Source organism: Anser anser, assembly GCF_964211835.1.
Source record: "Anser anser genome assembly, chromosome: 24".
In the NCBI taxonomy this organism is placed as follows: domain Eukaryota; kingdom Metazoa; phylum Chordata; class Aves; order Anseriformes; family Anatidae; genus Anser; species Anser anser.
Window position 1 is genome coordinate 2,150,924 of NC_139745.1, and position 271,532 is coordinate 2,422,455.

Consider the following 271,532-nt stretch of genomic DNA (forward strand, 5'->3'; position numbering starts at 1 on the left):
CTTCCCTTCCCGGGGAGGGGGGGGCGCAGAGAAGGATGCGCCCAGCCCCGGCGCTGGCACCCCGGGGCGGGCAGCGACCAAGTGCGGGGCCAGCCGGGGGTGGGCTGCGGGGCGGCCCCGGCTCGGGGGGGGGCCCTTCCCACCCCCCCCCACCTCCGAGCCTGCCCGGGGCCGGGGGGGTCCCGGCGGGGTCGCGGCAGCCGCGGGGAGGCGGTGGGGAGGGGGCGGCGGGGGGAGGGCGGGGCGGCGGGGGGGGGGGGCCCGGTGCGTGGCGGCCCCCCCGTGCCGCGCGTGGGCCGTGCGGGAGGCGGCGGCGGCGGCGGGGACCCGCGGCATTGTGCGGGCGGCTCCGCGCCCTGCGCCCCGGGGGGGCTGGGGCGGCCCCTCGGCACCGGCACCGGCACCGGCACCGGCACCGGCATCGGCATCGGCACCGGTATCCGCACCGGCATCAGCACCGGGACCGGTATCCAGCACCAGGATCCACGCCGGCATCAGCACCGGGATCGGCACCAGCACCAGGACCCGCGCCGGTATCGGCACTAACATCAGAACCAGTCCCGACACCAGCATCAGCACCGGCACCAGTATCCACACCGGTACCGACACTGGTATCGACATTGTCATCACCACTGACACCGGCGTCAGCACCTAGATCAGCACCGGTGTCACCGTCAGCACCGGCATCACCGTCAGCATCGGTATTAACACCGGCATCGCCATCAGCACCAGCACCAGTATCACCATCAGCACCGGCATCACCATCAGCACCAGTATCACCATCAGTATCAGCACCGGCACCAGTATCAACACCGACGCCGGATCCTGCGCGGCCCAGGTGAGCAGCTGCTGGGTGCTGGGTGCGGGTGCTGTGGGTGCCAGGAGGCCCCGAGCCCAGCCCGGGTGCTGGCCCCCTCCGTGGCAGCACAGCAGGGCCAAGAGAGGAAGGAGAGGGGGGTGCTCAGGGCATGGTGGTGCTCTGGGGGCCGGGGGGATGAAAGTTTGCAGCAGGCTGCGGTGCTGAGCAGGGCTCGGTGGTGTCACGCAGGGGTCCGGTGGTGTCCCCCATCCCGCCCGGAGGCTGGTGGCTCCAGGGTGGCTCCGGGTGAGCAGCGGTCAGGCGCTGAGCAAGGTTCGTCCCTCCCGGGGCAGCACCTTGGGCCCATCCTGGCCCCGTCACCCCCGGCTCCTTCCTCCTTGGCAGGTCCCGGGCTCACCGCCGTCCCCTCCGCCCCACTCCATCCTCACCTCAGGTACCTCCAAGGCCCCTCCAAGCACCCCCAAACCCAGGCTGAGAGCAGGTTCCCCCCTCGGGGCCAGGGGGACGCAGGCAGAGGGAGCGCTGGGGCTGAGCGCCGCTCCCCTGCTCATCCCACGCCTTCCCCTGGGCATCCAGGCATCCCCTTGGGACCAAGGGGTTTCCCCAGGGACAACCCCTCCTTGCTGCCTTCAGGGCAGCGCTTTGGCAGGTTGCCCCCGTGACTGCTTGGATCGGGTCCCTTTGGCCCCCGGAGCTGGCTCCTGTCCCTTGGCTGGGTGGCAGTGCCACCGAGGGGGTGGCGGGGGCAGGATGGCTGCTTCGGCTGTCCCCTGCCCCCTCAAGGACTCACAGGCGTGACCTTGGGGCTGTCCGCTGAAGCACACCTCAGCCCTTGCTGTTATGGGGGTGCCCTCCCTGCTCCAATTTGGGGTCCTCAGGAGGTGACGGGGACACGGAGATGCTCAGGGGAGCGGTGGGAGGTGGCAGCACATCCCCTGCTGCAGGAGCCCAACGTCCTGGTGGCCGTGGTCGCAGCCACCGTTGCAGGACAGGGAGCTCTGGGCTGTGGGGTGCTGCCCTCGGTGCTGCCCTGCCTCCAGACACACCGTGAAGGACGTCCCATGGTGTCACCGGGATGGGGACGGGGTCCACCACCCGCTCTGACCTTGGCTCCCGGTGCCCGTGTCCCTCAGGCAGGTGGCTCGGGCTCAACCAAGGCACAGCTGCTCCGGCTCCGCTCCATCACCGCTGACAGCACGGGGCTGGGGATTTCAAACCATGCCTTTGATCCCAGATCTCTCCCCTCCCTGGCTTTCGATCCCTTCCCTGCCAGCTCCCGGGGCCGGGCGGGCAGCGCTGGGGATGTCTCATGCAGCTGGGAATCCCGGAGATGCTCCCAGCGCCCACGTAGGGGGGAAGCATCCGCAGGCTCAGCCCACCTCCGTGTGATGTCTCCCGCTCCCTTCCCACCCATGGGAAGCCAAATCCGTCCCCCCGAGGGGACGTGCCGGGGAGCGGGATGTGGAGGACCCCCGGGATGGTTTCCACCTCCCTTTCTGGGTGAGTTGTGTTGGGAAGGAGAAATCCTGCCAGCTGCCGGGGAGAGGGCGGGCACACTGGTACCCACCAGGGGGTCCCCAGGAAGCCACGGGTCCCAGCTGCAGCCCGCGGCCCCACAAGCCGTCAGCTGGCTGGGCTCCCCAAAGTGCCCAAAATCCAGCCTTCTGCACGTGCTTTGCTGCTTTGGCACAGCCGAGGAGCCCGCTCCCAGTTCCCAAAGCACCCAGCTGAGCAGCAGCACCCGCGGGCTGAGCGGGGCTCCCCGTGGGGTGAGCAGCCCGGCTGGGCCAGGAGCCGGATGGAGTGTTTTGGGGAGCAGCGTCCCCAGAAGTGTCTCTGGATTCAGCAGATCTAGGGATCTGGAGGAAGGGGATCCTGCGGGGTGGGGAGACCTGTGCGGGGCTGGGATGGAGGCAGCAAGCCGGGGAGCCCCGCGTGCTTCCTGGATGCGGTGCAAGCGTCAGCGCGGTGCTCAGGGACGGGAGGCACGGTGCATCGCTGCTGGGCGTGCTCACCCCAACCCGGCTGCAGGGAGCAGGGCACGGTCCCCAGCTCCGGGGCTGGGAGCACTGTGCCCTCCTGGTGACAGCAGCCCGCGGCCAGGGATGCCCAGCACAGCTCCCTGGGGAGGACGCAGCAGCTGCCAACCCAGTGGGTGCTGACAGGGAACAAAACCAGGCTGCAAAGCACCCGGCATCTGGGTTACAGTGAGCGTGGGAACCAGGACGAGAGGCTGTGAGTGAAAGCAGCATCGGGCTGCGGGACTGGGGATGGAGAAATGGGGTTTGCTCTGGGAGAGGCTGGGAAGAGGCTCCGTGTGTCGCCGTCCCCTTGGATCGGGTCCATTGGCTCCGGCAGGAGCAGCTGCTGAAGAGCCATTTGCCAAGGAGGGAGCCTGAAACTGCTAAAGAATGAAACCAATTTAGATGCGGGTGACACGTTTATTATGTAAAATTATAGTTTGTAATGTCATCAGAGCAGCTAACTAAAGGTTACAGTGGGAGCTGTGTTACCGAGGGCTCAATCAATGTAATTACCTCCCATTAGATCACCTTCTTTGCAACTGAGACGTGGTGGAAGGGAAGCTACAGGAAGAAATTCCTGTCCTCACACTCTGTCCTCCTCCGGGCACACGGCTCTGCCAGCAATTAGAGGTCATTAGCCGACGGGGGTGTAGGCCGTGCTGGTCTCAAGCCCTGAAAGAGTTCAGGGGCTGGCAAAGGCCAGGGTGTCCCGGGAGCAGCATCCGTCCTCCCCTGGGATGAGGACATCCCCGGCTGCTTTCAGAGCCTGGGAGCTTTGGGAACGGCCGCTCCTGGCCCCGCTGCTTTCGTGCAGGCAGGGGGGAACCCGCAGAGGACAGGGGGGAACCCGCAGAGGACAGGGGACAACCAGGGGTGCTGCAGGCTGATGGATAAACGCGATGCCCAGGGGCAAGGAGGCCACTTGGCACCGTCAGAATGCATCGATCCAGGGGTGCGATGCCGGTCCTGATAAGGGACAGGGTCAGCATCGTGCCTGGAGGCTGGGGGGACGATTTCAGCCAGGCGTGAGCCCACCGAGCCAAAAAACTTTCGAGGGCCCCATCCCCAGCTCCCGAGGGATGGGGCTTGGTGGGAGACGGCACTCGCAGTCCCGGGCTCTGCTTTGTGCCACGGGGCCTGGGGCTCATGTGCTGGGATGTGTGCGCGCGTCCTCTGTGCTACTGCATCCCTTTGGTGCCCACCTGGGTCACGCCCAGACGGAGCTGTGCCCTGTCCTACCAATATTTGGAAATTATTAAGAAGAGCATTTCTGAGGAGGAACCAGGGAGCGTCTCTCATTCGGGATCCCCGGTGCTTCCAGGCCAGCGCAGACACCCTTCATCTCGCAGGGGCTGCTGCACCCGGGGGAGATGACTCAATTTTATCTATTTATGAACTTCTAGGAAATCCTGGCTCACAGGTGCTCATCAGGGCTCTGTTGGGATTAAGCTGCTGAGTTCCCCCCAGGCACTTTTCCCACCCCAGCCTGGCCCAGCCCAGGTCTGCAGGGAATTTCTGCAGCCTTTGGAGGCCGTACTGCCCCATGGCATAGGGCACGGACATGAGCGCATCGGGGTCTGCAGGGCTGGGGGATGCCTCAGTCTCATGACGCATCCAGACACGTGTTGGCAGCATCTGGGTTTGCCCTTCAGATGCTCGGGGAAGCTTTGAGTTGGGATGCCGGCGAGTGCACGAGCTGGTCTCACTGTTCCCCTCGAGCAGGACTTGCTCTGATTTGTGTTTTCAGCATTATAAGCAAAAGTGACAGTTTATGCAAACAGCCTGGAATCCTGTCTGGAGAGACTCAGGTTGGATTTTTCCTGGCTTTTAATGAGGGCATTAAATACAGCCGAGCCTCGCTGTCAGCCCCGAGCTCAGATCCCGGGACAGATCCACGGAGCAGCACCACAGCGCTCGCTGCTCCGCGGGACCCGGTGGATTTCGGCAGCACATCACCTCCTGTGCCCCCCTCCGGGGTGGCACCCGGGAGTCACAGAGGATCAGGATGGATCCCATTTCAGGGCCCTTCGTTCTCCCCGATGGCCCCGTACCGGTTCCAGGTGCCAATACCCAAGCAGCCTCCAGCCGGCAGGTGCACGTGGAGGAAGGTGGAAGATGTCTGTGTAACCCAGGGGGCGGTTGGGCTGGAATGATTCAGGACCGCTGTATTAGCAGGGATGGGTCGAAACAAACAAAGGTCTGGAGAGGAAGATCCCCTAGATGCGGTCCTGCCTACCTGCGGGGAAGGGATGGGGACTGGGGATGGAGCAGGGGGAAGGAAGGAGGGGGTTCCTCCAGGTGAAGCAGAGACACTTCGGCGTGCCCAGAACTGGTGGGGGAGGCAAATCCCCCAAATTCAAGCACAAGCAGGAGCCCTGGAGATAAAGGAGAGCGGGTCACGCTGCAAGGATGGGTGTAAAATAGCCGGGCAGCTATTTCTCTAGCTTTTCTAATTCTCAGGCTGGGCAGCATTTGGGGTGAGCTCACGGGGCCGCGGCTTGACGCTTTGGGGCCGCACCAGGGCAAAGGCACCAGATCACCTCCCCAAAACCCCAGGACCAATCTGCTGTGGGACATCTCCAGCTCTCCGCATTGCCTCCGGTGTTTAATTATGGCCTGCTGCTGTTCCAGGCTCCAGGGGCTGCTGGGTGGGCTCAGATCAGCCCCGTTGGGTTTTGCCCACCGCTGGTTTTCCTGGCCGATGCTCCCGTTCTCTTCTGATACGGGGCAGCTCTGCGCTTCCCAGCTCGCAGCCCTCACCGGTGTTCAATGCTATGGTTAATGAACCCTTCCCATTTTTAATTGTGCTCATCATCTCCTAAAAATCTCAACATCGTGGGGTTGTGGGTGGATTTTTGGAGGCTCCCTGTGGGCTGCAGCGTTTCCAGCCTTCCATCCACCGGAGGACACAACGCTGACCTTTTCCATCGGAGGTAAAGAGTGTGAAGAAACATCCTCAAAAGGCAACCCAAGAACCTTAAATGGCCCAAACCCACACTTGCAGCTTAGTAAATGATCCGTTATCCACTTAGAAGTTAAAAAGGAAAATCCTTATGCCTGTGATTAAATGAATCCCTCTTAAGGGCAAAAATCCACAGCCGAGGCTGCGATGTCCCCTCCATCCTGAACACCCCGGATCATTTACTTTATGTGCCCTGGGGGGGAGTTGTGTTTGGCAGCGACACAGCCAGGGTAGGATTTGCCCATCCTCTCTGTTTTCCTGTGAGTTTTACGATCCTTGGTGCTTCTCATAAAACTCCAGCGCTGCCAGGGATGCTCAAGGTGCTGTGTCCCCATGCCGTGTCCTCTCTCCACCCCACCCAAGCACCCTAAATTGCAGCCCATCTCTCAGGGGGATTAAAACCTATTTCTGCGCCACCTTCCTCTATCCCATTAGGGGCATTACAGCGTGAGCCAGCAGCCCCAGCACCTTCCATGTGACTCCGGGAGCCTTTTAAAATAGAGGCCACACTAAGCCTCACGGAAACGTCCCTGCTCGGAGGGGAAATCCCACTGCAGGGCGGAGGCTGGGGTTTATGCAACCTTATCCGCCCTGCAGTGGGGTTAATTCCCTGCCTGCGGGGCCGGGGGAAGCACTGGGCACGGGGCAGCCGTTGGCACCTTGGACCTTGCTCCTGCAGGAGACGCGGCTGCGGGATCCAGCCGGGTCCTGAGGGATGGCACCGCACGTTTCTGCAGCGCTGGAGCCGGCGAGGGGGCTGCCGGGAAGCAGCTTTGATCCAGCCCTGCAGGGCTCCTGTCTGATGGGATGTGCCTGGCTGGGCACACAGCGGGCGGCTGCGTGTGCATGTGCATGTGCGTGTGCAGCGTGAGGGCACGTGCACTCGTGTATGCGCATGCATTTCTGCATGGGTGTGCACGTGTGCATGCACTGCGCGTTCGCGTGCATGCGTGTGCGTGCATGAGTTTACGCGTGCGTGTGCACGCTTGTGCACACCCTCACGCTCACACCGCCCCGCTGGCCGCTAGGCGAGCAGCCAGGCCCTGTTCCCAAATGGTTGCCAGGGCGACACAGCGGGTGCTCCCGCACCGCCGGGGATGCTCCTGCACCAGCTCGGGTGCTGCAGCCGCGTGCTGGGGCTGGAGCAGGGCGCTGCTGGGCCGGCGGCTCCTGCCAGGCGGGGCGCAGAGCTGTGGGGTGCTTGGTGTGGGGTGAAGGAGGGGACCTTGGCTGTGTGTGGAGGGATGAGAAGTGCTGCGAGCCAGGGGTGACGCTCCTCTGGTGCTAACAGCTTCTGGCAGCAGCCCTGGTGCTGGTGTAGGGGTGCACACGCGTGTCAGAGGGCACCGTGCATGTACATATGTGGTCCATGGGGCACCACAGGTGCACACACGTGTGCCATGCGTGCACATACATATGGCAGTGCTCTGTGAGTGCACATACATGCGCCAGAGGGTTCCATGCCTGCACAGATCCAGCTCAGATCCATATGGACATGTACATCCCTGTATGCACACACATATATGTGCTCACATCCAGCAGCACAGCCGGAACACACGCACACACACGCGTGTGCTGACGCACACACACGCAGCCGCAGGGTGCCATCGGTTGTGCCCGTTTGCAGCCCCAGCCCCTGCCTTTATCGCACCTGCACCTTGCTCCCGTGCCTCGGTTTCCCCATATGAAAGGGCCCGGGGTTTCTCGTCCGGCCCTGAGGCAGCGCGGGGCTGGATCCTGCCCCGTGACTCACAGCCCCGGTTAATCATTCACCTTCTCCTCGCCCGCAGCCCGAGCTGGGGTCACTCGTCCCGCCTGCTCCCACGGACGCGGGGACCGCGACTCGCCGTCCGCCCCAGAGCCGCTCCGAGGGGGACAGCGGTGAGTTTTATCCCGGGGCAGCAGGGCTGGGGGACAGCGGCAGGGCTCCTGGGCACCTCCTGCTTCCCCCCGGCACAACACCGACTCCGGAGGGAGGGCGATCCTGAGCTCACCCCATGAAGCAACACCCAAGGGGAACACGGGCTGGCGGAGGGGCTGCAGGGAGGGGGGGGACCAAGCCCGGTGCTGTCCGTGCCGCCCCTGTCCCCACCGCAATGCTCATCTGCAGCTCCAGCCTGCAGGAACCCTCGTGCAGAAGTCCCAAACATTCCTCGGTGCCGAGCAAATCTCCCCCGAGGGCCTGGCAACGATGCGTGCCGGGCCGGCCAGAGCTGATGTCCCCCCGCTTGCCATCCCGGGAGGGGTTCAGAGGGGCTGTCTGCAGCAAGAGCCGCCCCCCCGGGGGACACTGGGGGGTTCGTTTTGTGCGTGACCAGGCTGGGGACAGCACGCCCTTCACTCCTGGTTGAGCAGCCGGTCCCTCGGTGCCCTCTCAGCCCCCATTGCGCTCGCAGCTCCCAGCCAGGTGCCACCTCCGTGTCCCCAGCTCTGTTCTCCATCCCTCCATCCCTCCGTCCCTCCGTCCCTCTGTCCCTCCGTCCCTCCCTGCCATCCCCATCTCCTGCCCGCCACCGAGGTCTCCCTGCTTTACTCCCTGGCTTGCTTTAGTGGGACATGCAGGAGGAGGGTGCTGGGTGCCACGCAGCCTCTCCCCTCCCGAGCCAGGAGCTCTCGCTCACCCTTTGCTCTGCCTCCCGCAGGCTGGAGCCGGGGGGGACCCAGCCCGCAGCCCCCATCCCTGCACAGCCCCTGGGAGCCGCAGGCTGGGGAGCAGAGCAGCACCCAGGGCACCGCGGAGACGCAGCCGGGCCAGGCTGGAGGGCGCCCGGTAAGGATGCTGGATGGGGACGTGGTGGGGTGGAAGGTCCCAGACCCCTGAGCGTCCCCTTCTTCCATGATGCTGCAATCAGGGGGTCTTCCCGTGCCCAAATCTGCCAGCTGGGCGCTGGGGATGGGGCAGCCCCATGGGGAAGGGCTCGCTGGGTGCCCACCACCCCGCGGGGACGCTGACGGGGAGGGGACGGTGTCTCTCCAGGGCTAGCATGACCGAGGTGGAGCCGGTGCTGGACTTCGCATCCTCTGGGAGGACCGGGCGGCGCAATGCCCTGCCCGACATCCTGGGCTCGCCGGCGGGCGTCAGCCCCTCCGACCTGCCCCTCAAGCTGGCCGAGATGTCCCTGAGCGCAGGTGGGTGCTGGCAGGGCCGGGGGCGACGTGGGAGGGGGACGCAGCGGAGCCGCTCACCGCCCTCCTTCCACCCACCGCAGGCAGCTCCCAGGAGATGCAGTCACCTTCCGCCGAGGTGCCCCCGCCACAGCCCCAAAGCCCCGAGCTGAAGGACACGTCCTAACCCCGCTCGGGGCCACGTTTCTGACCGCCGGGGAGAAGGGAGGCCGTGGAGCACCAGCCCGGCTTTTCCTGGCACGGCCGGAGCCTGGTGGCCCTCCCGGGGCACCATGCAGCCGCAGCATCGCCCGCGCCCCGCGGGAGAGGAGCCGCGCGGGGACCCGCGGGGACCAAGGGACGCTTCACACCCGCGCCGGGGGGCGAGGACGGGGACGTTGGCCCCGCGGGAGGACAATCTTCTGCCACGGCGTGGGCAGGAGCAAGCGGAGGGGTTGCACCGGGGGGGTGTTTCTCCTCCTCTCGGCAGCGGCCGTGCCGGGGGGGCTACGCCAGGAGCGTGAGGAGCAGCCCCGGGGTGGGGTTTGTCTGAGTGTGGTGTTCACTGTGATGTTTTGGGTACCACGTCCGTGTCCTGTCCTTTTTCCAGTGGGTGATCCAGGATCCGTTTTTGGGTTTTGTTTTTGTTTTTTTTTAACTTTTTTTTTTTTGAGGATAAAGAGGGGGACATCGATGGGCCGGAGAGCGCAGCCCCCCCCCCCCACCCAGCAGCCAGCGCCTCGCCAAGGGGTTCCCCCATGGAGCCGAGCACCCCAGGGTGCTCCTTGCCCCGGGGGAGATGGGCCCTCAGCCGCTTCTCCGAGTCCCAGGCACTGGGAGCCCCTCGCAAAGCCACCCTCTGGGAAGGTGACGTTTTGGATGGTGTGAGCACGGCAATGCTGTTTTGGGCCTCCCCAGCCCCACTCATCGCCCCGTCCCTCCTGCCAGGGCCACCCGCAGCACGGGACGGGCCATGCAGCCTGTCCCCAGGGCTGGTGGCACGGCCAGGGTGGGCACTCAAAACTGTCACTGTGGGACCAGCAAATAAAACCCAAAGCCCGGCTCTGCCCGGCGTCGGGGTGGGCGAGAGCTGTGCGGGGCGGGTGGCACCCGGAGCCACCGTGGGTCTCCGTGGGTGTGGGCACGAGTGGGTGCTCCTGCAGGTGAGTGTCTGGGGGCACGGGCACCCACGTGTGCGGGCACCTTTGTGCACCCGTGTGGGTGGGTGGGTGTCAGTGTGCAATAAGGCATGGGTGCCTCTGCGGGTGGGTGGCCGTGTGTATGGGTGCTCCCGTGCGTGGCTGTGTGTGTGGGTGGCCGTGCCCGTGGGTGTTTGTGCCCATGGGCATCCGTGCACACGGGTGTCAGTGTGCCACCGTGTCCCCATGTGTGGACGTGCGCCTGCGTGGGTGCTCGTGTGTGTGGGTGCTGCTGTGGATGGGTGTCGGTGCCCGTGGGTGTCCGTGTGCATGGTGTCAGTGTGCGGTGGTGTCCCCGTGGGTGTGTGCCCACGTGCACGGGTGCTCCTGCGGGTGTGTGTCCGTGCGCGTGGGTGCTGTGCACGCCCACATCCACGTCTCACGACCCCGCTGCCTCGAGGGAAGGCTGGGTGCGCACGTGCGGAGCCCAGGGCTGTGCGGATTTGGCACGCTGGTGCCCAGGGACAGCACTGGGGGGGGGGGGGGAGCAGGGACAGGTGACAGCCCCCTGCCCTGTTTGTCCCCTCCAGGCTGTCCCCACCCTGCGGCACCAGGACCGGGGTGTTCAGAGGGCGCTGAGCCCTGCGGGGGGCGGCTGGTCGACTCCCCGAGGACTGGTTTGGGTAATAAACTGTGCGCGTTTTCCCGTGTAGCCGCGCGCCGTGTGTTCTCCCTCCCCGCGGGGGCTGCCGTCCGTCCTCCCCAGGGGACAGGGGCTCCCGCTCACAGCCCTCCCCGGGGCCCTTGGGAAGAGGCCGAACTTGAGCCCCCGGCTATTTTTGGGTGCCTGCGGTGACACCTTGGGGCCGGGGAAAGGGACCAAGCGTCCCTGGGTCTCACCCAGACTCGATCGCTTTGCCCCCGACACCCATCGCAGTGCAGGGGCCTGGGGACACCCAACGCCTCCCACCCGGACCCCAAACCCCATGGACCGAAATTGGGCAGGAGGTGCCTGATCCCCCCCCCCCCCATGCTCTGCCCTCACCCCTTTCCTGGGACAAACGTGTCCCCGAGGTGTCAGCCACCCAACCCCACGTCGGGGGGGGGGACCAGCAGGGGTCTGGCTCTGGGCTGGGGACACTTTGACCCCCCGGGACCCCCGGAGCTGTCACCGCAGGGCACCGCGGGCAGGGACAGGGTGGCAGCAGGAGGCTCGTCCCCCGTGAGCTGTGACAGCTGAGCCCGGCCGGGTGCCCAGTGGGGCAGGGGACACAAAATCCCACTGCCACGGCGATCCCCGGGCACGCTGCAACCGGAGCCTGAGGCGGGGGGGGGGGCACTGTGGGGCGTGCCACGGATGTCACCGGCCCCGTGGGAGCAGCGAGGCACGAGTGGGGACCCCGTCCTGGGGGGGGCAGCACCCCCGGGGCTGCAGAAATGTAAGCCTGACCCCAGTGGGGCTGGGACCCCAGGGCTGGGGCCCATTTTGGGGTGCAAAAGGTGTTAAACAGGAGTTGGGGGTGGGAGCAGGGACACGGCTTTTCTGATCCCCAGTGTCCCCCCCAACAACGCAGAGCCCCCCCCATCACCCGCATCCCCCCCCCACCCCCCAACGCGGGCACAGAGCAGGGACGGGGTCACGGTGTCCCCACGGACACCCGACCCCACGCCCCGTGCCTCAGTTTCCCCACTCGGGGCCACGCCCGGCGCCCCCCCCCCCCCCCCACCCCGGAGCCCCACGCGCGTTCGCGACCGCGGCGTGCAGGGGGGCGCCGTGCCCGGGGGGGGCCGGGGGGTGCCGGGGGTGGCGGCTGGCAGCGGTGCCCGTCCCCGCCGGGGTATTTCTGGAGCCCGTGGCCTCTTCCCCATCATGTGATGGGGCCGGTATTTAAGGAGCCTGCGGCGCCGGGCGGCAGCTGCGGGCGCGGCGGCGCGGACGGGGCCGGGGACGCGCGGCCGCGGGGACACCACGGGGACACGGGGACACGCGCGACCTCGCCATGGTGGAGGCTTTCGTGGGCACCTGGAAGCTGGTGGACACGGCCAACTTCGATGAGTACATGAAGGCGCTGGGTGAGTGGGGGGCTGCGCGGCTCGGCGGCCCGCAAATCGCTTTTTTTTTTTTTTTTTTCCCTTTTTTCCTTTTTCCCCTCCCTTTTTCCCCCCCTTTTCCCCCCTTTTTCCCCTCTTTTTCCCCCCCTTTTTCCCCCCTTTTTCCCCTTTTCCCCCCCTTTTTCCCCTTTTCCCCACCTTTTTCCCCTTTTTCCCCACCTTTTTCCCCTTTTTCCCCACCTTTTCCCCCTTTTTTCCCCCTTTTTTCCCCCTTTTTCCCCCTTTTTCCCCCCTTTTTTCCCCTTTTTTCCCCTTTTTCCCCCCTTTTTTCCCCCTTTCCCCCCCTTTTTTTCCCTTTTTTCCCCCTTTTTTCCTTTTTTTTTTCCCCCACCTTATTTATTTATTTATTTATTTATTTATTATCGATTTTTTTTTTTTTGCTCGCTTGCACGAGCCTCCCCAGCGGGGTGCGGCCGAGGGGCTCGCTGCCTTCTGCGGGGCTGTAATGGGGGGAAATAAAAATAAAATAAAATAAAAAAGAAATCAAAATACAAATGGGCGAGCCCAGCCCGGTGCCGTGCAGGGGAGGAGGGTGGCAGCGGGTGAAGCCCCCCCCCCAAGGCAGCCCCCAGCAGGGGGGCGGAGGAGGGGGTGTCCCCGGGGGGGGCGCAGGGGGTGCCCCCAGCCCCGGGCAGGATGAGCCCGCAGCCCCGGAGCGGTCCGGGGTTGGGGGGGGGACACAGCGGCTGCACCCCCTCCCTGCTCAGCACCAGCGTTACCAGCTCCTGGTGCAGGATGAGGCCCCGAGCGATGGCAGCACCCCCAGGAACCCCCCTGCTGCCCCCCCCCCCCCAGCAGGTCCCCCTGGGGACGCGGTGGGCAGCAGCCCCGTGCCCCCCTCCCAGGAGCAAGCAGCCCAGGGGGGCTCTGGGGCGATGCGGGCAGGCACGGCCGCATCCTGCCCCGCCGCCTCACCCCCCCCCTTTTGCATCGTTGTGTCCCCCCCCCCCCAAAAAGGCGTGGGCTTCGCCACCAGGCAGATGGCCGGGCTGACCAAACCCACCACCATCATCGAGGTGGCGGGCGACAAGGTGACGGTGAAGACCCAGAGCACCTTCAAGAACACGGAGATCAGCTTCAAGCTGGGCGAGGAGTTCGACGAGACCACGGCCGACGACAGGCACGTCAAGGTGAGGGCTGCGCGCTGCCTCCAGCCCGGCACGCCGGGGGTCTCCTTCCCTCCCTCCTTTTTTTCCCCTCGGAACCGTGGCCCCCAGGGCCCGGCGCTCAGCCACCCCCCCCCCAACCCCCCGCCCTCGCCCCCGCTTGCAGCCAGGATTTTGCGGAAGGCGATGCCGCAACCGGCGCCCGGAGCCGCTGAGATGGGTGGCGGTGTTGCAAAAGAGATTCGGGGGCCCCCCCGCAGGGCTCGTTGGACGCAAAACGCCTTCCTGAGCCGGGGGCCGCGGGGAGGAAGGCGCGAGGGCTGGGTGCAGGGGGGAGGATGGGATGAAACGGGGTGAGCGCGAGCAAGGCGGTAGTGCCGGGCAGACACCTGGCTGCACGCCCCTGTCCTCCGCCTTGCTGCTCCGCTCACCCCCCCCCCAGGGCCACCCCTCCTGCGGGGGGGACCAGGGCAGCAGCAGAGCCCAGGTCTGGCCCCTGGGAGCTGTTTCCACGCTCGGCTTCGACGGTTTGTAACCGACCCGCCCGCTCCGGCTCGTGACGGCTCCGCAGCGAGCGCACGGCCGCTCCGCTCGGGCTGGTGGAAACTATGCTAAAAGCACTTTGGCTGCTGGTGTGTGGCAGGGCCGGGTGTAGCAGCCAGGGACGTGCCCTTCAGACGCCCCTCGGCTGGCAGCCAGAGGGCAAACAATAGTGGGGGGGCCCGGGCGGGCAGCCCCCGGGCAGCTGAGCGGGAAGCCGATGTGCCGTGGGGTGCCCCGAGGCCAGGAGCAACCAAAGCGGGGGGGACCCAAGAGGTGTGGGGTGCGGGGCTGTGGGGTACCCGGGCTGTGGGGCACCCAAGCTGCTGGAACATCTGTGCAGTGGGGGCACGCAAAATGTGGAGAGAACCAAACCGCGGGGTCACCCAAAGCATGGGGAGACCCAAACCACGGGGACACTCAAACTGTGGGGTCACCCAAACCATGGGTGACTCTAACCACGGGGAGACCCAAGCCATTTGGGGCCCCAACCCATGGAAGAACCCACGCCACGGGCTGCAGGGACCCGAGCCACGGGGACGGCGAGGTGCAGGGGGCCCCGTGCAGCATGGGGACACGAGCCATGGGATAAGCCAAGCTCAGTCCCTGGGTGCCCGTGCTCCAGGAGGGCGGCAGCGCTGGGTGCCCGGGAGGGTTCGCAAGGGGACGAGAGGCTGCAGGGGCTGGGGCAGCTGGGGACACGCAGTCCCCTGGGCTGGAGCTGAGAAATGCCACCGGGAGGCGGAGGAAGCCCCGCGGTGCCACCGAGCACCGGGGCAGCACCGCGGCGAAGGGGGACAGGGCGGGATGGGACCAGGCAGCCGCTGCCACTGCCCGTGCCGAGCTGCCCCGCGGCGCAGCCGAGCCCGCTGTCACGCTAACCTTGGCACCGGCCGGGCTCTTGGGGCTGAGTCAACAGCAGCGGCTGTGCAAACAGCAGCCCGGATGAGCAGGGGCTTGTTTGCCAGCTCAGCCCCCCCACAAAAGCCCTTGCCAGTCCAGGGGGAGGCAGGGCTCCAGTCCAAAGCACCCACAGCCACGCGGGTCCCTGCACCGCCCCTTTGATCGCCTCCGGCACCGGAACCGGCGCGGGAGTGCCTGGGAACAGGTCCTGGCGCCCCAGCTGCAGAGCAGGATGCGGCCCTGGGCAGGGCTCCCTGCGCCAGCCGCGGGGCAGGGAGGGCAGGGTCACCGCTCGGTGCCCGCGCTGGGGCTGTTGGTGCCCTCTGCTTCGCCGGGGGCAGCCGGGGCCATGACCCAGCTGGAGGCCAGGGCAGGATGCGGCCCGTGCTGTCAAAGCCACTAGGGCAGGACCCAGGGCTATCAGGAGGCACCCGCAGCCGGTCCCTGGGCCCCGCAGGAGGAAGAGCAGCGCCCGGAGGCGCCCCAGCACTGCCCTGGGTGCAGGGACAAGGCAGCTGGGAGCACGGGCACGAGGGTCACGGCGGTTTCGCTCTCTCTCCGCAGTCCGTGGTCACGCTGGATGGAGGCAAACTGGTCCACGTGCAGAAGTGGGAGGGGAAGGAGACATCGCTAGTGCGGGAGCTGAAGGACGGGAAGTTGATTCTGGTAAGGAAATAAAAAGGATTTTTGATCCGGGGCTGCACAAGCCCCCCCGCTGCACGTGGTGCAGCCCGCAGTGCTCACCTCCCCGCTCCGTCTTCGCCCCCAGACTCTCACCATGGGCAGCGTCGTCTCCACCCGCACCTACGAGAAGGCGACATAGGCGCCGAGCCCAGCTCCCTGCCCGTCACCCGGTGCCGGATCCATCACCGAATTGCCTCTGTCCCCCCGCGCGGCGCACGGCTCGCCGCGGTGCCGGAGCCCTCCGAACCCCTTGGGGCCGCATCGCCCCGCTGCTGCGGTCTCGCGGGGCTGGTCGGGGTTGGGGTGTTGCGTTTCCTGGATTATTTTTTTTTTTTTTAATGGAAGAACCCACGCGGAAAAATAAAAGCGATGTTGTTACAGCACTGTGACCGGTGTATGTGGGAAAAAAAAAGGCTTTTTGGCATGCAAACCCATATCACCATCCCCTTCACCCCCCGTGCAGTGTGTGCTGCCTTCTCCCAGGGCACCCATGGGTCTTGCCTCACCCACAGTTCAACCACCCTCGGGGGGGGAAAAGCCATGCCCCAGCCACTGCCCAACAGACAGGACCAAAACGAGCCCGCTGTGGGATAAGAACCGCAGCCCCCGCCGCGCGACACACCCGGGGTCTCTGCCACCCACTGCCACCGCGGCAGCAGTGACAGATGGCCACGCAGCCAGCCCGGCTTTTTCGGGGGGAACATGAGTTATCCGCGGGGGCAGCTCTGCTATAAATCATTCAGGATACGAGCACGCGCCATGCCAGCAGAAGTGATCTTTCCAGCACCGACCCGGCCGGGCACCGTCTGCCAAAGCATCAGCTGATGTGACGTGCCTGACCGCGGGGCAGCCAGGGAGTCAAGGTCAAGAGCACGCCGGGTCCTGGTGCGGGACGGGAGCAGCCCGAAGGCAGGCTGGGCTGGGGGGGACTCAGGGGCCAAACCCCCGCACCCGGCCCAGTCCTGCCCTGCCAGGTCGGGATTGGGGCGAGCAGCGCTGGACGCGGCCCGGTTGCAGCAAAGCGCAGGGGCGTGGGGCGGCTGCCACCAGCGAGCTCTGAGCCCTCCCGCTGCGTTAGCTGCTGCGTGGCGCGATGGCACGCTCCCAGCGCCCGCTCTCACTTCCCTCAGAGCCCGAGGCCAGTGATTCAGCCACCCCCTTCCAAATTTCAAACACCCGCCCCCAGGAAGGGATGACTTGCGCCCTCCAGGCTCCCTCTGAGGTCACCAAGGTGGAGCGAGCGGCTGCAGAGCACGGCGGGGCTGCCCCAGCCCTCCGGGCCACCTTCCCCTGGCCCCCAGCTCCAGTTACGAGACCGATACCGCGGTCACTCCTCCAGGTCATTACCAAAAGGCACCGTGAGCCCCACCACCTGCTCCACCGGGCTTCTTGGGGGGGGGGATCACGTCCTCACAGCCACCCCCAGGGAAGCTCCGCAGGCTCTCAACCTCCTCTTAACGCAAGTCACGTCCCCTCTGATGCAGGCGGCACTCAGCTTGGAGGCTGCCCTTTCATCCACTGCTCAAGATGAAGTGTGGGGCGTACAAAAGGAAAAAAAAAAAAAAAAACAGTACAAAGTACAACTGGAGATTTGAGAGATTTATTTTCCATCCTTCACAAAGGCAGCAAATACACCACAGTTAATGTTTACTTAAAATATCTCCACTCACCAATTTGCTTCTTACTCTCCCGCTCTCAATATTTACAGACAAAATGAACGCGGCAGGGGGAGGGTTTGTGTAGCAAAGCCAAATCACGAATCAACCCCCTGCAGGCAGGGTTACCGACGCCTTGAGCTGGGAAAGGGGCAAGTGCAGAGACAGCGGGGCCCTTTCGGAGCTGCTCCGCAGCGACGGCGTCGGTCGGGGCTGCGATGGGTCCCCGCGGCTGCTCTGAGCCAGCAGCACGTGTGCGTGCAGCAGGGCTGGGAGCGCGGCCAGGCAGCGCGGCTCCACCTTGTGCAGGCAACGGGATCGGGGCTGATGTCACACGGGCTCGGGGCGGCCGCCTGAGGCTGTGCAGGGAGCCCGGCAGCAGCTCACCCGGCCGGGCAGGAGGCTACAGGGCAGGAGAGCTGCTGCTGAACGGGTGCAATCAGCCTGTTTGGGCAGGTACGGCCACTGGCCTCGGTGGGAGAAAATGGCAGCCCGCGTCTAAGGTGATAGGAAAGCTTACAGCAACATCAACAACTTCAGCAGTACGGGCTCAGTGTTACTTTTGGAAGAAGGAATCTCCTCGACTTGGCGTGAGAAGCACACCCATTCAGTCCTGCTTGCTCCCAACAGTATATCCCAGGGATTCACAATACCGGTGCCCCTGTCTGCCCGGTCACTCCTTGGTCTTCTTCTTATGCTTCTTTTTCTTCTTCTTCTGAGCCTTGCTGGTCTTCCCCGAGTGCTTGGCCCTCTTGCTGGCTGGCTGAGCCCCGTCGCTGTCCGAGTCAGAGCTGTCCGAGTCAGACTCGGAGGACTGCTTACTCTTGTGCTTCTTTTTCTTCTTCTTCTCCTGCGGAACGAAGCAGAACAAAGCCTTGCACGTGGGAAAACCATCACCTGCGCTCACCAGGGCGCCGAGCCACGTGCCGTCATGAGAGCCCGAAAAGCTGTGGCAGAGCCGAGCCTGCTCTGACGCAGGACGACGCACGCAGCCTCTGCCCTGGCTGACCTGGACGTAAGCACCCGTGGGAGCCCACAGCTGCAGCGGGCGCCGCACGGCAGAGGTGGGGTTCCCAAAACGCCAACCCAAACCTGAGCACTGCTGGTCAAACTGCAAGGAGGACGCCCTTGCCATCCCTCCGGAGTCAGGGCGCGCTCCGTTATTTAAGGCTGCTCCTTTTTATAGAGGCTGGCAGGATGAGGCCCTTTGCCAATGACATGGTTTCTAACGCGGCCAGCTGGAAGCGAGCGCTGTCCCCGCTCCCCCACGGCCTGCCAGGAAACGGGCGCTAATGCACTAACAGCACACCCTTCTCCTCGCTGCAAAGCCCAAGCACAGCTGAAAACCCAAGAAACACCTGCTGAAACACCAGAGGAACAGTCCGGAAACCTTAAACCGCCGCCGTTACACCTGGGATCCTCAGAGAGGGCAGGGACTGCTCCGCAGGGCCCTTCAGCCTGAGAGCAGCCACGGACGGCTGCATCCCACGCCAGCCCTCCCGCCCCCAGGGCACGAAACCGCTTTTTCCAAACACCCAGTTTCCCTCAGCCCTCCCTAGAGGAGGGCCGGGATGAGGAAAGTGCTCTTTAGCAAGCACCCCCTTTGCACAATCTCAAAACAAGTTGCACCCATCCACGTTGGGGCAGGGGTCGGGGCATCACCGAGCCCCCAGGCTGCATTTCTGTGAAGCCCGGAAGCAAAAGCTGCACGGAGCTGGAGAGACCTACCAGTGCGCGCAGGAAGAGAACACGTGGCGCTGGAAGAAACCTCGTGCAGAGCTCTGAAAGGGATCTGAGCTCTCAATTTTGAGGCATCTTGCAATGCCACCAAGCAGAGATCACTCTGAAATCAGTACTGCAGCCCGCCACCTCCTGAAAGCTCACCAGGCAGAGAACCCCAAGGCAGACAGACGTTAACACCACAGGACGGCAATTTATATCTACGTGATTAGACAGCAGTACTGAGGGGGGGAGGACCTGCTCCAGCTGCACAGAGAGCACGCACGCAGCCCGGGCACCAGCCCTGCCCTGCCCGCTGCTCCACCACCCTGCAGCCGGCACCAGCAGAAACCAAACGGTCCCGGCACCAGCAGGGAGGAGAAGCACGGGGGCACCGCCGTGAACGCCGCCTGCTGCACGACACCAGGCCTGAGCAGGAGACATCGGCTCTCTCATCCCGGCAGAGGGAGGGGCACCCATTTCCAGGAGGCTGCATTCAACAGGGAAACAAATTGCTCAGAAGGCGGCAGCTGGCACGGCCTGCTTTTGGGCATCGACCAGCAAACGTCCAGAGCTGATGACAGTTCAACTCGCCTTTCCATTCCCCTGCACAGCCACAACACTGGCACGTAAACCAGCTCCTGGAGCAAGAGGGAAGTCTTTCTCAGGTATATTTCAGGAAGATGGTTTGAAAAATACATGATCATCTTGAAAAAGAGAGGTGTTTTCTCTAACATCCCTTGATTCAGGGAAATAAACTACAGCAGCACGCAGCTGAGCGTGGCCACGATGCAGTATTTTGGAAAGCGAACCGAGTCTGCCAAGAGCCGTAAAGGTTCCAGCAATACCGGCCTCCAGTAAGGATCCGCTCATTTCTTCCACAGTCACATCAGCATTGAACAGAAGCCCTCCCTGGCAGATGGGTACAACAAATTATTATAGCTCAAGGACGTAAAAAGGACACGAAGAAAGAAGCAAACGAGGGTCTCACGGAGCAGAGAGGGGCCAGCGCCTGCGATGGGCGTAGCCAGCCGTGCAGCCAGGCCCGAGTGACACACGTAGCTGTACCAGATAAGGGATGTTTCCCAGCTGTAGTTCGGCTCCTTTCCCCGTACGCACACTTTACCTTTACTCCGTGAAGGTTATTTAGGCTTCCGTCACCCCACCTCAGCTCACGAGCGCTGCGTTCCCCATGCGTGGGCCCCCGAGGAACGGCCTCCCCTGGAAGCACCGAAAGGCGGCGTGGGTTTGTATAAACACAGCTGGAGTCAGAGCGAGCTCGTGGGAACAGCCTCACCACGGAGCGTGAGCGAGGAGCCACGGCCAGAGCCGGGCACTGCCTCCGGAAGGCTGAGCTGTCAGCAGCAGCGGCGAGTCTGCTGAGGCTCTGCCGGCAGGTGGGAAAAGCCCAGGGCACTCGCTTCGGTGCGGTTCTGGACCAGGAGAAGGAGCCTTGGTAAGCCGGACAATAAGCCCCATTCCCCCCTCGTCACCTCTGCTTTAAAGAGGCCGAACGATGCCGTTTTGGGAGCACAGCGCTGCCCAGGCTTCGGGGAGACGGACAGCTGTCAGGCAGTCCCAAACACAACACCCTCGGCCTTTGTCATATAAAACACGTTTCACATTCCACTGTGGAAAGGAGTGTAACGGGAGAGGCCTGGAGCCCCCAAGCCACCAGCTCTGCTGCTTTTCTTTGCCAAGTGTTCCCAGTGACTTCAAGGTCATCCTGGGGCTCGCGGAGTGTTACTGGAAGAGGCTTGCTGTAAACCACCCCGCCTTGGCGGGGCCGATGGGGCCATTTCATGAAGAAACCAAAAGCGGCAGCGAGCCCAAAGGCCCGGTTGTGCAATGCCCAGGACGACAGGCGGAACGAGTCCTCCGGGAGGCCTCCCCCTCAGCCAGCCGCTCCGTGCGGCCCCAGCCAACCCAGCAGAAAGTCGAGGGAGAGGGCAGGAACGCACGGTAAGGCGAAGGGAACAGCAGCGACCAGCCCCAGACACCTGCACAAAGCCGGAGCGACTCACGTGGGGAAGCGTTTCCACCTGCTCCAACATAGCCAGGCACCGAGCTGGGCGCGGAAGGGCTGAACCCGGCGCCGACGCCGGTCCTGTGCTCGTCCTGAGTCACCGCACCTCCCTCGGGTGCCTGCGGCGCTGCCCAAGGCTTGCTACACACCCACCCCACCCAGGGGAAAACATCTGCCTCAGCCGAAAACTGGAAACCATTCACCTGAAGACAACTTGCTTCACGGGAGGAAGGCTGAGAAAGGCGCCGAGTGCTCCCTCACCCCCATGCTGCAAGCTCAGAAACGGCTGCCAGGAGCAGCTGCTGAGCTCAGCACAAAAAGCGAGGCGAAGACGGGGACCAAGTCCCCTGCGATGACCTGTACATCCCGACTCCGCTGCGGCTGCTGCCGCCTTGCAGGTGCTCAGGCAGCTCGCCGAGGCAGGTGAGAAGGTCAGAGCCAAGCCCACGCTGGATTTAGGGGTGCTCTTATGGGGTATTCCTCTCAGTTGCTGGTAGCCCTCCAGTGCCACACCACAAAGGACGAGCCGTCTTAAGGCTGCTCGGGGAAAAAAGTGCCTCAACGCAGAGAGCACCGAGAAGGCTGGGTTCTCCCCCTCCTCCCCATGAGACATTTCTTCCATTAGCTGCAGCCACTTCCAGGCAAGAGCAGTTTCCACATGCAGATTAATTTACTGGCTTACAGGAAGGCAGAGGTCTGTATGCGTTCCGTTTAAAACCAACACGCTCTCCTATTACAGTGGCACCCAAGCGGCCCAGCTGAAGGCATCAATTCAGCACGGGCTGCACGGCACAGCACCACCTGCACGCCATCAGTCGAGGACAAAGAAGGAAGAGAGGTGGTGCCTTATTTAATATCGAGCAGAACGACTCTTTTAGGGAGACGGACTAGCAAAGACAAGGCATGGCGTGGAGCTGGACGTTGAGCAGAGTCCTCTGGGACCCAGGGAAGAGAGCAGAGGCTGAGCTGAGCACGCACCTGGCAGAATTCGGGCAGGTGTCAGTTTCTGGAGCCCCACAACAGCGCTACGATAACTGATGTCCAAGGTCCGACAGCCTGCTTTTCTGTGGGACAAAAAGCAAGCTCACTGCCAAGTTCCCTACCCACACGGCAAGGGGAGAAGCAGAGCCCTACCATCATCTTCTAAGGGCTGGGAAGAGTTAAGTCTTCCAGGGAAAAGGAGGCAGCAAGGAGAATTTTCTCAAGCTTCTGCAGTCTGTGCACGTGGTGAGAAAGTCCGAGCAGACCTCAGGCTAACGGAGCGTCATTCCAGAGCTTGGGAAACTGTCTCAGCATGTGAAGGCTGAAGATAAGACAGGATGTCACATCAGTCCCTCCAGGACTAGGGGGAGCGGCGCACACGTGGATGTTTTGGGGATGCTTTTCAGCCAAAACACTCACACCAACGCAGGAGAAGACGTTAGGCTACCGACTTCTCGAAGCGCTGGCATCCCAGCACCCAGGGGCTGGCATTAGCTGCCTTCCTGCGCCTGCCAGGCGGTCACACAGCTCACCGGGAAACGCCGGCGTGGAGGCTGGAGCCCTGCTCCGGGTTCTACCTCAGTGCCAAAGTGCAAGCCCAAATTCTGCCTTCAGCATCAGCAAAGCCTCCCCGCGCCCAGCGCTGGGGACAGGTCTCCGGGAGGGGTTGCTGCTGATGGATGAAGCCAGGCTCAGCTCAGTTCTCAGGCGCACCCAGCCACTCCCCCAGCACTGCAAACACCGCATGTGGGTGAACACCCTGAGAGAGTTCTGCCGAGGCAGACTCCAAATGGAAAGAAAATAAATTTAAAAAGCGACGCTCACAGAGGGACGGAGGAGCACGAAGACCGTTACGCTTCTTTGTAGGTCCTGCTCAATTTGGTTAACAATTACAATTCTACCAAAACAGATCATGGTCTGTTTTGGAATCCCTCGGATACAAGAGCTGTGCTGAGAGCTGAGCCTCAGCCCGACAACGCCTGCCTATTGCTGCAGGTGTTTTGAAGCAGCCCCTACCAAGAGGGCCCACGCCAGCCCAGCGGGCTGCTTCCCGGCCTTTGTAAGGAAAGGTGCTCAGGGCTGCGTTCTAGGAATGTTACAACAGCTCATTCCTTCTAGAAGTATTCGATTTTGAGATAAGAGGGGAGCGCCCAGAACTCTCCAAGAAGTTATTTTTCACTAGCTCTTTGCAGGGTTATGGTTTCATTTAGAGACTTCACGTCTGTCCTTGTGAAGAAAGGAGAATAAATTTCCAGATATACGTCCACTTGCATCTCCACAGGGATGCCAGTATTCCTTCTAGGTTTATTCAAGAACAAAAAACAGCAACAAAAAAAATCCACCTCTCAGTTTAATGACAAAAAAGATGAATTATGTAAATGAATTATGAATTATTCCATTCCAGCTTGAATTAATCTGATAAGAATCCAGGCTATGGCCACTAGATAAATACAGCAAAGGTCAGAGACAGACAAGGACATTAAAGAGCAAAGCGTATCGTGTGTAGAGTGAGCACGACTCTGCCGTGCCCTAAGCAACTAGCGAAACAAGTACTAGCTACAGGTGAGGACGGATTAAGACTGGATGAGCCGCAGGTCACTGAACAAACACTTCTTGAGGTGTGGCTTTAAGTGGGGGAAAAAAACCATGTGCAAGATTTCATGGGAATCTTTCACAATCTTTTCACGGCAGAAAGAGCAGCAGAGGCTGCCGACAAGCTGTCGCAGGTCACATTTACCACGCAACTCTGACGACCATCCCAAAGCTACAGCGGGGCCAGGTTCATCGATGCCTCTGAGCAGACGGGGCGTTTTCTGTGAGAGCCAAGTGAGAGGCGCCACTGCTAGCGCTGAAGCAGCAGCTCTTTTCTCAGAGGACAGGAGAGAAGGATCGGAAGGATTTGTTTTTTCTCAGCACGCCTCCCCTCCTACGCAGGCTCAGCACGGGCACGCTGCTGTGTTCCCATAGGAGCTCCTTCACCCGGTGACCCACGGAGTAAAAGCGAAAGGGACGCAGCAACGCGCCTGCACAGCTGTCAGAGGCTCCTCGGATGCTCTCGGTAGTTCCGCACAGCGCTGTGGCAGCAGCAGCTCAGCCTCTGCTGCCAGCCCCTGCCTTCACTCTGACTACGGGAGGCAGGACAGCGCTCTCACGTGCCCAGAACTAACGTGGTCACCTGTAAGGAGAGAGATTTGTGCCCGCTGTTGTGCCAGGAACTGTTCCAGCTGTCCCTTCGGGGGTTCAGGCAGGAGAAAAGCAGAGAACTGAAGAACTTTGTATCTCCACTGTGGCATGGAAGAGATTCCACGGGTACAAAAACTTTCAGCGGGCCTTAAAGATCATTTCCCCAGGAGTCCTACAAACTGATGAGAGCAGCAAAGCGGAGCTCTCCAAACAGGAGGGATCCAATGCCAGCGCTGGGCAGCCACACAGTGACTGGGCTTAAGCTACCGATGGTGGGGACCGTGGGGATGGCAAACAGACAGAACAGGGAGAGCGAGGACCCCAGAGCATCTCCCTGAGGAGAAGGGAGAGCACCCAGGAACTGCAAGGGTGCATCAAATCGAGAGCTCAGAAAATGCTGATAACGAACAGCCAAAAGCATTGGTGCTGTTATTATGACACTAAACAGATCCTTGGTAGATAGGAAGCTATCTTCTCATTAAAAAATAACTGCTACATCTATGTTACAAACCTCACATGGGAAGGGGTCAGCGAGGCAATTGTCACTAGGTAGATCCTATCCTGTGCAAACCCTCTCAGCGCTCCGGGCAAGCAGGGAAGCACACAGCGGCTCCCAGACAAGATCACAGCAGGCACCCGAGACAACAAGGGAGCTATTCCTTTCAGGATCCCACATCCTGCCTCCAGAAAGCTCACAAGTTTTGTTTTCCAGCGCTGGAAAACATCTGAAAACGTTTGATCTCCTCCTTGAGAAGGGAGGAGATCAAAGGAAGAAGCAACATGTAAGGGAAGGCTGTTAATCCACAGCTGAAACAAACCAGTAACAAATTTAGGACAGCGACCCACATATCCTGTAGTGTCAGTAGGGCAAGACTCCACAGGGAATCCCTGCCCCGGTGGGCAGGCACCGATACAACAAAGCGCTATTTGTGCGCCTCCCAGTACAGCTTTTCCCTGGACCATTTAAATAGCAGTTACACCGCAAGGCGGAGTGAGCCATGACCAGACAAACCATCATCGCTCCTAGAGGGAGGAGAACCCAAGGCAGGAGAAGCCAGCCCTGCGGAGGCGTTACTAGCACCCTGCTCTTCCACCACACCATGGCGGGACAGGAACCAACCTCTGGAGCCCAGAGAGGTCAGGGTCAGGGCCAGGCTGGGGTCTGAGGGCGAGCTCAGTTCATTTGCCTGCTTCTGAGATCGGAACAGAAGGAAAAACGTGTGTTCTACATTGCAGAGCAACAACACTCCGCAGACAAGCCCGAGGCATTCTTGGATGAAAGCCTACGTAGCAGGGACACAAAGAACAGGGACAAAGCAGGGACACACCAGCTACTCCCCTCTCAAATAAGACTGTACTGAAGTGCCGGAAACCAAATGGTCAATGAAAACCACGACTGGAAGTCGTGATCCGAGTGCTGCCATCAAAACACATTGACTCCCCCTTTCCCTGTAGCCAGCATTTACAGTATCCCCCACCAGCACAGCAAGCCTATGAGAACTAAGCCCTCAGAAGTTTGTTCTTGCCAGGGAATTACTAGCACAGTCCTTGTGAAAAGGAAAGTGCCACTCCTGCTGGCAGAACGCACAGAAGACCAGCTAAGGCTGCACCACACCTCACTACCTCTGCCAAAGTTTTCCCCTCCTTCAGCCTCACCTGTTTCTAAATGTTGGAAATCCCACCGCCTTTCCTGGCTGCTGCCCCTCTCCAGGAAAGGGGACAGGGCACAGAGCTGAGGGAGGAAAGAAAATTGAAAAGCTCTGGAAGTGTAACTGAGAGCAGGACTCAAGCTGCAAAGGACGCCAACAAAATGGTTTTCTTGCTGAAGTCTCTAATTGGAATGCTCACTTCTGTATAATGAGACAGAGCACCAGGCACTCCTGTTTAGCATTTGGGTCTCCCCTCTTTTTTTTTTAAGCATTAAAACCAACACGCTCTGAAGCCAGAGTTCAAACACACTCAGAGACACAAAACGTAAGAGTTCTCTTATCCCTGGAGCTTTATAGCTTTATGGCCTGGGAATGGAGCAGGCTCCCTGTGCAAACACAAGCCCTGATTTTAGCCCAGCACATGCAGACAAGCCCAGTTCACGTCACACAGCCTGGGTCAGGATACACGCTGCGGCAAGGCGGCAGCGGGTGTTTGGTTCTGATTAAAGAAAGTTGATAGAAAAAGAGCAAAGAGACAGAAGAGGGCTATTGACAAGAACCACAGAAATTCAGGAAACCCACACAAGCTCTACTGAGCCTCACGAACACAAGGGGGAAAAAAATCCCCTCTCCCTGTAAAGAAACTCTTTTGAAAGCTGTGCGTTATTATACGTATATAATAGCACAAAGCCATCTTAGGGACGGTTTGACAAGAATAAAAGGAGGAAGCGTAAGAATTACTATTAGAGCCTGTAGAAGAGGTTCCTGGTTTGCTACAGCACATGCACAGACTTGAGCCACTTTCTCAGCCCAGAACTGCCCGCTCCTAACTGCATTGCTGTGGTAAATCACAGATGTATCACAACAGAACAATCCGGCTCACTTTTGCAGGTCAGCAGTAGGGCACCTCATACCTTTTTCCTTTTCTTTGAAGAATCATCAGTCAAGCTGCTCTTTTTGTGTTTTTCACATTCTGCTGCTGTCACCTCCTCTTCCTCCTCTTCTGGAATCAGGCTATATTTGGTTCCTCCAGGCTGCATGAAACACTCCTTGGCAAAGTGACCTGCAAAACAGCGTTTGAAGCTGCAAGCCCTCCTCCCACATGCTTTTTTCATGCAGCTGCATTTCAGACACCCGAAGCACCAACAACCACCTTATTACTCGTCACCTTACAAGAATCCACACTGTATGGTTTTTGTCCAAGCATTTGTACAACTTTAACATGCCCTAATTAAACAAGGCAGGAGAGCAAGTGCAACACACATCGCTCTGGAAAGATTCACCAGGCAAAGCTAAGACACTTCTCTGAGCCAGGAAATCTGGGTGAGGGCTTGAGCAGAACGCTAAAGCACACAGGGAAGGGAGTCAGCTGCTGGGACAGACATCCAGCAGGTGAGATGAAAGCCACAAACACCTAAGAAGTCAGCTCACTCTAGTTCTGCCCTTTTTACTCAAGGCTTCAAAGCTGATCTACTAATAGTGGTGGCAGAAACTGCCGATAGACAGCATCTGCCTGCCTGTTCTGAGCAGGCGTCATTAAAAAGCAGACTGGAAATATGCAGAATCTAGTTCAAAGTTTCAGGGTTTCTTTAAAATGGTACTTTAAAGGCAGTTATCTACCACTGCACAGAACCATGCTGCTGTTTAACAACCGCCTTGATAAACCTTCACCAAAATAGCATCAGCTCCAGCTTAACCACTTACTCTATGATAAGAAGTAGGGTGCAGCAAAAGCTCCAGATATAAAAGACTACCTTACACCTCAGCGACTTGCAAAAGCACCACCTAAGTCAGCTTCTCATTCCTGTACTAGGCAAAATACAAAAATCTTACCTGGTAAAAATGCTTAATCTGAGCTCTAAGACAGCTGCTCACAAGCTTGCTGATTAGTTGGGAACACAATGTAAAGTCCTTTCCACGGACCTTTCTTACCACCGTTACATGGTTTGGTGAAGGCACTTGTTTATTTCTTAACATGCAGAACTGGAACGAAGCCTCGGCTACGAGAGGCTTTAACACAGGAAGAAGGACCTGTGCTCAGCAGAACTGTTCCTCATAGAAAGGCCAGGGATACAACTTTAAGAAACAAATCTTTTTAAAGGAGTTTAGCCAAGTCTTTCCTGTGCATAACAAGTGATGAAAAACGTAGCTCTCCTCTAAGAGAGGCACTTCAAAGCAAAATTCAGTCCTTATGTGGCAAGACAAAAGAACAAAACCCTACGAAAACATACCTTTGCAGCCACATTTTTTGCACACAGTGTTCAAGACAGCTTCAAGCGTGATCTTCTGACTAGTGTAGTCCCTGAACATGCGTTTTTTCCTCTCATCCTGACTGGAAAGAGAAGGAAAGTTCCACTTTCAATCCGCCCTCGCTTCAGTCCTGTAGATTTATACAGACACAGTCTAAAGACTTTCCCCCCTCCAAATGTTCCTCTAAGAGCACCACTAAGCTAAATCGAAGAACGAAGCCAACCAACTATACATTAGTATAAACCACATCAGTAGCAGCACGTTACACCGTCATCTGCTGCAGCTCTGCCAGCCTCTAAGCAGCACAACCAAGGGAGTTCCTTTCCTCAGCCCTCCTCCCAGCCAGGGCATCCCCCAGGGGCTCGGGAAGAACCCCCTCACCCTCCAAGGGAGGGAGGACGCAGAGGATAAGTATGGCAGGAGGGCTGGGAATGAAGGCCAGGGAAAGCTGGTAGCAGCACCCTGCCTGACCCGCCGCGCTGTACTCAGTAGATTTACCTACTCAAGGGCAACATTGTTCGGATCCAGGTCTTTTCCTGTGCCTTGGTTAACAACCTTCATGGAGAGGGAAAGCTTCAGTTTGTCATCCTTCATCTGGAAGATATGGAACAAGAAGAGTAAACGACAACGGTGTTCATTAATACAATCCATCTGGAGACCTGCAGAGAAGGAATGAAATTGTCAGTTAGTAGCTGAGATATAGACAAGGATACTACAGGAAAGTGATTTTGTTCTTTTTATACTATAGATGTATTAACATTGTAGAGTATTCTGATTAACAGCTTCATAAACACAATAAAATCAAATTATAAATCTCTTCAGATTCTGCTTTCTGTATGACCAAACCCGTGCTTGAGAAAAGCGTGCACATTTGGAGGCTTTGCTACAATTCTCAAGTAAATCAACTGCAAGGGAGCTCCCCCAGACTGGCAGTCTGGCTGACTCACATTCTGAAAAACGTAGCTATGTGTGTATATCCATATATATACACACCTCTTTTTCCATATCTATATGAGACTGGAAACGTTCTAAGTACTCGTTTTAGGAGCTACCATCTTCTGAATCTTAATAAGCCCTTGATCACGACAGCACTGCTTTAGAAGCAAGTGCAAAGGTTGGACGTTTTCCCTTGAAGCCTCTCTCACAACCTCCTGCATTTTCACCAGTGCTGCTATTGAAGGTTTTTGTTTTGTTCATGTGTGAATTCTGTGCAGTTATTTGCAGGCAAACAATGAACTCTTCTGTTGTTCACCTCTCCAACATGCTTCTTCCTCTCCAACAGAGGCCAGGAACCCAACAACTGTTCCAGACAGAGAAAACAGCTGTTTGATAGAAATTTAAAAAAACAATATCAAAAAGAAACGTACACTGCAGATGGCTACAAAGGATCTGTAAAGTCTTTCATACATCCGCTCTCTCCTGTAAAGGAGACTAAAGTGTTCTCGACCCTTTTCCCTTACCTAATACAGAATTACGTCCTAGTTTTGTACATCAACCTCATCACCGTTTTTCAAAAAGACCTCCAAGGACACAAAAACCTGTGCAGCTCTGAACTGAATGCTCCCACCATGCTCCTAAGTAGTCGTCTTTCTTTGCTTCCATGGCTCACCAAAGCAAGAGCCTTTAGTCTTCGTTCCAAGTAAGCTTTAAATAGAAGAGATGTGCCTATTCTCACATCTATGTAATAAAGTGCAGTGTTGATTGTACGAAAAAAATACATACATATATTTAATAATGTCTCTCTCTCAAAAAAAATGCCTCCTCCTGGGCCTAATTCATTGCCAGTGATGCCCTCCTGGAAAGAACAACAACAACAATCACATCTTCTAAGAACAGGCCTGTCTCTCAAAACAGTCACTAAACCCTGTTTACTAACTCTTATCTTGGGATTCTCACAAATTGCTCATTTAGCTACCACATCACACAGCGATGGCTGAGAATGGGTGCACGGAGACAGAAAGGGACGGATTTGTTGCTTGCAGGTCAAAAGCTTTTATGAAGTCCCCTTTCCTGAACTCCGTTATTGTGAGTCACAGAAATCCAGTGCCCAAAGCCGCACGTGAAGGCAGGCAGAAGTCAGCCACTGGTAAAAAAATCAACGCGTCGTACCCCTGACAAAGTGACAGGAACACACAGCCACTGTGCACAGACGTTTGTAGTTTATTGTTCTTGCAGTAAACTTTATTACAACGTATTTCATCTACACAGCAGAAAGAAGCAAGAATTAACGTTACCTCCTTTCCAATGAGCTTCACCCATACTTTGTCTCCAACATCCACTATCTCCGAGGGCTTATCCACCCGGCAGGAAGACATGTGAGTCTTATGAACAAGGCCTGGTCGCAATTTGGGAGGAAAAAAAAAGAAAATATAGTTTTGTACCATTAAGAAATAAAAGCAGAAATTAAGAGGGTGAGCTGAAGATGAAATAAACACTACTATGTTTTTATGTTTTACGGTGTACAGAAGTAGAGCAATATAACACACATCATTTATAAGGCAACACGCATGTGTTGAGGGTGCACGCTCAAGAATTTTTTACTGCTAGAGGTGTGTGATCAACGGAGAACAAAGAGGACGTTTCACGCACCAGCGACACAATGCTGTGCTGGCAGTGTCAGAAGCATTAAAAACCACGGCTGCCCCGATCCCCTGTTGTGCTTGCGAGGTCACGCAGCCAGAACACTTCACGTCCAATCACAAATAACCCACATGGGCCACAGGGTTACCAAAAAAATGATAAATATGGAAGCACCTTGCTGTTTCGGCTCATAATTTAAGGCCTGTCTGCACCTCAAAGCAACTTCCCCCCAGCAGCCACACTTCGGTCCAAAACTTTTTATTAGAACTGGCACTGAAGTAACCAGGCACGTTAGGCCGACAGCAGAGTTATTTGGTTACTTGTGGGCCTCCGGCAAATAACAGAACACCGAGCATAAGCTGCTCCTTTTGTAAAATTAATTTGTTTTACTCTGCAAGCTTCCCACAAGCATGAGCAGAGCTTTAAGACATAAGTCAGAACCGCTGTCTTATTTGAGTTTCATTTCAGTTTTCATTAAACTCATTCAAATTGGCAATTAAAGAAATAAGTGGTACAAACTATGAAGCTGTAGAAATCCTCTAGTGTCTGTCGAACACCACAAAACGATTCTCTAAAATATACCAAAGTTACCAAAAAGCCACATTTAAAGAGCACTGAGTCTTTTCGTTCTTCACGCAAACACACCAACTACACTCTAAACACTCAGAACCTCCATTTCTTCCTAATTTAAAAACCCTTTTTCTGAGCTTTTTAGGAAACGACAAGTCTTCATTCTGAAGCTGGCTGTTTGGCTTCTACACATCAACGTGAAACCAAGCAGGAATAAAAGAAACAGACCTTGCTTCCTGCAGCCTGGGATTTTTATAAATGCCCCATATTCTGTCACAGACGCCACCTGTGGAGAAAATCAACACAGCATTTAAAGGAAAGCCCTTCCTAAGACACCTCCTTTCTGAGCACAGGTAAGCACATGCACAGAAACCCCAAGTGGTTCCCAGTCTTCCTTTGGTTGGGGCATCAGAGGTTAGAGAGCAGCGCTTGGTAGCTCCAGGGCAGGCAGGCAAGCACAGGTGTCTTACGTGTGTACAACTGTGTGTGTAAACACACAGGAACATACATTTTAAAATAAGAGGCTTGTTTTTTTTTTTAACGTTATTGTTGTTAGGTGAGGTACAGGAGCAGGAAATATTTCAGAGAAAATTCAGCAGTACCTACGTTTTCTCTGCAACCCAACTTAATTTGCATCACAATTTTACAAGCAAGGTAACATGGCCTCCTGGAACGAATAAAGAATCGGGAACCAGCTCCACACCTCACCGTGATTTTCCAAGTCTCAGCCCAGACCGATAAAGTCAAAGCATGAGACATACCGAGAATTGGAAAGGGGTCCTGAATCCAGCAACACACAGTCAGCCTCTGTTAACAGCAAACTGACTCACAAAAAGCCCATTGCTTTCCTGCCTTTAAGCCTTAAGTTCATTGTAACAGTTATAAGAAAATAACGTAAAGCATTATGCAATTGAAAGTTAATTTCCTATATTTTTTTCTTGGAGAATTAAAATAATTTTCTAACTATGGCAGTGAACTTCTGCGTCACAGATGGAAGGCAAAGGAGTTTCCTTCTACAAAATGCCTTGTTCCGGGCTGAGACCTCAACATACAAAACCACTGACTGTATCGGTGTAATCCCAACCGCACGCTCTGCTACTTAAAGAGATAAAAAAGAACAGCACAGGTAAGGACAGAAATCACCCTCTGAACGCCCCCACGGGACGCCGAAGCACACCACAAGGTGATTTTTCTGTAGAATTAATGCGATAAACACGCAGGAGTGCAAGGGGCAACCTCACGCCGAAGCTCCCCCTAACCTCGGGGCTGACTGAGCACAGAGACGGCCCCAGGACCCCCACCCAGGACCCCCCCCCCAGGGCCCCCTCAGAGCCCGCGGCACCCCGCACCTCTCCCCGGAAGATGGCGTAGAGCTCGGGCAGCGCCTCCATCCCTCCGTAGCCTCGCGGCTCGCCTCACCGCACGCTCACCCCAACACCAACGGCACCTTAAAGAGAACCAGCTCATCAATTAACTAGCTCGCTCATTAATTAAGGCACGAGAGCGACCCGCACCCCCCGCTTACCGCCCCCGGCCGCCGCCATTTCGCCGCCTCCGCCCCGCCCTCACCCGCCAGGCCCTCCCTTCCACCCAGCCAATCCCTGAGCCCCATACTGGCAGGCGCCAAGCGCTGCCCAATGGGATCCACCCGCCTTACTCGGCGCGGCCAATCCGCGCCGGGGGAGAGCCCGGCGGCCCGGCGCCGCTTCGTCGACGCCACCGCCGCGCGCCGGAGGGGACGTCGAGAGGAGGCGGGCCTTCCTGCGGCTCTCCGCCAATGGGCGGCGCGGGAGGCGGCGCGGCTGGCCAATGGGGGGCCGGGCGGGCGCGCGCGGCGGGCGGCGATGCTGGAGCAGCAGAAGCGGAAGGGCCCCGCGCCTGGGCCCCCCCCCGGCCCCGCTCCGGGCCCTGCCCCGGGCCCCGGTCCCGGCCCCGGTCCCGGCCCCGACCTCGCGCTCGTGCCCGGCCCCGCCAAGCGGCCCCGCCATGAGCCGCCCGCGGCCGGGGGGGGAGCCGGGGGGGCCGGGCAGGCGGCCCCCGGGGCGCTGCTGCAGGCGGTAGGGGGCGGGGGGGAGTCGGGGGGCGGCTGAGGGGGGCCTGAGGGGGCGGGGGGGGCTGTGGGGGGGCTGTGGGGAGGGGGCTCGGGGGGCTGGGAGGGGTCGAGGGAGCTTGGGGGGGTCGTTGGGGGTAGGGGAAGGGGGGCTGGGGGGGCTCGAAAGGGCTGGGGGGGCGGGGGGGCTGAGGGAAGGGGGCTCGGGGCTGGGAGGGATCGGGGGGCGGCTATGGGGGGCCTGGGGGGGTGGGGGGGCTGGGGGGGTAGGGGAAGGGGGGCTGGGGGGGGCTTGGGGGGTGGGGTGGCGGGCTGGGGGAAGGGGGCTGGGAGGGATCGGGGGGCTGGGGGGTTTGGGGGGAGCTGGGGGGGTCAGGGGTATGGGGGGCTGGGAGAAGGGGGGCTCAGGGGGCTGGGAGGGATCGGGGGGGTCAGGGGAAGGGGGGCTGGGGGGGCTTGAGGGGGCTGGAGGAAAGGTGGCTGGGGGGGGCTTGAGGTGGCGGGGGGGCTGGGGAAGGGTTCGGGGGAGCTGGGGGCATTCAGGGCGTCGGGGGGAGCAGAGAAAAGGGGGGCTGGGATGCTCGGGGGTGTCGCAGAAGGGGGGGCTGGGGGGGCTAAGAGGGGTCAGGGGGAGCTCGGTAGGCGCTGGGGGGCTCGGTGTGGGGGGGTGCTGGCTCTCTTGTTCCTCCTCGCTGCCCCCTCAACTGGCTGCTGCTGCCCCCCCGCAGGGCCCGCCGCGCTGCTCCTCGCTGCAGGCGCCCATCATGCTGCTGTCGGGGCACGAGGGGGAGGTGTACTGCTGCAAGTTCCACCCCGGCGGCAACACCCTGGCCTCCGCCGGCTTCGACAGGCTCATCCGTGAGTACGGCGGGTCCGGGCCGGGGCGGCCAGTCCCGGGCTGCCCCGGGGGCAAGAGGGACATGGGGATGCTGGAGCCGGTCCAGAGAAGGGCTGTGGAGACGATGAGGGGACTGGAGCACCTCTGGTACAGGGACGGGCTGGGAGAGCCGGGCCTGGTTGGCCTGGGGAAGAGGAGACTGAGGGGAGAGCTCGTTAATGTATGTAAATATCTGAGGGGAGGGTGTCGAGAGGATGGAGCCGGTCTCCTTTCAGCTATGCCCAGCGACAGCACGAGAGGCAACGGGCACAAACTGAAGCCCAGGAGGTTCCGGCTCAATATGAGGGGGCACTTCTTTACTGGGAGGGTGACAGAGCACTGGGACAGGCTCCCAGAGATGTTGCGGAGGCTCCTTCTCCGGAGATAATCAAAACCCGCCTGTACGCCATCCTGCGCAAGGTGCTCCGGGTGATCCTGCTCAGCCGGGGGGTTGGACCGGATGATCTCCAGAGGTCCCTGCCACCCTTGGCCATCCCGGGCTTGTGTGACAGCAGGCCAGGCCCCAGGGGCTTTCAGCTTGTCGGGAGGCTGGCCTCTACAGCCCTGGGGGGTGGCTTCACGTCAGGCGTCAGCTGGGGTCCTGAGCATGAGGGGCGCAGGGGCGGTGCTGAGCGTGGGGCTGGCCGCCCGCCCAGCTCATCGCGGTCCTCCCAAGGCCCTCGCAGAGGTCGCCGTGGGTCTGTGCTGGGCGGCGGCACCCTGCAGGCACAGTTACCGATGCCCTGGCTTGCTGAGGTGAAGGTCCGACGGCTTATTAATAAAATCAAGTTGATCTAAAGCTGTCAATCAGCTTCAAGCGGAGTCTCTTCTTCTGGGGCTCCACGTGGTGCTGCCTTACTGCTGTGCATCACCCTGGCCTTGAGGTGGTGGCGGCTGTGGTTCCGTGGGAGCTCTGGAGAATCGCTCCGCGCGCAGCACAGGCGTGGCTCCACGCATCTTGCCCTTCCATAGAGCGGTTTGGGTTGTAAAGGACCTCAAAGACCATCCAGTTCCAACCCCCTGCCTCCCTCTCCCTTTCCTCTTAGTGCTGTGGAACGTCTACGGGGACTGCGACAACTACGCAACCCTGAAGGGGCACAGCGGGGCCGTCATGGAGCTGCACTACAACACGGACGGCAGGTGGGTGGCACGCCGACGCGTTCCTGCCGCTGTTCCTGAGGGAAGGTGTCCTCTGCTGGCCGCGGCCCCTCGCGGAGCCTCCTCGTTCCCCCTGCTCGGCCACTGGCCCTCGCAGCAAACGCTCGTGCTGTGGCTTTCCTGGGTTATGAGTGGCGCCTGCTCTACTGGCCCGGCCACCTGCGACCCACGAGGGCCCTTGATTTCAGTCGGCAGAAACCTGAACACTCGCGTTGGTTGTGTGGGAAACGGTTGGCTGGGGAGGGAAGGAAAACACGGGAGTAATTTGTCACTTTGGAAGGCTCTTCCGCCACCGCAGCTGAACCGAGAGGTTGCTGGTTTTTCCTTCTTGTCTTGTCATCCCAGCCAGGGTCTGAGGAGGCAGAAAACCAATACACGTGTAGGTATATCTCTAGAAATTGGGTTTGGTGGGAGCACCTCCGCTATAGCTGTCCCGCCGTCAGTCTGCCTGCGCTGAAACTCCACGTTTCTCTCTGAAGTTGGGCGTTGAACTTTTCGGTAGTATTGGGGCCGCTTTTAACGTTTGCGTCAACAGTCTTGGCGAGGGGATCAGGTGCACCCTCAGTGAGTTTGCGGGCAGCAAGTTGGGTGGGAGCCTTTCAGGGCGGGAGGGCTCTGCAGAGGGAGCTGGGTAGGCTGGATTGGTGGCGGAGTCCGATCTCGTGTCCTTCACCAAGGCCGAATGCCAGGTGCTGCACTTGGGTCACCAGAACCCCACGCAGCAGCGGAAGCTTAGAGAAGAGCGGCTGGAAAGCTGCCCCTCTGAAAAGGACCTGGGGGTGCCAGCAGTGTGCCCAGGTGGCCAGGAAGGCCGACGTCACCCTGACCCGCATCAGAAATAGCCCCGGGGCCAGCAGGAGCAGGGAAGTGGTTGTCCCTCTGTCCTTGGTGCTGGTACGAGCGCACCGCAAGCACTGTGTTCGGTTTTGGTCCCTCACTGCAGAGAAGAGCAGTGAAGCTGGCGAAGGGACTAGAAAAGACATGCAAGGAGCAGCTGAGAGAATTGGGGTGGCTTAGTGTGGAGAGAAGGACGCGGAGGGGAGACTTTGTCACTCCACAACTATCTGAGGAGGTTGCTGCGAGGAGGGTGTTGGTCTCTTTTCTCAAGTGGCGAGTGCTAGGACATGAGGAAACAGTCTGAAGTTGCTCCAGGAGGGGTTTGGCTTGGATATCAGGAAGAATTCCTACACAGAAAGAGTGGTCAGGCGCTGGAACAGGCTGCCCGGGGAGGTGGCGGTCGCCATCCTTGGAGGTATTTGGGTCGTGTGGGTGTGCGCTAAGGGACGTGGCTCAGTGGTGGACCTGGTAGTGTTCGGCGGTGGCTGGACTTGCTGATCTTAAGTTTTCCAACCTAAATGATTCTATGATTCAACGACGTATTCCCACCTGATATCTCAAGCTTTGATCTCGGGACTAGAGAGTAGCAAAGCTGGGATGGGAGCAATGCTTCTGAAATAGAGAAGCTCACGGGGATTCTTCTCCACAGCATGCTCTTCTCAGCATCCACAGACAAGACGGTGGCCGTGTGGGACAGCGAGACTGGAGAGAGAGTGAAGAGGCTGAAGGGCCACACCTCATTCGTCAACTCCTGCTACCCAGCGAGGCGAGGACCCCAGCTTGTCTGTACAGGCAGTGACGATGGGACAGTGAAGGTCGGTATGTTGTGTGTGGAGATAGTCTAGAGTGAAAATAAGGTGGGATCTCTGAAAGAGTTGTTCATGTTCTTCCCATTTAAATTGGCTAAATTCACACTTTGTTTGATCTTACAGTTTTGTGATCGAAAACCTTCGATTTAAAAATGAAATGTGCTTGCTCCTTCTGTAATTTTTTGGATGGGGGTTAACAAGATTGCTCTACTCAGTGGTACTTTTTCTACTAAATCAGGTTAACAAAACATGAAAATGGCAAGCAGTTACTGAAATCTTTTATGAACTGCGTTCTTTCCTCCTATTCTTGCTTTAAACGTGGAAAGTCACATGCCTTAATCACACCAGCCTTCTACTGTGTTTTCTGTAGAGATCTTTTGAGATTTAAAAGTGAATTTTAGCAGAGCGGTTTGAGTCTCTGCAAAGTATATGTGCAATTTTGTAATTTTTTTTGTAATTTTATTGTTAAATATCTCTATGTAAGCTTTATAACCACCGTGTCTTTTTAGCTGTGGGATATCAGGAAAAAAGCAGCCGTCCAGACATTTCAGAACACATACCAGGTCTTGGCTGTAACCTTCAACGACACCAGCGATCAGATCATATCTGGAGGCATTGACAACGACATTAAGGTATGATGTTTGCGTCCTCGTGTGCCTTTCCAGCCGTGCTCACCTTTTCCATCCCATCAGAAATCTCTTGTAACAGCGTGCAAAATGTCACGTTGGTCAAGGACAAATGTGGAAGGCTGTTGGTCGATTTTTACGGTCACAAGAACTGTGCCAGCCTCCCGTGTCCAACCTCTGTCTTGATCTGAGGCCAAGAAACTCTGAGGGAGTTGTTTCAGGGCTGTTTGCCACGTGACTGGCTGGGCAGCCCTGGCATTCCTGGCCACGCATCTTAGCACTGCTGTCACACTGGAGCTGAGGTGGTATGCGTGCTCTTCTGGCAGTCGCTGCCTCTCCCAGAAGCTCTAGAGCCATATATGAGGTAGGCTAAAGAAAATCTGGTGACACATCCAACTCCCTGCCCTCTGCTCCAGTATGCTGTTGTAATTTACTTTGTCACCTGCTACTGTGGAAAGTTCTTATTTAAGAGCACGCTCAGTGTTTCATTCATTTGGTAGCTGAGATTCTCCTGATAGCTGCACAGCTCAGTCAGTCTTGCTGTCTTTTTAGCCTCAGGCTCCAGTCTTACCTAAGGCATGGGGAGCATGTTCTTGTCAGAAGGCCATCGCTAAGTGTAGCACTGAAAGGACATCTGTTCTGACTGCCCCGTGAACGGCCGTTAACTCTTGGGGAAAGAACAGCATGAAATTTTGGGGCTTTGACAACTGCTGCGCTGTGCCATGGTCAGTGGAATTTGGGAGCTGGGAGAGCTGTAGCGACATTGAAGGGGATTCCTGCATGCATGGGGCAGCTGTAATTTGCCTCCTTGCTGCTAACGCAGTTGGACACGTTAAGTAAGAAGCCTTCTAAAGGGCAAATCCTTTCTTTTTCCTACAACACACAAAATCATAGCCTTATATTTTAGCCATTGAGACCCCACCCAACTGAAACTGAAAGCTGATTTCATCAGATGACTGATCAGTACTTGTATGAAATGGTTTGGAAACGGTATTTCTGATGGTCTTGGCTACCCTTTTAAGCTGCCATTTTGTGTCCGCTGTCTGAAAGGTGTGGGACCTTCGCCAGAACAAGCTCACGTACACGATGAGAGGACACGCAGACTCGGTGACAGGCCTCAGTCTGAGTTCAGAAGGCTCTTACCTGCTCTCTAACGCAATGGACAACACAGGTACCTCCTGCTGAACGTGACAGCGCAGCTGTGCAGACAGCTGTCAGCCCCTGCCCTCTCCTGCTAGCCTTTGGGTAGCCGCGTGTGTGGCATTTAGGAAGGAACAGCTTGAATTGTTCAGCGTAGAAAAATAAGAGTCAGACGTGGGGGTGGCTCAGGGGAGATGAGCTCCACAGATAAAGTTTGAATTCCTGTTGCTGCAGTGATGACAGTTGCATGCTTTGCAGAGAGGGAGCAGCTGTATCAGAGAGGTTTGTCATGTCTTCCAACGGGCAAGAGGGATTTGAGCCATGGCACAAATTACTTGCACAGGCAGTTGAATGTAATCTTGGTCTTGCTTTTGTCAGGTTGGTTTGGCTGCTTCCTCGCAGCAGGGGATGCCGGTGCTGTTTCCAAACTCTCTGTCTCCTGCATATGGGTGCTCAGCAAAGCTGATCTATTAGAACTGTGATCACAAAACGTATTATCGTAAAGCAAATGCTCATGTAAGGAGGCGGTGGCTCATTTGTTTAATAGTTGTTGGGGATTTTTCCCTTCCCGTTGGCAGTGATCTTGATACCGTTATAAATTTCTGCATTTTACCTTTTATATCAAAGCTTCCTGCAAGAGGAAAGCTGCTACCTTCCTTTTGCTTCTTTGGAAACCTATTTATGAAGAGAGCGAGGAATGTGACCGGGTCTCTGATCATTAGAAGCTGACCTTGCCCCCATCCCTCTGCCATCCAGCTAATTACTGTGAGCTCTCTGTTGCAGTTCGCATCTGGGACGTGCGACCATTTGCCCCCAAAGAGAGATGTGTAAAGATTTTCCAGGGGAACGTGCATAATTTTGAAAAGGTGAGTGTGCTACAGACTGAGAGAGTATTGTTTATAAAATGCTGCCCCTGTCTATTAAGTTTTCTGTAAATTGTTTTTTAAATTCAAGTTTAAACCAGAAAGACTACTAGGGATTCAAAGAAAGATTAATGCACAAAGTCGGATTCTAATTAAAGCCGCAGTAACAAAATTTCTTAGCTCAGTTCAGCTATAATTAGCTGTAAATTAAGTATTTCCTGCATTTACTATCTACATTGTGTAAAATAACAAGACACTGGATGTTTCCAGCAATAAAATAAAATCTGTAATTACCTTCTTATCTTCCAAAGGGAGATCATTATAGTGGTGCTCATGATATTTAAAGTCTCTTGGTGATTTTATTGCAAGGGGAAGGGAAAAGCTAAATCTTCCTTTGGAAATGGATCTGTGTGCATTCTTCTATTTTAGAATCTTCTGAGGTGCTCGTGGTCCCCGGATGGAAGTAAGATAGCAGGGGGATCCGCTGACAGGTGAGTTACCGCCGTGTTTCTCTGTTACCGTCAGTCCCAAACTGTTCTGCAATCGCACCTGAAATGAGCTGGATCATCTCTAAAATTAACATTAAGAGCCAGAACTGCACAGGGAGGTGCGAAGGCCCAAACAACTCCCTGCAGTCTTCTGCGAGCATTGTCTGCAGCGATTATAGTGCTGAAGTGTTTATATTGCCTTTGCATCAGCGGAGGAGAACTATATAGTTGTAAAATCCTTCTTCTTATTGTCAGAAGCCTTCTAGAGAGCTCCATTACTGCTTACGTTCAGTCTCTGCGTCCAACAGATGGACAAGCAGATGACAGGAGCGTAGCTGGCAGTAGACCGGGGCTCTTGCAGTCGTACCAGCAGACTCGCATGAGACTCTTCTAGAAGCAGGAGTGTAGAGAAGTGGTGCCGGGGTTGTGCTGACCACAAATACCAGTCAGAGTGCTGCGTGGCAGCTAGCAGGGAGCACCAGTGGTGTTCCGAGGATCATTTGTAATCCTCGCTTTAATTAACAAGCGCGAGGAAATAGATCTGCCTAAATTAGCGTATATTGGACTTGTAAATCAGAGATTCTGTAAAGCAAGGTTACCAAGGATTAAACTGGGTAGAGGGAGGAAGCCAACAGAGGGGCTGTGCCAGACACTGAAGGTCGCCGTGAAGGATACAGTCCCCACTGGAGCAAATCCAGATGCACTCTCGGTGACATCGAGACAGGAATTCCTGCAGGCCAGCGTCCAAGCAGCGGTAATCAGCAAATTAATGAGCTTCTGATGGAGGATAGGAAGAACTTGAGTTCTTACTGTCCAGATATAGTGGGGCTGGCTGTCACGACGGGTGGCTGAGACGTGACCCTTCTTTCCAGTCCCGCTGGGCTGCAGCAGCAGTGCACGTGGTGATGAATACCTGTTTGTTAATGCGCCGATGCTGTGGCAGGTCCCAGGGCGGGCAACCTGACACGCTGAAGCGTGGCGTGAAATATTGGGCCATTAGGTTAGTCCTGCAGATGCTGCTGTAGCTCTGTGGTCTGACAGCAACTTTGTTGTGAAATTTCGTTGTGAAGAGCACACAGTCAGGTCCCAGGGCAGGTTAGATGAGGCCACTCCAAATCTTTCTGCTACCCCTGGGTTTTTAATTTTTTTTGGAGGAGTATCTGCTGGGAAAGCAAAGCAAGATTAAACATTTCATGTGTCTGGGTAAGAAGTAATTCCCCAATAGTTACTCTGTTTCTCTGCATTATGTGGAGTGTGTGTGTGTTTGTGTTGGAGGGACAATTACCTGTTTTTTTTTTTCTCTGTGAGCCCTTCAGAAGGTTTTTTTCTAAAACCAGCTACTTAAAGTGCTTTCCTGTTCTGCCATGCCACAGAAAATACATTACAGCAGAATGCTTTGAGAAAGCATCAGATACAGCTCTTACCTGCTAGATGAAATAGTCGTGCTTGGAGAAATGCTGCTTTAAATGATATTCGCGACGTAAGTGGGATGGTTTCATTCTTCCTTTTCACACGTTTCAAGAAAATCCAAAGAATAGCACCGGCCTGAAAATGAAAGCCTGTAACAAAGCACGTCTGCCCTGTGCTGGTGTCGGTGTCCTCTCTGCCTTACCAACAAGTGCTGTGAGGGATTCGGTGCTTTTTTGGGGCAGCAAAGCAGCTCACTTCTCTTCCAACCAGAAGAGAGGCCTAATTGTTAAAACGAATCTCGTCCTTCATCAGATCTGCAAAGCGCTGTCAACGGGAAGGAGCGGGTGAGGTGAAGTGGAGGCACTCCCTGCTGGTGGCACTGGTCCCACCCCAAGCTGGCGTTCAGAGCTTGGGTTACGTGCGGGGCCGATACGGGGCCGCTGATCCCAAGCACGTTTGAATTCAGGCGGCAGAGACGTGGTGATGTGCAGTGGCGTTTGCAGCAACCTGCCTTCGGAGGAAATGTGACGTTATAGGTGGCTTTTACACGTGTTTTACTCTCGCCTGGTTGCCCCTCATGCCCTCACCCTGTGCAGCGCCCCCTGTAAGCGGCCGCGGCGATGCCTCAGGAGCGTGAGGTCGGCAGAGCTGCTCCCCGCGCTGAGGCGGCCAGTTACTGCTCTGCCCCTTTCTCCTTCTGCCCCCCGACAGATTTTGTTTTTAGATGCCAGTCACCTACCTAAAGAGCAAAGCGAGAAGGCAGTATGAGTGTAATCCAGCACTGGCAGCTTTCCCAAGCCGCTGATTTTTTTTTGAAGAGCTGTGAACCTTGTAACAAACGACGTTTCGTGTGGCGAAGCTGTTAAGTTTGGAAAGGAGGCTGTGCGGGTGGAATACAGCGTCACCTTGCCTGGCTGTAGTGCATTTCTCAGAGCTCTTCCCGTTCTGATGTATAAAAAAAGCCTCTCCCTCCTACGGAAGCTCTCCATAACGGGTCAGAGCATCGCTTTGTTCCCCGGTGGAGCTAGTGCTAGCTGCCAGGCGGCCGCCGCGCCGTGCAGGCAGTGACGGACACCCCCGGGGGAACGGGCTGCGTTGTGTGGCTAGCAGAAAGGTGCCGTTTTCCCCCACTCGGAGGCCATGGATAAGAATAGTCTGAGGGCTGCATGGTGCCTGGTGCCAGCGGTTTATTTCTGACCCGCTGCGTGAGGAGCGCCGGTGTCTTGGCGCTGTCCTTCAGCCAAGGTGAGGCACGCGGGCAGCACCCGGCTGCGGTGCGGCGCAGGGACCCGGAGGAGATCAATCAAAGGGCTCGATGCAATCTGATCAGCCCCCTAATAAATGCTCAGAAGTGAATTATGACTTTAATGGCCCAGCAGGAAGAAATCCATATATACAGGTTGTTGGCTGGGAGGGGATGGCATTGTAGCGGGGACTTGGGGGGGGAGCACCCAGGCTCCTCCTAAGCGCTTGTCTGCCTGAACTGGGAGCCACCACTGGGCTTGCAGGCAGGTATTTGCAAGAGTAAGAGGCGTCCTCCCCTCTCCTGACGCTTCTTTTGTCCCTTAGCCCGCTGTACGGCTGCGGTGCCGAGGGTCTCTGTGGCCTCATCCATCTCCGTGCCGCAATGGATGAGATGGTGCCGCAGTGCTGTGACAGCAGAGGCTTTTAGCACAGAGCTGGCGTGTTAGCTCCTACCTGCTCAGACCTTTGCTCTTCTGAATTCAGCAGCGCAGCGTTTTGCTCCTGACAGGCTCCTTGTTTATCCACGCTAACAGCTGTGGTTATTACAGCCTGGGTGGTGAACCGTTGCAGGAAGCAGCCGTTGGTGTGGGAGGCGGCTTCTTTCCCTTTAGAAACGCCTGCTCTCATCATGACTCTCTTGTAGGTTCGTCTACGTGTGGGACACCACATCCAGGAGGATTTTGTACAAGCTGCCAGGCCATGCTGGGTCGGTGAACGAATTGGCTTTCCATCCAGAGGAGCCTATCAGTAAGTCCTCCCCGAATCAGGTCAGCTGGGGAAATAGTTCCAGGGCTGGCTGAGCTGGTCCTCCAGAAAACAGCTCAAAAACTGGCCGAGTGCCCTGAGTGTCAGGGACAGGCCTGGGGGAAGGTGTTATCCGTAGCTCAGGACTACAAAGGGAGCATACATTGTGGGCATCCATTGGAGCTGGGGCCTGGGCTGAGTGAAGAGGCTCTACCCCACCCGTGTGTCCTGCCCAGATGGAGACCTGGGTGAGCAGCAGTGCAGCTCTGGCCCGTGGTGGTATGGCCTGTTCATGAGCCGTGGGTGGCCGTGAGCTACTGCCACTGTCCAGGACTTCCCAAAATATTTTTGGTACTAGGGTTTCTTATAACCATGAATTTACTGATCACATCGTGACAGTTGTAGAAACCTGGAAGTCTGTCGTCAGCCCAGGGTCTCTAACTTTCACAGAAGGTGTAAGAAGCAAACAAGGCTCTTTGTGCAGTCCTTTTTATCACCGTTCCAGAGATGTCCTGCTCCAGGGTGAAGGAGCGGCACTACGTACCAGTGGCGGAAGAGGAGGTGCTCTCAGTGGCATTTTTGGAGCTCTTTCAATTACGGAGCATTAGCTGAGACCAGCCTTGGTACCAGTTCCTTAGCGCAGTTTGTGGCCGGGGCAGGACCGTGGGGCACTGTTTGTTTCTATAGAAACACTTGCACCATCGGCCAGGTCACCACACTGCTTCGGCCAAAAATTGGCACAAGTCAGCCCTGAAGCGAAGCCAAGAGCTCGGTGGTGCCGAGGATGACAGTCTCTGCAGCAGCCTGGGGGTGGGGATTCAGGGCAGTGAATTATGGGCTTGTTCCTTGGTTATTCATTGCTCTGTCTTCAGATCAGAGGCGGTGCTGGAAGAGCAGAGCAATCTCTCCTCTTCAGTTTGGAGCGGATTGTTTGTAATCGTATTCCGCTGAGCTCCTTTTTGTGAATCAATCGCTCATCTTAAAGTAAAAATTAAAAACCCATCCAGTCATTGCACGCGAGTTCAGCGGCGGATCCCAATTAACATCTGGGACCGTTAATCCTGTAACTCGCTCCACCCACCCCACAACACTCAGCTGCGTGGAAGAGCACCCAGAGAGCACGATTATAGACATCGGTCTGCGAGCTTCACGCAAACCCCCCCAGATCTCGCATGGACTTGAAAGAAACAGTTGTCAGTGTCGAGAACAGCGCTTCCCCGATGGGGTTGTCATTACCTCGACACTTGGGTGTTGAATCCCCTCAAGAGCCTTTTCCGGATTAGGGCTGCTCAGTGTCTCGTTATAGCCGAGAGCCAACTGCAGTTTGCCGCCCTTCTGATAAATAATAGCAGCCCAACTGAGCTTTCCCAGCGAGCCTGTGCCCTCTAGTGGCATGTGGTCCTGCTGGCCGCGCCTGAGTCGCAATCTGAACACCCCTTGCAGAGAAAATAGCGTTGCAGGGTATTTGAGAGCGTTAACAGCGTGTTTATATGCCTCTCTTTACTGTTTTAATGCTTAGACGTTACGGGCGGCGTGCCTTTGTGTCTGTCTTGGGAGAGGGGAACGGCAGCCAGAACGTGCAGCGTGTGGTGAGGTGTCAGAGCGGTAATCCAGTGAAGCATTTTTGGGGAGCAAATGAAATTGGGCTTTATGGATAGCTTACAGTGGGAGAAATGAGTAGTTAAATCCAAATGGCGTGCCGTCAGTGGAGTTCTCAGACTGTTCTGTTTAATTTTTGTATGCCTCTCTTCCCTTCCTCCTCTCTCGCAGTACTCTCTGCGTCCAGTGACAAACGGCTGTATATGGGGGAGATCCAGTGAAGCTGAGAAGACGGTGTGATTCGTGCCCTTGAAGTCTTTGGTTTACAGAAGTAGGATTGACTTGCTTCTCACCGGTGCCAGCCCCCTCTCACACTTGCGGTAAAGGGAAAATGTTGAAGCAGCTTGATGAGCCAAGCAGCCCTCTCTGCAGGCTGCGATGTCTGCGTGGTCCTGCTGTACAGCTTGTTTTTGGTTTTTTTCCCTTCTTTGGGAAGCAGGAAAATTTAGAATTGAAGAGATTTTGATTTTGGCTGTACAACAGACCACTAAGCCCTTACCCAAATCACCTGAAATTTGTACAATTTGTTTAAATTCCATCGGTGGCTTGTATATTCCCTGTCCAGTTTCTCTTGGTTGTTTTTATATGGTCAAAACTGAAATAGACAGCTTTTTACAAGAACTGTGTGGATGGTATTTATTGTTCTGTTTTACTTTTCTATTGTACAGTGCTAAATCAAGGCCCACACTCGTATATAACCCAGGGAAGCCATATTCTTTAACTTCAGAAGAGCAGCTTTATTTTTTATTCATGGCAATAAAAATGACCACACTGGAAATAATTATCAGGCTACTGCTGAATCCTATTTTCTTGTTTTGAGTACAACCAGCCTTCTGCTATAAATAAATGTAAAAGGAGGGAGTTGTATGGCAAGCACAGCGTATTCATGGCTCAGCAGTTGAGGAACCAGCCTGGTTGCCTTTCTCTTTGCCCTGGCTGAGCAGCAAGGATGGTAGCAGGCCCTCAGGCAGGTTCGATGTATGTTATGTATTTACCAATTATTTCCACCACTGTTGTCCACCAGTTTATTTTTTGGTGGACGTCAAGACTTGCTGTGGGAGAAAACAATTTCCCTTCCAGCAATTTAAGTTCCTTCCCCACTGGCTGATCCCCATCCTTCCCTGCTCAGCTGTGTGTCCCACGTAGTCTGAGCGTTTCCAAATCTGTGCTCGGCCTCCCCGGACAGGGACCTGCGTGGGCTTCGCTGGCACAGGTGTCCCCGACCTCGATACCCATGGCTGATTGCTGGGACAAGGAGGGGTGAGCGCACCTTGCATCAGCTCAGGAGGGGCTTTTTGGGGCTGCCGAATGTGGCCACGCTAGCCTCTCTGAGCACTCACAGCAGAGGGAGGTGCCCTGTGCTGCAGGTGGTGGCCTGATGTTAACTAACTGGCCTTGAAGAGTACACACACATTTCTGTTCTGCACGTGTCCATCTCAGCTTCCAGCTGTTAGACTTTCCATCCTTTCCCCCCCCCCTTTTTTTTTCCTCCTCGTGCTGCCGTGGCTCAGGTGTTACTCACATCTCGCTGGCTTTCTGCCTTGTCCCAGGGGAAGGCTGCAGGTCGGGTGGGATGATGAAGAGCAAACGTGCGATGCTCCCGCACCAGCTGTAGGACTGTCCCATGCAGTCTCGGTGTGCGTCTGATCAGGAGGCCTTTGCTGCAGCCACCAGATATTTAAGAGGTGGAAAATTGGTGCGTTTTGCACAGTAGAAGCACAAACACATTCTGAGTGTTTCTCACCCCTACTCTCCCCACCGTGGGGAGAAGAGAAAAGCTGGCGGTTGGCACGCTCGGGGCCAGAAGGGATGGAGCAGCTTTTAGGGATTGGAAATGTGGCTGCGCCTCCCAGAAGGCAAGGGGAGCACATCCCCCAGTGTGGGGGGTGTTTGGGTGTGCGACGCTGCCCTGTCCCCACGATGTGGAGCGGTTCCTGTCCTGGCGCTGTGTCCTTCAGCTCTCTGCAGCCAGGCTGCCCACGGCCCTCGGGGACGCAGGAAACCATCGTCTGTGACCGTGCCGTTCACTGACCCTCTCTGTAGCTGGGTTGAAGGACTCAAGCATCAAGTCCAGACTCGGCAGAGCTCTGGGTTTGCTTCACGTCGCCTCCCATGACACCGAACTGATCTGATCCTGGTCCGTTTTCAGCTTCCACCTCCCAACATTCCCCCGACTCCCAGCAGGGACGAGTCGGCCTGCTCAAACCTTCCTGGCTGCTGGGGCTGGACCCGGCACTGCTGCACCCCGAGATCCTTGCAAAGCCGCTGCTGCCTCGAGCGCGGTCTGTCTCCGGGTCCCCGTGGTGGGAACCGGCGGAGGCCAGGGCTGGGGAGGGGACGGTGCAGCCGAGGGAGGACCTGTCGCCTGATCTCGGTGAATGAATGCATGTGAACGCGAACAAATCACCCTCCAGCTGAAGAGCCAAGCGGAGAGAGCTGGAGGCAGGGGAAGATTTATTTTTAACTCTGCAGAGTATTAAATAACATGCCCTGAAACGCATGGAAATGAGAGCTGGGGATCGAGCTGGGAGCGCGGGGGCTCAGGCCAGCCCTTCCCGGAGCCGCCCGGGCAGCGACACCGCGCCTCCGTCCCCTCGCTGGGGCCGCCCGGCCAGGACGTGCAGGCACTCGCAGTTAGCGCTTAATAGGCCTTATTGCAATCCTCAGAGGGTTTGTTGGTTTATTTGAACGTATGCCCAAGTGTCGGAGGGAAGAGAGGCTCTCAGGGCTTAGCTGGTGGTGACAAGGTAATAACTGCTTTTTTTCCTGACTCGTGTTTGTTTAAAAAAAGTAAAAGAAGAGTGGTTTTTATTTTTTTTTTCCCCCTAATTAGCAACCCAGGAACCTGCGGGGAAGCCAAGGAGGGGGCACCTCTTTCCCCCTGCCCCAAGTCCCTGATTTTGTTGTGTCGGTGGGGCCTGATGGTGACAGGGGGAGCCCCGCTGCCTCCTCCCGCACCCCCGCCTCGTGCCCGCGTCGTGCCTGGATGCGGCCGGCTGCTTCCACCCGCCTCGGCCTCCAGGATGAGCGACGCTGCCGAGGCTCACCGCTGGCTCCAGCTTTGCCTGAGGAAAGGAGAGGGAAGAGGAGAGCAGCTGACGGCGGACGGATCCACTCTGCGTCCGTGCAGCCGTGACCCAGATCAGGGAAATGATCCGGATTAACACTAATCCCCCTGCCCCAAGGGGGCGGCCAGGGCCCAGCAAGCTCTGCAGTGGGGCCGATTTGTTCTTAGGGCATCTCCTTCCTATAAACGGACCGGGAGAGCCCAGCGGTGCCACCCGAGCGTGAGCAGACTCGCCGCACAAGTGGGTGCCCCTCTCCTGCAGCCCCTGGGGGGTCCCTGTGCCCATCCGCGTGCTGCAGGATAAATCTGCGCAGCGCTGGGGGCCTCGCTGGTCAGCTAAACATCCGATGCCAACGGAGGGTGAAGAGGGAGATGCAGGCGGCCACAGATCTGAATTACTGCTGCCAATTACCATCCGCAATTAGGGCCCGGTTCCCTGCGTCAGGGAGGTGGGAGATGAATGGGAGCGTTTGCCCATGTCCTGGCCCCCGGAGAGAGCCGAGAGTTGATTTAGGAGCGGCACCCACCTGCTGGTAATGGGACACGCGCCCAGCGAGCCGTGGCTATGGCCCCGTCCTAACAATTTGTGGATTTAATCTAATTTGCTGAGGGGGCTGGAAGGGTGGCGAGTTAATGGGGGTTCTCGCCGCTAACAGCCCCCAGAGGGGCACTTGGAGCCGAGCAGCTTTCACACTCTGCAGAGCCAAATCCTTGCACCAGCGAGCACGGCCACAGCCCCGCGCCACCTCCGTGGGGGTCCGGCCCCCAGGCTTGGTGCTGGACCCTGGAGGCCCGCGGGGACAGAACCCACTGCAGGGCTGGCTGGGACACAACCGCGGCAAATTCCTCCCGTGCAAAGGGCTTGCAGCTGGCTGAGCCCCGCGTGTACAGGCATGCACATGCATGCACACATGCATGCAAACATATGCACACCCCCATGCACACCCATGCACATGCATACATGCACTCGCAGATGGTTTCTCCACACCGGAGCAGCATGAGCTCCAGGGCACTACAGCAGAAAGCCATTAAAGGCGTAATCCGGGCACGGAGAAAATTGTTTTCTTAAACAGGTTTATTCCTCCGAGGGACGTATTTGCTTGAGAGATTTCCTCTATAAATTAAATCTGTCCCATGATCCAGATAAACGGCTGCGAGCCCTGCTGCCTGCCTTCGCACGGCGTGGCTGTCCCCATCCCTGTCCCCATCCCTGTCCCCATCCCGTGTCCTCCTGAGCAGGCACTCCTGGATGGAGGCAGATGAGGCATCTGGAGCACCACAGCGTGTCCCAGATTGGGGCACGGGGCCGGATCCTGCACCAGGTGCTGCTGAGCCCCGTGCTGGGCACGACCTGGTCCCGGAGCAGCAGTGGCAAAGAGCCACGGGCAGCCCTGAGCCTGCCGCCCCCTCTCCATCCCCACCTGCCTCACTAATTGCTGCCCTGTCCTTCCACCAGCGCTTTTCACACCTTTTCCCATTGCTGCTCAGAGGCTCATAATGAATTTTGATAGTTACAATACGCAAGTGATAATTTCTAAAAGAATGGAAAACAATTATTTGCTCTGTTGGGGGATTAGATGATATTTAGTCTCTATTTAATGGAAAACTAATTAAATTACATGAGAAACTGAATAGAATTTTTTTGTTAATTATGAATATTGCAAGCTACAAAGGCTAAATGATGATGGATTCTGTAATCTGCCGTGCTTTTAGCTAGACACTGAGATAAGATGACAACTGAGAAAGAATGGGAAGAATGCATTTTAATTTCTATATCGATTCAATAACAGCCGGCTGAACAATGATCCGTTAATGGTGATCTGCAGGAGCTGATGTTGACTGGCAGGCTGACGGGTAATTATGTTAAAACTGGGGAAACAGTGGTTAAATGGATGTGTGCTTACTCCTGGAGGAGGCTGGGGAAGCCGCAGTGCCCCGTGCACTGAGCTGCCCTTGGGTTTGCTCCATCGCGCCCCTTCCCTTCGCCCTGCGCAGGCAGGGTGGGGGACGTGCTGCTTGATCAGTGCCAGGTGTCCCCTGGGGGTCCAAGTCGGGATTTGGGGCTGGGTGAAACGAGGAGGAAGTGGTTTGGGGTCAAGGCCAGCTGCTCTGCTGGTACCTGTGCTGGAGGTGCTGGGTCCAGGCTGGCGTGCAGTGTCCTGAGCTCGATGCCCGGATCTGGGCTCTCCATCACAGGCAGCATCCTGGCCCCCAGTGTTGGAGCATCCCTGATCCATCCCAGGACTGGGACATCCCTGACCTCAGGGTTGGATCCTGGGGCTGGGACATCCCAGATCCTGGTGCTGCAGCATCCACAATCCCATGGCTGGAACATCTCCAATCCCATGGCTGGAATATCCATCATCCCAGGCTCTGTCCCAGCACCCAGCTGCGACCTGGCCACCCCCTGGCAGGGTGCTGAGCTTCACAAAGCCACCGCCTGCATCACACCTGCAGGGCTGCTCTGCCGCTCCATCCTCTGGTTAATTAGGGGCTCATTAGCCTGGATCCAGGAGACCTTCAGCCCTTGAGTGTACGTATCATGGCTGCTCCACTAAATTTAACCTGCCCACCAGCCGTGGGAGGGATTTAGCCTGAGCGAAGTGGCAAGGACAAACGCAGTCCCTGCTAAAGGCACTAAATTGTGCTTTTGGGGCGCTCCATCACTGCCCATGCTGGCTCCAACCACGACCCACAGGCCATCTCTGCCAGGAGCAGCCAGGCAGGGGGATGCATGCGGGAGCCCCAATTACCCACCCTGTTTAATTGCGTGTGACCTCTGCCTGCACGGCAGCAGCAGGGAGATTCGCACGTGTTCACCCTGCGCTGATTTGCATAACGGATGGAAATAAATATCCTCTCCCCGTCACCGTAACCCAGATAGATGGGTCCTCTTGGAAGATTTGTTTGCCAATAAACACGCCAAAACGATCATTTCGGCTTGTTCCGAGAGTCCACTCGGCGCCGTAAATTCCTGCCCAAGTTGCTAAAAGATGCTCACGGGCACCGCTCGGCTTTGGCTCAGCAGCCGGGTCCTCGGAGCTGCCACAGCCCCTCTCCTGGGGACGATCCCAAACCCTGGGCACAGATTTGGTGCTTTTTCCCCCTAAATATTTGCTGGTCTGCTCAAAGGCGGGTGCTGTTGGCTCTCTTCCTGAGGGCTATTTTTTGGCTCTGCTTGGAAGTATTGAACAACTCTTGAGCTGGACACAAGTGCCTCAAGTCCTGGTCCTGCAGCTCCCCGCAGCGTTTCCTGCAGCCACCGAGCAGCCCTGGCTGCAGCACCGGCTGGGAAAGGAAAGCAAAAGCTGCCAGTGTTGTGGTTTCTTCCTGTTCCAGATTTTTTGGGGGAAAAAGAAAACCAACAAGTCCTCTGCTGGTTTTCTCGAACTAAGAATAGAAATTTTTAGTAAAAATACCAGTTAAAAGTCTAACATTTTTGTGCGCTCTGTTTAGGTCCCTAGCAGATACATCTCTCTCTAGCAGAAGGGCTGCGGAGGATACAGGTGGTTTTTTTACTGAAAACATCCCACTTTGGTTGAAGGCGAAGATTTCATGATTTCATGTGGGATTTCATCCCACCTGGCTCCTCATAGCCTGGGGAGGGAGAACTTGGCCAGGCTGGATTCAGCCCCACAGCTGGCTCCTGCAGCAACAGGGATGCACCGAAGGAGACAACGACCCAGCGGATGTCTTGGGGTCCTGGGGACCCTTGAAATGACTGTGCTGGCAGGGCAGAGCTGCTCATGTTTTCTTCCCTGAGCTGGCATTATAAGCTGTCCTTTAGGCAGTTTTGGGATGTATAATAAATGGAGAATATAAAGAAAAGAGAAACAGCACCTGGGGTAGTGGTTCTGCTGCTGCTGGTTTCCATTTCCACACCTCACAGTCATGTTCCCAATTGCATCCCGCAGCTGAGCACCCCATGAGGTCTGCAGGGAGACCCGTGCTGGATCCCCAGTACTGCACCACATCCCCCGAAGGGCTGTGACACCCGCGGGGCCATGCCGTGCCCGGGCTCCTCGAGCGGCAAGGTTCAGGATGTGGCTCTGGCATTGCCACCACCTCCCAGCATGAGAAGGTGCCGGGGAAGCCGAGCCCCACCACAGCCCAGGCTCCACGCAGAGATGCCCCCAGCCCTGCTGGGAGCTGCTGCTCCCCCACGTGGGGCTGGGACCCTCACAGCCAGCTTTGAGGGCCAGAAGGGCAGGGAGAAAAGCAGCAGCACGAGCTGCAGGCTGGAGCCATGGGCGGCATCTGCTGCATCGGTGCAAGCCCGGCTCCAGCAGGCAGAGGGATGCTAAAGCACCCTGGTGTCCTCCAGGTGTAAACAGGAGCACGAATCCAGCACCCAGCCCTGCCAAAGTTTACCCAAGGTCCTCCTGATACCTCTTTCTTCCCTCCTTGCAACCCAAAGAATGCATTTCCAGGCCCCTCTGCAAACCCAGCAGCCGGTTCAGGGCTGGCCGGGCACCTCCTGCCGCAGAGCCAAGAGCCTGCAGGCCCGGGGTGCGTTAGCATGGGGCTGCTGCGCCCCTAATGAGCGGGCAGCCGAGCGCAGGCTGTCATCTCCCGCGTGCCCCATTTCCATTTGAAAAAGCCAGCGATATTGAAAAAGAATGGCTTTCCACGAACAATGTGTCTTGTGTACATCAAAGCACTTATCTTCACAGCTTCCTCCCATCTCCATGAATGAATAATGTGACCCTGATTTAATTTCCTCCTAATATTTCCTCCATAATTTGCGTGTCATCTGTTTTTTTTTTTCTTTCCATGAAAAAAAAAAAAAAAAGAAGAAGCGAAGGGCCGCAGGTCCAGAGGCAGGGTGGCAGGTTGTGAGCAGAGCAAGTGACAAAATGTTCAGCCCTTTCCCACCTGCTCACAAATTAAGTTATCTCCTTGCCTTCTAGGGAAGCAGCTTGACATGGTATATTGACCTTTTTAATCTAAAATTGATTCTTCGCAAAACTCCACCTGGTCGAGAGCCAGGCAGGATCTCAGCACCATTGTGTTGGTTTTATCACTTTCATTATTTTACATCAGTGCGTTTTGCCTTTCTCTGTTATTTACTTGAGCCTTTGCACCCTTGCACTGACGGGGAGGGCTGAGCTGAGCACATTGGGCTGGTAATTGCCAGTGAGATGCTATGAGGTGGTTGGGGCCTCATCCCTTTTGATCCACAGGGTGAAACAGGTCCCTCTGCCCAGGTTCCTCCTTTGCTTAAATCCAGGAGGAGCAGTTCCTGTTTTTCAAACACCCATCAGCTCAGACTGCTTTCAGCCATCCCTCCCGGGCCTCTGTTTAAGGGCATTGCTTTGTGAGCCCACCAAGTTTTTGTAGTATGTATTTTGCATTCACAGAAGCCAAGTGTTTTCTACAAACCCTACCCTTTGGCCACACAAGTACCTCACAGAACACTCCTGGGAGCACGTGCCAGCACGCTGCACCGGGACAGAGAGAAATTCCCACCACGGAGGATGACAGAAAAGCTCCAGGAGTGGAAGCTACTGCAGGCTGGTCCCAGCAGTGCACAGGGATGGGTGGTCTGGCTGGGCCCTTTCAAACTTTGGGTGGGTTGGGTTAGACCATGGCCAGACCTACACACACACAAATACACCTGCAAGGCTGTGGCCCACTGGATCCAGCGCAGAGCTGCTCTGGTGCCTTTGTGCTCAGGAATGGTTTAGTATATGCTTTGCTATAAAAATCGGGGCTGAGGTTTAAGAAAGCGTGGAACTGAAAAGCAGTGAAGTGTTCCTAGGTCCTTCTGCTGGGTGGCATTTCTGGGGGAGGTTTCTCACGCACTGGAAAAGCACCATCCCAGTTTTTCCTCGGCAGATTTGCAGTCTCCGCTCCCCCAGAAGGTGTGCTGTGGAGAAAGAACAAAGGCAAGCAGGGTGGATGGCTGTTAGGGGCCATACCCTGCCAGCTCTCTCTGCACCCACCTTCTTGCCCAAATCTTCCAGATTTGAGCCCTGTGGGAGCAGAGGCACAAAGCCAGATGGCTGGTGTCTGTTCAGGCAGAGGTCGCTCCCAGCCCTGGGAAGCCATGTGCGACCAGGGCTCTGCTGGGGGTTTCACAGGGGCTTTGCTCCCAGGGCTGAGCATCTGTCAACCCCGCAAGCCCAGGTGCTGCCCCGACACGGCCACCGCAGGGTGCCCCCAGAGGAGGTGGCTGTGCGGTCCTTGTGCTCTGTGTCCAGGCACCACCCACCTGCGGACCACAAGGGACACAGGCTGGGGCAGAGTGGGGGGGGAGATCAGCGATTCTCCAGCCCTTTACATTTACAAACCAGGATCTAACCCTGCAGGTCTCCCCCCTCGGCCTTCCTCCGGAGGAAAAAAAAAAAAACAAAAATCCGCAATTAAAAAGCAAAACTGCTGCCCGCTACCGAAAGCCCGGCGCGAACGGGAGCCGCGCCCGCCGCCGGCTGCGGGGAGGCGGCCGCGCTCCCGCCGCCCCCGGCCGCCCGGAAGCCGCGAAGGGCTCGGCGCGGGCGCGGCGTGCCCGGCCGCACCGCCCCCCGCCCGGCCGCGCCGCCCGCCGGGCCCCGCTGGGAGCGCGGGTGGCCTTGTTCCGGCGGCCGCGTCCAGCCCTGCCCGCCGCGCCCCCCCCGACCCCACCCGCCGCCTCCTCCCCGCCCGCCCCCGGGGCGCGGAGCGCGGCTGTGCGGGAGAGACAATAGAGGGGCCGGGCGGGCTCCGCGCAAAACTGCGCGCCCCGGGGATGGATGGCGAGGTGTGCGCGGCCCCGGGGCCCCTGCGCCGGGGGATGGGGTTGTAGCGGGGAAGGGGGGAGCGGGGCTCCGGGGAGGAAGGCGGGGAAGGGGGGCGATGCCCCTTTCTGAGCCCAGCCCGCCTCTGTGCTAACCTGGCAGGGTGCGGGAGGCGGCAGGGCTGCTGTGAAGAAAGTACCGGGGCTGGCCGGAGGCTGGAGAGCGGGACATGTTGCTGGTGCCCCCCTGATGGTCCGCGGGTGGCGGTTCTGCTGGCGAAGGGGAGGCTGGTGAGAAGCTGGAGGAAGGCGACGCGCAGCCACGGTGGGGGAAATCCGAGGCTCCGGCTGGGAAACCATGGGGAGATGCAATGGGAGATGTACGCTGGTTGGATTCTGCTGCCTGCAGCTGGTAAGCCGAGGGGCCGTGCGCTCATCAGCATGCCGGGTTGTGCTTTGTGCGAAATGCTTGCTGTCACCGCTACCCGCTCCGTCTCGGCGGTGACCTTGCTGTGAAGCTTGGGGATGCTTCAATGCAACCCAAAAAAAAAAAAAAGGCAAAGAGAAAAGAAATGTGACCCTCCTCCCCTGCTTCAATCCAGTGCTTGCTGGAGTTGCAGAAGAGGAGACGGATTTGAAACAGTTCCCAGTGCTGTCAGTGCCTGGGGATGTGTCTTGAGCAGGTGTGAGCTTTGTTTCCAGCTGCAGTCTCTTCTCTCCGAGTTAGCTGCTGAGGGTGGCTTCCCATCCTGCGCTCAGCAGCTCCAGGGATGGTTCTTGGGGTGCGGGTCCCTTGCCTGAGATGTGGCAACAGCAAAACTTGGAGGCACAGCCGGCACTTTGCAAACTCCTGCTTTTGAGTGGGACCGGTCTGCTCGCGGGCTGGGGACACTCGCACGTTGGGGGAAGAGAGGACGGACAGGGTTCGTTTTAATGGGATCGTGGATATTTGCAATAATTGTGTGTCGTGCTTTCCACCGCCCGCGAATCCGTCTTCATCAGGCTGGTGACAGAGGGCCAGCCGAAGGGAGCATGTGGGGCGTTCGGGGGGTTTCTGATAAAACCAGCAACCACAGAGGTTGCAATTAATTATCCAGGCGCTTTTCCAGGCAGGTGGTTTGTTGAACCTGGTAGCCAAGTGGCACCCGTGGAATTACATTGCCACCATTCAGCGACTGTCGGGGGCTCGTCGTGGCAAGGGAAACAGGGAGGGAATTGCCAAAACGTCGCCTGGCCGGGCTGCGATGTCCCCATGGACCGGGGGGTGACCGGGCGGCGGAGCGCTGTGTATAGAGGTGGTGATGTGTGTGATGGAAACGGGCTCGGTGTCTGCTCTTGCGGAGAGCTTTGGAGATGATGGTGGCATCCTGCTGACAGGCAGTTTCTTCCCGGCGTCGCTCCCATTCATTTTTTATCTTTCGGAAGGCCACGGCCGCGGAGTTGTTCTGACCTTGCAAAAGGTGGCGAGCGGCTTTTCCTGGGGCTAAGGGATGTTTCAAAGCAAATTGGTGCTGGGGAAGCAGAACATCATGCTGCGGGAATCGCCTTCCGTGCCCTGAAACTTCCCCGCTGCTGCGGTTTAGTCGGTGAAGTCTTGCTTTGCGCCTCGCTCCTGTTCCCGCTTATTCAGGATAAAAATGATGGGTGTTTCCTTGTGTGCGGGAGTTTCCTGGCTTTCGGTCACTTTTTCCTTCACTGCTCAACTCAACAAGAGGCTTGTTGGCATTTATTCTGCAGGGAAACACTCCAGCTCTGTAAAGAGAGGAGATTTTGATGCGTTTATTTTCGGAAATGAAACAAATCAGTGTGAGCTCCTAGGCTGGGAGAGCAGCTCCTGCACGCAACCGGGGAAACTTTGTGATGCAGCCTGAGGCCGGGCTTTCCACCCTATCCTCGTCTTGTGTGTCCTAGTGCTGCTGCGGCAACGATGGGCTCCAAAATTGTCCCTTTTTGGTGGGTCTTCCACCCCTGGGTACTCCCAACTCTCCCAGGCTGCACGATGCTCTCCAGGAGGGAGCGTGGGCAGAAATGCCTTCCTGCTCTGGGACGAAGCCACCCTGCCTCGTCCCAGCACCAGTGCAGGATGTGTGCCACTGCTCGGGGCTCTGGGCAGGCTGTGGACCATGCGCGTGCTCCAGCTGGAGCTCCCTGAGGCGGTGGTGGCCACCACAGCACCCTGCCAGCCTCGTCGCTGGCTCCGGGCTACCAGAAGGCAGCAGCTTGAGCCCTGCTGGGTGCGGGGAGATGCCCCTGAGCACCCAGTGCCGGTGGGGTGGCAGCAAGGTGGGGCCACTTTTGTGGGGGGTTGGGGCTTGCAGCGGTGGCACAAGTCCTCGTCTCTCGGGGAGTAGAGGAGCCCGGAGGCCGCACACGGCAGAGGATGCTCCTCCAGGCGGGCTGCCCCGCGTGGTGGCACCCGAACCGGGCCAGGGGCTGGTTTGCTGCCCGCAAACTTCTGCCCAGCCCCGTGGCCATGAGCTGCGGCACCCCAGGCAATGGTTCCCAGCCCCTGATATCATCCAGATATCGCAAATGCTCCTTCACCGCTGCCTCGAAGCACGCGGTGAGCCAGGGCTGCAAGTGCCGGGTGTTTCCACTCCTGGGAGAGAAGAAATGCCAGCCAGAGTTTGCCTCTATTTGCGATTTTCCAAGGAAAAGGCTAAGAAACCAGTGAGTCATTTGCCAGACATGCAACGACTCAGCCTCAAGAGGGGCTGGCTGGAGATATTTATGATTATGAGATGAAATGAAATCAAAACTCTCTTTTTACGCCAACTATCCAGGAACAAGAGGCCACTTAATGCTGCCAGCATCAGGTCGGCTCGCAACACAGAAGTGGCTCTGCTGGGCTGGGGGCTGGGGGTTCGGTGGCTTCGCGGCTGCTGATTAAACCAGCCATTCCCTGGGACGCCCGATGTTGTCGGGGGAATTTATGTTTTCTTTATGCGAGCAGTAAAGCTGCTGAGCTGGCCAGATGAAAAACAAACCTGCCGTGCCCTTCGCCGCTGCCAGCACGCGGGAGCTGCGAGCTGCTCCTCTCGTTGATTCTGAAGCCTAATGGTGGCGGCTGGAGGTGGCAGCCCCGCTGCCTCGCCTTCCTCCCGGGGCCGGTTGGCTGTGGGGTGCGGAGGCAGGGGGACGCCTCATTGTTCGCCCCACTCCCACCACCCCTCGGCATCTCTCCGAAGTGTTTTGTTCTGTTCTTTGTTCCTCTCCTTTTCCTTTAATTGGCTGGGAAAGCAAAGCTCAGTTGGTGCCTCCTGCCTGGCTGAGCCTGCCGGAGCTTGCCCAGACGGTGCTGTGCCGCGCCGTGCCATGGTGTGCCATGCCATGCAGTGCCATGCTGTGCCGTGCCATGCCAAGCAGTGCCATACTGTGCCATGCCGTGCTGTGCCATGCCAGCACTGGCCTCCTTCCTCCTGCAGCCTCCCAGGGTCAGAGGTGCAGGCAGAGTGGGGCCGCGTGTCTGTCCCATCCCACCTGCCCATCCCTCCGAGGGGTTTTCTTACGTGCGAGCCTCCAGGGTGCGACCTACAGTGACCGAGCCTGCACGAGGAGCTGGGAGAGAAGCTAACGAGTGACCCCAGGGCATCGGCTTAACGAAGGATGGGTGAGGGCAGCGCATGGTCCCATCCGCTGCAGTCCCCGGCTCTGCCTTGTGCCATCCCTTTAGGACACCGCAGCCAACCCTCAGTGGGGTCGTCCCCCCTTGTCCCCACTGCACCGCGCACCTCGCGGGCGCACACCCACTGCTGGCACCGGCTCCGTCGCTGGCGAGAGCCTCTGATGGCCGCGGGCATCTTTTGTCCTCGCGTGGTTGCCGTCGTGCCCGAGCCCATGCTTGGGGCCAGCGCGAGAGCGGCGGGACCGGAGCTGCCCCCACCACCAGGGATGGGGGGAACGGAGCCCGGGCTGAACTCTGGATGTGGGTTTTCAATTACACAATTAAATGCACAATTAGGTATAATTACCAGTGCTCAGAAGCCGCGACTGTTCATAATAGGCATGTAATCTACTGCAGTCACTGTTTATACTGCTCAGCTCTGCTCCCTAATGATTATGGAAAGCTTTCACATTTGCATGGTTGCCATGGAAATTGGGTTCGGGGCTGACAGTGGCATCACGGATGGAGGACCCCACGGCTCCCCGCGCCCCTCCGCCACGGGCCGGGCATGGTGGGTGCGTGCCCAGGGGATGCTGCGAGGGCCGGGGATGCTGCGGGGCAACGGGAGCTGGTGGGGAGGGCTGGGGATGTTCCAGGGTGGGCAGCGCCGAGGGGATCCGGCGATGACATGCGCATGTGTCAGAGGTCTGCGTGTGCCCGGGCAGGTGCAGAAACCCCAACTCACCTTGTCACCAACCTGTGCGGCCACCCCGGGAGCCGCGGTAGGGAGCATGGGCGTGGGTGGCCACGGAGAAGCATCCCAGCATGGCGAGACGTCCGCGTGCATGAGCATCCTCTGTTGTGCACACGTGTGCCTGCATTATTCATACAAAGAGCTGTGCTTGACAGTCTGCTATAAAGGTTTATTGGCGTGCGTTTGGGAAGGAATGGTGTTACAGCTCTCAATTAAAACCGCTATTAAAGCGCAGTATGTCTAAATTTGCAGGGCTAGCTAATGTGCACCCAAGAGTATTAAAGGGACCGCTGGAAGATCTCTCTAAATCATTAATGCTGATCCGCAACAAAGCTGGGAGCGATGGGAACCGTTCAGAGGGCTGGAAAAATGTCTTGGAGGGCTGGGGTGGAGAAAAAATGACTGGGGTGAGCCAGAAAGCCGTGGGCAGCCTGGCTTGATGTGAAGACCTGCAAAAGCACAGGAAGGAGAGGCTGATGCATGATGCGATCAGCAAAGCCGAAAAGACGGTGGCGTAATTGATGTCTCGGAAAATGAGCCTTGTCCAACAAAACTTGGTCTTGTTTCTCAATGAGCTCATGAGTTTGGCTGATAAAAGTAACGGCGTTGACATAATAGTACTTAGATGCCGATAAGCGATTTGATTTAGCCCCGCGTGGCTTTCCGTTAGAAAAAATTAGCACGGTAAAAAATCAATGCAGCCGGGATCAGAGGATGGAAGCTGGGGAAGCGTTAGAGCGCGCTGGGGCTTGACTTCGAGGGGCTGCGTGCTGGGCTGGGGAACCGTCAGCACCCGTTTCGGTGCCGTGGGAGAAGGCATAAAAGCACTGCTGGAGGAGACAGCGGCTCTGCCCTGCTCCATTTGGCTGCTCTGGACTTGGCGCCGTGCACCCGTCGTGGTGGCTTTGGCCGGGCCGACCCGCGGTGACAGGCGGAAGCGGTGACACGCGCCCGGGGCTTTCGCTGGCTGCGGAGAGAAGTGGGAGCCCGAGGCTCCTGGATCAATAAACATCTTGGCCGCGCTCCTGGCTGCTTTGTTTATTTGCGAGCTCTGAACTCTGCCTCTGGGTGAGCTCTGGGCCGGGAGATAATCACCGTGTGGGGAAGTAACACCTCAGTCCGGGCCTACTTGGTGTAATTTGGGCTAGAAATCCTATTTTCCAGCAGACACTGGTGTGCCAGAGAGGGGCCTCGCCCTGCCCAGGTGAGACATTTCGGGAGGGTGAAGCTTCCTGGTGGGGGGGCCGGCTGGTGTAGGGGCGGTGAGGGGGCAGGGGGGATGATGTCCCTATGGGAAAGAGGGAGATGCTCCCCCCCAGCCCGTGCCCCTCTGGCACTGCTGCACCCCAACGTTTTCCCCCTGTGAGGGGGACACGGGCTCCTCTGCCTGGATTTCTTGGACAAGCAGACGGTTGCTGCACGGGGGGAACCGGGGGGGCTCGTTAAATTGAGAAGGGTTTGGGGATCAGACGCTTCAAAACTCATCGCCCTGAAATTCAAGCAGTCCGTAACCGTGGGATGGGAAAGCTGCTGGTAAAAAACAGCCTGTGGGGTCTTAGTGGGAAATTAGGGGACAGCCACCAGTGAACCCACATCCTATCCGCGGGTCATTCCATGGCTTGGGTCCCTGTTTAGGACCCAGAGCCAGTGCTGAGCCCATGGCGCTGACATCCTGCTTCGCCAAGTGCTGACACAGCAGTGAGCATCCTCCCAGCCTCGTGCCGATGGTCCATGGTGGGAAATAGGGCTGGAAAAGGGCTCTGTGATCCCGCAGGCACCGCACGCCTTCCCTGGGAGCAGGATCCTGCCAGCATCGCCTCCCTCCAGCGAGCAGGGCTGGGCACCCATGGGTGCTGCAGCCATCGCTGGGTACCGATGCCACGGGGAGATCCGTATGGAAAGGGGAGGAAAAACACCAGAAACAGGCAGCGGAGAGGAAAGAGGCACAAAACCGTGACGTTCCCATCAGCGCCGGCCGCATGTCTGATAGCTCCTCCAGCGCCGGCCGGCAGATGCAGGTTATTGCGTATTGATCGCTGCGGCGCCTGGCCAGGCAGCGCTGCAGGCACAGCCTCACCCAGCAGTGTGGGGTGCGTCCCTGCCCCCTGGGGTGGCCAGGAACGTCCTGGCGTGTCCCCATCCCAGCACAGAGCTGGGGGTGGTTTTTTGGCTGGAGGGGATGCACCAGGGGTTTAACGTCTCCTGAGGAGAGGTTGAGTTGTGTGGGGACAAAACGTCCCACCCCAGCAGGATGCTCCGAGGTAGGACGGTGCGGGATGGGACCGCTGGCATCTTGTCTCCCTGTCCTGCGAGTGACTATTCATTTCAATTTTCAAAATATGTATGTAACAGCCTGGAAAAAATGGAAAGGAAAAGTTGGCACAGAGCAGCCCGATCATATTTAAACAGGACATTAAACCCCAAGTGTTTTATTAATAAGATTAATAACCACCCGGACGTGGTTGGCTGGGAAATTTCACACATTTTTCGCTTTTCGCTCTGTGGCAGAAGGAGATTTGGGGGAGAAAACGCCAATTGCCCGTCAGCCTGCACCCAGGCAGAGGCCACGGTGCGGGACGCAGCACTCCCTGCGGAGATACCCAAAGCCCCCCAGCTCTAGGTGATTGTGGGTGCCCTTGGGATCCCACACCTGCATGTTTTGCCTTATTATTCAGGATTATTGTATTTCCCCAGCGGGTGCATGGTGCCCTGGGCACGGGGACCCTCTCTGGGGTGAGGTTTCCCCATGCTCCACCAGGGACCCGATGCCGGGAGCCCCAAGGGATGCGGGGCTGCGTCGGGGTGCCCAGCACAGGGGCGGCACGTCCCGGTGGTGCCGAGGGGGTTTTAGCAAACAGGAGCTTCAGGAGAGGGCTGAAGGAGGGTGGATTTTGAGGGGTGAGTGCCAGAGGTGCTCTGATGCCCCAAGGAACCAGACGGGTATTTGGGAGGGTGTCGGGCTGGGACCCCACACAAGGGCATCCCTGTGCAGAGATGCTCCGGGCAGTTTTTGTCACCGTTTCTCCTGCCACCGGGCTGTGTCCCAGCACCCTCCTCATCCTCGCTGCCCACCCCGCGTCTCCTCTGAGCAGGGGACGCAGCCGCTGTGCCTGGCCCCGTCACTGCCACGCACAGGGGACACAACCCGAGGCAGGGCAAGGCCCAAGGTCGGAGTGCTGACCTCCTGTTTGGCTCTCAGGCTAATTGCCTTGATTAGGGCTAATTAGTGCTCTGGGCCAGTCTGGTCTCTTCGATCAATAGTGCATCCCTTCCCCGCTGCACGTGCGCAGGGCAGAGCCACGAGCGTGGTTTGGGGACACCGAAAGGAGCCGGTGCCTCCGTTTGGACTCCTGATGGGCACTGGAACACAAAAAGCTTTGGGGGAAGGGATTTGGGATGTGACGGGGCTGGGGCATGGACCCCGTCCCCTTTTGTGGCTGGGGGCTGCAGGGAGCTGTGGACATGTCACCCTGGGGCTGGGGCACTGCCTGATACCTTGTGCCCTGGGCATACTTCTGTGGTCCTGTGGGGACACCAGGGTCCTTCCCTTTTCCCTTTTCCCTTTTCCCTTTTCCCTTTTTCCTTTTCCCTTTTCCCTTTTCCCTTTTCCCTTTTCCCTTTTCCCTTTTCCCTTTTCCCTTTTCACTTCTTTTTTTTTTCCATTTTCCCTTTTCCCTTTTCCCTTTTCCCTTTTTTTCTTTTATTTTCCTTCTTCCTTTTCTCCCCATTTAGGCCCAACACCTGGCCCCAGCCCCTTCCCCACAGCCCAAGGGGGCTCACCAGCATCCGATCTGTGCCTCCAGACCCCCCTCTGCTCCTGTCCCCTCCCGTCCCCCCCAAAACCGCCACACCCAGCCCCTCGCTGGGCAGTTACCAAACCCCCAGCAGCTGACCTGACTCCCCCAGCGATGCCGTCCATCCCGGCCCATTTTCATCCATCCTGGCCCATTTTTGTCCATCCTGACCCATTTTCGCAACATCTGGCTCAATTTTCCCCCCAGAGCAGTGGGGGGCAGCGGGAGCGCTGCGGGGGGCACATCCCCAGGGCAGCTGCAGGGACGGGGCTGGCAGCGAGCCCCCGCACCGTGTGGGGACCGAGGGCACCCCGGGAGCAGCGGGGTTGGTTTGGGATCAGCACCAGGGCTTTTTACCCGCCTGGGAATTCGCAGCACGTCCCTGACTCGGTGACTCCAAACACGGATTTAATTTGGCAGCAGGAGGCTGTTATTGTTACGGCCCGCTCAATAAATACCAATTGATTATTAAAGGCCTTTTTTTTTTCTTTTTTTTTCTTTTTTTTCCCCTGAAGCTCACCACTGGCGAGGTCCCCTCCAGCCCTGGGGGAGCGCGTCCCCATCCCCTCCTGTCCCCTCATCCTCACCCCTGGGGCCATCGGCTCTCCTCGGGCTGTGTCTCTTTCACCCGCCCTCGCTGGCTCCCGGCCCCAATTATTTTTAATTCGAGCACCCGAACAAAGGGCTGCGCGGAGGCTGCGAGCTCGGGGCACCCTGGGGAGGCGGCACTCGCCAGACAAAGCAAAGCAAGCCCTAACGATGGGCATCGCCCGCATCCCCTCCCCGCCATGAATTATCCATGGGCCGCATCCTCCCTGCAATTAGCACCACTGTCCTTAATGGGGCCTGGGACCCCAAGGAGGAGGAGGTGGGGCTGGGTGCTGCTGGGTGCTCCTGGGTGCTGTGCTGAGCAAGGACCGCCCCGTTTCCCTTCTGTGGGGACCCCAGTGGGGACCCCAGTCTTTTTGTCAGGCCGTCTGTGCTGTCCTGCTGGGTTTTCCCCTGAAGTTGTATGTGGAAATCCTCTTCCCCCATGGGGAAGCACCAAAAAGGCGATGGCTTAGGGCAGAGGCACGCTTTGGGTGCAGAAGCTGGGGCAGCACGCACGTCCCAGCTGGCAAATCCATCCCAGGTGGCTTTGGGGGGAAGAAACTGGTTTTTCTGGGGAAAAAAAAACCCATCCCCCTATGACCTCTCGAAGTGGGACTCAGCCCGGTGTGCAGGACAGTCCCGTGTCCCCATCGGACACGGGTGGCTGATGTCCTGCTGTAGGGTTTGGGGTGCTCGGGGCGGGTTGGAGCCTTTCAGCCCCAATGCTCGCAGCATCTCGGTGCCAGCCTAATGCGGTGGGCATGAAAAGAGGAATAACCGATTAATAAAAGCAATTTTTATGGATGTTTAAGAAGTCTCTAATGAGCTCCCATCCACTGCAGCTGCTAATCGCTGCGTTTAATAATGTGCTGGTGGTCACGGCGCGCTCTGCTAAGGCGCCTTATTAAATCCTCGCCGTGATGAATGGGAAAGGTGGCAGCATGCTTAACAGCAATTGTTATTTTGCTAACGTGCAGCAATTGTTGGAAATATGAAGGGCTCCAGTTCTATTAGGGCTGCACATCCATACATGCGTGCCCATTTGTTTCCAGCTTTTGTGCCTCTCCAGCACCAATATTCCTGCCGGCGCGGGAAGATGGGTTTTGGGCTGTTGGGTTTTCAATAAATGGGATTGCTATTAAATTCCTAAATAGTAACGGCGGCGCTAATGATGTCCTGCACAGCCCGTCGCTCCTTAAAGCTCCCCAAAAGAGCCTTGTGGCTGCTCGGGGGAGCCCCCAGGAGCCGAGCTCTGGCTCTGGTCCTCGTGCTGCCGCCGTCCGCGGCCGCTTCCCACCGCGTGCTGCTTTTGCATTCCGCCCCTGGGAAGATTTATGGAGCCACCAGCGCCGCGTCTCCCTGCCGGGCCCATCCGTCTCCCCGGCTGACAATAACTCGCCTTTAATATGTGCATATGAAACCCGTAACCGCTGTCACTCCCCGTCCTAAGTGGCTCGAATTAGAGGCTTGAAAAACGAGGGCGAGCGGCCGAGGCGGTGGCTGGGCACCCAGCAGGTGGGAGGAGAGGGAGGGCAGCTCCTAAAGGTGCTGGGATGGGCGCTTAAGGACGGGGCTGGTGGATGGAGGGGCTGGGGAGAGCAACTGGGTGCCCTCCGCGATGGGAGAGGGAGGATGGATGGGGTTTTGGGGAGGGTTTCTAGGTCAGGGTGAGCCCTCCTCCCAGCGCACCCATGGGTGCCACCTCCGCGCACCACTCCAGCCCCTCATCCCCAATGCGGGAAAGGGCCCCAGGGGCAGGCAGCTTCCTGGCAGGCAGCTCTGCCCTGCCATTAAAACCAATATTTGGGAGCCACGCGCGGCTTCGCCTCCCCGGCGGCCGCCTCCGGCTGCTCCTTTGGCGGCGGCGATGCTCCGGGGGATTATTTTTGCTCCCCGGTTCATTAGCGCGGTTGTTACCAGGCAGATTCCTCGCCCGATTTTCTTTGCAGCCTGCAGGTCGTGGGAGGAGGGACCGCCGGTTTCCATAGCAATACGGTTGGCTTTAATCAGTATTTCTTTCCTGGGAGAATTGATTACGAAAGGTGTCACTAAATAAGTCAGTAAATTGGATTTTTTTTTTCCCTTTCTCTTTTCGCCCCTCTCCCCTCTATCAGATTATATTAGCAGCGTCTTTGAGTCGCTGTTCGAGATCCGGGGGAAATTACCTCTTGCTTCTTGCAGATGTTGGACTAAAGAACTTAACCAGAAGAATTAGCATCGAAATTGCCTGCGGCTTAATCCTTGTCCAAACGGTGCCTTTTATTGGGAGCCAGGAGCCAGCAGCAAATCTCGCCCTCGCCTCGGGCTTGGCTCTCGAGCTGCGTCACCCTGAGCCCTCCCGTCCCAGCCGGGGCAGGAGCTGGGGAGTTGCAAGTTTTTGGAGGCTGGTCTCTCACCCCCAGAATTTGATATTTAGGGATTTGGGTTCCCTGCATCTCTCCTGTCCTCCCACCTCGTTTGCTGTCCCCACGCATCCCCCAGATTTAGGCTGTGGGAGCCCCCCGACGCCACCAGCGCCTCTGGCCAGAGCCACCCTCGCTGTCACCTCCCCGTGGGTGTCCCCTATATTGTGTTAATGCAAGAAGGCAACTTTCTATATTCAATAACATAATTTAGCATCGGGCTTCTGCAAACAATCTGCCAGGCTCCCCCGTGCCCTTCAGGTGCAGGGCACATCCCTCAGGCTGCCTTGGGACAGCAGCCGCGCTCTGGTGGAGGTGCCCACGTCCCCGCTGTCACCGCTGGGGACACGGAGGAGCGGGGCTGGGACAGGGACATGGCTCCGCTCGGCATCCCCAGACCCGTGGGGAAAGCCCCCTCCTCCACGCACTCCCCCATTTACTAGGGATTTTTTCGGGGGGTTTTGCTACATTTTAATTAATTCTCAGCCTCCGAGTGTCCATGCTGCTAATGTGCTTTCTGCTGTGAGTCTTCGGCTTAATCATCAGCCGTGGCTCATTGTGTCTAATTGAGGTGCTTGATTAATCACAGTTTTATTTGTCTGAAAGCGTGTTTGTTTGGAGCTGGCATTTGCAGGAAGGCGTTTGCCAACGTTTCCGTGCCCTGGCCCAGCAGCCGCCCTCAGCTGGGTGCCGGTGCCTTGGTCTGGTGTCACCGCCACGTGCCCTGCTGCGGGGACAGCGACCTGGGGACATCTCCCTTGTGGCTTCTACAGGGCCGGGGGAGCCGAGGTGCCGCCGAGGCTGAGCTGGGGACTGGGGAACTGTGTTGGACTGGGCCTGGGGGGTTGTTTGCCGTGGGATGGGATGGGATGGGATGGATCAGATAGGATTGGGATGGTATGGATACATAGACGAGACAGTATCAGATGGGATGGGATGGGATGCGGTATGATGCGATGCGATGGGTGGCCATGGCCATTGCCCAGGTCTTTTCTTCCCTTGGTTTCTCCCTTTGGCCTAACTTAGGCTACAAGTAGTAATTCAGAAAGGTTCAGCCCGAGTCTCTCCCCAGGCCACCCAGCCGTCCCCACTGGTGCTTCCGTGGGTTCACAGCCAGGAGCTGCTCAGTCCAGTGTCTGCCTTCCTCCAGGGTTTGGGCTTCTGGTCTTCTACCACCCCGTGCCTCAGTTTCCCCGTTAGCCTGGCAGTGAGGGTGAGAGGAACCAGCCCCTCTTGGCGGTGCTGGTGGCCCTGGCTGCTCAGCTCCACCAAAGCCTCCATCCCATCCCATCGCTCGCTGTTCCCATCAGCTGGGTGTTAAGGAAAGGAGCTCTTCCATTGCCACGGCTCAAGAAAGGGGCCAGCGAGTGGAGCAAAGTGGCACATCCAGGGCATGTAGGGACGTGGGGACATCCCTGAGGAGAAGATGGTAGCAATGTCATTTGTCACTGTGCTCCTTAGCAAAGCCCAGCCATCCTCTGCAGATGCTCCTGGGTGCGATGCTGAGCAGAGCAGGACTTAACCCATTTCCCAGGTGGGTAAACTGAGGCACAGCAGCAGCTCCAGGGCAGGTCTGGCCCATTGCCTGTGTCCCTGCTCCGTCCCCTGTGCCCATCCCTCCCCAGGACCCTGATGCCAACCCAAGGCATGGGGCCACCCCCCCCGTCGTCCTCGGTGGGGGGACCCTGGGGACCATTTTGAGGCCATTTGTGGGGACAATTAAAGCAGCCCATGAAATGCTTTGTCGGATGGAGCCTGTCTGCAGGAGGGTGTCGACCGGGAGGCAACTTCTGGTGGGGAAGCGTGGGAATGAATCACTTTGACTTCCTTGTCTTTCTGACAGCGGCGGTAAAAAAAAAAAAAACACCCAAGTCTCATCGCAGCTTATCGCTCCGGCTCAGCATTTATATAACTGTAAAAATAATAGATGCAATATTGTATCTCCAGCCTGTGCGCAGTATAAATAGTATTTGAATGTGCTCCGAGCCTCCGTATGAGCCGGCTGCCACCATCGGCTGCGCGGAGGTTTCCAGAAGAGCTCAAGCAGCTCCTGGTGGGTGGGATGGGGCTGCCCGGGAAGAGCCCCGCTGCGCGGTGGGACCCCGCCGCCCCGCTTTTGGGTTGCGGAGAGGATGCTCAGCCGGCCTGTCCCCTGCTGGAGCGCCTGGGGCTCCTCGCTGCGCTGGGCAGGGTGACAGCAGGGACCGCTGCGGGGACGCGGGGCGACGCACGCCGAGCGCGGAGGCAGCGGGAGCCTGGTGGGTCTGGGGGCGAGCAAGGCTGCTGGGGTGCTGCTGTCTCGGAGGTCTGGGGGCTCTGGGGGGGGTCTCCTGCCCTGTGGGTCCCACCTCGGCTCACCCCGAGGAACCGAGCCCGTTGCCTGTGGTGTCAGAGCCCGGGCAGGGATTTGGGGTCCCCGGTGTGAGCTGCTTGAGACGCTCGTCCCCCCATCAGGCACCTCCGTGCTCTGCCTCAGTTTCCCTTCCTTAAACTGGAGCCAAACCCCAAAATGGGAGGGTGCTGGCCGTAAGCTGCCTTGTGCAGCACTTGGTGACTTTTGGACTACTTTTGGGGGGCACCCGTGGGCTGGCACCATCAGCTGCCACGGGGCTGCATCCCCCAGGGAGAGCCGCGGGCTGTTGGAGCTGGGGCAGCTTTGGGAAGGGGCCGGGGGGTGCCGGGGCCCGGGGGGTGCCCTGGGACGGTGCTGATGCTGGCGGTGGGTGCACCCATGGGTGCCGGGGTCGCATCCTGCCCACGTGCCGCGCTCCTGGGGCGCAGCGTCTAGACAGCCGGGGCTGCTGCTGCATTCCCATGGCAACGCGGCCGGATGCAGTGGCCGGCGAAATTAAATAAATAACGGGGAGGAAAAAATGGCAGGAGACAGCCAGGGCCGCCCGGGGCTCAGCAGGTGATGGGGAGCCCCAGGGGGGACCCCAAAGCTCTGCCTGTCCCCCCACAATCTCGTCCCACTGATCAGGGCACCCGTGGGGATGTGAATCCAGCAGTGCTGGGATTTGGGGGCAGAGAGGTCCCAGCAGGGGCTTTGCTGGGCTAACAAAGCCTGCAGAGCCTGGAAAAAAACCCCAAGCCCACTCTCTTCAACCTCGGCGCACAACCATCAGCAAAAGACCCGATTTGCACCTTTTTCACCCGCTTCGTGCTCGCGCCGTGACCGTGATGCAGTGGGGCTGCAGCTGGGCCCTGGGGCCGCATCCTGCCCGCAGAGCAGCCCATCACTGCCCGCTGCGTGGGGGCACGGCGCTGGCTCCTTTAATTTATTTTCATCTGCGCCGCCTGCGATTTCGCGAAGGATTTTGCAAGTTGGAAGTAGGTCAAGAACTTGTTTCCAAGTCATTAAATGAAGTCCCTGGGTTCGCAGCGGTATTTGCACCTCGTTAATAGTCAATTCGCTCGCTTGCCATTAATTTAAATCGCAGCCAATTTCCCTAAGTGGAGATGTGCGGCTCCTGGGTGCGGGTGCGGTGCCGGGGGTGCCCCAGCGCAGGGTGCCCCGCTGCTGGGCAGGATCCGACCCAGGCTTCATCCCTCGGTCAGTCCCACTCACTCCGTTCAGCCCAGCACCGCTCAGCACCCTCCCGGGGACACCCAGTGCCACCACCTTCCTGGGGGCTCCAGCAAACCTCCCTTCCCGCAGGACACCCCGCTGCCAGGTCGGATCCTGCCCAACATATCTAACCACGGGGTTTCCCACCGGCCCCCAGGATTTCTTGCAAAACCTCCCAGAAACGGGGCAGTTCTGGCAGCGAGCAGCCGCGGCCGGCGCGGGCCCAGCAGGGAGCTGCGCTCGCAGCATCTTTGGCCGCAGCAGAAGGGAATCTGCGATGGAAAAAAAAATCTATTCAAATGCAGCTAAATGAAAGTAAATCCCTGGTGAGCCCCCGGCATATGGTGTTCAGAAGGAAATAGCCCGGCTGAAGGATGATGGCCCGTCGGGGGGCAATGAATCCGCGCTCGGCTCCTGCCACGCCGCGGGGACGGGACGGGTGGATTTAAGCCTGCCGCATTGTGCGCGGGGCTTTCAGCAGGGATTTGTGCCCCGGCGCCCAGATGCTGCTGCTGACATCGAGCTCGGTGCCGCTGAGCGTGGCAGGAGGCCCGGGGGCCGCATCCTGCTCTGCCGCCTGCTCTGGCCTCGCTGCAGCCCCCGAAAGCTGCGCTGCTCGTTGTCGCCTTGCCACGAATCGTATTGGGATCATTGATCCTTGGTGCTGAGCTGGGGTTAAAAATCCCCCCTGCAGCATCTCACATTTGGGGTTTCATCTCTTCATCCTCTACCCTATTTCCCCCCATGGGCTCAGGGCTGTGTGGGTCTCCAGGACCCCCCGGGAAGTTGATCTGGGATGTGGGCAGCACCCAGACCTGAGCCCTCCTGGAGGGCCCCCCCGGGCTTTCCCCAGGGGTCCAACACCAGTGCACGGAGCCCAGCGCCTGGGAGGGGTTCAGCATCCCTTGGCGGTCCCAGGACTGGTGCTGGAGCCCCCATCACCTGGCTGGTGACACCACTGTCGCGTTGGAGGGGACAAGTGCCAGCAGCAGGCACCAGTGATGTCCCTTCCCAATCTCCTGCCATGCCTGGCTGGCGCAGGATGCCATACTGGGACGCTGAACTGGGATGCTGTAATGGGTTCCATACTGGGATGCTGTACTGGGATGTTGTTGATGTACCGGGATGCTGTACTGGGATGCCATCCTGGGATGCTGTACTGGGTTCCATACTGGGATGCCATACTGGGATGCCATACTGGGATGCTGCACTGGGATGTCCGGCTGCTTCCCAGTCTGCTCAGCCCCAAAGCAGTTGTCTGAAGGCAGGGGCCGTGGCTGTTCATCCTGTCCCACACTGAAGGACCGCACTGGCTGCCTTTCTCCGCTGCTTTTCCCCGTGCTGCCTGCTCTCCCTCGCTCAGCTTCTGGCGAGAGATTTGTGGCACAAGAAGGGAACCGCGGACACTGAGGCGCTGGGGACATTTGGGGACCAGGGAGCAGGGGAGGTGTCGCTCCCGCTCCAAGCACCGTGCACAAGTGTACGTTGTCCTGCTCCAGGTCTGGGGATTTTGAGCCTCCAGTAGCACCGCGCAGCTCTGCTGCAAGGAGCCAGGGCGGAATTCGGGCAGCCGAGGTAGAGACTGGGGAAAAGGGAAAAAAAAAAAAGGGGGATTTCCTCCTGCCCAGCCACCAAAATCACCATTTTTCTGCTGCTGCTTCCCTGGGGAAGTCGCCAGGCTCTGCTGCTGACATTTAGAGCTGGGAGGAAACCTGCCCGTCGCACTTCAGAGGCTTTCAACAAAGCCATGCTGGCAGGTGAAGGGAGTGCTTTCCTCCTGATATTTCCCAGAGGGGGGCAAGAAAAGACACAAAGAGTTTTCGTTCAGGAAGAAGATGATGTTTCTCCCCCAGAAAGCATTCCGCTTATGAAAAACATCTGAAACTGTTATTCCGCAGCAAAACTGCCCATGTAAGAAAGAGTGAGCAGGATGAGCCCAGGGCAGGGAAGGGCGTGTGGGGGGGCCTGGCCGGGGCTGTCCCCGCGGTGCAGACCCCGAGGAGCCACCACGGGAAAATGGGCTGGGAACCCCTCGGGGACCTGTCCCCTGTGTCACCGTGGTCCCACATCCCTCAGTGCCCTTGGGCTTCGGGGGACAGGGGGGTGTCGGGGGTCCCGTGGTGGCAGCCAGCACACCGCAGTGCTTTTGTTTGCTCTTTTATTTAAAAGCCCATAAATACACAACCTGGGAAAATCGCTCCTATTTTCTCCCCAAGCACTGGGAGGAGGCACCGGGCTGGAAGCACGCAACAGCCAGGAGCAGCGTGGGGAGGGGACGGGGGGGTCCCCAAGCACTGCAGGGACAAGTGGCACCGGCAGGGCACAGCAAGCGAGGACATTTCCCCTGCCACCTCCTCTCCGTGGGGCTGGAGCATCCCGGGGAGATGCTGCGGGACGGGGATGTGTCCAGGCTGCGGTAGCCAAAATCATCGCACGCAGTGCGCTCAGCATCCACACGTGGCTCCGCAGCTTTGCGGGGGGACAAGGAAGAGGCAGCAGCTGCGGTGCTTTTTGGGGTGTCTGGCCTCATCCTTCTCGCTGGTCCCATGGGGGTGCTCAGGAGCAAGCAGGAGGGAGGGACCGGAGGGACTGTCCCCCCCCCCCCCAGCTCCCCTGTGGCTATGGGGAGGTGGAGGGGAGCCTCCCCCAGCCCCAGCGTGGTTTTTTTTTCCAGCACGGGAGCTCGCTCCCGTCTCTCTCCACCGGTTAATTATTGAGGCTTTGGGGGCCGCGATAATATATTTATGCATCTGTGTCAGCAAACGTGTCAGCCCCATTGCAGCTGAGGCGAGAGGATGGAGCGGGGCGGGGGGGTCTGCAGCCACGGAGCATCCCCGGGGGAGGGCGAGGGGAAATAACGCAGGCGCCGCGGGGTCCTCGCAACACGCGTGCCCTGGGGTCGCTGTGTCCACCCACGGCCACGTCCTCTGGCCACTGCCTCTCTCGGTGGTAATTAAGTGGTTTTGGACAGGGCTCTAAGAGCCATTAGCTGTGACAGCTGGGACGTGAGGGTCGGCTGCCGCGTCCTGCTGGCTCCAGCCCCCGTAAAACCCCAGGCAGGGTCTATGCAGGGGGGTTGGGGCCATGGTGGCTCCTGCTGACACCAGGAGAAGGGACGGCCCCAAACTCTGTTGCCACCATGCAGACATGCTGCTGCAAAGAGGTATAGCACGGGTGGGTGATGCTCTTCCCCATTTCCCCCTGGTCCTTGTGCCACGGGGCAGAAAAGAGCCCCATGTCTCCTGCCATGGCCCCACAAATGCCACCAAAGTCCTGCAGCCCCCCCCGGCCACTGTCACCACGGCTGTTATTATTCTATCTTGTACCCACAGGGGTGGAAGCAATAAGAGAACAAAAATTGCAGCTGCCGGGCAGGAAGGTTTCTGGTTTGGGAGGTCTCGGATGCGGGAGGGATTTGGGGATTTGCAGCTGTGAAACCTGCAGCCCGCTGTGAAATCTGGCGCGGGTGCGCCCAAATTGTTTGGTGAATTGGGTCTGCGCAGCTCTGCCCGTGCAGCCGGAGCAGAGCTCATCTCTCCGTGCTTGTCTCACGATTTACTTAGTGCAGGCTGCGAGCAAAGGGCTGGGAAAACTCATCCAGGTATCGCCACGGGGCACGGCGGAGCGATGGTGCCACGACCGTGGGCGATCTGGGGACGGCAGCAATGGGAAGCTCCTTCCCACTTGAATTTGGCGTCAGCACCACTAAAAAATCGCATTTTGCTCCGGCTCCTTGGGCTCTGGGTCTGGCCAAGCCCTGTCCCTGCTGTCCCCAGGGCACCTCCCCATGCTCTGATAGAGCCCAGCCACTTCGGCTCCTTGATTACAATTAAATCTTTGCGGGGACCGTGTTTCAATTAACAGGACTCTGGCATGCGCCTGTGCCCAGCTAATTGGTATGATTTGCTGCAAAGGGAACTTTTGGGCCGATCGATGAACTAGAGAGTGTTTAATTAAGAGGGAGCCCTAAAACTCCTTGCATTGATCAGCTGCAGGATTATCTTAATTAGCAGCGGGCCGGTGTGGGGCTGCCCAGTCCCGTGCCCCCAGGAGCATCACCTGCAATGTTGGTACAGTAACGGGCGAGGGGGGGAGCAGGGTGCTAACGAGGGTGGGTGGTTAACGGGGTGTTATTAGCATGGAAATAGGTACCTGGGACCAAAGGAGGATGGCACAGGGAAGCTGCACTGAGCTCCACAAGTGGCTGAGTTTGGGGGGTTGGAGGCTGCTCAGGTTCTTTGGAGGCTTCTTGCAGAGCACACCAAGGGCTGGCAGAGCCGCTCCCTGCCTTTAAGGCGCTGCAGAGCCCTGCGGATGGGCTCGCTGGCTGCCCTTGCCTTGCTTGGGGCCACATTTCATGAGTTATTGTCCAAAAGTGTGTAACCACGTCCTCCTCTCTGCCTGGAGATATGGCACTGGGTGCCTTGGAGCCTTCTCCTAAAGGGTTGGGGAGAGGATGCTCTGGGTGCTGGAGCAGCCCGTTAAGCGCTCGCTGCAACGTCTCCACGTTTGCTCTTTGTCTCCTGATTTTCCTTCTCTTTAAGCAAGATTCAACGAGGCTGAAAGACGCAGGATTTGCTCTTAGTGCTGAGGGAATAAGCTCAAGTAATGGTGCACGCAGAGCAGCGTTTACCTGCCGGGGCAGCTCTGGCATCATTTGTCGGTGCAATTAGCATCCCTCGCTCAGCCACGGGAGGGCCGTGGTGTCTGCTGCTAATTTTGCCTCTCTGTGTAATGAAGAAGGATCGGGCTGTGCGGCTCGACTGGGCTCTTCTCAGCTCATCCTTGCTCTTCCAGCCTGTTCCAGCTCGATGAGCTGGGGTTAGGGAGCTGCGTGGCACCAGGGACGTCCCCTGGCTCCATGGGATGCTCCTGGGGGCTCCTCCCAGCCCCATCCCTTGGGTCGGAGGCTTGCCGCTACCCAAAACCTTGCAGCTTTGGGTCTCGCTCCTGCTAAGCAGCTCCGTCAACAGCCACCAGATCGATGGATGGCTATAAAACCCGAGCACCACGCTCCTTGTATCATTTATTATTTACACCCCTCGATTTAAAAGATTTACAGCCCAGTTGTGAGTATTTCCAAAGGCTGTTTCCTTGGAGAGTTTAAATAGCGCGGGAGTGAATTAAGCCTCAGTGCAAACAGCCCGGCCCCAAGGGCTGCGGGGGCTCCGTGGTGGCTTTGTGTCGGGTGTGACAGAGCCAGGATGGCTTTCCTCTGCTGGCTAAAATGTCCCTTAGTCAGAGCTCTCACTAGCCCAGCTCAATGAGCACTAACGCAGGTGATGCTTCGTGGATGGGAAACTGAGGCACAGCTGAGGGCTGTGCGCACCTTGGTGGCCAGGCAGGATGAGATGTGTTTGCTGCAGTTCATGCTTGCAAAGCACTTAGGGAAGGATTTTCACCACCTCGTTTATTTCTCCTGTAGTTAGGGCTCATTAAGCGGGGCTGAAGGGTCCAACCGGGTCTCCCGGGACACGGGTGCTGTGGCCCTGGGGGCGGCCCCAGCTGTAAATCCCCTGGGGTACTTTGGGAAAGCCCGGCGCCTCCAGCAAACATCCAAAGCCCTCCTGCAAGCAAAGCCAGCCACAGCTCCGTGTTGATTTTTGTCCAAATTGCTCTTTTTTAACAATAATCCCCCTCTGTGGCCTTTTCCCCCCACGCGCATCAGGTTCGCGGTGGAGAAACTGAGGCACGGAGCGGTGCAGAGGGCAGCTGCCGCAGGGAGGACTCGGGTCTGCAGCTCGCTGGCTTTGCTGGGTAAATCTGGGGCATCTCTGAGAGAGAAGAACCGGGGCCGGGCTGTCAGAAAGATAAATGTAAAGAGGTTTCGTTTTTGTTTTTTCTTTGGCAATGCTGCTGGAGATGCATCTCGCCGCAGATGTGTTGCTGCTGCCCTGGCCCCAGGAGGATGGGGGTGTCTGGTGCGTGCACCCCGAAGCCCCCTAAAAACCCACTGCAACGCGCTCCTCGGATCTCTCTTTTTTAACTTAAAACAGTCAGCAAACGCCCCAGGGCTCGCCGTGCGCCTCTGTTACCACCTTTTCTGAAGCTAATTCTGTAATTAGGAGTAACGGGCCCAGAGCTGGTGGCAAATGCAGCCGTAAATAGACAAGGGGCTCACAGGCGGGTACAGCGGTGCCCGTCCTTACTTTTGCCGGCCGTGCGGTATTTACAGCCGCGCTGGCTCCGTGTCCGTGGCTTACAGAAGACAACGGCGATCAGAACGGAGCGGCGCTGAGCGGGGAGGGCGGCGCACGTGGGGCAGGCACGCGGCGAGCTGGTGAGGACAGGGAGAAAAATGTCCCGGAAAATACCAGGGGAGGCCGTGCCCTAAATGGGACGGGAATTATTCCCGGCACAGGCTGAGCAGCGGGGAAACCGAGGCACGCAGGGTGTCATGGGGGGGGGGGGGGGAAGGCTCGCGGCTCCCCCCTACCCCATCCCCAGCACCCGCCAGGGAACGTTCCCAATAACTCCTCGCCCGCCGTGATGTATTTGCCTGCCGCCGGCCAATGAATCATGCAGACGTTTCAGTCTATTGTAACTAATTGTCCATGGGATTTCTCATTAATTACACGATGCTCTTTGCCTTTAATGTCCGCGGAGCTGCCGCGGTGACTGATTCCCTGCGCTGTCCCCTCCTTTGTTCTTCTCCAGATAGCGGCGCTGGAGCGGCAGATCTTTGATTTCCTGGGCTACCAGTGGGCGCCCATCCTGGCCAATTTTTTACACATCATGGCCGTCATCCTGGGCATCTTCGGGACCATCCAGTACAGATCCAAATACCTCATCATGGTGGGTGCCGTTAAACCGGGGGGAGCCGGGCGGCGGGAGGGCGCGGGGGATGCTCGCAGAGCCACGCGACGTCGCGCCCTGACCGCCTCGCTCTGTGCCGGCAGTACGCGGTGTGGCTGGTGCTGTGGGTCGGCTGGAACGCCTTCATCATCTGCTTCTACCTGGAGGTCGGGCACTTGTCGCAGGTAAGCCCCAGGTGTCCGTGGCATTGGGTGCTGCTGCCTCCTGGCCTTCCTCTTCTCACCTTCCTCCTCCCTTCTGTCCCATTCCGTCCCTTCTGTCCCAATCTTCCCATCCCTTCTCTTCCATTTCCATCCCATCCCGCCCCATTCCTTCTCTTCCATTCCCATTCCATCCCTTCTGTCCCAATCTTCCCATCCCTTCCATTCCCATCCCTTCCGTCCCAATCTTCCCATCCCATCCCTTCCATCCCATCCCTCCCCCAACCCATCCTATCCCACCCCTTCCATCCCACGCCTTTCTCCTCTCCCACCCCATGCCTCCGGCTCTGCTTTTTGGGGCAGCTGGGACCAGCCCCTGGGGTGCCCCCAGCCCCTGGCACAGCACCCCCCAGCGCTGGGGGATCCTCAGAGGGATGGGTGCTGCCGGGTGCAGCGCGGACCGTAGGGGTGTGGTGGGAAAGACGGACGGACAGACGGATGGGTTGGCCGAGCTGGGGACACCAATGGGGCCAGTGGGAGAGCAATGTGGTGGTGTGGTGCAGGAGGGTCCTCGGGGGCACCAAATTAATGAGGCTGGTGAGCTGGGAACTTCATTAATCCCCTGCCCGCTCTGAGCACTGCCTGGCTTTTGTGGGCGGTGTGAGTTGGGTGACACCACTTCCAAACACAACGGTAGGAGATAGAGCAGAGGAGGGTCTCCATCCTGCTGTAAATGCTGCGCTGCATGGCCCCACTTTTCCAGGGTCTCCTGGGGCTCTGGGAGGGTTTCTGGGGTCCGTGTGCTGCTCCGGTGACAGGGGAAGACGGGGAGACCCCAACCCCCAGGGGTGCACATGATGGACAGGGCAGCTGAAAATACCCAGGGTGGCTGAAAATACCGCAGGGGGGCGGCCACCAGCGCACTCTTAGCCTGGGCCTGGGGTGTTAAATGATAGCTCTCACATGAAAAGAGCAAACCTAATGTCGTGATGAAGCGTCGCACTTCGCAGTGGAGGTGGCTGCGTGGAAGGAACGCACAGCGCGTGGCTCCAGGAGCTGAAACCCGGGAGCAAGCCCAAGCCCCTGCTGGTGCTGAATTTCAGCTCAGCACCGTGCACGCCTGGTGCAGGGGCAGCAAACCCTGGGGGTGGCAGCCTTGGGATAGGGAGAGGAGTGGGTTAATTGGATGCACTTCATTAACACACCCACCGGTGCTGACCTGCCCTTGGCGGGGGCTCCAGGCAGCGAGCAGTGAGAGCACCGTGTCCGTGCAGCTTTGCAGCGGGGATTTTACTCGTGGAGCATCCTCGGGTTGGAAAAGCCCGTTTTTTGTCCACCCCCCGCTGTGAGCCCGGGTGGGAGCCCTGGGTCCAAGGTGGTGCCTCTGCTCCCCTCCCGCAGGACCGGGACTTCATCATGACCTTCAATACCTCACTGCATCGCTCGTGGTGGATGGAGAACGGGCCGGGCTGCCTGGTGACGCCGGTGCTGAACTCCAAGCTGGCGCCCGAGGACCACCACGTCATCACGGTCAGCGGCTGCCTGCTGGACTACCAGTACATCGAGGTGGTCAGCAGCGCCGCGCAGATCTTCCTGGCGGTAAGGGCCCCCCGGCACCTTCCTCCGAGCTGCTGGACTCCAGCGAGATGTCCCGGCACCTCGCCACACCGCGGTCCCGGTTATAGTTCGTGGGTGGCTTTGGCTAAGCTGCGTTTGGGAAGAGAGGAGCGAACGGGGCCCGCGCGAGGTCCCTGCCCATGCCTGCGTTCCCCAAAGCGCGGCACGGTGCGGGCTGGGTGCTGCAGGACCAGGGGGTTGCAGAGCCCAGCAGGCAGGCGATGCGTTGGTGGCACGGCGGGCACCGGGGGCGCTGCTCCTCTCCCCGCCTGGCGTCCCACGGGTGCTGTGAGCTGGAGAAGAGCGGTGACAAAACGTTGCCGGGAGTCTGAGCCGACGGGGATGCGCTGTGTGCTGGAAGTGCAGGGTCCCCCCCTTAATGAAATGGTGACGCTCTCACCTCGGGGACAAAAGGGCAGAGGGGAAGGGGTCATATGTGGGTGCAAAGCTCCTGGGGAGTCCTGGGGGTTGCAAGGGAGTTGGGGTCCGGAGCCATCCCACCTCTGTGCCCCAAGCCAGCATCCAGCCGGGTGTTCCCTGGCATCGTCGCAGCGCCAGGAGCAGCTCCATCCATCCTCCCCCCATCACCCTCATCGCGGTGCCGCTCGCCCCGATAACCGGCTTCTCTCTCTGCCCGCTTTTTGTTCTGCAGCTCTTTGGCTTCGTCTACGCCTGCTACGTCAGCAAAGTGTTTCTGGAGGAAGAAGACAGCTGTGAGTGCCTTTGCTATTAGTCACAGGGGCGAGCTGCAGCGCTGCAAAAACATCCCAGATGGCATGGGGCGCAGGCAGCTCTGGCTCGGGGCAGGTGAAGGGATCACTTTATTTGGGATTTTTGCCCCTTTTTCCCTCCCTGAGAAGGCAGCTGCACTGTGTCGGGGTGTGACATATCACCTCGTGCCATCACCTCATGCCATTGGTCCCCCCAGTTCTGTGTCACAGCCCTGAGCTGCCGCATCTCCCACGGGTGCTGTGGGATGGCAGCGGTCAGACCTTGGGGTGCAGAATGGGACTGGTGCCACCCAGAGTGGGGTTTCACCCCCCTGGGACAGAGCACGCCCCCGAGGGCCTCCGGACCTGCATCGCAGCAGGGAGCATCACCAAGCCGTTGCCCTTGCTGCATGCAGCAGCCTCTGAGCCCTGATAAATCCAGAGCAAATCCCCCTGGAGTGAGCCCAGCCCCATTAGATGTCTCCAGCGTCCCCGTTTCGCTGTTTCCTGCCCCGTTTGGGAGGTGCTGGTTTGCACTTGGCACCAGGGGGTCCCACAGCATCCTGCCGCTGGCACCCCAAGGTGTCACCGTGCCGCAGCCCAAACCACAGGGTGCAGGAGATCAACATCAGATCCAGTGGGTTTGCAGCCATCCCAACACCTCCCAGCTCCAGCCTCTCCTTGCCTCCTCCTTCCGACAGCCCTGTGGGACGCGGGGACCAGGAAATGTGACATATTGTGTCCTCCTGGCGAGCCTCCCCACGGACAGAACCATGGCCAGAGCCACCAGACGGGAGCAAATCATCCCCACCATCCCTATAGGATATGTTGTACTTCTGAGCGGGGGCAGAAGGGGAAATTTAAGCCAAGAAGCGGGCTAATTCTTCTGTAATCTACATCGTGCGTTTCGCTCCGACAATAATCACCGCAACCACCCGTACGGAAGTGCTGAGTACCCCGACAACAATTAAACAGGCAGTTACAGCCGTGGCCATCCAGCCCCATTAAATGCTCATCTGCCATTAATTAATTCATGCCAGCTGGCAGCCCCAGCAGCCGGGCGGAGGCAGCGATGTGCTGCGGCCGCCAGCGCAGCAAAGCCACCGAGAAGCGGCCGGCGTCCCCCGCGTCCTAGCGAGAATGCGTCCGGGTGGGTACGTGGAGGTGTGAGGTCCTTTGCAGGTGCTGGATCCCATCGTGGCACTGGGGAAAAACCCTGGGGGAGCTGCAGGAAGCCCGGGACTGGGGCTCAGCATCCCCGGGACTGGGGCTCAGCATCCCCAGGGTGCACTCTCCCTGCCGCTGCCTCTGTAACCGCTGTAGCGGAAAGGCAAAAATCTCCGTGTGAAATTGGACCCTGCCTGTTGTAATAACTCGCTTATGGATCCGGGGATCTGGCACGGGGCTTATCTGCCGCCGCTGTCTTTGAAGCGTGTTTGCATTCCAGGCGGCTGCGCGACACTCAAACAAACTCGGGCGCTCAATACACTTTTAATATTAATGCCGCTGTAGCCGAGATTCAAATGTATCTTTTTAATGGAATATCTTATTAGATTTGGAAATGGATGGGTGCCATCAAAATTGAGAGCTGGCTGAATATTAAGTCAGAAAGACAAATAAGGGGCGAGCGGCCTCCCTCGAGGGCGAACCCAGGCGAATTTCGGATCCGGGGGCGTTTGTGGGGTCGCCCCTGAGCGAGTGGCTGCGTTGCAGCTCCTGCGGTGCCCAGCCTCGTGGGGTGTTCCCGATGCTGCCGTGGGATCCAGCACCAAAAAAAGAACTTACATCTGCAGGGTACCAATGGGGATGGGGGTGGGGAAGGCCCTGGGTGCCCTGCGTGCTGCCCTATCTGCTCCGGTGAGGCCCTGGGCTCTGCCCTCCGCACTCACAGCGCCGGAGGAGGATTAAACCAGCGGGCTGGCAACGCGGCCACGGCGGGCACGAGAGCTGCCGTATCGGTGTCTGCGATCCTCCTAAATTACATGCTTTAAATGAGACGCAATTCCTCCATAATTCCCCCTAAATGCCCGCTCTGCAGACAACGATAGGGTAATTTCACCCGCTTCGTCCAGCCCTCGCACGAGGCTGCTGTGCCGGGGCCGGTCCGGCTCCGTGCATCGCGGCCGGGCGCAGCGCATCCCCGGGGTGCAGCGAGGCCCCACGGGGTGGGGGGAGCCCCTCGCCCCCCGCCCGGCTCACCCCGCTGCTCTCCCCTTCTCCCCAGTCGACTTCATCGGCGGGTTTGACTCCTACGGCTACCAGGCGCCCCAGAAGACGTCGCACCTACAGCTACAGCCGCTGTACACGTGAGTGCGCCCCGGGGGCGGGTTTGGGGCTGCTCGGCGACCTGAGAGCCCCCTCGGGCCACCTGTGTGACCCCAAAAGGGTTTGGGGCCACCCGTCTGCTCTGCTGCAATGGAAAGCAGATCTCGGAAGGCTCATGCCCTGCTTTGCTTCATCGTGGGCTGAACGGGGACCTCCATCAGCCTGGGCCACCCAGATGATGGGTGCTGGGGGCTCAGCTGGGTGCTGGATGGTTTGGGGGGATTTCTGCCCCTCTCTGGGTGGCACCCAGGAGCTGTGGGGTGGGGGCACAGCGGGTGCGGGCTCTGCCGGGCCGGGCCCCCCGGGGGCGAGGCACTCAGTGACTTCTTTCCTCTCCCCTGCCCATTAAGCTTAACTAGATAAATGCTCAAATGAGATAAGGCTGCAAAATCTACAGGGATTAGCCTCGTTTGGGCTTTGCTGGTTGCAAACAATTAATTATATTTTAAGTCTCATATGCAAATTCAAGGGCACACCAGGCAATTGTATATGCAAAGAGGGGACTGCGGCGAAACAAATGCATTCGGGATACCGCTGGGCTCTCGCCGGGAGCAGTGCAAGCACCCAGCACCCACCACCCCCGGGTGTCCTCGGGTGCCCTGCCCTCTGCCAGCCCATCCCCTGGGGACACGGTGTCCCCTGGACATGGGGGGGGACCCTTTGGCTCTGCCTTTGTGGGTAGGGAAACCCTCAGTAGGGTTTCCATTGCTTGAGCACTGCAGACGGACGCCAGGGCTGGCATGACCTGGACTGGGGGAGAGGAAGGGGATGGGACCAGGGAAGGGCCCTGGAAAGGGTAAGGTGCTGTCAATGATCCCAACGTGCTGCAGCTGGCAGGGTGCTGGAAAGGCATTTGGGAAGGTTTGGTCCCGGTGCCCACCCGCCCATCACCAGCTTTGTGCTATTTGGGCCTCCTGTGGACAGAAAAGCAAAGTGGAAGGAGCAAATTTCTCCTGGACCTGCTGGACGCGAGCACGAGTTGAGGCTGAGAATCCCAAATCCATCGCAGGGACGGACGGGGGCTCTCATGAAGGTTGCAAAACCCTCATGGCTTTGCTTTAAATAGGACGTGCAGGAGACACCGGGGGGGGCCCAGCTGGGCCCCCAGTCCTGCATCAGCAGCTCGGATATTTGGTTTGCAGCTCAAGCCAACGAGACACCGGGGCTCACAGAGCCTGGAAATTTGCTACAGGAGCCGGATATTTTGTGGGTTTCCACCATCCGACCCCACAGTGCTTCTTTTTGGGGCCAAATGTGCTGTTTCTGTGCCAGCCCCTGCCCGGGGCCATACCTGCGGGCTGCTGTCCCTTGTGTCTCCACAGGCACTTGAGGCAGGATGAATCCATTCTGCCTACAGCCTGTGAAATTAAAGCCTCTCAGGCAGCTCCCAATTAGCTGTAATTGGATTAAAGCTGGCCGTGTGGGAGGGTTTCCACCCAGAGGAAGAAGGAGGATGTGCATGTCCCACGCCACGGCCCGGGTCTCGTGGAGCCGCAGCGGTGGCACCGTGTCCCCCTCTTGTGCTTGCCCTGCACTGCCGGGGCTGGGGGTCCTGGTGAGACAAGGGTGAGGACCACCACCGGCCACCCCCAGCGGGTCTCTGTCCCCAGGGATGGGCAACTGGTGGGTGCCGGTGGCCGTGACTCCATGTCCCCTCGCTCAGTGTCACACGGGGACGCGTGGGGACGCACGGGGACACACGAGCACCAGCCCTCACGCCACCTCTCCCCTTTGCTCCCCAGGTCCGGGTAACCCCATGCCCTGAATCCACCCCGGCCGGCGTGGGACAGGACCCCTGGGAGCCGCCTGTCCCCAGCCCGACGCCACCACCACCGCCCCGGGGGACGGGGACCACACCGAGCCGCTTCCCCCCGCCCTCCTCCCGCTGCCGGGGGGCCCCGCACCCCAAAACTGGAGCTGAGCGGGGGCTTGAGCAAGTCCAAGGGCTCCACCACCGGGCCGGCTCCCCCAGCAGACAGCTGCAAGGCCACGACATCTCCAGGTCGCCCACGAAAGACCCAAGGAAGCCCCCGGTGCTGCAGCACCCAGCTCGTGCTGTGCCCGAGCCCCCCGGGATGGGCCAGCGCGGTGGGGACGTGGCGGGGACATGGGGACACAGTGGGGACGTGGGCTCGGTCAGCGGACACCGTTTTCTTCTGTTTCTCAGACCTGGTTTTTAATTTGAGCAGCGCGTCCTCTTCCTGCATGCCAGGCAGGAACGAAGCACAGGGGATTTGGGGCAAAACCCAGCCTGTTTGGAGCAGCTCGGACCTGCGGGGGGTAACTGCAGCTTGGTGGCAGCGCGGCACAAGCGGGGCTGCTCCGTCACTGTCCCGTGGAGACCTTCCTAAAGCATCAGATTTGGAGCCGGGATGGCACAGACCTGGGCTCTCGTTCCCAAAAGGCGCCCGCAGCCGCACCGAGGGGGCTGGGGCCGGGCTGCCCGCGGTGCCACCACCCCCGGGACCCTTGGGGACATCGCGCCCTGCCACCAGCCACCACCTCCTGCCCGTCCGGACGCTGCCACATGTTGGGGTTTCTGCCCCCGCTACTCGAATGCTTGAATTTGGCAATACCGACGCTGCTCTCAACACGGCCCTTTCAGGCTGTTTTAATGAATATAATGAATGTTTTCTTTTTTTTTTTTCCTTCTTTTTTTAATTTGAAGTGCCTGAGTACACTTTCGTTGAGCACCACCCGTGTCCCAGCATACTCGCGCCTTCCTCCTCCTCCTCCTCCTCCTCCTCCTCCTCCTCCTCGCAGCCCGAGGCCACGTTGTGCCTTCAGCGAAGGCTGGCAGCGCCCGCTGCCCCCCTCGGATCCTCGGCTGCTCCTCTGCCCCCCGCCCCGGCAGGTCGGGCTTTTGGGGGCAAATCCGCCCTTTCTGGCATCATCCCAAACAGGACTTTTTGCTTTGGCAGTGTAAAAATGGTAAGAGATGATTTGGGAGAGGGGGGAATGGTTTGGGGGGGAGGCAAGGTGTGAGCTCCAGGGGCGCAGTTGCGTCTCCGTTGAAGATTAAGAAGAGCTGGGAATAAAAAAAGCTTGGAATACCCTGCAAACAACGTTCAGTTGAAGAAGATGCTGCGGGTCGCCGATGCACTCCAGTTTCACTTTCCTCTTCCTAACCTGTGACATGGAGGTGAGTTAAGGTTGGTCCCGAATCCCGTGGGTTTGTCCCCAGACTGCCTGGGCACCTTTGGCTATGAGCAGGGTCCATGGGGCTGTGCCATTTCTGCCTCCCCAGGGCTTCTCCTCCAGGCCTGGGCTCTTTCCGTGCCCCAGAGCAATTTTTTCCTTCCAAAAAAAAAAAAAAAAATAAAGCAGCCACAAAGTGCCAAAGGACGGAGCACAGAAGGGAATCGCTGCCCGAGCCTGAATCCTCGGGGTGGGCGCATCCCGGCCATCCCCGTCACCTTGCCCCAGCCAGGGTGGGAGCTCCGCAGGCAATAACTCCCAGCCCTTTCCCCCCACCTCCAAGACAAAAAAAAAAAACACTTTCCAGGCGTTGAAGCCCACCTCCGGCCCCATCCACCCGTCCCCAGAGCCACGTCCCAGCGCTGGTGACACCGGGGGACAGCAGCAGCCCCAGCGGGGACGGTCCCCACCCCAGCACTGCCGGTGCTCCGCGGTCTTCTTTCCGTTGGCTTGTTTTTTTATAAGACTGTCTTTGTAACGTGAACCGAGGATTTCTTTTCTATTCTGTAATTATAAAAGTCGAAGGAGTTTCACCCGAAGGCTGCTCTGGTTTTGTGTATTTCCGTTTTGTGCAGTTGAATCCATTAAAATTGGTGGGGTTTTCACTTTTTTTTTTTTTTTTCCACTTAAGAAAATGCTGCCGGCTTGCTTCCGAGCTAAGCATGGGCTCTCTTCCCCAGCTTTTTGGTGCCCAACACCTGAGTGTGGAAAAACAGCAGCAAAGCAGCACCCGCAGCACTCGGTGCTGACACTGCTGCTTGGCGAGCGATGGGACGTGTCGGTGGCGCATCACAACCTGGTCCCGTGCACGGGGGAGATCAGGGGTTGTCTCCCTTCCCCTTCCCCTTCCCCTTCCCCTTCCCCTTCCCCTTCCCCTTCCCCTTCCCCTTCCCCTTCCCCTTCCCCTTCCCCTTCCCCTTCCCCTTCTCCTCTCTCTATATACTAATAAGAACTTAATAAGAATTTACTCTTCCTGTTAATAAGAAAACTTAACAAGATCCCATCCCCATCACAGCCTGGGAGAAGAGAAGAGTTCCTCTTTGCTTGAATATCCCTTCTCCATCACTGAAGTACCAATTTGAACTTGATTAAATACCAGGCTTGAAGCAAACGACAAAACCCAGAAGCAGCGGGCGGCTCTCCCACCAGCTCCCTTCGGAGCATATTCTCATGCAAAGTACCCCAAGCCTTTTTTTTTTTTAAAGTTTTAAATCAAAGACATCGTTATCGTTTTCTGTTCAGGCTTCATTTGAATTTTCTCCCCTTTGCCACCTCTTCCCACAAAATGGGAGAAGGAAGGGGGCAAAGCAATTGAATTAATGCTGGGCTTGAATTAACCCTTTGTCCTGCCCTGTCCCTGACGTGGGGACAGGCTGGACCACCGTGGTTTGGTCCCCAGTGGCCCTGGGCGTCCCTGTTCCAGGTGTGTCACCGGGTCACCCACTTGTCCTGCTATCCGAGGGCTTCGGCTAGGCCATCCAAAGCTGAACCTGTGAAAAAATAACTCCCTTTTGGCAATGCTTCTCCAAGAGCATCTCCCGCCCGTGCTACCCGAACACCCGGGCACCAGCTCTCCCAGCAAGGACGACCAACAAGGTGGGATGGTCCGAGCAGGGGAAAGGTGGAAACACACACGTTGAGCCCTCCACCTGGGTGGGGATGAAAAGCTGGGGTGCCGTGGGGGACCTGGGGGGGCCCAGGGGGACACCTCGTCCTCCCTGGTGTGTCCGGATGGGTTTTGGGGAAGCCGCTGGTGCGGTGGATGGAGAAGGGCAGCAGAGATGGGGCCACCCTGGGCTGCAAGGAGGGGTGGGGGTGAGGACGATGGTCCCAAAAAGCAGGTTTCTGGGGTCGCCCAGAAGGGTGGAGGAAAGCACCTGCATGGCGCAGCACCAGGCGGCTGTGGTGGGGATAATTAGGGTAACGATGTGTGTTTTGGTGCAGCCTGATTAAACGCGAGCTATGCCAAGGCTTCCAGATAGCAAGGTGGGAAGGGAGGGATTTGGGGAGTTGGGGGGGTTGAGATGAGACCTGCTTATTTGGCAGCAGAGATCAGCCCCGGTGGCTGTGGGTCAGCATCCCCACACCCCCCGGTCCCACAGCCTCGGGTCCCAGAGCATCCGTGCAGGGCAGAAGGGAGGGGACTGGTTTCGAAACCCACTCACCCGTTGCAAAACGCCCTCCTGCTGCCCTGCCCCATCCCAGCTCCGGGAACCTGCTGTGGCAACGTGGCTAAGAGGGGTAATTCTGCCCCAAAGCCACCCCTGCGGCAGGGTTGGTGCAGGGATGAGCCCTTCCCGCGGGCACCACGGGGGGCTCAGCCCGAAGCCGGCAGAGCCGAGGTGACAGCGACGAGCGGAGCCCGAATGCAGAGAAACACGGGAGTTAGGTGAGGGGGGGTTAATTAAACCCATCGGGGCTGGGTGGGGGCATCGCCCAGGTTACTGTGCAGAGCTCGTGGTCACAAAACTCACTGTCCCTTACCCGGGGTACCCGGTGGCCTTTGGGGCGTGTGGCAGAGGGGCCGGGGGCGTTACAGCCCACCGGGGCGGAGAGAGAAAACCCCAATTTGGATGTGCACCGGGAATTAATTTTGAAGCAGCTCTGGAATACGCACTGGAAGCGCCCCCAGGGCCTCGGCAATGCCACCAGGCTGTGCCTTCCATCCCCGCACCAAAGGGCAGGGCGCTGGGGGCCAGCTGGGACAGCCTCGGTGGCCCCTTTTGCCCTTTAAAAACCGGGGCTCCCTCCCTTGGCAGGCAGCCTGGGGGTGGCCTGGGCTGGAGAAGGGGCTGGAGAAGTGTCCCCAGCCCTGTCCCCCCCCCCACCCCCAGCCAAGCACATCTCACCAGCTTCCTGAGCCTGAAGCCATTTCTTTGCATTTTAACAGCTTTGGATGCGTTTTCCTGCAGAAACTTGTCTGAGCACCCTCGGCCACGTGTGGTTTTATCCACCCGGGTGCCTCGTGCTGGGACCACGTGCTGGGAGCTGGGCGCTGGGCAGGGCGAACGGCACTGGTGGGACTGGGAAATGTGGGGAGCCTTCACGGAGGATTATTTCATGGCTGTCCCTAAAATGACCCAGGGCCATGCAGGGGATTATTTGTAGCAGCCACCAGCCCCGGAGGCCACCACGGCCAGCGGGGAAGATGCCTCCTGGCACCCGCAGGCGGCTCCAAGCCCTCCCTGCGGTGCAGAAAAAAAGAAATAAAATTCCTGGGAGGCTGCTTTAAAATCACCCAGACCGACCTGGCTGGGGGCAGAGCTGTATTTCTGAGGCCTGGCGCTCCCCGGCACGCAATAAATACTGGAGGTGGGGATGGCTGAGCACCGCTCTGGGGTAAATCCTCGCCCATCTCCGAGCGAGGATGACGATGGTTTTGCTGGCTCGGCAGCGAGCGGGAGGTGACGGTGGCGGCACCGAGGCGGCGGCTTTTTGGCAGCTTCGGGGGCTCTTGGCAGTGCCACGGCCACAGGGAGGGTTTCGCTGGCCTGGGCTCTGCTTTGTCTTAAGGGGTTATTTTTGACACCACGTGGAAAATAGTAAATAAGGTAATAAAGAGGAAAGCGTGAAACTGCGGCTGTAGACAAAGGATAACACTGCACCGGGGTTTTCAGGAGTTATAACAGGTCAGATTTTACACCTGCTAACAAAGAAGCCCTTTTAAACAAAAAGCCCAGCTAGGAAAGGTCTCTTCTAAAACATTTTCACAACCTGGGTGCTCAGGAAAATGAGCTTTGCAAGCAGCTTTGGGCCATTTGCTCGCTGCTTTCGGCCAGCAGGACGTTTCGGGGGGAAGCAAGGACTGAAATTTGCTTTACAGGTAATAAATTGCATTTGTTCACAGCTGGAAATTTGGAGGAAGGTCCGTCTGCCTGCCTCCAAGGCAAAGAGATACGGAGACATGAAAACAAGATTTAGGTTAATATTGATCTGCAAGAATTCACGTAAAGGGAAAGCAATAAGAAACCCGCAGCCGTGCTCTGACGTTTGGGCTGCGGCATTCACGGGCTCCAACCCCCCGTAGCACAAAGGCCCACCTGACACCGTGATGGGTCCCCGGGAAACCGGGGCGATCCCACACGAATCCCCCCCACAAACCCCACCGGCACCGACCGATCCCCCCGCACTGGGGCGAGGGCTGGGACCTGCAGGGGTGTTTTGGGTCCGGAGGTGGGCACCATGGGTGCAAACAGGGGGAGCCACGCAGCTCCCCCCAGCACAGCAGGGGCCAGGCTGGCACAGCAGCATCGGGGTGACCCGCGTGGCACCTTTCCCCCATTTTTGAAAAAAATAATTTAAAAAAATGGTTTCCTCTCTCAAATCCCTTCTGCAGCATGTCCCAGAGGGCACAGCCAGTGACGACAACTCCGTGGGGTCCCTGCGGGCCGCTCAGCACCGTCCCCATCCCCAGCCTCAGCGGGTGAGGGTGTTGTCACCCTGCTGGATCTGCCATCTGACCTTGGCCACCCGTCCATGCCAAAAAACCCTCCTGATTTCCGTCCTGCTCCCATTCCTGGCCAGCTCACGCCCTTCTGTTCCCCTCACGGGTGTTTTTCTTCCAGCGCTCTTAGAGGCGCGCATCACCTCGCTGCTCGCTGGGCCAAGCGAGCTGCTCGGCTGGGGTGCTGGCACAGCCCCCGGCTCGCTCAGCCAACACAGAAAATTTTTCAAGCACATCTCCGTTGCATTTCCAGGGGAAATAAAAGAGGCTGAGCACAGGAAAACGGGCACTGAAGGGGGCGTTGCTCCAAGCTGCGTGTGATATCCTAGCATTGGTGCAGGCATCTGGATATTTTCTGGTATATCCCATTCCCATGGACCTTGTGGGGTGGGAAACCCCGACGGGGAGCCTGGTGCTGGTCCCCAGGGACGATCGGGCTTTGTCTCGGGGTGCAGGTGAGCACCACGGATGCTCACAGCTGCAGCAGGTGGGTTCCCCCCTCTTGGGGTTGGCATCCATCGCTGGCGGTCGCAGACCCTGACCAGCTATCAGCTCACTGGGAGGAGTTCAAGGGAAGGAGGAAAGTGGGGAAAGAGAGATCCTGAGTGTCTCAGAGCTGAAAGGCACCTGGAGGTCACGGTCAGGTGTGGAAGCAGAGACTGTGCTCCCGCCCTCATTCCTGCTTTGCCAAATTCAACCCAATTTCAGCACTATGGGCGGAAAATACTGCTTTTCCACGTGCGTTTCAGTGCAGTGGGGTGCATTTCCCATCCAATCCCTTTTTTTTTTTGTTACAAATACAGAGCCGTGCCGAGCAAACGGGATCATTCCCGCTGCTCCCAGCCCCACAGCACCCAGACCTGGTGCCAGGCCCCCAAACCCCGGCCTGGCACCGGTGGGTCCTTGGGCAGGGTGGGAGGAGATGCTGGCGCCGAAAACCCCTCCTGCAATCCACGTCCCGGCTTCGGCGCCTGTCGCAATTCCCCTGTGACTCACCCCAGGCTGGGGATCGCCTTGGTGCCACCACCAGCTCACCTACCCCATCGCCGGGGGTGTCGTGTTTGCAAACTTATGTTCAAACACCGACCGTATTTTCTGCCTTTCCCAAGAAAAATAAAACAACCCCGTGTTTGCCTTCAAGCAGCTGCAGGTGGAGGGAGAGCCCTCGGTCCGGGGGTGCTGGGCTCCGTGGGCGAGCGGTGCGGAGGCGCGGGACGCGGCGGTGCGGTGCTGTGCCTTCTCCCAGCGCGTTCCCGGTGGGCTCAGGACCTGTTGCCTTTCCCCAACAGCAAGCAGAGGGCTTGGCACTCCCGTCAGCTTCCTGCGGGTTTGTGGATGTAACTTGATTCCGAAGCAGCGGGGAAAAATTCTTTGAAACGAGCGCTTTGTTGGCAATACGAGTGCTGATGCTGGTCCCATCGGCCAGACCCTCCCCACGAGTGTGTTTTGCCCAGAAAAAGTGTGATTTCAGCTTTCTGCCATCGCACACCGTGCCTCTTGTCCCCCCCACGAGATGTCCCCCCCCCCCCCCCCCATGCATGTCTCACTGGGAAACGGCTGCAGCACCCCCGGCACCGACGCTCAGCGCCCCAAACCACCCCAAAAGCGTGAGACCGTGGGTGCTGTGCTGCTCCCCACAGCCATGGGGAGCAGGGGCTTTATTTATTTATTTATTTCCCCTTTATCTTCCAGCCCCGAACCCCTCGGCCGAGCCGTGCCCCTCGATGCTGGGATGTCATTACGGAGTCCGAGCATCTCCCGCAGCCGTCACGCGAAGCGGCGGCGCGCCGCCGTAAACAGGAAGGGCAGGAAGAAAAGCGAGGGGGTTTTCTCCAGTTTTTCTCCATTTCCAGCCCCAGCGAGGGAACGGAGGGGAGCAACAAAGGGCCGATTGACCCCGCGCACGGGCGCCGCTCCCCTCCCGCCACCGCAGGGCCGCTGCGAGGCACAGATGCGAAGGAGTAAAAAAAGCCGCTTTCACGGGGCCGAACAAAGGCATAGAGCCTCTTTTCAGGGCCCCGAGCCGATCCGTGGAGCCTTCGCACACTTCTTCGGCTGCACGCGTAACCTCGGCTCTTTGCGGAGGGGAAATCCGCCCCGGCTGAGGGCTGCGCCGAGGCCCGACCCGCACGCGGGGCCGTGCAAAGCCGGCGTGCCGGGGCCGCTTCCCGAGGTGTGCGGGGATAAAAGGAGAAGGAGACGCAAGGAGCCGGGACCAGGGGGCTCAATGGGAACAGCGTCCAGAGGGAGGCATCCTCCCTGCCTGGTTTTGGTGGGAGATTGATGGAAAAACACGGCCCGGGGCCATTTTCCCCCCTTTCGGGGTCGGGTGGTTGTCCAAAGGACTCCGCCAGGCACGAGCTGGGTGGCACCTCGCAGGGTGCCCAGGGACACAAGGGGCACCCCCCTCCTGGCAGCGCATCGCTGCTGGGTGCAGGCAGAGCCATGCCATGGTGGGGGGGCCCCAAATCCCCATAGCCCTTGGTGAGGCCCCACAGGGAGCTCTTTGGGGTGCTCCCATCACCTCCACTCCCTGGAAGGTGACACCGAGGGGACCGTGCCCGCACCTCGGCCCGTCCCATGGGGACAAGGCACAGCTCCAGGACCCAAACCCACGTCCCGCAGCCTGTGGGAGCTGCCCCATGCTGGTCACTCACCCGGCCCCGTTTGCACCAGGGGCTGGCTGTTCCTCAAAGACCCTGCCCATACAACGGGTATATGGACCGCTGGCCCCATCCCTGCCTGGAGAGCAGCTGGGATGCCTTTGCCAGAGCAAAGCATGTCGTGCTCTGGTCCTGAAATACATCTGGCCTTCAGCTCCGGAGCACCAGTAAGGGGCTGGGGGTGGGATGGAGCCTGCCTGGGAGCAGCTCCGTCACCGAAAAAGCGTGGGGAAAGCAGAGCAAGGTGAGGGCCGGGTTTGCAGCGGGTTTGGTGCCAGGGATGTGGGAGCTACGCGAGGGCGAGGGGGGCAGGAAAAGCCCCATTCTGCCCCCAAAATCAGGGCCGGTGCCAGCCGCATTACGCCATCCCCTGAAGCTGTCTCCCTGCCCTGTTGCCATGGGATTCCTGGTGCTGGTCCTGGCGCCGTGCTCCTGCTCCCTGCGGACGGGGAGAGGCTGTGCCCAGCACATGGAGCTCGCTCTCCCCGCGGTTTCCTTCCGTTCCCCGCGGGTTCCTCCGCGGAGCTGCCATCCTGGCCCCCCTGGTCCTGCTGCCCTGCGGCAAAGGCAGAATTTGCAGGTCCAGCTCGTGCAAAGCTCTCGGGGGCAGCTGCTCCCCGTGCTCCAGCCGTGAAGCCCGGGCATCGCCTCCAGGAGCCCCCGCGCTGCTGCTGGCCACCTGGCAAGGTCCCCGGTGGTCCCCCAGATGCCAGCAGAAGGATGCACATCCCCTCCTCGGCACACGCCCAGCACCCAGCTGCCACCCAGCCCCTGCTGTTACGGGCAAGAATGGTGTAAAAAAGGGGACTAATGGGCCAGCTGGGGAAGGCTGGACAGTTTTCCTCCCTCAGCTGCCATTCCCGAGCCGTGCCCAGCTCCTCTCGCTGCTCTCGCAGTCCTTGGGGTCAGCCTGACAGCCGTCCCATGCCTCGTCCTGGGGAGATAACACAGGCCTGCCTCCAAGAGCCCTGACTTGGCACGAGTTGTTGATTCAAAGCCATGGGAAATGAGGAGTCCACACCACTGCAGTGGGCAAGGTGGACGGGACACATTTTCTTCGATCTCGCACATACGACAAATGGAAAAAGGTGCTCACGGCTGCTCTTGTCTCCTGGGGAACATCCTTAGACCACCCCAGGCCAGATGTCTCCAGGGTCTCTGCAATGCATTGCCCCTCCACACGTGCAAAGCTCTTGCCAGCACCCATCGAAGCTTTGCTCAAACAACGCAGCCTCCTGGTCCGCAGGCGGGCACCCCGAGGACGAGGATGCCGCCGCCCTGAAGCCTGGATTCGCCCCGCGCTGCGTTAGGAACCTCTGCTGGGTGCTGAGGGCAGCCGGGTTCCCCTGGTGGCAAGGACGGGGCCAGCCCTGCACGCTCCCAGGGGAGCTGGCAGTAGGCAGAGGTGCAAGAGCCACTCGGTTCTCAGCTGCAAGCAGGAAGGCGGAATAAAAGCGGCCTCCACCCAGCGCCCAGGCACGTACGGGCACCCAAATCAAAGGTGCGCGTGGGCGGAGGGGTGCTGAGCAGCACGGCTGTGCACATGGCTCTGCCTCTGCGCCAGGAGCCAAGGGAGGAGGCAGCCAGGCAGCCCCACGCGCCGGGAAGGCGGGGGGGGGGTCTTGGGGGTGCTGGCTGCAGCGGGGTTTGGAGCTGCAGTGGGGTCTGGAGGTGCAGCGAGGAGCCCCTGCCTGCGCCAGCCCCACGGGAGCCAGATCCCTGTGCGCCAAACACACCCGGCTCCGCTGCGGCACTTCTTCACATCCAAACCCTCCAGCACCCTGAGTTTTAGCCAAATTGCTCGGGTTAAACAAGACTAGAAAAGCAGGCGAGCAGTTCAAGAATTGCCACTGCCTTTCCATCCTCCCAGCTCCTGCAGGAGGGGACGCGGGGGTCCCAGGGAGACGTCCCCCCCTCGCAGAGCCAGCCCGGGCACTAACTGGGCCACGGGCGCCGTGGGAAAAACCTCGTCTGCGAACCTGTAATTAAAGGCTGGATCACAGAGCACGCGCCCGAGGGGGCCGAATTAAGGTTGCGCAGGCAAATTTAATTCTGGTATTTCCTAAATTTGAGCGGGCGGGTCTGCAGCTGGGGCGATGATCTAAATGGCTTCACTTTGTCTTTTTTTTTTCTTAACCAGGAACGTAACAGGAAACAAAATGCAAAGGGCAGACAGCTGTGCCGTGGGGGGCCGCCACCAGGGGCTGGTGGCTGCACCTTGTCACCTCCCCGGGGTGACGGAGACAGGAGCAAATCGAGCTCTGCCTCAGCCTTTATGCTGGCAGGGGGGGCGATGTATAGCTGGGGTCTGCAGGGGAACGACCAGCCGCTGTCAATGCGAGGTCCTGCTCCAGCCCAGCTCAGCCAAGGAAATGCCACGGAAGCAGGAGAAGGTGGGAGCATCCCCCCCGTGCACCCCGCAGCACCGAGGCAGAGCTGATGAAATGCAAATGGCAAGCGCGGAGCTGATGGAGGGAAATCGCTCCCCACGAGGCGCAATCAGGCGACGGGACTCGGTGAATTCCGGCTGAGAAGGCAGAGAGCTTCCAAAGGGCTTAGTCATGTAATTGCCTGTCAAGAAAAATCCAGAGTTGATGGGCTTAATGATAACAAACAATCTGGAAAGCTTAATCAGCCTCCTGCTTCAGAGCTCCGATGATTAGAAACCGGGATGAGCCACCACGTGGGGGATGATCCCCCAAGAAGGGGAACCTCGCTGCCCCCGTCGTGCAGGTGGTGCTGCTCCTACCCGTGATGGGATATGGGGGCGACCTGCCCCCAGCGGACACGAACCCCCCCCGACAGCGTTTCCCCACCTCGCTGCCCCTGAGCAGGGACAAACCTCTGCTCCAGCCTGGCACGAGCCGGCCGGGAGCAGCCGCGGAGCCTCTGCCCAGCTGGGTATCGCCTGCCTGGGAGCACGGTGACACCACCCGAACCCCCCCCTGCCCTGCTGAGCAGTGGGATTTTGGGGATCCCACCTGCTCCTGGGACCACCCCGGTGTCCCCAGGAAGCGTGGTCCTGCCCGCGCACATGGCTCTCTGTAGGGAACAGGTGCTTACATCCCAGACGTTCGGTTTCATTATCCTCAGCATCCATCCGAGCTCCTGTTCTCTCTGGGCTCCGGGCGGCCCAGCAGCTCGCTGAGATGCCTGACGGAAGGGTGGGGACGTGGAGTGGGGCCCCGTCCCTTGGCACTGGCTCTGCGGTGCTGAGCCGGGGTCACCCTGCACCCCAAAACCACTGCACACCAAAATGGGGCAGCCCGGACTCCCTCCCACCCCTCGCTGCAGCGATGCTGCTCAGCAGCCAGGTCCAGCGGAAAAACCCACGTGGTTTTAAAAAGGAACGAGAATTTCCTTTTTCCTGGTTTATACCCTTTGTCAGTTGTTTCTGCTGCTGCTTTTCTGCAGGTATTTCCACCTTCCCCTGCATGGACTGGGTCAGCGCGGTGTCCTAGGGGCACCCCAGGCTCCTTCGCCTGGTCCTGTGTGCCTCGAGTGGCCAGCGACCTCAAAAAATCACTTCTCACTGCCTGGTCCATGGGGAAAACTTCTTCCTGACCCCACAGGAGTGGGAAGAAGTCCTATACGTCTCTTCTCATCCTTCCCATCCCTGGACCTAGCGAGGTGGAGGAAGGCTCTGGCACGGTGTGGGTGTTATTTTCTGACCGTGGGATGCGTGTCACCGCTTCGTCAGCTGCCCTGCTGCACAGAGAGAGAAAAGAGCTGGGTTTGGGGGTGAAGACCCTCGAGACGTTGCCCAGAGCTCGGCTGCTGGGGCTGTGCCCAGGACCGGGGGATCTGGGCTGGGCCGAGCACGGCACGAGGCTGGGAAGAGTTGCTTAAAGCCTTCAATCTTCAGGGGTGTATTTTTGCAAGGAAAAAAAAAAAAAAAAGTGATTTTTTTTCAGCCAAAACGAAACTTTCTGCCTTGCCTGTTGTCAGGTGGGTCTGCAGCCAGCATTTCTTTCAGCTCTCAGGAGCCACAAAGCTCCACCAGCTGCTTTCAGACACTTGGCTGCTGACTCCCGAAAACGTCTGCGCTGTTTCTCAACAAGAGCGTGGAAACCTGTAGGCGAGAAGCGCCGGTGAAAACGGCGCTTTATCTGATGGTGGAAAGATGCTGCAGAACTGACGTGATGCTTCCCGTCTAGGTCTGCCAGCGATGACAGGTCCAGCCCCGAAAGCAGCTCCGTGCATGCCCCGTACCCACACGTGCAGGACGGGACTGGCACAGCGGCGTTTCCAGGAACTCGGGCGGCCGCTTCTTGAAGATGAAGTGGTTGGCGTCCTGGAAAGGGGCGTGCTGCGAGCCCAGAGAAATGCCTCTTTTATGGGACGCCCGCAGCTACCTGCGAGGAAGCCGGACTTTCCTCCTGGCCGCAGTTTTAGGACCCTGGCTGTCTCTGCAAGGTTGCTGATGGGGCGGTCGACGTGTTGGCACGCGGCCCTCATTCGGGAATAAGTCGCAGAGCCGCCCAGCTGCGGGGCTGGTTGCCGCTTTTTGGCCGAAGGCAGCCAGGCTTGATGAAGTGCTGTCCCCATGATGAAGCTGGATGGTGTAATTGGCTCCTAAAGCTTTTTGGTCAAGCATATTTTGAAAGCATGCCGCGTGAAGATCTCAGCAAGTTTTGGCTATGTTTAGGGAAAAACAAAAAAACAATCAAACAAAAAACAACCAAACAACAACAACAACAAAAATTTCAGTAGATGATTTATTTCTTTATTTATTTATGGTGGCTAACTAAACATTGCTGCCCCACAGAAGAATTTTGCGGCAGGGAGAAATGCTCTTTCCTCTAATTTTTCTGTTAATTTCAGAGACAAAAAAAGTGCACTTTTGGCCTCGAAATGAAAGCGCTCGCTTGCCCTTCCTCCAAGGCTGTGCAGGGCCTGATCTGCCTGGGGACGCTGAGGAAGTTATGGCTCCTGCTCACCCGTGATTTACGGTGTCACTCCGTCCCTTTTCTTTTCCATCCAAATTCCCTGTCCCGTGCACGCGTTTCCCACCCGAGCTATGGGAAGCTCTGCTCCCGGGACTGGGAATCACAGCGGTGCTGGGTTTGTTTGCTCTCGGACTGTAATTCTCTCTCAAAGATAAGCTTTGTGGCGTCTCACCACAAGGAACAGATTTGGGCAGAGCACATGTGGGGGATCCGGATTTGGACGCATCAGCTGGGTGTTGGATGGAGGGTGCACGAAGCCCCTCCCGTAGCCCACGGAGGGAGAAAGGAACTTGTAGGGAGCGATTCAGGGGTCCGGGCGGCAGCAGGCACCTCCTGGGGGCTGCCTTCTCTCCTTAGCCCAGGGACGAAGCCCAGGGCGGCTGATGCCAGGTGGCGTGGTGAGCCAGGACGTGGTGCTGGGGCTGTCCGTGATGGTCCAGTGGGGCGCAAAGAAGGGAGGACCCTTTCCACCTCCCAGGCCCAAGCCGTGGGGCAATGCCGATAAGGAATGGGTCGTTATTGCCTAGCACCATCTGCACCCTGAGCAGAAGGCTTACCGTCACTTCGCACACGTTGTGGGACCGCAGCGTCTCCCCTGAGCTGGTTTCCACCTGCCTATTGCTGAGGAAGGTCCAAGAGGACCAAGAGGAAGGTTTGGATCCACCAAGCGCCCCAGTCCCGAGGTGCTTCCCAAGGAGCCTAAAGTCATTTCTGCTGTTTGGCAGGGAAGGGAAGCACGTGAAGACAAGAAAGCGACTTTGGGCAGGATGGAAATGAAGGCAGGGCACAGCACCGTGCGGCAGGGCAGGAGCAGCCTGGCCATGGGCAGCCCCGTCCCCAAAGCCCCAGGCCCACGCCGCTGCTGTCCAGGCCAGCTCCCAGCCCCGCACCCAGAGGTCGGGGCTCTGTGCTTCTTATTGCTGGTGCTCCAAGCTCTGAGGCTGCAGGGCGAGATCCGGCTGAGGAAACCAGGTCAGACATCCACCCCGGCAGCCTTATCCCGAAGCAGAGGGCTGCCAGCCCCTCCAGCAGGGACTGTGAGAGAGCCCGGGTGGTAAGCTCAGCGGTCGTCTCTCTCATTCCCTGCAGAGAAATGCTGCTCCAGCCTTTGATCACATCCCGGGAGGGGAACAGGCCCTCAGTTCGGAGGAACTGAGTAAACCCAAGGATCCATTTAGTGCCATGATAAAAGGATCACATTTTCCCTTTGTCTCCACGCCCAAGGCACCCTCAAACTGCTGCTCCCTGGAGAAGGTGAGCACAGCACGAGGGGTGGCCCTGGTCCCCCACAGGTCTGGTGGCTCGTGGCTCATCCACCTGCCAGGCCTCATGGCCTGCAGGAACCCTGTCCTTTTCCCTGTCCCCACTTCATTCCTGGAAGTCTTTGCTGCTGTTCTGCCATCCCCGCGCTCCAGCACACGACAGACAATAAAAATAATAACCGCACTTCCAGCAGCAGAAGGGAGCACGGGGGCAGGAGGAGACGAGGTGGTCCCCGGTGTTTCCTGCTGCTGCAGCCCCAGGGCCTGGGCACATCCCCAGGGGACGTGGGGAACTTCCCAGCGGCTGAGGGTGGGAAGGAGAAGGGGCTGCTGGAAGGAGGGAGGTGCTGGAGGAGAGGCTCAGACCCAGGCTTCGAGCCCAGTGTGCTCCCATGTGCCACTTCCCTATGCTTTTCTTCCCAGCCTGCATAACCCACCTGCTGACATAACTGGGTTTCAACCACTAATCCTTCACCCACAGACGGACTCCTTCCCTCCCCCTCTCATTATACGGGCATAAATGTCATTATCCCAGGTGTAATTAACTCAAACCCCGTTCCGAGTGTCAGCAAGCCACTTGCTACAGCCTGGGTGTGTGCTGCAAACCCGCTGCGGCGCGGCTGTTATCTCCGACCCGCACTGGGTGCTCGCGGGCCCCTGCACCACCGGCGGCATGATAGCCCCGGGCCACGCGGCCACACCAGCGAGGTGGTGGCCGGTTTGTACGTTTTGTGCCCCAAAACTGGCCAGCAGCAGCGGGTACGGCCCCACCAGCCCCCCTTCCCCAGACTCTGCGGTGAGGATGCCTCAACAGTGTGTGAAACACCTCCTGCCCTGGCTCTGGCTGCTTCCCAGCCCAAATGTTTGTGACCCGGCAGTCAGCGCTGATGGATCGCAACATATCAGTGACGCGCAGGGCTTGTTACAAAAGTTCAACCACGCTTTGCAGGGGTGCCAAAGGAGAAGGGTGTGTGGCCAGATTTATTTCCCCTGGTGCCAAGACGGCAAGATTTTACTGTCGGTATCTCCCGTGGGGCTCCGCTACGCCATGGGGTTGGGCTTGCTCACACCGGTGTCATTTGGGGATGTTGCACCGGGCACCAGGACACGGCAGAATTGGGTTTAGGGCTCTACCAGCTGGAAGCTGGAGAATCAGTATGGGGTCACTGCACAGCGGTGCTTCTGACGGGCTGACTACACCACTGATGTGGTTTTCCTGCAGCAGGACAGTGCAGCTTTGCAGAATTAGCTGTGTCTTCATTAGGAACGCTTGCCAGAAGAACCTGCTGATGTTCCTATTCTGGTGAAGGGCTCAGAGAGCCTCGGGGTGGCCCGGCCTCGTGAACTTGTTGCGCAGGATCCACGCTGGCAGCAGTTCTTAGGGTGCTCAGGGCCCGTCAGGGCTTCGTGTCAGCAGAGCAGCCGGATCGGTGCTGCACGTTACACACCTGTACGGGCAATGTGCTCCTGCGGTAAGTGGGGCTGAACCCAGCAAAGCTGGGCTGAATCTATTACAGCAGGATTTTGCCCTGCTTTAGGTTGAATAACCCACACCAGCACCAGCAGGAGAATGCTTTGGGAGGGTGTACAAGGCTCGGCTTTAGAAACAGCATCTGCAGTGAAAACCTTTTCTAACAGCTCTTTTTATCCCAAAAGTCGCCAATCACACCCGGCCTGGGGTACTCAGAGCTCCCAGGCTGCAGCCACATTTCCCCGGGGTTTTGGGGTGGCCGGGATCAGGCCTCGTACCCCCACGAGCCCTGCCTGGCGGCTGCACAGCGTGCACGGCTGGCAGAGGCAGCGTGGCAGCAGAGGGCTGGATGCCCGTCACCCCGGCAGCCATTCGGTGAGGAAATGGATACGAGCTACGCAGCCAGATCGCAGCTGGATCCAGCGCCAGTCGTGATAAACGGGGCTCAAACTAACTTCTTGTACCCGAAACCACCCCCCCCTTGCTTCGACCCCCAAAAGCTCGCACTTTGGGGACGCGAAATCCCCAGCCGAGACGCCTGCAGCTTGAAGGACGCCGTTGCCTGACAGAGCCCTCTGAGAGCCGCAGCGGCTGCGATGTGCTGCTGTTTGTTTGCTTACTTTGTGCATGTGGCGGCATGCCCCGTGCCGCTTCCCCGCGCCGGCAGCTTCCTCCTGCCGCCGGCGTGGTTTGCTTGCCCGGCGAGGAGGGATGGAAATGATCCTTTTGAAGCATCAGGTGCAGGTGGCAAACTGCCCCAAAACGTACGAGGGGGAAGCCAAAATCGGGGACGGGGGTCGGAAGTAATATTGGGAGGTTTCAAATGAGCTGCCCCTTTAACATGGACGTGTTCTGGCAGAAACTACTGGTCCCAGGGTGCTGCGCTTTGTTTTAATGCCCAGACTGCAAGCCTGGCTGGGGAGGCAGCGATGCATGCCGGGGCGCGTAGTCTGCAGATTAGAGAAGGGGAGAGAGGGGAACAAAGGGAAAACATCCAAAAGCTGTGCCTGGCTTTTAGGGCTGGGCTTGTGAATGCACAGAACAAGAAAGCGTGCCTCTGGTGCACCTGCTCGTCTGTTTAATGCACCTCCAGTCTGGGGCTGCATGCCCTCAGGCTCTGTGAGGGCAGGCCCGGCACAAAGCCGATGTTTGTTGTTTGGGCAGGGTGAGCCCAGCTCGCAGAGCTGGGGACGGGGGCTGCAGCTGCCCGCAGGCGTTTCCACGGTGGAGCACGGGCCCACGGAGGGGCTCGGGGGGGTCTGAGGGGCTCCTGGCAGGGAGCACAGAAGGGCAGCGGGTGTGAAAAGCATAGTCCTGTGGCAGTCCTGTGAATAAACAAGAGTTTGTGTCAATAACGCAGAGTTCAGCGCCACGCTGCCAGGGAAGGAGAGCTGAGGACTCCTTGTGCTGCCCAAACCTGGGAAAAGGCAAAGTTTAATGATTAAAGTATCCAGCTGGGAACTGGAGAGATCTGGCTCCTGTGACCACCTCGCCGTCCCGAACCAAACTCTGCACACACTTGATTTTACTGATCAGTTTCACCGAAAGCAAAGGACATAATATTCTTACAGTAGCAATTGTTGTCATGACCGTACTTGTAATAGAAATAATGAATGATTATACCTAGCAAGGAATTGCACCAGTGGTGGTGACACCTGAGCTAGCTCCAATCCAACACCGCTGTGCCCCCAGTAGCCCCCACCCAGGGCTGGGGCCTCCTTTGCTGTTAGTGCTTGAATGAGAAGCTTGGAACCAAGTGTGCGGGGGGCTGGGGACTGGTGGTAAAATTGAGAAAACACTGAAGTCTCTCAAACTGGGGCTTTGCTGGGAAATGCCAGACACTTCAGCACGGCGTCCATTCCGGGGTAGGAACAGATACCCCAGTGTATCGCACAGAGGCATCTGTCATGCGCTGTAGCACTTCTGTGTGGGACGGCCTGCTGATATGCCAGTGAAAGGTGTGTATATTTTAATAAATATGTGGGGATGAAGCAGGGGTGCGGGAGGGTGCCCCCACACGCTGCCTCTCCCATCCGGTGGGCCCAGAGCACGCAGCCGGTGCTTGGGACCCGCTGTGGGTCGTCACTCAGGGACCGGGCTACCCCATATTTCTAGGTAGGTGGTGATCGTGAAGGTGTTCAGCGGACAGCGCGCACATTTTGGGGGAAAAAACGTGGAAAATGGCGTTGGGGAGCAGCGGGTGGCGAGGGCCCAGCGCGGGGAGCTCCAACAACCGGGACGCGGCGGCGCCGTGCGGGGCCGCCCGCCTTCCCCAGGCTGTGCGGGACCGTCCCCGGTCCCTGGCCGCCACCCCTAGGCCCACGGTCGCCATCCCCGGGCCTTGGTGGCCATCCCCGGGACCCGGTCGCCCTCGCCGGGCGGCACGGAGCCGTCCCCGGGCCGCGGCCCCTCAGCCGGGGCCGGCCTCGCCTTCCCGGCATGCAGCGCGCCGCCCGTCCCCAGTGGGCCGCCATGTTGTCGGAGTGAAAGGCCGGGGGAGAGGCAGGCGGCGAGCGGCCTGGGGGGGGCCGAGATCCATCTTCATCCTACCGCTCCGCCCGTGAGTACCGGCACCGGAGCGGGCCCGCGGCGCGCCGCGAACCCCAGCGGAGCCGCCGGTGGGGCCATATTGGCGGGGGGGCCGGGCGGAGCGGCGCCAGGCCGCCCCGAAGGCGAGCGGTGGCGGCGGGGCGCCCTGCCCGGCTCTGCCGCTCGGCGCCTTGGCCGGGAGTCGGGGCCGGGCCCCTTTTGTTAGCGGGGAGCGGCCCCCGTCGGGGTGGGGGGCGTCGTTTTGGGGGGCGTTGTGGTTTTGGGGGGCGTTGTTTTGAAGGGGGGGGCATTGTTTTGGGGGGCCTCGTCCCTCCCCGGGGGGGGCCGCGGCCCCGCTTTGTTGGCTGGGGAGGAGCTGGGGGGGAGGGTTGGGGGGGGGAGTTAAGGGGGAATGAGGGGGAAATTGGGGGGATTGGGGGGGAAATGGGGAGCTTGGGGGGGGTTGGAAGGAATTGGGAAGGGTTTGGGGGGAAATTGGGGAGGTTTGGGGGGGAACTGGAAGGAATTGGGGGGCACTGGGGGGGCCTAACAGGCAGCGGGGATGAAGGGGAGGGAGCGAAAATCCAGACAATACTTTTTGGATGTGCTGGGTGACCCTGGGGGGTGTGTGTGTGTGTTTTTTTCGGTGCTTTTTTTTCTTTTTTGTCCCCTGCTTGTTTTTCTCGCTTTCTCCTAATCACAGTGTTGGGCCATTTTTAATTACACGCTTGCGATTTTTAACAGGAGATTCTTGTTTTTCGCCCCATCGGGAGAAATACTTGGTTTGTTGTTTTATTTTTTTTGTTCTGTTTCGGTGCGTTTTTGTTGTTGTTTTTTTTTGTTTTGTTTTTTCTTTTGGTCAGTGTTTAATAACTTTGTTCTGAGCAGAGATTTTATTAGACAGATCATGAGTAAGGAATTTCCTTTATTAAGAGTGAGGGAGGTGGGGTAAGGGGTAGAATTTATCTTACGATGTTTTAATGGTGGCCGAAGCAGTTCGGCTGGCTATCGATTTACCCACTTCCTGCTGGGTCTCCCTAGGTCTTACGGAAAACACAAGCTTTAACGTTAAAAGTTCTTGTAGGCCACACAGCTCTCAAACAATGGGTAGGCAGCTTTCATTTCCAGCCTAACTTTCCAAAAAAAAAAAAACACCAAAAAAACCCTGAAACCCTCTCACCTAGCCCATGATTTAACTTCCTGAAGCGTGCGTCGGGTGCCGACGTGATTTTTTTAACGTTGCCTGGAGTTTTTGGAGGAGCGACGGGGTCTGAGCACAAAGCTGGGCTCGCTGCGGCTCAGAGCTGCCTGGCGAGGAGACGTCGCTGCTCGCGCTTAAAAACTTGCTTAGTGATGTCTGCGGAGTTCTGTTGCTTGTGGAGAGTCTCATAATCTAAACTATTTGCCTTGTAATGATAACACAGAGCAGCTTATTTACATACTATGTTTTTTTCCTAGGGAAAAGGAAAGCTGTCTGCTTCAAGTGCTTTGTAGCCGCGTTCTCTCAATCTCCAACTGTTCTGCCTTTGTTTGTAGATGTGTAACTTTTCACGGGGAGCTGTTTATGCAGGAGAGGTTTATTGCATATTTTTGCTAAGAGTTTGGAAGTGAAAAGGGTCCTGGTAGCCATTAGCTCTTTGCAGCAGTAGGTCTTGCAGCTGCTGGGTAGCTAATGAATGTGCGTTGTGTAGGTGACTGAACATGTTTCTGATGCTCTGTGCGCTTTGAATGACAGTATTCAGCTGTCTGCTACATTTAACATGGCATTTCTATAAAAACACGTCTTGGAACTAAACTTGAACTACCCAGAATGCTCCTTTCCCCTTTGCTCCCTTTCAAAATGTCTCCTTTGCCAAGTTTTCTCTCGTGTTTAGAGCTGCCTCGTCTATATTCGACGAAAGAGGAAGCTGCTTGGAGTAGGTGTTGCCTGTGCAGAAATTCGTAGTACCTTTACCGGATCTTGTCTGAGATCGTCTGGAGGCTCAACCGATGTGATTTTTATAGCAGCGCAGTTCCTAACGAGCTGCGTGCAGATTAAACGGCCGAGGTAGCAGGGCAGCACCCGGAGCGTTTGGGGCCTCGTTAAGCACATAAGCAGAAATCCAGAATTTTAAGTTTGCATTTTAAAAAAAAAAAAAAAAAAACTTGCCAGGATACTTTGTGTGGCTGAATGAGTGTGTGGTGCTACGGTGGCACTCGTGCCTTGATTGAGGATCTGCCTTGTAATTTGCGAGGTGTAAACAAGTACGGCAGGCACTGGCGGTGCAGTTTGCGTGGCGTGGTGTTCTTGGGGATTTTTTTTCTGCCTAGTTTTCTGTGGCAGCGCTTTAGTCGGTGTTTCAGTGTAATGGGCACCTTACATGAGTCTCACACGCGCTGACAACACCTGAGAGCGCAAGATGTGGGAGCTCTGGCTGCTGCGTGGTGTTACCTGGCGTTTGAGTTGCTAACAGAGCAACTAACTGTGTCGGAAGGAGCCGGACGTGGCCTCGTGGCGATTCCCCTCAGGTCCAAGAGGGCTGTGTTGCTGACCGTACGAAGCCGAAGCTGCGAGGATTTAATGTTCCCTTTCCCTTCTCCCTTTCTCTCTGTCTTCGCCTCCCTCCCCTCACCCCCGTAGGTGTTGGTGGAATGAGCGTTGCGTGCGTGTTGAAGAGAAAAGCAGTGCTCTGGCAGGACTCGTTCAGCCCCCACCTGAAACAGCACGCTCAAGATACAGCTAATCCCAACATGCCTGTTGTACTGACATCTGGAGCAGGGTCCCAGGCTCAGCCGCAGCCAGCTGCAAATCAGGCACTTGCGGCGGGGACGCACTCCAGTCCTGTTCCCGGATCCATAGGAGTCGCGGGCCGCTCCCAGGACGACGCTATGGTGGATTACTTCTTTCAGAGGCAGCATGGTGAGCAGCTTGGGGGAGGAGGAAGTGGCGGAGGCGGCTATAATAACAGCAAACATCGCTGGCCTACTGGGGATAACATTCATGCAGAACATCAGGTAAAAAAAAGTTAAATGTTTCCAAACCGAGCACGTGAACGCACCGGGCTTGTGATAGATGCTTTTAATGACTTTTTAAAAAAGCTTAAGTTTTTTTTTTTTTGTGTGTGTGGTTGGAATTACAACAGCCCTACTTCTTGTTTTCTCTTTTCAGGATTGCAGTGCCTTGCTAGCTATAAACTGTTTCTGCTCTAGACGGTGTTGAAATCCCAATCCTCTCTCTGACAGTCAAATGCATGTTTGCAAAATTTATCATTCTCTGTATTGATTTTTTTTTCTTGTTTCTGTGTGTGTATGTGTGAACCAGTTTAGCAGCGACTGCTGCTGCTTTTCAGATCTGTTGCTGTAGTTAAATAATTCTTATGTAATGCTATTACAAAACTGCCAATGCATGTAGGTTGAGCTTTTACCATTCCCAATATCGAAAAACACAGTTCTGGAAGTTGCTCGCGGTGTGTGCTTGTCTGGTTTTCTTGCTTGTTTGTTCTGGGTTGTTTTTTTGTGCTCTAATTGGGAGGGGAAGGTGCTACCAATGCGCTCAGCTGAGCTGAGAAGAGAACAGCGCTAAGAACATCGTGAAACAACAGCACTTGTACAGACCCGGCTAACTCAGGGGCTTAACGTTTCTGAAAGGGTGGTGGGCCAAAACATGCCTTAGTAGTAGTGTTTACTAGAAGTCTTCTCGGTAGTTGCATTGTCAGATGTGCTGCGACTTAAATGAGCGCGTGAGTCACTCTGGCTTGCCGACTGTGACCTGTAAGTAACTCGTCAAGTACAGCAGTGAGCTGAGGAGACGTGCTTCCTCTGCTAAGGGTGGCATGAGAGCAGAGCCGAGGTGTAAGCACATTTTTTAAAATGTATGATTCCCACAAATCCATTCAGAGCAGCAGACACAAAGCTTTTGCAACCTTTATTAATATCTCCTGCCTCTAATTTTTAAAGTGAGAATGATCAAGCCCTTGTTCCTCTGCTGTGCCTCCCCGGGGGATGTGTTGTCATCCAGACCATTTAAAAGCAAACATTGCAGGGAATTTTGCAACCTCACTGAAGTCAGTGTGTACATCAATAGAGAAGAAAACCCAAGTGCCCTGTGAATTTCTTTTGTAAGAAAACCCATATAAAATGCTGCCGTCTGAAATAAGCAGCTGGAAGAATATTGTAGTTATTCCCTTCTGTGGAAGCACAGTGTTTAGTTAAGTTGTCCTTTTACAGGAGATAACTGTTGAAATGAGATGTAATTTTATCTGTTAACTATCTAAGCTTTCAGGCACTAAATGTACAGCTTGTTTCAAGAGACATAGATGGAGGAGATTTGAATGTGCTTTAAGCAGCAAAAGAAGCAATAAGCAAAAATTCTTCCTCGGTGGTTTTAACTCGTAGGTTTTTAAGTAAAAATTGTCTTGTGGTCTGATGTGGAGATGTTTAGGCAGGAGCTGCTGTTGTTTGGTTATTTGTGTAAAGATGACTTTATAAACTGAAAGATGTGTCATAAAATTCTTAATTCTGCTTTCCTTCAACTCAAACTTTTCATCTTCCTTTCTCTGAAAACCACTAAAAGCAAAGACGACTCGTGGGAGGTGGAGGGGGTGAGGTGGGGTGGACCTCGCAGGCATTACAAATTGCGCTGGCATTTGAACTCTTTTTACTGCATTCTTTAATAGTCAGAAGACTTAAAAACCCTCCCTGAAAGGATCCTACCTGTTACAGAGCCTTGCCCTCGTGTCGGCTGATGAGCTGCTTTTCCTCAGCTTGGTTTTGTTCAGAAGGTTCTTGAACCAAGCGATACAACTACTTGGGGCACTTACTGGGGGAAAAAGCCAGCATGTACTAGTTTGAAGGAACTTTAAAAAACCGTGCACATAATCTTTGAAGGCAGAACAGTTCTGAGAAGACTGTATGGGTGGAATACACCTGCAGGATTAAGCCCCAGATGCTGTGTGTGGTGCTTTCTTTGGTTTCTTTTCCACGCGTTCTGTGACCTGATGCCTAAGCGCTACTCACCCTAACGTAGTTAAGATGGAACCGTATCTGTTCTGTTTCCCGGGGGTTTCTCTGCCAGCTGTAATGTATTTGCTCTTCAGTCCTGGTGTTTTGCATTCAGTATCCATCCTTAAACCAATCTTTGTGTTTAACTTCTTAGAAGTTAGCTCTGAGATGGGGCAGTAACCCTTTGCTCTGGTGTCTTAGGCAGTGTACACCAGTGATTGGTCTTTTTAAGTATACTATTTCTCGCTTCAGCCTTTCTCGAGTGCCTTTTTTCCGCAGTTCTCGTTGCCTCAGGGTTTTACTCATGGGAAACAGAACGCGGGATACGTGTAATCCTAATGCTGCCATTCCTTTTGACTTTTTGGCCACCTCTGCATCTGTTTCTTAAATTATAAGTTCCTTGGAGTGAGAACTAGTCTTATGCATACAAACTGGTTTAATTCAATTTGGGCTTAACCAGGGTAGAATTGAATTTGTCCTGCAAGAACAGAAGAAGTGGAAGGAAGTGGTGGGACGTGCAGAGAGGTGGGGCATCCTTCTAGAGGTCTGCTGGGTCCTGATTTCTTGGAGATCGGGATATGCTTGTGTTACTGGACGCTTGATTTTAAACTTCCAAACATACTGCAACTGTAGCCCTTCTCGTTGCCTCGAAGACTGGTTAAGAAAATCAGTAGCTAAAAGATAATGGAAAGTCAGAAAAACTAATTATAGGGTAATACAGGTTAATGTTTGCCTAGAGCTTAGGACCTCGTAATTAAAGGTAGAGGGATTTTTTTTAATTGTCGAATCCCAGTTTTCTTCTTTATGTGTGGAGACAAGCATCTGTCCCTGTCTGTTGGTGATAATACTCCAGTGGTTTTACAAAATGATAGTATTTCATCATGTGTTATTAAATGGTTGTGAGTGCTATGAGTCAGAAGTTATTTACACTATCTTTGCTTTCCATTTTTTATTGTGCTGGCTGTTTCTCTCATCTGTTTGTCCTTTGACGAGCAGCTCTGAGAATTGAGCTGTGAATGTCTTTAACAGTGATGACTGAAGAAAGTGTTTTTTCTGCTCCCTAGGAAGTAGGTAATGTCCTCTTGTTGTGAACAGGAGGGAAGTTCCATTTCTTCTTATATTTTATCTAAAAAGAGTTCTCTTCCCTTTGCATTTTTCCTTTCTCCTCCACAAAAGGAAAAATGTTATATGGTAATACAAAATTTAGGAATTGAAGATACTTCTATCACTTGCATACTAAGTTAATAAAGACGTGGCCTCTGTCTAAATAGCTACAGATCTATAGAATAACTATAGGTCCTTCAGCCTCGGCAAGAACAAAGAGGTGATGTTGAAATTAGACTTCTCCTAGACTTGAGTGTCTGAACTCCTGAACAAACTTCCAGCTTTCTGCAGCTACAGGCATTTAAATTGTCAAAGTCTTACATGGCGGACCCTTCTGGCAGCCGGGTCCTGGCTGCAGGACGTACTTTTTTCCCCCCAGAAGCAGCCAGATGAGGCTGAGCGTCAGTGTCTGCCAGTAATTCTGAGACTCATGCCGAGGCTGTAGTTCATCTGCAGCGCCTCACGACTCTTCAGGCTGTGTGGGCAGACTGCTTGGCTACATGGACTAGGGTGTTTTTGTGCTGTTTGTCCTGCAGAAAATAGTCGGGGACCTGAACTTCCCTTTGCATGGGTGGGTGAAGAGGTAAGGGATGGTTCCTGACCACTGAGGGCCCAGGTTGGCTTCGACTTGCTTGTGGAAGTTGCCTATCTCGTTAAAAATCCAGCCAGCCACATTCTGCTCCTGAGGGAAATGAGAAGACAGTCGAGACGCTCAGCTGGGAGAAGTTATCAACACCGAGCAGGCTTTTAGGGAAATTGGGTGGGTTTTCATGGATGGGGTCTCCTGTGGCTTGTTTGCGTGCGTGCATGTTCTTGAACTGGAGCAAAGCGAGAGTTTCTCTGGTGGTGGTCCCTCCTGAATCGCAGTAAATGGATATACTTAGACTGTCTGAATTGCAGTTAGCGTAATATGGGAGTTGCTTAGTAAAAGCAAATGATTTGAGGGATTAACTTTCTTTGAGAGCATGTTTAATTAATAATTTGAGACAATGGAACTCTGCAGGGATCATCTTCTTGAATGCGGGGAATTTTTCACATGCAGTTGGTGAAGAATAGTGAGAGCAACACGGCTGGAACGGGGCTTTCTGCTCGGATTTGCCCTCTGGCAGCGTGGCTGCAGCTTCTGAACTGAGAAGTTGCATTCGAGCGGAGACAGAAGGTGATTCTGGCAGCTGCCCTCGTAGAGCACAGCTATGCAAACTGTGGTGCGTGGTGCTGCACAAACGTCTGGGTGTGATGGCACTGAGCGCTGTGGTGCCTGCTGGCCGGCACCGTTACCGGGAGATGCCTTGAAGCAGTGGCGGGGCCTTCTACGATGATCGTAGAAGCCATGGGAGCCACAGCATTGCTCCAAAGTGAATCCCATTTAAGTGACCGGATTCCTTCATCTGTCCATGGAAGGTACCCTTGGGGTCTGCATAATTTGGCTAACTGGATGTGCGAGAGGTGAAGGCACCCAGAGAGTCCTCCGTCACACACGGCGTGTGGTACAATGCACGGCTCTGTTCTTGAACCTTTTCTCACCTACGTTTCATTAGGGCTGCTGAATTTGGATGCGGTAGTTCCAGGTATCACAGTGAACTAGTTGGGGCCTCTCTTACATGAACGCTGGGGTGACCGTGCTGCTTTCATACCAGGTAGTGCAGACCAGCGCCCTCCTAACTGAAATGTTTGGCTGATGTGTTTCTCTCTAGTGAAGGAGAGGGGTGTCTTGGAGGAGGGGATTCAGAGCATTTAATTGAGTTTTCTGCGTTACCCTGCCCTTTGGAAACCCCTGCTGGGGTGGGGGGAGTGAGTAGCTGGCCTGGATCGGTGTTTGTAGCTGGGCGCTGGGAAATCCTTTTCTTGTGGGGGAGACGGGAGTGGGAAACAACCCCGACGTTTTCAGGAAGTCATTTTAAGAGTTCGTTCCCTCCGAAGCTGGGGGTCTTGTTGTCCCTGCCAGGCAGTTGCCAGATGCCTGGCCTTAGCCGTGCTCGTGTGAGCAGCCCGGCGGCTGGCCTGGGCTTTTCTCAGCAGCGTGTCGGCTTTGTGGCCGCTTCCTTGCTGCGGCGCTAGCTCAGGAAGAGAAAAATATTTTCACACTATTGAACTCGCAGATTTCAATGCTTCAATAAGACTCCAGGTATTTCAGTTAATGCATGGTGCCCAAGCGTGCTTTGAATAGAGCTTTGTTGGAGTACAGTTTCTGCTTGTTTTCTTCCTCCCCTCTATCCAACTTTGGTTTCCACTTACCCGCTGTCTTGCGGTTTGGGTTGGTGTGACCTGTCTGGGCTTCTGCAGAACAGGTTGTGATACTCGCAACATTTTTGTAAATGGGTGCCTGTTACAGAAGAGAAACTTCACATAAGATGGAAGCCGTATAATCCATCCACAGTAGGGCCTTAGTGGTAAATGTGCACAAAGAAGTTTGACCGCTGATCAGAAATCTCCTTGGCAAAGCTGTTCCAGAGCCCTGAACGCAGTGATGCTTCTGAAAACTGGTGCAGGCTTGTGTCTAGGTGGACGGTGAGAGGATTTTAAGGCTGTCTCCTCCGAATGATGTTCTTGCAGGTCCGTAAAGAACAAACTTGCCTTTGTTTGCGGATATCATGTGATGCTGCACTCCCTCTCATCGAGTGATCTGCTCAAAGATATTGTGTTACTCCTCTTCCTTTGTTAAGGGCAACTTTTGTTCTAGGGCAGTTGTTTTTATTGGGAGCATCTGCCTTTGTTATTGTCTTGTACTGAAGCTCTGCTTCAGCCCCTGATTCTGTAGCGGGGTAAAACTCGACTGGTTTTAACCCCCCAAATCACCCCCTGGCTCTGCTGCAAGCAGTCAGTGTGGCAAGGAGCCACTTGAGTCCGTTTCTGACAGCGGCACTGAGCTTGGCACCGGACTGAGACCTTGCTGGGTCCCTCGTTTACACCTCTTCCCCCTCTGAGCTTAAACCTCAGAAGGTGAGAGCGAAAGGAAGAGCCCCCCAGGGGTCGGACGAGGCAGCCCCCAGCGGGGCCCTGAGTGCTTGCACAAAAACCCTGATCTGAGCGCACGTCCCCAGGTACTGCCAGCTCCAGCGGGGCAAAATTAAGGTCGCTCCTTCTGTAATCTAGTATTTTGGAGATCTGCGCCCCAACAATACGTGCCCAAGACATCAGAGGGTAACCTAAATTCCACGTTAATGAAGTGCTTCCCTCAGTGAATAAAATGTGAAGAAAAACATAATTAGCTAACTGAGCTGCGCCATTCTGAAAGGCTGCCTTTCTGGCGTTTATTTCTGTACCCTGAATCATTAATCGTCTTGGCTACATGCCACGCAAAGCATCAGCCAATCTGTAATTTCAATAGGTTTTTGCTTCGAGTGCTAATGGTAGTAGCAATTCGAACGATGAACCCTTTACTACAAAAATAGTAGTTAAACCACCTAATCCTGTCTAATACTTGTGACTTCACGTTCTTTCTTTACTGACTATTGTTATAGGAGAGGACTAAAAATAGTGCTGTAATCAGTTGGTGGAACAACAAATTTTAACCCTGGATCTAGCTGTTAGTGGAAAGCCTGTTGTTGAAAGTGTGTGGTGCTTTTCTTATTGTCAGCTGGTAAATACTTTTTTTTCCTAGGCACTATATATAGTGTGCATGCATGCAAAGCAGATTTATTTTTTTAAATAACGTGCTACAAGAGCTGTTCAAACAAGACAAATGCAGGCAGTCTCCCACAGCTGAGCAAGAGACATTTGTTTCCATCCGAAATTTGTAAACCCTTGGTGATAGTTAATTTAAAAGTCTTTAGCACCTTGTAAGTATATAAATCAGGTGCTACAAAGTATTTAGGCTGTTAAACCACTTGAAGTTGTTTTTTTTTTTCCCCTTCCCTCTCTCCATTCGAAGAATGTTTTAATCAGGCAGCTGTTTGACTATTTTTGTTTCTTGTCCTTACTGCCGTGATCCTGGCATTCTTGGAGTAATGTTTACTTTCTCGAGAAATGTTTCACCAGAAAATAAAAGTATTTTTCCCCTCATTACAAATTGAGCGAGACTTAAATTGTGGGAGCCTAATGAATGGAAACTTTGCAAGACACTTGCCTTTTCACACTTGCACATGAGTTAAAAATAAATAAATATCCAAGAAATAATCACATTCTTGAGGTTGTTTGTGTGAGCACCTGTCAGGTACCTGTGCAGGCTGAGAGCTTGGATAGTCACTTCTTGTCTGCTCACGGAAACAAACACACAAACGCTATTCGTGTTAAGAGCAGAGAAATCACAACATTTTTATCTATCCTGACAAGTATAGCAGTGAGGTGATTTCCTGTGTTACTCTGCGGGAGTGGAAGAGCAAAACAAACGGTCTCAGGACAGGGAGGAGGTCGGTCCCATCAGCACTGGGCAGAGCTTAAAATAAAATTTTCGGAGGGCTTCCTGCAGGCTCGCCGAGAGCACAACAGCAAAGACCGAAGGGCGAGCACTTCCCATGGATTTGTGGTCCTAGGGGCCTGCCCCTGCCCGTGCTGTTCCCCAGGATGGGAGATAAGGGGCTCTGGGCGAAGCGCTCGGAGCTTAGGGTAGTGTCTGCGGGATGCCCCGGAGTTTGCTGGGCTGGCAGGGCTGCGGGCAGCAGTGGGCCCTGTAATTAATGCACATCAAAGATGTTCTGAGAGCGGCCACTGGCGTGCTCCAACGCAGCCCGGTCCTGCCCTCGCGAGGGTTTGGCAGGTGGCGGCCCGGGTGCTCTGCCTGCTGGTCCCTGGGGGAATAGGCGCCGTAACCTGGGGGAGAGGCGAGGAGGAGTAGAGGAGCCTGGCTTAGCGAAGTGCTGGGGAAGGAGAAGGGAAGCCTCTGAGATGAGGCTGCAGAGCGAGCAGCTTCAGGGAGAGGGGAGGTGGAGAAACTGGAGTTGAGGCTTGCAGAAGCAGCCTTCTGCTTCGCTTTGGTTACCCAATTTAACGCAATTGGCTTAATAGGAATAGATAGTTTAAATCTTCCTCAGTCACTGGTACTGCTAATAAATGCAGACATTCGATCTGTTTAACATCGTACTACGTAAAAAAAAAAAAAATCAATCCCTCAAGCTTCATGCTATGCTCTTAGAGATGATTTTTATTTATTTATGGATCGTTGGCAGTAACTGGGTAGTTTTCAGAGAGAAAGCTTCTTTTCCACCAAAGAACTTTTTTTTTTTGCACTATGTTTCTTTTTTTTGTTTAATTTGACCTCCTGTCCCTCTTATTGGGAAATGTTCCTTGCATGAGGAGAGGAAGAAGAAATCCTGTGACTCTCCATTGTGATTAAGGATGAAATTTAGCTTTTGTTAGTTCTGCAGCGTGTCTGTCCTGGTGAATATAAGCTCTATATAAATGAGGATTCCTTAGTATCTAAGGCCCGCGTGCGATCCCCTGAGCTACCTGCGGATCATGGAACGTGGCGCAGCGTTACCTTTTGAATTTGTATGTAAAGGTCATATGAGGAATCTGTAGCACCCGTATTTGTTTAATGTAAGGTACGGTGTTAACTCGGATTATTGACACTGATGTTTACTTAAATTTACAATTCAGCTACTTTGCTGGTAGCTATCGCTTCTGGGGGAAAAATACATTTCTGGAGTACGTTTCTAGAAGCTGCAGTGCCATTTCTCCTGGCACTGGAGATACAGAAGGTAAATATACTGCTGCTCTCATGTTAATGTGGTAGGTCCTTCAAGTCCCTGTTTAGTAATCGTGAGGACGGTTCAGGGCCCCGGTTCCTGTTAATGTAACTGACTGCAGAATTCCTTTTGACAGGTGCCATTTAGCCCTGTGGGCCTTGTTGTTTGCTGGGTTAAATTTAACAGGAGGTTTAAGTGCCGCCAGTGCAGCGTGCCCGACAGTCGCTTGGCTTTCGGGTGGGTTTGCACCCATCTTGCTGGGGACGATGGTTCCGCAGGGAACCCGCGGACCCTGCTCCTGGGGTCACAGCTCCCCAGCACTGCTTTGTGCCAGAGCCGTGATGCCGTGTTTCGGGGGGCTTGGGGACAGGGAAAAGTGCTTTGCCCGGGTGTGTGTGGGGCAGGTCTGGCACCAAATAGCAGGCTACAGCTGCTGGTTCGCTGCTGCCCCGCTTCCTGCTGCATCCACGCCGTGGAGAAGTGCTCCAGGTACGGGCAGGGACCGGTGTCTGGGAAGCTTTGGGAGTGGGGAAACATTTGTTTCTGAGTTGCTGTCATTCAGTTTTGCAGTGATGAGGCCCTCTGATCTGATTTAGAGGGGGGAAAAGAGAAGCGGTTGCCCTGTGGGAGCTGGCTCCCTGGCAGGATGAGCTGCGCGCCGCCTGAGGGGAGGGAAACCCACGGTGTGCGTTTGGCGCGGGGCTGCTGGGAGGCTCTGCCGCTGCGTAGGAGGCTGAGGTTTGCAAGTGGCCATTGACCTAGAGATAAACTGGTTTGCGTTGCTGAAATCTGCGGTGGCTAAGAGTAGAAAGCGTTCTGCTTTGTCTCGTCATCTCCAAAGCAGGCGGTGGGCGTCAGCGCTCTGCAAACTTGGAAGGGCCGGGGTTCCTCCGCGGCCTCGCGTGCCTGAGGCCAAGGGGCTTTGATTCAGGAGACTGAAAACAAGAATTGGAGGTGTGACCCGGGGTGACCGTGTGCTGAGCAATACAGCTGTCCCCTGCTTCATTTTTTTTTCAGAGCAAAGGTGAAAATGGATTAAGAGGCTTTGAAGAGGCTGGGGTAAAGCAGCCCCGGGGTTTGCTGCAGCTCCTCGTTGGGGCACACAGTCCGGGGCTCACGAGGAAGCGGGCATCAGGGAAGCAGCTCTGAGCAGGAACGTGCTCCAGTGACACACTTTTGTATATCGGTGTGCATGGAAATCACTCTCCTTGAATGAGATACTCATTCAGTTTGAGATTTACATAATTCCTGAGCGTGCACGCAGCGCAGCGTGAAGGTGAGGAGCGCTCCTGTGCAGTGAAGTTGCTTTGTAGCTCTCATTCAAGGAGCAGCACTGACAGACAGCCTGAGTGGTGTTAAGCAGGCTTCAGAAGCGAGCTTGCTGGTTTTCTGTGTTACCAGAGAGTGTAAGCACTCCTCAGAGGGTCAAGAGGTCTGTTCTGTGGGGCTGGTAAGGACGGGCGCGTTGTTTCACTCTGCAGAAGCACAGCGCCGGGGCGAGGCTGCCGTGGGGTGCTGCTGGCCTGGAGCAGAGGCCGGATGTGTAGGATCCCTTACGAGGCGGCTGTGGCAGACGCCTGACCTCTCCTTGTGCGATTCCCGACGTTTCTTGGGGTCACCTCTTCCTCCAAGGAACCAGGTTAGCATGTCACACACAGATAGCAGGGCACTGCTTCCTTGAGCAGCCAATTTATCTTGGCACGGCCTTCTGGACTTCTTTCAAAACTCGAGATCAGTGGTGAACCAGACTTTATGGTAATGAAATCTCGTACACAGCAGTGCTAACCTGTGAATGAGCTCTCCCTCGGTGGACCTCCTCATTTCCAGTGCTTGCACCATCGCGGTTCTGTCTCGCAGGTCTGTCCTCGTTCTGGGCCAGGGAGAGTTACCAGGAATAGATCCCGGTGAGGTGCGAGACCATCTGTGTGTTGTAGTTACCAGAGTGCAGCCTGCCTTTTGGAATACAAAGGTGTAAGCACAAAGGTGTAAGCGCTTGTGGCTTTGGTTTTAAGCTCTGCTGGTTCAGAAGGTGTTTGTTCTTCTTTGACAGGGAAGTAAAGGAACTCTGCTATTTGTGCATGTTATGTAAGAAAACGGGGTGAAGAGGTATTGCCCTTTGATATTATAAAAGTGGGAAGTAAGTCTTTGCAAGTGGAATAATAAACAAGTATATGTTGCAAATGAATCAATAAGATGATCAGGAGAGATGAAGGAGTGATGTGACTGAGGGGGGGGCCTCAAACTAGGTGGTTATGGGCTGTGTGAGCAGCTGGTACACGGAAGTCAAGACAGGGACCTGATTTAGAGAATGTTTTTATCCATAATTGGCAGGATTGATCATAGGATCGTGACTTAAATATCTGAAACGAATGATTTCTCCTGTTACCAGGTATCTCTGATAGCAGGTAAAGAAGCTGAAACTTCTTTTAATAGTGACTGGAGTGGAGCAGCTTTGGGGAGGACATGGAGGCAGCCCATTTCCCCCGGGTATCATTTTACGGGAGACGCTGGGATGGTGATTTGCAATCTATGAAATGTTTGACAGAAGGCTTCCTTCAGACCTTCGGCAGTGAAAATAATAGTGCTCAGTTAGCTGTGCAGTCAGACCAACCAGGTGTGAAGCAGCCGGAGTGCACTTGGCCTTCATGGTTCTCCTGCTTTTTGCCCTCTGCCACTCATCTTATCTCAGCCCCTGTATCCCTTGGTATTGATACGCTCTCATGGCATCCTTCTGTTGAAGACAGACGTGCTTCTCAACTTGGAAATGGACAAACAGTCAACGCCGAGGAGAGCTGTGTATGCATACTGGACTGTAGCCCTTCAAAAACCGTGCCAGTATAGCAGCTGATGTTCCTTTGTGGAAGATGTTGAGTGGCTTTCACCACTTCGGTGGTGATGGTGGTGTTAATAGTTGCACCAGCTTTAGCTTCTCTGCTACGAATCCAGCCAGCACGGGAACATGGCTTCACACTCGGATGTAAATCACGTACTTGTGCAGCTGTAATTGGTTTAGCTTGGCGATAACGTGGTTTTCTACTCAGGACAAATGCTCGAACAAGACATCTCTGAAAATGTTCTTGCATCTAACACGAACAAATAAAACAGTGAGATCCTAGCGTTTTCTTAAATGAATTACGTTTGGTAGAGTACAAGCAACCTTGTAACACGCCAAAATACTGTAAAAAAGGGGGAGAAAGGGGCTGAGGCAAGAAGTAGGGTTCTTGTTCCGAGATTACCTTCAGAACCTGAGCGGGGATCACCAGGGATGTGTGTGCAGCTGAAGCTCAGGAGGGGAGTTCACGTCGGCGGCCTGGAGTCGCTGGGGCTGGGACGTGACCAAAATAAAAACGTCTCTTAAATTCCTTGCAGAAATCTGAAGAATTGTAGTGATCGTATCTTTCTTGCAGCTTTTTTGTTTTTGAGTTTCCCATAGCATAACAACCACCTCTGGGAGTGTTTTTGTTCTGGTGAAGCAGGGGGGACACCAAGCAGCCTCTTTCTGCGTTGTCACTGTCTACAGCCCTGCGAGTCCTGGATCGGTGCCACGGTGGCTGCAGCTGTGGTTTGCTGGGACGTTGCTTTAGCAGTGAGAGTAATGCACATCACCCACCAAATCTCTTTGTTTAGCCTCTCTATTCCTCACGTCTCATCGAAATAATAATTTGCTACTGATCGGCCGTTGTGGCTTAGCGTGTCTGGGGGTTCTTTTGCTTTCCATGAGTTCAGCTGGAAATGCTGCGCAGAATTTCCTACGCGAGGCAACCGAGGTGCGTTAGCTGGCAGATGAGCGGTGGAGTTGGCAGTAAAGCCAAGTCTTTCTTGCCTGGTGCTGTAGTTTCTGGAAGGTGGAGCCCTGTTTTCTCCGAGCGTGCTCGCAGCGTGCTTCACCGCAGAACAAGGCAAGGCTGAGGCAAAACTGGAAACACCTTTGAACCGAGAGAGAGATTAAACTCTTGCGAAGCGGTACTGGCACCGAATAGTAGCAGAATTCACACTGGAGGGGACTTTGCTTTCCTTACATCTGATATTCTCGGATGAGGTCTACTGAACCTTATCTTAAAGTAGAACCAAAGCGTGCTCATAGCGAAGTCTTGACTTGGTTCTGCTGGAAATAGTAGCACGAGGATCAGGAGCCAAGGTCAGGCTTAAGATCGGTGAACACGGTGTAACCGTACGGCACTGGTCCGTTAGCGAGGTGGGGTGCTGAACATCTAAACCATTTTTTTTTCCCTTTTGTGCCCTAAATTGCCCACCAGGTGCCATAACTGACCTCGCTTGGTTTGGGGGTGGCTGTGCCCAAATCGCCTGCAGGTCTTCGGCGGTGCCATGGCCCAGCGCCGTGTTAGTCTGCAGCGTCCTGGAGAGCGCCCGCAGTGAGCAGCGTGTGGGTCACTCACAAGCACACGTTTTATAAACTCTTACCACTGCTCCAGCAGAAACCTGTATCAGATCTGTTGGGTTGCAGGGTTATGTAAACACGGAGCAGGAGGCGCGTCGTGCTGCTGGGTGCCATCCGGAGGGCTTGTGGCTGTTGTAATAACCTGCTCCGAGACGGCGCGATGGCTGGCGGGGGCAAGGATTATTCCACCTGAATCCTAGCACGTAGCTGAACCTCGGTGCTTTGACCTCAAGTCCGTAGTTAGGGTTCTTGGTTATTGTTGTTTTTTTCCTGCACGTGTGCTGAATGGCTCCGCATGTACGGGCTTGTCTGGGTGAGATTTGGGGATGCAGATCAGAAAAAAGTTTTCTTGCGTTTTCAGCACGCTGGTTTATTTAGGTAATGTTAACTGCTGCCTTTTGCTGTTCTCACTGAACCCATTTTCATGAAATCATGATCTGCAGCAGCACTTCAGGTAACTGCTCAGGTAAACGCATGGCCGTGGGTCCTCCAGGGCACACAAGGCACCAACCAGCGCCTTCCCCGCACCCCTCGGCACCCTGCGGGGACCTGGAAGGACCCCTCTGCCACTGCCCTTTTCCTCGCTCACCCTGGGTCCCCTGGCACAGCCGTGGCTGCCGTGCACACACCGGTGACCCCTCGGGAAGGAGGAAATGGTCCTGCCCCGTCAGGAGCCTTCCCAAGGCCTCCTGCACCCCTGGGGTACAGTTTGTGCCTCGGGGCTGGTGGTTCGAGGCATTGGTACGGGCGTAGTAACTAACAGCAGCTGATCTCGAGACACTACTTGTTCTCCTCTTCATCCCCTGCCTCCCACTTCACACGGTTCTATTTCACGTGATTTGCTTTCTGTCTGTACCGCTGTTTTTCTCTTTTGTATTGTTGTACCTTGAATATAAACCTGCCTGTTTTGTAAGGCTTTATTTGATCTTGCCTGAAAGGAAATGATCCCGACTTGCTTACGCATTGACTCCCTCACCCGAAATTATGCAACTCGATGTGAAATATTAATCTTTAATATAAACTTAGCAGAGGCAGTCGTGTTAGACTTTGTGTCTTAAAGTAATCGCTCATTTTGCCTTTTTTTGTGCATGTATAAATCTAATACTAAAAGTTGTAACTTTTAAAGGTAAGTCTTCTTTCGGAGCTCGGTAGCTTTGTTGTGTGCTGCGATGTAGAACGTAGCTCAGTCTGTATCAGAAATTGCTGTAAGCTATAATTATCATTCAAAAAAAAAAAGCAAGCATTTCCTCATGTATTTTTCTTACCCATCTATAAATAGGTGCGTTCTATGGATGAACTGAATCATGATTTCCAAGCGCTCGCTCTGGAAGGACGGGCTATGGGAGAGGTAAGTGAAAGGCATATAGAAAAAAATCGTGTATTTTGGGGGGAGGAGGAGGAAAATAAATAAGAGTTTTTTTTGAGGCTGCTGGTATGATTCTGAACTTGAAAGTTCTCCATTGTGGCTGTGAAGCTTGTGTGTGTGTGCTGTAACAAAATAAAAACCTGTTAGGCTAGAATGCGTCTTAGTAGGAGGAACAGCTAAGCCCTCCACCTGTTGTATCATCAACCAGTAAAATGGTGGCTGTAAAAGAACAGTTAGAAATCTGTCTTGTGACAAGTGTTACAATACTTGTAGCGTGTTTATTTTGGGATCCAGTGATCTCAGACCCCGTAGCGTTGTGGGGTTTGGCTGTCTGTCATTGTCTGCTGCCCGGTTTCTACTCCTGGCCACCTTCTGGCTCTTGTCGTAAGGCTGTGTTTAGTGTTTAAAGTAGCTGGGCAACATAATCGAGGGTTGCAGAAGTGATAAGTGCTTTGGACAGGTCAAAGGACTGAGCAGGAGCTGTCAGACAGTGGGTCCCCCAGTTCCAGCTTCATAGCAAAACAGGAAGAATTACCTTAATCTCGCAAGCGCAGTGAGCAGCAGCAGATTTGGGGAACGTGACCTTTGGTTTTCCTTTGAAGAAAGAACTTGCCTATTTACGGTGACTTGGAAGAATAGCAAGTTACTTCAGTTGGCTGTTTTTGGTTCCTAGAAGTGTGGTGGAAACGCTTCTTTTCCTTGCCTGGTTGCCCTTTCCTTTATAGCCAGTCCCGTCAGAGGTTTGTGGAAGAACAGAGATGAGAAAACCTTGTCTTGGAGGAGGATATTTACGTGCAGCAGGTCTGCCTCTAGCTTGATACAGGTCTGTTTTTTTTTGGAGAGGCTTTCTTCCTGTGCTCCTGTCTAGCAAATTCAGACTAGTTTTTCTGCATCTCGAGTGCATCCTATTTCTGCAGCCTACTTTGTGAACCAGGTTAAAAAAGTCTGTAGAATCCAGAAATGGTTGGTGTGGAGGAAACACAAAACCAACGTTATTGGGTAGTGTGCCCCTCAGTCAGGTGAAGGACCTCTGTGAATTGCTGTTGCTGGATGCCTGGCTTCTCTGCTCTTCTTCCTTTCTTCTCAGCAAGACTGTAATACTGAATTGTCATTCGATGTGATGCCATTTGATAGGAAAATCTCTGTTTCTCTAGGTTTTATTAGCCTACACTGAGACTATTGACTAAGAGTAGATGAAAGTGATTTAGAAAGGAGAAATCACGACGTTAAGAAATCCATCTAAAGCTGCTGAAAAACAGCTGCTGTGCCTCCATATGAAACATGCCAGGGGAATGACAGGGGTGTGAATGTTCTGTGAATCCTCTTTTTCTTTTTTTTAACACCTCACTGGGGCAAGACGTTCATTTTCATATATAGAGTGTACAGGCTCTTCGAAAGCCTGGGAAGAGTAAGTATAGCACTTCTTTTGTGCCTAATATGGCATTAGATCATGTCACTTGAAACGCCTAAAGGCATTCCGCAGCATGCTGGCTTCTACCAGCCCTGAGTGATTTTGGGAGAGAAGTGAATTTAGGGTGTTTGGGGGTGGGGTGTTGGATCCGAGGCTTTCTTCACTGGATCTTTTAAATGATGACTCACTTTCTTTTCTTTTTTTTCCCCCTCTCCTTTCTTGTTAGTGTGATGTTGGAAGTTTTGGAGATGGCATTCTTTTGTCACTGGGCTTTTCCCCATTCTGGCGTGTCTGTTTTTTCCAGGAGAGGTGACATTTCACATTTTCTTTGTCTGAGCTAAGACACCGTTTCTTATTCCTCTTAGGCTTTTCTCTGTTAGTCACCACAGTTTCCTTTCTTTATCCATTGAATTTTCTCCGTATTTCCTGAGGTATTTCAGCACACATCCAGCTGGCCAATTTAAGGAACTGTAAACCGAGATCCATGCTTCTGATTCTTACCTGCAGGAAGTGTTGATAATCTTGTACTTTGAGTTGATATTGAAAACCCTGGAGGAGAAAGATGAGGAAAAGAGTGTTTATTTATACATCTGGGAAAACAAGGCATTTAGCGTATCTTTTATCTTCCTGTTGCCTTGCTTCTCAATAAGCAATATAATTTTAGTGGTTTAAGGAGTTTCTGTCTCTGAACACATCAGAGCTTTTTAAAAGCGCGCTGTCAAACGCTTAGTGTCTTATTTGTGCTGCTGTCAAAATCCAGATAACTTTTGATTTGTGATGAACAGATATCCTAATCTGGGGAAATTAAGAGTAGTTTAAAAAACCCCACAGCTTTGATCTGCATTGCATCTCTCTCCATCTTCAGAATCCCGCTCTCCCATTGCAGCTGGCCTTGTGCCCCCTCGCTGTCTGTGCAAGTGGCAGCGCAGTGCTTTTGGAAGCGAGACTGAAAAGATCTGTGGAAAACCCTTTCGCCTTGCTCTGAAATGGAAACGGTTTGGTTCATGTGTAGCGGACGTGGTCAATAATGTTAAAAGTCATCTTCCAAAAGGGACATCTGATTTCCCCCCTTATTTTTTTAGCACTCAGTCCAGTTTGCTAGTTATACTGAAGGAAGCCTTACTAGAAGCTGTGGAAGCATCATGAAGTCTTCACTGGATCTATATCCAACTCCACTTCTCAGCAGATGTTGCACTGCAGAGTAATAAAAGAGCCGGTGTCTAGCAGTTGGTGAAGCCAGAAGCAAAACGATGGAGAAGGGTGTTTCAAAACAGCACGTAGGGGCTGGCTGGCTTCGCTGCTTTAGCACACGGACCAGAATGCGTGTCCTTGCCTCTTGCGCTGTCTTCGAAGGTCTTTGATCACGCAGCAGCGATGCTTATCTGAAGCTTAACACAAGCTATGCGAGCTTTTTTTTTCTTTTCGGGCCTTCAAGACAAGGAGCTGGATGTCTGCTTTCCTTCACATAAATCCCTCTTATCTGGAGCTTAGCAATATTAAATATTCGTGCAGTGTCTTTTTGGTGTGGTGGACAGTGCAGAAAGACTGAGGTGGCATTTTTGTCACCGTGCATTACACGAGTTTTGAGCTGCGGAAGCGTTCTTGGTTTGCTAGTCGGTTATGCTGGGCGGTCAGCCTGCAGCTGGAGCGGTGAGCAGCTGGGTGGGCAGCGAGCTGTGACGTGATCCGGGAGGGTGGGAGGGGAATGGAAACGGGAAGGCATGGCGTAGCTTGGTGCCCTTAACTTCAAACCTGCCAGGAGCTGGACCAAAAATTTTGAAGAAAGAATATCTGGGGTGATAGTGAATCTCCCTCTGCTCTTGAGAAGACAGGCTGGTAAGAAATACTGTCCATTTTCAGCTGACAGGCGTTGTATTATTGCGCTCTGGGTTGCTGTCCTCTCAAGGGTTTTGGAGTCTGAGCCTAGAGCAGGTCTGAGCCAAACAGCGAAGTTGCTGCAAGCCCCGTGGTTCCTTGCAGCAGATCTCTGAAATGGCAGAGGCTGAAGCAGTTTGTGTTCTCCATGCCTGCGCGCCCCTTGATGCGGCTGGTGAGGGCCTCGGTGAGACCCTGCCTCCAGTGACCAGCGCCTTTTCTGAATCGGCGTGGGTGTCACGTTGGGCCCAGGCTGCTTCTATCTGGTAGGAAAGCAAACCAAGGCCACGTGGCGCTGCTTTCACTACCGGTGATTGCTCTCTTCTCATCGAGTCATCGCTGGAGCTGGGCTGGGGACTGCTGGAAGGTGTGAATGGTGTTTCTGTTCAGTGTTTCAGTTCCCTAGCGCTAGCAGCATTAGGAACGGGAGGAGTGAAGCTGTGTTTGTAAGCACGCTGGTAGCCCAGGTGCAGGGGCTGAGCACGAGCCCAGCGGGGATGGGGGGGACCAAACTGGTCCAGACTGGCAGCTGCTGCTCACGGCCGCGGGTTCGGTGACGCGCAGCTAACAGCGTGTTGTGGCAGGATGGATTTTTTCGGTTTAGCCTTCCCCACCGTTCCCGGCCGTGACGTCCTGCCTCCTTTTATGTGCAGGCTCTTCCGCTAGAGCCCCGCGAGGCGGGCGAGCTGCCCCTACTCGGGGTCGGGTAGCAAGAGCTGGCAGGGCAACACTGAGCCTTCACCCCGGTGCTGCTGCCGGTGGGACGCCAGCTCTCTTCTCGCACACCAGGTCTGGCCGTCGTGGCTGGTTTTGGGTGCGGTGCTTCTGGGGGTAGGCAGCATCTCGCTGCCCGAGCGTGGCCGTGAGTACACGCTCTGCCTGCTGGTACCTGGTGCTGCGGATAAGCTGAGTTTTCCAGCTGCTGCGGAGGGGCACAGGTGGCCTCTTTGATCGTAATATTCCCCTTGTCTGAAGGGGATCAGTTCACTTAATTTGTCTAATTGATAATCCCATCTCAGTGGGGTCTGTACGCCCAGGCTCAGTACTTGTTGATTGTAGAACTGCTTTTGTTGATGTGGAAGTCGTCCCCCCTCGCCTCCTCCCCCTCTGCTAAATTGAATATTGGCCTAAATCTGTAAGTCCTCTGTAAGAGGGCTTAGAAGGATTATTTTCGTACTAGATAGAGTCAATTTTAATAAATAAATAGAAAAAAAAAATCACCAGGGAACAAATAAACTGGTCTTCTAACCTCTGCATTTTCTCTTTTGAATTTTCAACCTGAAAAACTGGATTATTTTACTTAAACAAGTTTTCTTTTTCTCCATTGCAACTGACAACTTTCCCTGAGGAAAAATTCATCATCTTGGCAGCCTGTTGTGTAATTCAGTACAAGATAATTACTGCTTGCTAAACCTCTAGTTTTGGATGGAGCAGTACTTAACAGAGCAAGGACCCCCTTGCCATCTGTTTAAATTGTCTCTTGGTTTACTTTTTCCCCCCAATATCGGTAAATACATCCAGAATACATATGTAAATTAAACCTTAATATTCTGTTTCCTTCTGCTAATGTTACAGAGCTTTCAGTCTGAAATTTTATGCTTATATTCTAGGGGAAAAGAAGAAATTACAGGGGGCAGAGTTGTAGTTCACTTGTTGTGCAGTGCGTGTGAGATAGCAAGTATTAGAATGTTTTTTCTGCTCCTTGTTTGTGATTCAGCACAAAACTGTGAGGTGTTCAGGTACAGTTCTTCAGGATCTCATTCAGTGTCAAAACACACGCACGTAACCACTTAAAAAAGGAGTAAAGGGTAGTTGAAATGAAGGATTCAGTCTCGAGTCATCCTCTCGCTAGAGGAGAGGATCTTGCTATCTTTCGTGGTAGGGAATCAGTTTGTGTTTTCAACAAAATAGAGAAGTTTGTTATATAAGCCACCAGAATGCAAATAAAAGCTTGCTCTGTATGTGGCCCTTCATAGCGTAGCTTGTTGCTGCGGTTCATTCACACGTCTTCATAGGAGGAGTTGTTCTCTTCCCTTACCTTCCAGTTGTGTGTGTGCCGAGTTTGTGCAGCTGTGTATCAAGTGTGTCTGTGAACATGGTGGTTCGTGTCCGTGGATATCCCTTTCCACGTGTTCGCTGTATGATTTTATAATTGAAATTTGAAAGCGTTTTGTGCGAAAGTGCTTTGAAGTTCTGAGAGATGAAAAATCTCATTTTATTGCCGCTGTTGATATTGTCTGGGAACGCAGCTAGCTCAAAAGATTGCACCGATGATGGAGGCTGAACGTAGTTACCTGCAACAGGCTTCCTCGGGAGAAGAAGCTACCGAACCCCTAATCATGTTTGCTTCAGATCTTAGGATTGCTTTAGAAATGTTGAGATCACGTAGCGCTTCAGCTCTACGGGGCCAGACAGTTCCTGGGCTCCCCAGCAATTCTTGGGCTGCTTTACAGGTGCCAATTTCCTCTCCTGCTTGATTTTTTTAGCTTAAATTTAAACTTGCTTTTTCCCTTAAAATAGAAATAAATTTAGTAAACTTAAAATTTGCTATTGCTTTCTTGAGTATACGAGGGAAATTTATTTACATTTTGGAAACTCAAGAGCTTATGATAGGAGCTTAATTTTCCTCTAAACCAGATGATGCTCTTGAATAAAAATACTCGGTTCTGCTCAGCTCTTCCTGCCTGCGTTCTGCAAGTCCACGCTCCTTCTCATCTTTTTATTTCAGGTTTGACTGCCAAACAGATCTCGTCCTTTTACACTGTAAGGTATTGGTGAAGGGCTTGAGAAGTTGTAGCTGCAGCTAAAGTTTAGTTTAATTGCTCCATATTGCTTTCTTCTGTGCTTCCTGAGACTGAGGAGGGAGAGGAGCTACGGTGGGACGGCATCAGCAGGAGCGGAAAAGCTGCGTTCTGTGGCATACAGGAATGGCAGAAGCTTTAAAAAAAAACAAAAATCCCCACAAAAAAAAACTTGTAACACGTGATGTATTTGTGCATATAAATGCTGGAAAGCCCCGACCTGACTGCTTCACCTCCTCGGCGTTACCCCTGGTGCCGATGGAGGAGCAGCGGGTCCGTGCGCTTTGAGAGGCGTTCTGCCGACGGGCGGCTCTCATCCGTGCCGTTGTGTTAGAGCTACAGGGACACAGTGCAGGTTTCACTGCTGCTGTCCTTGGGTTGAGAGCCTTACAGGCAGGCTTACGCTGTGTTGCCAATGCAATAACAGATCCTAAAATCACCGGAGGACATCTAAAAAAGAAGTGACTTGCTGATACCTTGTGTTACTGCAGAGGAGGAGCAGCCAGGGAAAACACTGCGTTTTCTACTTAGGGGTTTGAGAGTTAAAATAACAAGCCGAGTCTTGTTCTCGCAGTAAAAAGAAGACGATAAAACCCAGAGGAAGTTTAGCGCTTAGACTACAATGCCTTCTTGGTATTATTTTCCTCCTTCTTGAGAAGTTTGGGTAGAAATGACTCACTGCCAAAAAAAAAAAGAGCTTGAAAATAGACTGGGACACCTTGTAGGGCAAACAGGCCATTAAATGGCCGTGCTTGGACAGACTGTGTGCAGGATGGGAGTTCGTGGCTGTGGATGGTGTGCCCTGTGTTGAAGAGCTGGGGACAGCAGAAATTTGGTGTTTGGGTATTGGAACATTTTGGTACAGAAAGCCAGTGCTTAGTATGAGTATTTGACTGGGGAAAGGCCGTTGTCTCCTGCCTTGAGGTAAAGAGAGACTGCTAGACGCTGTGTTTGTAATTCCTGCTGGGAAGCAAGGTGGGTCCGAGTCCCGTGTGTTCCTGGCACTAATAAATCCGTGTATTAAAGCGTTTTCCCCTGCCATAGGGACAGCCCAGAAACAGGGCGCGTGTGCAGGTGTGCTTGGAGTGGCACATGATTTCAAGGACTTTGGAGTATGCTGCATTATGCTCAGACATGCAAAAGGCGGATGAGCTTATCTCGTCCTTTATTTCAAATCTGTGCTCTGAAGTATTTTGCTCCTGACTTAGTAGGTGGGAGGCTGCGACAACAGCGTGAGCTAGAAGAGGAGCTTTACGTCGGGGAAACAGCTTTAGGGGTGCATGCTTTGAGAGAAACTGCAGCGTCGTTGAGCTGTATTTATCTGTAACTAGTCTTTTGCAGCGCTGTGGCAGCAAACGACGGCCCCTTTTGCTAGGGACGGCGTGTGCAGGCGTGTGTGTGGCGTTGCAGGCCCTGCCAGGAGCGCCTCGGCTCCTCCGGAGGGTGGGCAGCAGGAGGCCGGGAGGCGCGGCGCGCTGCTGGCGCTCCTGCTGCGCCCGCTGGGAGGAGCGCTGCTGGCACGCGGCCTCCGAAAATGTGACCTCCTGGATGCTACGCTTGGAAATGTTGATCTGCCCCGCGTGGGTGCGGATTGCTTCGGTTTACGTTCCCGTCAGCTCGCAGAGCCCATACGCAGGTGTCTGTGCGCGAGTTTCGCCGGGGCCGAGAGGTGCCAGGGCAGCGGCGTGCGGCCGGAGCCAGGAGCTGGGAGCGAGCTTCGGCGACCCCAGTTCTTCACGGAGCGAGTGGTGTGGGGCCTGCCTGAAAGCTTCTGCCGCGGGCTCCGCTCAGATGGCACGTCTGTCCTCCATCTTGTGGCTGCACGAGCTTTTTCCCAACGCATCACGCTTGCTTGTTTATTTTTTCCCCGTGCTTGTTTGCTGTGGATTGATTTTTGTTCTCGGCGCAAAAGCAGCGTTACTCTTAGGTAACAGGCAGCCGCAACTTTGAGTGCCTGTTAAATAACCGGATGGAATCGCTCTCTTATCTGTGGTGGGGCTTTCTGAGAATTCGGGAGGAATTCTGCTTCTCACATGCTGGTTGAGGTGGGTGGTGTTCCCATTTTAATACCTGGTTTAGGTGTAATCGCTCCAGTTATCCAAACCTGTGTACCTCAGATTTAATCTCACACGTACCGACCTGCTTCACAAGACGTTTCTGACCAAACAGATCTTCCTTAAGTAAAAAGTAAATAGTGAGCACAACCTCCCTGATTGTTGGTGTTAAGCCAGAGTACTCTGAAAGCTGTGAGCTGAGAACTTGTTCACGCTCTCTTTGTCCTCATCCAGCCGTCTGTTTGCCATAGCCTTAAATTTGCACGCCTGCTGATGGAGTGTAGAGTTATCAGCACTTCTAATATATAGAAGACGTTGACTAATCTAATGATTCTTGTTTGTGCTATGGTAATTTTGGACAGATGTGAGTACTTGTTAATCTTCCAGTTCCTTTAGTTTTATTCTGACTTCAGCAGGCGAGGCTCATCTATCTTGTCAATTTGCTATGAATGCGCTGTTGTTTGCTGTCTGAATTGCATACGTCTCATCCAGCCTGAAGATTTAATTTGAAGATTGTACACTTGACATCTAAGGCACTTAAGGAGGGCTTGAAATTCCTTCTGCCATATGTGGATGCCACGTGGCAGGTGTTCCCTCTGTGAAGCTGGTATTTTCAAAACGCATCCCCTAAATAGGGCACGTTGTTCTTTTAGCCATCTTCTGGACTTCGGTGCGAGCTTCCTTGGATTCATCCAAGCCAAGGATGACTTTGTCTCGTTCTCAGTAAGTGCATAACCTCTTTCCTCTCCTCCAGTAGGAGCAATGCACGTGTGGCAGGTGTGGTGGCCCAGAACTGTTCACTCTTATTAGTGTTTACAAATAACCTTCAGAGCATTGAGAGTCCTCAGCAGTCATTAAATAAGTGAGAAGTGAGAGCTCTTGGCACCTCTTGATGTATTGTCCCTGCTGGCATCACAACCTCGGGTTTTGTTCCCGCTGGAAATGCGGGGTAGTTCGAGAGGTATCCGTGCGGCCCAGGTGGAAGTCACAACAATATTCTGCTCAGAACAGCTTTTCTGCTAATATTTTTTTCTTGCAAGTAGCGCTCGTGCTGAGAGGCTGGAGAATGCAAATTGTATGTGTGTGCTTACGTGTGTGGTGTTCATAAAGCATTTAAGAATGTAAGAGGATTGCTGAGATTGAATTACTGTCTCAGCTGTATGGCTTTCGCCCTAGGAGTGTATAAATATTTTGATTATAAAGCATGTATCAGTTTGTGTTTAATGATTGACTCATGTTTAGAAGGGAGACGCTTATGGTTTATGTTTGCATTTTATACTTATTTTAATCATGCTTTGTTTTTTTTTAATTGCAGCAGCTGTTGCCGGGTAAAAAGTTTTGGGAATCTGATGATTCCAGCAAAGATGGACCAAAAGGGATATTTCTGGGAGATCAGTGGAGAGACAGTGCTTGGGGAACATCAGGTAGCTCAATTATTTACTTAATTTAGTTGGGGTTGAACATAGAAATGTGCAATTCATCTACTCAAAATTGCTGGCCAGTCTGGATGACACAGTTTTTAAGAAAAAAATAAAAGCATCTGTTTTACGTGATAGAAAAACTTTAAAAACCCACATTGCTTTGTGATAAGAGTTAAAAAAGATATCCATAGCTATAAAAAGAAATTGTCGAACGTGAACATATGTACCCTTATGTTTATCTGCTTACAAATTTTAGATTGCAACTCAAATTTGAATGTAAACTTTCTCATGCATTTTCTGCCCTAGGATGGATTGAAGTTTGAACAAAGATGTTAGAGAACAAGATTAGTGGGGGGATAAAAACAATTTTTAAATGCTTAACCAACCAAAGCCCAACAACATAAATTTTAAAATAAATAAATAAAGCGATGTTTTGAATTAGCTGTGTTGAAGTTTATCTGCCAAGAATTTTGTTCTTGGATGAGAGACCGTCCCATATTTCGAACTAAAGGGGAAAGTGTTCAGGTTTGTTTTAGTTAAATGGCAAAAAAATCACATGCATGTGCTGAATTCGAAATGCTAACCTTTTACTCTTTATTTTTTTCTGTGCTTTCCATGTGTACTGAATACGCTCCTTAGACACTGCTGAGTATCCTGTGCAGTTTCCAAACAACTGTGCAGAACTACAGCTCCAGAGGAGAGCAACTTTACTGTTGTTTTTTTTAGCTGTTGTTTTTTTATTATTTTGCCTGCCAAAAATATCCTTATTGGAGCAAAGGCATTGGGATAGAAAGACTGTTCTAGTAAACTACGTGATAAGAGCATTTTTTATTGTTTAAATTTCAAAATGGCTGTGAAAAAGGGTTGTAGCTTCTCAAAATCTCCTCGGCCGAACCTTGCAGGCTCGCCAAGTGCTGGGGAGATTTCGGGGAGCTGCAGCCTCCAGCCGCTTGACCTGCCTGCCTGCAGGGGGTCTCCCTATGCATCCAGTCCTCAACAGCAGCTTGTGCCTGCTTGTATTAATACAAACTGAAGTTGAGGGTGGATTAGAGGGCTGGAGCCAGACTCTACAGTAATAGCTGAGACTTTCTCCGTTGCTGCCCCTGCTGGGCTGGCTGCACCCACTGGCCAAGCAGGGGAGACGTGGGGGAGGTAACCTCCTATGCTGGCTGATCACAGATCTCCATGAGTCAAAGCCCTCAGTCTCATTTCTTCCTTTGTTTATTCTCAATTAATCCTGTGCACCTTGCAGCCTTTATTCCTGAGCCGTGACCTGCGCTGCTGTCTGTGAGTCAGGGAAGTCACAGTTTCCCCTTTTGCTCATCTAAAACGAAGAAACAGCCGTGGTCTGGCAGTGACCTTGGGGAGCGAGGAGCACGGTTTGGAGGTGGGGTGCAGAAGTGTCCCGGGCCAGAAGTCTGCTTTGTTCCATGAGCAGTGGAACTGATGAAGCTTGGCCTTCTGCTCCATCCCTTTTCCCTTCTGTCTGTGTCCCCAGTGCTGCAGGCATCCCACGTGGCTTTGGTTCTTCGCTACTTTAGCTTGTGGTAGTTTGAGAGCACTTAGAGCCAGTACCACTGAAAGAAACAGCCCTGTCTGATGCAGGCTGCTCCGTTCTTCTCCTCGTGGTACAATTAGTCATGCAGCAGTGCGATGAAATCTGCCGGGGAATTGATCTAGGTTAAAACTAGCTCCTGTTTTTGTTAGCTTTATCCCAGAGAAGCCTCCTCAGCCCGCTTTACTTGCGGCCACAAAGATGCTCGTGCTGGCGTGAGGGAGAAGGCAGAGAGTGCAGCTAGGAGCAGTGATGGAATTTCTTCTCTTGATGGCTTACGCCTTACAAGAAAACGACAGTATCGATGTCATTCCACGTCCCTTCCACCATCCCCTGGCACCTACCATGTCTTCTGCCTGGAATTTTTGACTTACTGGCTTCTACCAGTCTGACCAGTCTGAACACACAGGAGCTGAGTACGTCTTCCCTTCCCTCGTTGGGATGTAAGGTCGCCTCCTGCCCAGGCAGCAGTTTTTGCAGAGCCTGCCAGGACTTGGAGACATCTCTCCTTAGTCAGCTCTGGTAGGATCTCAAACCCTCAGACTGCAGAGGGGAAAAAGGGATGGGGCTGATGCAGGAGGCCAGAGGAAGAAGTGAAGTTCTCAAACTTTTTCTTGAGGAAATAATAGCTGAGAGAAACTGTGATCATGAGTTATGAGGATGTTAACTCATACGACCAAGAAAACAAATGGCAGCTGGTGTAACCATAGGATGATACTTGAAATGACAGTTAAAAGAGGGACTGATTGTTTTCCCCCCTGTATTAACACAAGAGTTTTATTACATGTAAATACTAGAACTTTTGTTTTTTTATTGCATCCTTTACTTAAGACACAAATTTCTGAAATTTTATGATTTTAGAGTTTGAATGCAGTTGTCACTTGTAAGCTTTACAGGTTCTAGTATTTTACAAATGAGAGAGCAATCCTTCTCTTTCCAGTGGACGTCATCAGAGTCAAAAAGCTGGCGCTTCTTAGTACAATTAAGACACTAGAGTACGTTTTAATGACTTGCCTCCTTTGAATAGTTGGATCTGCTTGTAAGAATTGCACATGTTTTTGTTCCAGATCACTCTGTTTCCCAACCAATTATGGTTCAGAGAAGACCTGGTCAGGGCTTTCATGTGAATAGTGAAGTCAACTCAGTGCTTTCACCACGGTCAGAGAGTGGAGGACTTGGAGTTAGCATGGTGGAGTATGTGTTGAGCTCATCTCCTGGAGATTCCTGCCTAAGGAAAGGAGGATTTGTAAGTGTGCCTGATTCTGAACTTTGAGTTCCCATTATGTTGTTTTCTCCATTTGCTGCTTGGTTTGTTTGTTTGTTAATCCATCCCTAGAGGCAGATGTTCCTCCTTTTATTTGCTCCAGTAGCTCGGCAGTCTCTGTTAAACGGGTAGGCCAGCAGTTCGGCTCTTCTCGACGGAGGGGTGCAGTGTGGGAGGCGGCTGTGAAGGACGGGGAGGTTGCTGCCGTTCCCAGCTCTGAGGATAAGCACACCTGCAGTAACGCCATCTGAACCCGTGGTTGGGAAAGCATGCAAACGTACCTGTAGCGAACAGCGTGGTTCTTGAGTGAGCGTGCGGATGCTTTGTTGCTGGCTAAGAACAGAAAGCTCCATGTGACGATGCTAGAGACGTAACGTAGCTACAGAAGCCACTCCGGGTTGGGAATCACTTTCAAGGGCATATTGTTTCCTGGGGAGGAATGGCGTTAGTCACTGTGCTCGGTGGGGTGGGGAAGAGAGCGCAGTCGCTGCTGCCTCAAACCTAAGGACGTGGCAGGAGAGGCATCATCGAGTGCTGTCCCCATACTGGGGGGAAAAAAGAGCTGCATCTCAGCTCTGCCTCGTCAGCCGGGTGCTGGGTCAATGTCGGGGAACAGAAAAGCTGAGTAGGTTCGTTACCAATGGAAGACTGCCGTGCTCATCCCTTCAGGGAGATGGTTTGTGGTCTCCTTCATCCATCCTCTTATTTTTGATCCTCATTAGTGGGCACCTGCTAACTTTCTTGAATCCAGAGCCTAGGAAAGATGACTTGGGGGAGGGGGAGCAGTCAGTGGAGGAAGCAAATTTATCATCCAGAATTGGGGTTAGGGAGGTGTCTGCTCTGCAGCCCTGGTGGTCAGGATGTCAGTTCTGAAACAAAGGGAAAACTTGTAAATATCACATTGTGTGGGTGAAAACAGGGCTCCGAATTTGTGTTTGTAATTGGCATTTCCAATTCTGCTCTCTGATACTAGTGAAGAATGATTGGATTTTATTTAAGAAGAAACATCAGAATATCATTGCTTTTAAAATGATCTTTTTTCTAAGTATGGCAGGGAACCTACTGCTCCAGCCCACCCCCCCAAAAAAAAACAAAACTAAAAAAAAAACAACAAACCAACAACAACAAAAGAGAATGGAAAAATGATGTAGTTGATACAGGGTTCAAATGTCCTGGTATGTATGTGGAGTGTTTTTCCCTCTATTGAAGTGGAAGAGAGGGTTTGAATGTCTGTCTTTTGACAGCACCAAAACTATCTATGATAAATCTGTTTATATGCCCCTTGCTGTTTTTTTATCATAAATTATGTTGTTTTTCCTCTCCCTTTTGTTGTTCAAAATAGTGCCCCTGGCATAACCACCCTTTATTCTTCTCCCAAGTGAAATAAAATGCAGACATTAGGGGTGGGAATGCTGCAGATGCTGTGCCACTTACAAAATGCTCAACAAGAAATTAAATCCTTTCTTTTTTTTCCCCTTGCAAAAAGTGCTTTAGGGTTATATGATCTGAGCTAGTCATCGACTCGAGTGCTCTTAGGAGCTGCACCGTGGAGTTCCCTGTGCAAATCCCTGTAATGCCCCCCAAAAGCGAGGCAGCCCTGTGGCGGTCCTGTTCGGTCCTGTTCTGCCTGGGTACACGCACTTGCCCGGGCAGTTACCGCATCTCTGACGTGGAGACATCAGCCGATGGAGAGGCTCTAGTTCAGTTCATACACCTTCGTGCACGCTGTTGTGTTTAAAAGCTCCTGAGTTAATTTTGAAGTGTGCCCAAGTCCCATTTATAAGGAGGATTTGGGTAAATACTCTTTAAAATTACCTTGGGGTGGGATTTTTTTAGAGCTGGTAGAGTTGGACCCTGACTTACTGAATGGAAGAAACCGAACAGGTAGCCAAAACCTCTTTTGGAAGGGAATGAGGTCTGATTCCTTTGTTTCTTTGATTATGATTTATGATTTTGCTCTTATGTTTTTATTTGTAAGAACTAATGTTCAAAAGCAACTTACTTTTATTATGACATGTTTCTTTGATTTGTTAACATCCTGGAATGAAAGCAAAATTGATCTGAAACCGAAGCTTATTAAAATAATGTCTCTTTTGCCTAGGGGCCAAGGGATGCAGAGAATGATGAGAATGACAAAGGGGATAAGAAAAATAAGGGCACATTTGATGGCGATAAATTAGGAGATCTGAAGGAGGAGGGGGATGTGATGGATAAAACAAATGGTTTGCCTGTGCAGAATGGAATCGACACAGATGTCAAAGACTTCAGGTATGTGCACCATCAGTTAATAATCAATCAGCGTCACACTTTTCTGAAAGATCTTTCATGCTCTGAGAGCAGTAGTGAAAAGCCTTTGGCTCTCTGAAGCAGTGCCGTAAGGACCATAGCGTACACAGGGACGTGCTTGGGAGAAAGCGGAGGGTAACTGATGGCCTGCGCACACCTAGTTCTGTAGTGTCTAGCCTTGTTTTGTTTTCATATGTAGTTTTAGCTACTTTGCATGGGATTCTTCTGGAAATACCTACCGAGATGTTGACCCTGCCTGTAGACTGGTGTGAGCTGTACTTGAGTTCTTGGACTTGTTCCTCGTACCTCTCGAGATCAAGGCCTTGTGAAATCTGGGCTATTGATAAAATCAAAGAATGCATTTCTATTTCTTGCCAGCTCACCTGCTTGCTGAGCCTTGTGTTGACATGTAGGAAAACTGTAAAAGGAAAACAAATGCGCTGTGAGACCATACTGCTGGCCCTTGAATAGAGACGAACCATTTCTCAATTCAACCCAGTGCTCGCGTTAGGTAAACAGGAAACCATGGCAGCTATTTCAGGTTTCAAGTGAGATACAGTGTCAGAGCTTCATGTTGTTATAGTTATGGAATAGCTTTATGAAAAATAACATTGCCATTTCTGAAACCCTGTCCGTTATGGCTCTCTTCTCACTTGAGGAGGAAAAAAAAAAAGAGTATTTGTACACTAGTACTGTAGCAGGTCTTTGAAGTGCAGAGGGTTGGGGATTTTGTGGTGGTTTTTTTAATTACACAGATTGTTCTGCAGAATTCGTACCAGGAGGGTCTGGAATAGCTGCCTACATCTTTTTTCTTTTTTTCCCCATCTTCGAGTATCTCTGGGTAGTAGTGTGTGTTGCTGAGAGCTGATGGCTGTGTGACAGAGCAGTAAATGGACGTGCCCAGTGACGGATGTGTTTTCTCTCCGTGTAGCCGCACACCTGGTAATTGCCAGAACTCTGCTAGTGAAGTAGATCTGCTGGGTCCAAACCAGAACGGATCCGAGGGCTTAGCCCAGCTGGCGAGTACTAATGGTGCCAAGCCGGTGGAAGATTTCTCCAACATAGAGTCCCAGAGTGTCCCTCTGGATCCCATGGAGCACGTTGGCATGGAGCCTCTTCAGTTTGATTATTCTGGCACCCAAGTACCCGTGGACTCAGCCGCAGCCACCGTGGGGCTCTTCGATTACAATTCCCAGCAGCAGGTAACGTATCGCCAGGGTTCCTCTACCGGAGCCGTCCTGGGGTTAGCGTGAGCTCAGGCTCTCACCCTGGGGCGTTAACGGAGGAAGACTTAGGATGGTTTCATCGTTCGTGTGCTGTGCGTGTGCCTGCAGAGCGCTGCACGTATCCTCCTCGTCAGCTCGAGGCAGGAGACCTGTGCTTACGGCAGTCCGAACGGCGGGTGCGAGGGCCTGTAGCGAGCGGTCAGACACGGCAGAGTGCTGGTGATTGATCAGCTGTAGCTTTTGAGTAAGCTTGCCTTGGAGAAGAGCTTTTAATTAGTGAGATGTACTAAGCAACAAAACCCTCGAGCCCTGAAAGTGACTTAGAGGCCGAGCCGCTGTTCAGCCTGGGTGCTGCAGCCCCGCTTTGGGGTCTCGGCAGTACTGATCAGGGGAGGCTGAAGGGACGGTGAATCTGAACCGGCTCCATCTTCCTGCAGCGTGGCTCAAAGCCTGGGGTCAGAGTCCAGCACTACAGAACTTTATCTCAGCCCAGCGGGTTTGTTTGACCTTTTCTCCTGTAACAGCAGCCCAGACTCCTCGGCCCGGACAAGTAAGGCAAGTCCTGGCCTTGCTGTTTGGCCTCTCTTGAATGCTGGGCCTAGATCCAACGATCGCCTTGTAATCTGCTCCTGTTCCTGCCCGTTTGGGTAACGACTGTAAATGTTTATTGCTTTCCTTTTGTAAGCGTAATATCCTTCAAAGAAGAATAAAATCCTTTGTTGGAGCTTATTGCAGGAGTATATTACTAGCCCTGGGTTTCCTGAAATATCTGATCGTTTTTTTTAGCAAAACAGCCTGATTGACACTGTGTACAGAGGAAGGGCTGTTGCCATGTTTATACGAAAGCCCTGCCTTCGGAGACTTATCGTAGCCTTAAAGGCAATGTAAATAACCGTTATGGTTTAGGCGGTTGTTCTCTTATGTAGCACGTTGGGGAGGTTAATGGAGGAAATTTTTTTAATGATTAAGCTAAATAGCCGCTGTATAGCTCAGAAAGGAGAAAAAAGCAAGCTGTTCGCAAGTCTTTGTCTTACTCATGGGTAGGACCTTGAATGCAAAACTTACTTTGAGTTTTTTAAGCAATTAAACAACGAAACTTGTTTTGCTTTTTTTAAACATGTTGCAGCTATCTGGTTTTTGAAGAACCATTAGGTATAGGAAAACAACCGCAGAGATGCGAAGCCTGTAATTTTTGTTTTGTCTGGCAGTGTTTTCCATTTAAGACTCATTTACAAGTTAGTGTTTTTTCCTTGCCTTTAAAAAAAAAAAAAAGACTAAAAAAACTTGTTGAAGCAAAGCGTATCTGGAGAGCGTGTTTTACCAAAGTGCACTTCTGGGTTCAGGCTCTGGATGGCCCTGCAGACGTGCCTGGTTTCTCTCTGTGTAGTGGATAGGTAATGTCTGTGTGGAGCTGATGTAGTCTCTCCGTAATCATCCTTAAAGCTTTTTTCTGTGCTGCCGGTGAAGCCGTGGTTCTCTGTCGTTTCTTTAAACCGAAATTTGGTGGGGGAGCAGGGTGTGCTGGCGCTCCGAGCGCGGCCGGGTGCCCGCTGCATGGGCCTGGCACGCTCAGCGCTGGCTGGGCCACGCTGAGGGTGAGCAGGGCAGGCTGCTCAGTGCAGGCTGTTATTTAAGTTCCAGCTTTATTGCAACAGCTACTCACAACGACAGTAAGTGCAAATGACAGGCTTTTGTAAGCATGAGTGTTGCATTAAAGATAGGAAATCATTCTTAACTTTTTTTCACTGCCGCACGCGACCCCTCACTGCACGCCGGTGTAAGTGCAGCGTGCCTTGGCTCAAGGAGTCGGACCCATTCCCTTAATACATTACACCCAGCAGCCGGGGTTCCTCAGTATTTGCTGTAGCTTGCGTGAAAGAGGTCTGTCTTTTGAAAGTACAGGGCTTTTTCCATTCATTTGTCAGAAATATATCCTGAATATCCTGAGCAGAAAGATCTCTTTAAAAGCGCCTTTCTTGGCCCACTGGGAAGCGCCTCATACTTCGAAGGGATTACAAGCAAGTGCAGCTAAAAGCAATATGAAGAAGGGAAGGTCTTAATCACGTGTAATCTGATTAGAGATGTCAGATGTTTATATTGCAGAAGAAACTGGATTACAGAAATCTAATCGTACAGTGTTGCCATAACTGTAACACAGACCGTGCTGTTCTGGTTTCTTTGAATTCCCTCTGTGAGCTCCCCCACATGCTGCTGGTGATACTTTACTGCTATACCTGTGTGTGAGAGAGAAAATAGCCTCAGTTTTTGAACTGTCGGGTGAGACTGCTGAACCCCTCCAAAGCTACGTCACTTGTCTGTGGGTTTTCGCGGAATGTAACAGGTCAAAATGCTCTGTGCGTGGATTTGTTTGAATTCCAGTTAATAGCTCTTTGAGGAGTGTTCTTCTCTTTTTTTTCCCCACTTACTGGACACCACAATTTAATATGGAAATGTAGTTTAACCTTAATTTAATGTAAGTTTCTGAGTAAGATGACAAAAATCTTTTTATTGGAGATTCACCTTTGGTCTTCTGTGATTTTTTAATTTTTTTTGGAATATAGGGCTTTGCCGTCAGGAGATGGAGACAGTGCATTGAGGCCTTGGTAACGCTGCCATTAAATACGTAGGGTTGATGATTCCCAGAGCTCGTGTGGCGTAGGGGCTTAGCTGGCTGAGCACAGCCTGAAATTCTGACCGTGTTTGTTGGCTCCTCTCCCTTGTGTGAGTTACAGGCAGTGCACAACCCTCAGCTGCACAGGGTTGTAGCTGCTCACACACCTTCTGGGTAAGTCAAGTCTTGGTTTGGAGGCTTAGGGAAACTGCGTTTTAAAGCATCCAGAGGGGGAGAGAGGTCGCTGACTGACACTGCCCAAGTCCAGGGCTTAGGTATCACCATTCACCTGTTCTGCCTTTGAAAGGAAAACTCCGTAAAGGTTTGGGAGGTTTTCTGCAGCCAGGAGGAATCCAGCCCTTCCTCCTGCCTGCAGCGCAGTGTAAGCGGCCAGGTGTTTGCACGTGGCTTTACAGAAGCTCGAGAACATAGTCTGGGGAAGCAATGATAACGAAGCCGGAGCTAGATCGTTAGTTTTCTCACTGAGTTTAGGTTGCAGATGTAGAGATTCTCGCTCATTTTTTTTCCCCTTAAGCAGATGAAAGGGCTCTGCGCTGCCACTGTGTTCCAGATTCTTCCCCTCTGTTACACCAGTTGCAATTCTAGGTAAAGGAGCATCCTTTCTGCCTCCCTGAGTCTTTGTGATCTCGTGGCTGTGGCAGCAGCCATTTGCAGGGCGCGCTGGGTACTGCGCCTTCGTTTCAGCAGCGGAAAAACGCATGAAGCTTGTGTGGGTACCTCGTGGCTGGAAGTCAGATCTAGCTGTGGTCACAAGAGGGAGAGAGGGCAAGCAGACAGTGATGATGATAAAAATAAATAAATAAATATATCAGGTCAAATATTTATGCTTTGCCTTTTTTTTGCTACCACTGCTAATTTAGAAATTAATCATTGAGATGCATTTCGGAGGTGTGGAAATCATTGCATATGTAAACTGGGCAAAAGAAGACCTATTTTCAGGGGAGGTAACCTAGCTGCTGATCCTAAGGGCAAAAAGTCCCACTTACCTAGCCACTTCTTCCACTGTTCACCTTGATAGAACTCAGCTTAGCGTGATGGAAGATCTGATATCAGGGATGCAAGAGCATGAAAAATTAAAAGTTTCAGTCAAGTGTTTGCAGCTGAAGAAAGCTAGAATATTTGACCCCTGAATTCAACCCAAAAGCAGGCCACAAAAGCAAGCACGACTGTTCTAGATGCATCTAGAGCAATGAAGCAGTTGAAGGTTGTTTTTTGTTTTGTTTTTAAACTCTTCTGCCGGTTCTGATCCGAGCGACGTGCTGCTGGAGACTCGCACAGCGCCGGTATCCTTCGTTCCATTTTCTGTAGGTCATGGTGTCCGCGATGTGCTTGCTTTATTTAACTAAGAGATGTCACTAAGTATTTGATCCAGCTGCTAATGACAGATGATATATTAGGGAAGATTATACCCCTTGCAAGCACTCAGCTTTGTGGAAGCATGAAGTGTTGTTGAACGGTGTTTAATTAAAAAAAAAAAAAAAAGGCAGAGGGAATGTTTTCTGAGTAAAGACTGCTGGGAATGTTTTATGGCCATCCTGGAGTTAGGCCTACGGAGGTGATAAAAGACCTGTGGATTTGATACGTTTTCCATCAGCAGCATTAGGACCCTCCTTGGGTATGCGGAGTGGCCCTGGCATGTTCAGGGGATAGCAGTCTTTGGGGAAGGCATAGATTGTGATCCCCCAGGTATTGAGGTTCCAGATCTTAAATCTGGGTCTGATCTGTTGCATGTTGATTCTCCTTCTGAACCTGTTTAAAAAAAAAAAAAAAAAAGAAAAAGATATAGACTATTACCTTTTTTCCCCATATTTTCTACTTAAAAAGCACAGTTGCTTATCCTCTTCTTAGGAGAACGATGTCCAATTTTCACTTACAAAACCCCCCCTCTTCCTAACTGATTCTGGACTTGTTGATAGCTGCAAGTTTCTGCCAGAAATCTGGGCGGAATTATTGCTGCTTTTGACAGCTGCAGCTTGGTTGTCTTGTTGGAGGCCTGAAAGGAGGGCAGAGATAATAGGTGCGAAAACTCTATAGCATTTAGGCCCCCTTTATTTCCAGGTGATTAGAGAGAGAAAACACTTATCACAGCAGCTCGTGAAGTCATTCACACTTCAAAAATGATCACTTTTGGAAATAAATGGGTATGAACATTGCTTCTGGATACTTTCAGAGTGCTGTCGGCAGGTGTTTTGAATGTTTTTACTGGAGATGAACAGTGGGCTGCTAACGTACGGATTCGGGGAGTTGTGTTTACGTAGAGACATCTAGTCAGGCACGGGAAGATGGGGAAGTAAGTTTAGCAAGGGTCTAGATGAATGAAAAAAGTAAGTAAAAATACATTTAAAGACTTAAGTACTTCTATATAGAGAACGACTGTCTCAGTAACACTGCACATCGCTCCTAAGGACTGTAGTGAACAGTAAGTTGGCAAACTTGTATGTGCCTCGGGTGGCTTAAGCAGAAAGTCCCAGGGGCTGTTTTCTGTCTGTGGGTAAAGAAGACTTCCCGATTCTTGCCTGGATTTACCTAGGTGATTCTGGGGATGAAGGCAAGAAGGGAAAGAAAAAAAACATTTTGTCCCTCATTTGTCCGAGGGGCTGTGGGCTCCTGACTCTGGACGACCTCTGAGCCTGTCTGAAGAGTATCATCTTTCCCTCTCCAAGCTTTACACTCTGCCGCGGTCTTGCTGGGCTTTTCAGAGTATCTGTGTAAGCAGCATGGGCTGCCTGGTGGTGCAGCTGTGTTCTCAGTGTACTTGGTGGTGTTCAGCCTCTGAGAAATGCTGTTGCAGCCACCGGTGGTCCCCAGGCTGCAGTTAGGGGTGTGTGTGCCTGAGGAGCTGGGAGGACGAGGCTTTCGGGCATCGGACAAAAAATAGCAGAGAAAACCCTGGGTAGGGTTTAGCCGTATTCCAGAAATACTTTCTTTTTAGGCGGATTATCATGGGCAATTGGTTTCAAATACGGTTTTGTCATTTCATTTTGAGATCTTTCCTGTTAAAGAGTAGTGGCTGTGGAAATCAATCTAGTATAAAGGAATTGCTTTAAAAGTCAGTGAGAGAATGCTTTTTGTGCGTGAGTAAAGGATCCTGTTTGTTCTTTTGTCCCTTCAGTTGTTCCAAAGACCGAACGCACTTGCTGTTCAACAACTAACAGCAGCCCAGCAGCAGCAATATGCATTGGCAGCTGCCCATCAGCCTCACATAGGTAAGTCTAGCACTCGATACGTTGCCTTGTACTAGATGTCTGTTAGCCCTCAGAACATCCTGGGAAAAAAGATCGGGTAGATTTTAGGGAATCCTAAACACGTTTTTGCAACTGGTAAGTACTTGATACACAAGCAGGAGAATATTGTTTGAAGATTTACTCGAAAAATTCTGGAGATGTCTTTTGTGCGCTTTAAAAGCTCTAGAGCATTCTTGTCTGGAAGGAATAACACTCACTCTTGCTGAGAGTGCTGTTCAGTAATGAGAGCATTTTGAAGTGCTTGCTTGCTATGAATTGGGCTAAGCAGCGTAGTGAAGGGAGGGAAAAATGTGCAGTCCAGTGGATGCCTGAATGTGCTTCCTGTGATTCAGCTTTAAAATTCATGTTCAAATTATCCCAGGGTAAAATTTCAGGCTGCCTGGGGTTTGACTTTAACTTAAAGCTGTAATTTATGCAAGCACATGATCCGTATTATTAAAACAGTATGGATTGACTGGGAAGAAAGCACTTGATCCTCTGCAGAGAAAAAGAGAACTGTGAAAGGGGCTACTCCTGGATGATTAGAGTTGAACTATCTCAAGGTTAAATGTTTTTAGCACAATAGGCAAATTAATCAGCAGTTCTTGGCACCCAGAAGCCCAGCACAAATATGGTGGTACTCTCAGCTCTGCGCAATGCGGTTACATAGTTTTTGGAGTTCAGGGATAGAGCTGAATTAAAGTTCTTTGGCTTTAACTTATTCTCCTTCACCTTTACCTCCCCACTACGCTCCTCTCCTGCCCACCAGTAATTTCTCTAACGATTAACTGTTTCCTTGCAGAGGAGGGCAATGCCTGCAGGCACTGTCACTGCCATGATGCTGTCCATACATGCTGAGCTCCTTCCAAAGTAATCCATTGAGTGCTGGTATTGTGTAGTTGGCCTGGAGCTCAGAAAGTAGGCTAAACTGGTTCTTGATTAACTTGCTACTCAGAATAAGCAATTAGATAGCGTTAATATCTAGCTGGTGTTAATAATCACTTAAACAGTGAGGGTTTTTCTGCTCTGCAGAGGTACCTGAGCAGGTATGGGTACTATACGTAGACTGTTTTGCCAATTTAGCCTCCTTATGGTGCACTGCATTGTTGGAATTAGGTTGTTTTTTTCAATATAAACTGTATTCTCTGTAGCTTGCTGTAATAAGACTCTAGGAAACACAGTGGCTACTCGCTGCCCGTAGAGAACAACCTATAAAAAGCTTGAAAATACTGAAGCAACATGAGCCTTTCTTCCACGCCGTTCAGTCAGACAGTTTTGTCAGCCAGATAGCCAGAGGTGTTTTGGTAGGGCTTCAGTTCTAGTCAAGTCTGTTTTTACTGACAGGTATGTTTTCAGCAGGTTTAGCTCCTGCTGCCTTTGTCCCCAATCCATACATCATCAGCGCCGCTCCTCCAGGCACGGATCCGTACGCAGCCGGACTCGCAGCAGCTGCAACGTTAGGTGAGGTGCTTCCAGTTGTCTGTGCATTCCTTGCCGTGTTCTGTACCAAAACTGTTCTCGAGACTCTGCTGATTGTGGCAATAAATTATTAGTACACTGTAATTTCCGCAGAGAGATAATTGTATATCATTGTGGAGTTGAAGCGGAATTTGTCTTGGAAACCCTATTTTCTGTAGATTAAAGGTGATAATTTTTGTATAGCACTTGCTGTGGGCTCCCTTTCTGCTGAGGATAAACAAGCAGAGCAAATCTGAAGTGAAGCACTTGCGGAGATAAATGTTGTTACATGTTTGGGATGCTTTGGTAACTGACAGTAGTGAAAGATACCTTTGTAAATACACTTCTAAATGCTATAAAGATGGAGGATGTGTTTTCCTGCCAGGAATATTGTATCTTGTTGCTGCTTAGCTTGATTTACCGCAGTGTATCCTGCAAATGATATCTTTTCCCTTTGTTAGCTGCCTCTTAAAAATGTATGCTTTTTAGATTCTGTAGGTGAAAACATCCCGTGTCTGCTGTGAGGCTTACGCGATGAATATGTAGCCTTCCAGATGGCAGGCAAAGATGGTGGTTCTAGTCTTTGTGCAGGATCTTTCTCCCAAACGCTCAAGTATCAGTTTCCAAATTCTTTCCAACTGTCATAGCCAAAATTGTTGTATCTCGAGATGACAGCTCGGTAAAACAGCTTATCAGACGGTGTGAAGAACACATTGCACGTTGAACTTCTCCTGCATATGCCACAAAGTTCTGGCCTTAGCGGTGAGGACAAAAGAAGAATGTTCTTTCAGAAGAGTATTTTTATAATCATGCCTCGCTTCCCTTGTGCCACCTGGAGTGGAAGCCTTCTTGGTTTTAAATAGAAGCTGCTTAGTTCGGAGCAGTGGTTATTTTTTAGTGAAGGCTGCACACCGTTGCGGCGTTCCACTTAGATACATGTAGCTTGCATGCTTGTTGCAAATCTCTTCTGCTGTGAGATAGCTTGTGCCAAAAGGGAACCGTGAAACCTTGGGTGAACACGAGCATAGCGCCCTGTCAAACAGCATTGTAGGTTTGGGCTGTGACTCCCTACAGCTTTAGCAGCTGTTAGGTAAGCGCTGCTGAGCGCCTAAGCTTTGGGGCCAGTATCAGGTCAAGCTCTGAAATGGGATTTTAGCAAGTGCTACTCGCTTGTATGGCATTTTTAATAGATCACAGGGAAGTATGTGAAGAATCGAGTTTGTAATGCAAAGATGTGAGCTTTGGACTTCTTTGGCTGTTGTGAATTTTGTATGCTGATTGGATAATAACAGTGAAAGATAAGTGTAGGTAACAACATGTTGTGGGCAAACAGATGATGCTGTGATTAAATGGAGGAAAGCCAAGAGCTAGAGTACAAGGATATTTCCAACAGTCCGGGAGTCAACAAATCATCATGTGACGAAGAAAGCGTAACGATGAATGAATGACCTGAACTCGTTGTGGTAGCTGTAGGCAGGTCTTGGTGGGGAGCAGCGTGCTGGAACGATATCAGGGCCGGTTACAGTCAGAAGAGTGCTGTGGAGCACTTTGTAAGTAAGTATTATAAAAAGAGGATTCTGGGTGGCCTTTTTGTGTCACCTTAATGTGCCTAAAGCTGGTGTGTGTTCTTAAGCAGTACCCTGAAGTTCAGCGGAGCAGGAGGTCAGTGTCTTGATTTCATAGAAAGACCACGTGTAACTGCTGCTGGATTTCTAGGAAATGGCAAGCGTGTTCTCGGCTCCCACCCTTTTCTCAGCAGCGTTGAAGCTGCAAATGCCTGAGTCTCTGACAGAGGCCTTATAAATCTGAACTAGGAAATCCCCCCCAGGGATATCTAAAGCTTCCCAAAAAACTGGCAGGAGAGCCTCGACTTGAATAATTCTTAAACTTTATGGCTCTCAAAAACAAAGCGAAAGTGTGTCACGCACTGCGATGTGCTCACAGCATTACAGCACCGAGAGATGCGAGTTCCTTGGTCGGCCTTGTAGGGCCTGGGACTCGGCTAAAAATGGCAACGCAAAAAGCTTTGCTTCTGGGTGGTGTTTGTTTTAGTGAAGGCACCTTTTCTGTCTAGACTCAGAGCAGTTTGGAAAGCCTTTTCTCTAATAAGAATGAGTGATGCGCTGCAGGCGGGTGGAACTAGTTAGCTGTTCAGAGTTACAAGTCTGTCGGCAGACGGCCGTCCTGATTTGTATGGGAGCATTAAATCGGGAAGACTTGGAGAAGTTAATGAGATGGAAGAAATGAGTTTGGAGTTGTCGGCAGCCTATTGTTCACAGTTTCTCTTAAGAGTGGAGGGGAAACTTTAGTGTGTTTTATGGCAGAGATGATTCTGCCAATTAAGATTCGATCATTATGGCAGCTTTTTCATGATTGTAAGGCTGTCAGCCCTGTGATAACACTCTTTTCTTCTCAACAATAGCAGCGCTTAAAAGAAGAGCAAATTTGAATAGAGGGAAGGGCTTCCTAGACCTAGGAGAATAGCTCATGAGTTTAAACTTTGGGGAAGATGCTGCTGACTTTAGGAAGTGTTGTGAAATTGCCTTCTGTCACTCGAGAGAGATGTCAACAACAAAAAAGAAATTTTGCCTTTAGATTTTCCCTCTGAGTTGGGAAATGTTGATTCCTTCTGAGGTGATACGTTACAGGTAGAAAAGTGTTTCTGTTCTTTGTAGAAAAGTGGATGCTGGAATAACCTGCACGCAGGAAAAACAGTGCTCCTAGACCGAAGGTAGAGTCTGTTCGGATGCGTCTGGGCCGGGCTTCTCAAGCTTGGGTTTCTTGGAAGCCTCGTTCACTTGGTGCTGAGCTGTGTCCCTTGCAGAGCCAGCCTGGAGCTGGTGACGGGTATGGTTGCATGCACATACCGCCTGGGACCGGGCTTTGGGGAGCACGTGCAGCTGGCTCTTCCCCAGCTGCCTCGGGCACGGGGTCGTGCAAGGGTGCCTCTCCTGGTCCGGATCAGTGCTGGCCCCAGAGGGTTTGCATGGGGCTGCACCAGAGCCTTAGAGCTGAGCTGTTCCTCCCTCCCTCCCTAAAAAGACACCGCTCCTTGGATGTCCGTGGTTGCCCTACTGTTAATTCTGAAGCCATCAGCCCACCAGCTGTAAATATCTGATGAAGTTGCTGTTTGCAGCCTCGCATTTTCAGACGTGGGGCACCCGAGGCTCTGTAGCCGGGTGCTCGCTGGGTCCTTACCCGGGGCAGGGAGCCTGGCACGTCCGGTGCAGTTCTGCAGAGAGCAGGCACAGCTTCTGCTTAAGGCAACTGGAGCGGGGAGGCTGAGAGTGAAAGGGGAAAAACTGCCCCGAACACACTTAGATATGGTTTTCCGGGTGTTTCCTGGAAGGAATACTTGTGGGTACCTGTGGCCAGTAAGTGAGACGCAGTAGTGGGAATGTTTGATTGCAAAGGCACTGGATGGCTTTTATTTTCTCCTGCGTGTATGTGTATCGTTAATAAGTGTAAAAGCAGGTGTAACATCTCCTGGAGTAAAGAAACACTCCGTGTTTTTGTAGGTCTGGCGATGACGACACACTTGCCCTCACTGAGAACGTTGTTCGGTAATGAGAGCCTCACCGAGTACTCGGCTGAGCCAGACTTGCAGGAATACCTGGAGCTCTTTTAAGCCGAGCTACCTGCAGACTTCAAAGGCTTTGTCTCCTCTCCTTTTAAACACCCAAGGCTTTTGCAGATCTGATGAGCAATCTCTAACTAGGAGGAAAAAAAAAATAATCTAGACTATGCTCGCTTGGTAATTAAAACCGAGATTAAAATAACCCAGAGAGCTGCCCAAATTTTGCTTAGGTAAAATGTGTCACAGCAACTTCCCACTAGCCCAAGGACAAAGGCAAACCAGTTCCCTGCATGTACTGGAGCACTTAGAACTGTTTTCCCTTGAAACCCTAGCGTTTGGCATCTGATCTATGTTATCTGAATACAAGCAGGTTATAATCCATCGATTAACTACATGTCTAGAGCTGCTCAGGTCAAGAAGGGCAGGGCTGGTGGGGTTAAATCTGTTCTCCTTCATGGTGTCGTAGCGACTTGTAAGACACAACTAACAGTCGTACTGAAATGACTTAGAACTCTATTGCTAACTCTCTTAAAATAGAGTTTTTTACTTAATCTAAGAACAAGTGTGGTTCAAATTCACTAAGTACTTGTTTATTCGACAGTGTTTGAACATGTGGCACTATTTTAAAAGGCTCCCCTGCTGTAAGTTGCTTTTACGGTGGGGAGAGAAGCTGCACAGCTCATGGGATAGGTGTTGCTCTTGAAAAGCTAAGGAAATACTTCTACTTTTCTGCTGACCTTTCCAAAAGATACAGAACAGGCATATTAAAAATATTATTCGATTCGCATAGGTGTTATTTGGTGGGAGGGACCCCGCTGCTCAGCGCCAAGGACTCGTTTCTTCTGCCATGTTACGCAGTTCTTCACCAGCCAGAATTGTTTAAGGATATGCTCTGCTGTTTTATTATCACAAAATTAAGGGTACAATGTCCTGAGGCTTGATAACTTTTGACGATTCATTGTGTTTTACGTTTTTTCTGTTTTCCAAGATTATTATTATTATTTTTTTAAAGTCACCTAAATATAGCCAGCAGTTCAAGGAGGGTGCAATGTGGAAAGATATAGGATCTTCTGGGCTCTTTTATGGCTATTTGTGAGTGCAAGGTAGGACTTGGTGGCTAGAAGAATGACATTTTAGACACCTGTGAATTGATGCTATCTGGCTATGAAGAGGGATTTTTTTAAAAATTTATTTCTTGGAGATCTAATGATCGATGTTATTGAGCCGTGAGTGTCAGTTGAGATCAGGAGAGACTTGCACGTCTCTGTTGTGCTTAAACAAGTTTCCTTCTCTTTCTTGTTAGAGGTTAAAAAAAAGTTTTGGTGCTTCACTATATAATTAGGGTTCAACAATAAAAACGTGGAATTTCAGCAGGATCACTGGCAGCAGAATTGGACTTCATCCGATAAGGTAAAAGTGAGCAAAGATGAAATTTCAGGTCTGACTTGTAAGCTCTCTTAAAATGAATTATACAAATGGCAGAATGCCTTCGTATTTGCGAAGGGTTTAAAGCAGATCACCTTGAAATAGGATTTGTTAAACCAAGCATGATGTGCAGGTATTTCTGGTGACCGTTTGCTGTGTGGCGGTTGTGACACTACAGAAGCTCACTGATTCCCTTGGCGTTTTAGGCCCCGCGGTTGTCCCTCACCAGTACTATGGAGTTACGCCCTGGGGAGTTTATCCTGCCAGTCTCTTCCAGCAGCAAGCTGCTGCAGCTGCCGCTGCAACTAATTCAGCAAATCAGCAGACCACTCAGCAGACCCAGCAGGGCCAGCAACAGGTAAGTGGTCGGATGCTTTTGCACATCAAGACATTCACAGCCATTTATTGGCAGACACCTTGGTGTAAACATATGTTGTTGGTGTGCGAGCAGAAGTCATCACTGTACAGTCGATTTTCATGTTGAAGGCCCTGGAGAGGATGAAAATGCACGTCAAATACTAGCTGTCAGTAGGTGGTGTGCTCTCATCTTCAGGATGATGCTTCTTCCTTCAAGACTAGATTTAAAAGGGTCAAAATAACAGCAAAATGAATTAGTTTGGTATCTGTGCGAGGACTTGGAAACAAAAGTTGTGTGAAAAGAAAACACTGAACTTGCTATTTTTATAAGGCTAAGCCTACAGCTGTTATGCTTTAGTCACACAAAAATAGAAGAATTTAACACCTAAAAGGACAAAATTAAGGATTTTTTGTGTGTGATCTGTTGTTACCCTATAAGTATGATAGAGTTGAGTATTGAGGTAGGTGTGTGTTGTTTAAATGGCATTTACATTTCACAAAAACAGGCAACGAAGGGCTCACGCTGGGAGCTGATGAGGGGACACTCCTGCTTACATGCTTTATAAATGGTGTGGTTGGTGGGGTTTGCACCATCCAACTGTTTTGTCTTAATCTCTTGGCAGTAGCAGAATATTGGCTTACACAGCTTGTATATTTTCCAACAGAAGAGTAAAAGAACACGTTTTTGTAATTACTTGTCCATTTTTGTTCTGAACTGGAAAAATCAACCTAGGTAAATCCTAATTTTTACCAAGTAAATCTTAATTTCAGTTAAGTAAAATAAGCATTTTAAATGTCTGGTATTTAATCATAGTTGTAACTCTGCAGAGGACACATGAATTTAGCAACTGCTGGAGGAAAAGGTGGAAAATGAGAGACTGCTATGAGAATACAGAACAATTGTATATATAAATATGAAAAACTGAATTACTCTTTTATTAAAGAGAACTGTATGGGAGTGTAAATTATAGAACTATGGAATCATGGAATATCTCAGTTGGAAGGGACCCGCAAGAATCATCGCGTCCAATTCTCTGGGACCCCAAAGGACCACCCCCCCAAAAAAAAAGTCTAGTTGCTGTTTATATTGGCACTAAAAAACCCCAAACCTTCACACTAAATCAATGGTAAAAGTGTAATTATTGTTACTAAAGCTTTGTAGTCAACCCAAGTGCTAAAGGATTAGAGGCACTGTACTGTCACTGCGTTGGGCTGTGCTCCCATCAGACGCACTCGGATATATTCCACTTCTCCCCTTTCACGCCAAAGGAGGGTCTGCAGGGCAGGTGTCAGGAGCTGGACAGGGCTCCTGTTACTTGGCTGCCTCTGCTGCCCAGCTGGCTGGTGTTTGGTTAAAGCACTGGGCCTCCTGGAGCTGGCTTTACACAGTGTTATCAGCTGCTGTCCCACGGTAGTTCCTGCTTGGAAACAAAATGGATTCATTATCCGACCGAAAAGCGAGGAGACTGCTGCGTAGTAACGCAGAGCCTTCGTTTCTGGCGCTTGTACTTTGGAGATTTCAGCCCTTGGAGAAGATAGCAATTGGTAACTGCATTTATTAGCTTCTGCTTCAAAAGAAAAAAAATCTAAAGCAAGAAAGCAGTTGTGTAGCATTATAAGGCCTTTTCAGATAATAAAAGCAGTGATGTTTTCACACCAATGATTCTGGACCGGTGACCAGAAGGAGAACACTTTGCTCCTGACAAAGTTAATCATCAAACCTCCCCACCTGGCAGGTCACTGACAGGAGCGCATTGAGCAGCCCTTCTGCACACATCCATGCAGCCAGGTAAATGGAGTTAAGAGTGTGGCACATCTATGCTTTGGCATTCAGACTGGGGGCCTTTCCCCTTTAAATAGGTATGTGCTAAGAGAGCTTCTGCAAAGGCTTAAGCTATTAAAACAATACATACCAATCATCAGTAGCCTTTATGATATTTTTCATTACTTTATAGCCACAGAGCAGGCGTGAGTGGGGATTGTCTGTGTTGTTTTTAATGCAGGCCTTCCCTCTGTAAGAAGATAAGTGGGTATTTTTGGATGGGATTCTTCAAAGAAGTGCTGAGGCACGTGTTTTAGAAACCTAAAATGATGATTATGGACAGTCGATTTGTGATGCTTACGACGTCGTGCACAGGGGGGTGTATTTATAAAAACGCCAGCGTTTCACTTTTGCAGCATGTCCTCCATCACACGCGTTCTGCAGGGTGCCCGTGCGCTGTGCCTGCTTACCGAGAGCTGCAGCTCGTTTCCAGCCTAGGAATTCTCCCAGGTTAAGAGTTCACGTCCAGGCTTTGACAGCGATAGCTGACTCTGGGATGTCTCCAAATCTATCAGCTTCAGTATCCTCTCCCAGCCTCTGTGCAGAGTAATTTTTCCTTTTAATAACTTTATCGGGTAACACGCATGATGTTAATTTCTGCAACAAGACGTGCTGAGTACCAAAGGACAGCTTTTTTTAATAAGCTGACCTCGCAAGTGGCTGCAGACTCTTGCATCACCACTGAGTAAAAGGCTTTTGCAAACAAAGCCTGTCGCAGGTAATTACAGGAAAGGTCAGTTTGCCATCTTCCCTTCTGAGAGCAACATGTGCTTCAACCACAAGAGCTACATACACAAAGACGGTGTGTGATCTCTGGTCATTATTTCCAGTGAGTAAGTGTCGTGTCACTGGGTCACCGTTCTCTATGGTGGCTGGAAAAACCCATGTCACCTCATGTCACCAGCCCACAGCTCCGAAGTCAGGCTTTTAAGGTTTCTGCTCAAGTGGGCTTTCAGCGGAGCTTTTCTGGCAGAGACCGAATGTTATCTGTAACGGGGCAGAGGCTCGCAGACGCTTCTGACAGAGGATGAGTACTGGAGGTATGTCAAGAAATGAAAAAGGTCAGAAGATGAAGCTTTTCCAGCTTATGCTCAGGAAGCCTGAAAAAGGGTGTGTTACTTAAATCGGGACCTATGCAGTTACCCATGGTGATAATGTTAAAACGTTTTGATGGAGAAGGCAGGTTTTTTCCAAGTAAAGGGAAGCGTTTACTAGTTGTGACATAGCTGCTGCTGCGTGCAAGGACTTTAAGTAGGTTGCTGCTGGTGTTCTGCAAGTGGCTGGTTATCGTGGCTTACTCCTGGGGCTCGAACTAAACAGACTGATTTTCCTCTGTTTTCTCCAGGTTCTCCGTGGAGGAGCCAGTCAGCGTCCTTTGACCCCAAATCAGAACCAGCAGGGACAGCAGACTGATCCGCTGGTGGCTGCTGCAGCTGTCAACTCTGCCCTTGCCTTTGGCCAAGGGCTGGCAGCAGGGATGCCAGGTAGGGAGCCCGAGGGGGCTGTGACTTCTCCGGTGCCCAGCGAGATCCGAGAAAATTACATTTTGAGTCTCTGCATGGTGTCATGTTTGCCTGGCGCTCAGCAGTGTTTTGTTTTTATTACAGCATTCGTAGGCTTTAATCTGTGGGTGTCCGAGGCGTTTTGGAGAGGCTGTTAGATGCGAGCAGAACTACCTGTGCCGCGGTTAAGTTAAAGCAGGGTTCAGGTCCCTGTGCCACAGATGAAACGAATGTTACCAACTCAATTGCTGTACTGGCGCATTAGCTGCTTGCCTACCCAAAAGAACTGATGGCTCCTGTTGAAAGTTGTGTTCAGGTTTTTCTGGGGCTCATCCTAGCTTATGTGATCTTTATTTTAAGACCGCCGAGACACCTTAGTGCTGTTCATTAGCCTTGTCTCTCCAGCCCTGTCGGGTGTTCGACTTTAACAGAATAAGGACTTCCCCTTCGTAATTTCTTCCAGACAAATACGAGTGGCTTAAAAAAAGAAAAGAGAAAGAGACAAAGGCAGGGGATTGTTATAATTTATTGTTCTGCAAGAGAGAAGTGAGAGAAGCTGGCATATAAGCCTTAGCTCTGATCCATGAGGCTGTACAAATGCTAAGACATCGGTTACACAGAATGTGGTTATAATGACCAAGGGCACACGTAAGTATTTGAATAATGTGCAAGTATGTCCTGTTGGTCAAATGCAATCAAACAGGATGATTTTGGCATCAGATCTCCCCTCCAGAAGCGTCACATAGTTGCTTCATGTGTTTTTTTTTATGGTTTAGGAAGAATGTTGCCATGTTAAGTTACAAAGCCAGTAGTAGCATATGTGCTTTCAAGTAATCTGTGAATTTTCTTAAATCTGCATTACTGGGGTGCTGGGGGCTGTAGTTTCAGAACAAGCATTCACAGAACAATTTCTGCTTTGTGACCTCACTTAGGAGAATGTCGTTTTTTCACGAATGTGTTTTTTTAAAAAAACTAAGATTCTGTAGCTGGGTACCTAAATTAATAGTTGTACTCTATAGAAAGTCTGCTGCTGTGTGTGTTACCAGCATATTTAAGAGTATTCATAAATATTGAAGGATGCGTTATGATAAATATGTACCTTCAAAAAACGCACCTTAGGTAAGTTTGGTGTCTTGTTTGCACGTGTGCACCCAGAGCCACTCCAGCATACAGCGGGAGTGTTGGAAGTGCGGTGTGCTCACATATGTGACAAGTGCCAGCACAGGCTGTACTTGTTAGGGGAAAGAAATAGTGCTGGAATATTTTAAGACACTTTTTTTCTCTGGATAACCGAATTTACACAGAGGGTAATGTTAGTGTAGTAGTTTCAGGGGAAAAAATCTTCCCTAACTGAAAGACTTACTAAGGTAGAAAAGGAGGTATGAAAGTTGTGGAGTAATACAGGATATGACTGTTAATTAAACAATTGTGCTTAACAAGAATCAAAACTGTTGTTCTTTCTCTGTTGTGATCTTCCTATAAAAATGCTTCTGAACAGTCATTGTTAGATGGTAGCTGCGTGCTGTGCCGCTTGTTGCTGAGCTCTGTGCTGTGCCTTCCCCCAGGTTACCCGGTGCTGGCTCCTGCCGCCTACTACGACCAAACGGGTGCTCTCGTGGTGAACGCAGGAGCCAGGAATGGCCTGGGGGCCCCCGTGCGTCTCGTGGCCCCCGCGCCGGTCATCATCAGCTCCTCTGCAGCGCAAGCAGGTGAGTCCCACTCCGGCCAGGTGAAAATCTGCTCCTGCCTCGACCTGCGGGGAGCGGGAGCGAACCCCCCCGCCCTGTGCTGGCGATGATGATTCACTTGCCCTCACTGAGATCCAACGCAGGGATTGTTGCTGAGAACTTCCTCTGGACTCACTGTGGGCTGAGCCTTAAGAAATCCCCCTGAGAGGTAGCATAGCTTAAACTGTGTTATTTTGCAGGGTTTCATGACAGTTACTTAAATTGGTCTGCTGGCATCCAGTTTCCCACATAATGAAAGGCTTTAACCCGTGTGGAACTCCCAGATGATCACCTTACTTGCATAAAATGTTATGTGCCTGGTCTTTGCCATGAGTTGTGTTGGATTTTATTAGGGTTCTTTTGGGAGTTCAAGGCTTTAAAAGGAATTTTTCAGCAGGAATCCGTGTGTGTAAGCAGTCCTTGCCAGTGCTGGTAACAGATTATGAAACGGGCTTTTTAATTGTTTCCTTGTAGCTCTTATTTTGCTTTTTCTTTAGAACTGGCTGGAAAACAAAAGTATTTGGTTTTGATGTCCTTAACACTGCAGGATTGGGTTTCATGCACCAAAGGACAATTCTGATTATTTCAAAACTTGTTTCTTGATTAGATATTACTGTGTGTGTGGCTGAATTGATTTGAATCTCAGTTTTTAGGAGAAAGGGAACTTTTTTTGATCTACGTAGCTGCAATAATACCAACAGCAGTAATAACAACTTTGCATTGTTGTTGTTGGTGTCTCTGTGCAGGACTTGTGGAGCATAGGTGTGAAGTACAGAGATGTTTACAGATTTTTGATGTGAAAGGGAGGTTTTCTTGCTGAGGGGGAAGAAAAAAATCTATGGGAAATAAAAGGATCCTGCTGAGGTTTAACTTCCAACATGGATCCAGAAACATATTTTTCAAACTCTGCTTGCTGTTACTTTCTCTCCAGCAGTTGCAGCAGCTGCAGCTTCGGCCAATGGTGCAGCTGGTGGCCTGGCAGGAACAACAAACGGACCATTTCGCCCTCTGGGAACGCAGCAGCCTCAGCCCCAGCCTCAGCAGCAGCCTACCAACAACCTGGCCTCCAGCTCGTTTTATGGCAACAACTCTCTCAGCAGCAATTCCCAGAGCAGCTCCCTCTTTTCTCAGGGCTCTGCCCAGCCTGCCAACACCTCCCTGGGGTTTGGGAGCAGCAGCTCTCTCGGTGCCACGCTGGGGTCGGCGCTGGGAGGCTTTGGAACAGCAGGTAGGAGCTGCAGCTTCTTCACAGGGAACTGCTTTGGCTTTAAAAATGGGCAGTCCAGTCTGCTGAAACTTCTAGTGGCTAATATGGTAGAGGTAATGTGGCAAGTTCGTTCCTTTGCTGTATGCGTTTGGTGCGTTATCAGACATCCCCTTGTAGCTACAGATGAAGTTGTTAAACAGCCTTGGGTTGCCTTGCCTTTACTGGCATGCGCTCGGTGGAGATACTGGACTGACAGGAATGGGCTCTGGAGGGGTAACTGTGTGCTAGCTCTTACCTCAGAGTAATGGCTAAGTAACTTGCTTTTTGTAATCTAAAGACGTTTTTTTATTTGAGGTGGTTTCTATGCTTTATTCTGGTCGTTATTTCTATCATACACCCAAAAGCCAGACACTTTTTGTGGTTGCAAGAAATATTATACACATCATTTCTTTGTTCAGATTTGTTCTGATTTGTTTGTTAGCCAGCTGGAGACAAAGATTTTTCAGAATAAAACCAACCCAGAAAGATGTCTATGGGTTGGGTTTTTTCCTTTTTTTTTTTTTCTTCCTTCAAGTAGAACAATTGTTTTAATTGCTGCTTAGGCTTAGAGGTAGTAATTATGTCCTGAACTTTCCTGCTTTCATCCCTCTGAAGGGCAAGTTAAAACATGTCTTTTGAACCTGGTCCATCAGAAAAGAGACAGTGTCACTGCATCAAGTCACAGTTTTAAATAAATTTATTCTATATATTTTTCTTAATCCCAGCCTGAAAATGTGAACCATCTTGGATCGAGTAAACACAGTATTCACTTCTTCCATTCCAGTTTATTCAGCTGATTAATTCAGTGGCTAGTTTGCCCAAAGCCAAGATGCACAAACTGGTTTTCCCTCAATCCATCAATAAAGTGCGAGGCTGTTGCTTCTAGAAATTATTTACAGTCATGAAAAAAAAAAAAAGATTAATTCGTTAAAATTGTTATCAATTCCAGTATTTATTAAACCAGATTTTAATGCAAAAATGACTTTTTTCCTCAAGTAGACAGTGTTTTTAAAGAGGTTTTTATTTGGCTAGCAAGTAAACTCTTCAAAAATGTTAGTTTTGTGTTTAGCTTGAATTCTGATTACCATCTCAATAAAGCTTGATGCAAATGAGTAGAAAAGAAATGACTCTTCAGCTCTTTTTTAATAAAGTGAAAGGTGAGAATGAGGATTCCAAGTAAACATACAAGAAACCGTACATGATCTTAAACATAAATAGACAAAATCTCTTGTTGGATTTGTTTGAGCTCTAACGGCCAAAGGATAAGTATGAGGCCCTGCTTGCAGGGAGATGTAGTACCTGATGTTGCACTAAGTGATATGTGTAGGGAAGAAGCCCTTTGAAGTACACAAACCTTTCTTCTGAGGGTTCAGAAGCAAAATGCAAGTGGTTGTGACCAAAGCCAAAACGCTCGCTGTTGTTTCTCGTTCTGTCGCTTCCTTTAGGTAGGTTGTGTCTCCTTGATCTTTTGGCTTTTAGGTTTTCGGGGCTGGTTTTCTGGCAGTGTTCTCTCAGTATGAAAACTCTTAAACTATACAAGACAGACAGGATTCAAGCTAGTTATTTAAATCGATTTTCTGCTTGATCATTAGCAAACATGACTTTAATAAATGCATTTCGTATGGGCACATACCCCACCTGTAGGAGAACAACAGCCTGGTGCAGTGGCGTTGTTAGTAGGTGCCGGTCTATTTTTGCCTGTTTTGCACGCCTCTCCAGCTCTCCGGTTGTCTCGGGCACCTTGTTGTCTTCACTCACTTCTGCTCTTGTCCTCCTTCCAGTTGCTAACTCCAACACTGGCAGCGGCTCCCGCCGAGACTCCCTCACGGGGAGCAGTGACCTGTACAAGAGGACATCCAGCAGTTTGACACCCATAGGACACAGTTTTTATAATGGCCTTGGGTTTTCCTCGTCTCCTGGACCTGTGGGTATGCCTCTGCCCAGCCAAGGACCTGGCCACTCTCAGACTCCACCACCTTCCTTATCCTCACATGGATCTTCTTCAAGTCTAAACCTGGGTAAGAGCCCCAGGGCCGCTGTCCCAGCACGGCACGTTGCTGCTGGTCTGCTCCCCTGTCGGGCAGAGACAGCAACACCCCCGCTGCTGGGGGGGTGAGATGCTTGTGGTCTGGTCGCTGCGCTTAGTCCTGCGAGAGGTTCCCTGATGTTGCAGAAGCAGGTGAAACGCTGAAGCAGGAGCTGTAGTACCTGCGTTAGGTGTCGGAGCCTCTGAGTAGCTGAGCTGTCGGACAGGAAGGTACACGCATTGCCCGCCTGTTTCCTCGTCTCTAAATTCAGGATAACACTTACAAGTGCTTTAAAAACTTTTTTTTTTGCATATATCTCGGTACCAGCTCCAGTTGCTTGTTATCCTTGGGTTGAATAGATACGTAGGGCTGATCCTTAAACTTGTCACATGTTTTAAATTATCCGTTAAGCATTCAGTAATTAACGAGCTTAGGATACAGTTTCTTTTAACCAAAATAGGTAACATTATCAGGAGCGATATTCCAGTTTTAGCTGAGGATTTTGTGAGTTTGCTTTTGAGAAATTCCCATCAGTGTGCCCGTATCAAAAGCACCTTAGTGCATGGCAGAGGCTTTCTTGATTTTGGTAAAGTACACTACTTTATGCAAGTGACATCTTCCGTTTGAAATTTCAGTAGGTCCAGAACCTCCTATACACAATCAAGTAAGTCTTTCAGAATAAATAAAGGATATATTAAATAATAAAGCAGTGCTCATCTGAGCTTCCTGAAGTGTTCATTCCAGGGCCTCATAAACAAAAAAGATGGGTTATTCTTTGCCTTTGCACCGAATAATTTAGCATTTGTTTAAAAAATTACTTTTTGTTTGTCAAGCATCAGTCTGGAGTTGGGTTATCAGAACGCTTTCTAGATGCATACTCATGCCGTTACTCATCAGATATATTTGTTTACCACAAGCGTATGTGTTCAGTGTTGATGCTGGCTAAAAGTTTGCATGAAATAGTAATAAATACGATTTTTGAGATCAGTTTTAGATTTACCATCTCTTCTTGTTCAGAGCTTTAATAGAATTTGAAGGGCTTTTAGCTTTATTTATGCAGCTGTACAGTCCTTAAGCTGACAGTTAAATAGCTACAATAAATTAAGGCTGAAGACTAACCAGATTCAGATTCTGGCACTAGGAAAAGTCTGTTGCCCCTGCAGGCAAACAAAAGAATGAATCTTGAAAACTGGATCAGAGAAAGGTTAATCTGTTCCACGAACAAACACTGGGAAGAAAGGAGAGCTCCCAATTACAGAAATGGCCTGTGCCCCAGAGCAGCGAGCGTGGGTCTTCCCGGTTTGACAAAATGCCCCTTTGTCACCATGGGTCCTCTCTGGCTGACTTCATGCTTGGGAGCTATTGCCAGAGAAAGCTCATAGCTCTGTATGGTTTTTACCTGAAAATCTGTGAAAGTTCATTTTATTAAGGTTATCTTTCACCCGTAGTGTAAGACATGTTATAGCGGTGAATGTGATCACCGTTTCCTTTGGTTTTAAAGTAAGTTTTAATGCTATAAAAACAGCACAGGCACTACTTCTTCCTTACAAGAAGCTCGAGGCAGGCTCCTTTTGTCTTGGAGAGATACCAAAAGTCGTTGGTGATGGAGGCTGAGGAGAGTTTCTGAATATCTAAAAATGAAAGGACAGATGGGAACACGCAGACGTGGTGTTTGCAGGAAGGGAAATGAGGGCAGCCAGGTTTGGAACAGTCCTATTGCTGTGTCGGGGGGGGAGGCGACGTGGGGGAGCCCTTTGATTTCAGGGTTACACGGTGAGATGAGTTGGCGTTAAATCCCGCTCACCATCAGCAGATGTACAATTAAATGCCACGTAGGCCGTGGATTTGCCTTTGTGATGTCTCATGGATGTGAAAGTCGATCGTTCGTTGGGCTTGTGTGCTGTGTGGAAGTAGTAACGATTCGGCTCCTGCTCCTCTGGCTTTCCGAAGGCTCTTAGCTCTGAAAAACGGTGTGCGTGTGTCGCGTTAGGTGTTTTCTGGTGTTGTAAAGTGACCTTGTGAAATGGCCGGGCAATTGCAAGTACCCGAAATAGCCGTGCAGCCAGTTCTTGTGAGAAGAACTGCTGGAGGAGGGAGGCTGAGCTAAATGCACGCTTTAAGCTCAGAGGTGTGTGCACCACGTGCAGCTAAGATAAAACAGCTGTCGGTAAGTACGCGCTTCGGGGCTCGGAGGGCAGCAGGGCCCCTCTTCTTTCCTGGTACTGATCAAAATTCAGAAATACCACATACGTTATTTAAAAAAATTGAATTTTAACATTTATTTTTTGCCAAGTTACAGCTCCCATCAGTTCACGTAGTCAGTCCCAGCAGCAGTTCTGTCGCTGATGACCAGGGGCAGTGACCAGGGGACACCGGGGGTGCCCCAGGGGCTGCTGGCTCCTGCGCTTCCCAGTGGGACCTGCCTGGTGCTGAGCTGCAGGGCGGCCCGGCCCTCTTCTCTGCCGGCTCTCTTAGAGCTGTCTCTTCGTCTTCCTGTTTTCCACCGCTCTGCCCCTGTGCACGCAGGCGACTCCCATGTTTCTGAGCAGTTCGAGGGCCCTGCAAAAGTCCAGTGGAAGCTTGCTTAGGAAGTGCTTTGTCTTTCCTGGGCTGCTTAGGAAGCAAAGCAGCTTTTGTGTTTCTTCCCCTGTGTGTTTTATTTTTTTGACTCATCCTTCTGTTGCCATTTTTTCCCTGAAATCAGTAGTTCTTTTAATTTAATGTCTGTCTTAAGTGTCCCAGCAAGCACTGGGAAGATGACTTAGCGTTTGAAAGTAGGAAGCAGTTGTTAGGGCCGCAGCGGGACTCTGAGCATCTCCTCTGCAGTGGAGTCCTGGGATAAAGTCTGTGCACGTTGCGCTCCCCAGATAAAGATTTCTCCGTGTGTATCCCAGACACTTTGAAGACAATCCGGTCTTCCCCTGTCAGTCTCTTCAGAGATTGACCGTGCCACAGCTGTCACTGCACAGCCCCGTGTCCTGGCTTGCTGTCGGAGGCGCGGGGCGGTGCTCAGCATGGGCGGCCTGGTGTTAGCGTGCCCGGGAGGATGGCTGCAGGCAGCTTGCAGACCTGCTTTGGAGGTTTGCTGTGGCTGAGGACACAGGAGAAACTGTCAGTGCCAACATCTTGCAGGGGGCGCCTCTGTTCTTTGGGATTTTGTCCCTCTGTTCTAGCTTAGGGACCCCACAACCCTCAGCAGCGCTGCTTCCAGACTGTGCGTGCTGCTCTCAAACAGGAGCTGTTTCTCTGTAGTAGCTGGTAAAATCACAGGAGCCTCCGTTGCCCATCTCCTCGCACTCCCAGTCACACGTTGGCATAGAGGAGCCTGAGCTTCTCTGGGATTTCTGCCCTTGGGTGGTGACAGATGGGTTTCAGAAGCACTTGCTTTGTTAGGAACCCTGCCCGCCCCCCAGTCTCTAATTCCCAGTATGGCACTGACCCTTACGGAGAGACCTTCGGTCAGCATCTCCATCAGGAGGAGACAGAACTTCAGTGCCTGAATTGGGATCTCCAAAACGATCTGAGGTCCTTACTTGGCAAACCTCTGACCGCGAAGGTTTTGCCTGTGCCGGTGAGGCTTTCCCTCTGAATTCAGACACGCGGCGTAGATGGTAACGGGGTGCTGAACCCTTTCCTCTTACAGCCGTTTGCAGGAGCTGGTCAGGGTGCAGCTTTTCCTTGTAGTGTGTCAGCGCCGTGACTCTCACCTGCTCCAGGCTTCTGAAAAACAAATGCTAACTCCGAGGGCTTTGGGTGCGGTGCAGAACGCCAGTACCCCACGGCTCAGCTTGCTGCTGATTCCCCGTTACCTTGGGTATCCTGGGCCTCCCGGCAGCAAGGAATTTGCGTCACTTCAGAGCCCTGGCTCAAAGAGGAGGGCAGGTGGAGGAACCGATGGCCACGCCGTTGGCAAGGCAGCCCAAGGAGGAGGGGAAGAGGAAGTTCTCCGGTCGCTTTCTCCTTGAGAAAGCCGAGGTTTGGCACCAGCTTGGGAGACGTCAGAACATGCTTGCCCAGCTCAGAGACAGGGGAACTTAATTAGCCCCTTATCAGATACTTAGTTCTCACCTAGCGCTTCCTGCGTGCAAGCTTCCTCGAGGCATTGTTGGCAGAGGAGTGCAGTTCACTCCTTTTTAAAACTTTTAAATCCTTTTTTGACCCTGCCATTCGCGTGGCTGCCAGGAGGAGGTCTGTTCTTGTGGACAGACCTACAGCCCTTTGCCGTGGAAGTCTTCCTTCTCTTCCTTGGCAAAGATTCCCTGTGGACTTTTTCAAGTGACTTGCCCTTGCTGCCTCTTGTTGGTCTGTCAGGTGGCAGGTCCCCAAGCCGGAAGAATATTTTTCTGGGGAGAACTCGGTTCCTCTTGGGAAAAATCCCGCTCGCCCAAGTAGCTTGCGGCCTTTGGCCAGCAGAGGGATCCCGAGCCCTGCGAGAAAGGGAAGAGTCCTGTGCCGTACTGCTGCTGCAGGCTTAGAAATCATGGGCAGGGAAACAGCATGTGAAGGTTTAGCTGGTTCCTATCAGCACTCACAGTCTGCTGGCTGTATGAATATTCCCCATCCGTATCACTGGGTAACAAAGTGCTCTCAGTATGGATGAAAATCTTTAGGGCAATGTGAAAGCACAGGATTTTTTTTTTGTGGTCTTTATTGCTTTTAATTTTTGTTTTTACTTGTACTGAATAGTGATTTTCTTTAATCTCTAAAATTTTTGTTCTTGCTGCCTTTTTGTTGTCTGATTTCATCTGAATTCTGTCCCCACCACCGGTGCGCTTCTGTTCGACTCAGGCCTTCGCACAGCAGTGAAGGGTAGGTTGCGCGAGGGAGGGTGAGGGATAAAGCAATTAGAAACTTCAAGTTAGCAAAAAGATCCAAGCAGTGGGATTGACACTTGTCAGTTTTAGGCACTTTGAACACAGAGCGAGGAACAGCGATTGTTACAGCCTGTTCCGTGCTGAAATATTTAGCTCAACCCATCTCGGTGGAAGAGGAGTAATTGGAGGTAAAACGGGACGCGAAGGTTGCGTGTGCTTCTTGTGAACTACTTCCTTGGCCGCTTTATTTCATCTCTTCATCTCTCTCCTTGTTTTTGTGACTCGCAGGAGGGCTCACGAACGGCAGTGGCCGCTACATCTCTGCTGCTCCTGGAGCTGAAGCCAAGTACCGCAGCGCAAGCAGTGCCTCCAGCCTCTTCAGTCCCAGCAGTACGCTGTTCCCCTCGTCTCGCTTGCGCTATGGGATGTCTGACGTTATGCCCTCCGGCCGAAGCAGGCTGCTCGAAGACTTTCGCAATAACCGGTACCCCAACTTACAGCTGAGGGAGATTGCTGGGCACATCATGGAGTTCTCCCAGGATCAGCATGGATCCAGGTGGGATTGAAAACGTTGCGCCGTGGGGAGCTTTTGGGACAGCTGCTCTTTGATTTGGCGTAGCTGGCAGTTTGTGTCACGTCCTGAAGCAAAGGAAAAGGAGGTGTAAAGAGGGAAAGGGGGTGTGAAGAGACACAGCCAAGTAGTGTAACACTCAGACCTTCCTTTTTATAGGCTGGGGACAAGTCCTGGTAGCATGACTCCCCTCTCCAAAGATAGGCTTGCTTGCTTCAAAATTTGCCTGGTTGTAAGACCTTGCTGTGTTACCCTGTTATGATTTGCTTTGCTTAAGATGTTGGGATACAGATGACACGTAGACATAGGTCTCATGACTGCCACCACCCAAGATTTCAGATCCCTGTGATTTAAAGATCTCTGCTCTGTAAGAGCTCAGTGTGTGAGCCTTATGAACGGAGTTGTCTTAACCAGTGCTTTGAGGGCACGTGTGCCAGTGGCATCATACCAACCTTATTTTTCAGGTTTATTCAGCTGAAACTGGAGCGTGCCACCCCAGCAGAACGCCAGCTTGTGTTCAACGAGATCCTCCAGGCAGCTTATCAGTTGATGGTCGATGTATTTGGAAATTATGTTATCCAGAAGTTCTTTGAAGTAAGTCTTCACTCCCTTCTTCGCAACAACTGTTCTTCCTGCTGCCCTGAGGCACGGGATGAGCTCTTAGAAGCCTTGCCGTTTGGCTAAGAGGATGGCTGTCTGTCAGCACTGATGTCACCTCATCCCCACATGCTGCTGCATCATTCCTGTTGGGGTGACTGAAATGGGGGACTCAGAAATTCTTCTGACGAGTAAATCCTTGCTTTGAGAGGTGCAAAAGGTATAGGGATAAATAACAGTGTATCCAGGAGATTTAGAGCCAAGAAGACTTTGTTTTCCCCTTTCCAAGGACGCTGTGCTGAGCTGTCAGTACTCATGTGTTTAGAAACACAACAAACAGCATTCACTGAAAGAAAATGTGTATTTCTGTACAAGGAAGGTGGGCAGACATCCATCTCTGTCTTGAAACTGGTCTGTTCCTTCTACGCTAAGCCCTGGTTATTTACTTATTTTGAATCCAGTAACTTCCTAGCAAGCACCAATCTCAGGGGTTGCCGCATTAGCAAACTGGCACCTCACCCTGGTGGTTGTAGCGCCTTTGAGTCTGGAATTTGTTTCAAACGTGTCAGACATGTCAGAGACAGAACAGACATCTCTCTGTGCCTCTCGAGATCCGTTGAGCTGTGGCTGGTGTGTTTTTCAGTAGGCAGAGTGTTTCTTGTTTACCACTTTGGCATGACGGGACGGGAGGGCTGCTGCGCTGCTTGGCCACGTGAGGGTTTTGTGTCTGTAGTGATCGGTTTTAATCTTTCCAGTTTGGCAGCCTGGAGCAGAAGTTGGCCTTGGCAGAACGTATCCGTGGGCATGTTCTGTCCCTGGCTTTGCAGATGTACGGCTGTAGGGTGATCCAGAAGGCCCTTGAGTTTATTCCCCCAGACCAGCAGGTAATTGTAAGTTTCAATTTTAACTTTTCTTCTTGATGTTTAACGTTCCTTGCTGTTTGGTGACCTGGACTGCAAACTTCTGTTACTCTTGTTTTTGTTTGTGGCTGGTGTTCTTTTGGTTTGGTTTATGGTATGTTTGTTGTGTTTCTTGTGCTTGGTAAGTGTGTGATGTTGTTCTTGGGTCTCGTCGTCATCTCGTTGTCCCACTGAACACTTAATGGTGTCGGTTCTCTGCTAATTCCCTCCAGTCAGGTTACGTAGGCTGGCTGAGGGGGAAATTGTGAATAATAGTGAATAAGGAGATATTTTAAATCCCTTGAAGTAAGCAGTGCCAGAGTTCTACCTTTATTATTATTCACTGAGATATTGCTGCTTTGATATGTGGGTCAATATCCTGCTTTCCCGCAGAGTGAGGAGAATGAGGAGCCCCTGGTTCCTGCTGAGCCAGGCCTGGCGTAGGGAAAGGTGGAGAATAGCCTAAATTCTAGTGAAAGCTCATTAATAAAGCTGTTCCTCTAGGATTTCATTAGCAGTGAATTAAGATGAAAAATATGCTACGCAAGCTAGCTAATAAAGGCGTTAGGAATCACAGTAGAAGAAACTTAATGTGGGTTATTAAGTTAAAAAGCTGAAACAGGATTTAGAAACGCGTGTTGCCTTCAGGTCGAGCCCGAGCTCACCTATTGCCTTAGCAGTATGTGTGGCTTTGGGTAACAGTGAAGGTGTGGCGGCACAAACTGCGGCACTGCTGGTCCAAGGATTTGCTAATGTCTTCTTCTAGAAAGCTGTCTTGCGAGTGTTCCATGTTCCTAAAACGCCCGTTTTTGTAGCAGTAGAAAAAGTCAGTTGTCCAGTTTCGTAGTGTTGTTAAATTACTGAAGTGCCATCCACCCTGTTCCAGTGGTGAAGCTTTCAGCCTGTGTGTTTGTTACATTAGTCATATCTACAACTTCGCTGCTCCATTTCCTTAATTACCGTGTAATATTAGCCTGCATTTGTAAAATCCCAGCAAGTTTTTATCCCAGTGCTGACTCCATTTGAGTGGTGCGAAGCTGATATCTGGGAAGTTTGTGAAGCTTGGACATCTCAGATTTCTTTTTTTATGAGGAGGGGAGCAGACGAGGGAACGAGGGATGCAAAGAAAAGTTGTGTATTGGGGGGAAAAAATCTTAAATTTAATATTTGCACAAGGGTGTCCTCTTGAAGTGAATGAAATAAGCGTTTCATCTTCTTGTAATAGTATTTTTCTAGATGGTTTCTGTAGCACAGCAGGCTTCATCTCAGCTCTCAGCCACTGGAAAGCTTCACTGAGATAACCCAAATACATCGGTGCATCCTTCATGCCTTTCGTGTTCTTTTACCACGTGTAGCAGTGAAAGCTTTGCGTTTATCAGCCGTGAGTCCTGGTGGTGCTTTCTGTTTGTCTTTCTCTCCTCCTAATAGAATGAGATGGTACGGGAGTTGGACGGCCATGTCCTGAAGTGTGTGAAAGACCAGAACGGTAACCACGTGGTGCAGAAGTGTATCGAGTGCGTGCAGCCTCAGTCCCTGCAGTTCATCATCGATGCATTTAAGGGGCAGGTAAGCTCTTAACCAAGATCTAAGTCTCATCCGTTGTGTTCTTATGTTGCTTTGAATACCACAATAGTGACCGTAACTCATTCAAATCTTTGGGAATTAAAATTTTAGCAAGCGTTGGGTGAAAGGGTTATGCAGCAATGTGAGTGAGCCTAGGAACTCTTCGGTCACGCGTCTGCTTGTCATTTTCATGCAGGTGTATCACAGCAAAGCAGCCTTGCAAAAATCTGTTCTCCTGTTACATCTAATATTTTTGATGGGGGAAAAACAAGTCTGTTACTAATCCATCTTCATAGTAAAGGTGGTGAGCAGAGTATTTTGCGGTTTGTGTAGTAAACTTTCATTAAGATATTCTCTGTGAGGGTGGATTATCAGGCTGCTGTTTCCCAATGGTCACAGACCAGGGGCAAAACAAGAGTTTTCATCCAGCAAAGGGCAGTTACTTGTTTTATTCCATTTTTTTTCTTTTTTTTCCTTCTTGGTTTTCCCTCGTGAATTGATGTTCTGGGTATTAATGTGTAGCTGCCTTTATTCTGGTTGTAGTTGGCTTACCTTCCATTACAAAAGTGCTGTTCTGGGTGTTTCCAGCTTCAGCTTAATTGGCTTTGGTGGGGGACTTTGAAGTACTGAGGGTTTTGCCACAGGGATGTGAGGATAGCCTGGGGTTATTGTAGCAGGAACCAGGCTTTATTAGTTTAGCTGCTCCTGGAACAGCTGTGGTAGCGTGGACTTGCTTGGCTGTGTCAAAACAAGCAGGGCTCTGGCTGGAAACTTGCTCAGCAGATCTGCTGGCTAACCTTTAGTTCTGGACCTTCGAGGAGGGAGTTAGGCAAGGCAGAAATACGTCTGGGAACTTGGCTTATGGCACTGCAATTTCTTTGGCTGGCTGTCCCAGTTTCATCTGAACTTTCATGTGCAAGATTAAACTTATCACCTCAAGAATATTTTTTGGTGGTTAATTACTCTTAAAAGTCCTGTTTTCCTGCACGGTTTATTCAAAATGGTTATTAAAAAATTTGTAGACTGTCTATTTGAGTTCAGTGCTTGGATTTGCTATGTTTTTTTTTAATTTATTTTAAGCAAGCAGATAGGACTTCGTGCTTTAGAAAGAAAATTGCACAGCAATAATAAAATGAATAAGGTGTTCTTACCGACAGATTTGATAATCCTCTAGAAATGAGCAAGAAGATTCCTTGTTGTCGCTTCTGCTAAGCACAGTTAAGGCTTTTAAACAAATTTGGGTACTTGAGGAAAATCCGTGTCTGAGCATTTTTAACCTTTCCGTTTCATACCACATTTTCATTACGTAGCTGTAATTAGGTAACCGGCAAACCGTGTGCTGGATTTATTCCTCTGAAACTGTTTTAACACCGCTTCCAATAACGCTTGGCTGTCCAAGTGTTCTTTATATTAATCAAGACACTTTACTGCTTGTGTTCCTGTTTCACGATGGAGAAGCTGAAGCTCGGGTAGGGACGTGATGTGCCTGGGGTCACCCAGGCAGTCCTGGGGCAGCGAGACGTATCCAGCTTCGGTTTACGTTACCTGGAGCTGCGGTGCTGCATGCAGAGCTCTGGAGCTGGCGTTCCCTACCGTGCCCAGGAAAAACCACCGCGCGTTCATTTCATTCAGAAAGGTTTTCAGGACCCACAAAGACTAACAGATGTGTTGCTGCCTGTGCTTGCCTGTCCCTTTGAACGCAGGTTTTTGCGTTGTCTACACATCCATATGGCTGTCGTGTGATTCAGAGGATCCTAGAGCACTGTCTTCCTGAGCAGACTCTTCCCATCTTGGAGGAACTGCACCAACACACCGAGCAGCTTGTGCAGGTCAGTCTGAGGGGATGTGGGGGCTGCGAGGTTTGTGGTTGCTGGCTTTGTATTAGGAAAGCCAGCAGCACATTTGGGACTGCAGCTGTGGTGTTGCTGGGGCTGTGTGAACATAGGAGTTCCGTTCCCGAGGAGGGATGGAAGGGAACGTGGCAGGCAAGAAACTCATTGTCACTAATTGTTCTGGCTACGTGCAAATATCCAGCAGGTATCAAAGTTGGAGTTGGATCCTGTTCAGAAGGGGTTCTTGAAATGTGTTTTTACGCACATCCCTTCCTGCCTGCCTTTCCTCTTCTCTGCAGTCCTTCTGAGAACCCTTTTTTTATTTTAGGGTTCATGCATTGGGGCATGGTGGATCTGACATCAAACAAACCTGTCCTGTATGCTCATACATAGCGTGTGGATAGTGGGAAGAGGTTGGGCATGGAGGTGAGGCATCCAAGGCCTGCCTCTGGTATTGGAGTGAAAAAATACGTATCTCGTGGTCTGAATATAGACACTTTTAGAATATGAACGTAGATAAGAACAGTATCTTGTAGCTAGAACAAAGAAAAATTGAAATGAGCAGAGTATTGGCATTTCATGTTGAAGGAAACTGTTTTGAGCTTTATAATCAGGACAAAGATGTAGTATTTTGCCTCCTGGTGAAAATCTAGGGTGCATGTTTCGGTAGAAGTATAAAGTATTTGTATGATTTAAACAGTAGATGTTTTAATTAGTGTTTAGTCCAAGTTTGTAAGACTTAATAAACGCACATTGGGAACTAGCTTGGTATTAATGGTTCCTGTCTGGATTTTGTCACACGCTTCTGCTGTCTCTCAAACAGGATCAGTATGGGAACTATGTTATCCAGCATGTACTAGAACATGGTCGGCCTGAGGATAAGAGCAAGATTGTAGCAGAAATTAGAGGCAACGTGCTCGTGTTGAGTCAACATAAATTTGCTAGGTATGAATTTGTTTCTTAAAGTCTCCATGCCCCGTGGGAGTATGGACGTGTGCTAGAGTTGCAAAAGTTAGAGGCGGGGTGTAGGTAGGTGAAAGGAGTTGATAAATAACTTTTTGTTTAACAGCAGAATGCTATTTATAACTGCTTAAAAACTGGGATGAGCGACCTGCAAGGTAAGTTTTACTTGTAACGAAGGAGGATGAAGAGGTGAAAGAGTAGTTCAACTCAGGCTCCTGAACTTGACCATCAGTTTGTGTGGTGTGTGTTTTGTTTTTTTAAGTGGTCACTATCCCTTGGATGATAACATTTTAAGAGCGTTTCAGTACCTCTGGGAGGTTGTGTCAAGCCACAAGGGAGCTTAGGGAATCAATGTAGCAAGAGTTCTTTTTCATCCTGCTTTTCTTACGCAACGCCTTGTGGTCCTTTCTGAGATACGTGCCTGAGGATATCCTCGTAGGGAAGCTGAAGCAGTCTGAGGGTGTTAGACCAGGTGCTACAGAGCTAGTCTTGGGTAGAAGCAAAATTCAGGTACCTTAATGGATGTAAAAACTAAGTAATGCTTCCCACATTTGTGAATTCCTTTTGTGTGTGTTTCTATCCATTTGAACATGAAGATTGATGTCTTCAAAGGCGTAATACAATCTTTGCATTGGGTAACATAGTGCTTTAATACTTACGGACACAAGGGAAGTATAACATCAACAAGAATTAGAAGAGTGCGGTCTGAATGCTGCCATTTCAGCCTCTTTCTCCCTGACTTGCTCTTTTTTCTAACCTTCTTTCCAGATGGAGTGTTAATTAGTGTATGGGGTCCCCCGAGCTGAGCGCTAGTTGCGGCAAATCACTTGGTGATTTTATGATTCAGGGGGTGCAGCAGATAAGGCTTGCAAAACTCTTTTCTCTTTCATATATCCTATTTAACTCTGCTCTCCGGAGAGCAGAGACTAGTCGTCTAATATATTCAGGAATTTGGGAAGTTCTTTGCTAAGTTCTTTCATTCCTGAATCATATTTCCCTGTTGTTATAACCTTGGACCTCTGTTCCTGCCGAGCTCCACTACTGAGAAAGCCAAACAAAGAGCAGCGCATCTGCTTTTCTGATGGGCGTGCTGTGAGAACAGACATTGATCTCCACTACAGCATCACTGTAGAGACAGACAAATAAATTTGGGTGAAATAAAACCTGAATTGGTCCTCTACCCAAATTCCCACTCAGATCCTGAGGTCCTCGGACTGTTTGTTTCCCGTTACTCAACTTCTGCACCAGCACATAGGTCTTTCCCAAATGGTCTGCCCTCCTTAGAAGCTTGAGGAGATCTCTTTGGGGTGGAACGAAAAGCCCAGTGGGGATGTTGTGTGCTCACTGCTCGTCCTTTTATTGTTACAGCAACGTTGTGGAGAAATGCGTTACCCATGCCTCCCGTACGGAGCGTGCCATGTTGATCGATGAGGTGTGCACTATGAACGACGGCCCTCACAGTGCCTTATACACCATGATGAAAGATCAGTATGCCAACTACGTGGTACAGAAGATGATCGATGTGGCAGAGCCAGCTCAGCGCAAGATTGTCATGCACAAGGTAAGCAGCTGCCGCCGATTGGTAAGGATACAGGGCTTGAGCTGTAAAAAGTGGCACTGCCACACTGGTTGCAGGGAGAAACTGAAGGCTGAGATAATTGTTTGTGCCTTCAGAGCTTCCTAACAACCCAGGTATTTCAAAGTTGCAGGAAAGTAGTAGTAGGAATATATTCATAATATATGAAATAATGAGATGCCGTTTGGACTTAAAACTAGCTGGTTGCTTCTAGCAATCTTCTCTGACCTAGTAACCCAGTTCCGCACTCATGGCATAGTGAGCGATGATAAAAAAAACGCTAAGACGTCTCCTGTAGCAGTGCCACCAGTTCGGTGCCTGGCGAGGTGCCTTTTCAAAGTCTGGCGATGATGACACACTTGCCCTCTCTGAGAACAGCGTTTGCTAATGAGAGAAGTGTTACATACTCAGCGGAGCTGAGCCAGACCTTGGAGCACCTCAAGCACTAACACGGAACTGCTGGTTGCCTTTCGAAGGGCTGCCAAGCTCTGCCTGTCACTTCGTGTCCCGGCTCTGCAGCGCTGATCAGGAAAGTCAGGTTAGCCGTTCGCATCGTGCTAATGGGGCACGCGTGGTGCTCCTGCAGCTGCTGAGCCCGGAGTCATTAACCGAGTCCCGTGTTTCTTGGGTTTGGATACGTTTTTGATGAGAGACTTCCAGGGATTAGCATTATGCTGCGATGTTGGAGTGTGTAACAGTTTCAGGACTTCCTATTTGTCTAAAATGAAGACGTTTGGGAATTCAGTAAGCGTTGCTGCCAGTCCTGCCTTCCAGGGCTTACAGGGCTGCTCCCCAAGGGCGGGAGGCTCTAAGCATCAGGTGATGTCTTCATTTTCCTGCTTTATAAACAACAAGCATGCAATTGAAATAATCTTCAAGTAGGCTAGTTCTTAGGTTTAGGAGTCACCCAGGGTAGTCATTTTAAACCAAAGCCCGTATTAGTCCAGAAGAAAAATAAATAAAAGTGTACAGTCTCACTGGGGCAAAATGACCTGTAGCTCTGCTAATCTGTGAGGTGTGTGTACATATATTTAAAATCTTTACCGACACGGTCCTGTTCTTGTCAAGCGGAGTCTTTTGAATAATATGCTAATTAGGTTATCAGTGTGGCTGTCAAAAATAGAAGTAGGATGACAGCTAAATAAGACGGGCTGAATGTGAAGGTGTTAGCTACGTTACCCAGCTGAATGAAAGCTTGGGAAAACTGAGTGCATTGCCTGTTGGTTTGGGATTGTAAAAACTGCTCGTGGTGCAAACAAGCAGTTTGCGTTGCGCTTTTAACAGCACTTTCTTCTAAATAAAAATAATCTTAACAATCAGTTCTGTCATTTAAAAAAAAAAAAGGCTTAGAAATGAAGATGAACAAAGAGAGTACTGTCGGACTTGGGAAGTTCTCTGTTCCGTAACCTCAGCGAAGCAGCCTGACCTTCTTGGGAATGCGATGTGGGGAGGGCCGAGACACAAATCTGATTTTTACAAAACTGGTTCTTGAGGTCGAGTAAGAGTTTAAAGAGCTAGTGACTGAGCTGATGAAATAGGATGAGCGCAGGGTGGACTTCCCATGGGAGGCCAGTCAGCTCTGGCTGGGGCAAGCAGTGGTGATGTGTCCACCCCAGGAGCAGGGGGGGAGAGGGGAGGGCTGTGCGTCGTGTTCTGGCTGTTCCTCATCCTGTCTGCAGTTTCCACCGTGGAGTAAAGAGTCTGTTGTAGTTGCCTTATCGGAGGAACTTGCTGGTGGTGTGGGATAGTAATGGTAATGAAAAGAAATGGCTCTTAGGTCTCATTGCTCTGAAGCTGTCCGGGAGAGCTTCAGCAGTGCAAGGATGCTCGTGCAACACAACAGGGGTTTTTCTTGCCCGGTTCTTCCAGTAAAGGTGGCTTTACTCCAGTTACAGGAGTTCTGGTGGAGCTGCAGATGACTTTTACTCTGAAGTAGTATGGCTGCGTGAAGTTTGCTTCCGCAGATCTCTGCTTAAAAATTAGGGGGGGGGGGAGTGTATTTTAGTTGTTAGGTTCAGAAATTAAACAGCTGTTCAGCCCAGGAATGCCGCTTGCCTTTCCCAGTATCTCTCCAAATATACTGCTGGAATTCATCCTGGGAACCCTTTTGGGCTTTGAGCTTTTCAGAAGCTGAGCCCAGAAGGAGGAAGAAGGCCCTGCCGAGTTCGCAGGTTGGCTGTCGCACTCCTCGGTGCTGCTGAAGTGCAGTAAAAGCTGCTCAGCTGCACCGCCCCTTGCAGCGCTTTTCTGTGTTAGCGATCGGTCTGTTTGCCCCTGGGCCAGAGAGGTGGAGATGGGCAGAGTCCGAGCACCCTTGGGAAGCCGGAGCACCCAGGAGTCCTGTCTTGCCAGCTCTGGGCAAAGCCTTACGTTTGTTCATCCGTGAGACGGATTCAGCTTGATCCCGTATTAGGACTCAAGGTCCCACTTGCTTGACCAGGAGTTTCTTCTGGGATAAACCTAAAAAAATAACATCAGCGAGTTAGGAAACGTTGATTTGGCTCACAGCTTGAGGTGATTACAGCAAAAGGCACCCTGCTTACTGTTCGAGGAGTTCTCAGGTCCCTTGTGCGTGGTGCTGGCGGCCGGTGCCGAGTGCCTGGAGCCGCGGACGGGATCGCCGTGGCTGCGGTTCGGGTCACCAACCCCAACCCCCTCTCTTTTGCTTCCTAGATCCGGCCTCACATCGCCACCCTGCGCAAGTACACCTACGGCAAACACATCCTGGCCAAGCTGGAGAAGTACTACATGAAGAACGGGGTTGACCTCGGGCCCATCTGCGGACCCCCCAACGGCATCATCTGAGGCGGCGCGCGGCGGGGCTCGCTGCCAGCAGGCGCTCGCTCACAACCAGCAACCCACCTTGGTCCAGTACAGCTAGAAAACGTTCTGTGGTTGCTAAACTACTAAAAAAAAAAAAAAAAGAAAAAAAAGAAAAGCCTTTGTAAATTTCTTTAATTTTATTATGCATAACATGTACTAATTATTTTTTTTAATTAACTAATTGCCCTGCTGTTTTACTGGTGTATAGAATACTTGTACATAGGTATCAAATGTACATGGAAGGCCACATTTTTGTTCACTGTTGTATCTATATTCCAAATGTGGAAACTTTCAGGGTGGTTGGTTTGAAGAAAAAAAAAAACAAACACGTTTTTAACTCATCTGCCTTGCAGGCAACTTTTTTGCAAATACCTGTTTTTTCTCCTTTTAGTCGAAAGTCAGCAAGAATTTTGAATTTTAGTTAAATGGCACAAAGGATGCCTTTAACGCTGTTTATAAATATATAAAAAAAAAATCAACTTGCTAAAGCTTCAGTTTAAAAAGAATTAAGTTTTTGAAACTTTTTAATTGCTTTTTTTTGTTTTGTTTTTGAGTATAACATGCTAAAGGAGGTAGCTTAGTGGTCGTTTTTGGAAGAAAACGTACACACCCAGAAAGTTTTTAAAGCAAGGGGGCGGGGGGCGGGTGTACTTGTTTACTGCCTACTCAGTTTGTTCTGTTAACATTGAGAGACACAATTTGATTATTTAGCATGAGGAAAAAAAAAATCCAACTCGGCTTTGGTCTTGCTTCTATAAATATATAGTGTATACTTGGTGTAGACTTTACATATATAAAAATTTGTAGTATTTTCTTGTTTTGATGTCTGATCTGTATCTATAATGTACCCTAGTAGTGGAACATACTTCTGACTGTACAATTGTACATTTGTAAACCTCTGTAATGTAAATGTGGAGAAGTTTGAATCGACATAAACCCGTTTTTTGGTAAGAAAAAAGAATTAGCAAAACCTGTGCATTTCAGTGTATATTCACACCTTTTATGGTCGTAGCATATAGTGTTGTATATTGTAAATTGTAATTTCAACCAGAAGTAAATTTTTTCTTTTGAAGGAAATGTTCTCTTTATACAGCCTAGTTAATGTTTAAAAAAAAATGCTTGGTTTTATTTGTCACCTAGTTGAACAGTAGCGATCCTTTCTAAATGTTATACAAAATGATTCAGTTCAAAATAGTGTTTTTTTGAATCTTAAAAAGTAATGTTTTGCTTATTTTGTGACAGTAAGAAACAAAAAGTGCAAAAGTACAGAATCCCCTAGTTTTCCTTACAATCAGAGTCCCTTTTCACCTTGTAAAGTGTGAATCACCTTCCCTTTTTGTACAGAAGATGAACTGTATTTTGCATTTTGTCTACTTGTAAGTGAATGTAACATACTGTCAATTTTCCTTGTTTGAATATAGAATTGTAACACTACACGGTGTACATTTACAGAGCCTTGTGTATATTTCCAATGAACTTTTTTGCAAGCACACTTGTAACCATATGTGTATAATTAACAAACCTGTGTATGCTTATGCCTGGGCGACTATTTTTTGTAACTCTTGTGTAGATTGTCTCTAAACAACGTGTGATCTTTATTTTGAAAAATACAGAACTTTGGAATCTGGCTTTGTGCTTCATTTGGACGCTTTGAGTAGAGCGCCACCGCCACACCTCCCTCTCTGCCTTCGCCTTTCTTTGCAAGCCTCCGGCTCCTCTCTTTGCAACCCTGTGCGGAGAAAAGGGAGCAGAGGGAGCGCTTCGTGCTGGCTTAGTGCTGCTTCCCCCTTCTGGCACCCGTCCCGCTGCTGTCTGGGGCTTGCTGGCCTGCACCTGACCTGTCCTCTGGGGATTTCCAAACCTCTTCCGAGCCCATACGAACTCGAAGCAACCACACCGTCCATCCTCTGGTGGTAAGTTCAAGCCGAACGACCACCTTCTCTATGGAAAGTGCCTCTTCGTCGCTTTTTAAGCACTGCAGCTCTTGCTGAGAGGGGCAGGGAATACTTTTCCCCACTGCCTCTCGTACTCTGCTCGTGCTTCCCTCGGCTTCTGTCATCCTCCCCTCCACCCTCCCCTCTTTCCAGTCCAGGATTGTCAGTCTATGGAGCTGCTACTTGTTGCAGAAGCTTTTTCATAGAGTTTCTTCATATCCTTCTCTGGTTTGGGTGTGCAGGAGGAAGGGTCAGGGGAGCAGCACCGCCAGCTGCGCCCAGCGCTCGGGGTGGGGATGCACCAAGGGTAGGGAGTGGTGCGAGGATCTATTTGGGGCTGCTGAGCACTGCCATGAACCCCGCAGCCCGCAGTTGCTGTTGTGGCTGCAGCTGAGCACAAGCTCGGCTTTCCATGGAAACTTCCCTGACTCCGAGGACCTGGTTCCCCAGGGGCCGCGCTCAGCTCTGCGCCTGTCGCTGGCTGAGCGCCGTTGGGGTTGTTCTTCCTCTGGCACCGCTCCTCACCCCGACCCCGAGGTCAGCAGCAGCTGCTCCCTCCCGGAGCCCTACGAGGTTCTTGTGCAGCTCCTCGGGGTCCTTTATTACCCTAATTAAGTGCTACAAGGCAGCCCTGCGTCTGTTTCCCATCCCCTTTGCCAGATCGCTTCTGGATGCGTTGAGCAGCCCACCCCGAACGCAGATCCCCACAGGACTCCGACCACGACCTCTGCTCAGAGAGAAAATTGGCCTCTGCTTACTGCTGATCTTTCTTCATTTACAAGCATAAAGGATCTTTCCTGCCCCTGCTGCACTTCAGGGGCTGCTGGGTTTTAACCCTTTTCTGAAGGTTGCCATCAGCATCGCTGGAAATCCCGATTAAGTTCAAAGCACTTGTGCAAAGCCCCTGGTGGAGGGGAAGAAACTTCACATTTTGCAGGATTTTTTTATGGTTTTTTTTTTTTTTTTTGATTTAGCATGTTAAAACATTTACAGCTTTGCAGTAGAACGTGCTACTTGTTGTTTCCATCTGAAATCAGCATTTTCAAAGAACTGGTGCCCAGCACAGGCTTCCGTGTGATGGCTTTCGCCTTGAGAACCGCCTGGATCAACCTGGACTCGAAAAGCGCTCTGGGGGCGCAGATGCTGCCGGAAGGGGCGCGCGGGCTCCAGTAACTCCCCTTGTGTTTCGAGGGCCTTTGCTTTTTTTCTGTGTCAAATGCCTGCAGCTTCCCACGCTGCCACTTTCCCATCACCAAAAGGCGGTGCCCGCGTGGCCCAGCAGTGGCTTTAATCACTTTTCACACCCGTTGCACTTAGCCAAGCGCCGGTTTGGCTTTCGGACGCCTTTTTTTGCCGGGTTTGGGGCCCTGCAGCAGCAGCAGCAGCGATCGCACGGAGCCGCGAGGTTTCGGTGGTGCTTGGGCACCGCGTCCCTGCGCTTCGGGAGCTGCTTGAAGAGCACCTCGAAAACGGAGGGGGCTTGGTGCTGGCCCTGGCCCCGCTCCCCAGCACGGCACTGCAGGACTTCGGGAACCGATCCCGGAGGTTTTGGCCTTGCCCAAGCCTGCGGGCTTCTGCTCCACGCCTAGCCGTGGAGGAAGGATGCGGCTGGCGGCGCTGGCACGGCGTGGGGCTGGGCTGGCACGGGGCCCGTGGGTGCTGGTGGTGGTGGGGGTCCTGCTGGGGACGGGATGGGGACCCTGCGGGGGGGGCGGGGGTGGCCCTGCTGCCACCACCGGAGAAGGGACGCGGGGCTGAGGGGTGCAGGAGCCCTGACCCAGCCACTGGGTCAGCCACATCCCACCACGTCCACCCGACCCCATGGGGCCGGCATCCCCGTGGGGCCGGCGTCCCCACCGCCACCGGAGCCACGGTGAGGCCGAGAACTGGGGCCGGTGGCAGCGGCTGCCCCCAGACCCCCTCCGGGGACCCCGCTGCGGTGCAGCCCCCCCTGAGTCCCAGCCAAGCCACGGGGCCAGTGCTGGGTGCTCGCCACTGGGTGCCCACCCCCGGGTTCCCGTCTCTGGGTGCCCACCCATGGGTGCTGGCCCCTGGGGGCAGGGGACGTGCGGTGGGGCCGGGGGCAGCTGCAGGGACCGCGGCGGCCACTGCGGGGCGGTGCAGCCTCAGCGACCGGCTCCCGGCCCCGGCTGGCAGCGATGCATCCTCGCGTTATTTTTTATTATTATTATTATTATTATTATTATTATTATTATTATTATTATTATTATTATTATTATTGCCATTATTGCCATTATTGCCATTATTATCGCTATTATTATTGCTATTATTATTGCTATTATTATCATAATCATCATCCTCATCCTCATCATCCCGTTAATTACTGCACAATTAGGAGGGGCAGCAGGGGCAGCCATGCCCCAGAGATCAGGCTCGGGGGCTCGGCCTCCCCCCCCCCCCCCACGCCTGTTGGTGCAGGAGTGACCCCAGCCAGGGACGTGTCGTGGGTTTTAGCTGATTTTGCCTGATTTCCCCTCTAAACCCAGGTAAGGCCGCTGCTCCCGCCCTGCATTTGTTTACCCGAGCGCTTTGAGTTCAGACGAGGGTTTTGTGATTTTATTGTTTTATTTTATTCAGATTTGCACAGAAAAGGTGCAAAACCCGTTAGGGCTGCCCTATAAGAGAATCTCCTTCGTGTCCTTCCCCTCTGCTCCCACCTCTCCCGGGCCCGTCGGGGTGACCCCGTGTCCCCCTTCGGTGCCAGGAGCCGCCCCACGGCTGTGTAAATGTCCCCACCACAACGTCCCTGCCCTCTGGTCCCACCGTCACCCTCGGTTTGGGAAGGGGACAGAGGCGGGGTGCTGTGGGGTGACAAAGCTGCCAGCATGGTGCCGGGAAGCTGCACCCCCTGTGCCCCTGTTTCCTCTCCCCCACCTACCCTAAGGCGCCCCCGTGTCCCCTGGGCCCCCCCCAATCTGCCCCACGTCCCCCCCATCCCGGTCCCTGCCATCCACCCCTGCATCTGCCCCCAGGTCCCTGCCGTCTGCCCCGTGTTTTCCCCCGTCTGCGGCAGGATCTGTCCCTGGGTCCCTCCTCCGTCTGCCCCTCGCCCCCCCATCTGCCTGTTGAACCCCCCCCTCTCCCCTGAGTACCGGCACCTACCCCTGGGTCCTCCCCCAGCTGCCCCGGGGTCCCTCAGCACCTCCCCATTTGTCCCAGGTTTCCCCCATCTACCCCTGCCCCCCCCACTTCGCCCCATGCCCCCTCTCTGCCCCTGCACCCCCCTCTCTGCCCCCGGGTCCCCCCACTCTGCCCCAGTTTCCCCTACCAACCCCTGTGCCCCCCCAAATGCCCCCATAAGCTCCCCATATACTCCCTGGGTGCCCCCATCTTCCCTATACCCCTCTATCTACTCGCAGGTACCCCCCCACCTACCCGCGTGTCCCCCCACCCCGTGTCCATCCCCATGTGCCCCCTTCCCCCCCCCCCCCAACCACCCCTGGGTCCCTCCCATCCTCCCCATGCCCCCCTTATCTGCCCCTGGGCCCCCCCATCTGCCCCACAGCACCCCTCCTGGGTTCTCTCACCTGCCCCCATGCCCCCCTGTCTACATCTGCCCCCCCCCCATTTGCCCCATACCCTTCCAGTCTGCCCCTATATCCCTCCCCCCGTGCCCACATGCCCCTCTATCTACCCCTGTGTACCCCCATCTTCCCCCATAACCCCCGTGTACCCTCTGGGTCCCCCCATCTTTCCCATACCCCCCTATCCCCATACCCCCCCCTACATACTCTTCGGGCTCCCCCATCTTCCCCCATACCACCCTATATAATCCCTAAGTTCCCCCCTCCCCCCCCCATCTACCCCCGGGTCCCCCCACCTTCCTCATAACCCCCATATATTCCCTGTGCCCCCCCCATCTACCCCTACATCCCCCCTATTTACCCCATACCCCCCCATCTACTCCCCGGCTCCCCCATTTCCCTAGCCCCCCACCTCCCCTGCGCTCCCCTATTTACCCCCCACCCCATATCCCCCCAATCCTCCCCATGCCCCCCCCACCCCCCATATTCCCCCACCCCCCCATTCCCCCCAACCCCCCCATACTTCCCCCAACCCCCTATTTTCCCTCCGCCCCCCCGTATTCCCCCTACCACCCCATGCCCCCCCCCACCCCCAGTTTTCCCCCCACCCCCACCATTCCCCCCAACCCTCCCAATCCCCCCCCCAGCCCCCATTTCCCCCCCAGCCCCCTCATTCCCCCATACCCCTCCGCCCCCAATTCTCCCCCCACCCCCCATATTCCCCCTACCCCCCATACCCCTCCTGCCCCCCATATTCCCCCCACCCCTCCGCATTCCCCCCAACCCCCCCATACCCCCCCGCCCCCTATTCTCCCCCCACCCCCCCATATCCCCCCAACCCCTATTCTCCCCCCACCCCCATACCCCCCACCCCCTATTTTCCCCCCACCCCCCGTATCCCCCCCACCCCGCCATTCCCCCAAAGCCCCCCGTTTTCCCCCCATACCCCCCCGACCCCCCCTCCCCATTCCCCCCCCTATTCCCCCCACCCCCCCATATCCCCCCACCCCCTCATTCCCCCCCCACCCCCCATATTCCCCCAACCCCCCCATCCCCCCCACCCCCCATCCCCCCCCCACCCCCCATATTCCCCCAAAGCCCCCCGTTCTCCCCCCACAGCCCCCCAACCCCCCATCCCCTTTCCCCCCCCATTCCCCCCCGTATCCCCCCCACCCCCCATTCCCCCAAAGCCCCCCGTTCTCCCCCCCCCACCCCCCAACCCCCCCCATCCCCCCCCCATTCCCCCCCCCCCCCCCACCGGGGGGCGGGTCCGGCCCCATCCTCTCTGGGCGGGGGCCGGGGCGGGGAGGGGCAGCTCCGGGCCGGCCGGGGGAGGGCCGGGGAGGGGAGGGGAGGGCGGCTCGGCGGCGGCCCTCACCCGCTCGCACACCGCCTCCCGCGGGCGGCGGCGGCAACAAAGGGCCCGTTCCCCGCCCCGCCGCGCCGCCGCTGCCCCCCAAGATGCCCGCGGAGCCGCCGCCGCCGCCGCCCCGGGGCCTCGCGGTGCCGCTGCTGCTGCTGCTGCTGCTGGGGGGGGGCGCCCGCCCCGCGGCGGTGAGTGGGGGGGGGAAGGGGAAGGGGAAGGGGCACCCCCCCCCCCTCCCCGAGCCCGGGTTGGGGTGGGGGGGGGGTCGCGGATCTCTGTAGGGTGGGGTCCCTGTAGGGTTTGGTTTTGGGGGGGGGGGGCGGTTTTGGGGGTGAGCAGGGGGCAGCGCAATAGCTTCAGGTCCCCCCCTCCCCCCCACCTCGGTGCTTGCCTGCATGCGGGGGCTCTGCAGCCCCCCCCTCCCCCCCGAGGAGCAGCAGCAATACCCCCCCCCACCCCTCCCTCCCCCCCTACAGCTCCCCCCCCACCCCAAAGGATGCTCCCCCCCACCCCAAGGGATGCCCCCCCCTCAAAGGGTGCCCCCCCAAGGCGTGTTCCGCCCCCCAGCGCATGCCCCCCCACCCCAAGGGATGCTCCTTTCCCCCAAGGGTGCCCCCCCCCCCCAAGTGATGCTCGCCCCCAGCGGGGTGCAGGCAGTGGTTTCTTTTTGGGGGGGGGGGCAGGCAGCCGGGGGGGGGGCCGCAGGGTGCGCGGTGGGGGGGGGGCTGCAGGTAGATGCCGTTTGAAGGTCACGGGGAAACGCGCCTTGAAGCCAGCCCCGAGGGGCGGCCGGGGGGAAAAATCCCACCTGTGCCCGCGCCCTGCTTCTGGGGGGGGGCAGAGAAACTTGTGGGGTTTGGCCCCTGCCCCGGCGCTGCCCCCCCCCGCGGGGCTGAGCCCCCCCCGGACCCCAGCGTTTCCCATCCCCGCGCTGGTCCCCCGGAGCCCGGCTTCCCATCCCAGGAGGATTTTCCAGCCCCGCTCCCAGGAGAGGGCTTTTGGCAGGGGCGGGAGGAAGGGCCCGGGGCTGAGGCGCTCCCCGCACCGCTTCGCCACGCTCCAGGCACGCTCCGGCCTCCGTGGGGCCGGGGGAACCCCTCTGCCGGAGCCAGCCCCCGCCGGGCACCCCGTGCCCTGCGCTCCCCGTTACGTGGTTCGGTTATGGGAACGCCCTGGGGAGCCGGGTGGCTCTTGGGGTGGCGGCTGTGGGGCGATGCTGTGCGTGCCGGGTCCCCAAACGAGGCTTTCCCGGCGCGCGGAGCGATGGTGGCACCGTGCACGGCTCGTTGGGGTGTGGGAGGCAGGCAGGGAGGGAAAGAGGCTGCTTTCCCTGCCTTCCCCTTCCCTCTTCGCGAGGGGAAAAAGTCCCAGGGCCTGGCTGCTCGGTGCTGTGCGACCCGCAGGGTTTAATGCCACGGAGCCCGCCCCGCTCCCCCGGGGGTCCCGGTACCCCCCTTCCCGCCGCAGTGGGCGTTTGCGGGGCTGTGGCGGTGGCGTTCGCATCCCCCCGAAGCGGCAGCTGCAACTTGGGCGCTTCCCAGGGGGCCGGCGAGGCTCTGCCGGGCACACACCGAGCCAGGGGTGCGATTTCCCCACGCCAGCGAGCCCCGTGTGCGGCTCCGGGCGCGATGCCGCGCGGTGGCGGCGCACCGGGCATTTATCGCGGTGAATATCACCGGGGAAGAAGGCGTTCGGCCTCCACCCCTGGGGGGCTGGGGGGGGGGGCTCAGGCCCAGCTTTGGGACAGGTCCCGGTGCCCCAGCGCCGCACGGTCCCGTCCCACTCCCATCCCAGCCGAGGACCCGCTGGACCCATTTTTGCCGCTGGGTGCCCGCGGCGGCGAGCGCTGCGTGCGGCCGTGCCGGCGTCTCCAGCACCCGAGGTGGGAGCAGGGGCGGTTGTGTGGGTGCCTCCCGCCCCCCCCCCCAGCCTCGGTGATCTTAATTTCTTCCATTTGGGGATCTGCAGCTGGCGGGTGGCAGTGCAGCCATTTGCTGAGGATAATTAGCGAGGAAGGGCCGCGGGTTCGTTAAACGCGAGGCTTGGAGCTGCCGGGCTGGGGGGATATTCGCCGGGGACCTGGGGGACGCGGAGCATCCTCAGCTGGAGGGGGCCAAGGCCTCGCCGCTCCCCTGCTGCTCCTCGCCGGCACTTTACAGCCGTCTGGTGGCGTTGGGCAAAGTCTCGCCTGTGCCCTCTCCCCTGGGTCTCCAGGATGGGAGCAATGACACCACACAGCTCCAGTGCACCCCAGCCGCGTGTCACGGGGCTGAGAGATGGATTTGGGGACCCCCTTGTGCATAGGGACAGGGTGACGCTGCCCACAAACCTGTCCTTGTGCCGTTGCTGGATCCTGGTCCCCACCTGGCCGGTGGCATCGGGGCCGCAGCCCGTGCTCGTGTGACACAGCAGCGGGGTGCACACAGGATGCGTTTCGGGTGGAAATCCTCCTTGGGCATGGAGCGTCCCCTCCCCGTCACCTGAATGCTGCGGGGCTGGGTGCTCTGAGCCCCGGGTGTCCCCGGGGACACCGAGCTCGGGGACACCGCGTCCTGCCCCCGTCCCCAGCCCAGCGGATGTTTGCTGACGTCCCGTTTTGTCTCCCTGCCAGCGAGCCCTGCCCGCGCCTTCTCCGGAGCAGCATCCGTCATCCCTAACGAAGCAGCTCTCTTGGAGAGGTTTATTAAAATTCAAATTAACGTTTGCACTGCGGAGAGCTGACAAATAACTCCGGCTCCTCCTGGCGCCCAGCCAGGATGGGACCATCAGGGCGCTGGGCTCGGGGCACGGAGCGGGGTCCCCGCCCTGTCCCCCCCCCTTGCTGGGACAGAGCCTGGCTGTGGCGGGTGGGTGGCCCCGGGCTGGGGGAGGCGGCAGTGAGATCCTGGCTGTTCTTGCCCTCTCCCTGCCCCGTGTTGTTGCTTTGGAGCTGGTTCCGTCCCCACTGGGCAGAGGACGAAGGTTTGGATCTGAAATCCAGGTGGCTTGGCGGAGAGGAGACCCTGCTCATGGGGCCGCCAGCTCAACCCCGTAGCAGCCAACCGAGAAGCCAAGCGTGGTCCCAGGAGCCAGGCAGAAGGGAAAGGAGCCCGGTCCCAGCTGGAAGATGGAGGCAGGCAGGGAAACGGGCACGAGATGGGGGTGAGATGGGAAGGAGTGGGGCCGTGGAGCTCGTTGGGGAGCCCGGGGCTGGGGACGCCGCGCGCGGTGCCGGCACGAGGGCTGCTCGCTGCCGCGAGGGCTGGCGGGCGACCGCTCCTTCCTCCTCTTCCTCTTCCTCCTCCTCTTGTGCAGAGCTGTGGCTTTTGCAGCCAGGGCTGCTTCCTCAGGCTCACGTTAACTGGGTGCTGTGGGCAAAGGGTGGGTTAATGAGCGTTAATTGGTGAAGGTGGCCCCTGCGCGGTGGTGGTGCCACCGGTGATGGGCTCCTGGAGGGAGGAGCGGGTCGGCCTCGTCCCCGTGACAGGGGTCCCGGCTGTGGGATGGGACGAGAGGAGCCCCCGGCTCCTGCCACCCCGTCCCCCGGGCAGGATTTTGTCCTGGCCCCTTCTGGCACCCCGCAGCTTGGGGATCAGCTCGGCACCGTGATCGCGGAGGGCGCGGATCAGCCGTAACCTCTCGCAGGTGCCGGTGCCTCAGGTCCGTGTCCCCGCTGGAGCCCTGCCGGGGCGGGCGGACGGACGGATGGACGGACACGTGGTGGGTCCCAGGAAGCAGCCAAGGGCTGTGGATCACCTCTCCCTGCTCCGGCTCCATCGCTCCCAGCCCCACCGGGTGCCTGGGATGGCTCCGGGCATGGGCTGGGTGTTTTTTTTGGGGGGTGGTTTATGGGGGGGGGGTTACGTCCCTGCACCCCCCGTGGCGCTGGAGACGGAGCCGCAGCACGTGTGCGGAGGGAGGAGCGGAGCCTCGGGAGCGTTTTCCAGCTTTTCCCTCGTCTCTTTGTGCCTTCCCCTGGTCCCTCGATGCGCATTTACGGGGTGGGGGGAGCAGGAATTCCCACCCCCCCGGGAGGACGGGGCTGCTGCCAGCCCCAGCATCCCCGGGGACAGCAGGGGTGGGAGGCAGGGAGCAGGGGCGAACAGAGGGCTTTTTGTGGCGGCGCGCAGAGATCGCCCAGTTAATTAATGTGACATTTACGCCGAGCTCCCCGTGCAGAGCTGCGCGGGGGCAAAAGCCCTTTGTGGCCGGCACCGCGGGGCAGGATGGGGCCCCAAAAGGCGAAGGGCAGCTCCTGGGGTCGCCAAACCCTGCCCAGTGGGAGCATTCCCCCCCCCCCCCCAGTGAGGTTTGGGGGAAGAAATGGGTTTCGGGGGGGTGGCACAGGATGCCTTTTGTTGTCGTTGTCGCTTTGAAGGGGAAAGCGTTTTCAGAGCTGGTTATTTTAAAGCTTTTTTGTTTAAAGGAAATGACTTAAGCTAATTCCAGTCCTGGTTAAAGCAGAATGTAACCCAGCTGTGCTGGTGCAAGCAGTGCCCGGAGCTGGGGGATGGCGTTGGGTGGGGTGGGCAGCGATGGGGAGCGCAGCAGCACCCACCTCCCGCCCGGGGGGGTTGCTCCCCAAACTGAGCACCTCCCTTTTGCACTTCAGCACCGCAAAACGAGCGATTCGAGGCCACAAAATGAGCAATTTGAGCCCTGCCCACCCTGGGCCAGGACATTCGCTCTGCCCCGGCTGTGTTTACGTCCCCGCAGCTCTCCGCGGCCGCGCTGCAAAACATCTCCCTCCCTCGGAGAGGCTTGGACGCGGCTCAGAGGAGTTATTTCCAGATAAAAATAACAGCAGTGATCTTGGGGCTGCCGCTTCTTCGTTGGCCAAGGGAGAAACGAGGCTGGTTTTAGCGACAAGGGGGGGGAAATCCTTGCTGAAGGATGCCCTCCCGTCCACTTTTTCCTCCTACTGTTGGGGTGGAGGCAGCTGGGGGAGGCTGGAGCCGGGACAACCTCGTCCCTCGGGCAGCTCTGAGCAAAACTTGTTGGCAGAAGGGTTTCTTTGCCAAAAAATGCTGTTTTCTGGAGGAGGAGGGGGGAGGCCGAAGCTATTTCGTGAGCTGCGTTGGTCGGGCTGAAGAACTGCTGCGAGGAGGGCATGCCTTGCCGAGCACGTGCTCGCCTTGTTGTTTTTTTTAAGTGATGCTCATGTTAGCAAACATCCAAAATACACCAGAGGGTTGTGTTTTGGGAAAGGAGAGTGGGAGTTTTGGTTAAAAATGGTCTTTATATATATATATATATATATATATATATATATATATATATATTTTGCCAGGAAATGTATAACTTTTTTTTTTCCTCTTTTGGAGGCTTTTTGGCGAGTAGCATCACCCGACCTCTAATTTTCCTTCTCCCTCGTGTGCAGGCTGCCCGTGCATTTGCTAAAGGCAAGGGGAGGGTTTCGTGGGGCTCCCCCACCCCCAGGACAGGGCTCTGCGGAGCTGAGCCGGGTGACAGCGGCGGTGGCACTGGGAGGGGGGCATGGGGAGGAGGTGGGGGCTGGCTGGGGATGGTGCTCAGCCCGCTCCGAAGCCCTGGCTCTGTCCCAGTGGAAAGTGGCGGAGCTGCCAGGTATTTGTTGATGGAAGGGGGTGATTCTGTGCAGCGATGCTCTCGGCTGCGCCTGGCGGAGCGCAGGGTTCCCTTTTTTGGCGCTGCGGCGAGCTGGGACAGACGGAGAGGGGACCCATGCCGGGAGGACATCAGGGCGCTTTGGGGCCGGGAAATGCCAGGGTCGTGGCCCTGTGAACCGGCATCGCTGCTTCCTCCTCCTCCTCCTCCTCTTCCTCCTCCAGCTGGGATGGGGAGGTGCTGCTCCCTCTCCCTGCCACAGGGAAAGGTGGGCGAGCGAGCTGTGCCGCGGGGCTGCGATATGGACCACCAGCTCCTTCTGCACCGTGAGCACTAATTAGGCTCTAATTAGCCACAAGCGGTTGCAGGTCACTGCCCGAGGGGCTGAGCTGTGCCTTGAGGCTCACGTCCATGCGGTTCTGCCGCTGCCTCCATCCCAGGAGGGCTGCAGGCCTCGGGGGGCTCCCGACGTGTGTTCATCTCCATCACCACCGGTGGGAGCGTGCTGGCACCCACCCGCAGCGGGGCATAAATCGGGGCTCGAGGCACCACGGGCGGTGACCTGGGATGCGGTAGGGTCCTGAGCTGGCCTTGGTGGCTGTGGGATGTCACCGTCCCAGCGGGGGTACGGGCGCTGGAGGTGCCGGGACCCGCAGGTGAGCTCCAGGCGCTGCCCCGCAGCACCCACAGCACCCGGCTGCCTCCGCTCGCGGCGCCCGGCCTCCGTAATTGGTTGTTTTTGTTTGCTCCCGGCACTGAAAGGAGCTGTTTCTCCCCATTTATCAGCAGATAATTGTTTTGGGTGCAACTTGGTAGTTAGCTGCCTGGCAGGCTGCAATTAGGCTCCGGGAGAGGGCTGCGGGAGGGTTGGCGAGCTGGCTGGGCTCTTGGGGTGTCCCCGTGTCCTCCCCGTGGTGTTGGGGTGTCCCCCCACGGTACTGGGGTGTCCCCAGCACTGCTCTGGTCGGGGACCGTTCCCAGCCATCGGCGGGGCTGCGGGTTGCAGGGGCTGCAGTTGTTTGAGTGCTAATTAGGAGCTGTAATTGGGGTAACCCCAGTAAGTCCTCCCTCTCCCCCCTCCTGCCTTAAACTCGGGGCTGAGCTGCTCTTTTCCTGCAGCACCCCCGTGCTCCTCTGAGCCCGGGCACTGCCTGGCTGTGGCACTTACAGCCACGTAGGACCCTGCAGCGGGGGTCCCAAATGCCCTTAAAGCCACCCCCTTTGCAAGCCCCAGGGATGTGGGCGCTGCCCATATGGGGTGGGGGGGGACAAGTCCTGGCCGCAAAACTTCCCCTCTCCCTTTGTTTTCCAGGAGGAGGAGGAGGGAGGTGAAGGCTCTTTTTGTGGAAGTGGAAACAGGGCAACCCATCAAGTGCCAGCCTGCGTGATGCGGGCATCGGAGGGGCATTTATGGGCTTGCGGGGGCTACCAGGGGCTGCATCGTCCCCAGCAGGGCACCCACGTCCCTGTGGATGCTTCCCCTCAGTGGCAGCGCCGACCACATCTGGAGCAGATGAGGCTCCTCGCGTATTTTTGGCAGAGAGGGGACGAAGCCCAGCCAGGCTGTGTGTGTGTGCAGCATCCAGCCTCAGATGGGCTCAGCCTGGGGAGGAAATTGGATTTATCCCGTCCGCAAAGGGAGCGCAGCTGGGGCTGACGGAAGCAAGAAGGGCTCCGCGTCCTGCCTCTCTGCTGCCGGAGGAGTGAGTTTCTGGGCTAAAACCGTGGATTTTGGGGTCTCACCGGGGCTGTCTCCTTGGGGTGCTTTGGGCATTTGCGTTTGGTTTTGCTCTGGGCTAAAGTCACCGAGGAAGGGCTGTGGGCTCCTCCGTATCGCCCACGGCACGACAGCCACTAAGCATCGGGACGGAGCAGGATGGGTGCTGAGGTTCTGGAGGTGGGGCTGTGCTCCCCGGTGGATGATTTTTGGGGACCAGGCAGGGTGCTCCCCCCTGTGCCTGCCTCCCTCCTGCAGGCACGGGTCAGATCCTGCCCTTCCCGGTGCGATTCCAGCCGCTCCCATCCCACGTGGCCGCCGTCCTCGGAGCTCGCCCGCGGCTATAAATACCTTGGAAAGCGGCAGCCCCCCGAAGGGTTTGGGCGCTATATATAGTTCCCTGCAGCAGAAAGACATCTTGCGTGGAGGCCGGGCAGTGGTGGCACCTCCTGCATCCCTCCAGGAGGAGGAGGAGGAGGAGGGGACGTGACCGGGCTGTCCGTGTCCCCTGTCCCCGTGCCGTGACATCTCCGGCCGGTGGCACCGCCGCGGCTCCGCGCCGCCGCTCCGCTTGTGCCAAGCATCAGCACGAGTCTGACGTCTGGGCGGAGAGGAAAGGGGCATAAAACATTTATAGCCCTTGAAAATCGTCAAGGAAATGTCTGTCTCGGTTAAAATAGCTGGAGCAATTAGAGGGAGGGGAAAAAAAAGGCTCGGTTTGCGTGTTATTGCAGCCCGGCTCTTTTCCAGGCATTTCCCATCCGCAGGGGCTGCAGCTCCCCGCTCCCCGTGCCCTGGAGGCAGGGGGCAAGGTCCAAGCCCAGCTCTCCCACCCCCAGCAGCTCCAGGCCTGCAAACCCAAGCTTGGGTCTCCCCCGGGGACGTGGAGAACCCCCCTGGGCTCCCCGGGAGGTGTGAACGTCCCCAGGACAGCGCCTGCTGCTGCCTGGCCGGCGGGGCCCTGGAAAGCCGCGTTACTGTGCCGCTGCTGGTCCTGCTGAAGTGTGGGGAAGTTGGAGGGGAAAAAAGAACCTTTTATGAGGACGAGGTGGCCTGCTGGGACACGAAACCCAGGGGCTGGTTGGAGTTTCAGGCTAATAAATGTCCCGACTTTGTTTGCTTTCTCAGCATTGCGCCTTTCCCATGCAGTCACAGCTGCTCACTGAAAACCCTCAGTGTGTGAAAACCTCCTTCGTTTTCCTTCAGAAACCAAAACCTGGGCTCCGTTTCCTTCCCTCTGTGGGCTGTGAGCTCCTTGGGGCCGGGCCCTCAAAGCTTTGCCAGGCAGGAGTGGCGCTGGGGGCCGCTCCTGGCAGCGCTCGCCCGGCTCTGGCGTCTCCCCGCTTTGGTTCCCCTCCTGGTCTGACAATCTGGGGGCTGTGGCGAGGAGAGCTGCGGGTCTCAGGAGACGGCGAGGCCGTGTCCTGGCTGTGGTTGGCGTGGGGACGCTGGTGTCTGCCACCAGCCCCCCTGGGGGGTGCAGGTACCCGACCCCACGTGGGGATGCTGCACCCATCACCCCTCAGGGATGCTGTACCCAACCCCCGTGGGGATGCTGGCGTGTTTGCCGATTCATTGACCACCCACCCTCAGAAAAAAGATTTATTTCTTCCACTCTCTGCCCTCTCAGGCCATGACACAGAGGCAAGCCAGGCAGAATACATCTCTCCTTCCTCTTGTCTCATCCGCTCGTGCTTTCAGCGGTCAGGCACTAAAGCAAACAGCTCTGGGTGTGGAAAAGAGCCTCCGATGAGGGATGCCGAGGAGCAGCCTCCTCCTGCAGCTGCCGTTTGTTCCTCACCTGCTTCCAGCGACTCAAGCTGAGAGCGAGCTGAGATTTTTTTTTTCCCTTCAATAATAAGTTTTTCTTCAACAGCAGAGGCTGGGAGCGCCGCACAGCTCTGAGTAACGCCAAATGTGCCGGGGAGGGGGCTCTCCTCCGGAGGGCGAAAGCTGCTCGGAACCTTTTTGCTGCTGGAGAAACGCGGAGCAGAAACCTCCCTCCTGCCCGCGAGCAGGGCGATGCACGGCGGCAGCAGGTTACGGCTTTTTTTTTTTTTTTTTTTTTAATGGCAAAAAGCAGTGCTCGTATGGAAACCGGTCTCTTTCTGCGCTCCTTGAGGGAAGGAGCGCCCCAGGGGCGCCGCTAGCAGCTCCTCGCTCTATGCTCTGCTGTGTGAAGGGTTTAGCTGAGCCCCTGCACCTCGTGACATGAGTGGGGCCGGATCCTGAGCTCCCTTGTTGAACGCCACGGATGCTCGGAGCCCCTCGGTCCCTGCCTTTGGGTACCGGTGCTGGGGAGGCTCAGAGGGGCTGAGCTGAGCCCCGTTGCCCCCGTGCAGCCCCCCCCCCCCCCCCCAGCCGTGCTTTCCAAAAGTAGGTCGTGGCCGTGCTGGCGTGCAAGCTCCGTCCTACATCTGTAACTCGGGGATGTAACGCAGGGATGTAACCCGGGGCTATTTATGGGGCTGCGGGATCAGGCGTCTCGCACCGCTGCCCCCTCGCCCCAGGTGCGCCGAGCACCTCCGGCGGCGTTTATTTCCCATGGGGTCTCTTTTCTCCTAGTGACACAGCCCAAAAAAAAATTAAATAAATCCCCTTAAAGACGCATTTGCAAAGCGCGGAACCCGCCCAGGCTCGTTTCCCTCTGCGTCCCCGTCACTGGAAACCATCCGTGTGTCCCCCCCCAACCCCGGGGGTGCCCCTTTGCGCCGGTGCAGGATGGGTGCAGCTGCCCTCCCGCGGGCTCGGGTCCCTCGGGGAGCGGCGGAGGGCTCGGGGCCGCTGCCCGCTGGGATTCGGCAAGCGCGGCATCTTCCTCGCCATCCATCGCCATTTCCATGACAACTCCGGGGAAGGTGGGCACAGCTCCTTCCCGCTGAGCGTCCTGCTGCTGGGGACAGCGGGCAGCAAAGCACCCCCCCCGGATTAATTATTCCTAATTATTCCTGCAGTTTGGGAGGGGGGCTCTGTATAAAACTCCAAGCAGCAAAGCTGCGTGCAAGAGGCTCTGCTGCATTCCTGATTCCTCGTTATTAGGAGGTTCGTTAGCTACGGCTCAGCACGGGAGCAGGGTGGGAGGGGCAGCGGGGCTCCGGGAATTGAGCTGCAACAGTTTTAGGAGCAGGTACGGGGTGGGTCTCGTGGCGTGCTTCACCCAGGACCCTGGTAATTTTTTTCCTTTAAGAGGTGCTTAAATGTGGGATGGACAAAGATGCTCTCCTTGCCCCTCATGTTCCTTTTATTTTTTTTTTTTAATGATTTTCTTGCCTTTCTTATGCTTGCTGCGTAGCCTAGACCTGGGTGCTTCCTGCGTCCCCCAAACGGTGCTGGGCCCACTGGTGTCAGGGCCTTCTGGTGGCTTTTAAATAACCACAATTAAGCCAAGCCCAGAAAATGAAATGGTATTAAAAAAAAATCCCACAATTGCTTACTGTGGCCGTTAAGGCGCTTTTTGCTCTGTGGTTTTGGCAGAGTAGCCCCGGGCACGTGCCGACCCCGTGCCCCCTTTTGCTGAAGCCCCCGGGGGGGGGAGGGTCCTGGATGCGTTTCAGCCCCTGCAGCACCCACCTGTGCTGCGTGGCCCCCGGGCCGCGTCCCCCACGGGGCCAGGAGCTGTCCCCGTGTCCCCAGAGAGCCGTGGTGACGGGGGGGCAGAGGTGTGGGCTCTCCGAGGCAGGCGTTTGCAACCCCTCGTCGGAAACCTCACGGAAAGGAGGTTGGAAGCACGGGTCCCACGTCCCACGTCGGGTGGGTAATTCCCACCCCGTGCCCGCAAGTTTCCAGCCCAAACCTCGTCCCGCCAGCAGCGGTGAGGTCATTTCGGGCTCCCCGGCGGCGCCAGAAAACAATTGCTCATTGTGCTCCCCGGGAAGCGAGGAAGGGGATGAGGTAGTGCAGTTAAAGTACCGGGATGGGCTTGCTGGTGGCTGCCCGCTCCCCACCCCGCATTTAATAATAATAAGCTGGCCTTTGGGTTTTCTTCTTGCTCCTGGCCTTCCTGGAAGTGTTTTCCTGTGCAGGGAAGGCTTTCGCTCTGTTGGGTCTGCTGGGTTTTGGGGCTGGACCCCCCCCAAGCTGGTTCCCAGTTGCATCTCGGCGCTGGGAGCCCGGTGCACAGGGGCGAGGGCTCGGGGCGGCGCTCGGCTGGTCCTGCAGGGGAATTGCTCTGGTCTCGTGCTGCCGTTGTGTAGCAGGGGGCTGCTGCCTGAGCAGGCAGCGAGCGGCAGCCTCGGCGCTTGGCTCCGTGTTGCAGCCGAGCCGAGGCTTTAGGTTAGCGGTTCAGGGACGAGGGGCAACGTCCCCTTCGTTGGGGGGCTGTGGAGAAGCTCAAAGTATGAGCGAAGAGGAGGAGGGTGTGCGGCGGCTCCCAGGATATGTGCACCCAAATGATGCTCGGAGGGTGCTGGGCTGGGTGCACGGGGCGGGGGGGGGTCCCGAAGGGTCCTGGTATTGGTGAACAGGGCTGTGGGGGCTCGGCTTCGAGGGACAGGTATTTATTTGTCTCCTCGAATTTGGCCCTGGGGAGAGCATCTTCATCTCCACCTCACCCAACCACCTGCACACAGCTCGGTCTCGTGTTCCCCACACATCACCCATTTGTTTCCCCCTCCACGTGCATCACCGTCGGGATGCAAACCCCGAGCCCCGGGGCTCCGAGCCCCTCCGAGCCCCCGTGAGCTGGGGGACCAGGGCAGCATCACCCCTAGCACCGGACACGGGCTGTTCTTACATCCCTCTCTTTAGGCTCCCGTGCTGCAGCTCTCCCTCCACGGCTCCCTGCTGCCCTGGGGGAACGCTTCCAGCTCTCCTTCCCCCCCCCCTTAATTAATGGAAACCGTGCAGGTGTTTAATAGCAGCGCCGGCTGACCCGTATTCTGCACGCTGCGCGTTGTAATTAGGAGCGGAGCACACACAGACGGCGCTCCCCGGTGTGGCAAACCCTCCGTGGCCGCGATTTTGGGGGAGGACACCGGGGGATTTCGTAATCCACGGTGGGAAACGTGGCAGGCACGGAGCGAGCCCAGCGCTGCCTCCAGCCTCTTCCATCAGCTCCCATCCCCTCTGCGCCATCCCGAGGCATGGACCGGCTGGGATGCGTGGTGCTGGGGGGGGTTAAGCCTGGAAAAGAGCAGGCAGGCATCAAATCCGCCTTGCTGGCATGGGGCAGGAGGGTTATGCAGCTCCCGGGGGCTGGTTTCACTCCGGAGGATGCGGGTGCGTGGCCAGGGCTCGCGGTGGCCTCAGCTCCCTGGCTGGGGACAGGGCAGGTGCCGGCCCTGCAGGGGAACGCTTGGCCTCAGGAAGCTTCCCCGTGGATTTTCCCTTGCCTCGTCCCCCAGGGTGGGGATTTACCCCGAGCCCTTCCTCCTGCACCCTCCTCTCCAGGTTAAAGCTCCTGCCAGATTTGCGGTTTGGTGCCAGCCCTTCAGCTTGGGCTCTTCCTACCCCCTGCGGATTTTCCCTCTGGGAGATGAGGTCCCGGAGCCCTCCTCGCCCGTGCTGGGCAGGATTAGGCTCCTGAGCCATCTGCTCCCTGCAGGAGCAGCCCCGGCTCTGCCCCTGCCTTGCCACAGCCCCTGTTGGGGACAGGGGCAGCAAACCTTTCGTGGCCGTAATTAGGGACGTCCCACGTTGGGGACGTGGTCTGTGGGTGGCAGGGATGGGTGCTGGCGCTGGGCACGTTCATGCTGGTGGAAACTGAGAGGGAAACACCCTGGGCACATCTCCCACCCACATTTCAGGAGGGTTTGGATCCGGCCCTCCTGCTGTGGCTGGGGATGAGGTGGAGAACAAGGACACCTCTCGACGGGGAGCCCTGGGAGGATGCTCCGGGGTGGCACGTTGGCTCCTGCCCCACTGCCCCCGGCGCGTTTGAGCTGTAATTAATTAATTCCCTGTAATCCTGCTGGGCTGGCTGCGGGCAGCGCCCCTTCACCTGGGGCCGGCGGGCACCGGGGGCTGGCTGCGGGGAGCAATCGGCTTACGGGAGATAAACCACGGGGACAGGAGGCACCGAGGGAGGGAGGTGGTGGGGTCCAGGGGGGGAGGTGAGCGGTTGGGAGACTTGTAATTAGGTTTTGGGGCCTCCCGAGTGACATCGGCATCCCCCCGGTGACACCGGGCAGGTCACCCCCCAGGGGCTGGATTGTCACCGTCACCCACCGGGGACATGCCCCGTGCAGGGCTCGGCTGGGGGACAGGTGGTGATGGCTGCCAGCACTGAGAAGCATCTTTTGGGGGCAGGGAGGAGCAATCTGAGGGGGGGATCACAGCATTCCTGACCTCCCCAGGTGAAGCCTGGCTGTGGGGTCCCTGCTCCTTTGGCAGGGAGCGGGGCCGGGCACAGCGAGCGGCTGAGCGGCCTCGAGTAGCCAAATATCCTCCGAGCGTCCTCCGAGCATCCTTTCAGCATCTTCTGAGTGTCCTCCAGCATCCCTGCCGCAGCACGAACCCAGCACGCCCGGCAGGAAGGAAACCCCGCACCCACTCCCTGGCGTTTGGCCGAGCCGTGCCCAGCCCCGGTGGCTTTGGGGCAGCTCCCAGCCCGCTGACGCTGCAGGGCTCAGAGCTCCTCGCACCCTGCTGGGCTGAAACCACCCCGCGATGGGTGGAAATGCCCCGACAGAGAGACCTCCCCGGGTTCCTCCCATGCAAATATCACCGCCCTGAGCGAGGATGTGGGCTGCGGGTCAGACCCTGGGCACGCGCCGTGTGGCTCTGGGGACCCCGGTGGCACCTGGGGAAGAGCGGAGGGGCTTGGCTGGGCTGAAGGCTGGGGATGGAGCCGGGCTGAGCACCACCTTCTCGTGCAACGCCCAGATTTCCATCCTTGTTTTCGTCCCGGCTGGTGGAAGCGTGCTTTCCCCACCCCTGTGTTTGCTGCACCCTCCTGAGACGTGTCCCCGTGGACGCCTCGCCTCGAGTGGCAGCGAGCCCTGGAGGTTGCTGACGTGGGGTGCCAAGAACAGCGCCGTACCTGCACGCCTGCGTTGTTGGAAGCGAGCAGGGAGGGGAACTGGGAGGATCGCAAAGCCCAGGCTGCTCAGTGCCAGCTGGGTGTTGGGGTGCTTTCTGGGGTGTGGGGCTCAGGCTGATGCTTGCGGCTGCAGCAAGGGAAACCCGCTCGTCCCTGGCGATTGCTCGTGGTGATGCTGATGGCAGAGGGGTTTTGCAGCCAAGCCAGGGCTTTGTCCCATGCCTCAGTTTCCCCTGGGGCAGAAGGGGCTGGCGGTGGGGAGGTGCCGTGCGTGGAGGTTGGGTTGTGGATTGCTGGGGAAAAAAAGATCCTTCGATCATCTGATCCTTTGCTGCTCACTCATCGCAAACCAGTTGCTCGCTTCTGCCACGGCGTGTGCGCCCCAGTGGTGTAATTTTAGCATTTAAGCCTCCCCAGGTAAATCCTCCATTTATTACACCATGAAATCCACCCAACGCAGAGGCGCTGGGCTTGGTGCTGCCCTCCCCCGCGGCACGCACAATCTGCCGGGAGCCGGCCGAGGGCTGCGGTAATCCCTGCGCTCGCAGCCTTAATCCCGGCTCTGTCCCTCGCTGAACCGAGGGGGAGCGAGCCCAGTGCTCCCAGTTTGCTCTCCAGGAAGCACTGGCAGAGTGATGGAGCCAAAATCTGCTGGAGCAGGGCGAGGGTTTGTGCGAGCTGGAGGGGTCCCAGCACCCAAATGTGGGTCCCCTGCGGTCCCCACCCGCACCAAGCGGCCAAAGAGGACCCAGACACCACAAGACAGATGCTTGTGGCCAGGTCTAGGCTCTGCCCGTGGCTTCACAGTGTGCTTACACCCAAATTTTGCTGCTTCCTTTGCTGCAAACCATCCCCAGGGGCTATTCCAGCACCGGTTTGGGCACCCAAGATTTGTGCTGAGCCACATACCGGTCTGGGAAGGTCTCACCGCTGAGCACAGAAGTAAACTGGGACAGGGAGGCAGATTCTAAGTACAAATTTTTGGCTTTTAAAATATTTTTTGGCTGGCCAAACGTTGGGCCAGCTGTAACCTTGTCGCTCCTCCGACAGCAGCCTGGGCACGGCGGAGAGGTCGGCGCGGTGGTGGCCGGGTGGCCGCGGCCGTGCCAGGAGAAGGATACGGGCACGGGAGGTTTGCAGGGAGAGGTCACAGCTTTTATTAGAGCAACTGATACAGTTGGGGAAAAAAATACTCCCAAGCAGATAAGCTTTTGGGCTCACGGGTCCTTATTTGGGTCCTAAATAGAAACAGCTAAGTCAGATCACGGGGGCTATTTGAATCAATTTTAGAGCTGGAAAAAAAAAATAGCGGTGCACTGAAAGTCTGTTTGTGGGTTGCTTTGCCTGTCGTCTTGGTTTTCCCCTGTTTTTTTTTGTTTCCTGGGGAGCCCCGTCGCTGCCACAAGCGTCGGGTTTGATGCGTGCTTTCCCAAGGGGCCGCAGGCTTTGGGAGCGCCGTGCCTCAGTTTCCCCTGCGAGCCAGGCTGCCCCCACCTGGGCAGCTCCCTTGGACTTTCTCAGCGAAGCGGATGCCTCGGGTAGTCTGTAACCCCTTTGTTTTCTGCAGTTTTTCAGCCCAAATCAAGGATGTCAGCCAGGAAATCAATACCAAAATGCTGCAACAAGCCTGTGGCTTCGCTCTCATTTTTCTTGATACTTTTTTTGCAGCAGATTTTGGTCCTTGAAGAGCAAGCGCCTCTCAGAGACCGGTTCGTTCGGAGGTTGTGGGGCCGGGCTGGATGCCCCGATGTGTTTTTAGCCTGGAAATCGGTGGTTTTGGGAACCCCGTGCTCTTTGGCAGCCTTTTGGAGGCACGGAGCGTCTCTCAGGAGCTGCGTGGTGCTTGGGTGCTGCTGTGACCACGGGTGATGCCCAGTCCCACTGCAGGGCTCCTGCTCTGCTCATCCCCCCGCGGGACCTCCCATGAAGGAAAGGCGACGGAGCAAGGCTGTGCCTCAGTTTCCCTCTCCCCACCAACACAGCAGGATGTTTTTCCTCTTGCGCTGCATTTACTGCAGGCAGCTCGATGACAAAGACCAGCTCTGATGCCTGCAGCCTCCAGCCCCATTTCTGCCCGTGCTCCCGCTGCTCCAGCAGTTTATTCCCCGACAGAATTAAATACCCGCTGTGATTGTGGTAATATCCCACACGGGCTCTGGGAAGAGGGTGAGCAGCAATCAGGGCACTGCTGGTGGTGGGGTTAACCTGCAGTACCGAGAGCATCCTCGTATCCTCCCCTCCTGGGCCATGCAGGGTCTGTCCCAGGAGGGTCTGAGGCAGCTTGGACATTCTTTTTCTTTTTCTTTTTTAATCTTTTTTTTTTCTTTTTTTTTTTTTTTCCCCTGAGCTATGGGGACCATTGAGTGCATCGCTCTCCCAAAAACACCGCTTGCATCTCCTGCAGGATTTTGCCCCAGGCCCAGCGATGCCACCTCAACCTCATGAACATCCCGGCCAGGTGGGCTGCTCTGATGGTGCACAGCCCAAATTTAAACCCTCTCCCAAAGCCCCAGGGCCAGAGCCGCGTGTTAGGAGATGCTGCCTCGAGGATGCTGGTTTTCCTCTCTCCAGCGCGGTGTTGAAACGGTGCCATCCCGTTTAGTGTATCAGCCGTAATTATCGTTGGAAAGGCAGAATGGAAACGGCTTGTTTAGTTACATTTCATTAAAAGGACTTCATCTGGGGGCAGGAAACAATGAGGCTTAGGCTGTATAAATATTTGAAGAGTGCTTTCCAGCAACGTAACCCCTCGTGTGTGCATGCGAGCACGCACGCGCTTACAGCCCTGCTCACACACACACGGAGGGGAGAACTTGAAACGTTTCCCATCGAGTGCCGAAATCCTGAAAATCCCCCGTGCCTGGTGAGGACTCAGCCGAGGCTTGGCCACAGCTTGGGTCACTTTTGTCCATCGGCAGAAACTTTGCTCGTTTCCAAGGCTCGAACCCTCCTGCCTGTTTATTTTCACAGTAAAACGAGCCCGGCGGGGATGGAGGCGCTTCCTGGGCAAGGTAACCAGAGAAGGCAACGCCGGGGTCAAGACTCCGCTCTCGGTTGTGTTCGGGAGTTTTCCTTTCATCTGGAAACCTCAGCCTCCCTGGCGCGGCGCAGAGCCCGGGCGGTTGCAGATGGGGTCCCTGGGGGCCGCCTTTCGGGTGGTCCCCGCTGCGCAGCCCCCCGCCATCCCCTGTGCTTTGCAAAAGGGCAAAGTTTCACCCAGCGCTTGAGCATCTCCCATGTGGGGAGGTGCCTTCTGGGTTTCTTCTACTTGCATTTCTGTTATTTTTTTGTTGCACGTCACGTGAGGTTGCTGAAAAGCACGATGCGGAGTGGGGAGCGGGGCTGGATGGGCCGGTGCCGTCGGAAAGGAGATTGATTGCATTTCCAGATGAATAACTGCGGCAGATAAAGTTCAGGGCAGATAAATATAGCCTAATGGCTCTCTGAGCGTGGACTAGAAAGAGGAAATACCTTTTTTTTCTTTTTTTCTTTCCCTAAATCGAGGAGCTCCGGCGGCGATCTGCTGGGGGTGGGAAACGTCTGTCTGCTCCCGAGCGCTTCGCGCAGAGGGAGGCGGGCTGCTTTCGCAGCCAAAAGGATGCAGCTGGAATGAATTTCCCAGCTGGGACGCGCTGCTGTCTGGCCTGGAGGGGCTGGGGAGAGCCAGGATGCGGCCCCAGGCTGGCTCCTGGCCTTTCTCTGCTCCGTGGTGGCCCTGGGCACGGGGACACCGGGTGTCCGGGGCCGATTGCTGGGAGTGGTCTGGGCGGAGGGGGCAGACAGAAAGCCCGAGGGGGGTTTTCACGCTCCCTTTGCAGCTCCAGCACCTGGTTGCTCTGTATCTGATCACACATCAGTCTATTTTTAAGGTGCAAAAACTTCAGATATCCAAGTGTCGGGCAAGCAACACTCGCCACGTGCGGGCTGTCCAAGCGCTGCCGGGTTAACCCCAACTTGGGCGCATCCCCTTGTGACAGCGGCACCTCGGTCCCAAACCACGTCGGTCCCAAACCACGGCAGTAAATTAGTGCCTGTCACTGGGAGCACCCCCCCTCGGTGCTTGGCTTTGGGGTCTTATCCCCAGGTGTTAAATCACTGCATCGGGAGCCCGGAGGCACCGTAATATTTTCCCAGCCTTGCTGCATGCCTTGGTGCAAACAGCCTCCGTATCTGAGGCTGGGACGGTAAATATTTCCTGCTCGCTCGGGAGCTGGTGGACCTGGGGGATGTTGGTGTAACCTGGAAGTGTGTCGGCAGCCCGAAGTGGCTGGCTGGGGACATTGGGATGCACGGAGCATCGCGAGCTGTGGCCAAAACACTCAGCTCGCCAAAATGCTGCTGGAGCAGGCGCTGCTGGAGGCTGTGCGAAAGCTGAACCTTCAGCGGCCGGCCAAAAAAAAAAGAGCTGGCCTGGAGGAAGAGACTGCAAAACTGTGCTGCTTTTGGGGTGAAAAGCAGCAAAGGCCTGTTTTCCTGCGCCTGAAGTTGTTGGAGCAGCAGCGGGGACTTAGAGACTTGCCAAAAAAAACAATGGAAAAGGGAAACTGAAAAGGAAAAGGAAATAAAAGATGATAAAGCTGGGGAGGAGAGATGCTGTTAGCTGCTTCCACCTTGCTGGGGTTACCCGTGTGCACGCAGGGGGCTGGAGCAATAAATCAGCTGGGCAATGCAGCGAGAGCCCTGCTGCAGCCCCCGGCGCAGGCAAACGCTGCATTTATTTAAGCAGGGTCATCTCCCTGCTCCTGGGTGACATGGGTGACACTTGTCCCACCAAAAAGCTTCCCCAGACTGAGTAACACGAGCCCCTGGGGCCTGGCCGTGCTGCGGGGACTCTCCAGGGAGCTGGAGGAGTGACAGGGGCATGCAAATTGCAAAACGCCCGGGGCATGGTCCCGGAACGGGGATGGTGCTGGGGAGGTGCTCAGCAGGCACGGAGGTGTCCGTGTAAGGAGCGGGGGAGCAGATCTGAAGTCCTATTTCCCAGCTCTTTGGAGAGCTGCGTCTCTTTCCGGAGAGCCAGCTCGGAAATGCGCCTTTGTGGAAGGTGAGAAAAGCCCGAGACGGTTTTGCACGCTAAGCTGCAATAGGATTATGGAGCCGAGCAAATTAAATCAATTCTGGGCTGCAGGGGGAAGGTCCTGCACGGTGCATTTCAGCCGCCGGGGCCATCTCCAAAGCGCAGAGCCCGGGAAGGAGCAGCCCTGAGCCCACCTTGTGGGGACGAGCTCGCCGCGCTCTTCCCATGGGAGACCCCAGCCTGGGGCCGAGCCCCAGCTCACGGCACGTGCCGGGATTTTTCTGGGGCTGCCTGTGGGAATTAGCAATGCTCCCCGTGCAGGGCACATCTCCCCAGCCCTACGTGCTGGTTTATGGGCACTGATGTGGGTGCGTGGGTCCCCCATCCTCCAGCACCTCGGGATGCTCCAGGCGGACCGAGGGCACCGGAGGTTTGGGGTTTTCGGTGGGCAGAAAGCTTGATGCTCTGTGCTGCAGCATCAGTGAGGGGCTGTAGGGCTCAGCGTGGCTTTTTCCCCCTAAAAAAACCACAACCTGGGGTGGTTGGCACTTGGGGCGAATCCATCCCTGGGAATCATCCGCGAGTGCCTGACGCAACCCCATCCGTGCGGCAGAGCCTCGCTTTGCTCGTTTGTACCTCGTCGTTCGGCGCTTTGCATACAGCAGGAGGTGGTGCTTTGTTTGTGGGTTGTTGTGTTTGCTATTTATTTATTTTTTTTTTTTCTTTTCCCTTCCGTCTCCCCAGAGGCAGAAAGCAGAGCGTGCTGGGGGATGAGGTGTTAGCAACGATTTACGTCGAGAGGTTTGCTATTTTTCATGCCAGCCCTGGCTCGGGGATATTTATTGTGTAGCGGGGTAAGCTCTGGCACTAATCCATTGAAGAACAGGAATAAAAGATGCTGCTGGAGGCAGCCTGAGGAGCAGGAGGGGATGCTGGTGGAGGAGCTGAGCCCTCTCCAGGGCCGTGGACCAGGCGGTGACAGCGCTCACACACGTGCAGAGCTCGGGTTTGGGCAGTGCCCGCACCCTGCTCGGTGCTTCCCTGCCTTGGCGGCGCGGAACCGGTACGGAGCCAGAATAATTGCTGCCACTCGGTAACTGCTAATGATTATTTTACTCGCATAAAGTAACCGGCCTATTAAATCAAAACGCGCCGGGGCTTAGGCAGCTGTTATTCGGGGGCTTAATTAGGTTGAAAAAGAATAAAGTTACAAAAAAAATAATTGGCTGCTGCTCGCCTGAGCTCCTGCCACGGCTCGCGAGGCGGATCTGTGCCGGCTGTGAGCATCGGCCCCTCCGCTCCCCACCAGCATCCTGCACCCCCAAAATCCCGCTGCCCTCTGCCCAGCCTCCTCGGCTCTCCTCGAGCAGCCCCGCTGGTCTCCAGCACCAGTCCTCCTGCTGTCAGCAGCAGCTTCCCGACAGGTTTATTTTTAACTCTCAGCCTTGGATCAAAGCACGGAAATTCAGCGATTCTGTAGTGGGAAAAAGAATCGCGGAGTCTTTAGGGCTCAGAAATGGTGTTTTCATTTCAGCTCTATGCGCGAGTTAATATTATTTCAACTGTTTATAGTATCGCTAAATCATGTGCTGGAGTGAGTTATTAAGGCTTTCCGTAGAAAACACCAGAAAGGTGCTTTCAAGGAGCGATTTAATTGAAAATATTCTCTGGAAAATATCTTAGAAATAATCAAGGCTTTTCCTGGAGCACTTTCCTGGAGCAAACAGCGCTCGGCCACGGACAGGTTGGTGACGGGGGCTGTGTCCTTCTGAGCCTCCCAGCGCTGCTGGCTTCGGCATCCTCCCCGGGTGCTGTGGCTGTGGGATCCCGTGGGGCACACGGAGCTCGGCTTTGTCCGGAGGTTCCCCATGCCCCTGTCGTGGGGACGGCAGCGGGGGGATGCTCAGTGCCGTTTTGTCCGGCTCGCTGCTGCTCCTGCAAGCTACCACCTCCCCGTGCATCGCCCCGTCCTGGCAAGGGGAGGCTGCTGCCCACGTCCCTCTCCTCGCAGGGCTGGGGACTGCTGCTGGGAACAGGTAGGTGGGGGTTCCTGAGGCTGCCACTGGGTAGAAATGCAAACAGACCTTTACAAAGAGCACGTGGCCTTTGGCTCGCTTTTGTTTTTTTTGTTTGTTTGTTTGTTTTTTTCCCTATTCATTTTGCAAGTAAGAGCTGAGTTCCCTGACCGTGGGCAGGGGATGCGATGCAGAGACCTGGAAGAGAAGATCTGGCACCAAGGGACGGGGAGGGGACAGTCCAGTCCCCTGCACCACCCCATCCCATTCTCCAGGCTGCTTCACACCGATTCAATCTTCTTTTTCCTCTTTAAATGCCCGCCCACAGGGATGGGCTGATCCCCTGCATCCCTGCTGATGCCCTCCACGTGCATCCTTTCCCCTCAGCCTCGTGTCGTGCCCCAGGTTGTGCCAGAAGCTACTGGGTGACAGTGGACATCCATATCATGGGGTGCAGGATGGCCGTGGACATCCAAATCCCGGGATAAAACCACCTCTGTCTGCAGCCAGCTGCACCAGGTCTCCCTTCCCATCCCAAACCCCACACGGGGCACTGGGGGCCGGGACTGGACCCTGTGGGTGGATGCATGTGGGCTCCTTGGGCTGGGAGATCCCCTCCCCCGGGCTTTGCTTCTTCACAGACCCTGGGGTTGCTCAGCCCCGCTCGCCGTGCACGCTGCCGATGGGCCTCAGGTGTGTGCTGGGGAAAGGATTTTACCACGCAGCTTCATCCCCATCGCTGCCAGCCCAGGCGCTGGGCATGAACCAAGCCTGCAAACCCTGTCCCCATGCATCCCAGCTGCCTCAGAAACCACCGCATTTCAGTTTTTATCTCCCTTCTGATTCCTTCGGGGGAAACTCTCGAGTCCAAAGAAACATCTACAGCCTTCAATAACTTCAGGCACCCAGGCTGGGGCGGATACACCCCATCCAGGGGTGCGGGGAGAACCCCCGACCCTCTCCAAAATCCCATGGAAAGCATGTGCAGGGATTTGTGCCGGGATCTCCCCCCTCACGGAGCCTCCTGCCTCGACCCCCAGGAGCTGCTGCTTTTTGGGGCTTCTCATCCCCAGCTCATACCTTGTCCCCCTACGGGGCCATTCCCTTCCCCACGACCCCCCCGGGGAAGCAGAGCCCGGGGTTGGGGTGTGTGCGCCCGCGGAGATCGCCCAGCGCCCGCATCCAGGGATGCGTCGCCATGGAGGCGGTTTCCTTGGCGACCGTTGCCATGCCGATGGCTACCGGAGAAGGACCTGAGAGCATCCCGGGGAGGCTCGCCAGCCTTTCCCTGCTGTTAAAGACGGATTGATTTATAAGGCTCCCTTCCTCCCGGTATGGCTGCAGGATGTTCAGCGGCAAAGCTCGCTTCTGCAACGGCAGCGCTTTTCGGGGGAGCGTTTGGGGTGGCTTGGGGGTGAGGTCTGGCTCCACAAAAACCCACCATGGAGGGGGAATGCAGCAGGGCGTGCATGCGAGGTTGCATGGGGGATTTAGGAGGACTCGAACCAGCCATCGTGGTTCCCCGGGACATGTCCCAAGATGTGGTGGGCTCTGTAGGAACCCGCAGGAGGTGACAGGTCCCCTCTGTGCCGTGGTTTCCCCAGCAAAGCACCCAGCGCTGCTGTGCTCGGAGAGGGCTGAGGGTGCCATGAGGACCCTCTTTCTGATCTTTACAGTTTTCTGCGTATAAAACAGTGTCACCCACCGTGCTAAAGGGATAGGAGGGACGGGGGGCACCCGCCGTGCTTAGGGGTGCAGTGTGCACAGACAACATGGAGAAAACGAAGCTTCTCTAATCTCCAGCTCAGCTCCGATGGGGCCTGGCCAAAGGGCCGGAGCTTTCGCTCGCTTTCCAAGGCTCTTAGCGCCGGACTTGGCTGTGATTTCTGCTGCTGCTGCCCCTTGGCTGTGCATCCCGGCTGGCCCAGCCAAGCCTCGGTGTGGAGGCATCGAGGGGACAGCACGCGGCTGGGTTGGCGTCAGCGCATGCCCTTGGGGGAGCAAAAGGGTCCCCTGGGCTCGGGGGGGGCAGGGGGAGATGTCTCCCTTACCAATCTCCGTGTTCAGAGCAGGTGACAAGGAAATCCTGTGCGCCCGGCACTGATTTGGGGTGGTTTCGGCTGACGGGTGCGTGGGCTGAGCCGCGGGGCGGTGGCACCGGTGGGACAGGGGGGAGCTGGCGCCTTGCAGGGCACGATGAAACCTTTCCGTTCCTTTCCACCTCCCAGACCTTGCCAAAGGGAAAGCAAGGCCCCAGGAAAGCAGGGCTGAGCTGGTTGGCGAGCCCCCTGCCAAGAGACACCACCCGAGAAGCTGGAGTGGCAGAGAGCTCCTGGCTTTTGGCTCGAGCTGGCTGTGAGCAGATCCCTGTCCCTAAATTGAAGTTTTAGTGTTCGGATGCAGCTTGCACGATGCCCAGCCATCAGCAACCTTGCCGGGCAGTTGTGCACCCTGTCTTGACATGCTGCAAACCTCAGGTGGCATCGCAGCTCGGGGGTATCTTTCCCACCGTGGGGACATCCCGGTCCCTCCTCCAGCACACCTGGGGGTGCTCCCTGCCTTGCTCGGACCACCGGCAATAAAGCCTGGCTGAAAGGAGCGCCTCCTGGCTGAGGAGTTGGACTTGGTGATCTTTATGGGTCCCTTCCAACTCGGGATATTCTGTGAATCTAGGAAATTTCTCCCCCGGGACAAATCCAACCGGCTGCATCCCTGCTGAGCAGCTGGCTGTGCGGGCTGGGAGCCCTCGTCCTCGGTGAGCTGGGGAATCAGCGCTCCCCCCAGCTGCATCCCCCCTCGATGCCGGGGGGGCCGGGACGTGCAGAGCATTAACAGTCTAAGCAGCAGTAAATCCAAATAAACACCGCCTGGCCCCAAGATTTATTGCATGAGCCTGACCGATGGCGTCAGCGCTGCAGCGGGGGCAGCTCGGGCCGGGAGGGGCTTTATGTAAGGGAAGGGGAAGGGGAGTGGTGGGCATCAAGAGGTGTGTGTGTGGGGTCTTTGGGGGAACAGCCGTGTCCCCAGCACCCCCCTCTGCACCAGGAACACCTGGGGATGTCCTCGGGGCAGGGCCACCCTTTTGTTTCCTTGCTCCGGGGTTTTCAGATCCTGAAGCTGGAGCATCCCTGCCCTTCGCCCATCCCGGATCCCGCTCCCCGGAGTGGGCTCGGCTGCTGTCCGAGCAAAATGTGGTGAGGTTGCCCCCATGGGAAGCTCTGCTTTTGGGTTTGGGGCTGGGAAATTCTCACGTGTGCCGGGCAGGCGGGAGTTTTAGGCAGCTGGAAGTAAACTGGCTGTTGCCTTTGCCATGGGGAGCGGGAAGAGCACCAGGCATGCCCTGGCACAGCACGGATGCAGCTCATCCCACAGCCAAGGGGTAATTTGTCCCCGTCACCGTGGGGTGTAGGGGGCTCAGCTGCACTGCGTGTTGGGATCAGCTGCAGGAACTCTTTGCCCATCTGCCCTCTTTACCCAGGCCCAGGCGATGTGCAGCGATCTCCATCATCTCCAGGACATTCCCACTGATCTGTCACCACGGGGCCACCAGGACCAAGCCCTGTCTGCAAACAGCGCCCGCAGCTGCCAGAGTTGCTTTGATTTGATGTTCCCAAACCAAAGCTCAGCTGCCTTCGGGTCTTTGCAGCGGGGTGGGGGCACGCTGCGTGTCCCCACCTGCATCGCTGCATTCCTCCAGCCTCTTCTCCTGGGCAAAACACAGCCAGGGCACACGCCAAGCCTTTCCTTCCCCGTGGGATGGATGGATGGATGGATGGATGGATGGATGGATGGAAGGATGGACGGACAGATGGGGGCACGCTGGGTCCACGCTTTTTGCCTTTTCCTTTCCCCATCCAAGCACGGGGAGCCGGGGAGCCGATGGCTGGAGCTGCCTCGTCTGGTTCCAATTTAAGGGAGCTCGGCGGAGCCGGGCCATGTGGCTCCCATTACGGCGAGGCTCTGCAGGTCGAGCAGAGAGAATGTGACCTTCAGGGAGCTCGCCCGGGTCGGCCGGCAGGGCTGAGGGATGCCTGGGGAGCGCCTGTGCTATGAGCTCCTTGTTTCTTGGGGAGCCTCGATGTTTTTAGTATAAAAACTCGCTGACGGTCCGGGATTAAGTGACAGGATTAGTCCTCATTTATTTTAAAAAATCATAAAAGAAGACAGATGCAAGTTTCTGGGCATCTCTGTCTTCTCTGGAAAGCTTTGATGTCTGACCATGCCGTACCCAACAAGCACAGAAATCAAAAGGCAAACAAAAGCAGCTCCAAATGTTCCTTCTCCTGTCTCCCAAACCTTGCAATTTTTCTTTGCCCTCCCGTCAGTTTTGGTGGCCTTTCCCATGATTTATGGATCCCTGGGGGGCAGTAATAGAGCCCCCAGTGCCTTCCAAGGCCCTCCTGTGCTGTGTTTGCAGCAGATCAGTCTTCAAAGGACATGCAACTAGTCCCTGTGCTGTCCCCTGTGATCTCCTGGTCCCTTGGCATCCCCGCGCCGGTCGCAGTGTGTGGGCTAGAAAAAGGAAAGGGAAATCCCACCTGTGGAAGGGGCAGGCTGCTCCCTTGCAGCCCTGACTGCAAGACCTCACTCGTAAAACCCCTCTGGCACGCACAAAGCTTCCACCACCAGGCCAGTGGGTGCGAGGTTCTGTGCGACGTCCACGCTCCGATCCCTCCCTGAGTGCTCCGCGTGGGAACCAGAGCGAGACACAGGCAGTTTTGTCCTTGTGGGGTCAGGCACGGGTTTACAGGTCAGACATCACTTGTTTAGCAAAGTCATTTGCACTGGTCCTTGGAGCATCAGTTTTGCCCGGCTTTTTCCCATCTCCTCTCTGGCAGCTGGAGCTCGGTCCTCCACGGACCAGAGCAAAGGACTACGAAGCCGTTGGAGCTCGTGTCACTTGTCACCCCTCGATGATACCTTGATTTCCCCCACGGCAGCTGAGGCTTCTTCTCTGTCTTGAGCTGATGGGTACCAGGGGAAGGGACGTGGGGGAAAAGCTTGAGTTGAGCCCCTCATTTCTCTATCTTGGGACCTTTTGACATCTCAAACCTCATTTTTGTTCCAATCTGGAATGGGAACAAAGAAACTCGAAGTGGTTGTCAAGAGGTAAAACCCTGTAAGAGCGGAGGGGGGGACCCTTCTACCCCCTTGTTTTACATTTAAGCACTAACCTGGCTCCTTACATCTTGAAACATCTGATGCTATCTCACAGATCAAAGCCTCCTTGTTTGGGTTGTAATGAAGTGTCAAACTGCTTCCTTGCAACACAAACAGGAGACACTTTGATCTGCAAAACAAGATGCTGAAGAGCCCTCCTAGCAAGGGCTCTTCAAGTTTTAGCAGCCGTGGAATATCTCAAGTCTGACATTGTTTCATACTGTGACTTTCTGAGCTGATGGCGTGCGTTGCTGTCACACCTAGGCCAGGAATTAAGTGAGAATCACTTAAAACAAAACAATACTGAGCTGGAGAACTAAAATAACGCGTTTTCTAACAGTTTCCAAAATCAGGGTTTTTTTTCCCCTTTTCCAGAGGGCTCGTTTCCATGGGAAATGTTATCAGAGCCAATGTGAACTCCACAAAATGTCAGCTTGTCTGAAAGATTTACAAAAGAGAATTATTTGGGGGGCGGGGGGGGGACGTTTCTGGGCAGCTCAGCCGGAGAGCACTGCCTGCAGTCCCTCTCCCTTGGCCTTGCTCTCCCCATCCTGTCCCGTGTAACCCACCCTGGGGGGGGCCATGCAGGGCCCACCCTGGTTTTTGGGGATCCCCTTATCCCCGTTGGGGCCAGCTAACGCGGCTCTCCATGCTCGGCTGCAGGCTCAGCGCTGGCGCAATGAGAACTACGAGAGGCCAGTGGACCTGGAGGGCTCCGGGGACGATGACCCCTTTGGGGACGACGAACTGGACGATGTCTACTCGGGCTCTGGCTCAGGCTGTGAGTAGCTGCAGGGCTCCCGGGAAAGGGTGCTGGGCCATGGGGAGCCTGGCCCTGGGTGCTGGGGGAGAGGATTGCCCCTTGCCCACCTCCAGAGCAGCCCTCCTGCTCTCTTCTGGCCCAAAGCAAAAGGGAATGGTCCCAAAGGTTGGGCTCGAGTGACTCCATTTCCCATTTAGGTCTCTGGCCCTACCAGGCAGGATTAGCCCTTCCTGATAGCCTGTGCTGGTGCTTTAGGGGTTTCATTGACCCCAGAGGGGGGCTTTGGCCAGCACCTGGGAATTTGCAGCCCTTGGTTCGTGCTGAGCCCACAACGGGTCCATGCCCCCTGGTTTTTGGGTGCTGGAGGCCACGCGGTTGTCAGCCCTGGGAAGTGCCTGCCTCACCCTTTGCTCTTCTCCCCCCTTTCAGACTTCGAGCAGGAGTCGGGGCTGGAGACGGCCGTCAGCCTCACCACGGACACGTCCATCACACTCCCCACCACGGCAGCCGCCCTGCCCGTCACCGCGGTGCAGCCCGTGGCAACTCCCTTTGAAACATCCCCCACCGAGGACACCGTCCCCGAGCAGACCACCGGCACCTCGTATATCCCCAGGGTGACAGAGGCACCAGTGATACCCAGCTGGAAGGCCACCACCACCAGTACCACTGCCAGCGAGGCCCCCAGCACGACCACCACCACCACCACTACAGCTGCCACCACCACCACCACGGCCACCACCACCGCCACCACCACCACCAGCACCACCACCGTGGCCACCGCCAAGCCCACCACCGTCCGGAGGTTCCTGCCCCCCTTTGTCACCAAGGCGGCCACCACGCGGGCCACCACCCTGGAGATGCCCACCACGTCCGTCCTTGAAACCAGCACGCCGACAGAGGTGGCCACGTCACAGCTTGTCCCCTCCAGCACGGCCAAGCCTAGGTCCCTGCCAAAACCAAGCACCTCCAGGACTGCAGACCTCACGGAAAAAAGCACTGCCTTGCCTTCCAGCCCCACCACGCTGCCACCCACAGAAGCCCCCCAGGTAGGAGGCTGGAGCCCTTTTTCCCTGCTGAAGGGCTCGTGGACCACATTGGAAGCTGAGCGATGGTGACGGGGAGCTTTTGGGGTGGCTCCATCCTGAGCCAGCTGTTCAGCAGGAGGTCAGACTGTGTTGGGGTCTTCCCAGCTCTGTGGAGAGTTGAACATTTGGGGAGATGGAAAGGGGAGACGAGAGGGATGGGGGCAGCTCCTGCACGAGCAGTGATGGGGCTGATGGGGGACACGGTCACCCAGGATATGCTGCTCCAGAGCATCTTCCCCAGGCAGCAGGAGGGGGAGCAGGGCCGGGGTTTGGGGGCTTTCCTCTGAGGTTTGGGGCCAGAGAGGGGCTTTCCTCTGGACGCACTTGCTGAGCTCATCGTACCACAGCCCGGCTCGCAACCCAGTGCTGGGAGACCCAAACGCTCTGCAATTACTGCGTGATGGAGCATTTCCAGCCCGCCGGGGGTCCTGAGCTGGGGATTTAATCCGCTGCTCCATCTCCCATTCAGAGCCCCTGAGGGGCCCTTTGAAAAGCGCTTTGACTGAGAGGTGGAGTGATTTGTCTAAACTAGTCCCTCTTTTCTGGGTACGTATATATGTGTGTAGCGCTCCGGGCTCCCGCTGACCTTCAATTAATCTCTGTCACAAAACCGCTCGCCTGCGGAAGCAGCGAGCCGTGAGCTCGTGCCAGGGGCAGTGTGACATGGAGAGGGCCCCGTCTCGCCCACCCCGGCTTCATCCCCAAAGAGCTCTTTGCCTGTCTGCATTTGTAGTGGTCCAAGGGAAGCGTGAGAGCGGGATGAAGGGAGAGAAGGAGAGGGAGGGGACCCCTGGGGCTCGGGGAGCTCATCCGATGGCATCCACTCCTCAGCCTTGCTGTGGTGCTGTAGCACGAAGCATTGCACCACCTCCTGCCTAGCAAGGAGGTATCTGAAATATTGCAGCCAGCTCTTGGTCTGTGCTGGGGACAGAGCCCGAGCAAGGGTCTGGGACGTGGGACCCCCGCTGACTCTCCTTCGGTCTCTGGAGGAAGCCAGAGGTGAGAGCTGGGCACCTGGGTGGGGACAGACCAGAATGGTCCCGCTCAGCCCAGGTGGCCTCAGCCTTTTCGGTGACTGCCAAGTTGTGGGGCTGTGGTGCTCTCTGCAATACAACCACCCACTTCAACGGCACGGCAAAGGGATATCCCCGCGCCACCCCATCACAGGTGTTGTGGTGTCCTTCCTCCAGCCATACTGGCGCTGCTGGAGGCAGGAACCACCCGTAGGTCCTTGTCCCCTGCTCCACCTTGTCCTTTCTCCCAGGTGGAGCCAGGGGAGGTGTCGACGGTCCTCGACAGCGACCTGGAAGTCCCCGTCAGCAGTGGCCCCAGCGGGGACTTCGAGATCCGGGAGGAGGAGGAGACAGCTCGTCCCGAGCTGGGCAACGAGGTGGTGGCCGTGGTGACACCGCCATCGGCACCGGGGCAGGGCAGGAACGCGGAGCCGGGGCTCATCGACAACACGATAGAGTCGGGCAGCTCGGCCGCTCAGCTCCCCCAGAAGAACATCCTGGAGAGGAAGGAGGTGTTGATAGGTGAGAGTGGAGGTGGTGGGCTGGAGGGGGGATGGACAGCCCCCAGGAGAGGGCTTGGTCTTCAGCAGGGTGCTGGGGTGGTGCTGAGCCTGGGATAACCCACTGTCACCCGCCGAAATAGGCACCTCGAGTGCCTGTACTGGGGGCTCCCTGGGGTCTTCCCGTCTTTGCAGGGAGAGTGCGGAGTTTGTGTTTGCTAGGAGGAGTTTTATGTGAAGAAATAGGATGTTTTAGGGAAATGATGTCTTATGGTGATGGCTGAATGCCACCTGACCGCAGGGGGGGACAGAGGTGGTCTGTTCCTTTGGGTCCTGCCCATCCGTCAGCATTACGAAGCTGTTGCAGCCCCTCAGATCATGCTGTTGCATGAGGCCAACGCCTTCACTTTTAGTTTAAGCATGGATTCAGTCCCCAAAGCACACGGCAAGCCAGCATCCAGCAGGGTTCTCCTGATTGCTCTCGGTGCGCGGCGGTGCCGGGTCCCCCTCTGACGGCCGTGCCACCTTTCTGTTGCAGCGGTGATCGTGGGTGGCGTGGTGGGAGCCCTCTTTGCTGCCTTCCTCGTCATGCTGCTCATCTACCGGATGAAGAAGAAGGACGAGGGCAGCTACACGCTGGAGGAACCCAAGCAAGCCAACGTCACCTACCAGAAGCCGGACAAGCAGGAGGAGTTTTACGCGTAGGACAAGAGCCCGGCGTGCCTCGCGCTCTCCTTCCTGCTCCAAACTCTCCCTTCTCCTCTCCTCCATCCCGTCTCTCTCCTTCTCTCTCTCTCTCTTTTGGATCAGACTGTGAATTTAAAAAGCAAAAAAAAAAAAAAAAAAAAAAAAGAACCCGCAAAAGGAGAAACCGCATCTTCGGCATGAGGGACGCGCCGCTTTGCGGACAGCGGCTGGAGCTCACGGGGCTTTTCCCACCACCACAACGACTCTGGGATCCGGACACCTTGTACCAGCCCTGGGGCGCAGGGGGGTTGGTTTGGATTTATCTTTTTTTTTTTTCGTGTTGGAAAGGAGGGAGGTTTCTTTCCCTCTCTCTCTCTCTTTTTTTTTTTTATTATTATTTTTTATTATTTTTCAGTGGGGCTGGTTGCTTTGCAGGAATTACCTTGCTCCCCGCTTCTGTTTGACAAGAGGATGCGACTCTCAGATACGCTTCAAACCTTGAAAAAAAAGCACAAGGGGCCGGAATACCTGCAGCCCCGGGCTTTGCTCTTGGAGTGGGGGAAGACAAAATGAACACCACCATGGCCAGTACAGGGGGAGCGATGGAGCCAGCTTGCCTCTTTGAGCACCAAGAAGCCACCTTTGGGTGCCTCGTGCGGCGCCGCCCCGGCCACCACCACCCTCCTCGGCTGCACCGAGCACGGCCGGAGACCTGACGGCTCCATGGTGTCAGTGGTGGAGGGGTGGCTGGAGAAGGGACCGTGCTTTTGGGTGGCTGGAGAAGGGACCGTGCTTTTGCTGGGTTCTCACTGTGACCAATAAACCTCGGCTTGCGCAGCCCCACCGGCGGCTCTGGTTTTCAGATGGCGCGGGACGGCGCTCGGTGGGGGCCTGGCAGGGAGGAGAAGGGGAAGCGGAGCAGCTGTTCGTGCTGGGGTGATGCCTGGCACAGCTCGGCCAGCCGTGAGACGCAGCAGCGAGGAAGAAGCAGAGGCAATAAATCGCAGGGGGTCTGCACCAGGCGGGGCAGAGCGGTGGCTCAAAGCGGGGCAGCTCGGCTGCTGCTCTGCTTCGGCGAGCCCCAGCACCAAGAGTTTCTGTTCCTTTTGTTGTTGCCAAACTCCCAGCACCAGCCACGGGGCCAGGGCTCAGCTCGGGGCGCCCGGCAGAAGACGCTGGGAGCCACCATCACCGAGCAGTGGTTTTTTTTCCAATGGTCTCCGGGGCGCAGAGCAGCAGGGCCTGATCCAGACCCCCAGCCGTGCCTTCGAGAATGGCTGGGGTTTGGAGCAAGCCCTCTGTGCAGAAAAGTCAATTAGATATTTCAATTAGTTGGCTTTTAATTAGCTGAAGCACTGCTCGCCGTGCAGTCAAGGCTCTTGGTTTTAATGATGGTTGCGATCTCGGTGGTGTCCCGTGGAGACCTTGGCTTCGCCCTTACAGCAATTTAAATTGGGAAACAACAAAAAAAAATCGGTTACTTTGACTCTGTTGCACCAAGAATTAAACTGCACAGACACAGAGATGCTTGGTCCCTCTCAGGGCATATAGGGCTTTATCACCCTGGTGGAGGCTGCAAGACAGCAGAGCTTCTTGTCATGTTAGGAATTTGATGGGCCAAACACATATATTTTATATATATATATATATATATATATATATATACACTCACATACATACACAGTTATATATATATATGAAATGAAATCCCTGTAAATTTTCGTTGCACTGCATCTGATGGCTGGGAGGGACTTTGTGATTGTGCCGAGTTGAGGTTTGGTGTCAGTGTTCAGTTCCTGAGCTCCAAACACCGACCTGGACTGATTTCGGGGTAGGGAGCAGAGTCCCTGTGCACAGGCCAGCTTTAATAATGCCAAATTTAGAGATGTCAGCCTCAAAACAGTCATCCTTTTGGCTGAGTTTGGGGAAGACTGTCCTGTTGGATGCCTGGGGTGATGATGCTGAAAGGCGGAGGGTGGTGTACGTGTGTGTACATACACCCAGAGGCATCATGCGTGCCAGCGTGAGGAAGAGGATGCTCTGAAAGGGGACCACGTGGCCGAGGAAGGCTGGTGCCTGCTCCAACACCGCTTTCTCTGAGCTGCTCGAAGGGGAGAGTTTGATGGCTGTGTGTGTCTGGTCCTGTTGGGATCACGCGAAGGGCCCCAGCTCTTGGTGCATGGCTGAAATCAAGCTTCATGGCATCGTGAGCTGGGCATGGCAATTATCAAGGCCACCCGAAATCACCGTCTTTTGGAATAACATGGACTTAATCTTTTGAGCTTACATTAAAAAAAAAAACAAACTCCCAGCTTAATCTTTTAAATGCTGCTTTTCTTAGCTGCTTCCCTAATCTTCTTCATTCCATTTTTTCCCCTTTAATAGTCTGAACTTCTACAATACAATTTTTTATTCACTCAAGCTTAACCTCAGCTCACTCAGCTGGTGTTAAGTTGTAATCCTGGCACTTAAATCCGTGCCAGTTCCACAAGTGAGGACAGCAGGCGGGGAGAGGAGGCTTCCTCATAGTCATTAAAAGCAGGAGACCACCATGGGCAATATAACGGTGAAGTCAATTAAACTGATAATTAGAACTGACCAAAGTCAGTTCATAGTCCGCTTCTCCCACGCAGTTGCTGCATTGCTCAAGGAATTGTATGGTCTCAAGGAGGCTTCTTTTGGGGTTTGGGGTCTGGTTTGTTCTGGAGCTAACCCCGATGGAGCCCTTCCTGCTGCCTGGCTCCCCAGCAGGGGCTGCAGCATCTTTGTGCTTTTGGGGCAATGCCCAGCACCAAAAACTGCAGCTTCCATCAGCTCTCTGCGATGGGGATGGGCAAACCCCAGTGACACCTCGGTGCCTGCTGCTGCTGCTGGGGTGGCCGGAGGCGGATGGGGGGGCTCCATCCAGCTTCTGCAGGGCTCTCCCCATGCCCTGGGGCTTGAGAGGGCTCCCTGCTGCTAGGACGGCTGGGGAGGAGGCGAGGAAGCATGGGGGGAGTTTGGAGGCAGCTGTTGGTTTGGTCATGGAGCAGGTTTTTAGGGAAATTGTCTCCAACAGTAGAAGGAGCATCTTGCCCATCAGCCTCTGGCTGAAGCCTGGCTGGTTTGGCACCGCTGCGGCCGTTCTGCCCCGTCCCCAGCCCCGTGTCCCCGTGGGGCTGTCCCTGAGCACAGCTGGGGCAGTGCCCAGACGCGCTCGTCCCTCCAGCTGTGCGCCTGCAGGAGGATGCCCCAAAGAGCCCTGGGGTGCAGAGGAGGGACGTTCCTCTTGCTTTTCCCTGCCTTTAGTGTGCCTGTGAGATGGCAGAGCCGAAGGAAGAGCCTTTGCTGTGCCAGCTTCTCAATTTTAGGAGAGCAAGGGGACGGAGGTGGCCCCAGCTGGTGGCAGCACCCAGCCCCGGGTGGGTTTTGCAGGCCTGGGAGTGGGTCACCCTCTCCTTCCTCTGTGATCTCTTTGCGTTTGGACCTTCCAAAAATAAGCAGCAAGACCTGGCACATATTGCTTTGCCTCTAAATTTCCCATTCCCTCCCTGTTTTGCCTGATGGGTGGGTGACAAAGACCCCCCATCTTTGCTCCATGCAAACCTTGGCTCCTGTTCCCAAGATTTATCCAACCTCTGCCAAGAGCCACCAGCACGGAGCCTGTACCGGGAGTGAACCCATCAACTAAAAACCAGAAAAAAATATATTATTATTTTTTTCCCTACCACCCTTTTCATGGTTATAGCAGTTTCTGGGCTTGGAGCTATCCAGGAGGCTCCGGCAGCTCCCAAAGTGACGTGGGGTTTCCACCACTGAAACATTTGTCTGATTAACCGGTGTCACGGCTGCGCTCGAGGCGGCGGGGATGTGTGTGGCGTGCGTGTATGTATGTATATATATGTGTATGTAATTAATATATATGTATATATGTATATACGTGTGTGTGCAAAGCACGCACGCGTGCACAGCTTCAATGCAAACTGCACCTCATGGGGAGGACGGGGTGCTGGGGGTGCAGGATTTGTCCCTGCGCTCCTAGCTCCTTCCTTCACTCCAGCTATGGGAACGAGGGCCGGATCCTGCCCCCTCGGCTCTGCCAGGGCTGGGGGAAGGAGCGCTTTGCCGCCTGCCCCGTTCCCTGGCCGGAGCCGAAACGGAGCCCGAGGAGGCAGCGAAGCCCCAGGAAGGGCGACGAGGCTGCGCGGCTCTGCTTCGCCCCACGTACCTGTGCCTGCAGCTCCGCGGCCGCACCCACGCTCCGGCTCCATAGGGACGTCTCTGTCTGGAGCACGCATAGTTTTGGGCTTTGTTTTTTTTATAACTTTTTATTATTTTGCTAAAAAATTAAAAAAAAAAACCTCACCCTAGGAGATGCCCACGCAATGCCCAGATTTACCCCCCCCCCACCTTGCAGACAGCTCCATCGCTGCATTTCCAAAGACCTCAAGGGTACCAGCGACCCTTCGTGCGTCAACCACCCCTGCTCTGGGTCCCCCTGGTCTAAGTCATAAATGTACAGCCGACAATCAAACCCGACAGAAATGCTGACTTTAGAAAAAAATACGTATCCATTGCCGTTTGATAGAACTTTTTAAAAATCACGTGCTTATCTCTCGCTAACGCTCACCACCATGTTGCCAGGATAAATCACCGCCCATCGGTTCTTCTGTAAATAAACACGAGACATTCTTGTATAAATTAAAATGAAAAAAAAGAAAAAAAAAATTCATTGATATATGTCCAAAAAATATCCCTTTCCAGAAAATTTAAATAATTCAAAGAAAAAGGAAAACCTAACAACAAGTGAGCCCCACTTTACTTTTTCTTTGGAGCTGGTTTAAATTCCCAATAGGAGAATGAAAAATCTTTAACAGTAGAAGAAAACTACGAGTGTTTTACCTTTCAATGAATATGGGAGGGAAAAAATGCATGTAAATATTTTTAATAGGAAACATATCTTACACAGAACTTCTTTTTGTATGTACATAACTCTTCTAGAGTTTAGTACTTAAATTGCTTCATAGTGTCTGTTTAAAAACAAAAAATAAAATAAAATGTTTGTTAATTGTTTTTGTTCTTACTCAATGGCCAAAACTTTAAAAATAATAAAAAAGACTATAAAAAATAATCTTTGCCAATGGATCTAGCACTGTAATGGTACTGTCTATTTTTTTTAATTATTTCTGTGCTGTGCCCATTTATAAAAGGAAAAAAGAAAAAAAAAAAAAAGAACAAAAAATAAAGTCATTTAAACATTATCTGCCCAGGGCTTCGCCTGCTTCTTGCTGCCGACCGCCTGCCCCGGCTTTTTGTCGTGCCGAGGGGCTGCGGGCGAAGGGAGATGTCACTCGCTCTCGGTGTGATGCTGTCAGGCGAGGGCTGGTGGATAATTAATTAAAGGTCTCCATGGCAACGCTGCAGGGATGCTGACGAGCCGGCAGCAGCGGGAGCCACACCGGCGATGCCCGTTGGTGCAGGACCGGGGTGCAGAGGGGCAGCGAGCACTGCAGGTGTCCCCAGCTCTGCCGAGAGCCGGGCTGCGGCCACCGTGTCCCCAAGGGCCACCGCTGTCACCAGCGAGTGGCTGAGCACTGGGAGCTGCTGGGGGTGAGCCCACAGCAAAGGGGCTCCCCATCCCTGGGGTGTCCTGCTGGGGTCTTCCCACTGTCCCAGGTCCTTGGGGGTGCCTGGCTCGGAGCTCCCTGCCATGCCCAGCTCTCCTGCTCTGGCCACGCGCCTCTCCTTGAGCAGAAGGTGGAAGGAAGCATCCTCGCCTGCTGGCCTCGGGTCCCGCTCTCCTTTCCAAAGCAATTCCTGGAAGCGAACGTGGTGAGAGGTTTGGCAGCGATGTGCTGGCCTCCGTCAGGAGCCTTGGCTGTGTTTAACCAGCTCTCTTGCATTGCAGGGGACAGACCTCCACGGGTGCAGCGTTGGTGCTGAGAGGCAGGGCAATGCCACTGCCGGCGTGGGCTGGGGAGCCCGGCAGGTCCCCATCACCCCCAGCCCCTGTGCACGTCCCAGAGCTGCTCTCAGTGTCTCACTGCCTCCAGAAGCATCTCGCATTCACCAGTGCCACCCATTCGGGCTGTCAAACCGTCCCCAGGCCCAGCAGCAAGGACTTCAGCCAGCTGCTGTTACGAGCTATGGGAATTACTGCTCACAGGGAGGTGTTGGTATTCAGGCTGGAAGCTTGGGACAGGCTCTAATTATAGCCCCATTCCTTGTTTTTTTCCCCCCGAACAGCTGTATGGAAATGTTCCCTTCCCACAGCACCCTTGCAGCCCCCCAGGATTTAGGAGGACAACCCCAAACAGCCCCAGTGGTTTGTTGTTGTTGTTGTTTTTTTTTTACAGCAAAATGGGCTCGCTGTGAGCGACCCATCATAAATCTCCACGATGAGTCGAGCACCCAAGAATAATAACCTATTTGGGGCTTCCCTTTGCAAATTGACAGGTGGAGGGCACTAACCCCTTCCTGGTTCACAGGCTTTTGGGCAGCCACACGAGAACAACACCGATGCTCAGCTGAGTGCCCAGTGCTGAACACCTCGTGGGACACCGCTGGGGAAGGTCCTCAGGCACCAGCCCTGAACAAGCATGGAGATTGTCACCACTGTCTGGGCAACCTGTCCCCAAAGTCTCCAATAACTGGGACAATCATTGAGTCTACGCTTTAAAAAGATGTTTTGCCAAAGATGCCCGTTCTAGGGGTAAAACACCCTGATCATGAGGACTCCAGCTCAGCCTGAGCTTGGGGAGGGGAGACCCCGGCTGATATGCAGCTCCTGGAACCCGAGATAGGAATAAATAACCCTAAAGCAATAATGACAATCTCATTAGCTGAAATACAGCAATCCCTTCCAGTCAGTTTTAAGAGATTTCTGAAAGCACTGAAATGATTTGTTTGGTACTAACGGGCTCCAGATGGAGTGGGAAGAGGCTCTCAGCCTTCAAAGGAAAGAATTAAATAACAGCAAGCCAAAGGGTTAATGTTGGGCTTGGCTTTTCAGGCACTTTGATGATGGGGGCTCTCACAATTTGCTTGCCCAATGTCTGGGAAAAGGAATTGGAGGACATGGGACGATTTGTATTGAGGATGAGAGCAATGAGCAGTTCGGAGAGGATGGGAGGGAGCAGCTCCCACGTCTGCTCCCATGATCAGGGCAGGACAATGAAGCAGAAAGGCAGCAAGGTCAAACCTGGCACCGAGGTCCACGTGGGGCAAGGATCAGCCCCAAGGGCTCACCAAGTCACAGAGAAGCACAGATACAGGCAGGGTGCTAAATCAGGACTTAAGGCATGAGCGAGCCACCAAGGCGAGATGTTTTCAAATCACCTAAAGCCTATAAAACGTCTTAAAAACCTGGCTGAGCCAGCTGGAAACATTTGTTCCCTTTGAATACCCATGAAGACACTTCCAAGAAGGTGTGAAGAGATGAACCAGGGTGCTTCGAGACTCCCAATTTGCTTTAAATACTAGAAAAATATTGGATGAAGTAATCACACTGCTTGGAAGCGCCCTGAAGAAAACAAGGACATCGGTCTTGACGGACTTGTCAAGAACTGAGGCATCAAATCAATCAAACGTCCTGTGGTGAGCGGGAGCCCTGCTCTGCGCAGTGACAAGGACCCATCTGTGTCAAACACGGTCAGGCCAACGAGGTTTTGTCTCACAGGGGACCTTTGTCTACATGCAGTTATTGTCGGATGGGTGAAAAACCTGTTGGTGAGGTACCCAGGGAGAGGTTATCAGCAGCCCCCTGTCAAAACAGACGTATGGATTGAGCGGGCATCCAGACAGGGGCTCTCCTGGGGGCAAATGCATTCAATATTTTCATTAACGGTTGAATGATGACATAACAAGGATGATTACTGAATTTGCAGATGATACCTCGCTGGAAGGGACAGCGAGTACGTTGGAGGACAGGGCTGGAATGCCAAATGATCCTAATAAATCGGAGAGATCAAATGGAAAATATCACCTCCATGATCAATCAAGAGGTCGGTACAACCAGAGGATAATTTGCCATGGTCTATCCAAGAATCCAATGAAGAAACCTTGAGAAGGTAATTTGTCCTGCCTGTCCCTTTGCAGAACACAGCAGGGTTCAAGAGATTTACTTCAAAGCAGCCTAATGTAGCCTAAAAATTGGGACGTAACATTTACTGAGATGCAAACGAAGGCACTGTGCCTCCCTGTGATGCAGAGCCAGCACACTCACAGCGGACCGGCACGGCGTGGCTCCGTGTGCCGTGTCCATCCCCTCGCTTCATCCCAGGCCAAGTCAGCACCTGTGGATGAGTGAAGTCCTCGGAGAGCCACCAGCCAGGAGGTGTCCCCGCTGTCATCACCCGTGGCCCCAGGAGGTGGCTGCTGCAGGCACGGGGCTGCTCTCCAGCTCAGGGAGAACCCATCTGGCATCCACCACCCACAGCCACCCCGCTGGTGGCTCTTGCTTTCTGATGTGCAGAAAGCTCCAGGGCTCCCTCACCGTGGCGTCAGGCCAGCAGGCCATCCCGTTTTCTAGCACAGGTGTTACCAGCACTATCGCAGTGTAGAAGAGCCACATTCTGTGGCCACGAAAGACGCACTGGTATAACTGGGACAGTCCACCCGCAGGAACTCCGTTGCTGGATGTGGCTTTTTGCTGCCCACGGTGCTGTGTGTCTCTGCTAAGGCAGCATTTCAAAGGTGTAAGGGAGTCAGGTGCCAGATTCCAGGGACATTGGTGCCAAAGGATGCTGTGTATGGATGTCCCAGCACCCCCCAAAGCCTGGGCAGGTCCCCGGGGTGCCCAAATGCTCCAGCGTACCTGGATGCAGTGCCAGGGGTGCTCCTGCTGGATGAGGGCCATTGGGACGTGCTGGGAGGAGGGTGAGGCAGGGTGGGATACCCACCTATGCCTGGGGTTTGTGGGTGGAAACCGCCCCTGGGAGGCAGGCAGCGCTGCCAGGTCAGCCCCTTCTCAGCAAAGAAAGGAGGAGAGGAGAAGCCTCCTCCATGCCCACGGGAGAAGCAAACTCCAGCATCAGGAGGCTCCTCCAAGGTGTGCTGGCTTTAGCAAACCCCATTCCCCTCCTTCTTTGCAGAGGGGGCTGGGGACCCGGGCTGGGGCCATGGATTTCCCCCAAACATTCAGGTATTGAGGAATGAAGGCAGGGATGGGCTGTCATGCCTCAGCCCAGCGAGCACCCAGCCACCACCTGCTCCCACCCCGCTGCACAGACACAGAGGGTCCTCCCCTGCTCCCCTTCTCCCCTTCTCCCCCAGCTTCCTGGCAGCCCCGATGCCAAGTGCACAAAGCCCCATTTCACATCCCTCTGTACTGCTGTAAATAAAATAACCCAACATCCTCATTCCCTTCTTTCCCTTTTTCCTCCAAGCTCACCTCTGCAGCTCAGCAAATCCCACTCACCCATGCATCCTCCCTGGTTTTCTCTTTTTGTAGCTCCCAGACACTTTCCCCTGCTTTCCAAGGACAGGAAGTTCTTTTTAAAAAATGCAAAATAAAACCCCAGCAGAGAATGGCCGGATAAAACTCCTTGTCCTGGTCTGAGAGATGGGACTGCCTGATGGGAGCGATGGCTATCTGGGCATCGCGGACACCAGCGGCTCCAGAACGCCGCCTCGGAGTATTTTTGGTCTATTGTACAGGATTCAAGGCAAAGAGCAGCCTATTCCTGCTCTGCATGACGACATTTCCTGAGCATCAGCAGATATTAATAGTCGCTAACACAGCGACCTAATAAACCTTTCCTATTATTTACCTGCTTTGGGCCAATTGACATCTGTAAAGGCACCTTTGGGATTTGCTCCCGTGTCCCTTACCTACTCCAGACGTATTTCCTACCCTCTGCAAACCAGCCACTATTTTTCCCAGGGCTCCAGCCATCCCCGTGATGGGTGGACAGGACAGTTCGCCCTGTGTCCTACATGGAAGAGGAAGGAGAAGTCCATGGGGAGATATTTCCTCCCATAGAAAGGTGCAGAGAATGAGCATTTTGCCCAGGACTGCTGGAGCCAGGACACTTGGTGCTTTGATTTGCACTCAATGAGAAATTCTGCTGTGTGACAATCTGTGCTCAGACTAATGAGGAACAGAGCCAATTAAAAATAATAGGGATCCTGTGCTACTGCCTGTAACAAAATAATGACAATAATAAAAAAGGTTAAATCAATTGAAGTGTTTCATTTAGATAAAGTCCAAACATCCCAATCTGATTCTGGCTTTCTCATCATTTTATTTTATTTTATTTATATATTTTTTGCAATCCTTTCTTATCCACACTAAACCATTGGGAATGCCGAGCTGGAACAGCTGGTTCTGATGAGACCCAGACCAAATTTCCTCCCTGCCATTGGTTTCCAGAGGAAAACATGAGCAGCCCCCCTCCTCCCTCCACAGAGGGCATTTCCTGATGCAACCATGGGATTTCTCCCCGGACTCAGCCCACTGACTTGCCGTAAGCCTGTTCGTCTTCCACAGCTTGAATTTTGGGAAGGGATTGTGCCAGAGGCTGGGGAGCTCTCCTGCAGGCCTGGTACAAGTAAGCTTACCTGGCAAGGGGAAGAGCTGGGCAGTTCTGCTTGCATCCTACCGCAGAAACCACCTGAAGCTCTTAGTGAAGTCCCAAGTCATCTCCCAGCCAGCTTTGTGTTTTGTGCCCTTCACAACTGCTCCATTTGAACATAACAAAGCTTTGTGAAATATGTGCTTTTTTCTGTGTTTGTTTGTTCTGGTCTCCTTTATTCCCTCCCCTACATCTTCTACAAACATCCCTGGCTCTGTTATCTATTTCTGGATTCAGGGAATTAACACCTCTATTTGCATTTTACCTTAATTTGGCCCGAGTTGAAAGTGATTTCAAGGTAATTGGATAACGAGGAGGCTTTCATCAGCCAAGCCTGTAGCAAGCCTCTGCACATAGGTCATGGGAAAGGCTCAGACAAGCACCCTGGCACCCATGGGTGCTCTCCAGACAGCTGCGGGGCAGTGCTGTGCCCTGGAGGGGCTGCTGTGGGTGGAGAAGATGAGAGCCCGTGGGAAGTCAGGGAGATTGCTGGTACAAATCCCAGGCAGCATGCCTAAACCAAGAGGGTTTCATGGAGTTGGAGCAGGCTTTTTGCTGGAGATGCTTTAGCTTCCTTTTAGCTTCTTGTTGGGGAAACTGAGGCATGGGCACTGACTTCTCTCCCCCCTCTCTAACCCCAAAATTTCTTAGATACCATCAGCTAGGGACAGAAATGGTTCCTTCTGCTGGTCTCTGAAGTGCAGCTGAAAGTTTCTTTGTGTCTGTGAGCAGCTAGGAGTTAATTCCTGCTCAGGAAGACGGGGTCTTATGCCCAGCCTGGGGCTCAGGTTTCAGCCTGAATCCCTGTTATTACACCCCAGGGCATTTCCAGTCCAGAGCAGCTCAAGGCAATGAGTTCAGCAGCTAAAATCTGTGGAAAAGCTCTAAAAGCAGGCAGGCTTGGGGGCACTTCACGGCCGTGTGTTTTACACGAAGAGTGGTGCCCTGAGAAGGTTTGGTGTTAAATGATACAAGGAGTTGGGGTGGTTTAGGCAGCGAGAACTGGATATCGATATGTGCACGCAGCCTGGGGGACAGCAGCACCCACAGCCTGTGCTCTGTGTCCTCCTGCTGCACCAAGAAGGCTTTGGGCCACAACCTTCCCATCTCGCCTGCCTTTCTGCCTCTGCTCTGATCAAGCACCGTTCTCACCCTCCTAGTGCTCCCCACCCTGCTGCCATCTCTCCTGTAAGTATGGGCCACGTGCACTGCTTGGGCAGGAGATTTAATACATGTGGGAGTCAGGAGCTGCATTTTTTTTGCTCACCCTGGGGCATGGCACTGAGCACAAAAAGTCCGTCTCTCCTTGTGGCGGGCTCCCCCCGTCTGCACCTGCAGTCTCACCAGCTGGAACCAGGCCTGGCGCCAAGCAGAACACCAGCACTTAATAATTCTCATAAATTAGTAAGAGCCTAATTAATAATTTTTCATTATTTCTGCCTCCTCACGATCTCCTGGAGGCGCTGAATAAGCCACTATGGGCTCAAATGAACAGAACTGCTTGGGAGGCTGAGCGAGCGGTGGCCTCCCTATGGGTGGGGACGTGGGTATGGCTGATGCTGACTCTGCCCTAGAAGGCAGAAATTATTTCCTTGTGTGTGCATCCATGCCAATAGGCAAGGAAGTAAGCTAAAAATTAGCAGTTGGATTGGTTTTGACGGGGGAAGAAGGGAAAACTTTCTCTTTCCAGGCTGGGGTCTGTTTGTCTTTATTATTTATTTGTTTTGCGGGGGGGGGACATGGTATAATATACCCAGTCAGGGGTGGGTTGTCCCCTTGAACAGCCATCGGAGAGGCAGATTATGCCAACCTAAGCTCCACAGGGAGATTTATCTGCCCTTGGTGGGTGTTAGCATCGCCTCCTGCCCCAAGACCCTGAGAGCGGCTTGGGCAAAACACCTGGGCCAACAAGACCTGAGCCAAAATCTGTTCTCTGCATTTAATTTTGAATCACCTGCATTACTGCAAAGAAGAGGAGCCAAGAAAGGTTGTTGGGATGCCTGTGGAACTTGGACTGTTTTTTTTCTGAGACTGCAGAAACCTGTGCTTAATCCTGCAAACAGAGGCTGAACAGGAGGAAGGCTGCTTTTCCTAATGGCATCCAAAGTGCTGACACTAGGGAGGGACTAGAGCTATTTAAGCTCAAAGGCAGTAATTAGGAAATAAGTATGTATAAACTAGCATAAATAAACTTAAACTACAAGATACGAGTTTCCTTAAAAAAAAACACAAACCAAGCAGTGAGGGCTGGAGCAGGCTCTGATGGGGAACTGGGAGTCTGAAATCAGGGGCAGGTCATGGGGGAAGTCCAGGGGAGGGCCCCGGTGCTGTGCTGCTTCCTCCCCAATGGGAGGATTTAGCTTTGATAATTCTGAAATGTCCCAGATCACAGCACCACCTCGGAAAAAGTGTGGTGTGGCAATCAAGTTGCATTTCAAAATGGTTTGTCATCTTAAAATGGGAAGCCAATCTTGTGTCATCAGTGCAGATGACATACTGCACCATTTCAACCAGCTTTAAGAAATGACTGCAATATTCCCGTTAAGCAAGGCAGTGAAGTAGATCATTCCCTTAAAAAGTGTTGGTTTGGTTGAATGTTAATTGTGTGAGGAAAATGAAACCTGATTTTTGATGTCTGTCATGAAGGAGGCAAGGCATCATGAGCTTAAATTGCAGCAAGAGGGATCCAGGTTACTCAGGAGTAATTCCATCCTAGAGGAAGGGAGAGAGGAGCAGAGGCTGGGTTGTCTAAGGGCGTTGTGGGATGGCCACCGGTTAGCCTTTCAGGCACTGTTAATGATTCTCTCTTTTTTTAATTTCCATATTTCTACAACATTTGTGTAGGAAAGCAACTGTTATGCACCTCCATCAAAGCTACACCCTTTCCTGAAATGAGGGGAAATGGAGATGGCAAGGAAACAGCTGCTCCCCAGTCCCCCTTAAAACACCTCAAATTTCACCTTGTTTTGTTAATTCTGGGTGAGGTGAAGGCAGAGCAGGGCAGAACCCTCGCATTCACAGCCCAAGGACATTGTTCCCAATAAATCAGCTCCTGCAGCAGGTGCTGAGGGCAGTGGGCAGACGGGCAAGAGGCCATTTGACTTTTATTATTTAACAGAATAAAAATAAAGCCAGGGGTTACATGAACACCACCTTGCTTCTTTAAAAGCAGTGGACGTTACCTTACCTCCATCAGCCTGCAAGAAGATGAGAAGATGGAAAGGCAAAAAGGGAGAGGAAAGCTTTTAGCATCCTTCATGATGTCTCACCAGGCACTCAGCAGTGACAATTACTGAGCAGGTAATGAAGACAGAGCAGAAACACTGATTTGCTGCTTGTGGAGAACAAAAGAAATCCCCCCCCCTCCCCCTTTTTTTTTTTTTTTCTTCCCATAGATCAGGGCAAACAAACAGCTTCTTTAATAATGAAATCTGCCTTGATGTGCCCAGGATAGGATGTCTCCTGCTGGGACGAGGTGGTCAGCTGATGGCAGGCAGTTTTTCCTTATCACCAGCCCCACACAGCAAAGACTCTCTCCCCTGGCAAATGTTCTGGAGGCTGCCAGATCAAATACTTTGCAAAGAGATTTAGTGTGTGAATGAATGAAGTATGTTGAAGGCTTCTCCCTCCTCTTTGCCGTAGCTTTGAGCATCTCAGAGCCCCCGGACTGTTTTGGGATGTGGCTCTGTCCTTCCTGGGGGAGCTGGGGGGAGGACAGAGCAGAAACAAATCCCCGTAGCTGCAGTTGTTTCAACAAAAGAGAAAAAAGTCTCCATTCCCCCTACATCAGAGGAAGCATTAAAGGAGCAACAAATGCAAAGCCTGGGCTTTCATGCCTGGCTCTGCTAAAATCCTGCTCCTCAAGGCCTTTTCAGACGTCTCTGGAAGACTCGGACTTTTTTTTTTTTACTGGAGCCCTGGATCTTTCACTTAGAGGAGAAGTTTGGAATGAAAATTCGGCTGGAAGGATTAATTGCGGCTGGCAGAGGGGAGTGCAGGGGAGGTGAGCCACTGAGGTTTCAGGCTGGCCAGAGACGAGGTAATTTAGTGGGAGGTGATGCATACAAGTTTCTGGCTGGCAGAGAAGAGGGTAATTTAGTGAGAGTTGATCCCTTGAGGTTTTTGCTGGACAGAGAAGAGAATAACTGCAAGGAGGAGACTCATGGGCGGGTTGCTCTAGTTTCAAGCTTCATAGTAAGTTCCCTTTATAACTTAGGGACCTTATAACTCAACGTCTTCCCCTGCTGACTCTTTCATTTGCTGTTTCAGATGCCTGATTAAAGAGCAGCTCTTTGAGGATGCTGAATGGCTTGGGGGCACAGGAAGGGGGAACAGAGGCTTTCTGTACCCCACGGTACTTCTTGGGCGGGGTGTCAGAAGGGGCTGCCAGCTTGTGGTCCTCCTCCCTGGGGCTCTGCTGCTGTTTTGTAAAAAAACACCAGTGCAACCAGTCTCAGCAAAGGGGCTGGGTTGCCTTATCTACTGCTCACAGAAAAGGTGGTCCCTGGGCACCTCTCTGGTTCTGATGTTTTGTTCTGCTCCACTGGAGTGAGAATTTCAGCCTTGCCAGGCAGCTCGGAGCACTTGAGCTGTGTTTTCCGACAGCAGGAGGACAGGTAAAGACCTTTGATTTCCTAGAGATGTTGTGGATCGACCCTCTGCTCTAACCAGAGGAGGGAAGATTTCTCTGTAGCTGGGACTTCCATCGTCCTTTCCTCCTGTGGGAGTAGTAGGGAGTCTAAGGAAAGCTAAGTCTGTATGGCAGCCTCTCCCTCAGAATGTTCTTCTGACCTACTTTTCACAACACCTGCAGAAAAATGATATCCCTGAGACTTCTTACCCCTTCTCAGATGGTGCTGAAGTCAGCCAGCAGGTTTGCAAGTTGCTCAGGTCAGGAAGGTGCAATAGGAGTACCTAGTGTGACCATGCACCCTGCACCCAGCAGGGAGGAGGCTCAGGGGATGCCCTGGTCATCCAGCTCTCCTGTCCCAGACTCAGTTCCAGACGTACATGGAGAATGCTTTGGCAGAGACCAATTCCTGTAGCCCTGGCCCCAAATCATGCTTAATTTATCTTCCTGCTTGCAGGACACTCAAACCAACCTTTGTTTCCCTCCTCCCACAGGGCAGCACCATGGCTGAGATGCCTCCGAGCCCAGCTTTGGATGGGATGAGACGTCTGGGCTGCAGGGCAGAGCCAAGGGGGGGACTCCAGGCACTGTGAGCAGGGTCAGTGTTGTCATGACGTGCATCAACAGGACGAAGCCTCACAGGCTCACTAGGGCTAAGACCACCCCAAGCTTTGGCTATTTACGTGTTAGATGTTTGTTTTATGAAGCTATCCAATTCCCCCTTGCTTAGGAGAGGGGCATTTCAGGAGTGTGTCTGAAACAAAGGGGCTCAGATGTCCTCTGGCATTGCTTCTTCTTGGGGTGCAGTTCTTCATGCAGCACCTACTGTAAGAGGGCCCTAATCCCTTGAGACGTTTCTAGATACTGCTGTCATATGGCTAATATTTATATTAGATGTGTGTTTTCCTAAGTATCAAGATCCATCAAACGTCATTTCAGAACACCCCACCAAAGCCTAATTTTGCAACAGTTTTTCCTACTTTAGCAGCGAGCTCCCGTCTATTTATATACATCTCCTCCACACCTAATAACCACAAGAATAACTAATAGGAAGTGCTTGAAGCATGTCTTAATTAGTCTGACATTAGCAAGCTCCAATGTCTTTAGTTAATTGATAGATTTTAGCACGATTGAATCTCAGAAAATGAGTGAGTGTTTCATCTGCCTTCATCAGAGGCTGAACAAACTGTGTTCATATATCTCTTGGGGCAAGGGTATTTGACACAAGAGCAATTGATTGAACGGAGAGGCACCACCTCTAAGAGCAGCTGGAGGAGCGTCCTGAACTGCCCTTCATCTGGCCTGCTTTAGGTGAAACTGAATGAATGAAAGGACACTGTTTGTGCTTAGCTAATGGCTAGAGGCTTCCTAGAGTAGAGCCAGCGTTTGCCTTCAGCGGTTGTACTCTTTGGAGACAAAGTGAATACCCGAGAGAGGGGACTGGCTCACAGGTGTCACCCAGCAGGCTTGAACTGCTGCTCCACGTCCCTCCCTCCACCCCATTTCCAAAGCCAGCGGCCAAGGTGGGCCAAGAAATGGTGTAGGGAGGGCCCACGGGAGCAGGGATGGCACTTGTTGATACCAGTGGGGATGGAAAGGGAGATGTGGGCTTCCGAGCAGCTCCTGTGCTGGTCCCTTTCTGGGGTCTCCTCATCCCTGCTTGGCAGCACTCAACCTGACATTTGTATGAACCTTGCTGGTCTTGGTTTGGATCTGCTCACTGCTAGTAGTCATTTCATCCAATAACTCAATAGATTTCCAGCTTTCTAGCGCCCTACAAGCACTGAATGTTCAGTGGGGATGGGTTCACCATGCTCCAGAGCTCCCAGGGCTTGACCAAGCCATTGCTGGAGGGGATGTGCGTGGTAGAACATCTCCAGTCTACCAAAGGCTGAAGGGGAAAGTGCTGCTCCTGTGGGCACGTCCTGCAGAGTCCCTTGCATGTGGCCATCGCTCTACTCCTGTCTGCTGGGGATGGCTCCGTGGAGGCAGAAGGATGATGCGGAGTAAACAGAGCCAAATATCTCTTTTTATCCTGAAGGATCATGGCAGGAGCTTGTCCGACCCTTATGAAAAAAGCACTTTCCTGGCAGGTGTAATCCAGCGACGTGCCCTTCCTTCCTGCAGATCCACGGAGCTGGCAGCAAAGAGAGACTCCATGGTCTGAGGCAACCCTCAAAGACTTGTTGTGCATTTGCAAAGCAGCTGCTGTGCTGCTGAGCTCATTTCACTGAAAAAAAGTCTCACAAAGAACATCTCAGGCCTGTTTGCTCTGGATTTATAGTGACGTCTCAGCAAGTTAACCTGGCTTTTGAAAAAATTTCCCCTGTGCTGGAGTCTGCAGAGTAAGGGAAGGGGAGATGCTGAAAACATTTAAAGGAAACCCTACGGGAATGACTCCAGATTTAAGCCCTCATAAAATATGTCTGCTTTTCCAAAACATGCAGAGCCCAATCATTGTGACAGCAAACAGGAGGTGAGGGGAATCGGCCAAGTGGAATTGTCTTAATGGCCACTAGAAAAGCCACTGCTGTGTAAATGTTGTAAAATACATTAACAAGCCGGACGCTGCTGTTTTGACAAGCTGCATGTGTAAAAGTCAGAAGAATCCCTTGCAGCGCCTTGTTCGTGGCACTGAAGGTCTTTGGGGGTTCTTTGAGACTTAATCCCTGTTACATCAAGCTAACACTGGGATGTACACCTAGCCCGTGTCCCAGGGGTCCCCACTAGGGACCCTTCATGCCATAATTATTCCTTGATGCTCCACCAGACCTCACTTGCGCAGTCTAAACTCAATGATACCATTACCACAATCTCTTAATATTTACTTGATTTAATAACAGGTAGAAAAAGTTTCTTGCCCTAGATTGAGGTACCCAGATTATTAGAGCAACTCCCCAGTCAAAGAGAGGAACATTTCCACTGGCTAAAACAAGTCATCCCTGAAGTAGCTGGAATCTGGATTCTCAATTTTCTTTTCCTTTTCTTCTGTGATGAGAGAAATGCAATTTCTGATCAAAACTTCTCCTGAGTCTGGGCAGAGTTCTAAAATCAGTTTCCAATGTGGATTTACTGGTGCTTGACACCTCAGATAAATTCATCCTGCAGCCGTCCAGTGAGACATTAACAGGTTCTCTTCTCCCAGCCATCTATTTTCACGCAGTTTGTAGCGCTGTAACACGTTCGAAACTTCTCCCACTTTATCAAAATCTCTGAAAATTAACTGACAGCTTCAAAACTACTAGGAGGAATGGAAAACCAATTGGATTTTCCTAACTGAATGGGCCAAAACAATAGGAAAGTCTACCGAACCCTCTCCGTTGACATTGAATTATTTGCAACCCGGCCTCCGTTCAGCCAAGGAGGGAATCTAATGGAAGCCTCGCCCCGGTGTACACCAGGGACTGCATTTGCAAGAGCATTTGCTCTTGTCCATGGCAGATGGGGAGTGGAGCTAAAAGGAGAAGCTGCATGGTGGAAAGTCCTGTGGCCAGACGTCCCTATGGGGTCTGCTGGGGTTGGAAGACCTCCATGACAGCTCTCCTGCGTGATCGATGCTGGCAGAGGGATTTAGAGCTCCTCATCCCCACTCACTTACTGCCAAACTCGGGTTGTAGTTCAGATTTTCATCCATGATATCCCCTAGATCGTTTCCTGATGGTTGAACTGGGGGTTCTCACAGACCTTCCCCTGGCAGAGCGCCCCACGCCGTGGCCTTTGACTGTGCTGGGGAGGATCTCCCACCCCGTTTCATGCCTCCCAGGGGCTGGGAAGGAAAGCCTGCATCAGGCATCGCAGTGCTGTGCACAGCACCCATGTCCCTGTGGGTCCCCAGCACATCCCAGAGGCGACCTCTCAGCATGGAGTCAGCATGGAAATAGGCTTCCAGCTCAACTGTGGATGCCAATCCCTCTGTTGTGCCCAGTATAGTGAGATCAATGGAAAAAGGATGGATATCCCTGTGGGGCTGGATGTTCTGCAAGGATCACAACCTTCTCCAGATACTGCTCGTGGCTGCAGCTGGAAGCCTCCCGGGGACCAGCAGAGCAGTGTGTGGAGCTCTGTGCCCTGTCCACCCCAAGAGGCTGCGTCCCCTGCTTGATCCTCCAGCCTTCCTCTGGTTTCACCCAAGTGCTGTGGCTACAACAAGAAGAAAATGCACATTTCCAACAGCTCTTCCCGCACCCTTTCGGCTTTCACGAGCGGGGCTTTGATCGGCACTGCTCACAAGTGGGCTCCGCGCCAGGCTGATGAGAAGCGAGGAGATTGTAATGAGATTCCTTTTGTAATTCTTGTCAAGGCACAGAACCAGCGAGCCTCGGTAAATCAGTGGAGCCTTTCGTGTTCCCTGTCTTGATGGAAACATCAGTAGAGAGACACTTGGTGCTAAATCGTCTGCTCGTTGGCAGGTATCCAGTCCTGAGAGCTCGACGAGGGTAGAGAGAAATAGGGGAGGGTAGTGCCTCAGATGAGGCTTTTCCTCCAGCCTTGGGGGCTGGATCCAGCAGCAGTCTGACAGGGCACGTCCCTGAAGAAGGAAAAAGCCCTATAAGTCATCTCATACCTGTGGGGCTCTTTGAGCTGACAGCATCAGAAGCAGAAGTCCAGCAGCTGAACCCAGGCAGGGGTGCAGAGAAAGAGCAGTGTCCTCTGCCTCGCTGGTCTCAAAGCTGTTCTTCTTCTTTTCTTGTCCTTGAGCATCAGAGTCACAGCCAAAAGCAGAGGTCTCTAACGGCAGCATCGTGTTTTCTTGGAGTTCAGAGATTGCTATGCAGATATTAAGAAAAAAGTCAGACGGGAGAGATGGAGGCTGGGGTTTAGGGAGGAGTCAGGCCCTCAGGACCCTGAAGGTGGTTCCTGAGGCTGCTGCCTTGCCCTGAGGGCACTGCAGATCCACGTCTTCAGCACAGCCTTGCTTCGAGTGCCCTTGGAAGCAGAATGGGGCCTCTGGGCACACGTGGAGCACAAACCCACAGAGCCCAGTGCTGTGGGGCTGGCCTCAGAGCTGGGGTGATGATTTGGATACCACCAGGCTTTCTTGGAGCTCTTACCTCCCTTCTGTCCTCTCACCTGCACCGGTCTTGTTCACTGCTTTATTTAGGTCTCCTTGCTAAGATTTAGAGCACCTCCTCGTTAGCCTGGTGAAAAATGTACCTGGTTAGTGCCATCTATTCTGCCTGGATCCATTTCGGGTACGCCTAGCGGTGATGGATGCAGGGAACAGGAGAGCTTTTCTCCTCCCTCCCTCCAGCCCCAGCCTTGGCTGTTGCCTGCTGGAGGATGCCATTGCATAGGCTTTATTTATTTACCTTTGAGAGGCCATGCATCTTCTCCTGCTGAAATCCCGCCAGCTTTATGAGCCATCCAGCCCCTCCGTGCTCGGCTGACTGGGTGGGTCGTGCCGAGGTGCCGAAATCTCTTGAAATGGAAGGGGATGAGGTGGGCGGACACAGCGGGAGGGCGGAGGCAAAGCTGCCTTTACCTGAGCTGACAACACCGAACCAAGACGACTCAGTTTGCCCAATTCACTGGCCCGCTTGGTAGCCCAGTCCCTCCACACCCCCTCCCGCGATCTGTAAGCTGGGGGTAATTAGCTCTGTCTTCTCTCTTGCGGCTGCATGGTGTCTGTTTGTGCTCAGCTCTGATCTGCCGTTTGACAGTTCCCGGTTTGGTGGAAAATGTTGCAATTAAACGCTCCTTTAGGCCAAACTGCATTTCAGGATGGAAAAACGGAATAGTTCTAACTGGAGCAATGGAGGCGGGTGGGGGGCTCTTTGCACCCTCGCAGGGTCCTTCTGGTGTCCCCTCAAAGAGCCCCTGGTTTCTGAGTTGGTTCAAGTCTTTCAGCCAGGTGATGTCTTTCGGGATATGGTGGAAGGAATTCTGGAGAGGGAATGCAAACTGCTTGGAAATCTGCTTCTTTCCAGGCTCTGCCCCAGGTGTGACCTTTCCGGAATGGGCCATATTTCAGCCTGATGCCCCGTGGGCTTCTTGGGCTTATTCCTTCTGCTGTCCTAAGCCATCACCTACCCTACCTCATATCAAAGTGCCTCTGCAAAAAGTGTTTGCAGAAGAGAGTTGACATCGGGACTGCCCCACAGTGCCCCTGATGGGAAGCAGGAATCAGTTAGGATTTGGAGGACATGCAGAGATCTCCTCTCTCCCATGTTGCCACATGGGCTGTGTTTTCTACCTGCATCCAAAACACCAGTCAGTATTTTGGGAATGTGCTGGAGAAAATCCCAAGTGTTTCCGTGGGACCTCTTGCTTTAAAGCTCAGTTTTCCTGGGCTTTGTTCCCACTGCCTGAGCAGCAAACAGCCGCCCGTGAGGCCCTTGCCCACCATTCGCTTCCCCTCTTTCCCTCCCGCGCAGGAAAGCAGAGCGCAGCTTTGTGCCGACTGCTGCTCTCCAGATCCCTTTGAACATCATCAGAGCCCCCTTGTTCTGTGTGAGCAGAGCAGGTTTCAATATCCATGAGACTAACCAGGCACTAACAAAAAAAAAAAAAAAAATCCCAAACCGCAAACATCTGGGGGAGTTCTCAAAAAAAGAAATCTCTTCTCTGGCTTCTTTTTTTTTTTTTTTTTTTTTAACAGAATTACCACCACCAACACAACAACAAAAAGCTTTCAAGTCTTTTTTTCAGACACGTGTCTGAGATTTCCGCCTTTGACAGAAGATGCTTTGCGTAGGGTGCCTTGTGTCGGGCTGTGCTCGTTTCAGATGTTTCCAAAACAACAGATGCTTGTAAAACAAGAGCAATAAAGCGAGCTGGGGCTGATCCTGCTTTGTCGTAAACTAACTTGCAAGACACTCCTGTCTGCTCTGCTTCACTCTAGATGTAATTGCAGAGGCTCTGCCCACTCGGATGGCAGTGATGGGCTTCTGGCTATGTTGGGTAATGCCTGGATTTAACCCACAGCAACAAGTGCACTCTGGCACAGTCTTGGAATAAAGATGCTCTAAATGAGATGCATCTTCTCAGACATTTGGCTTCGGGGCCTGACGCTCAGCCCTGCCACCCATGTGCAGTTCCTCTCGCTGCTGGCCGGGATCCTGGAGAAAAAAAAATATCTTTGAACATCAGGCCCCTAAACTGCATTTTTGCATGTCAAGTCTTGGAAAGAGCTTTGCTTTGGAGTCTGCTCCTGTAATCCCAAAGGAGCTGGCTGCCAGCTCCTCGGCGTGGCTTTGGGCTTTTGTACGCATTGGAGTCAGAGTGGCAGATGAACCACAGCCCAGGTGAAATTTCCATTCCCTTCCCCAGAAATGCTATATTCATTTAGCTAACAGCCTGCCCTCTGCAAGCATCCTGTGCGGGGGAATGCTGAAACCGGGAGAGGATTCATGCAACTCCCAGCTCCTTCCACGTCCTGCCTCCCTCCCAGCAATTCCCATTATGGTCAACAAGAAAAAGACACAGCCTCAGACCCAACATCCCAAGACGTCTGTATTCCTCCTCCCCTAGCTACATGCTCCTTCTCTGGGGTGCCAACGAGGGCTCATTTACACCACGGGATGTTCTGCGCTGTGTCGGAAAGGTCCAAGGGGAGACCTGTGGGATTGTACACAAGGGATCGGTGCTGGAGAAGAAACCTTTGGGTAGGGGTAGGTGGATGTGATGGATGGAGCTCAGGAGCAGTCTGGCCCTGGGTGCTGGAAGGCAGGTAAGTAAGGGGGGGCTGAGGAAATGGGGCTTCCTCCAGTGAAGCCTCTGAGACATTCAGGGGAGGGATGGGAAAGCAGCAGAGCTGTGCTGCACCTTGTAAAACAGCTGCTGGGAAGGATGGATGTCCCTCCCGGTGCTCGTGGGAGAGCCCAGGCATCCTGACACCTGGCCCCCAGCTCTCCTTAGGAAACCCCAGCCTCGCCCCCTTTGGAAGGGATCAGGCGTCTGGAAGCCCCCTCGCACGGGGATGGAGGGAAGAAGCCAGCGCTGGGCCGAGCCCCTGGGGTGACCCGACCCCACAGCCAGCTCCTCCGCCGCGCATCAAAGCTGTTGCTCTCCCCACGAGCTCTGCGGTGACTCCATTGTGTTCCCTCCACAATGGGAGCACTGTGGAGGCCGGGCCTTCCCCAGCACGTCCCCGCCGAGCGGCCGTCCCGCTGGTGAGGGGGTTTGGATGCATCCGGGCGCATGAAAGGGGAGTCACGCAAGGGAGATGCTGTCTCCATTTGAAGTCTCTGGCAGGGACAGCGTATGTGGGCTCGGGCGTGCTTTCCGCCGCCGCCGGGGGGGTGGAGGCTTTCTCAAGGACTTTGTCTTTCAAGCGCAGCCCGGCTCTGCTCTGCCGCTGCCGCCAGCTTTTGATGCTGGGCTCGGCAGTGTGCTGCCCAGCTGGAGCGGAGAGGGGCTGCAGGATGCAGCAGGAGGTGACGTGCCCCAGCCCGGCTCTGATTCCCACTCCTGGAGTCGCTCTGCTGTAAATAGGCCTCTCCCCATGCATGGGAGCATGAAAAAAAAAAATACATCCACTGTCTGACAAGCTCACTTTGCCAAATCTCTGCCATCCAGAGCACGGGCAGTGATACCTGATGGTGTCACCTATGCCAACTTGCTGGCACATCCCAGCTACACACAGTGCCCGTGTGCCAGCTGACAGCCTTTCAGTTATCATTGCATATGCAAATCCTCCCAACGTGATTTCCTAAAGCTCTGAGCATTTGCTCACTCCCGTCACACAGGGCTGTGTACTGAGTTACTGTGAATTTACACTCCTGTAATTGAGAACAGGATTTGGCTTGCTGTCAGTACATCATGGGGTTGTTAAGAATAGGATGTGGCATTCCTGTAGCCACTGCATTTGGAACAAATTGCTTTTTTTAATACTAAAATGTGGTTACTTAGCACCAACGACTGATCACAAAGAAACCTATAGAAGCTGGGTTCATACTGGGGGGATAAGTTGTAGCACCCCCCTTTGGAGCACTCTCTGCTTGTCCCCATGGTGAGCCTCTGATTTCAATTTTCTATCATTTTGCCAAGTGTTTCATCTTTGGATTGAAATATCCCAGGCTCAGCTTTTACTTCAGGTTAAAAGTTGGTGGAAAATTTCAGAAAAAGCAGCTCAGACTTTGTGGAGTAAAGCTTAATACAGGCCAGGCCACCATGTTGACCTTCATTTCTCAGCTTTAAAAAATAAACCCAAGGAATCCCAGGGTCTCCTGCATAGTTAATCTGGAGGATAGGAAAATAACTTCTGTTGCACCTTGGAAAACAGCTCCAGAGTTGGTCAAAATCTGAGGATGCTCAGCAGAGCATGCTGGAGGCTCTGCATGGTCCCGCACCGTGAAAGTGCTGCTGTTCAAAGGAGCTCAGAAGATGGTGCTGATTTCAAGCAATCACCAGTTGTGAGATTTGGCTTCGGGATGGGATGATTTGAGGTTGGTTTTATGTGAGACCGTAACTAAGCCTGGCCTGAAGGGTCCCCTTTTCCTGGCGTTGATTTCCCAGCTGTCCTTACTGGTGCCAGAGCTGCCCCATCTCCTGCTCTCCTCCTCCGGGAAGGTGCAGAGCTCCTCCAGACAAGGGTTTGGGTGCACAGCTGGACCTGGACCTGGAATTGCTCCCCACTGCATGGTGTAGGCTGATTTAGTCAGGCTCCTCATTGCATGGTTTCATCATCCCCTCTGCGATCGCACACCCCTGCGACAAGCAGACCACTGCAAAGCTGCTTGCTCAGCCCACCCGCTGTTGGCTGTCAGCACGTGATGTCCCACATCACAGCTCAACAAAAAGCAGGGGAAAAGCCTCAAAATGTTTATTCCCAAACAATTTCTGCCTCGCTTTGGGGACACTGTGTGAGGCACTGGAAAGATGCAGGGAGAGTCCTCTACCATTGCAAAACACATTTTTCATTTTGGTTCAACGAAGCATTTAAAAACGTGCTTAATTTCAGGCTGTGTGCGTAATCCCCTTGAAATCAATGGGAGTTAAGCATTTGCTTAAATGCTTCGCTGAGCTGGACCCTAAGCAGACAAGCCAGACAAAGAGGGGATGAAGCGGAGATTTTCTCCTGGGAGTGGCAGCAAGGAGAATCCATCTCTTTGAATCATTACCTTGCTGCTTCTGTCATGCTAGAGGGGATCCTTCTTCCCTCGTGTACACCGCTACCAGCCGGGGGTACGTCCCTAACCAGCCAGCCACAGCTGGGAGGACGAAACCTCGGAGGCTCAGAACCCTTGCAGGGTGCCTGCTGTGGCTGGAAACATGTGCATCCCCACACACACATCCAGATGTCATTTAAAGGAGAGCAGCGAGCTACAATGGATGGGAATACAAGCAGGAAATCCTCTTTCACTGCACAAACCTGGCCCTTTTCCAGATACCATGTCATCACTTTTCGCATAAGTTAAAAAAACTGACCTTCTGCTGCCTTTGCTTGCAGCAAGTTTAAATTACTTAAGACTTTTTTTTTTTTCTTTCCAGATGCTGTTTTCTTAAATTACTTACTGAGAAAGCCTAAGTCAATCTACATATTAAACATACTGGAGATTGGAGTCCAAGTCAATGTGGCTCACGACAGACCTAGGAAACCAAGTCTCTCTCCCCGTGAGCCTGCACTCCCCCTTCTCCTTCTCCGTTAGCTTAAGGCGATAAAACTTTGAAGATGTAATCTAGGCATTATCTGCCTTTTTGGATAATGTTCAACAGTAATTTTAGTGTCGTCTTTATCTCCAAAATGGTTGCTTTAAATTCAGCTGCTTCCTTCCCAGAGGCTGGTTTGACTTTTAGGCAGAAAAACCTCTTTCTCTGTGTCCTCCCTTTTGGTGGGTCAGATTTTTTGGGTTCTGGTTTATTCTCCTGTTTTTCCCCCCTCTACCATACCTCCTCTTTAGCTTTGTTTGGCTTTTCTTATAGCACGATTTATTCTTCCTATGAAAGGATTCATCCATGCAGAAGAGTTCAGAGCATATTCCAGAGATGGGACCTGGGAACCATCCCTGCTTCCCACCAGCGCCCTTGAGATGCCCGTGCTGTTGGAAAGGATCAAGGCAAGAAGGCATCCTCTCTCAGGGACTGACCCAAATTTTCAACAGCCTCTTTCAGGATAGACACCACTGGATATTACCCCTCGTCCTACCCCCTTCTCCCTTCTGTTTTAGGTTTATTGAATTTTGGTGTGCCTTTCAAAGCTTCTATGTTTGTTCAGAAACATTAGGAACAAGGTTTACTTCTTTCTGCTTAAAAAAGAAATTTGAAAACTAGGTCAGTTCATATTTCCCCAATCTAGATAATTTTCTGTGGGGATACTGAACCATTCCCTCCTTCCCCTTTTTTTTTTTCCTCCTGACAAATTCTTTAGCATTAGTATGCAGTCTCAAATATATATTACCTTCCTTTTTGCAAAGAGAGAACCTGCTTCCAATAAAACTTCCCCCGAGACACTGGATCTGGCTTTGACTTCCCTGATTAAATGGGCTATGGATTTAATTTGACAAGAGAGGGAACTGATTTAACAGATAAAGTATCTTGTTCAAAAGGTGATGTTTCCATTGCAGTCCAATCTCTATCAGGTCCCCCTCCCGTCATGTATGGTTGGAGCCTGCTATGAAATATCACCTTTTGCAAAGTTATATTTATCACAGCCTCTCTCCTTTCCCCATATTTTTGATTAGATCGGTCCAAAGCCGTGTGACTCTGTAGTGACATGGCACGTGTTTCTGCAGGCTGCAGATGGGCTGAAGGACGCCCTGCAAAGTGACGGGGACCCCAAGTTCTTCAGGTGGCAGGAGCTCCTCTGCTGGAGCCAGAGGGACACGTGTCTGCCCTTGGGCCAGGGCAGCAGAGATGTCTGTGCATCTCTGACCTGCCAGCATGGCTCTGCTATGACATAACAGTGCTTTTTCTCTTCTGCTGTGATCCACGTGGCTTGGGCTTGTGGGGGGAGGTGGGGAGGGTCTCTGCCTCCACGGAGGTCACAGTAGCGCTTGGGGGCTGGCTGAGAAGCCCCTGGGAGTGGGGTCACACTGTCAGCAGCCTTTCCAAAGCTCAAATGCCTTCCAAAGTGAAGTCTGGAGGGCCTGATTGTTGTCGCTGGGCTGTTTCAGGGGCGGGATGGGCAGAGGTTGCTGGCAGGCATGCGGTGCTTTGCAGAGGAGGGGCAGGATCTGAGCATGGGAGCAGCTCCCCATTAGTAAGGGCAGCCGGCCGTGGGGTGCTAAAGCCGGGGGTGTTGACTGGAGAGGGTTTATTTGAAGCATCCTATAAAACCCACTGGTCTGCTAATGGCACCATTTGCTTCTCTGTGGTGTCAGCGAGCTGTGTGCAATTCCATCCTCTTTAACGCAGCCTCTTTAACACAGGCTGTTCTCCAGCATTTGAGATACTCACAGCCTCAGTGGTGGCAGGTGTGGGACAGATCCCATCCCACCCGCAGCATCTCACCAGATCTCAGCTTCCTTGCTGGTGAACGCCAACACGTTCCTCCATGTCCCAAAACTGAGGCTTCAGCAAGCTCTGCCAACGAGGGTTGGTGACCCAGGCAGAAATCCTTCGTGTGTGAGCGCGTCTAAAACCGAGCCGAGGAGCGTCTCTCCTGTTAGCTGCGACTGGCATCCAGGGCTCGCAGCTCGTATGTAGGTCACTGGCTCTGAAATAGCATGGAAGTCAGGCACTCGCGTCCCCGGTGTACCGGGCGGCGTATTATCTGCCTGCCTACAGGAGGTCTGGCTGGGGAAATGCTGAATGCTGAAGGAAGAGCTGTTAAAAAAGACCAAATTCATCCTGACTGCCAGTGCCCATACAAAACAAAACAAAACAAAACAACTTTTGGGGTGGAACCAGCTCTTAGGGCTGCTACAGTTTATTACCTGTGTCTCTAAATTCTTCCTGCAAATGCTGTGGACATAGAGAAGATGTCCTTTGTGTGCTGGTAGGAGAGGTTGTACATATACACTGCGTGACTCCTGCCTACGTGCCAGTTGTTGCTGTGTCACCTGGGTGCTGCGCAGTGTCCTACAGGGGGATTTCACCTGCATCTGGTTCATCCCCAGCCAATTAAAGGTTTGCCCAGCTCTCAACACTAAATTATAATCTCAGGCTCACTGAAGTGGAAGACTTACTTAAAGGGTCATCCCTGTTAGCAATGGGCTGCATGAGTGCTGCCTGAAAGGAACTGCTGGAACGTGCTCTGCAGATATCTCCTCTCCTGGTCGTCTCTCCTCAGGCACCCCTTTAGGTGAGGAGGTTTCCTCTTCCAAGGCTCTTCTCACAGGCCTTCAATCTTTGGGTTTGTGGGATTTTTTTTCGACCCTGTGGCAAAGCATTTCTCCTTCCCTTGCTGATGATGGGGGAACCATCAAATTCCTGGTCGTGTCACGGGTAATAGCTATTTCTTTGATTAAGAACCATCTCAGCAAGCAGAATTTTGCTGGGGGAGACATTGCTCAAGAAGATGCATTAGTGCACCTGAGCAATTTTTTGCAAGACTAGCAGAGACTCATTGCCCTTTTGTCTGGCCTGCTGTAATTTAGCTGCTGGTTATACCACACCATGTTAGAAACACAAAGTGGCAACTTTAACCCTTCATCCTTAATAGCTGCTTTAAAGAAAACATTTTGGAAAACTGCAGTTCATATTAGAAATGAAGAAAAAGTTATTTGCCTTAGGTGAAGGCGAACTGAAGACAAACACAGATGGTTTCTTCATGACCAGCTGCAGGCATAGCATGGTGGATATCATAATTTATGTTCTCCCTCACCCCTTGGTAGTGTGTTCAGCCACGTCCTACTCTGATGTTAAAAGAGTCAGATCTTTTGGCCGCTGTGTGTTTTTGTGATATACAGCCTGGCTCCCCTGCAGCACACAGGTCACTGAATTGTTGTTCGGGAATACTTCTGTGGCTAAGAACTTTATCTGATATGCAACTGAACTGGGAGATAGACATAAAATAATTACAGCATTTTAATGAATATATTGTTCTTATGGAAGATGATAGTTTGCCCAGTTTGTACTGGCAGAGGAATTTAAGACTTTGCCCTAGTAAATCAGGATTGGGATCCTTCTCAGCATAACTGTGTGTCCCTATATAGTCTGTAGAGAGAAATAGTGGACTTCAGAGTGTGGTTCATCTCACCCTAGAGCAGACTTCTGGAATAGTACAGCTGAAGTAAGCCATGAAGTTTCCTCAGAGCATGAAGGGAACCCAAAATAATTATCACTGAGGTGGATATATCTGCCTTGGAGATCTCAGCCCTCTACTGATGGCTTTGGATTAGAGACTCCCTCTTTCTGGACTTCATTTCCTTTCCTACTGCCTGGTCTTGTCTCTTTAGGATGTTATGCTCTTCTCAGCAGGGACTGCCTTCAGCATAAGCTACCACGATCTCAGTAGGGTCAGGATTCTGCTGGGATGAATCGTACAGCTACATTAATAACAGCAACATGTTACCAAAATGCTGAGAGGTGAGGAAATAGCAGAAGAACTGGTGAAAAAAAAGGAACAAGAGCAAGAACATCTCATGTCCTGAGTCAACAGAAAGAGCTACTGTCTCTGAAAGTGCCTATATGACAGCTAAGGGCTCCGGTGATGGAAGAGGTGAGTCTGCTGGCTGCTGAAGAGAAGCGGGTGTGTGCACAAGAGGTACTGTGCAGAAGTGCTAATGATGGCAACCATAGAAACCACAGACCAGGGAAGACTGGGGCAAGAGGTGATGCAGAGGAAGAGAGCATGTGGGATCCTTGCAGGTACATGCCTGCTTGAGCAGCTTTTTACCACCCAATAGAGAGCTGATAAAATGTCTCTTTAATGCCCATTATCACCAACCTTTTTTAATTGCATCCTTCTGGGAGTGCTTTGCAACAGCATCATTAACAGTATAAGCTTCATGACTCATTAGAGTTGCCACAAAGTAGTGGTTTGTATGAAGTTACAACAGCCACCTCCCTCCTGAAATCATAGCTCTAGTGTTCATCAAACGTGACTGAAAAACTTCCAGCCGTTGCACGGGGCTTTGCAACAGGTTTGATCATCAAGAGTTGCTGGGCCTGAACTAAGGCAAACACCAGCAAATGTTGTGAAAAAAAGCACGTGCATACATGTGTGTGCACGTTCATGCATGTGTTAGTGCAGACAGCGGGTCTGCACCCAACTCCTTCCCTTTCACCCCATCTTGCTGCAAAGCCCACCTTCAGAGCTGTTCAGGTTCTGCTTCCATCTTGTCTGTCCTCGAAAGAAATAACATGTGTTACTGCAAAGCATGACTGAAGGGAAAACAGAGCATGCAGCCCAGCCCCTCTCCAGGCAGGGAGTGCCCACAGCCTGCATTAACAGCAGGAGAGCCTGGCGTGAGCAAGGCAGAGAAGCCAGCATGATAAATAGGAGCAATTACTGGAGGCCTTTTCTTCTCCGTCATCTCTGTCTATCTCTTTACAAATGCAGTACTTCCTACTTGTTGCAAATGCTGTTGAGGCATGGAGAAGCTTCAGTAAATAATGACCAGTCCCTGTAAACAGAGGAATAAATGAGAGTCAGCCTCAGCAATGGCTCCCAGAAGACTGCCCGTAATGGAAGGAAAGGATAGCAGCCAGCCAGGCCTGCAAGAGCTGTTATTCACACTTTACCGGGAACGTGGCTTAGATCAAGGGAAGGTTTTCTCTGCATTTCATCTCCTCCTAGATTCATAACCCTCAGGCTATTAGTCCTTCCCATCTGACTTCCTGGAGACCGTAAGCCCATCTCATCTGGCTTTCCGGTATGGTGAAAATATTCCTCCCTCCTGTTCCTCGTACAGAGCAAAGTAATTAGTGTTTTGGCTCAACCATCTTTTCCCTGCTCTGTTCCAGGGTCCAGCCTCCACCAGCCTCTAACGGCTGTGCTGCTGAGCCTGTGAAAGACATCAGGTTAGAGGCAGCCCTGGTCTCCCAGTTTGCAGACTGTGCTGGGGCTGGCCGGCATGGAGGTAACTCAAGTTGGGTGCCCAGCTGCACTATCAGGTGAAGGGTGAAATGGGGCTCCTATTTTCAATCAGTGGTGTCTTGACCCTCTTATTTCATAAGGATCTCCCCTTCAGAAAAGCTCCAGCACTGTGTCTGAGCAGATCCTCACCGCATGTAAATCGGTGAAGCGTTAGTGTCAGTCAATGGAACATCACTAGTTTATCTAACCAAAATTCTGGTTTCGTTTTTTTCCCAGAGTTTGTAACAGGTACTGCCCAGCGGGACAATGACATGATTCAGTGAGGAGGTGGGAAGCATCAGCTCTGATAATACTCCATAGGAGCCTTGACACATTGTTAGAAAGGATGGTGTGGAGAACACTGCACTGGTCCCATGCTGCATCGAAACATGGTGCTCTGAAACACTTTAGACAGTGATGGCTCTGAACACTTTGGACAGTGATGGCTCTGGCCATAGGATCCCAAAGGTGTTCTTTGGAGAGAACTGAAAGAATAAAGGAGCTTTTGATCTTCAGGTTCTTGGTTACTTTTATTTTTTTATTTATTTATTTTTTTTGTTCTGGTATGTATGTTTCTCTCAAAAAAGAAAAAAAGGATTGATCAAGTGTATGCAAGTGTATGCATGAGTGTTCCTGTTGTGGAAGGGATGAACACACTTGTAAGGCACTGCTGGTCATTTTATATATACAGCTTTGGGTATTTTCCTCTTTTGTGCTGTGGGTACTGATCTCTACAGCCTGGAAATATGGGGAACAGGCAGTCTTTGAACCCTCTGGATTTACCAGCTTTTCTGTGATAATGGGTGATGTAAGGGGTCTGCGTGGTCCTTTCGCATGTGTGGGTATTTTCTTGGATACCCCTGACTGTATAGCCTTCATAAGATTGAAACTAGATGATCTTTAAGGTCCTTTTCAACCCAGGCCATTCTATGATTCTATGATAAGTTCACCATGGCCATGTCTTACTCTGTGACAAGGCTTCACACTGCAGGCCACTCTCCTTGGCAGAGCACGCTGCCCCAGCAATGGCTTGCAGGCCGGCTGCAGGCCGGAAGGCTGGACGTCCCAACAAAATGAGAGAGCAGCTCAAACCTGAGCTCCTCCATTACAAGCAGGACTGATTAAGTCCCTCGGCTCTAAAAACTTGACCTGGGATTGAATTCACCTCTCCAAGGGTGAGCAAAATGAATTGGTGCGGCCTGCGGCGCACCATGCAAGGCCTGACTGTGGCAGGCATGAAGAAGACAAGCTCTCTCTTCCCTTGGGGCAGCCTGCCCTGGTTTCACCAGGGACCCCACTACTCATGCTGGGCAGAGGGTCTCCCAGCCCTCTGGTCCTCCTTGGCCCGCTTTGATCCAAGTCTGTCTTAAAAGCACGCCGAAAGCCCCAGGTCCTCTGGGAGTGCTTGAAAAGCACTAAGGCAGCACAAAGCCAGGCTGTCAGCAGTGTGTTTTTTTTTCACTCATATAAAGCACACACAGGTTTTTCTTGTCACATTTTGTGTGAATTAATTCCGGTGGGAGATACCAGGCTGTTAACTGGGGGACTCCAGCCCTCATTTGTCCAGAGGGCAGGCACGGCGCAGATGCAGTCGGCTTTCCGATTCACCTCTACGGAGATGCTGGGGCAGTGAGGCAGAGGCGAGGCCGCTCGTGTGCTGGAATCGTTCCTTGCATACAGCAGGCACTGTGCTCATTACTGCTTTGTTACCTGAGTGCTTTGCTGGCCGTCTTTTGTATTCGCTGACTGCCTTTCATCTATTATTTAGATCGTATCAACTTCCTGTTCTATTTTTATACAGCACCTATCACCCAGGGACGGGCCAAAACCATCCATCAGGTTTTTCCCTGGTGGGATTTAGCCTTTTCTGTCCTCACCTTGATTTTTCTGCAGTCTCCCCAAGACCCACACTTTTCTGGGTTTTCTCTAAACAAGGATCAGAAGGGTGATTTTGGAAGTTACACTTTCTCCGTTGCATTCAGGATGTGCCAAAGTGCAATTGAGTTATCCTGACTGGGATATTCAGAGCTTCCAGGTTATATCCTGGGAGATAACATCTAAATCCCCACCACAACCACCACTTTTTTTTTTTTTTTCAAAAGCAAGCTCAGAAAGAATATCCGTCTGACTGCTATGATCCCACATCATGCCAGAAATCCCTGTCTAGACCGTGGCCGGCAGAGCTCCGTTGCCGCAGCAGAGCAGTCCCTCCAGAAGTGGCTGCTGATGGATTTCTACAGCAGCTGGCCAAGATTTCCATCTCATCATTACCCAGCTAGAGCTGAGGGGAGCCCAAGGACGCCTGCAAAACATGCAGTAATGAGGCCAAAATGCTTGCTGAGGAGTTCCCGCTCCCTGCAGCCCTTCCCCACTCTGTGTGCACAGTCCTGTGCCATGGGGGGCTGGCTGGGTGGAGGGGACACCCCTGGCCATCACCTCTCTGCCTGCTCCTGCCTGGTCCCAGGAGAGGAGACGTAAAGTCAGCACAGGTTTCAGGGCTGAGGGATGGAGAGCTTGCCGGTGTTTGTTTTCTAGGAAGTAGACAGGATTGCCTGATACTGCACCCCAGGCACCCTGTTATTTTCTTAGAAAAGTAAAAAATAGAGAGTAGCCAGCAGCTCAAGGAGCAACAGATGCCTCTGGAGCACTGCTGGTGGCTCCCACAGGGATGCTGTGTCTGTCTTCTTCCTCCTTGTCTGCAGCTGGTGAACCAGCTCATTTACTGTGCTCAGTTTTAACACCTTATTAACCATGGGTGCCTGGAGGCTGAACAGAAAGTGGCCCAAGGCAGGTGAAGGGGGGGAATGGACTTACAGACTTATGGTGGCCCAGTACTGAAATTACCCTGAAAGAAGGCTGCAGGCTTTGTAAGGGCAGCTGAACTCAGGCTCTATGTCAAGAAAGCTGCCACTCTGCTCCCGCCTTCCCTTTGCCTCTGCTTCCCTCTGCGTGTCTCCTGTCTTCCACTTCACCAACCAGGGAAGTCTCCTCCTTTCCCAAAACAAGCAGACTGATGGTTTCCTGCTTCCATCACACCACGGGGACGATTAGCAGGTCAGTTATCTATGACTGCTTCCACACCTCTCTTTTTGGTTGCTGGTTCTTCTTATTTCCCCCAGGAAAGATCAGCCTCCACTGATGGCTTTGATGATCTTCCACATCAAACTATCCCTGGAATTGGGGCTAGACACTGGCATCAGGAGAATGGAAATTCACTGTCATTATCTAAAATGACCAATGATCTACTAAAAATGAAAGCAACAAAGGATGGAGCAGCTCAGTCCACCTTGCCAGCCCCATGCTGAGCACCAGCTTCAAGTAGTGGCCTATGGAACATCATCAAATACATGGATTTCGTTGCTCCCTCTCCCTTTCTTTCTTTCTTTGTTTCCCTCCTGTTTAATTCATTCATCTCTAAGCAAGCTTTCCCTGTTTACAACCTCTCTAAAACACTTACAAATGATATATCAAGAGGAATATTAATTGTACATGCAGCTTATTCCATTCATAATGCTCATCTCACAGAGAGCATCACCTAGAGTCCACTCATGACATATTAATAACAGAGATGACAGACTTGACATTTACAGCACTCTTTCTAAATGACTTCTCCCACTCCCAGCTCTACTTGTATTGGTTCAGGAAAGAATACGCTGTCACATACAGCTTTCTGATGGAGAGGGTAATACATTTAATAGATACCATAAAACTATACTAGGTATCAGTATCAATCTTTGAATCTGTTGTGACTGCAAATATGTAGATTAGATGTCTATATAAAATGTTGATGTATCAACACATCAGCTCTCATTTACATCGATTACATTATTTAGGATGAAGGTGTGTTCTAAAATAATGTTGGTGATGTCTGGATTTATGGAGCAGCTGCTGGTGTGTCGAGTTTTATCTGCCTGGTGTAGACGGAATGGTCCCTATCAGCTTCGTTTTAGGCCTGCAATATATGGGAATAATTGGAGATTTTCCATTATCAAGTGTTCAGAAATGTCACCCAACTCAAAATCTGCTGGGGAATTTAGTCCTTTCCTTCGACAGCTGTGTTGAGCCAGGAATGGCACAGGATGTTCTTTTGTGGGCATTTGGCATCGCAGAGAGGTTGATGGATTGGAGTGTGTTAAGAGGAAAGGAACAGAAAAGGATATAAGAGTTGAAAAGACTGATTTATAGAGAAAGATAAAAGGAAATCAATGTGGAGGGAGAACTCTCTCAGGCTCTGGTACTTAGATGAGCTCTAGGATTTCTCAGCCCTCAGGTTCTTACTGCCTGAGGCACTTTTGAGATGGAAGCACTTTGGTTCCCCTCCACGGGGTCCAGACTTAGGAAAATGAGGCTGTTTTCTGGACTGACACAGCAAGTCTGTAAGAGGTCATAAAACGTCCTGGCTCCCCTCAGATCAAACCAGCCTGCCCTACACTCACACCTGCCTTTACCTCTAACTGTTTGGTCATCTTAAGGACTTGCTGAGGGCCAGATGCTGTTAGGAGCAAATATGCTTCTACCGAGCATTTTGGGTGTCCTCAGGAAAGCCCTGAGTGCGGAAGGGCAGGAGCCAGTAACTCCTGCAGCACGTATCTTTGGGTAAATGGGACAAGTGTGATATGGTGTGGCTCCTGGCTCCAGTCCAGGGCATTGTAGCACACAAAACTGGAGAGAGAGTGGTGGACAGAGCCATGTTCTGGTTTTTACACCAGCCACAGCAGCCACAGGGTTTGCTGGGAGGAGGAAACCAGGCTGCAAGCCATCCCTAGTGCTGGGGTAACACATTGGGCTGGTCCTCCTGGGTGCGATGGGGCCCCGGCCCTGCCTGTTTGATGGTGGGTGGTGGGAGCCTGGGGCTGTGTCTGTTCCTCCAACTTTGCAAATGCTTGCTCACATTGCCCTGTTTTTTCTCAAAGACCTTCATGGAACCAGTCCTACATCCATGGCAGGCAGGGTTTTCCTAGCTGTGGCTTTCTTGCTTATTGTGGTCAGCGAGGACCTCCTGAAGATGCAGAGATTCAAGGGAACCTTGGATTTTTCCAGCTTGGAAAGCTGCAAGGTTTTGACACAGGAATGTACGAGAAATCCCTGTTGCTAACAGATCTTCACATTTTTGATTGTGCCTGGGAGAACAGAGCGTTGTTCTCAGAGCTGCACATACAGAACATGCACCCGCACAAGGGGCTACAGGACTGCCCTGCACATGTAGGAAGAAAAGTTGTGGCACATAAAGTACCACCTAGGAGCTGCAAAAATGGCAACAGTGATTTTCTTCAGTAAATAGTAATGTACTCACTCCTTGGTAATGGTTAAATTTAGTAGGCTAAATTTGTTACCAAAAAAAAATGGCTTAAGCATGCATATTACAGACCACTCAGCAGTGACCAAAGGAAACAAATATTTGTGGCATTTGTGAAAGGAGTACTTTTTTTGAACATCAGAGGTTATCAAGTGAGGAAGGTCAGGGTAAAGTGCACAGGGCACTGGGTAATATATTCTATTTTTTCAGCTGTTCTTTGTTTTTGCTGCCATTTCCCACCTCCTAGTCTCCAGTGAGTTCAGCAGTGGGATTTAGGCGATGGAGATTTACGTGGTGCCTTGGGAAATCCATTTTAGCTCCTTTGCAGTTGTAGCCTCCTTTTCAATAACCATCTCCTCCCTTTTTTCACACCTACCTTTGAAAAGGAGATAGAAAAAAGAAAAAACAATTTTAATTTATTAGTGTTTGCAAAGGGCTTTTGAGATCTTTAAATGGAGGTGAGAATGCAGGGTTGTATGGCAGGATGGCAGGAGCTAGTTGTAGTGTTGCTCAGCGTTAGACTGGAGTCACCTTCCTAGGATATTGAAAATAGTTTCTGCTCTAATTAGCGTGCTAAGTACTTGTCTTCTTTTCTTGTTTGAAGTGTCAAATTTTCATTACAGCACAAACAGGCAGCTCCTTAGAAAAATTACTCTAATGAGTAGCAAGTAGAAACTGCCTTAGCTGGTCAAAAAACGAAGTGGGTAATGGTCAAAATATTAGTACAATCTGTATTACTGCTGTATTTTCATTCAGAATGGCACTCTCTGTCACATTGTGACATGGCAGGAGTAGTAGCTAATGTGTCATGTTGCATTCTGTCACCATGAACACGGAGTGGCATGTCATAATATGTCCTGTCACCGGAAACATAAGAAAGCACACACACAATTATAACAATCTTGGAGCGAAAAAATCCACTTTAAAAAAAAATCAAATACAAGATTTTCTTACATAAAAGTAATTCACTTTTGTTTACATAAGGACTGATGTTGAAGCTGCTATGGTTTCGTGGAGACCTTTGTCTCTGGTTCAATTATTTCCAGCTCTCAGAGGTTTTGACAATGCTGCTCAGATGCTTGCCATGGAGATGCTGGAAAGCCAGTTAGCTGCCGCGCTGCCAGGTACCTGTCTGGCTGTAAAACCCGACAGGAGATCAGGAAATGTAGATTTTGCTCTGATGTTGCTGGAGGAGATGAATACTGTTCTCTCCGGCTGTACACCTCCACCCCATGTAGAACCTGGCCAGGGAGACACATCCAGGTAAAACCTACAAGGTCTTGTCTCCTCTCCAGTTTCCCAGCATGACAGCAGCTCCATTTGTGATCTCAGGATATCTTCGCTCCTTTCAGGGCAGGAAGAAGCACAGCCTTGCAGTACCTGGAGCTTGCCTACCAGAGGGATAATCCTGCTTCCTGATGTCAAGGCTAATTCATGGCTTTATGTGACCGATTCAACACATGGACATATCCGCTGCCCCTTTTGCACATTGTCTGAGCAGGGAAGTCAGGCTGGGTCTGGGGTAGGGGTTTCTGGGGTGATCTGGGAAGGGGACACTCAAAAGCTGGGAGAGAAGCCATTCACAAAAAGCTCCTTCAGCAGCCTAATGTCTTTAAACCGCCCTGCCAACGGAAAGAGAAAGGTTCCTTCAACAGGTTGCTCGGAGCAAGAAACCAAGGTAGCTGCTCCAGATTCCCCTTGGGAAAAACAACTTCTTGGTCCATCTGCAGAGGGGCCGGGGGGGCAGGTCCTGTCCTGGTCTGCCCAGGAGAAGGAGAGAACAGGACCATGTGATGGTCTCCCAAAGCAGGGCAGCACGGGGATTTGCCGTGTGGGGAGGAGAACCGAGGGACGAGGCTGGCCCGGCACCAAATCCTTACCAAATGGCCATCAATAAACCGAGTCCGGAAATTAGAAGGTCTCGAAGCCTGGAGAAAGTGAGGTCCTGGAACAGGTTCCAGCAGGAGCAGTGGAGGCAAGAAGCCCACGTAGTTTAAAATGGAGCTTTATGAATAGGTTTTATTATGTGGCTGCCAGCAATAGCAAGGGCTGAATTGATGGCCAGGAAAGTTCCTTTTAAGGCATTTCGGTCTTTGCTTTCTCCTGGGATTTTTTTAAGGTGACCTTCAAAGGGTGGCTTTTAGAAAGCAAATTCTATCACGCTGTGATTTCTTTGCAATGTATAAAGAAACCCTGAAAGATTTTTAAATATTTGTGTTAGTTTATGTTTGACGGTTGCTTTCGAATGAACAGGAAAGTTGAGTCTAGTTTTGCTGGAAGCCCTGCTGGTCTTCTAATACATCTACTGGGAGAGCAGCTTTAATGTCTGGACTCCTCTAGTGAGTTCATTGTTCAAAGAATTTTAGGTAGATAGATTCTGGGAAAAGAATAAAAAATACTTCATGAAACCAACTATCCTTTTTCTTATATTACAATGACAAATACATTTTTTCCCTTCGTAACTATCTCATTTAGGTGACTCATAGAAATGTCTTAATCTTTTTATTTATTTCTCTTTCACTAACCTGTATCCTCTATTTATGCTTTTAAAAGATGAGCTCTTCCTAGCCTTATCTGATCACCAGTTTATGAAACCAAAATCAAGGATAGATTAATTATATGGATAACCAAGGATCAAAGAATATTGTTAATCAAGAATATGCTTATGTAAAGATATGGACTATGCCAGACTCTTCAGAGTGTACTGGGGCTGTCATAAACACAACTATAGGAATAAACATGTAATCATCATGTGATTAATCATATATATCCTTGTGTTATGGTTGGTAATAATATATACTTAAAGATCTATTGTAATTCATGTCTTCGTAAGAAAAGTTGTTTTTGGTGTTATGTCAGGCTGCGAACCAAATTCCCGTGATGCTTCAGCACTGATGTCAAAGCTGCAGCTAAACTCTGGATAACCCCTTGACTGTAAAGGATGCCAAATGCAATACAGTTAGGAATTTGTTTGTAAAGGTGATGTGCCAGGCGCAGGTGATGCACGTATTCTGTGCCAGCACTAATTTGGCATCACAACTACAATGCCCTTGTGGCTTAAATGTAAGAGTGTATTGCAAGACAGAACAAAATGGATTATGCCATTGATTCCTAGCAAGCACGTCCCCCGTGCCGAGGCAGGTTACAGCAAGCTGCCTTTGAGCTCTGCTCAGCTTCTCACATTCTTTGTTAGGAATGAAATAAGAACCAATTAATGCTTCGCAGACATTTAGCAAAGGGATTGCATATTCCGGTGGTATTTTTGGTGGGAAGAAGTGATTTGAATTCAAGAACTTCCAAGGGTGGCTTGGCCCAGTGTGCATCAGGGATGGGCTGAGTCACAGCACACGGGGTTGGCAATATGCACTTTATCTAAATATATGCTTGTATTTATATAAACAAGGCAGGAGCAGAAAGAGCTTTATTTACCAAAATCAATAAACTTGTTAACTTGGTTCTCTCTATTACAAAAGATTAGTAACTAATCCTTTCTCCTTCACCTCAGTGGCAGTCCAGGCATATTTATTACAGGATAGGAAAGTTCCTGCCATCCTGGAGGGGATCACTAAAACAATCATATGGAAAGGACAGCTCTCTCTGCAGCCACCGATGCCCAGCTGCCAACATAGCTGTGCCAGAGCCTGCCTCATGTAGAACACGGAAAGCTGTGACTTCCAAAGTAAACAAGGACCCAGCACAATTTTTGTAGAGCTCAGAGAATCAAGGACAAGGCTGGGAATGGAGCATTGCTGCCCAGTGGATCTTAACAGGTCCTGCATGAGCATGCGTGCTCGCGTCAGGATGTGCATTTGTAGGAGTTTCTGTACTGTTTAAGCTTGAATCTTGAGGGGGCAACCAAAGGTGCACCAGTAATGGGAGATTTAGGGTGCTGAGGCTCTGGACAGTGGTGTACGAGATGCTGCTGAAAGGGTAAGAGGTTGGTTAACTCTAGGATGTGCTTAGAGCAGGTAGAAATCTCTGCAACCCACGTGGGCTTTGAGAGGCTGAGCTTTGTATCACACTCAACGAACCGCGAGGAGAGGGAAAACCATTTTGTTCCTGGATTGTTCTTTGTATCTTCAAGTGAGACAATATGGAGATTATTTTTTAAAAATAATAATTTAAGAGCTCGGTGAACACAGATTGAGGAACAATAACCAGTGGCAAATGAAAAGGCACTTGGGGTATGAAGTAGATAAAGGTTGTTGGCTATGGGAAGTCAAACATTTAGCACAATAAGTCAAGATTATTGTGTATTACCCAGCTTAGCATGTGTTTATTATTTCTTTTAGAGGGTGATTTAAGATGAAATCCCGGCTTTGCTTAAAAAAGTAGTGTTTTAACCTTTGATTTCAATGGGGCCAGTTTCTACCTCTTGAAATTTAAATAGAAGTTATTATATTTGTTGAAGAGGAGGAAGAGAATCACTGAGAGAGAGAAGATGGGACAGAGGAGGGATAAGAGGTGAAGCTGCCTGGGGAAGAACAGAAGCATCCTGGAAAAGGAGAGTCAAAAGCTGCCAAAGGTCTCAGAGAAGCTTTCAGAAGACCCCGATAGGCTTCTTGCAGGGCTCTGTAATTTGGGGCAAAGTGCTGCCATGGGTTTTAGAGGGAGCTATCCAAAGGGGAGCTAGGCTGAGTTACGGTGAGAGTCAGAGGAGAGCTCACCTTCCCTGCATGAGGAGAAAGGCTGGTCCTTATTCCATCGCCTTACAGATGGTCACAGCCACAATCTAACTTGCTTTAGGTTACACTGGAACAAGTGCAGGTCAGGCTGTTTCTGCCCTGTCCCACATCATTCCTTCAAAAGCCTTGGAGAGCAAGAAAGTTCTCCCAGCCTTTTTTTTTTTTTTGGAAGAACAACATGCTTTGTTCTGGGCACACATTGGTTAAAGGGCAGCCTAGAAATCAACAGAAATGTATCAGAATATACATTTTTTTTCCGTTCATCAATCAAAGAATCTGGTGTAATTGGTCTTTAGTGGGATGATTTATTCACAGTGTTTTAATGTGACCTAAATCCAATCTTGCTCATCATCAGCAGCCATTGTTCTTGGTGCTTGTTTTAATCAGATGTCTCACTAATCCAGACTGATTGTCTAGTGGCTTTCGCACATGCCGAGAAAGGGTTGTTCAGAGAAAAAAAAAAAAAAAAAGTCTTTTCTTTGCAGTTGTCTCAAGCTAGACCCTCTGTGCTGTGTGTTTCTTGGCTCCAGGACACACCGGTTGTTGGCTCTTTCCAGGCTATGCTCTCCTTCAGTTTTGTTCAGCTGCTATTTAACTGGGATGTGAAGTCACTTTTTCTCCCTTTTAATTTCTGAGTAATCTAATCCACACCAGGACTGGCCAGCAGCACTAGGCAGCGATTCATCTCCCCTCTGCTAGCTGTCAAAGCAGGACTTCATCCTGGGTCCTCTTGCTGAAGGAAGCCACAAATCATTCTAGATGCTTCAGACATGTATTTGGGGATGGAGGAAATGTCTTGCTGAAGGGCACCAGAGCCACCTGAACCCCAGTGGGTTGCATTTAAGGGAGTATTTCCACCAGATTCAGTGCAATTCAGATGAGGCCAGGAAGGGGAGCAGGAATCCCAGGGTTCCCATCATCTGCTGGGCCCTCACTGGGCTTGTCATCCTGACATCTCCCCTGATCCCAGCAGCTACTAAGAGACATAAAGGCATTTCTTTGCTGCTGTGGTGGCGAGAGGTGAAATATGGGATTTGAGGTCCTCTGGGTGGGCAAGGAGCTCCTCTGGGCCTGGGTGAGAAATCTTCTCTTGCCCAGCCTCCTTTCTCACCCCTTTCTGCCACCTCCAGTGTAAGCTCCTGTCACCACTTAAGTGCCACCGTCTGCATGAAGTCATCTGCTGGCTTTGTGCTGGTGTCCCCAACCCTAGCTGCTCAGGTCTGGAAGGAGCTTCCTGGAGTCCCCAGGGCCACCTCCGCTGTCACAGGGATGGCACCGTACAGCCCCCATCAAAGCCTGGCTGCCCTCCATCGCACTCTGGTCGCTTCTCTCAGTGCCTTCCTCTCCATCTGCCCCTGTGGTGAGGTTTTTGGGGTGACACTGCTCCGGTGTTGTGACAGGTCACCTTCTGCCAGTGGTTCTAGGTAGGACTAGGACTGAGTAAGGACCAGATACACCTTCCTTCTCCTCTCTTGCATCCATGCTGTAGACACATCCAGCCATCCGTGCCCTCTGGAGACTTTCTGCCACAAAAAGGCTGGGGCAACGTTCAGAGCAGCAGCTAATTGTATCAGATTAAAGTGTCACGATGGCATCCATCACCAAACGTAAGGACAAGGCGCCTTCTGGCCAAGGCTCCCAGACTCTGCCTTTCTGGGCCCTGGAGAGAAGCAATGCAGCTGCACTTGGGATGCCTCCAACGCACAGTGTGAGCCCAGCTAGATAACCAGACAGCGGTGTGGAAGGGCCTGTGGGAGCAAAAAATCATGTTACCACCTCCTGAACAACTTTATCACATTAAACACACACCCTGCAGCGAGCTTAAGGTGAAGAGGTGCCAAAATTTGTCATTTCCTCCTTCCTTAGTACTCCATTTTGCAACTTTACATTCTTCTGTGTTGCTTTTGAGGCAGCGTGAAGACTAATAACTAAATGAGCTCTGATCGTAGAAGGCAAATGGGCACCCAGCCTGCGGGAGGTGCCGTGTGGAAGAAGCAGGGAGGGCTGAGGGAGTTTTCTGGCCCCGTTTTCCCAGCCCAGGAGCTGGCAGGTCCTGGGCAGAAGGTCCAAGCCTTGGGAACCCTGCTGAGGAGGAGCTGCCATCCATCACCTCCCTGCTGCAGACGGGGAGCATGGAGCCGGGGCAGGCACAGCACTGCCCTGCTGGTGGCAGTTTGGGGGAAAACAGGGCACTGAGGAGTGTTCTGATTGGAAGTGACAGCTGATCCCTATCTAGGTTGGGTTTTTTTGTTTTGTTTTGCTTTGCTTTTCCCTATTTGTATTCATAATCTTTGCTCAGGAGGGTGCCACGGTCCTGTTCTAACACGCCGCTGTTTGCGTAGGTGTGGGGAAAGGCGATGCAGACAGAATGTCTTCTTATGAGAAGTAACGGCTGCATTTTTAATGGCTTTTTGACAGTTTGTGGGCTTTTTTTATGAATCCCACACTGCGGTAGAGCTGACCTCGCAGGCCCCGTGCCAACCCGTGGCTGAGCAGAGCAGGCTCAGGGCTCCTGGTTCAGCTCCTGGTGCACTGGATGTTGTTTCTACATCACAGCTCCAAACAGAAATGTTTTCTCTCTTACTTCCCTGTTTTCTGCATTGCTTGCTCCAGCTCTTATAGTAGCTATGTCACTATTGATCAAATGTTCATATAAATTAGAGCCATAAGTGCTTGAGTTCCTTAGGGTTTCACTGGGGTGTGCTGAGAGCCGTGTCTGCTCCACTGCAGCTTGGAGTATGAGAATACCCTCTAGTTGTAACCAGCACGGTAACTTTGCACTGCTCTGCACCCTTCAGACCACCTGATGACAGATACCAGGAAGTGTCATTGCTCTGTCAAACTAGGGGAAACTGAGGAACAGGAAGGAACTGGCTTTTAACCTATTTAAGATATTGCTCATGAATTTAGTGTCAGAAACAGGGCTGAAACACAAATCACCTGGCTGCCACAACCCCCAGCTGTCCTAGGGGTCAGTAAAGCCTTTGTGCACGGTGAGACGAATCTTTCTGCTTCATCAGAACTGATTTCCATTGAGAACGGCTTTGCTGGAGTTGTTTCACCAGTGTGTATGTGCACAAGAGCTGTCTTTGCCCCCAGAGCCGCTTCGTGTCCACCTGCCAGGCTCTGGGCACCTGAGGGACCACCAGGAGGGGGACATAGGCTTCCTGAGCAATCCTAGGAGGTCTTTTGAGTCCTGCAAGTGAAAGAAAACAATTCCCTAAAAGCTCCTGTCCTCCCCTGACCACGCAGGCAAGCAGATGTTTCCCATTAAAATGCACAGAGGTATAATGCCGATCTCGGCATCCGTCCCCGTCATGAGCTGGGATCTCAGATGCTCCATTTGTTTACGCTTAAAAGCATCCACTTCCACCTTTGAAACCGTCTCTCCTTCTCTCGTCCCCTGCCCCCACCGCCTGAGCAGTTGGATGTGCTTTAAACCTCCCCCCCAGCTCCCCGCCTCCGTGATCCGGGTGGCTGTGTGCGTGCGTTCCTGGCCGTCTGATGGTCCTGCCTGCTGTCACAGCGCTGCTAAGCACCCTCCCAGCGCTTAATGCTGCAATTATTATTCTGGTGGGCATCTCCAGAAACTTCTCGCAGTTGGATGAGCCTAGCCTTTTGCCTCAGCTCCATTAACAAACATCTTCATCATCCTGAGCGCTGTAATGGCCGGCGGGGCACGTGCCTCCCGGGGAGGCTGCCGTCCTCCCTCTGCGGACGGAGGGGCCTCTCCTCTCAGTAATCCTCTGCCCAGGGAGCTCGGGATAGCACTGCTGCTGGCACAGCACATCCCACACTCTCCTTCGTGTGTGGGTGAGGGCCAGGAGGTCTGGGGGTCTGGGGCCAGGAGGTCAGAGGCCAGGAGGCAGCTCCCAGCAGGAAGCCTGCCCCATGCAATGCGTGGTACCTGCAACATGCATTCATCCCACCGCTGTGCCCATACAGGGCTGAACACCTCATGGCAAAGCACCTCTGTCAGTGCCTGGCTCTGTGCCCTTGAACACACCACCTCGCCACCACTGTTTTTGTGGGGCTGTCGCATCTAGAATACATCAAGCACCAGGAAAATGGGTGAAAAAAAAGAAAAAAAAAATCTTTTCTATTCCAGCCTCCTCCTGCTGGTCTCCTCCTGGGCATGGCAACGCCATGGCCAAGTGAGATGTCCAAGGAGGGGACGGAGGCAGGTGAGGTGTTTGGACCATGTTCAGGCTGTTTGCCCTGCTGGGGATGGTGTGAGGGCTGGGTGGCTCCTTCCGAGCTACAAATCCTGGAGACTTCTGGGCTTTGCACTGGCCTCAGCATCCCTGTGGGAGGGCTTAGAAATTGCCACTACGGGTTGTTTTAGGGGGGGATGTAGGAGGAAATCATGGTTCAGCTCCTTTTAGAGGAGCTAGGTTTGACAGGCTGTTTTTGAGCTGGAAAGCACAGAGCTAAATACCCTGCCAGTGTCCGTGTGAGCTGCCACCCCTGGGGACGAAGGCACCCCTCGCCCCTTGCAGATGGATTTGGCTGGGCGTGCAGCGGGCTCGCAGCAAAATGCCGCCGGCGTCGCGCCGAGCAAGGCTGCTCCTGAAACGCGGCCCTCGCTTGCCACTTCCCCTCGGCCTCCCATCAGCTTAATGAGTCCTCATTCCCCGCGACAGCAGCACCTTGGAGCACACCAGGCGCTTCTGAGATGCAGCGGAAGCCAGTGCCTGGAGGAGACACCAATTAAGTCCATCTCGCCCTGGAAATGAGACTCGCGGGAGGAGGGGAAATTGCTGCTGCTTCCCATGGCTCCCGCGCGCCGGTGAGGGGCACCGACCAGCTCACTCGTGGGGAGAAGCTGCGGGAGATGCACGCGTGCTCGGGGCAATGTGTCCCTTTCTGCTGGGAAGGGACAAGGACCTGGAGGCACAGCTGTGTACTTCTCCCTTCCCGCGGCTCTCTTCGGATTAATAACAGGGGCTGAACGCTTTCTGTTGGTTTATTCATTCCTTGGCTTGTTTTGTCAATTGAGCTGCTCTCGCTACCCCAGAAGGAGCTTGGGGAATGATATATGGGCCTGACAGCAAGATTAAACATCCCATTTACTGCACCCTGTCTTCAGAATTCAGACAGCAGAGGCGCGGGGAACAGTAATGATAGTCACAGAGCAAACAGAAAACAGATACTCTTCATCCTGAGCTCATTTCTTTAGAGGAAAGGGCAAGGGGAGAAAGAGGAGAAAACAGAGGGAGAAGAAATAGACTGGAAAAGGGAGAAGAAAGGGAAAAGGCATCAGAAGAGAAAACTAAAGAGGAGTTATTAACTCTCAATTTAAATGGGCTCAAATTCAGTGCCGGGTTGGCAGTTTATTTCTTAAAATTGTGTCAGAAGCTGAGGACTGTGCAACTGCGAGCCTTTGCTGGTGCGTGGCCCGATCACTTGTGCTTAATGCTGCTTTGAGTATCATCTTCTGACACTTGTTTTTTTTAGGAATTGCAGCTGCTCTGGGCTGAGTGGGAGCTCAAGACATGTGGGATGGCTTTGAATGCAAAGTGGGCCTGGTGGCAGATACCCAAGGCTCTGCCTTTGCTGCTGCCTCCGTGCCAGAGAGCAGCAGATGGGAGAAGAGCTGAGAGCAGCTTTGGAAAGGCAGAGCTGGTTTGGCCCAGCCGTGATGGGCTGAGCTGCTCTGAGCTGGGCTGGGCTGGAGCTGGTCCCAGGACCCCATCCTTGATGGGAACCCACAGCCTGGGCACTGGAGGAGGGATGCTCTGCTCCTTCTGGTTCCTGCCACCCAAACCCTCCTTTCTCCTGGGAGGAGGCTGGGATCCTCCTTCACCCTTGGGCTTGGCTGACTCTGAAGGCTGCTTGGCTGCAAAGGAGGCTGTGCAGTGGAAATGGTGCTCAGGTCCACCCCAGGGCAGTAGGTTTATCAGGAGAAGCTCTTCCCAGAGCTGTCTGCACTGGGACACTTACAAAGAGGGGCAGAAAAAAAAGGAGGTCAGTGTCATCACTGTATGGACACTTGAAATCTGACCTAGAAGTGGGGGATGTGGCAGGTCTTCAGCTCCCTAAGGAGTTAAGCAGTGTGTTAAAAGGCTGTGTCTTGACTGCATGTCTTAGGATGAGAGTTCATAGTGTTGAATGGGCACAAAGGGAATACACTGGCCAGGACAATAGCTGATTTTGAGAGGTTCCTGTAAATACAGACAATCCTAAAAAAAAACACGTCTGAACTTTACAAGCAGTGCCTGCACCATTTTTCATCCTCCCAGGACCTCTCTCAGCCTTTTTCATGAGTGATGGGGGAACCTGCTTCCCATCCCTGGGCCAATCTCCATGCTTCAGGATGTCCTGTCTGAGCACCCGCCAGACTCTGGGAACTGCTGAGATCCTTTAAACTTAAAATACACACCAGGGCCGTGGGCAGAGGGACAGCTCTGGGCACTGAACAGGTCCACCTGCCTCAACTGGAGCCCTCCTCAGGTCCAGGAGTGAGCTCCCAGCATGTGGTTATCTCTTGCCTGGTGGAACTGACCCGGTGGTTCTGTTCAGGGTCAACTCTTCTTGCTTTCGAGCTGACCGTGGGAACGGCTTTGGTGGAGTTTGTGACTTTTTCCTGGCTCAGGAAATGTCACCGAGGAAGGATCACATCTGACCGCGCGTGATGTATCAGCAACAAAAAAGGTCAAATCCAACCGTAAATACTTCACGCCTTGTAAAATATTCATTGGTAGCCATGAATGCAGAATAGGAGGGATGGGACAGAGATCTTCCAGCCTGCTCCTTGCCCTGCCAGCTGGGCCGCACAGCTTGGCCAGCTCAGAGCTGTCTCATCCCAGTGCCTCCCAGTGCTGCCTCCCAGTGCATGACCTCTGCTCTGCTGGATGCAGACATTTGGGGAGTGCTACAGCTTTCTCCAGGTATTTCTGGCTATGCAAAGCTGGCTTTCCCATGGGGGCTGCGTATATTCTTCCCTCTTACATACCTAATTGACTGCTGTAGGATTCTGGGGGCATCCCAAGCACACCCATGCCCAGATTGACACCACAGCTCACACGAAGGCTCCCGGTGGGTTCGTGCTTCTCTGCACACACACACACCTCTCTGCTGCAAAACCTTATGCAAGGCTTCCAGCCCAAGGGCATGACTTTAAGCCAGCAGACAGAGTGGGAAGAAACCAGACCGCTTTTAGGACTATTCTGCCTAAAACAGAAGGAAAAAACTTCAGTGTCTGGGCCAGGCTGGGGTTTAGTTGGGTTGTACTCAGTTGGACAATATGGGAGAAGAACAGGCTGGCAAAGGGAGGTGTCAGGAAGGAGAAAGGAGATGCAGAGCTACCATAACCTCCTCCCACAAAGCATCGTTTCTATCCTTTGGCCACACACCTCCAGCAGCACTTCCCCTGGGAAACGCTGCAGTGAGATGTGTGCTGCCTTGCTGAGGGGTCCCTGGGCTACTGCCCAAACTTTGCATTTTCAGTGTACTGAAAGATGGAGCGATGAAACCCCATAGCTCTCACATGAAACTTGGAAGGACAGGACCCCTCCCAGGTATCTCTATCCATCTGAGAGTCGGTGGTGTTCTGGCCAGCAAGGTGCCCCTAGTGCTGTGGGGATAAACAGGCTTCCTGGAGTAACTCACACTGTGCCAGGCTCCTCTCCACAGGGCTGAATGGTCATGGGGTGGACAGGATTTGGGTCTCAGATGTGTAGGAGGAGCCTCCCAGCCTCCACCTGCTGCTGTGGAATACGGAAGGTTTCCCAAAAGTCCTGTGTCAGCCTGGTCAGCCCTGCAGAGTGCCCCGGATACTCTCATGAATCTTACCTGGTACAGATATCTGTGTCTTTTTAAGCAACCGGCTCACACCTGTAGAGTTTGCTGTATTTGATGCAGAGACCTTAGACCAGATACCTAACTTTGGATGGATAAAAGCAGTGAGACAGATTTCACCCCAAATAACAGGCTGTTCCTCTCCTCCCCACCTCATCTACCAAGCAATTACAGATGTGTTCATCCACAAACCAAACACCCCGTTCCCTCCCAATCTCTCTCTGTCCTCCCCCTTGGTGTTTGCAACGTGTCCTAATTCGTGACAATCAATGGTGTTTGTCTTTGTTATTGCAACACCGAGACACCTCAGCCCGAGACCAGGCCCAGTTGTGCTCTGTGTTTGGCATTCATCATGAAGAAGATGGTTTCTCGCCCACAAAGAGCTGAACACTGCAGTGAGAAACAACAGATGGAGACAGACACATGGGCTATATGGGACAGCAGGGGACAGTAGTGTAGTTTTTTCTTGTGTATAATAGGTAGTAGGCTTATTTAATAATGTATTTCTAGCCCCTTGGCAAAACCCTAATCAAATATCAGTAGATGCCATCACATTTACTTTTACTGGGCCAGTGCTTCAATAAATAAACCCTATTTTTCTAAGAACTGTTGCAAGGTCTTAGATCTCAGACTGAAGAGTTTCTTGTCTTAATGCCTGCTTTTACTGAGGAATGAGGCCGGGCTAATAATCAATAACCAATTGAACAGCCCCAGTCCTTGTTTCAAAGCGAGCCCCTTTCAAGCTCTGACCTACCAAGGCAATTCAGCTGGGAGGAAATCGTGGTGCCTCTTAATTATAAATGCAGTAAAGACTTGCGGAAATTGCCTCTTTTTGGCTGGCTGAGTGCAGTCGCTGCGCAGCCCACGGGCAGCATTTTGGGGGCAGAGGGAGAGCAGGGGAAAGGCAGAGCGAGTCCGTAACACCCAGGGCAGGGCCCTGACGTGGTCCCCTGCTCTCACTGCTCCCGTTCCTTCTTGTCTCCCTGGTCCCATTCCTTCTTGGCAGAGGTTTCCTGCACGTCCTCGGGCGCTCAGCATCACCCCAAGGCGATGCAGTGCCTCGTTTCTCACTCCAAAGGAGCACTCAGTGCTTTCACCAAATGCCCATCCTCGGTGCTCCTGTTTGAGGACAGCCTGCAGAGCAAAGCAGTTTTACTGAGGACTGGCGCTGCATACAAATAGCAGTCTGCTGGCTTGTGAGCCCAGGGTACATTGTATTTCTTGCCCGGATGCGTGTCACAACCTGAATGGATTGTTTGAGCTTCCCCAAAGGCTTTCAGAAGAAATTACGTATTTTGTAAATATTAGCTATTAACCCAAACTCTTTTGCTCTGCTCCTTGTATTACCAGGCTGGTCTTAGAAGCATTTTGGAGGGCGCGACTGGACTTCTTCCTCCACCCAAATATCAGCTCCTCATATTGGAGTAGGTGAGAGAAGGCTCAGACCCTGACATGGAGAAAAATGACTTAAGAACTGCCTACACACTGCGCAAGGAGGAAAGATGTCAGCTGGCCAGAAGAGCTGCAAACGTGTGCCAGGAATATCAGCGTGTCGGGAAGCATGGTAAAAAAACAGCCACAATTTTACGTGGTTTCACGCCAGCTGTGCTGTCTGAGGATTCATCTGAAGGGCTGTCAAAAATGAGACCTCGAGGCTGTCGTGGTCACTCTTCAGAGACCAGCTGGGGAGATCAGAGCACCCCCGGGCACAGCGCTGACACCCTCGGTGCTCTGGAGTCTTCCCAGGGAGGTGTCACCACCCGACCGGCAGGCTCCGGGGTCTTCCCAGCCTCTCCGTGTGCTCCCAAGTGCTCCAGACCAATTAGGCTCAGTGTTTATTGTTGGTTTTCCCCCGTCCCCGGCTGTCAGCATCGCTGATGCTCCTGACACCAGAGATCTGACAGCCGCACTGGGAGCATCCTGCCCCTTACAGTGCTGCTCGTACTTCATCCCCCACAGGCAAACACACAGCAGCCCCAAAACCCAAAAAATGCCACAGCCTTCAAGGAACGTGTCCAGCTGACAGCTGACGAGCAGCTAAGAGCTGACCCACCACCAAACTGGGCGTCTCATGAGCCACTGGTTATGAGGGCAGCACCCAAGCCACTTTTCTGGGGCAGGAGGCACCAGATCCATCCCATCGTCTCTATGTGTAGGCATTAGCAATCTCCGTGCAGGTATGAGAAGCACTAAAGCCTCTGCTCATGGCTGGGATGTATCGGAGGGAATGGAGCTGTTGAGTGAATGTGCTATTTTTACAGTCAATTCTCCAAGCAGTTTAATGGTCATGAGCAGCCAAGACCTCTGTTTTATATCTCAGCACTAAGAAGGATGCCCGGAGCTATAGGAGCTTCCCCTAATCCCACAGTCCGGGGCACTGACTTCGGGTGAAGAGCACCACCTGCTGACATCCCCTCCCTGCAGCTCCCTGGCTTTTCTGTGAAGGTCTCTGGCCAAGACCTGGCCATGCACAGACTCAGGACTTTCACAACATGGGGCTCCTGTGTGGGCTGGGGAAGTTCCCATTCCCATTGGCAGCTTTGTTTCTTTGCTGTTTTGGGGGAAAACTGTGAAGTCTGGCAGTCCGGGAGGCAGAGATGTTAACCCAAGTGCGTGTCCTCCAAGGCATGAGGTCCTCTCCCAGCATCACCTCCCAGCTGTGGTCTGCAGAAAATCCTCTTCATACCCCTCTGAGCAGGCTGGTGTGGTCCAAGACCCACTGTAGAACCATCAACCAGTCCACTGGTGGTGGTGAGATTTGAGATGAAAATATCCAACTTTGTTCCCCAACCCTTTTAGGTAAAACTGTTAAAAGTGCCATAAGAAAGTGGTGATTCTTGGTTGCCACCAACCTGGGCTGGATGCAAACCCAGAGCTGTGTCCTTCATGTCACTATCCAATTGTCCTTCGTCACAATGTAAAGTGACAGGCTCTTTTCACCCGAGACTTCTTCAGAAAGGAGTTTCTCCGAGTTGCATGCCTGCTGCGCATCAAGGATTGAGGTGTTTTAAATATGCATAAGCTGATGGAAAGCAGTCATGAAAGGAAGAGTGTGGCTGATGAGCCTGTATGAGGTTTTTCTATTGCTGAATTAATTGGAGTAGGAGATGAGGCAGACACTCAATGAATTGTCTGCCTTTCAGAGCACTTCAGTAGAAAATACACAGAGATTCGCTCTTAGACACTTCCTCTCCCTTGTCTGGCCTGTTCTCTAGCTGTGCTGGCCCCATGCCTGCTTTTCCTCTTTCTGGCCACATGCTTCTTTTGCTCTCGCTCATCATGTATCATACAGTTTCCTCTTTATTTCCCCCTCCTTCCCTTTAACCAGCCCAGAGGACTGAGGACACGCCAGAAGATCCTGGCCACTTTGCAAAAGCAGATATGTGTGCCTGGGTGAGCAGCAAGCCTGCAGCTCCTGTTGCTTTGGGATGAGGTCCTGGAGGTTTGGGAGACCTGGTTCTTCTGCCAGTACCTCTGGGAGAGGCTGGATGGATCAAACGGGTGGGTTTTCCCCCTCTGGTGGTACGCACCACGTGCAATCCATCTTGCTCTTACCCCATCCGACAGAGCCTGCCCACACAAGCAGTGGTGTCAACGTGGCACCCGAGACTGTGCCTGGAGCTGTCACCCAGTTCAGAGCAGCCAGGAGGCAGCGACACCAAGGAGCAAGCTCAAGCAATGGAAATGGATGGTTGTGACTTGAGGAAATCTGTAAAACTGTGGTTCCTGCAATTGGGTACGCCCCAGGCCATTGCGCTGGGCAGGTCAGACGAGCATTGGCCAGGCTGGAGCCACCTCCCCACCAGCTGCAATGTTAACAGGCACATGTAAGCATGGGCACATGCAGGAGTGGTTCTAGCTGCCACCAGGCTCTGGGATGTACTGGGATGCACTGGGATGTACTGGGATGCACTGGGATATACTGGCATGCAGGGCAGGGGAAGCCTGGGGGCTGTTCTGCAGTTGCTGGAGCTGGGTGCTGGGCTCCCCTCGCCACGAACAGCACAGAGACACCAAAGTGCTCCCAGCACACCTTCCTCCTCCCCCAGCTAAAATGTGTGGAAAGAGACCCTGCTATTTGCTTTTTAGATTCAGCATGACCTTTTCAGCCGGGACTTTTCTTCATTCCATTTTTAAGGACTTTAAAGAAACACTTTAAAACCTGAATGAAATCCTTCCCTTCTTAATTTGCCTGGTGTTTTTTTTTCTCTGTTTGACCTAAATTCACTCCCCCTTATCACCCCTTGCCCCATTTTTTTTTTTTTGGACTTGGCAATAAGCCAGAACAGGGAAAAAAAAAAAGAAAAAAAAAAAAGGAAGAAGAAAGATACTTACAAAGCCCCATTTGTTACATTTCCTCTGAGTAGATTGATCCAGCTCTCCTGCTCAGCTTCTCTTTGTGTCCAGACAATGAAGGTGCACTTTTCCCTGCTGGCATAATTGGCTACAATTAAGCTGTGGACAAGATGTTTGGTTAACGATCCCCAGGAGACACAATTTGGGGATTAGGGGCGATATTGTTTCCTGAGCAAGGGCCATCGTCCTTTTCTGTGCCTAGCTACTGGCTGTCAGTGCCACCAAAGCCTGGACCAGGGGCAGACTTCCCCCCTCCCTGAGCAGCACTCAGCTGGGGCTCTTGAAGGGCTTTGCAGGTCACCAGCAAGTGAGAACAGCCCCAAATTTTGGCCAGCTGAGCACGTCATGGCTGGAAGCGTTGCAGAGACTGTAAGCAAGGTGAAAATGTGCACAGGGTACCCCAAAGTCAGGAGAATTTCCTATCAGGGTGTGGGTGGCAGGAGCCAGCTCCGGCCCCCGTTATTGCCTCCATCCACCATGCTTGCATTGCCCCCAGCCTCCTCCAGCACGGATGTCTCAGCAGAAAAGCCCTTTTCTCCCCCGTAATCCTCTGGCCCCCATTTCCCACGGCTCTGCGGTTTGCAGAAGCTGGATGGCTGCAGTTGACCCACGCAACCTCCTTAGGCTGCCTGTAAAGCCTTTGAGCCTTGGGGTGTTTCCAGTCTGCGGATACACTGAGGCACATCAGGGAAAGCTTCGCAGCCCGCCGTACGTTTATGAATTAAATCCGCTTAATTAAAGGTTTGTTCATGGCTTGGTTGGAAACAGCCCCGCTGGGATGTGAGTTGTCCTCCCGTGTCAAAGGGCTCGGTGTTTTTGCAGGATTTGAGGGGAGAGGGATCGCAGAAACCAAACAGGAACCGGAGGGGTTCGTGCTTTGTTTTCCACTGCTGTAACCTTGCTCCCAGTGGATGCTCCAGAGCTCGGCCTTTGGCTGGCTTGAAACCGAATTTGCATTGTTTTTCACCCACAGGCAGGTCTGACCTTGGAAGGGAGCTGGCAAATCCCACTCGCTGAATTTAGCAAACCCAAAGCAAGCAGCACGTGTGCAAGAGATGCTGGGATGGGGGCGGCTCCTGGGACACCTCTGGGGACCCTGGGGGGTGCAGAAATCCTCCCACAGAGCCAGCCTGGAGCTGGGGAACCCCTTGGAGAACCAGCCACTCTCTATCCCTGCAAGATGCAGGGCAGGGTCTCCCAAAGCATCATAGCAGCCCCCGAGCCCCCTCCGAGGCTCCTCTTCTGCAGGATCCCAGAGCTTGCTAATGGGATCCAGGCTCCCCCCGCAGCCCCCCCGGCCTTGCCGGCTCTGCTCGGCAGATGCAGCCCATTACGGGGCGGAAAGGGGTGGTGAGGGGGGAGGAAAGCAGCCACCCCTCACCCCCCTGACACATTAAATCTCCTGGTCAGGTAATAACCAGCAGGTCACTGAAGGAACAGGCTGTAAAACCAGCCATTGCCCTGCTCAGGGTTATTCGGGAGCAGCCTCTCCTTGTGTAAACAGCCCGAGATGAACAATCTCCGCTGCCCACACCCGGGAATTCTTCTTTTTTAGGGCATGTTTCCATTTCCATCCCTTGACCTTTCAGTCGAGCGAGCTCTGGTGCTCGCAGAAGCGCCTTGGCCCTGGGCAGGGCTCCCAGCACCGCTGCAGTTAAAAGCATCCAACCCTGGGAGAAAAATCCCTCTGCAAGGGCGAGGGAGGCTGGGCTGCAGCTCCCGGCTTTGTATAAATCAAGGCAGCTTGAAAAATGCCTGACGAGGCCGTTCAGCAGGGGCACGTCGGGTTTTGGCTAAATAAACATTTCCGTCTCTATGGAGAGTGTCACGCTGCGCCCATAAAACGTCTGGGTGAAGCTCTGCTTTTGTTGGAAAGCTGGGGAGGGGTGCTCGAGCTGGCTTGCTTTGTTATAATAAATCAGTCGTGCCTGTTTTTTTTTCTTCCCTCTGAATTGCTCTCCAGGAAAGAAAGGTTGGAGAGGCTGAGCCTGCAGCTCGCTGCAGTGAGTGGGTTTGTGCCTCAGTTTCCCCATCTCGGGTGGAAGGAGCACAACAACCCCTCCCTGCCCAACGAGCAGCCAAGGTTATTTGCTACCACCTTGCATTAAGAGAAAGAGCCAGTTCCTGGTTAGTTTGGTGTCGGGAATAGCTCGCAGATCACTTTGGGCATTTTTTGTGCCCAAAGCCAGGTCTCAGCTCTGCAAGCCCCAGGACTGCTGAGCAGGAGCATCCTCACTACCTCACCAGCAAGGGAAATGTTTTAGGGTAAGGCAGGGTGTGAGCAGAACACTTCTGCTCCTCCAGCCCCTTCTCTGGTGCTCTGTAAGATGCCCAAAATGCTGACTTCCTACAGAGCAATTTGCTCCCTACAGAGCAAATGCAACAGAAACGCATGGGCAGCCCTGAACTGAGTGCCACAGGTTGGGGGAAGCAAAGTTGTGGGGAAGTTCCTGGGCTGAGCTCAGCAAATATTTGTCTTCTCCACCCTTCTTACTGCACCGTGCCTCTTTCTGTCTCACTTGTACCAAGGCAGATCAAGGGGAACTTTGGTGAAGCTGGCAGGGGTGTACTGATGGGAATATGACATGGGAGAGATGGTTTTTTTTGAGCCCTTTCCAGCCTGGGATATACGAAATGGTCCAAAGGCACAGGGTCTGGCTTGTCTGGGAAGAATCACCCCATGCCTTGCCTGAAAGTCCAGCTTTCCCTTGCTGCTGCAGTCACCCCAGTAATATTTTCAGCCTGGGGTGCCCCTGGGAACCCTTAACACATATGAAATAACAACAGGTCTTGGTGCCATGCAACATTTTTGTGCTGATATTAATCACCCTAAAGCTGCCTTTAATAAATTGGTAAACCATGACTTGTCTTTGGTCATGTTGCTTCTAGGAAAAATTTCACGATTAGATTTATGCCCAGAAAATTAGAAAATTCAGTTTAGTGTCTTTGTTGGTACTGTGAGAGGAAGGCATCTTTACGAGGACGTGGGGGCTCAGCAGCATTACTCGGTTCCCTGTGCTTAGGAGCAAATAGCAATCCTCTTGAAAACCCCTTGATGTTGGTGACCACAGGTGTGGCACAAAGAGCAGAAGGAAAAGTCATCAGCAATTCGGGTCCCAAGCCTGCAGCAGAGACCTCCCTGTGCCAAAAACCCCATCAGCTATTGACAAGCCTCTTTTGGAAGGGGGAGGTTTCTCTGTATCACATTTCTGCTGGAAGAAAGAAAAAAAAAAGGAACCTTGCAGCATCTTTGGGAGCTTGGGCATGAGACATGCTTGGCTGATGCTACAAGAGGCAAATAAATCACACTTTATAAACGCCGGTGTCACAGCAACGAGGGAGCTAACGCAATATCGCCGTGTCTGCCGGCATGCACAAATGTCTCCGAGATGCAAAGGGAGAAACACACATCAGCTCCAATTTGCATAACATTATAGTTTATTAAAACCGCGGTTGCCCGAGATGGCTGTCCTGGACAAGATAATTGATGCGTATTTATGGTGTTCGTGAGAGCAAGTGACGGGGAGCGATGGAGTGCATGGAGAAGAGGGTTTCCCTTGCAAGTGCACGGAGGTTTGACGGTCTGGAGGGTGTTTCAGCCTCAATGAGTGGCTGGAGCAAGGCACGGGGAGGATGTGAGTCTGGTTCCCGATCACAGCAAGGAGCAGGGTGCTGGATGTGGCCCTTCCCCAGGGCGGTTGGGGAAGGGCAGGACCCTGACCTGTGCCAGGGCGGGCGGGTGGCTCTGGCACAGGCAGAGCCATTAAAATCAGCTGCACAATCACTGCTCCTTTTATCTTCCCATAACCTCTGCAGAGGCAGCTCTTAGTGGGATAGATGGAGGTTAACAGGGAGGTCAGCAACCATTTATAGCCCACAGCAAGGACAACTGCAGTCATCTTCCCCCCAGCACCTTTCTAGCTCCCAGCATCCTTGGAGGAGAGGCAAGGGCTCTGTTCCTCCTCCTTGCAGAGGAAAAGGCTCCAGGAACGAGGACCAAGGAGGAGAAGTCTTCTCCAGATGCCATGTGCTAAGAACTAAGCCTTACGGCTCTTCTGTAGCCTTCTGCAGCCCACACTCTGCAAAGATGCTTCCTGCTGGGTCAGGACACTGCTGGGGTGCTGCAGGACAGCAGCCTTCTCCGGCAGAAATGCCCTTGCCCAGATGCCGTCTCCCAGGGACTCTTGCATCTGTTTTTATTTTTCCTGCAGCTGCATCCCTCACCCTGGACCAGGGCAGCTCCCTTGCCTGAAAAAGGAGAGTTTTTGCAAGGAAAAGGAGACCTTGCGTGGGCTCTCGCCCTGTCCAGAGCGCGCACACTGGTGCATGGGGAGAGGTCACATCTGCAGTGACTTCAGCGTGCTGCAGGGCAAGGCAGGAGCCAGGAGCCAGCTCTCACAGCTCCCAGACAGAGGACAGCACCATGGCTTAGCCCGGACGAGCTGTCCTCAATAACTCTGCTCTCCCTCTGCCAGAACCAGTGGCTTCCTCTCCGCTTCCTGGGGTGACACGAGGTCCAGATTACATCCAGATGGAAGCATTGTGCGAGGCTGGCGAGCCAGGGACATAACTGGCTTAGGCAAAAACGAGAGCCAAAGTCACCAAGAGCGACTGCCGCAGAGCTGAGAGCTGAGCCCGCTCTCCCAAAGAGGAGCCGTCACGCCAGGCTGGTGGCAAGAGCAGCCGAGGCTCGGAGTTAATGATTCCTCTGGGGAGAGGCAAGGCTGGAACAAAAGCGGGGCTCGAGCTGAAAGGCAGCTCTGTGCGAGGAGACGGGGAGGCTACGAGGCTTCTGGCAAAGGACAGCACAAGGGGATGTGTGCTGAATGGAGCACGCCCCAGCATACAGATCAGAGGAGAGATTTCAAAGGTATTGTCAAAGAAAATACCTCCAAAGCCTTCCCTTTTCCCTGCACAGGGGTGGGCAGCGCCGTGTGATGGCAGAATGCAGATCCGGGCTGCTCCATGGATCCCCATGGTTCCTTCCTGCCCTGCTGGGGTCCCCGTGACACAGGGGACAACCCCTGGGTGTCCAGGGGAACAAGCAGGGTGTTGTAGGGAGGGTGCTGAGCCCACACAAGGGCACAAGCAAAGCTCAGGACTGGGTGTGGGAGTAAGCCCAGGTGACGGAGCTGGGCTGTGGGTGTTTGAGGTGGGCAGGGCAAGGAGCTAAGGGGTCTCTGCAGCTTGTGGTCCCTCGCTGGGGTCACTGCGGTCCTCAGAAGCTCTGCCAGGCTGCGGGCAGGGACACAGGCACCAGTGTGGGCAGTGCAGATGTGAGCCCCCGCAGTGCCAAGGGAAGGCAAGAGCAGAGCCCTGCGTCCCCCCTGCCTGGAGGCGTGGAGCCCACGGCCACATCCAGGCATGGTGACAAGGGACGAGCAGAGAAACGGACACCAATGGGGCAAAACCAGCTGTGACCATCGTTTTAGATGTTGCTCCTGTGAGATCCAACAGAGAAGCCACTGGCTGAGCACAGGAGGGGTGGGGAGAGTGCAGAGCCAGGGCTCATCCAGCCCTTCTCCATGTGGGCACTGATGGGGAGCACTGAGAGGTAAAGGGGGTCACTGATGGATAAAGGGGGTTCCTAGTCCCTCTTCCAGCCCACAACACATCTCTAAGCTCTCCTCTTCGTGCCACCTCCTCCTCCTGCCCTGCCTCCATCCAGTCCCTATTTCCCTCGTCCCCATGCCCCTGGTGCCAGGCGCAGGCGGAGGTGACACCCCCAGCCCCAGCACCCCGAGGTGGGATCCCCATCACCACTGCACGCTAACAAACAAGGATTAAGAATAAATCTGCTGCTGCTACAATTATGGTAATGGCACTGCATAATAAGAAATTCACGCTTTATATAAAGCATGTGCATAAGTCTTCATTTGCTTGTGTGGTGTTTCACAAAACAGAGGTATAATCTTATATTATGATTCTTGTTTGCAGCTGTAGCCCAGACGCTAACCTCTTCCAAGATGTGGAGCAGATCTGATGGCAGGAAGCTGCTCGTTCCAGGATTTCTGATGAAGTTCAGGATTTGAAAGCAGCAGCCATGCATCCATCAGATTTTTGTAGGTTAGAAAAGGGAGGGAGATGGGAGGGAGGAAGGGGAGAGGCTGAACTTTTAATAATGAAGCTTGTGTATTTCAAAAATTAGCATCAGAAGAGGAAACAAAAAAAAAATCGTGTGTTTAAATTTTTACATAGTCAACGTTTCCAGACAGTGATAAATGCATTTTGCAGCATGCATTCAGCTAATGACGGCTACAGTCTTGGTAGAGCTAGGTGGAAAATACACATCCTTCACTTTTTTATTGTTATTTTTTTTCTGATAAAGAAAAATGTGTGTGTTTGGGGATGTTTCATTCTGATGAAGTTGCAAGCGGCTGCGAGCTCCTGGGGGGCACAGTCCCTGCTGCCCCTGGAGAGGACAGCAAGCTCTGGTCGGTCCCATCCTCTCCTGCAGACTGCACCTAGTTGCTTTCTAGCCTGCTGGCTATCCCCCTCAGGGAGCCCAGAAAACCTGCTTTTTGCAGGAAAAGTGGAGGTGAGCCCTTTGTCTCCCACCAGCTTGCAGCCCTTGGGCTGCGGGAAAAGGTCTGCAGGCACGCCAAGGTGCTCCAGGGAGATGCTACGATGCAGAGGACCTGGCCCGTTCTGGTTTAACTTGATGATTTTAGGGGTCTTTCCCAACCTAAATGATTCTGTGATTCCATTCTAGGTGCAGTGGCCACATCAGGCATGGAGAAAGGCAGAAGCCACGACCCATGGAGGCATCAAATCACCCAGCTCCACCAGCACAGCTCATCCTGCAGCTAATTGAGCTGGAGCGGTGCTGAGTGCCAGCACACCCCTGGCTCACCCCCGCAGCTGGCTGGGGACCGGTGCCAGCAGTGGGGACACCAGCACCTGTCTCCTCGCTCCCTGCCCTAACACCAGCCCTGAGGCTGGCTCGTGAGCATGGATGTGTCCCTCCAAGACCTCGTGCATCCCCTGGTAAAGGGGAGCGAAACCCCACCAGTTGGCCGTGGCTAATGGACCGTGTTGTCTCCCTTTAGCCTTTAGTTTTGAGATAATTAGCTGAATTTGAATTATTTATGTTGTGAATTTTCAAATAAATAATGTAATAAATGCATCTCAATTATTTACCCTGTTACAAAGCTGACTCGATGGCTGGGCAAATATTTCCATGAATCATTGATTTTATGAATTTTACAATATTAAAAAAAATAAATGATCTAATTTTGAAAGCTTTAAATTATTCTTTCATTTCTTCTGCCTTATATTCAGTTTTTGGGAATCCTCCCTGGGCTTCCATCTCCTATGAAATTCTGTAATACATTTGGAAAACTGCAATTATTTTTAGCATGAAAGTCACACTAGAGCTTGATACCACATTTAAGCTGAATAAATGTGAGCTCGGGTCACCAATGTATAGAAAAATGTCTATTTTATCTCACCAGGGTACTCCAGGAGAGCATATTCCTCTTGGTGGGTAGCTGCCGAGTGTGAATATTGTTTACTAAGAGCATGTCAGGTGTGTGCTTCCCCCTGCAGACTTTAGGTTGGGAATATAATATTTAAGGTAAAAATCTTAATGTGTTGATAGCGTTGAATTACTGCAGGTAAAATATGCACAGAGAAACCTGGGTATCTCAGGTACAGCGAACCGCTCAAACAAGCCTCTAGCAAGCTTAAACCCACTGCAGCAAGGGTAAAGAAGTCTGAAAATGCTCGTGGGCTTGGTGAGTAACCCTGAGACCACAGGTGAAAGCGGAGAGGGGGAGAGGCAGAGGAGATGCTCGCCCACACCTTCACAGCTCTATGCTAAGGGCAGAAACACTGTTTTGGGGAAAGGGTGTCCCCAGGCCCCTCACTGCCTTCGCTGGGGATGCCAAGCAGCAGTGAATGCCCTGCCTGGCCCCTGGTGGTCCCCTGCGACCTCCCCGGGGCTCTGGGTCCTGTGTCAGGCTTGAGAAAGGGTCTGGGTTTGGCTCCTTGGGGCTGCATGGGGAAGATGCTCGGTTTTCCAGCCCTCTTAGGCTGCTGGGATGGTAGCACAGGCAGTCTGGTCGTGTGGCTGCCCGGCAGGAGGAAGGGTGCAGGACAGGTAATAAATATGATAACAACCTGTGGAGCAGCTACCCCAGGAGGCAAAGGGCTTGGAGGCATCAGGCTGTTGGTTTGAACCGAGACAAGTCAGAGGCTTCTCGGGGATGAATCCTGCTTTCTGCCTCTTCCCGTTGCCCCTGGGCTCTGGCTTTTACGCCACGGGATGCTCAGGCTTACTGATGCTGCCACAGCATTGCTGACTCTCCCCTGGCCGCGAAGGTCTCCAGCTTTGTCCTGCTCAGGCAGTGGGCACTGCTAGGAGGGCAGCAGCGTGCACGGGCTGAAAAACAACTGGCAGTGAAAGGAGATGGAGCCTAAAAGGAATTTTTGATCCAGCTGGTGCATTCAGACCTCTCCTCTAGCGCATCGGCACAAAGGGGCTTTTCTCCGTGCTCTGCTTTTCCCCCTCTGTCCCTGCACAACCTGCGAGCACTCGCCCTGCTTGGGGCTGGCCAGGTCCACCTGGTGACCTCCCTGGAGCTGCCTGCAGGGGTGAACTGACAGAGAGCAATTACCCAAGCCCGCCCTGCATCAAAATAAACATACAATTAGCGCTGGGAAGATCCGTGCAACGATTTACACTTGAGGGGTGATTTTTTTCTTCCCCCTTTCCTCCCTTCCAATTACGGAATTAGAGGAAAACAAAAGCAAGGGTGGCCCTTGGGCCGACGGGTGACAGTGACTGGTGGAGGTGCCTGGGAGGGAATAATTAATGTTATTAACATGGAACAACCTGCCTCACCACCATAGTTTGTCTCCCAAGCGGAGCTCATCTCCCACCTGCAGCAGGAGGTGGGCATCGAGAGCCTCTGCAGGTTCCCAGTGCTGGGAAAAAACCCTTGTTTTGAGCAGATTTCCTTTTTTTTTCTGGTGTTTCACCTTAAAATCAGACATCAGCAAAGGATGGGTGAGAGCTGCCGGAATTTCAGCCTTTCTGGCAATTCAGGTGCTTACTGAAGCGCCTCAGGCTGCCTAAAAATGATGCGTTGCTCTGAGTCCCTGTCGGGGCTGAATCTCCTCTTTGTGTCCCCCCCTCTTGGGCTGCTCCTCGCCCTCCCCGTCAGGGACCCGGCTTCTTGGCGGAGGCTCAAGGGGAAGGAGTTCGAGTCCCTCTCCTTGAAATCCTGCTCGTACAGAGGTTTAGGATCTTCCTTTTAGTCCCTCTCTGAAGATGTGAGCCCTGTAAGAGGAGGGGATTATTTTGCACGTCTTGGGTGGGGTAAAGCTGTCTGCGTAGAGGTGGCCAGAGGCGATGATGGCAGGAGGTGCCTGCCACCATCAGTCCTCTCCAACGTCCCCTGGATGTTTCCCGACCACAGCCTTGCCCACGGGATGCTGCTACTGCAAATTCTGCAGCTCCTAGGTCCCGGCAAAGAAATTCCCTTCT

At 53.7% G+C, this 271,532-nt stretch overlaps 7 protein-coding genes and 4 long non-coding RNA genes across 38 annotated transcripts; 8 read left to right on the plus strand and 3 right to left on the minus strand.

Moving 5' to 3' along the window:
• Positions 1-319: 319 nt before the first annotated feature.
• On the plus strand, positions 320-11,615 carry LOC310886177 (cAMP-dependent protein kinase inhibitor beta-like). 2 transcript variants are annotated; one of them, XM_083810401.1, is made up of 5 exons: positions 320-838; positions 7,597-7,687; positions 8,449-8,576; positions 8,784-8,935; positions 9,016-11,614. In XM_083810401.1, the coding sequence occupies exons 4-5, from the start codon at positions 8,791-8,793 to the stop codon at positions 9,096-9,098; spliced, it is 228 nt and encodes a 75-aa protein (XP_083666527.1). In that variant the 5' UTR covers positions 320-838; positions 7,597-7,687; positions 8,449-8,576; positions 8,784-8,790; the 3' UTR covers positions 9,099-11,614. The 2 variants fall into 2 exon arrangements, with proteins under 2 accessions (XP_083666527.1, XP_083666528.1); XM_083810402.1 differs by having other exon boundaries at positions 8,449-8,935; positions 9,016-11,615.
• Positions 11,616-11,929: 314 nt separating this feature from the next.
• On the plus strand, positions 11,930-15,775 carry FABP3 (fatty acid binding protein 3). The gene is made up of 4 exons (XM_083810411.1): positions 11,930-12,123; positions 13,120-13,292; positions 15,276-15,377; positions 15,481-15,775. Exons 1-4 carry the CDS (start codon positions 12,051-12,053, stop codon positions 15,532-15,534), a joined length of 402 nt encoding a protein of 133 aa, XP_083666537.1. The 5' UTR covers positions 11,930-12,050; the 3' UTR covers positions 15,535-15,775.
• Positions 15,776-16,979: 1,204 nt separating this feature from the next.
• Positions 16,980-32,636, minus strand: ZCCHC17 (zinc finger CCHC-type containing 17). 6 transcript variants are annotated; one of them, XM_083810406.1, is made up of 8 exons: positions 32,535-32,594; positions 32,359-32,456; positions 31,238-31,295; positions 30,094-30,194; positions 28,362-28,453; positions 27,841-27,941; positions 26,524-26,672; positions 16,980-17,900 (listed from the first exon to the last, which is right to left on the minus strand). In XM_083810406.1, the coding sequence occupies exons 2-8, from the start codon at positions 32,398-32,400 to the stop codon at positions 17,724-17,726; spliced, it is 720 nt and encodes a 239-aa protein (XP_083666532.1). In that variant the 5' UTR covers positions 32,401-32,456; positions 32,535-32,594; the 3' UTR covers positions 16,980-17,723. The 6 variants fall into 6 exon arrangements, with proteins under 6 accessions (XP_083666532.1, XP_083666531.1, XP_083666533.1 ...); XM_083810407.1 differs by lacking the exon at positions 32,359-32,456 and adding an exon at positions 19,896-19,990 and having other exon boundaries at positions 17,761-17,900; positions 32,535-32,636; XM_083810410.1 differs by lacking the exon at positions 16,980-17,900 and adding an exon at positions 23,115-23,952 and having other exon boundaries at positions 32,535-32,593.
• Positions 32,632-45,476, plus strand: SNRNP40 (small nuclear ribonucleoprotein U5 subunit 40). The gene is made up of 10 exons (XM_083810404.1): positions 32,632-33,066; positions 33,788-33,917; positions 34,983-35,076; positions 36,581-36,746; positions 37,250-37,372; positions 38,417-38,537; positions 39,290-39,372; positions 39,799-39,860; positions 43,156-43,259; positions 45,027-45,476. Exons 1-10 carry the CDS (start codon positions 32,647-32,649, stop codon positions 45,074-45,076), a joined length of 1,353 nt encoding a protein of 450 aa, XP_083666530.1. The 5' UTR covers positions 32,632-32,646; the 3' UTR covers positions 45,077-45,476.
• LOC310886182 lies at positions 45,260-54,321 on the minus strand. Its single transcript, XR_014575230.1, has 2 exons — positions 53,868-54,321; positions 45,260-53,791 (listed from the first exon to the last, which is right to left on the minus strand). It is a non-coding gene; the product is annotated as an uncharacterized lncRNA (long non-coding RNA).
• A 157-nt stretch (positions 54,322-54,478) lies between these two features.
• On the plus strand, positions 54,479-84,693 carry NKAIN1 (sodium/potassium transporting ATPase interacting 1). 6 transcript variants are annotated; one of them, XM_083810412.1, is made up of 8 exons: positions 54,479-54,661; positions 54,801-55,049; positions 76,008-76,145; positions 76,250-76,330; positions 77,708-77,905; positions 78,576-78,636; positions 80,858-80,939; positions 82,701-84,693. In XM_083810412.1, the coding sequence occupies exons 2-8, from the start codon at positions 54,996-54,998 to the stop codon at positions 82,708-82,710; spliced, it is 624 nt and encodes a 207-aa protein (XP_083666538.1). In that variant the 5' UTR covers positions 54,479-54,661; positions 54,801-54,995; the 3' UTR covers positions 82,711-84,693. The 6 variants fall into 6 exon arrangements, with proteins under 6 accessions (XP_083666538.1, XP_083666539.1, XP_083666540.1 ...); XM_083810416.1 differs by lacking the exons at positions 54,479-54,661; positions 54,801-55,049 and adding exons at positions 73,441-74,419; positions 75,019-75,107; XM_083810413.1 differs by lacking the exon at positions 54,479-54,661 and having other exon boundaries at positions 54,694-55,049.
• Positions 84,694-101,372: 16,679 nt separating this feature from the next.
• Positions 101,373-173,102, plus strand: PUM1 (pumilio RNA binding family member 1). Of its 15 annotated transcripts, none has more exons than XM_083810421.1 (22): positions 101,373-101,505; positions 104,095-104,468; positions 118,861-118,929; positions 128,404-128,512; positions 131,132-131,310; positions 133,430-133,596; positions 134,546-134,816; positions 140,585-140,678; positions 142,041-142,157; positions 147,363-147,514; positions 150,681-150,819; positions 152,403-152,546; positions 153,496-153,792; positions 155,592-155,828; positions 160,940-161,207; positions 161,687-161,816; positions 162,575-162,709; positions 164,147-164,284; positions 165,985-166,110; positions 166,937-167,058; positions 168,445-168,637; positions 171,326-173,102. In XM_083810421.1, the coding sequence occupies exons 2-22, from the start codon at positions 104,106-104,108 to the stop codon at positions 171,455-171,457; spliced, it is 3,582 nt and encodes a 1,193-aa protein (XP_083666547.1). In that variant the 5' UTR covers positions 101,373-101,505; positions 104,095-104,105; the 3' UTR covers positions 171,458-173,102. The 15 variants fall into 15 exon arrangements, with proteins under 15 accessions (XP_083666547.1, XP_083666556.1, XP_083666554.1 ...); XM_083810430.1 differs by having other exon boundaries at positions 162,575-162,703; XM_083810428.1 differs by having other exon boundaries at positions 153,499-153,792.
• Positions 173,103-178,265: 5,163 nt separating this feature from the next.
• SDC3 (syndecan 3) lies at positions 178,266-208,989 on the plus strand. Of its 2 annotated transcripts, none has more exons than XM_083810436.1 (5): positions 178,266-178,508; positions 205,437-205,554; positions 205,966-206,582; positions 207,886-208,156; positions 208,673-208,989. In XM_083810436.1, the coding sequence occupies exons 1-5, from the start codon at positions 178,416-178,418 to the stop codon at positions 208,837-208,839; spliced, it is 1,266 nt and encodes a 421-aa protein (XP_083666562.1). In that variant the 5' UTR covers positions 178,266-178,415; the 3' UTR covers positions 208,840-208,989. The 2 variants fall into 2 exon arrangements, with proteins under 2 accessions (XP_083666562.1, XP_083666563.1); XM_083810437.1 differs by lacking the exon at positions 178,266-178,508 and adding an exon at positions 181,320-181,461.
• Positions 208,990-209,199: 210 nt separating this feature from the next.
• LOC310886188 lies at positions 209,200-218,631 on the minus strand. Its single transcript, XR_014575233.1, has 2 exons — positions 218,192-218,631; positions 209,200-214,617 (listed from the first exon to the last, which is right to left on the minus strand). It is a non-coding gene; the product is annotated as an uncharacterized lncRNA (long non-coding RNA).
• A 566-nt stretch (positions 218,632-219,197) lies between these two features.
• On the plus strand, positions 219,198-229,128 carry LOC310886187. 2 transcript variants are annotated; one of them, XR_014575232.1, is made up of 4 exons: positions 219,198-220,562; positions 222,544-222,674; positions 223,644-223,990; positions 224,499-229,128. It is a non-coding gene; the product is annotated as an uncharacterized lncRNA (long non-coding RNA). The 2 variants fall into 2 exon arrangements; XR_014575231.1 differs by having other exon boundaries at positions 222,544-223,990.
• A 34,681-nt stretch (positions 229,129-263,809) lies between these two features.
• Positions 263,810-269,349, plus strand: LOC310885943. The gene is made up of 3 exons (XR_014575037.1): positions 263,810-266,912; positions 267,980-268,108; positions 268,755-269,349. It is a non-coding gene; the product is annotated as an uncharacterized lncRNA (long non-coding RNA).
• Positions 269,350-271,532: the final 2,183 nt, after the last annotated feature.

Bases quoted from the DNA above. Each gene is read 5' to 3' on its own strand.
- ZCCHC17 (XM_083810405.1), bottom strand. From the start codon at position 32,621: ATGGGGCTCAGGGATTGGCTGGGTGGAAGGGAGGGCCTGGCGGGTGAG. The intron at 31,296-32,534 runs GTAAGCGGGGGG...TTTTCTCCACAG, and splicing joins AATGGCGGCGGCCGGGGGCG to GTGGCGTCTGTGACAGAATA. The intron at 28,454-30,093 runs GTAACGTTAATT...CATATCTTCCAG, and splicing joins TGAAGCTCATTGGAAAGGAG to ATGAAGGATGACAAACTGAA.
- SDC3 (XM_083810436.1), top strand. From the start codon at position 178,416: ATGCCCGCGGAGCCGCCGCCGCCGCCGCCCCGGGGCCTCGCGGTGCCG. The intron at 206,583-207,885 runs GTAGGAGGCTGG...CCTTTCTCCCAG, and splicing joins CACCCACAGAAGCCCCCCAG to GTGGAGCCAGGGGAGGTGTC. The intron at 208,157-208,672 runs GTGAGAGTGGAG...TTTCTGTTGCAG, and splicing joins GAGGAAGGAGGTGTTGATAG to CGGTGATCGTGGGTGGCGTG.
- PUM1 (XM_083810421.1), top strand. From the start codon at position 104,106: ATGAGCGTTGCGTGCGTGTTGAAGAGAAAAGCAGTGCTCTGGCAGGAC. The intron at 150,820-152,402 runs GTAGGGAGCCCG...GCCTTCCCCCAG, and splicing joins GCTGGCAGCAGGGATGCCAG to GTTACCCGGTGCTGGCTCCT. The intron at 161,817-162,574 runs GTAAGTCTTCAC...TAATCTTTCCAG, and splicing joins TTATCCAGAAGTTCTTTGAA to TTTGGCAGCCTGGAGCAGAA.
- LOC310886177 (XM_083810402.1), top strand. From the start codon at position 8,713: ATGGGGAAGGGCTCGCTGGGTGCCCACCACCCCGCGGGGACGCTGACG. The intron at 8,936-9,015 runs GTGGGTGCTGGC...CACCCACCGCAG, and splicing joins CGAGATGTCCCTGAGCGCAG to GCAGCTCCCAGGAGATGCAG.
- SNRNP40 (XM_083810404.1), top strand. From the start codon at position 32,647: ATGGGATCCACCCGCCTTACTCGGCGCGGCCAATCCGCGCCGGGGGAG. The intron at 36,747-37,249 runs GTCGGTATGTTG...GTGTCTTTTTAG, and splicing joins GTGACGATGGGACAGTGAAG to CTGTGGGATATCAGGAAAAA. The intron at 39,861-43,155 runs GTGAGTTACCGC...ACTCTCTTGTAG, and splicing joins GCAGGGGGATCCGCTGACAG to GTTCGTCTACGTGTGGGACA.
- FABP3 (XM_083810411.1), top strand. From the start codon at position 12,051: ATGGTGGAGGCTTTCGTGGGCACCTGGAAGCTGGTGGACACGGCCAAC. The intron at 12,124-13,119 runs GTGAGTGGGGGG...CCCCCCAAAAAG, and splicing joins TGAGTACATGAAGGCGCTGG to GCGTGGGCTTCGCCACCAGG. The intron at 15,378-15,480 runs GTAAGGAAATAA...CTTCGCCCCCAG, and splicing joins AGGACGGGAAGTTGATTCTG to ACTCTCACCATGGGCAGCGT.
- NKAIN1 (XM_083810412.1), top strand. From the start codon at position 54,996: ATGGGGAGATGCAATGGGAGATGTACGCTGGTTGGATTCTGCTGCCTG. The intron at 76,146-76,249 runs GTGGGTGCCGTT...CTGTGCCGGCAG, and splicing joins GATCCAAATACCTCATCATG to TACGCGGTGTGGCTGGTGCT. The intron at 76,331-77,707 runs GTAAGCCCCAGG...CCCCTCCCGCAG, and splicing joins AGGTCGGGCACTTGTCGCAG to GACCGGGACTTCATCATGAC.